The sequence below is a fragment of the Callithrix jacchus genome, chromosome 17 (assembly GCF_049354715.1).
Source record: "Callithrix jacchus isolate 240 chromosome 17, calJac240_pri, whole genome shotgun sequence".
Taxonomy (NCBI): Eukaryota; Metazoa; Chordata; class Mammalia; order Primates; family Cebidae; genus Callithrix; species Callithrix jacchus.
The window spans coordinates 74628116-74871908 of NC_133518.1; the positions used below are offsets into that span (position 1 = coordinate 74628116).

Genomic DNA, 243793 nt, shown 5'->3' on the forward strand with positions numbered 1-243793 from the left:
GCAAGCTCCACAGTCATTATGGAAAAGTGATGTGAAAATTCAGTCGTGCAGGGTTCACAATGGTATAAACACACCCAACTCAAAAGACCCGGAGACAGGAGCTTGTTTGTAGTGCAAACAATAATTTCATGAAAGAAAAACATCATCTATTCCATTGTTGACATACATTATTGATGTAGTTTTTTAACAATTTGCAATGTCATTTTGCTTTATGATTGATTATTGATTACAGGGATAAGAAATGTATACCTGTGTTGTTTGAAATATTTGAGTTTCATTGTATAAAATGATTTAATTTCTTCTAACTGGTCTTCTTATTTCTCAATCACTCACACTCTTTCTCTCACTCACACACACAGAGTTATTTGTTAAATGAATTAATAAGTGATATCAACACAGAGTTTGCTAGAATTTCCTTCCTCTAAAAAAGAGCCATATGTGACTCCGTATTAGTCGGGTTTTGGCTGAGATATTGCTGTGCCGTGTAACAAACAACCCCAATGTTTCAATGACTTAGAGTAACAATCATTTGTTTTTCTCACTCACGGGTCTGCAGGTCACTTAGGGCCATTCTGCATTAGTCTACAGGCCAGGTTGATGTCTGTTCCATGTGTATTTCATATGTGAGCCAGAGCTTCTCAGGACATGCAAATGGTGGAAGCGCAAGAGACCAAACTAAACAGCCAAACACATGTAAAGCCTCTGCTCATATCTCATTGGCCAAAGCCAGTCACATGACTAACATTAATGGTGTAGAGAAGCACATTCCCTCCCGTGGAGGTTGCCTGGAACGAGGGAAAAGTGGACAGGTAGAATGATGGGTAAATAATACATCTATTGTAGAGCCACATTTTAGAAACACTGCTTTCAAGGAAAGGAATCAATTACCTTCCCATTACTTTCTTTAAAAAATGTAGAACCTCCAATCCAAGTGGTAAATTAGGTCCATGTAATTCATTCTCTTCCCCCATCAAATCTCCATCAAAATAGCCAAATAAACTTCGGGGTAACAAATTATAAATCATAGGTTTCTTAACAGGAGGCCAGAGAAGGGCTTTAAGCCTAAAACTTAAAAAATGAAACAGGGGTTAAACTGATCAAGGGAGCCTAGAAGAAGTGCTGTCCTTTCCACCTTCTGCTGCATGGACTTCTAAGAAGGACTCAACTGGACATGAAGTGATGGGATCCCAGGAACCTGGCTTTCTCCTAAGCTTGGGACCAAGAAGCTAGAGATAGAGGTGGATGGTGCTTGCACTCAGTGGAGAACAATGCCTTGCAGGAGTGGCCAAGGTCCCATGGAATGGAACTGAAGGTGACCTCAGATCTCATTGGCAGTCACCCTGAATGCACTGAGCATGGAGATAGCCAGCCCTACGGTACATGGGGCCTGCTGGGAATGACTCCTGCCATGGGCCACTGGGCTGGGTGATGAGAAGACCTTGATCTTGGCAGCCTTGGGCTGCTGAAGTGGACATGGAAGGGAAAATGCCCAAAGGTGGCACTCCTGTGGTAAGATGCCTCCCTTCATGGAGAGGAAGCCCTCCACTGACCCTCACAGGACCTGCCTGTGTCCAGTGTTATGCAAATGAGACCAGTCTTGTCTATGAAGATAACAATAGGAATCATCGCAGGATGTGAGAAATGACTCCACAGTTTAAAAGCAGCAGCACAGCTGGGCATGGTGGCTCACTCCTGTAATTCCAACACTTTGAGAGGCTGAGGCAGGAGAATCATTTGAGCCCAGGAGTTTGAGATCAGCCTGGGCAGCATGGTGTAATCCCATCTCTACAAAAAATACAAAACTTAGCCGGGCATGATGGTGCATCGCGTAGTCCCAGCTACTGGGAAGGCCAAGGGGGGAGGATTGATTGAGCCCAGGAGGTCAGGGCGGCAGTGAGCAGTAATTGTGCCACTGCACTCCACCCTGTGTGACAAAGTGAGAGCCTGCTTTAAAAAAAGAAAAAGAAAAAGAAGCCCATACTAACTAAACTGTTGCAATTCTGGCACATGGATTCACAGGTTAATAAAACAGAATATGGTCTAGATATAGATTTAAAGCATAAGAAAATGTAGTGTGTAATAAATGAGGTATTCTTGAAAGTTAAAAAAAAATGAGTAGATCAATAAGAAGAACTGTGTCAGGACAAGTGGTTAGCACCTGGAGAAGAAAAATAGAGCTGGCTTCCCTATTTAACTCCTTGCACCAAAAAAAAATCCTGGATGGATGAAATATTAACTATTTAAATATTTAATAAGTGTATACACAGGAGAGCGTTTTAATATTTAATCTTGGTGTGGGGAAGGCCGCTATAAACAATATACCAACATCAGAACCCAAAACAGAAGGCCAGGGAGTGAAACCATCAGAAGATCATGTTTTCTTAAAGGAAAGCTTACCAGAGGTGTGCTCCAGAGTAATGGACAGAGAGCAGGGAAGTGTCACTTAGGGATGGCACTAGACACTCCAACCATTTCCTACTCACCCGAGACCCTCCTCTTCTTTGAAATCTACCCACACTCACTCTCCTTTAAAAAGGCCAGCCCATGTACCATGTGACCTGTCGCCACTAGCTGACACAGCTGATTGGACTAGAGGTGGACACCTAACCTAGGCTGAGCCAATCAGTTTCTTCCCCAGGAATTTGGATAAGGAACCCTGAGGGACTGGGCCAGTTAGCTCTGAGGAGACAAGCTGTCAGGTGATGGAGACTCAGGGGCCAAAGTGGGCTCCATGACACCCATGAACGTGAGGGAGCAAGACCCAGGAAGCTGGTGTGAAGCACACTGGAGTGCAGCAGAGAAAAGAGAACACCCTGTCCAAGGCCTTGCTGAGAGCCCACTGAACCTCAGCGGGACAGCGAGGCTGGAGAAGCTATGCAAGTCACCTTCTTATTCTCGTGAAGATCTTTTCCTGGAGATTCCCCCCACGACCTTTGAATAAGCCCTCTTTCCACCTGAGTTGCTTGGGCTGTGTATCTTCCTGGAACTCTCTGATTCCTGATGAAGATGCGGCTCGGAAGGCATGGATCCATTGTCAGGAACAGTGCCATAAACAGGAAGGAACAAAGCAGAGGTAAGGGGAACCCGTCTGGCGGGGACCAGACCCAGCTGCTGCCTCTGTTCTGTTTGAGAGGGATGTGAGCCAGCCCTGAAAGCACAGCCTGGGGAAACAGAACCAGGGAAAACAGCAGTCAGTAACTCAGAGCTCCTGGAAGGGAAGACAGCTGTGTCGGGAAGCCTGGTAATAGAAAAAACCCTCAGAAGCAGCAAATGTGGGACAAAATGTCCCATGGTGCTTCTGTTTATTTTCAAGGGAGTAGACAAAGCGGAGAAAACAGAGCGTTGTTCAGCCCTTCAACGATTTTTATGCGGGCTGAACGAGTCAAGCCAGGCAGCTTGAAAGCAGCTGCCTCGCAGGTACAAAGACCCAGAATCCTCTGATCCCAAGAGGGAGAGCAGCTCCACTGACTTTTCACAACCTTATATTGTTTCTCTGATTTTGATTTCTTCCCCCCTGAGGGGAAGTTTGAAGAAAGAAGCACAATAAAAGGAATCACCCTCACGTTTGAAGCCTCTGCTCTCCCTCCTTAATGATAGCGCTGAGCTGGAGCCACCGGGCAGAAGTTGGGCCTTTTGTAAAAATAGAATCAGACTTCACTGATCTCAATTTGGGGAATGGAGGCTCTTCTTTAAAAACTGTTTTGGGTTTTGTTTCTTAACGAGTCCAAAAGTACAGATCAGCCTAGGGCCACAGCCAGAAAGTAAGGAGTTGAGCCTCAAAGAAATGAGGAAAAATGAAACTAAGAGACATCCAGCAGGTCATGGGCCACTATCATTTCTGTTGTAACTTTTCTAGTAGTGAGACTGTGTCCGTTGGCTATGTCTCTGCAGCCATGAATCTGAGCTGAAAAGCAGCTTTAATTCCTGCTGATGATTGAGGAGGATGACGGAGCAAGTGTCTTCCTTTTTACATATCTATCTGAGATATCAACCGCAGCCTCATCCTCTCCCTGGTATTAGAAGCATAGGTGGAAGAGTATTATGTATATACTCTTGACTAATAAAGCCCATCCTTCCAATCCTACGTGTGGCTAAATGATGTCCATAGATAGTAATTATGTGGTTTGTCCTCCTTGAATTTCCCCTCTCTTTCTTTCAATTCAAGCTGGTTCTTAGGGTACACAGCAAGAGAGAAAGGGGATTTGCATTGCTATAAAGGTATATGTGACACTGGATAATTTACAAAGAAAAGAGGTTTATTTTGACTCACAGTTCTGCAGGCTGTACAGAAAGTGTAGTGCAGGCATCTGCTTCTGGTGAGGCCTTGGGAAGATTACAATAATGACAGAAGGCAAGAGGAACCAGCATGATGAGAGAGCAAGCAAGAAAGAGTAGAAAGAAACAAAAGAAACAAGAGAGGGAGGCAGTGGATACTTTTTGGCAATCAGATCTTATGTGAACTCATTACCAAGTGGAGAACACCAAGCCATTCATGAGGGTGGGATGAGAAGTGATCCACCCCATTACCCAACACCTCCCATCAGGCCCCACCACCAACACTGGTAATCACGTTTCAACATGAGATTTGGAGGGTACAGACATCCAAACTATATCAAGAAGTAAGCCATGGGATCTACCATGTTGATTCCCAAAATCCACAACCGGAATTAGGATGAGGTGAGTGAGGCACTATCCTCAGTTGCACATTTTTTTTTTCAGACTGGGTCAGGCTCTGTTGCCCAGGCTGGAGTACAGTGGCACGATCTTGTCTCACTGCAACCTCTGTCTCCCAGGCTCAAGCCATCCTCCTACCACAGCCTCTCGAGTAGCTGGGACTACAGGCACATGCCACCATGCCTGGCTAAAAAAAAATAAAAATAATAATAATTTTTTTTTTAAGAGATGAGGTTTCACTATGTTCCCCAGGCTGGTCCCAAACTCCTGAGCTCAAGCAGTCCTCCTGCCTTGGCTTCCCAAAGTGCTAGGATTGCAGATGTGAGCCATTGCACCCAGCCTCCTCAGTTGCAAAATTTAAGGAGTTACCAAAAGACTCAGTAATCAAGATAAACAATATTTTTATGCAATAGTTTAGAAAAGCAAAATAAATACCAAAAGAAATTTATTATTTTTGAGGCATACCCTTAAATGTAGTGGGTGAGAAGGATTCCCTGATTCACCTCACCCTGATCCTAGCCCTGCCCAGAGTAGATTTGGAGGTCTGCAGAGGATGCAGGAAGAGAGAAAGGAGTTTACAGAGAGAAAAGAAGGAAGAAAAGGTTCCCCCCCAAGCCATACAAAGGAATCCTCCCTAGCTCAAGGAAATTGAGAAAAAATATTCTATAGGCTCTGGGGCCCCAGGGATCCAAGTGGTGATACAGCAAGGGGTCAGGACCCCAAGAAGAAATCATCAGTGTGGCCATGGAAAGAGGACCAAGGACAGTTGTACAAAGTATTCTTCAGCCCTTGAGTGACAAGGAACAACTGGGCAGGTGAGTCAGTAGTAACCCCACGGGAACTAACGACTAAAGGATACACCCCATGACTTAGCACTTCACAAGATGCAGGGACTGCAGTCCAATGTGAAGTGACAGCTAAGATCACCGCCTGCCGGCCATCAGGGTGGCGGCACACAGTGAAAACGTAATTAGACTTACGGAAAATAAAATTAGGCAATGATTGTTACATACCTGTGCTTTCAGACAAATATTAACACCTGCTATATCCAGATAGGGAAACCAAGGTCAGTGGGTTAATTAAGCAGCTTGAATTAAGACTGGATGAATCCATATTTGCTGGAAAAACGTATCAATTTAAACATGTCAATTTAAAACGACATCCGAGGTTTAGGAAGAATTCCTATTAAAATCATACTTTCTGTTTCCAGAGTTACCTCCGTGCTGCTCCCGCATAAATCTCTCACTGTCTAATGCCTGGGAGGCTTTGGTGATGACTGACAGGAAATGAGAGCAATCTGAGAGCCATCTGTCTTCCCCCAACCTCACCTCCCACCAAAGTTCTTTTGGGAAGTTGGAGCTGAGAATGTATACAGCATGCTTCTCTCTGTCACATCGGGAGACAGCCCGAGATCTCTCAAGTGAAATTTACTTTCAGATCATGATGAAGGTATTGGCTTTCTGTTGACATAAATTACACAGGTACCACAATAGAAGACACATCATCTTCTCTGTGCTGAATGGCTTCTATAATAGCAGATGGATTTCTCAATGTAATTTTTCTTAAGGTCAAATTTTCCTCCCTGAGTACATTCAGAGATATGAAACTTGTCAGAACAAATCTAGATATATCTTTATGTTCCTTTATTATTTGATTCCAAGATTCTCTCAGGAAGATAAACAAGGAAAAAAACAATATACCATTAACAACAAAATAAATATCTGATGCTGCTCTGTACAGTACCTGTGTAAAACAGAAAGAAGACAACCCAAGGGAAAGAGAAATTTCCTCTATTTATCTCAACTACCATTGCTTTCTGGAAAACAACTGCAGGTTTTTCACGGCAATCTATTTCCAGATCCTAGGATGCCGTCCCTGTAAGATACACCCTAGGTTTTATAAGTTCTTTCAAGGGGAAAAGGAAACAATATCAAGCATTCATCAACTGTAAAATGCACTCCAGTTGAAGAAATTCTAAACGTGAAAAAATATCCGTTCAGTGAATGAAAAACAACAGTGGAGCTTCTGTCTCATAGAAACTCAGCCATTCGTGCCTGCCATAGAGGAAAGATCCTGGGAATTTTACGCTGGAACTGAAGGCAGAATGCTAAAACTTGGAATCAAGATGCAGGAAAGGGGAGAGATGAGTTTTCCGGGTTTCCTAGGCACGTGGCATGGAGGGAAGATCCATGGTCTTTGATCATTATGAGTTCAGATCTCAGCTCTGCCATTTGTGACCTGCGTGGCTTGGAACCTCAGTTGCCTCACTGATACATTGCTTCATGCATACAACAGATATATATTGTGAGCCTACATTTTTCTTGGCATTGATAATAAAAAGGGAACAGGACAGAGAAGGTTCCTTCCTGTCCTCCTGAAGCTTACATTCTGAAAGAGGGGGTGGCAGGGAGCAAACAGATAGACAAAATAAATGAGGTTGTTTCAGAGGCTGGTGAGTGCACCAGAGGAGAGGACAAAGAGGGTGGGACAGCATCTGAGGGATGTTCTCGGGGGAGGCAGGATTTGCACTGAGACCTCAAAGACCTGGAGGAAAATCATTCTGGAGAAAGGAAATGATCAGTACAAAGGCCCCAAAAGGCGATGGCTGTGTTTGAGACAGAAGCAGAGCTAGCATCTGGAGAGGGTGGAAATGGAATCACTGAGGTAGGGAGAGCCAGGCCACTTCTCTTCTCTAGGCCATGGTGAGGAGGTGGCCTGCGTTCTAAACTGCAATGGGAAGCATCGTAAGCTGAGGACAGCATGATTAAATTTCTGTTTAAAATTCATTCTAATCATGGTCATTCATGCAAGAGATGCGGGCGTGGGATAATAATCCCTATACAATGAGGCTGAAGATTCACTGAGAAAATGTCAAGGACCTGCCATCTACTGGAAGCTTGCTTGGCTCGAAACAGGACAGAAGCAGCAGGCAGTTCACACACACACCCAACAGGAACGCTCAAAGAACAAAGGACAGGAGTTGGCAGACAGAATGCCAGCTTTCTTGCCCAGTGGTGGGATGGTTGAGGTATGTTCTACACAGCGCTCCCAGTGGACGTGAGCTCCAGTTACCCACCGAGGCCCCCCACATGGGAATGCACCCTTTCCCGGCTTTCCTGTCTTCCTGGACTCACTTCCCCATTCCTTCTCCACACTTCTTAGGTTTGCCTCCCAAATAAACTATCCACCTATGTCCCTTTCTCAGGGTCTGCTTGGGAGAACAAGGTGTCCTCAGATTTCTCCAGGTAGGCTCAGCTTCCTCCCACTCTGGCCAGCAGCATCCAGCACTGCCTGGGTGAGCTGCTCTCCACGCCTCAGCATAGTGATTGGGATGGACCCCAGTTACTCACATGCCAGTCTTGCTCACTGGAACTCTTCTAATCCCCCTTTTGAATAAAGAAAATCAGAATTATTTCTGCAAACCCTCTGAGTTTGCTGGTACCCTGGATTATATGGCTAAAAGCCATAAGCTTTGTCAAAGCCACCAGGGTGCGCTCACTCAGAGAGCCCTGGACCCAGAGCCAAACTCTGCCCCAGTTCTCTGGGATCAGCCTCAGACTGGGCAGCCAAGCATTAGGCAGATTCATTCCAGTCAAGAGGGGCTAGACAGTTCCCAAACTCAGTGGCCTCCTGCTCATTATCACCAGGTGTGAGAAAGTCACAGGCTGGTTTCCCCAGAAAGCAGACACTGAGAGAGATGCCTGTGTGCAGAAAGTTTACGGGGGACTGTCCTGTGTCAGCACCTGCTGGGCAAGAGGGTATGAATGATGAGGGACTGAGTAGAAGAAGGAGCTAATTGTGGTCTAGTTGAAGCAAAGGCCACATATGATCCCACATGGAGATACAGAGCGGCCCTATGGAGCTGTCCTAAGTTGAAGGAAGGGGTCTGGACATTTTTAACCCAGATCAACCAGTTATTGGATGTGAGCTTCCCCAGAGAAAGATATGACTGAGTGAGGAGACACAATTCAGCCCAGGGCAGGACCAACCGTGACTCCTGAGCCACCCCGACATCCACTCTCAACTCCCAACCAATCTATAGGTGGCTGAGTTGCATGCAATGTCCCAGGCTCCCCAGTACTGGCCACTGTTTTCAAAGACAGCATTTCAGGTCTCATGAAGTGGAAGGACTGGGGCTGGAGTTAAAGGCGCCTCTAGTAAAAGTACCTCTGTTGCAGAAGGGAGTCTTTTTAGTGTTGCTCATCCACAGGCATTTGGGATCTGGCCTTGCAGTACAGAGCAAAGGCTGGGAACCGAAGGGATGGCGCCACTATGCACTGCGGTGCATATCTGGCAGCTGGCATTTTTTGTAAACTAAGTGATGATTGGCAAGTCAGGCCATATCTCTGAGCCTCAGTCTCCCCATCTGTAAAGTAGGGCTGAGAATCATCCCCAGTGGTGGCTTTGCTCTGGGTGGAAATGAGATACACACTGGAATTCAAATATCATCATCTGAGTAATTAAAAAGCAAAACCATGTGATAAACCATGAGAGAAAAGAGGAAGCTTTCATCACACTTTATGGGAGGATAAATTAATTCAAAATCAAGTTGGCAGTAACTGATCAAGTTGGAGATTTTCTCTCTAAGAAAAGAAACGCTCATAAACATGCACAAGAGATGCATACCAGCTACTTAGGAGGCTGAGGCAGGAGAATTGCCGGAACCCAGGAGGCAGAGGCTGTGATGAGCCGAGATCTCACCATTGCACTCCAGCCTGGGTAACAAGAGCGAAACTCCGTCTCAAAAAAAAAAAGAGAGAGTAGTCAATAGAGTCAAATGATGCCAATTTGAGGACTGAAAATTATCTTTTGGACTCAGTGAAATGAAGGTTACTGGTGTCTTTATGAAAAGACGTACCAGCAGCAATGGAATCCAGCTTCCAGCTTCCGGCCCTTTCGCACTTTCAGAATGAGTCCCACCATGCTGCCGCCTCCCCTCAGGTGTCTGAGTCCCAGCTCCACAGGGACTGGGCAGCACCCTCCCCTCAGGGGTCCGAGTCCCAGCTCCACAGGGACTGGGCAGCACCCTCCCCTCAGGGGTCCGAGTCCCAGCTCCACAGGGACTGGGCAGCACCCTCCCCTCAGGGGTCCGAGTCCCAGCTCCACAGGGACTGGGCAGCACCCTCCCCTCAGGGGTCCGAGTCCCAGCTCCACAGGGACTGGGCAGCACCCTCCCCTCAGGGGTCCGAGTCCCAGCTCCACAGGGACTGGGCAGCACCCTCCCCTCAGGGGTCCGAGTCCCAGCTCCACAGGGACTGGGCAGCACCCTCTCCTCAGGGGTCCGAGTCCCAGCTCCACAGGGACTGGGCAGCACCCTCCCCTCAGGGGTCCGAGTCCCAGCTCCGTAAGGCCTGTCCTCCAAGCTTCTGAGGTTAAAGCACCAGCTGGTACTTCTTTGACATGGTTTCAAGTTTCTAGGGGGTGTCAAGGATTTGGTTTCCTGAGCAGCCAACTCTGAAATCCAGATTAGCATGCAAAAGCCTTATTAGGGAGTGGTCTCAGAATCATCACCCCTGGAAGGCAAAGGAAAGAAGCAGGATTGGGCAAGGGAGAAGCTGAGCTCTGATGCAGTCTCAACCACGAGTTCAGCCAACCCCCACGAGCAGGCCCACAGTTGGATGGCCCTTCAGTATTGTCCCTATTTGGGACAAAGAAGCTGAGCCTCCATACCCTACATGGACTAGTCATTTGATGTGGCTTGCTTCAGGAGGGAGCTGAAAGGTATCTCTTCCAGTGGAGGGTAATTTCTGCAGAGGGCTGAAAGCTGAGGACCATCATCCAGCAGCACACCAAACAGCTTATTCCCTTCAGTCTTGGAGGACCTGAGTGTCCACTACAGGGGATTTCTCCTTCAATTTTTTTTTTTTTTTTTTGAGATGATGAGATGGAGTCTCATCTCACTCTGTCTTCAGGATGGAGTGCAGTGGCACAATCTTGGCTAACTGCAATCTCTGCCTGCCAGGTTCAGGTGATTCTCCTGCCTCAGTCTCCTGAGTAGCTGAGATTACAGGTACGCACCACCATGATCAGCTAATTTTTTGTATTTTTGGTAGAGACAGGGTTTTGTGTGTTAGCCAGGATGGTCTCAATCTCCTGACCTTGTGATCTGCCCACCTCAGCCTCCCAAAGTGCTGGGATTACAGGTATGAGCCACCGCGCCTGGCCTCTCCTTCAATCTTTGAGGTTATAATAACCCCAACTCTTCCCTTGGTTCTCCACCTAAGAACGGGAGCCACTTCCTGCAGTTACTACCTCTAAATTATACCAGAGCCTCCTCTGTGCTTTTCCTATTTTCCAAAACCAGATTAGGCAATTCCTTATGCTGAGTTCTCTAGTACTGTTCCTGTTTTCCTAATTAAAACACCCCTCACCTAGATGGCTCCAAAACTGTTAGGGAAGGTAGAAGTGAGAAACCCACACTCTTGACTGGATTTTGTGGCCTACTGACCAGGTCAGGCATAATTAGGAAGGTCAATCTGGGAAGTATTAGAGTATGTTTTGCTGGCAGCTCACACAAACTCCCAGAGTCAGCTGCAAAGACCAATATTTCAGCACGGAAATCTGGAACGTGTCCTGGGTGTATGCCCTGCAGGTAGGAATATGCCTGAACTCTGAGCTCCTTCGGGCCCCAGTGTAATCCATTTACTGCATTTCTGACATATTAATGCACTCAATGGCTGCCTCGTGATCTGAAAACGTTAACACAGTCACAGCCTGAGTGCCTGACTTCACATAGAAATGACTCAGGCTCAGGGACAATCGGGCTGACAAGCAGTATTATGGTACTGCAGAGGCAAGAATGATTGGATGGTTTGCCTTTTCCTTTCCATGTCTCAGACTGCCCCAAATCTGATTTTGGTAAGACCGAAATGCTAGAGACCAAGATCAGAACATCCTAAATAAACAGGTCTTGTCAGTTAACCAAGGGTCCTCCACATCCATATGTAGTCATAGCAGCTTCAGGAGTTGTGTCTGAACGATACATAATTCATTCCCTGGCTCTCATCACCAGCATAAAGAAGTAATCAGAATGCAGGCCCACTTCCGTTATTCAGAGCACATTTTATTAATACAGAAAGACCACAATGCACCTGATTCATCTCACAGGGGGGGTTTAGACCTGGTAGGCACCACTCCTGTAGTACAGAAGAAACTTGGTTACAAAGAGGAAGCAAAACACGTCATTACCAAAAATCCTCACTAATGACAATGCTTACCCCCAAAAAATGTATTAAAGGCTTTAAATATACAAATCTAAAAATATGTTGTGACATTTAACATTGACTTAGTTTATTTTTTTAATATGCTTTAAAATATACTGAGTGTCTCTCCCTCTGATTTGCCAGTTATGTGAAGAAGCCTCTTTCATTGTTTTTCTCTCAGACTTCTATCTTTTCCTCTGTCCTTGAGCAGAACTGGGGGCTGAAAAGATTCCTAAGGCGGAGACTATGATACCTGCTCGGCAACCCTCTTGTGCTGGCTCCGGAAGTGGCCCTCGCTGCTGGGGGACACCTGCTTCTGTCGTTTCACTGTATTGGTCTTGCCAGCCGTTTCGATCCAGGGGTGCTGAAGAACCTGATGGGCGGTGTAGCGCTTTTTGGGGTCTACCACCAGCAGTCGGCTCACCAGATCTTTGGCAGCTGTCAGAGTGAGGGAGGGGAAAATGTGATGAATGCGGGCGGTAAGAACACAGACATGCACGTCAGCACCAAGGCTGGCTGAAAGGCTCCTTCAGATTCTAGAGCAGCGCAGTCCAGTAGAAGACGGGAACACTATCTGCACTATCCAGCTGCGGTGATTGAGCATTTGAAATCTGGCGTGTGAAACTGAGGAAGTGAATGTTTACATGATTAACTTTGAATTCATCTACACTTGCTTTTAAACACCCATGTGTGGCAGCGGGGAGGGAGCTACCGTGTTGGACAGAACAACTGAAGAGGATGTTCATTCATTTCTCTAGAATCCCGGGGCCAGGTCCCCTCTTAACATCCCTGGCACCAGAGCAAAGGAATGAATGGAGGCCACATGCTATATATCTACATACCCTAAGGTTCCAAGTCAAAACTAACACTTGCTAAATAAAATATGTTCAAACTTCCCAAGTCAATAAATATGCCTTTACATTGACAAAATGGAAAAATGTGCAAAGAAACCTAAAAAGTAAATAGTACAAATTCAAAATTGATTTCATTTTCTGCCCAAGACCATGACTGATTTTAGAGAAATGAGGTGACAGCTGGTGGGCCCAGCAGCAGACAGAGAGCAGAAGAGATTTCCCCTGGTTTGCTGGCTCTCCAAGCCTGGCTCATTGAACCTGCTCTTCCAATCATTCAAGAAACGTGTAAGAGGAAAACATCTACTTTTCTGTTGCTGTCCTTTGCCTTTATTGAAGCTGGCCTCTTACTCAAGAGCTGCTGCTCACCCACCAGTCACCCCTCCCCTACACAGATGTCCAGCTTCTCCTGAGCACAGAGGGCCCAGATTCCTCCTCCACCACCCAATTCCAGCTGGGAAAAGTCTGCCCACAAAGTACCCCAGCCCCATCACTGCCAGCATCACTCCTGCAAGGTCCTCAAATGAATGACCTAGAGGCTGGAAGGACAGATTTAATTTGAGAATCCTCAGACCCTTGTGTACAAGTGTGGACAACGAGACACCCCAGCCAGCATGTCCAAGCCCTCTCTACCCGCCCCAGACAGCCGCTCCTAGGCCACTCTACAGCATGGTGGGAAGAGGCTGGAAAGGGGCCTCACAAACCTTGGATGTGGGCTTGGGCCATCTGGACAGGGAACTCAGGGGTCCTAAGGAAGTGATCTAGAAGAGGAGACCTGGACTCTGAGGGCACATCCCCTAGCCCCCACTCTCCTCACTCTGTAGAGAAGGCTGTGACTAGAGCAGGGCCGAGGATAGGGTCACCCATGCCCAAATCTGACAGTGCTGCACAGAACTTTCCAAAATGCTTTTCAGTCCCTCATTTCCCAGTTGCCACTGCCTTGTCAGCTCAAGATCCTCATCTACTGTAATGAGCCTCCCTCTCCCTACCTTATTTAAAGGGGGAAAAATGAAGACTTTCCCTTCCCTCATCCTCCATTGCCAGTGAGGAAATAGAGGCTATGGATGGAGGCAGCCCCATAACTAAAATTAAACAGCATGTTTAAGGAAAATTGAAAAAAAATGTTATCACTCCTATTCTACTTATTTTTATTTTGAACCAGGGTCTCCGTCACCCAGGCTGAAGTGTGGTGGCATAATTATAGCTCACTACAGCCTCAAACTCCTGGACTTAAGTGATCTTCCTGATTCACCCTCCAGAGAAGCTGGGACCATGCCTGGCTAATTTGTTTTACTTTTTGTGATGGGTCCTCTACACATCTGACCTGAAAAACCCACCCCCTCCTCTCCTGTGTGAGGAAGCCCCAGATCTCACCATCAGAGATATTGTCCCAGTAAGGGGGCAGGAACTCAAAGTGGCCCAGCTGGATGATGTTAAAGAGCTCGTCCTGGTCCCTCTCCGGACTGCGGAACGGGGGAAAGCCACACAGCAGGATATAGAGGATCACGCCAGCAGCCCACATGTCCACCTCCAGTCCATAACCTGCGCAGGCAGAGGCAGAGACACAAGCAAACCTGAGACCAGGCAGGGTCAAAGCTGATGAACTAAATGACGGACTACTGTGGTTCTAAATAGACCTAAGTCACAGAGGATCCCAGCTCTCAGCAACCAAGAGCTACTTCCAAACACAACTCCCTGCTGCTAACGCCTGTGCATAAGGAGTCTACACCATCGTTACTCAAAGTGTGGTCCATGGGCCACTGCCACTTTGCAATCCCTTATTACTGGTCTGTAATGAAATGAGCACATGAATTCAAAGCAAGTGTTTGGAAACTCTTATAGCAATTTAACAAGACTGTGACATTCAGCTGCATGGTCGATGGGCACATCTCGTTGAACAGCCACACATATCGGTCCAGGCGTTGTCAAACACATGGTCAGTCACATGTGACATAAGATGTGTTCTAGTCACATGCAGCAGGACCATGAGCCCACGCTGTACTGGAAATGTTAAAACTTGGCCTTTCACCAGAGGAAGGTAGAGAAGCCCCAGTCTATGCTGGCAATCTCTGCCTCCTATATATCCATTGCCTTCTCTCTCGTTTAAAAATATCATTTACTGGCTTTTTAAATGATTATTAAAAGGCCGATGCTTGCTAGCTATATCCCCCACATGTGCACACACTGGTACAACACACACACACACACACACACACACACACACACACACAGAGACGTGTATATTTTTCTAAATAAAATTTTTATGTACTTTTCTAAATAAAATTAAGATCACATTGCACCTATACTCTATTTTATTTACTTAATGTTATATAATGGCATTTCCAACATAAGAATTTCCTATGAAAAATATAAAAAATATTTTTCACAAACATGATTTCTAATAACTATTAGTGTCCCCTTTACATAATAAATCCCTTTGTTGTAATTTAAGTTTTTTCTAATTTTCTTACAACAGTAAGGAACTGTCTGATAAGCATCATTAAACATTGGTGCACATCTCTAAATATATTTTTAAAATAACTTTTCAGAAATGAAATGGAAAAAGTTAATATACAGTAAAGGTTTTTGACACGTATTACACAATTGTCCTCCCAAAACTTATCACAGTAATATATACATTTTCAAACACTTTCTAACTTTTTACAATTAGAAAAAGAAAACACTTGACTGCTATAATTCAGAAGTTAGATATTCATGATTAAGCCCCAGAGTAAGTTTGTCAAAACACAAATCAGCAGGAAAAAATTAAGAGAATCAGTCACTAATGACCCCTTTTGGCCTCTCCTCAGTTCTCAGCCATCCCACTGTTGAGAGGGACTGATTTTGCTGGGCCTCATCAATCTCTAGAAATGTCCCTTGGCCTCTGTGACAATACACTTTCCAGATCCTGTCTGAGCTGCCCAGCCCTGTCTCTACTGACCCCTCCTTCCTTCTCTCATCCCTGAGCTCTTGGCCTCCTCAAGAATCTGTCCTTGGCTCTCACTGCTGGCATCACCAAGGAGCTCATTATCAACCAGCTCTGTGTTGAGGAGTCTCAAGGCCACATGCTCAGCTCACAGCTTCACCTCCTCGCCAAGTGGACAATTCCATTATCCATCCGGATATCTCTACAAAGTCAGAGTGTTCAAAACTAAACTCACCAATCCCCCATCCCCCATCCCCCATCCCACATCCCCCAAAAGAGCTATCCTTTCTGATACCCTGTTTTAGTTGGTGCTACCACCCATATGTGGTTTTCCCAAGAGTTCATGTTGCCTGTTTGTTTTCTTTACTTCTCTTATCCAGTTCATCGATGCCACACCAAGTCTAAACACCTCTACCCAGTCTTCTCATTTCTAGAGAATTTAAGCTCAACCTAACCAACTGATATAGTTTGTATATTTGTCCCCTCCAAATCTCACGTTGAAATGTGATTCCCAGTGTTGGAGGTGGGGCCTGGTGGGATGTAATTGGATGGTGGGGATGGATCCTTCATGAATGGTTTAGTACCATCTCCTTGGTGACAAGTGAGCTCTCACTCAGGTAGTTTGCTTAGGATCTGGTTGTTTAGAAATCTGGGACCTCCTCCTTCTCTCTCTCTTGCTCCCAGTCCCACCATGTAACATGCTGGTTACCTGTCGCCTTCCACCATGAGTGTAAGCTTCCTAAAGCCCTTACCAGAAGCAGAATAGATGGCTGGCACCATGCTTGTACAGCCTGAAGAACCCTGAGCCAATTAAACTTCTTTTCTTGATAAATTACCCAGCCTTCGTTATTTCTATGGCAACACAAAATCCTGACTAACACACCAACCAACTGTGTTTCTCCCTGGTCCATTGAGGCTAGTCTTCTCCATGTCTCCACCACCTGACCTCATGCATGTTGTGGTCATCTCCTCATCTTTTCTTTTCTTTCTTTTTTTTTTTTTTTTTTTGAGACAGTGTTTCGCTCTTGTTGCCCAGGCTGGAGTGCAATGGCATGATCTCATCTCACTGAAACCTCCACCTCCCAGGTTCAAGCAATTCTCCTGCCTCAGCCTCCCGAGTAGCTGGGATTACAGGCATACGTCACCATGCCCAGCTAATTTTTTTGTATTTTTAGTAGAGTGGGGGGTTCTCACCATGTTGGCCAGGCTGGTTTCAAACTCCTGACCTCAGGTAAGCCACCCGCCTCGGCCTCCCAAAGTTCTGGGATTACAGGTGTGAGCCACCGCACCCAGCCATCTCCTCATCTCAGTTGTCCTGATGCTTCTGCTACTGGAAAACTATCCATCCCTTCTCCCTGTCACCAAGCCTGCAATCTGACAAGAGTCTTCCCATATTACCTATGGTAAGTAAACGGATTTCTCCTCGAGTGCCATAGCAGTCAAATAGTCATTCATATATTTAGAGCCATATCATAACTACTATTTCCTTTTCAAATGTTTTAGAAAGTATGTTACTAAAACAGCTCATTGGATCCTTGCATAATATACAAGTGGGTAGTAAATGTTCACAGAGTTCATGGAGGCAAATGAGATCCCCTTTTCCTTTATATGCTACGTTGGTGAAGAAATTTTTTTTTTTTTTTTTTTTTTGAGACGGAGTTTCGCTCTTGTTACCCAGGCTGGAGTGCAATGGCGCGATCTCGGCTCACCGCAACCTCCGCCTCCTGGGTTCAGGCAATTCTCCTGCCTCAGCCTCCTGAGTAGCTGGGATTACAGGCACGCGCCACCATGCCCAGCTAATTTTTTGTATTTTTAGTAGAGACGGGGTTTCACCATGTTGACCAGGATGGTCTCGATCTCTCGACCTCGTGATCCACCCGCCTCGGCCTCCCAAAGTGCTGGGATTACAGGCTTGAGCCACCGCGCCCGGCCTGGTGAAGATATTTTTAAACCAAATACCATAAGGACTGCTTTAATTCTCTCCCATTAGAGATAGCCTCAGGTCAGTGGCCCTAACAGCCTGCTTGCTTGAGTTCCCCACCTGATTCTCCATCATCTTTCATCTCACTAAACATACTACACACACACACACACACACACACACACACACACACACACTCTGACCCGTTCACTGTAACAAGGGCATCCCTAATGAGGAGAAAGCTCTCATTCTTTGGTCAAGCCTACTTCAAATATTTTCATTAAGGTCCAAATCCAAGCCTAAGTGTCAATTCTCTGAAATTTATTCCATATTGAAAACTAGTAAATATTAGAAATGAAACAGTTGTTAGTAAAAAAGGTAGAGTCCCACAGATCGATGTGTAACACTTACCTTTCTCAGAAAGAATTTCAGGAGCTACGTAAGTCGGGGTCCCACACACAGTAAATATAGGTCTCACCACATGCTTTGCAAGTCCAAAATCAGCCAATTTCAAGGTAGTAGATTTGTCCTCATTTCGCTGAACCTGTAAGAAACCAAAATCCCCAAACCACCAAAACTGTGATTAGAACGAAGAAGGGATACTGATGAAACAACAGGTATGCATGGTCACGATAAGCACGTGATAAACCTATGTGAGCTTACGGCTTAACCCAACACCGACAAAGCTAACCTGACCTCAGTGACGAGCGCTCACATTCAACCAAAGAACCAGTGAGTCAGATTTACTCTGCCGTCCAATATGGTAGCACCATATTGTCACAGTGGCTACTTAAATTTATCAATTAAAATTAAATTAAAAATTTAGCTTCTCAGCTGCATTAGGCATATTTCAAGTGCTCAAAAGCCACCTGTGGCTTGTGGCTACTAAATTGGGAAACAGAGATAGACACACATCTATTGTCACAGAAAGGTCTATTAGAGTTAGAACAAGGATCAAGGATACTTTGAGCACAGACTAGCTTTCATGAGCATTGGAAAATGCTTTTGGGCAATGCAAAGGCTATGCAGAAGGGGAAAAAAGGAAAAAAACTGGGCAAGAAAATGAAAAAGTGTGGGGCAGGAGTGAGGGGGAGATGGGGATGGTTAATTGGTACAAAAAGAATACTTAGAAAAAATGAATAAAACCTATTATTTGACAATAAAACAGGGTGACCATAGTCAATGATAATTTAATTGTATATTTTAAAATAACTAAAAGAGTATAATTGGATTATTTGTATTAGGTTGGTGCAAAAGTAATCACACAAGGATAAATGCTTGAGGGATAGATACCCCATTCTCCATGATGTAATGATTATGCATTGCATGCCAGTATCAAAACATCTCAAGTATCCAAAAATGTATGCACCTAGTATGTACCCTGATATGGTTTGGCTATGTCCCGACCCAAATCTCATCTTCAGTTGTAACTCCCACAGTTTCCACATGTTGTGGGAGAATCCCAGTGAGAGGTAACTGATTCATGGGGCCAGGTCTTTCCCATGCTGTTCTCATGATAGTGAATAAGTCTCACAAGATCTCACAGTTTTAATAATGAAAGTTTGCCTACACAAGCTCTCTCTCTTTGTCTGCTGCCATCCATGTAAGATGTGACTTGCTCCGCCTTACCTTCCACCATGATTGTGGGAAGGCTTCCCCAGCCATGTGGAACCATAAGTCCCTTAGACCTCTCTTTCTTCCCAGTCTCAGGTATGTCTTTATCAGCAGCATGAAAACATACTGATACAGTAAATCGGTTCCAGTAGAGTGGGGTGTTGCTGAAAAGATACCCAAAAATGTGGAAGCAACTGTGGAACTGGCTAACAGGCAGAGAATGGAACAGTTTGGAGGGCTCAGAAGACAGAAAATGTGGGGAAATATGTAACTTCCTAGAGTCTTGCTGAATGGCTTTGCCCAAAATGCTGATAGCCATATGAGGTAGTTTCAGACAGAGATGAGGAATTTGTTGAGAAGTGATGCAAAGGTGGCTCTTGTTACATTTTAGCAAAGGGACAGGTGGCATTTTGCCCCTGCCCAAGAGATTTATGAAACTTTGAACTTGAGAGAGATGATTTAGAGTATCTAGCAGAAGAAATTTCTAAGCAGCAAGACATTCAAGAGGTGACTTAGGTGCTGTTAAATGCATTCAAGTTTTATAAGGGAAAACAGCATAAAATTTGGAAACTTTGCAGCCTGACAATGTGATAGAAAAGAAAATCCCATTTTCTGACACTAAATTAAAGCCACCTGCAGAAATTTGCATAAGTAATGAGGACCCAAATGTTAATCCCCAAGACAACGGGGAAAATGTCTCCAGGACATGCCAGAGGTCTTCATGGCAGCCCGTCCTATCACAGGCCCAGAGACCTACAAGGAAAAAGTGGTTTTGTGGGCTGGGCCCAGGATCCCCATGCTGTGTGCAGTCTAGGGACCCTGCATCCCAGGTGCCCTGCATCCCAGCCACTCCAGCAATGGCTGAAAGGGGCAAACATAAAGCTCAGGTTGTGACTTCAGAGGATGCAAGCCTTGGCAGCTTTCATGTGGTGTTGAGCCTGCCAATGCACAGAAGTAAAGAACTGGGGTTTGGGAACCTCCACCTAGATTTCAGAGGATGTATGGAAAAGCCTGGATGTCCAGGCAAAAGCTTGCTGTAAGGGTGGGGCTCTTATGCAGACCCTCTGCTAGGGCAGTGCAGAAGGGAAATGCGGGGTCAGATCCCCCACACAGAGTCCCTATCAGGGCACCACCTAGTGGAGCGTGAGAAGAAGGCCACTGTCCTTCAGACCCCGGAATGGTAGACCCACTGACAGCTTGCACCATGTGCCTGCAAAAGCCAGATTCTCAATGCCAGCCTGTGAAAGCAGCCAGGAGAGAGGCTGGACCCTTGCAAAACCACAGGAGCAGAGCTGCCCAAGACCATGGGAACCCACCTCTCACATCAGCGTGACCTGGATGTGAAACCTTGAGTCAAAGGAGATCATTTTGGAGCTTTAAGATTTCACTGCCCCACTGGACTGCAGACTTGCATGGGGCCTGTAGCCTCTTTTTTTGGCCAATTTCTTCCAGTTGAAATGGCTGTATTTACCCAATACCTGTACACTGATTGTATCTAGGAAGTAACTAACTTGCTTTTGATTCTACAGGCTCATAGGCAGAAGGGACTTTCCTCATCGTGAATGAGACTTTGTACTTCAGACTCTTAAGTTAATGCTGAAATGAGTTAAGACTTTGGGGGACTGTTGAGAAGGCATGATTGGCTTTGAAATGTGAGGACATGAGATTTGGGAGGGGCCGGGGCAGAATGATATAGTCTGGCTGTGTCCCCACCTAAATCTCTTCTTGAATTGTAACTCCCACGGTTCCTACATGTTGTGGAAGGAACCCAGCAGGAGGTAATTGAATCACGGGGACAGGTCTTTCCTGTGCTGTTCTTATGATAGTGAATCATTCTCACGAGATCTGATGGTTTTAAAAATGATAGTTTCCCTGCACAACCTCTCTCTTTTCCTGCTGCCATCCACCTAAGATGTGACTTGCTCCTCCTTGCCTTCCACCATGATTGTGGGAAGTCCTCCCCAGCCATGTGAAACTATAAGTCCATTAAACTTCTTTTTCTTCCCAGTCTCTGGTATGTCTTTATCAGAAGCATGATGATGGACTAATACATACCCATAAAAATTAAAAATTAAAAAAAAAAGAAGACCAATAAGTAGGGGAGAGATGTTAAATGCAGGCCCTCATTGGGAAGGGTGGGGGATTAAGAATCAAACAGGCCAGGAGTCTTTGAATAATTCCAACTCCAAGACCTGCAGCTGGATGGTCTTGGACAAATTACTGTATTCATCTGAGCCTCTGTTTTCTCATTTGTTTAAAAAAAGAATGGGGCTGGGGCAAATGCAGTGGCTCACACCTGTAATCCCAGCTCTTTGAGAGGCCAAGGTGGGAGGCTCTCTTGAGGCCAGGAGTTCAAGACCAGCCTGGGCAACAGGGAGAGACCCTGTCTCTACAAATAGTAAAAATATTAGCCAGGCATGGTAGTGCATGCCTGTGGTCCCAGCTATTTGGGAGGCTGAGGTAGAAGGATCACCTGAGCCTGGGAAGTCGAGGCTGCAGTGTGCCATGATTGCACCACTGCACTCCAACCGGAGCAAAAGCAAGAGCCTGTCTCAAAATAAAAGAGGGGAGAATGGGAGTGTCAGTTTCCAACAAATATGCTTACGTCAGGAGTTTTATTCGATGTGTGTAATCTGCCTAGCAAAGTATTAGCTCTAGAGCGACCAAAAGTCCCAGTTTGCAGCAGACTTCCACCAGGTTTTAGAAAAGGGTAGAATTGGTCAATTTTTAAAATAGAAAAAAAGGCACAGTCACCTTCACTCTGAATGAATACGAATCTCAAATGCTCCCTCCTTTTTCCTCCCTCAAAACGTATCCCACCTGAGTCTCATTCCTTCAAGCAAGCCCAGGTGGCTGGCTTTCTCATCTCTGGTAAGCCAATTCCTGAGTCTCATTCCTTCAAAGAAGCCCAGGTGACTTTGTCAAATTGTTATGTCCTGTCCTCCTTCCCCAACAAAAGATTTGATATAAGATTATGATTGTTGGAAAAAGTTGGATCTTAACATAAAAGCAACTAATCTCAAGAGGTAAGTGTGGCAAGTATTTAGGTCGCTATGCTAGAAAAAATAAAACTAAAGTTATGTGTTATATTTCACATGAAAAAAAAAAAACAAAAAAAAAATGAGGGCACAAACCCAGCATATCTTGCAGCAAGTAAAAGATATGTTGGTGCCCCCTGCCATGGAAGAAATTTTCCAGTTTGAGGGAAGGTTAAATAATCAGATGCAACTCAATATTCCAGCCTCCTTCCAAACTAGCCGGCACCCACACACGTAAGATCCAAGGGTAACTGCCCTGTTTCTCATGGTTGAAGCTGATTGCTCAGACCAAAGGGAAAGTAGGCAGTTAATTAGTCCACTGTGTGAAAACTTACTAGAATAAACCTGGGCAACCTTACCCAACCAAGAGACTCATTAGTGCCACCACAGCTGTAGGAGAAATCATCAACTTGTCTGCAGACACACACCCTCACATCTCTCCTGGAACTGGGACAAAGGCTCCCCATGCTCCTGCCAGTGCCTGGACAGGTGGGCAGTGGGGGAACCCTGCCTCTCCCTGGGACCCATCACAGCCATGGGCAACACCTAGGATGGCAGGGTGGAGCCGCCTTTCCCCTGTCTCTCCAGACCAGAATAAATTCTCCACACTAGCTCCGGTTTCTGCCAGTGAGCTTGCATCTCCACAAGCAGCAAGTGTCTTAATTACTGAGCTTGAGTCACCACCAGACAATCTAATCGATGTCTCCATAATTAACCTCACCAAATGGAAAATCATAAATTTAGAAGTAAAATGAAATTCCACTCGGTCTGCATATAGAAACTGACATAGCCCAAAAGGGAACAACAGGGTGATTACCAGAATAATTTAGGCTAGAAAATCTAGTTTAAAAGGGAAGGAACACAAAATAATGTGATACCTAGAATGACCAGATGGACCATATACATTAATCATATTCGCTGTGACTGCTGAAAAAATATGTCTCTCACAGATATTTATAAATTAGCAGCATTAAAAGCATTTGGCTGAACAGCCAGGTGCAGTGGCTCAAGTAATTCCAGTACTTTGGGAGGATTAGGCGGGTAGATCACTTGAGGTCAGGAGTTCGAGACCAGCCTGGCCAACATGGTGAAACCCCATCTCTACTAAAAATACAAAAAAAAAAAAAAAAAAAAAATTAGCTGGGCATAGTGGCAGGCACCTGTAATCCCAGATACTCGAGGCTGAGGCAAGAGAATCACTTGAATTCTGGAGATGGAGGTTGCAGTGAGCTGAGATGGAGCCACTGCACTCCAGCCTGATGACACAGTGAAGCTCCATCTTAAAAATAAATTAATTAAATAAAACATTTGGCTGACTTAGTACACCAAAGTAAAAAGTGTGTTCCTATTCAAAATAAGTGAAACGTTACCTTCCTCGTGGAAACCCCCAATTCCCAAACCTGGCTCCACTGAGCTTGTAACAGATTAAATGCTTTGGAAACTCATACTTTCTTTGAAAATTTATCACGTTAACTATCCAGATACTGAAGGATATATTTTCAAAATGCTAAATCTGCTTTTAGAGTCTTACACGGACCCACTGAGATACATTCCACCTCCTCTGGTTTCTTCATGGTCTAGCTTTTCTCAGTCTCAGGATCATCCTGAGAACCAACGACTACATAAGCAGAACTGGGGGCAGTTAAGATCACTGGTGCCATTTGTCCCTTCCAGAAAGTGGCCCCAGATGGGCTGATGTTTTCAATTCTTCCGCCTCCAGTTTCTGCTGTTAAGAGTTATTTACTATTCCCCAGTGTTGTCATTTATTACCCCTATCTAAGCAGCTTAATTACATTTAAGGTCACACACTCCCTGCAAGGGTTTTTGGCTCATTTTTGCAACAAGCACCTCACATATTTAGCTTCAGAATAGTTCCTGTGTTAAACCTTGAAATCAAATGAGTGATGTTATCCTGGAATAATTCTTCCTCCCAGAATCTGTAGGACTTCTGATACCATCAAACCCAAACCTCCACCCAAACAAAAAACGTGTCTCAAACATCCTCCCACCAGACTATCGTTCATGTCTGAATGAAATCTCAAAATGGAAAAGACTCCACAACTCTGTGCAGTCGTCCATCCCATTTATGGCAAGCTTAGCTTGTGAGGAGACTCACCCCTATGTTGATTCAGAATTCCTTTCCCACTCCCGCTTTCTAAATCTGCCTTCTCCAGTGATGCTGAATAAGAACACGTCCCTCCAAAGATGGGAAACAAGTACCATGATCCTCAGTTCACCTCTGGCTCCTCCAAGCTAGCACCTGTGATGATTAGTTTGAGATGCAAACTTGATGGGATTAAGGAACACCTAATATTGGTAAAGGATCGTGGCGGGTGGGGTCTGTTAGGTGTTTCCGGAGGAGATTGGCATGTGAATCCAGGTGGAACCAAGTGCAGAAGATCTGCCTCAATATGGATGAGCAGCATCCAGTCGGCTCCAGGCCTGGATAGAACAAAAGTAGGGGAAAGGCAATTGCTGTCTCCTCTCTCTCTCCCTCTCTGTCTCCCCTTTCCTCCTTGGATATCAGAACTGCAGGCTCTCCAGCCTTTGGACTCCAAGACGTATACCAGTAACCCCTGGGTTCTCTGGCTTTTGGACTTGGACTGGTATCCCAGGGTCTCCAGTTTGCAGACATCCAGTCATGGGACTTCTCAGTCTCCATAATCATGTGAGCCAAGTCCCCTAATAAATCCCCTTTCGTACATGTCTATAAACGTATATCCCATTGGTTCAGTCTCCCTAGAGAACTCTGGCTGATATGGCAACCGAGGATCCTCTGGTGAATCCTTACAGGACCTGGTCTCCTGGTTACCCTCCCTTCACTCGTCCCTATTCTGAGTGCAGCCCCTGGACCCTGGACCAGCACCCTCAGCACTACCTGTGAGCTTTTTAGAGCTCTCAGCTGCCCCAGATCCCCTGAACCAGAATCTACATTTCCTCATGACCTCAGAGAGGTCTGTGTGCACAGTAAAGTTCTGGATGGCCCCATGTCATCCACGCCTTTCTTGACCAAGAATGCCCAGCACCAAACGCCACACACCAGGTGTGATTTGATCAGAGCGGAGGACCTCAGGACTCGCAGCTGACCAGGCACTGGGTGGCCATCAAGGCAGCCGAAGACTCCATCAAATGACCCACTTCAACGTCCCTGCCTCAGAAAACCTTTCCGGGCTTTTGCAGAGCCCCCTGTGCACACATCTCACTTTGCCCTCACCCCACATCTCCCTGTATCTATTTTGCAGCCCAGTTAAACTCGCTGCTCTAGGCCATTTTCCTGCTCGGGCTCATTTTCAGTTGTTCTCTAACTGAAAGGGTGTAAGATTATTTTACATGGTACTGTAAGCACTGTCATCTGTCTGCACCTGTCACCCCCTTTTCCAGCCACACCGAAGTGTCATGCTTGAAATCCACATGATTAACATGTAAATGTTATTTACATATGCATTTAGATAACATCTCAAAGCTTCGAGAAGAATCTTGATTTCTCTGAACAATTAACTTTGCTCTCGCCTTCAATGGTACCTCGACTTAAATGTGATCTTGCAATTTTCATCTCTGGGCAGTAGATGGCAGCAGAGTACAGCCCAAACAACAAGTGACTCCCTTAAGCAGAATTAAGACATAGATAAAGCTTATTAAGAATTAAGACCTAGATAAAGCTTATTTATTGTCGCCACCTTCTTACTTGATCCTTCATAATTTCTCGTACTTTTTCCCTCCAAGGTCCATTTTCAACTGGCTGTGAAGAATGAAATGATCTTAGAAACCAACTCACATTAAAATGCCAATATCTAAAATCTGTTTATATTTCAACAGCAAAATATACCATAATCCAGGCTGGGTGCAGTGGCTCAGACCTGTAATCCCAGCACTTTGGAAGGCCAAGGCAGGTGGATCGCTTGAGTCCAGGAGTCTGAGAAGAGCCTGGGCAACATGGCGAAACCTCATCTCTACAAAAAATCAGCCAGGTGTGGTGGCTCACACCTGTGGTTCCAGCTACCTGGGAGGCTAAGGTGGGAGGAGTCTGGAAGGCAGAGGTTGCAGTGAGCAGAGATAACACCACTGTACTCCAGCCTGGGCGACAGAGTGAGACTGTCTCAAAATATATGTACAAATACCATAAATATACACACACACACTATAATACAAAAGTATGACTTTGTCCTCACACTGAGGACAAAGTCTTTTCTTGGACTTGTCACATGACATGCTCACAACATGCTTTTGGTGTCTGTTTACTGCATCCGCTTATCTCTACTTAATTAAAATCTCATATTCATTCAACAGATACTCACAGACCTACCATCTGCCAGGCAGTGTTCTCAATATTACGAATGAATTAGTGAATGAAACAGATAAAGTTCCTTTTCTTACAAAGCCTCCTTTATATTAATAAACAATATTCAGGAACGATCCAAGATGGCCGATCGCTAACATCCCAGGATTGCAGCTCTCAGGGAAGGCGCGGAGAACTAGAGGACGCCACACTTTCAGACAAAGTCTGGTCGCTCACGGAGCAGAAGAACCCCCAGTGGAGGAAACACAAGGGTGGCCAGCGCGACTCTCGTGGTCGGCGCAGCGGTTCCGCCGGCACCTCCGTGCAGCAGCACTCGGAGAAGAGTAAACAGGTTCAGAGGACCGGCCCGGGTCCCCAGCAGGACACCAGAGCCCGGCAAAGCGGCTGTGACGGCTCCTAGGTGCGGCAGCGCTCGGCGCAGAGTAAACGGGACCAGTTCCCCTTCTGACCGAGGTTTGGAGCCCCGGGAAGGCAGAGTCGCCTACTACAGACACAAGAAGGAAGCCAGACAGGAGAATCCTGGGCAGTTTTAACGCCGCTGCTCTGGCCCTGGGAACTAACAACCTGGACGTCCACTCAAGAGACCTAATCTGAAAGTTGGTAATTTCAAAGACGACAGGAGGATAAATTTACAATGACGGGAAGAAACCAGCGTAAAAAAGCTGAGAATACTCGAAGTCAGAATGCCTCTCTCTCTAAAGATGATCACAGTTCCACATCAACAATGGAACAAGGCTTGATGGAGAACGAGCGCATCCCAATGACAGAATCACTCTTCAAGGAATGGATAATAACAAACTTCGGTGAGTTAAAAGACCATGTTGTAGCCCAACGTAAAGAAACTAGGAACTTTGAAAAAAGGTTTGATGAACTCCTATTGAGAATAGACAACTTAGAGAGGAGTATGAGTGAATTAATGGAACTGAAGAATACAATACAGGAACTCCGAGAAGTATGCACAGGTTTAAACACTCGAATTGTACAAGCAGAAGAAGGGATATCAGAGGTCAAAGTCCAACTTAATGAAATAAAACGTGAAGAAAAGATTAGAGAAAAAAGGATAAAAAGGAATGAGCAAAGTCTCCAAGAAATGTGGGACTATGTGAAAAGACCAAATTTATGTTTGATAGGCGTACCTGAATGCCACAGAGAGAATGAATCCAAGCTGGAAAATACCCTTCAGGATATTATTCAGGAAAATTTTCCTAAACTAGCAAAGCAGGTCAGCATTCAACCCCAGGTAATACAGAGAACACCACAAAGATATTCCTCAAGAAGAGCAACCCCAAGGCACATAATCGTTAGATTCACCAGGGTTGAAACGAAAGAGAAAATACTAAGGGCAGCCAGAGAGAAAGGTCAGGTTACCCACAAAGGCAAGCCTATCAGACTTACAGCAGATCTCTCGGCAGAAACTCTACAAGCCAGAAGAGAGTGGGGGCCAATATTCAACATCCTCAAAGAACAGAACCTTCAGCCCAGAATTTCATATCCAGCCAAACTAAACTTCACAACTGAAGGAAAAATAAAATCTTTTATGAACAAGCAAGAACTCAGAGATTTTATTACCACCAGGCCTGCTTTACAAGAGCTTCTGAAAGAAGCATTACACACAGAAAGAAACAACCAGTATTAGCCTTTCTAAAAATACACCAAAAAGTAAAGAGCACCAACATAAAGAAGAATTTACACCAACGAATGGATAAAACAGCCAGTCAACATCAAATGGCAGTAACCCTAAATTTAAACTGACTAAATCCCCCAATCAAAAGACACAGCCAAAACCCAATGGCATGTTACATCCAGACCTGTTTCACATGCAAGGATACACAAAGACTCAAAACAAAGGGATGGAGAAAGATTTACCAACCAAATGGAGAGCAAAAATAAATAATAAATAAATAAAAAGCAGGAGTTGCAATTCTCGTATCGGATAAAATAGATTTTAAAGCAACAAAGATATAGTGGTAAAAGGATCAATGCAACAACAAGAGCTAACGATCCTAACACCCAGATACGAGACTTAGATTCAATGAGACAGAAAATTAATAAGGATATCAAGGGCTCGAACTCAGATCCAGAACAAGTAAACTTAATAAACATTTATAGAGCTCTCCACTTCAAATACACAAAATATACATTTTAGTCAATACCACACCACACCTACCCATAAGTTTAAATGAAACATTGATGGGCCATTATTAATACCCAATTGTTTTCAAAATAAAGCAATATTTCCATTTACTCTCCCTCTTTCTCTTCCTCTTTCTTCCTCTCCTTTACTTATTTTGTTTTTCTTTCTTTCTTTCTCTCAAAAAAAAAGAAATCAACTTGTAAACCTCTAGATCCAGGTCGGCAATGTCTCTCTCATTGCTTGATTCCCTTCCTTCCCTTCCCTCCCTCCCTCCCTCCCTGCTTCCTCCCTTCCTTCCTTCCTTCATCCCTTCCTTCCTCCCTACCGCCCTTCTTCTCTCCCTTCCTGCCTTCCTCCCTCCCCAAAATAATAATAATAATAATAATAAATAAAATAAACAATATTCAAATAAATATGTAATGTCAGGCACTGATAAGTGTTATGAAAAAATAAAAGTGGGATAAAGGCTGCGTTGTCTAGTACAGTATCCACTAAGTACACATGGCTATTGATTTTTACATGAAACTTAAAATTCAGTTCCTCAGACAGGAGGAACTGCCCATGTGGCTAGTGGCTACCCTATTGGTCTGGGCAGATACAGGATATCTCCACTATCACAGAAAATTCTTTATTATTATTATTATACTTTAAGTTCTGGGGTACATGTGCAGATCTTGCAAGATTGTTATATAGGTATACACATACCATGGTGGTTTGCTGCTTCCATCCCCCCGTCACCTACATTAGGTATTTCTCCCAATGTTATCCCTCCCCAGTCTCCCCACCCCACTATCCTTCCCCTAACCCCCTAAACCCCAACAGGCCCCAGGGTGTGATGCTCCCCTCCCTGTGTCCATGTGTTCTCACTGTTCAACACCCACCTATGAGTGAGAACATGCAGTGTTTGCTTCTCTGTTCTTGTGCCAGTTTGCTGAGAACGATGGTTTCCAGGTTCATCCACATCCCTGCAAAGGACATGAACTCATCCTTTTTATGGCTGCATAGTATTCCATGATGTATATGTGCCACATTTTCTTTATCCGGTCTATCACTGATGGGCATTCGGGTTGGTTCCAGGTCTTTGCTATTATAAGCAGTGCCGCAGTGAACATACATATCACAGAAAATTCTACTGGGCAATGCTGGCACAGACTTTGTTTTTGTTTTTTTTTTAATAGGGTGGTTAAGGAAGGACTCACTGAGGAAGTAACATCTGAAAGAAGGCAGGCATGAGCCATATTAAGATGTGAGGAGCAAGTTTTCAGGTAAAAGAAACAGCAGATGTGGAGGCCCGGGGCATGCATGGTTCGATGTAGCAAGCAGGGGCAGAAGCAGAGCCAGACAGGAGCGGAGTGACTGGAGAGGAGCTTTGAGAGGAAGACAGAGGCCACATGATATAAGACGTTCCAGGCCACAGAAATGACCTTGGCTTTTGTTCTGAATGTGAATGTGCAGGGAAGCTAGTGGCAGCTCTGAACATAGAAGTCACTGGGATGCACTGTCCTTTTAACCAGGTGTCTGGTCAGAGGTGGCCAGCCCAGCTGATGAAGGAATGGACTTTGGACTATAGGTGTTTTCCTGAAATTAATAGCCTCATATTTCACAGCACACTTTATCTCATCCAATCGGATGATCATCTCAAATTGTAGATGCTAGAAACTATTTCACCCCAACCCTGCTTCTCTCTCAGTTCCCCAAGCCAGAGACTGGCTCCATCATCACATAAAGATTCTGTCTTATCTCCCAAGTTTAAGAAAACACAACTCTCATTTTCTCTACATCCCTCTTCAGCTACTGTCCCATTTCTATGATCTCCTTCACATACACACACGCACACACACACACCACCCCCTTGAAAGAGGTGTCTATACACACTCTCTACAGTATTCCACCTTCTATTCCATCCTGAACTCAGTCAGACTCTCAGCCTCGTAACTGCAAAGAAACTACCCTTTTCCATTAGAAAAAGGGGCCACAACTGATCCAGCTCTAGGTCAGAAACATGTCACCCTTGAGTCCCCTCTTTCCTTATCCACCACATTCAATCCACTCACAACTTTTGTCTTTATCCTCAGGGTGACCACTTCTCCCCATCTCTACTGTAGTCCTCAAGACCAAGCCACCACCATCATGGGATCATGGCAGCGGACTCCTCATTCCTCTTCTCCCCCCCTCACATAACCCCTAACCCATGGGACTTCTGCAAGAGGATGAACCACAACCTGAGGGTGTCTGCTGCAGTTAGATAATTAGACCTTAGATCTCAGAAACCTGAAGAGCTTTACTGAGCTGTTTCCTCAGCTTAAGAGCAGTTTCAAAATGCCCTTGAAGAGTTTAAGAAACTTAATCTTAGATCCTCAAATGGCCCACAAGAATATACTCTTTTAGAGAAGTGGTAACACACATGAACGCAGGGGGTGAGAGGGTGAAAGGAAGGTACGGTCATATTCCTTTCCCAAATGACCTGACCTTCAGGCCTCCGTGATGAAATGAGGTCACAGTTTTAGAAGATATCCACCAAGTTGATAAATAGGAGCCACGCTTTAAAATTGTCTTTGTTGTGGATAACTTACTGCAGACAGTAATTCATTAGACACCTTCCTTTTAGGTGGATGTTTCAAAAGGAACTTAGAGAGGAAAGAAAACCTCGATCCTCAAGAGGCCCCAGTGTCTAGAATTTCGAAGACTGAGAAACTTCCTGTAACCTTTGCCTATGTGGCCAAACCCTGGACAATATGTAAGTTCACCGAGTGTACAGATAGAATTATTGTCCTGGAAATCGCTGAAATGGATACTGAGAGCCTTTCTTACTTGTAAACCTACAGTCATAACTGCAATGATTTCTGACAAGAATACACCCTGCCTGTAGTTCTCTACAGGAGTTCAATCTCTTACATAACAGCATTCTCTCTGACTTGATCAAAATTGGCCAATGACCTAAAGGCTTGTATCACTGCACTTTCTCTTTGGTAATTTCATGTTATTGCTGAAATTCACATTATTTTATTAAGTAGAGCTTAAGTATACTTCATAGCTGTTACCGATTTTTTAAATTAATATGATTGGGGTATAAATGCATCCACAAATACTTGGACTACTAATGAGAAGATATGAATACCTCTGTCTTGGAAGCTAAGGGAAAGGAGATTGAAATTGAAGCTGGGAGCACGGAATCGTGCTGATGGAGGAGAATTATGCATTGCAGAACCAGTGACTACCATAGCCATATGGTATGTGAGTCCTTCTTGTATATCAAGTAGAAAGGAAAAAGAACTTACAGAATTCAGACCAACAAAACGATTGAACAGGTTTACTGTAGAGAGAGAATGAGCAGGAAGTGCGGTGGGCTACTTTTTGTCCTTCTAGATTTTCCCTGCCACCCTTGGGGACACCAGTAACTGCCCTGCCTAGTCATATTTGCCAGTAAATATATAGACAAGCCTGTTCCCTCCTAGAACCAGGAGGAGGCCAGAAAGAGGGTACAACCTTTGTCCTTGACCAAGCTGAGACCTGTCCCCCCCACCATCCCCACCATCATCTCTCCTGGATTTCGGGGGGCCTCTGCTCCCAACACTCCAGAGTCATAGCAGCTAGGCTGGGGGCAGTAGGGGAATTGGAGACATGAGCACCCTACATGCCAGTGGAGGTGCAGCAGCCTCCCTACCCTGCTCATTCCTTTCCACTCTTTCCAGTGCAAGAATACATCCTTCTCTTTCCCATATTCTGGAAGAAATGTTCTCAAATGACCATGCTCAGTGCTCATGTCTGACACCTCCTCAGTCTCTTCCCCCACCCCACTCATCCAGCTTTCTTTGATGGATATAATCTCTCAGCCATCAGCTATAATAAATAACCTGGCATGTGCCCTTCCACCCTATATGAGCTGGTCTAACCATCATCATCACTCCTCCAGCTCCTGTTTACTTCCTTCCCCAGGGCCCAGCCAACACCACCCAGCATATTCCAACCCCTCCAAAAAGCACACACTGGCAGAAGAAGCAGTTAACACTGGTATTTCTGCAAGCTAGAAATTCTTATAATTAAAACTTCTTTTGCAAGATCTCAGGAGTCTAAATAACCCTAAGGGGAGAAGAGCACCATCATGTTATCGGGAAATGTGATCAACAGAAATAGATAAACTCAGTAACACAGGCCTAAAATTTTACTCCAGGGCCCAATTATCAGATACAAATATTTCTGTTGATTAAAATATGATAAGCTAACTATCTATATTCATTAGTAGCTTTTAGCACATACAGATAGTCTCTAAAAGCAGCAACACTTAAAATCAGCCGTGTGATCAAAAGTTAGCTCTGACATAATCACTTCCCAAAGCTTAGCAAAAACAGGTCTGAATAGACTCAGCGACCATCCATTAAAGGAAGAAACAATTAGTCTGACAATATAAAGCTCAACACTAGTGCAAAACCCTAAACTAAAGGCAACTGAAGAACACTAACTTATGGACAGGAGTCACCAATGTGATATTTATTAACATTCTAAATCTTAGAAGGCCAAACAGATTTGCAGTGTAATTACATCAACACCTTGCTAAAGCCAGGCAATGAGTCAACTCTCAAACCAGCATTATCTCTGTCTGAAAAACCAGAAAGCGCTGACATCAGACAGCATTTAGACTTCTGACATAACAATACGCTGAACTTTCCTCACCCAGAAAAAGGATAAACATGTTTTATAAATGTGACAGGCTGTCCATTGTGATAAATGCAAGCTGACAAATTATCCACAGGAGAACAAGCAGATTAACCTATTTCAAAAAAGACGGCTCAAATATGTAGCCTTCTACAGTTTCTGAAGAAGCCATACCACCACAAAAAAAAAGTTTTTATTTGAAAAATATATATATATGATCTTTCTTCAAAATCAGAAAAAAGAAAGGGTCTACATATCAATTGGGATCAATTCCAGTAAACAAAAACTCATGCATTTGACTGAAAAAATTACAGCCACTCTATAGTTTCGCCTTCTCTCTCTCTGTCACACACACACACACACACAATTCCATTGCCCCAGAGCACTAAACATATTAGCTTGTCCACATTAAACACATTCCTTGCTGTTTTCCTACTTTGCCTCAAACCATCCTCCATGCGACTGTAAACAGTGCTGACTTTCTCCATCTCAAAAATAGCTGGTAAATCCCTTCACACAAGTGAGAGCGTCTATTACCCAAGAGTTGGGCTGACTCAACCGACTGGTTCCAGGATCTTGTTAGGAAATGCAAACTAAGCTAATTGTCTCCAAAAGAAAATGATCTGATGCCACATAGCTGAGAACTTGTGTGACTGTTACAATGCTATAGTAGGCACATGTCTGAAATGTTCAGCTCATGGGACCTCCCCAGGCCTCTAAAGGGATGTCTCCTGCTTAGAAAATTCAGTGAAAGAAGCAGAGTTATTGAAGAACACGGTTCTGCTGCAATTCCAAAGTGTCCGTAATAAAGACTGTTCCATTCCCCATGGACGACATCCGGGCTCAGAACGAAAAGACAGGAACAATCAAAAAGCAAGTAATGAAAAGGACAAGGACATCCAGCTAATGCAAAAATGAAATTGTTCAAAGAGAGTTATTTGAGGGTAATTCAGACCACTTAGCCAACCGGTCAAATTGCTTCTGTAATTCTATGAAATAGGACAAAAACAAGGTTCCTCGAGTTAGTGGTCAAGGGAGACCTCATTACACCAGATAATTAGCTTGACTCACTCAGTGTTTCACCTGCTTGTGAGAGCAGTTTACAGACAGGTGAATGCACTGGGACAGTGTTTCCAAGCTGGGTCTACAGCCATGGAAAGAAAAGGAAAGGGCTAAATCCCTTCCCCCACCTTCCCAGCGCCCTGCAAAGTATGGCTCATCGAAATCACTGTGTCCGTTCACTATTGCTTTATCTGCAGCAACGTGACTAAATGCCTACTCACGTTATTCACCTTGATATCAGGGTTGTTTTTATTGTAATAATAGTGGTCGTTGCTGCCACCGATGGAGTTCTTGCTGCTTCCCAGGCAGCACGGTATGGCCTTCAGGCATTCATACAACCAATATGTAGTAAATGTGGACCACGTGGCAGACTGTTCCAGGTCTGGGAGTACAGTCTGAATGAAACAAAGTCGTGCTGTCATGGAACTTTCTTTCCAGTAAGAGGAGGAAGACAGAAAAGTAAATTTAGACTCTATCAAGTGGTAACTGGGCTATAAAGAAGAAAGTGGGTGAAGGTAGCAGAGGGTGGCGGTGCCAGAGACCTCCTGGCACACACTTGAGTCAAACACTCCAATAAGGGAGAACGCACACTGTTGAGATGGGAGACTCAAAGTCAGAGCGTGTCAAAGGACTCGTGATAACACGTGGGCTGTGAGAGATGACTTGGGGAAGCATTCAGTCATGAAAGCAGGATTTTGCTCTGGGCTGGATAGTGTCAGCACGTGGGGGTAACTCTATAATTGGATATCTTAATAATTCTCACGTGAAGGTAGGAAGGATGAAGCAACGCAGTCAGTCACTCACAGCAGCCACAAAGGGGATATGTGACCATATTTGCGGTTTGGACAATATTCTTATTTTTATCTGCATTTAGACATCAGTATAAAGGCGTTTTGCTTTTGTCTTGATCCATTATGGTCCCAGAGTGGCCTTATGTGAAGCCGTGACCTGTGAAAGTGTTTATGCTCCACAGGAGGATGACGTGGCTGAGATAAGAGTGTCAGGCCAGCTCCCAGCTGTCAGGGGCTGCTTTTCTTTTTCCCATGCTCAAACTGCACGCAACCTTCCAAAATAGTCACTATTACCATTCCTCTTTTACAAATGATGAAACTAAGGTCCAGCAAGATAAAGGACTTATCCTAGAGCAAGCGACTAAGAAAGCCGGGATTCAAACCCAGGTTATCTGACTCACGAGCCAGACTCACAGGCACTTCCTACACAGACCCCTGCAGTGCTGCACCTTCTGAGCTCCTGGGCAAAGTGTTATCTTCAAGAAGACCAAAGTGGCATCTCTACTTTGCTAAGGGTGGATGATGCACACAAAACCTCGAGGGGAAGCTGCCACCAGTAGACATTCCCAGTACTTACGTGCCCAAGAAATTAAGTCCACCTGGTCATCATCAAGACAAAAGTATTTTTCTCCCAGAGATGAGGATACATTATCCATTTTACTTAAATTGGAAGGTTTCTTTTTCCATAAGTTAGTCAAAACTAATTTATCTCAGCAACTTATGACCTATAAACATAGCTTTTAATACTGGAACAAGTATGTTATAATAACATAAAAGTAAAAAGTTCCAGTGTGTAAAGGTGACAGAATATAAAGCAATTAACATCCATTTTATCCCATATTCTAAAAACACCCTCTCCCATATCATCAGAAGTCGGGGCTTACCAAAAGGTTTTCCGGCTTGAGGTCCCGGTGGACGATGCTCTTGTCGTGCATGTGGACAAGGGCCTTGCATAAGTCCATGATCATGAGGGCAGCGTCGGGCTCCGGGAACTTCACACTTTCTATGATGGCGTCAAAAAGGTCTCCTCCCTGCACATACTCCAGGATCAGGTAGATTTCCGTGTCTGTTTCGTAGACTTCATGCAGCTTCACGATGTTGGGGTGAGAGAGGCTCTGGATGATCAAGATCTCGCTGTCCACCATGTCCTCCTTGCCCTTCAGTCTGGACTTGTCGATGATCTTCATCGCATAAGCCTGCCTGGTCTCGCGGTGCCTGCACTCCTTCACGACAGCAAAGTTCCCGTCCCCAATGACCCGGCCCGTCTCATAATGCTTCTCCACGTTGGCGGCAATGACGCCCACGGGCCGTGGCTTCCGACCGCTGGGCCGCTCTGGCTTGTTCTCTTCCGGCCTAGTCTTGGGCTCCTTTTCTAGCTTTGCAGGTTGGTCATCTCTGAGGGTCGTCTTTCTGCCTCCAGACACGCACGGCTTTTTCTCCTTCTCTGCCTCCTTCTCTTCTCCTCGGGTCCTGGGGAGCTTCTCAAAGCCTGCCGGGTGCTCTCTCAGGAGCCAGCCACCATGCTTGCTCCTGCTCATGAGCCTGGTGTCTTTCTTCACCTCCCTCAGCCCCTCTTCTGTGACAGGAGGAACTTCGGCAAGGTCCTTCTTGGCCTTAGCTGCTCCCTGAGCATGACTTTCTTGATCCTCTGGGCCTCTGTCCTCTTTCCTGTCTGTGCTTTTGCTGGGTCTCCTTGGCTCCTGAGTGGGATTCCTGGGGCTGCTCCTGTGGCTGTCACCCTTCCACCCTTCCTCCCCGCCTGCAGGATTTGCCTCGGGAGACCTCCTGCAGCTTCTGGTCCTCACCAGCTTCTCCATGTCATACACTGGGCCCTTCTCCATATCCAGCTCACTGGTCCCCAGAGAAAGCCTCTCCCTCTGCAGGCTCTGCTGGAGCTCCCTCTCTCTCTTACACTTCTCGCATCTGATAATTTCACCCGAGGTCTTCTCAATCTCCACCCCAAGGTGCTTGTCTCCCCTTGCGTGCTTCTCTTCTAGAGTGGCTTCCCTGGGCAGCTTGCTACCGGGTTCTGGCTCCCATTTACCCCTTCCCAACTTCTTCTGGGTCCTCGCCCTGTCATCTAGTGAGAGTTCCTCAGGGATCTTCCCCTGGTGCCTCATGGCTGCCTTGTATCCTGCAACCTCACTGCAGCTCTTGGGGGTCTCCATCTCCCCACAGCGGTGATCTCCTTTCAGAGCCTTGCTATACAGCCTGCTCCTCAGCCTTGGAGAAGGGGCGCGGCTGTGCTGGGCCAGTGTCAGGGCCCGGGCTTTGTTGGGGTACAGTTCTTCTACAGCCACCTGAATGCTCTTCAGTGTCAGTGGTTCTTTGCCCATTGCTATGAAAGCATCCCCATCCCTGAAGAAATCAGAGACGCTCCTGATTTCCCTGCCCTTGAGGTTGAATAGTTTTCTCACACGGTCATTCTTCCATCTGGGAGAACCCAGGGCTTCTGAGACGTCCGCTAAGAGCTGCTCGAACGTCTGCACCGACCGCCTGTTGAGGAGCAGGGTGATCTTTCGGGGGCGCTGCCCACCCAGCTTCACCACAGTCACGACCCTGGGCTTCAGCGGGCTGTTCTCAGGGTGTGCGGAATGAAGGCTGTTCCGAGGGCAGAACAAGGGCACGACAGGGCCACGCGACCCCAGGAACGGTTTCTCCAGATTCCCTCGGCCAGCAGGCAGCCAGGAGCCTTGCAGCTTCCGCTCTGTGATTCTCGAGCTTAAATATTTTAGAGAATGGTCACATAGGCCTTGCTGTCCTGTAACAGGAAAAGGACAAAAGGAAAAGTCAAGATGGGTTCAGAGAGCCCTCAGCCTTCACCAAAGCTTTACTAAAGATGACTGATTCTAGTATTACGCTTTATGACTGTGGTCTCTGAGACTCTCTTAGAAACAATGGAGCCTTTATGCTTAGTCTCCTCTACACCAGGAGTGCAGAACAGAGTCAGCATTGGGCCTGCAGTCATTCCTGTAGACCTCATAGGGGCCCCCAGGATGGGCCACACCTCGAGAGCTGATACAGTTTGGCTCTGTGTCCCCACCCAAATCTCATCTTGAATTGTACTCCCATAATCCCCACGTGTTGTGGGAGACAACTGAATCATGGGAGCGTTTCCCACATCCTGTTCTCGTGGTAGTGAATAAGTCTCACGAGATCTGACGGTTAGATCAGGGGGTTCTGCTTTTGCGTCCTCCTCATTATCTCTTTGCCTGCTGCCATCCGTGTTAGATGGGACTTGCCCTTCCCTGCCTTAAGCCATGATTGTGAGGCTTCCCCAGCCATGTGAAACTCTGAGTCCAAGTAAACCTTTTTTTGTAAATTGCCCAGTCTTGGGTATGCCTTTATCAGCAGTGTGAAAACAGACTAATAGAGGAATCCTCTCAAGGTGAGGCTGACTCTGTGAACACAACTCCAGCTACCCCAAAGCGAACTGACCTTCGAGGATCTACAACAGAAATGAAAAGGGCCAGGTTTGCTGCCCATGAAATGCCAACAAAAGGCAGCAACATTCCAGAACTTTGAAAACCCCAAATCTTACCCATCTCTTTGCCAAGAACAGTTTTTTCAGCTTGACCATGAACTCACTCAAGGTGGGGCAGTATGCAAAGAGGTTATGGTCACGGGGTATGAGACAGATCTGGATTTTAATCCTAGCGCGGCCACGGACTACGTGTGTGAACTTGGGCAAATTATTTGCACTTCATTTTTTTTCATGTAAAAAGTAAGAATGCTACACCTTCCTCTGAGGGTTTTTGTGAAGAATAAATGATCAAATTACAACTCATCTAACGGACTGCCTGACACATGGTAAAGACACGATAGTTGCTAGTTATTAACACCATCCTTATGATCTTAATATCCATTTTATATTATAAATTTCATTTTATTGGTAACATAATCTGTCAATAAGGTAGAAGTCTACTGTGCACAGCTTCACCTGGCATCACAAGAACTCATGGGCCAACATGATATGGTAAGTATTTCTTTATATATATATATTTGCACTTTAGGTTTTGGGGTACATGTGAAGAACATGCAAGATTGTTACATAGGTACATACATGGCAGTGTGGTTTGCTGCCTTCCTCCTCATCACCTATATCCGGCATTTCTCCCCATGTTATCCCTCCCCAACTCCCCACCCCCTGCTGTCCCTCCCCTAGTTCACCCCCGACAGACCCCAGTGTGTGATGCTCCCCTCCCTGTGTCCATGTGTTCTCATTGTTCAACACCTACCTATGAGTGAGAACATGCGGTGTTTGATTTTCTGTTCTTGATACGGTAGGTATTTCTTAAAGCTCTGACTGAGATTCACTCGCATTATAGTATAGAAAAATTGAAGGAGGCTTCAGTCTAGGTGTGGACACTCCCTTGTCCAGATGGTTTTCCCTCTTCTTATTAAAAAATATAAAGAAATCAAGGTTCAGAGCTTAAATAATGAGAACAAACATGAATAAAACAGGACTTCATATTTCCTGACTGACTATACCCAGCCAGAGTAAAGCGGCTGAGGCAAGAATGGTTTAATTTCCTCCATTTCTATCCAGGTCAGGAAGGGAAATTGGAAAAGAACAGAATGTGTAACTCAGTTAAACCACAAGGGCGGGATGACAATTATTCAAGTTACCCTACAAGACCCATAAGTCATATCCTGCATGGAAGAATCTGCTGTTTATGCTTCCTTTAAAAAGAAATTTAAAATGATCATTTATAAGTGTATTGGAATCAACTGTAGCAGAAACTCCAGTTGTGCCAGATGGGTATTTTGGCCCAGCGAATCTACACAGAATGTTTTCTGCTTTTTAATTATAAAGTACAATCTGTTCTGAGATGATTTCCATCTAGACACAGGTGTCAGATGAGATGACAAGGTAGTGGCTGATACTGATCTTCCCACACACCACAAATTTATGAGCTTAACAATCACATTTACAGTTAAACTATTTATGGACATCTGTCACCCCCTTTCTTCTCACAGTCTCTTTAATTACTCTGCCTCCATTTTTGCCTGAGATAGTTGATGTTGAGAGAAAGAAAAACAGCTACAGAAGGAATACAGTTTGTATTTCCTGCATTGGGGAACTGAGGAAGATTGTCAAGGAAGGTGACCGTCAAATGCATATGCACGAAAGGGCTGGCGTTCTTGTTGGTTTTTCTTATGTGCTCCACACACAGTAGGATCCTTGATATGTACTGTTGGACCAAGTAAATGAAGTCCTTATTATTTTCTCAGAAGCCTCAGTATAGGGACAGAGAACGTGATTTTAGCCTATACTCTGGACTCAGACTTTTCCAAGCAGATGTGGAAAAAGGATGGGGAGGCCCATGGAATCAACTGCTGGCTGTGGTCACAAGAGGGCAGACCTACCAGGAAAACCTACAGGCATAAAGAGGAAGAATGGAATCCAATGGAAGTACCAGGAGAATGAGCAACCAAGAGTGCTAGGAAGACAAGATTTAAGTTGGGCTTTCAACACCTGATGAGGTAGAGGCCACCCAGTACTGGGGCCAAGGAACCATGACATAGGGCAGGACCCATGGTCCACATGGCCACTGAGGTCAGCACAGATGAAGGAAAGACTCAGTGTAGAGAGGAAGACACTGGTAACATGGAGAAATGAATGGCCAGCCACTATATGACAGTGGCAAAGCAAGGGTGTATATTGTATCACCGGATGATAAAAGCCTCAGCTAAGGAAAGGTGTTATAGGAGGGAAGAAAAATAATAGCTCTGATGCAGACCTGGGGAGCCAAATTCTGAGCTCTACCTTTAAAATCTACAGTCCCTGGAAAGTAAGAATTACCCATTACAGGGAAGAAATAGAAGAGTGCTCCTCAGGGGAGAGCCGATAGGACAAAGGAACATTCAGTGAATACCTGAAGGGTGTTTGAACCTTTCACGTAGGAGGTTCAGGAGAGCCCCTGAACCCTCCTGAAAGGTCCAGGATGGGATATCAGGGAGGCACAAAGCAGTGCTCATGGAACAGGACTGACAGTAGTGGGCCTTACACATTGAGCAGTGACAGAGTGACAAAGAGGCCCAAACTACGATAGGACCAGGGGCCTCAAGGTCCCAAACACTGGAACTGTAGAGTCTGGGTGTGATAATGGATGACTTGGCACAGCGGTACCCAGAGCTGGGTAGAGAGAAGAGCAGATGTACTCTCTGGGATGTCTGTGCTCATCCAGTTTCAGCAGAAACTACCTCAAAGCTTTTCCTGATCTCTGGTGGTTAGGAGAACAATCTGGGAACACCCCATCCCTGAACCAAGGATGGGCTCCATAAGAGCAGCCTCCATCGCAGGACATGGTCAAAAAGGACGTAAAGACAGAATAGCTCTGCCTCCACCACACCAACATCAGGCATGTTCATTCCACTGCCCAGGCATTCACATGCTCATTCAAAAACTCCTTGGTCTGGAGCAAAAGTGAGAATTCAGTCTCCACCTCCTTAGCATAACTGGGACCTACTGAAATTGTACTTCTAGCTATGACTGCTTCAAGCTACTGGAAAGCATCAGGAATATGCAACCTTGGGGTGCACTGATTTTCATCCTTTCTTCACAAGACCTCTTTCCTCTTTTAAAATAGTCTAGAGCAAATTTTTCTTCTTTACAGGTAAGAGAATAAAATAAGAAGACTCTGAATGCCTGGTCCGTGGGCAGGGAGAGCACAGCATATCCTTTGGGCCTGGGGCTCAGTCTCCAGGAACATGGTCATGCTCCAGGACAACTGCACATAGAGTACTTTCAGGCTCCCACTAAGCACCACTGTTCAGAACCTTCCCCAATCAACCTAACTAGAAAGCCAGAGGCCTGCCCGAGTCTACTCAGTTCCAGCAACAACTTTACTTACAAAACCAATAAAATTGAACCATATGAAATTGCTGGTAGTTCTACCAATTTTCACCTATAAAAAACAAATTTCGGGCCAGGTGCAGTGGCTCACGCCTGTAATCCCAGCACTTTGGGAGGCCGAGGCGGGTGGATCACGAGGTCAAGAGATTGAGACCATCCTGGTCAACACGGTGAAACCCCGTCTCTACTAAAAATACAAAAAATTAGCTGGGCATGGTGGCGTGTGCCTGTAATCGCAGCTACTCAGGAGGCTGAGGTAGGAGAAATGCCTGAACCCAGGAGGCAGAGGTTGTGGTGAGCCGAGATCACACCATTGCACTCCAGCCTGGGTAACAAGAGCGAAACTCTGTCGCGGAAAAATAAAATTTTCATGTGGCTCTCCCTCATATAGGTTGAGCATCCCAAAGCCAAAAATACAAAATCTAAAATGCTCCAAAACCTGCAACCTTTTTGAGCACTCACATACCCACCAAAGGAAATGATCATTGGACTTCAGATTTTCAGATATGGGATGCTCACCTGGTAAGTATAATGCAAATATCCCCAAATCCAAAAAAAACTACTTGAAATTTTAAAAAAAATCCACTTTTTGTCCCAAGCATTTTGGATAAGAGAGACTCATTCAACCTGTATAATCTAGGATAATAATCCATATTCTATCACTATATCAACAGAAAATTGTCTATGAAGTCATAGACAGTAAAAATTAAACATGCTAATTCTATCTTCAGCCACCAAGTCAGCCACATCCCAGGAAGTGTGTTGCCACAGGGAAAATATGCTCTTACAAACACCTTATTTTCCGTGAACTTCCTGCAGCAACATAAATTGGCCTGGACTTGGCAAAACTGCTGCTTCTACTTCAATAAACCAAAATACAAATGTTTATAGGGTCTTTCCTCAATGCCAATCTAACCCCACATATACAGCAGAGCAAACACTGCTTTTGATAAGCCATCCATCTGCTCAATAACCTACAATAGCTCCTTATTAGCCTCCTTGAGGTCCGAACCCAAATTCCTCAGCTTGACACATAAGGCCTTTTGCAATCCCAACCCACTCCACCTCCACTCCCCAACCCATCCAGGCCTGGCCGTCTTGTAAAGCCTGAGACCCATCTCTACTCTCAAACCGTCTCTGTCCTCACAAGTTCGTAGTGATGGCTCCGTACCCTGAAGCCCTGCTCATTCGTTAAAGCAAAATTTAGCATGAATGCCTGAAACCAACACCCAGCACAAGAATCTGGAACATGTGGTTTTACCTGCTGTACACCTCAGCTAATTGTTACTTATCTTAGTGGGAATATAAATATTCTCCCTCTCAACTAAACTGTAAGCTCTCCAAAAGTAGACACCAGGGTTTATGCAAACCCCCCAACGCTGCCCCAATACAGAGAGCAAGCACTCAAGATTAAGGGAACAAATCCCCAACCCTAACATCAAACACAAATATCTAGCTTCAGTCTTCCAGCTCTCACTGCAAATAATTGAGAATCGCTCATTGCAGCACCAATAAACATCACACAAAAGAGCTCCTAAATACGTTAGATAAGTGAGGTGAAAAGAAAACATAATCACAAACATCCATCTACCACAGGGAATGTGACAAAGTAGCATTTCTGAAGAATTACTAATACAGGTAGGGGACAGCAGTACATTGCTTTCAGGTTGAGAAAGCTTCGTTTTAGTGCAAAGAACACTGACCAAGGGTCAGAGGACCTCTGCCAAGCTGTTACTAGCCATGTGACCATGGGAACGTTAATTAATCCCTATGAACCTCCGTTTCAACAGCTGCCAAATGGCATTAACGTCTAACTCCTCACTGAGGATGTTCCGCACATTGCTTTGCCTAGAGTGAGCACTCAACTTGTGCTTATTTTTCACCTGTTCACAAAGAAAGTAAGTCCTGTAACCTTGAGACTCCTCTAAGTGCATGTAGATCTCAAGGCCAAAGAGAATATGATGTTATATGTGACTCAGCAGGACGAATTTGTCATTCATATAATAATTTAAAAAAACAGTAGGCACAGGATAATAAAAGAAACACTCCAGCAAACCTAATCAAATGGGTCTGCTGCAGAGATCAACAGAATTTCTGCTCATCGATCCTAGGACGCTCCCACTCTGGGGTGAACCAATAAACTCAGTAACTGCGCCGCATGGCCTGATGCTATTGCCTCTAATAGGTTTGGTGCTCAGAAAGTGGGTCTCTTATCTGCTTCCAAAATTCAGATAAAGTAACATAATCTGATTCCATGATGATCAGCTCTCTACCTTATTATGCTGGAAAGGCTACTAAAGTGACTGATAACCCAATTTCCTGTCTAAGTATTTATTATTATTATAACTTTTCTCTGTTATATGATTAGCTGCTAATCAAGTTTAGCATCAAGAAAAAAATAAAAGAGATCTCTTTGATGTTGTCTTTTTAAATCACAATTAAAGAGATTTTACCTTTTCCAAGTCATTTTAAAATAATTCGTGTGTCTAATTAACACACAAAGAAAACCTATGTCTGTGATCAGTATTAACTTCAGAATTCTCACCTTGGCTCCTAAAAAGCGATAATAACACAAGAAAAAGAAATGGGAGAATAATCAAAATTGCTATAGGACCTAAGTACTCTTTCTATAAACATTTACAAATTATGTGTACTAAATGAAATGAATATTGGTGTTTTAAACCATCTGGTAGTAATCAACACAAAAAAAAAATGACTGAAAAAGAAAGGTCAATGCATCTAACAGCACATTATTAACCCCCTCTTCCTAGCAGAAAGTGTCCCTGAAAACACTTTCCTTTTATCAACTTTTTTATTTCTTTGTGGTTTCACCAGATCAATCACTTGTGGCCTCAGTCTGCAGTGCTGAGAGACTACTCATGTCTATTCTTCCATGGAAGATAGAGAAAGACTGGCTGAAATAATTTTACTTTTCACTGAGTAATCATTTGTCCTGGGCATTTTCCAGGGGCTGCCTGGGAACAAACTCATTTTGCTCATATGCAGAGATGAGGCAGGGGAAACGTTTGTGAACTTACATTTGATTATGCGAACACCCCAAGGAAGGTTTTGTAAATGAATAAAAAATTGGAATGAAGCCTCTCTCACTAAGCTTCAGAAATGCTACTGGTTTGTAGCTCAGAAGCCTGGCCAATGTCTATATCGATCGAAGCTGGAGAAATTAAGAGGGAGGTAGCAAAATGAAACTGCCATGCTGTTCATGGGCTGTCATCACTGATGACACTCCAATCTCTAATTAACGTCCTCACTACCTATCCTCTTTATCACCAATGTGACATTGACCGAGACATCAGAAACAGTAATTAGAGAGACTTTTTCTGCTCTTATCTCAGAAGTGCCCTGTGTCTAGGGTTGGCTTTTATCTGTTGACTTACCCATGCCAATTTCCCTAAGTGCCTCCCAGGTTACTGGCATAGAACCCTGTATGGTCTCTAAGAGATATTTGCCAGGCCTTGTTCTAAGCTACCTAACAGATGACTGATACTTTTTTGCTAAGCTACAGGCACCTTTAAAGATGGGATTGACTGCCCCATCTCATAACTTTGGAGTTATCATGAGTTTCCTGTACTGCATCAGTTGTTCACAAGAGTATTTTTAAGTGGGCATTCCTTTCCTCACTTTTAAAGCTTATCCCTGACCCCCTTGATAATCCTCATCCCACATCCCTCGGTTTTCCTACTCACTCTGGTCTAGTATATGCCACCCATCTCATCATTGTATCACAGTTCCCACTTCCCCGACTTGTGGCTTTATTATATCTGAAAAACCCTCATGCTTCATGCAAACCAAAAAGCATTTTCCTCTCTTTCCAGAGATCCCAGGACATTTGGGTTATACCCTACAGATACCCCATGACACCAAAGATGACTGACAGACAAGGTCTGACTTTTTCCCTGCTGTCACTGATATGTCTCCTTAGAGGATCCTGCTGAAGTGGTTAAACCGGAAGCTACCATTTCCAATTGATTATGTTCTACAGAGCAGGGCTTCTCAAATGTTCATATGCACACAAATCACTTGCAAATCTTGTTGAAGAGCAGGTCCTGATTCAGTTGGTCTAGGTGGGGCCTGGGAGTCTGTATTGCTAACCAGGTCCCAGGTGATGCTAATGCTGTTGGTCCCTGGACACATTTTGAGCACCAAAGATATACAGTGAAAATCCAGAGTATTCTTCTGGGAGTGCAAGTTGCCTATAAGTAGTTATTTTCATAAAGTTAATAATTAATTTGTGATATGTTATAAACACATGGCATTAGTGTAGTGAAATAAAAGTCCAGTCATGGTTCCCTCGACAAAAGGTTTTAAGTACAGCAAACAGAAGTGGCAAATGAAATGATCTAGAATTTGCCCACTGTTAAAGAGGGGAAAAACCTTTTTTCCTGTACCCTTTAGGTTAAATGATTGGCACTCTGCAAAATAAACTGACAAAAGACAGATTGACAGGTGAAAAATGTTTATTTCATATGCATATAAGGGCCTCACAGAAATGAAGTGGAAATCCTAAAAAGGTGGTCAGACTTAGAGACTTACTTATATACCATTTTAACAAAGAATGATAAACTTGTAGAGAAGTTTACAAAGAGTTTGAGCTTCTATGGGCAAAAAAGGGAAAAGGTTTGAGCTTCTATGGGTTAAAAAAAAAAGGGGGTATATGTATATATCGGAGAAACTAGTAGAATATAAAGATTATTTTAGTGACATTTGTTATGCATATTTCCCTCAGAGCCATCTCTGAGCTGATGTGAGTCTAGAGTCCTCTCTGGTGATTAACAGTTGTTCAGTCCCTCCTGTTACAAGAGAAGTGAGAGGAATAACTTCACAAAGGGAAATTTATGTCCTGCTTTTACGTAAATAGGGGGAGGATAGAGATCTTTTCTTGCATCTGCTCTTTCTCAAATACCGTCAGCTTAAAATAATTCTTGTGACAAAGTGTCATATTTGGGGGTAGCGTATTTTGATCCCCTTTACTACCCAAAGTGGACCAGTGGCATCAGTATCACCTGGGAGCATCTTAGAGATGCAGAACTTCAGAGCCCACCCCTAATTACAGAGACATTCTGCATTTTAACAAGACCCTCAGGTAGTGTTGTGATGCACATTTGCTTGAAATGCACTGCCATAGAATATCTCTTGATTTGCCAAAGTGGTTATTGAAACCAAACTATGCAGCCCTCAGTGAGGGTGAGGAGGTCATAACACCCTCAGACTTGTACGCAACTATTTCATTAGCCCTTACAGTATGGCAGCATAACCCAACTAAACCCAGACTAGGATCCAGGATCACATTCGGCCCAGCAGTGGGTTTATTTTTCCAGGATCTATTTATTTGTACAAGTTGCCAAATGGGCAGACAGGGGTGTGGGTGAATGGAGAAGGAAGTGTTTTGAGCACAGGCATTCACAGCCTCCAGGGAGGAGACAACAGGGCTGGGAGGCAATGAGAAAGAAGGGACAGCACGGCCTCTGCCCCTGTGCTCCCAATCCCAGAACAGCTGGTTTAAGTGTTGTTGGAACACAAGGTTGAGGGAGAATGTTGAAGGGGCTGTGTTTCAAAGCCTGTGTGAAGCTCTGGGATCCAGATAATAAGGCACAACAGAGTGAGAGGAGGACCAGCCACCTGCCTTCCCCAGCATAGGCCCCAGGACCCAGGGCAGCCTCAGCAGAGGAGGGTGATGAGGGGCCTTGGGGAGACAGCAACAGCAGGAGGGCCGCAGGGGCAGGGAGCAGGAGGGAGGAGGAACAGGAGCTACGGTGTACGTGAGCACAGGTAACATCCTGCCCTGGGCACTTGGAGAACATGGGCAGGGGCCTGACCAGGCACACCAGGCATTAATATTAACATGACCTCATTTGCTCCCAGGGCTGGTGAGGCCTTGGACCTGCCAACAACCACAACAATAACCTTTCCCTCTAACAATCTGACCACTTTTCCTCCAGGTGAACCCGCCTGCTTTCCAGTCATTTTGTCACATGCTGCCTTTGGGTTTTTCTTTTCTTCCATAAATCCTGAAGCAGGCTGGCTCTCTTCCCTTTTCCAACAGGATTCTCTTCACCTGCGGCTCTTTGTGCCAATGTATGGGGAGCCTCTCCAGATACCACCACCCTGTCCCCTGCGTTGTCCTTCTCTGAGACACCCGATGCTGGTTGGCTTTGACGGAACTCTCCCTGGGGACAGCTTCTCTTTCAGTCTCACCCCTGGGTTTAATGTTTCCTCCCAACTCTCCCAACTCACCCATGATCACATCCCTGGGGCTTCATCGCTCACTCAGTAAAATTCCAAGAGGGCACAGCTCCCAGGTCAGGCTGCTGTTTCCTATGGCCTGAATTTTTAATCTCAACTGTCTTTTGCAGTGAGGAGATTCACAGTAACCTTGACTGGGGCTGAGTTTTGCTTTTCTCGGCTATATTCAGGGCAGTGCTTCTGATGCGCTCATTTGGAAGGGGAGCCCTCAAGTACTGTGGGGCCGCTTTCCCTTCAGCTGACATGATGCTCACAAGACTGCATCATTTCCTTCCCTCCCTGGTTATCAAACCCTAGAGGCCCTCGCCGCCTCACTAGACTCCACTGATCTGTGTCATGTAACACTTTAAAACACGCTAGGCTAGACAGACTCTCACCACATCCCATTCCTACTGGTGAGGCTGTAGAAATCATTCTAAAAGCCCACTCCATCTCCTTTTTTCTAGAAATGAAGCACATCGATCTCATTTCTACATCCTCACACTTCTGCTTGAATGGCTCTTAGATGGATGTAAAGATACTTGGAATAGTTGAACCATCTGTCAGTGTCTGGATCTGAAGACTCTCACACCTCATTTATCAGATGAGGAGTCAGTCTAATAAATGAGATCTGAGGTGGAAACTTCCGTTATTCATCTGTGTACAGGAACGAGGAAGCAAACGGCCTGCAGATTCTTTAGAAAGTGGTTTTTAAACTGTTTTGACTTCTTGATAAGGCACATCCAACACATAATTAAATGGCAAACCAGTAAAATAATTTGAAGAGAAATGTTTTTTAAAATATATAGCCTTTGTACATATTCAGGAGAGATGATACATTTGGGAAACACTGGAGCTGTTTATGTAAAATAATAATAAGGGAATAGTATGAATAATTTTATGCCAGCAAAAGAGACAACTTAAATGAAATGGATGGATCCCATGAAAGGCACATTACCCAAAATTTTCAAGAAGAACTAAATTTCTTTTACTTCTTAATTTAATTATCTTAATGTTCAATTCTTCTTTATTTCATTTTATTTATATATTTTTTGAGACAGAGTCTTGGTCTGTCACTCTGGCTGGAGTGCAGTGGTGCGATCTCGGCTCACTGCAACCTCTGCTTCCCAGGTTCAAGCGATTCTCCTGCCTCAGCCTCCCGAGTAGCTAGGATTACAGTCATGTACCACCACGCCCAGTTAGTTTCTTGTATTTTTAGTGAAAATGGGGTTCTGCTACGTTGGCCAGGCTGGTCTCAAGTGATCCACCCTCCTGGACCTTCAAAAGTGCTAGGATTACAGGCGTGAGCCACCGTACCCAGCCTTCTTAATTTCTTTTTATTTCTCAAGAAGAAATAAACTAAGCTAAATAGCTCCACTGTGCTGTTTATTGGAGGTTTACATCCACCAGACCGAGGAATAACTTTCCATAAATAGTTAAGATATGGTCATTTACACAATTGACTAGACTTGCTGGTAAAAACTCTCACAAACTGCTTGTGTTGAAATACACATCTTTTGTAAACAAAAGTAGCACCACAGATCCAATCTAAAGAGGACATGTGTGTGGGATGCCAAAGCTGTGTAGGCGCAGAGTTTTGCATTTTAGAACTGAAAGGATAGTAGCCCAGTATCCCCAACTGAAAGACACAGTTGTAGACCAGGGACGGTAAGCAACTAGCCTGAGGCCACACAGCTAGTCAGTAAGAACTATAACAGACCTTCTGCAGACCTGGAGTGCTTCGGATCAATGGCATGAACAGATTTAGGGGTGTCATTTATAAGATGGAAGAATGCAAGGCTCATGAGGTCATCCAGAGAAAACAGAGCAGGACGCAGACACATCAACACCGAAGCAAAGCAGCCGCAGCTTAGCTCTGCCCTACTTGTTAAGCCAGCCAACATCCAATTGGGCAAAATAAAGTCACACAGTGTTCCTGCAGCTGGTAATAAACACGTGAGCCTTTCCCTGATATCCCTGTAGATGGGATGATCTAAAAAACAACTCCCCTAAGTGTATTAAGAGTCCAAACAAAGAAGAGTGATGTGGGGTAAAGCAGATTCAGGTGTAAACGTTTCTTCCTTTTGGGAATTCAGACCGGGTTTGGTTTTCCTCTAATTCAAAAGTAGAGAAGGCATGGTACCAATACCCTGGTGAAGTCAGGCATCCAATCAGACCCACAGAGCTTCAGCAGCGACCCTACGACGCATCTCTGCTGGTGGAGCACCCAGCAGTCCTCACTGCCGTGGGAGACTGCGTGACCATCACTAGCCTGTCCTCCCAGGATACCTGTCAAGACTGTAACAAGATGACAGGCATAAGGTTGCCTGCATGTGGTCAGCATTCAGATTAAACCAGATTGACAGTGGTGGCACCAAGGCAGAACTGCTTCTCTGCTGAGAAGCCAACCTCAGTGGGCAGAAACTGATACGGTTCCCTCTAACAGTCCAACTGCGGCATCTAAGCCTTTTGAAAGCATCAGACACAAATGTTTCAACACAGACTATTGCCTTCAGAGACTTTATAGGGATAAACCTTAGCAGCTTTTAGCTTCTGCAGGAGTTGTGTTTAAGCTTCTTTGGGATTTCTTGTGATGTTGTATCATGGTATTTGCCAAATATATATAATTTGTTGGGATGGAGTCTACTAAATAAATGGGCCTTGCATGGCAAGATTCTAAACACAGAGACTTCGTGCCACGTATGTGGTAGGCTGGCAATGAACAGGTGTTGCACAAAAGAACCCAATAAATCCACAGGAGTATTCAATGGAAACAGACTATTGGTTGAGTCTCCAGAATGTGCTGGCTGGTCATCCAAGCATGCACACAGGAGTTTTCATCTATTTCTACCCCCACATTTATCTAAAGCTACACAGCCATCAACATTCTATAGGACCAGCACACTGTCATGGATGCCACTGGTACCCACCCAGATTCCTTTACCTGGCAGCTGCCCCTCCCCAGCTCTTACATGTGTTGGCAGCCAAAGGCCCATCGCTACCCAAGTCTCCCAAGAGTTACTTCAGCTGACTGGAGCCGCTTTACCCCGAGCAGCCCATAATCAGTGACTGACAGACAGGAGTGTGGGGAGGGGTATAAAAGACTCAGCCTTTACCCCAGGGTGGGACAACTCCATGGTACAATGCATGTTCCAGAGCTCCCCATGGCTGGGGCCGAGATGTGCCTCCAGCTGAGACCACTGTCCCTGAATAATCACATGCACAAGAATTCACATCTCAGGTTCTGCTTCTAGGAAAACCAGACCCTCACCATTGTCCAAAATTATAAAAGGTCTTCATATTTTACAGTAAGAATGAGCACTGATGGTTTTGTGGCATTTTTAGAATTCATAAGTAGAAGACATCCCTTCTCTTCTGTTTCATTAAAAACAAAAGGCAAATAATTATCCAGAAGTACCTGAAGTGTCTTGAAACTATTTCTCTCATGAACATCCTTCCTGCTTTTGTTCAGGTCTGTGATGGATCTAATATCATTACTCCAAGAGACCCTCCCTGAGAGACCCTCAAATTGCTCCATCCACTCCCTCACCAACCTGGTTTCTTTCTGCATAGCACATATCACCATTGATATGACAATTTTCTTGATGCTTTGACCTGTTTCCCCAACTCTCTAGAGCTCTGCAGTGTTTAAGACCATACCCGCTAGACATATAGGGCTATTTTCCATTTAAATTTAAATTAATTTAAAGTACTGAGCCTACCACAGTGGCATATAGCAGATAACAAATATATGGGAGCCAATGAACAAGTAATTCATGGTAATCATCAGTGATGTCCCTGGCATCTAATTTTGTAACTTTTATACTAAAAACTGATATCGTCAAGGGTAGGAAAAGAAATGTAAGAACATTTAAGAAAAAATTCTTAAGAAGCTATGAAAGCATATGACTATTACTGGCTGAATTTTTAGCGGATGGTAGTTAATTGTAGGTTAAGAAAACACAATGCCAACCTCCAGATGGAGACAGCTCGCTAGCCAGAAACTGCTGAGAGTTTTTTGACAGTTATTCAAGGCAGCATAGAAAATATAAAACTTTCCTTTTTTTTTCCATCTGAGATGGGCAGATATTTAAAGCTCCACTCCCTCCTCCCAATAGAATAAAAATCCAACATGTATGTTCTTTCTTTGATTGTTAACACGCTCACTTAACACTGTCTAAAAGCCCACACATCGCATATGTGGCCAGGTGAACATGTTGGGAGCAAAATACAAAGATCCCATTCTGTCTCCTTACCTAGCCCTCTGCACCTCAACACTAACACCACTTTCCTTTCTAAGGAAACAGTTTAATAAAGACACTTTGTACTTTTTTTTTTCTTTTCTTTTGAGATGGAGTTTCACTCTTGTTACCCAGGCTGGAGTGCAATGGCGCTATCTCGGCTCACCGCAACCTCCACCTCCTGGGTTCAAGCAGTTCTCCTGCCTCAGTCTCCCGAGTAGCTGGGATTACAGGCACACGCCACCATGCCCAGCTAATTTTTGTATTTTCAGTAGAGACGGGGTTTCACCATGTTGACCAGGATGGTCTCGATCTCTTAACCTCGTGATCCACCTGCCTCGGCCTCCCAAAGTGCTGGGATTATAGGCATGAGCCACCGCGCCCGGCCCCTTACTTTGTACTTATAATGAAGAAAGCGCAAGGAGGGGAACACAAAGAGAACCGAGAAGCCTCTGCCGTCTTTGCCTTGTAATGCAGACAAAGCAAATGGAAAAAAGCAAGAGACTAACGAGCGTTCCTGAGAACATGGGAATTCCAGAGGTTTTTTAGTTGGTTCTCAGGTGCTTTATTTTTTTTCCTCTTTTTTTTTTTTTTCTGAGATAGAGTCTTGTTCTGTTGCCCAGACTGGAGTACGTGGTGCAATCGTGGCTCACTGCAGCTTCAAACTCCCAGGCTCAAGCAATTCTCCCACCTCTGCCTCCCAAGTAGCTGACACTACAGGCATGAGCCACCACATGCAGCTAATTTTGTTGTCATTGTTAAAGACATAGGGTCTCACTATGTTGCCCAGGCTGGTCTCAAACTCCTGGGCTCAAGTGATTCTCCCACCTCAGCCTCCCAAATTGCTGGGATTACAGGTGTGAGTCACGATGCCCAGCCTGTTCCCCACTTCTTCATATGAGTATGCATTGCTGTTTTTCATTCATGCTACAGAACATCTTTGAAAAATATAATCTTCAAAACGAGTAAGACATCTTCAGTTATGCAGTCTTTGTAGAAAATGGTCAATCCTCTGGATTCTAAGTTAATATTAATGGCATTAAAGAAAAAGCACTAAAAGTTTCTACTGGCCAATGCATAGCAAACTTTTATGCTAGTACTAGAGCTTCCTTATAATTCAGATGACTTGGAGGTCTACAACCATCAAAGGGGCATCAGTTGACTCCAAGAAAAAGGAACTTCAAACTAATGTACTTTCTTTCTGTTTCTCTTTTCTTTTTAAATTATTAAGTCCACTGATTTTGGTTTTCTTAACTTGAACACAAGGTAAGACCCAGTCAGTGATGTGGTGACCTTTTATTTTACATTAAAAGTCTGACCCGCCAGGTCTGTCCTCTGAAGAGGTGGCATCTTCTGACATCATCTTTTCTTATCCAGACCCAAAATGTAAACACATTATTACTGACAAGTGTCAATCATCTAGGAGAAGACTTTCCTTTGGTGCTAGTGGTGTCTAGGACCAGTCAGAGACACTTACAGGTAAGTTTCTTTTTTTGAGAGGGAGTCTCGCTCTATCGCCAGGCTGGAGTGCAGTGGCACGATCCTGGCTCACTGCAACTTCTGTCTTCCAGTTTCAAGCAATTCTCCTGCCTCACTCTCCCAAGTAGCTGGGACTACAGGCATGCACCACTACGCCCAGCTAAATTTTTGTAATTTTAGTAGAGACGGGGTTTCACCATGTTGGCCAGGATGGTCTCGACCTCTTGACCTCATGATCTGCCCTCTTCGGCCTCCCAGAGTGCTGGGATTACAGGCGTGAGCCACTGCGCCCAGCTGCAGGTAAGTTTTAAATGTGTGAGAGATTATGTCTCAAAGAGAAAACCCACAGTTAACCCAAGCTAGTTGTTTTCATGGCACCTGTAACTCTGCAGTTGCTCTGTGATGGTGAGAACCTGTGATTGCTATCATATACCGAACTCCTTCATTTATCTTTTCTCTCCATCCTTCCCTCTCTCCATGAACTTATTTCAATTCTAGGACATACCTATATGTTTATTCTGAGCCACCTGAAAAGGCAATTAGAGTACATGGATTCTCATGAAATAGTTTTTATATGTTTTTACTTCCACATATAATTAGAAAGTAGTCAGCTATAAGGCAAAAAAAAATCACTAATTATATATATTAACTATCTATGAATTTTCTATATGTGTAGTGAAGCTTATATGCACATACAGGCTTTTCACGTCGCTGTAATAAGTTAAAAAATATATGAAAATATTAATAACATTTACATGTCAACATATAGAAAATTGCTAGGAATAACTAACAAAAAAATGTGTATGAGCAACATAAGGAAAACTAAGAAATTGTGAGAGGAATTAAAAAACCACCTAAATGACTGCGCATTCCAGAATGTAAAAGCCTAATAAGAACATCAGGTCTTCCCATTTGTAATTTGTAGCTTTTGTGCAATTGAAGCACTAATGCAATTTTTGAGGGAGGACAGAAAGGAGATGAGTAATGAGCAATGAGTAATGAGCAATGAAGATAGTAAAATATATTACAGAGCTACAGTTACAATGTCTTGGCACTTGCACAAGAATTTAAGGAAAGAAAAAAACTATAGCCCCAAAATATATACTACTTTATATGAGAATTTAATGTATAATGAAAGGTGATTTTCATTATACATCAAATTCTCAAACTAGTGATTACAAACTAGCCAGGTAGGTATGAATGATTTTTATTCAATATTGGAACAACTGGTTAATAATTTGGAAATAAAATGAATTTAGATTCTTATTTCACAAATAATACCAAAATAACTTCCAGTTGAATTAAAAACCATAGAGAAACATAAATTTTACTTTAATATTAATCAAATTACTGAAGAGGAGGGGAGTTTGGAAATGAGAAGCAGTAAAGGAGGTCACGGGTAGCAGATCCCAAGAGTTCTTACGGACCAGTGCAGGATGGAGAAGCCGAGGATGGGTTGACATCAGTGATGGCACCCCAAAAAGACAGCATGTATCAGACAGATAGGTCCCCTAACTGATAAATATCCAAAATCTCCAGGGCTACCATAATAAACGTCTCTTGCTTGTATGAACCCCAGTACGGGCCTGGCATGAGAAGTGACACATGGCACTTCCACCTACAGCCCATTTGCCAGAGCTGGTCACATAACCCCAGTCACCACAAAAGAGTCTTGGGTTGGCCTCTCTCAAAAGCACAGCCTGGGGCAAGGATACGGGTTGATTTGGGAGGTGATCCCAGAAAGCACTAGAGGAGAGTGGAGAAGTGAGGTAGGACGGTGGCATGAAAGAGCAGATTACTGCTATGGCCAACCTGGGCTCAGTTCTGCTGGGAACCTCTGGGGAGAGTGGCTAGAACATGCCTCAGAATTATCCTACCAGAGTGGCAAGGAAACTGTGACAGTCACCCATCTATTCCCCTCCATTAGTGGTTGAGGACTGCTCCCAGGAAATTAAGTGCCCAGCACTTCTGGGACTGTGCACCAGATGGGGGCCAGCCATGCCCCTGCAACCAAAGAAAGCATCCAACAGTGTTGCAGTGGTGTGCACGGGAACCACCAGAACGGGAAAGATGTGTGCTCAGGGACCATGGACAGGGACTGACAGCGTCTGCCAAGGATGGGGAGCCGTGGATTACCTGGCAAGACCCATTGCCTCTGGCGCAGGAGAGGCCCAAGCTCCAGGGGACTTTGCTTGTAGCTCTGTGAAACCAAAACAACATCTGAACTAAAACGAATAACCAGCCTTGTCTAACCCATTCCTGGAAGAGATATTCCCAAAAAAATCATGGTTGTTACTGCTAGGAAATCTGGTCCTCCAACCAACCCCGAGACCCAGAGATACTTCCTGTAGGATGCCCTGGACTAGCCTGTGGTTATGGAAACTGCTGTTAGGGGAAATACCCTGCCAGTTTGAGGGAGTTCTGTGATGAAAAGACATGGTGCCATCCTGAAGTGGCATGTGGTGTCTGGGGGTGGCAGGAACCTTTATCACAAGTTCCAGACAGACTCAGAGGAGGGGAGGCTACACATCTCCCTGGGGGGCCTCGGAGGCTCTGCTATGAAAACAACACGTGAGACCAGGAGAGGGCAGAGGTTTCTCACGTGAGAACAGGAAAGTGAAAGCCACTCTGACAGCCTGTTCATGTTGCTTCTCCCCATCAGCTGGCGCATTGGGCTAATTATTTATGCAAAAAGCAAATACCAAGTTACATTTTAAGATATTTAATGCCAAAATTTTAATTAACACAAGATTTCACTCTAGAAACCACGGGGATTTATTCTCGGTTTGTGAAACTTTTTTCTATCTGTGTGGCTTTGTGTTCTCTGCCCTGAACTTCCCCGAAGTGCAGAGTTTCCATTTTACTTCTTATGTAATTATCTAGAGATCACTTAACCTCTACTCATTCCTCAGAGAATTTTCAGTATCTCTGTCTAAAAACACCAAGTGGAAAGTTGATTGTGCTCTTAAAATAAAAACTGAAGGCAGAAAACTAACCTCACATTATATGGTATGACAGCTTCTAGCTCAGAACCAACCATCATTTTCTTAACTTTTTTAACCTCCTTTGAACATACAGAAAACAAAAAAGTGTGTGCTTAATCAGGCAATTTTGCCACCATCTGCTCCAATAGGACAGAAGCAGCAGGCACAACAGAAAGGCTAATAAAGCCATTCAAATCATCTTAATGAGCACTAATTAATGTCCTATAGGAGAAAAATAGACACTGCAAGACGAAGCAGTTTCTCAGAAACTGGTTCAGGAAAAGTCACATCAGTGAGAGAAGATGGGATGGTGAATATGGCAGAACACAGTTCTGGTCTTGAGCTCTCCTGTTCTTCCCATGGATACCTGACACCTGTGGTCCTCATCCTGGTCAGTGGCACCATCAATCACCCTCGACCTCCAAGGCCAAGAGTCATCCCTGACTCCTCTTCCCTTCCATTCCCTCCCAGTCAACCTCCAAGTCCTGTAGGTTCCAGCTCCTATGTGTCTCTCAAATCCATGCTTCCTCCCTCCTATTCCCTTAACTACATCTGACCACCTGCCCTCATCATATCTTAGCTCAGCTACCTGCAAGCCACCCCAGATTCTGTTGTCTCAGCCTTCCCCTCTCCCCTCCACCACCCCACACACCCTGGGCAAAGTGATGTCTCTAAACCATAAAGCTGGTCATCTATTTCCCCTTCATTAAACACTCCAGTAGTTTTCCACCTATTTCTCAAATTTCGGGAGATCCTCAAACCTATTTTAGGAGGGTCCACAAGTTCTCAAAATTGTGTTTTGTTTAAATTTCTGTTTTCATTTTCATATTCATCTTTTTTTTAAGTATCAATAGAAACATATTTTGCATCATCTGAATGGCCATGTTACGAAGAAGTGCTGCCACACAATTTTGCCATATATCTTCTCGCATTTATACTGTAGTAGGTGCTATGGTCTGAACATCCCCGAAAATTCATGTCCCCACTGGGGTGATATTGAAGGGTGGGGGCCTTTGGGAAGTGATTGAGTCATGAGGGCTCTGCCTCCTAGAATGGATGAGTGCCTGACAAAAGGGCTTAGAACTAGCTTAGGCCCTTTGTTGGCTCCTGTTCCTTCCACTGTGTGAAGACACAAGGTCCATCCCCTTTGGAGTGTGTAGCAACAGGCAGAGAACGAGCCTTCACCACACATCAAACTTGCAGGTGCCTTAATCATGGCCTGCCAGCTGCCAGAACTGTTAGAAATAAATCTCTGTTCTTTACAGATTACCCAGGCTCAGGTATTTTTTTACGGCAGCACAGACTGAGACAGTTGGTATCAAGAAATATTATTTTGATTATGACAGGCTAATGAGAAAATAACAAGTCAGACTTAGCATATAGAGAGGAAACTGATGAGACAAATGGAGCCATCATACAACTTGTAGCGTGGCACACCGCATGCCAAACTCATAAGAACCTGAACAACGGCTGATATAACCAGAAATGGGGATTTCATTTTAGCAAAAATAAACTTCATCCAAAACATTAAATTCATGAAGTTAATCCAAATGTATTTGACTTGTAACTGTGTTGATATTTTATTTATACATTTGTTTTGGTTACGTGGTTGTATGATAGCTCTAAGTATAAAGAGTTTAGACCCATTTAAAACTACTACATATCTGAACTGCACTATAATAAAAATAATGTAAGCAACACTAGGAATCTACAAGAATTTTTTTTTATTTAAAGGAATTCCCATACTACTCTTATTTATTTGAGAAACTGTGGCCTCAGAATAAGGCTTAAGCTTCATAACAAGACATACGTGGGAGAGCTGATGTTCTCTGACCTTTTCTTCCATCCCAGCCCCCATCCCCTATTTCCCAGCCCCCTCACAATTAGTTCTGACCAATGGGCTGTGGACAAAAGCAACATTGCACTCATTCCAGAAGAGCCAGAGACTCTCTCACGCTATCTCTTCCTGCACTGGTGACTCCAATGGCCACATTTTCCAGATGGCAAGGCTGAAAGCTGGGAGAAGCTCTGTCAACTTGGCTATCAGTTGACTGTGAGGGACACACATTGTGTGTGAGAAGTAACCTTTGTTGGGTTAAACTACCGAAATGATGAAGTTGATTTGTAACTGCAGCAAACCTTAGTAAACCCTCCTGACTAATACAGCTTTACGAACTGAGCTCTGCCTCTTGACCAGGTCCTCCCCATCACACTCCATGCTCCAAACAACTCTTAGTTCAATAAACAAACACACCAAGCTGTTTCATCATGGCACCCTACTTCTGCAAATCCTGTTCCTCAGTCTTAGAATGAGACTCTTCTGCCCTCCTCCAATCCCAGACACAGTGATTCATCCATCAAAACCCAGTCCAGATATAATGACCACCAGGAAGTGTTCCTCCCTTTTTTAACTCTCTTACCTCCCTCTCTCTCACCCTTAAGGCCACAGAGTGCTCATCTCACCATGTCATACTCGTACATTGCTATGTCTCACCCCTCCTCACCCACTCCCCCCATCACACTGTGGCAGGGGCAGTGATGGGCCAATGGCTTATTCATCTCTACATCCTCAGGCAGTATTTGACCATTTGGCCAGGAAGAGCTTCCTCCAGGAGGCTGGTCCAAGGTCATTTGAAGGAAGCTGGGTTCGATCCATCATCTACCCATTAGGAGCATCCTACTCAACAGCAGCAATTCCTAACTGTCTCTGCCCCAGCTCCAGGCCAGACCTGCCTAGGAGGCCTGAACCCTCCCCATCATCTCTCCAAACAGAGCGCTCCTCAGCTCCCACAAAGGACTCAGACTTTACCCAAGAGGGAGTAGCCTAGGGCCTGACACTCAAAATGTGGTCCCTAAACAAACAACATCTACAAGAACTTAGGAGCTAGAGAGAAAAGCAGAATCTTAGGCCCCACCCCAGACCTCCTGAATCAGAATCTACATTTTAATAAGATCCCCAGAAGATTCATGTGTCCAGTAATATTTGAAAAGTACTGACACAAGGCAGCCAAACAGAATCCATTCAGCTTCAAAGGTAACTTTAAATATCTTCCATTCGTAATAATACCTGGTAAGTGCTTTACATCACTAAATCCTCAGAGCAATTTGTATATGCTCATTTTACCAATAAGGAAACTGAGGCTCAGAGTAAGTGGGTGTCTCACTCAGGATCACATAGGTTTGAAAGGTCAGAGCCCAAATGTGAAGGCAGTTCTGATGGACTCACCCCCATAACCACACACAACATGACACCCTGCCCTTTGCAAAGTTCTGGGTCAGCATTTAGCCTTCAAAACCAGCCCAAGCAGCTCTGGAGACTTCCCTGTCCCTTCACGCAGCCACTGATCTGGTGCTTATCTCTGTTCTACTGCTTGCTACCCAGATCATGATGCCTCTACATATACCACTGTCCCCAAGAGATTGCCAGTTGTCTCTGGATAAAGATTTTATGGGCTTCCTCTATAATCATTGGATGAGTCCATGAAAATATTTTCCCTTTGATCATCAAAAAGCACTCTGAGGTCGGCTGGACGATTGTTGTTAAATGAATGGCAAAGATACTGAGGTTCCTAGTGAAGTTCAGTGACTTGCCCCAGGTCACCAGGCGGCTTTGGAACTCTGAGGATGGAGCAAAACTCCCCGCCCCAACTCCCAGTACAGATGTCTTCTTCCCACTCTTTCACTTTCCCTAGATTTCCCTCTTCTGACCTACATTACCAAGCAGTTAACAAAAACATTCTTTTCAAAGAACTCCCCCACATATGCATCTTCAAAAGGGGCTCTGCTCTACCAGCCGATGGGCAAAATTTAGACATTATCAAGAAGCCACCAAAGGAAAACGTGAGGAAACTCAGGATGCCAGATCAGATACAATGAGGCTCCTGGATCCAAGGAAAGGAAAACCTCTTCAAGCAAAAGCCTCCAACTAAAGCAGCCCATCCAAGCCCCTACCCAGTAACCCCACCGTCAAGACAAGACCCCTCTGAGAGCTCCTGGAGGCTGGTGGAGACCTACCCACCCTTCCTGACCAGGCACCACCACCCTCCTGCAGGCTGCAGGACTGAGATTCCACCAGCCAAAGCAGCCCTTTTCCTCCCCTTTATTGGCTTTAGAAAGAAACTAAGACATTTCACCAGCTTGTCCAAAGAAAACCAAAACATCTGCCTGAAATACTCAAATATTTAGGAAATTTCCATAAAACTAGGAGAAAAAAAGGGGGGAAATCCTTTGAGGGATTTTTTTCTTGGGAAAAAAAGAGAAGCCAAGAAACGAGATCCTGGGACAACTAAGCAACTCTGTTGTTTGCTTTTCTGAGCACCATGCCACCACGATTGCTAGTACTGTGTGCCCTGCCAAAGAGGCACTGATCAGGGGGCCAGTGGGTACTGAACACCTGCCTGCCAATCCTGTGCCTGGGCATGGGGATGCATCTGTCCAGAAGAGAACATCTTTTGTGAATTCATACCAAGGCACCCTACAGGTTAGCATGGGCTACCTATTACTGATGTTAGTCATATTTACGGTGAGAAGGGTCCATGTCTTTGCCTGGATTCCTTAGAATCATATCCTGAGATAAGAATTCCTATGAAAGTGTATTAGGAGGTATTCCTAGGAAAAAATGGTGGGGAGGTGAAGAAGTAAAACAAGAGTAGCCAGCCAAGCAAGGGAAACAAGCCAAGCAAAGACCCATAGATGTCAACTTGACACCACTCCACACTGGATCTCTGGAAACGAAGGATGTCATGCTTCAGAGTGTCCCAATCAAGGGCAAAGGAGCTGGACTATTTATACTCCAGTACCCTTCAGTCATTGAATAGGGGCTGCCCCAGGGGAGATGTAAATTCCCAGGCACTCACTGTTCTGGGTCCCTACAAACATAGGCTCTGCAGCCCAAGGATCGTCCTCCAACAAAGAGACGGAGGGACTGACAACTGGGAGTGAAGGCGCCCAGCGTACCAATGTGCACCAAGATGGCAAACCTGGCCATAGAAGAACAGGACTCAAAATGATTTCAAACCTAAATGAAATGAGTTGCAGAGCATTTTTCAGAAATCATTTTCTGCCCCGCTTTGTTCTTTCTTCAGTGAGGCAATCCAAATGTTAAATTGAAATGCTTTTCTAAAGCTGGGCTGTGAGGCAAACCCAATACTCTTTTCTTTTTTTTAATTCCTGAGGGTCTTGCTTCTTGCTACTTTGTCCTAAGAATAAGCACAATGCTTGCCTATTGCTCAAGATGCCTCACTCATTGAGATCATTAGCTCAACGTCAGCCCAACGGATCTCCCCTGTAAGCAGTAACACAGCTCCTAATACAATCACCCAAGTGCAGGGCCACCTAATTAATGCCAAGAGGCTTTATGACAGCCAATGGTGAAGGTGGGACCCCGCTTTAATTTGACAGCTGTCATCTTGGACAATACATCAAGGAAAGGAAATGGAATCAACAAGGAGGAGGTGAGGTGACAGAATGACTAGCTGTCAGGAGCAAATAGCAACCGAGTTCCCTCCACAACTTCTCACACACTTCCCCCCTCCCAGCAGGCAGATACTCTGAAAAGGTGTCCCCAGACGCCTCTGCCCAGCACTGGCACAGCCTTCTCCCTTCCTCACCACACCTCGCCCCCAGAGCCAGACATGGAAAGGAGTGAAATGTGGTCCTATATTTGAAATTAATTGAAAGGATATTTCACGAGCTCAGGTCTTTTTTTTTTTTTTTTTTCAATTTATTCCCAAATGCTCTGCCTGTATCCTTTTTCCTAATCATCTTTGGTTTTTCTGTGTTTCTTCAGTTCTAAGGAGAGTTTCTTGTCATTTAGATGGGTCAGAGACCTCTAGAAACCTGGGTTCCAGCTCCAGCCTGGCCACTATGGAACCATGTGACCCTGGGCAAGGCACGAGCTCTGTGGGCCTCAGTTTTCTCATCTGAGAAATGGGGATAATTCCATTCTTTACAGATTTGTGGAGAGGATGAAAGAAGGTTAACTCTAGGGAAAGCGCTTGTCATGTTGAGCTGCTCAAGCTCCCTCCCTGCGCCTTCGCTCTTCTGCAGCCTCTCGGCACCTGCACCTTGAAAGATGTCCAGCGCGTTTCCCAGGAAGGGCCCCCCTGCTGGCCAGGGAAATAAAATCAGCTCCGGACCGCGCTATTCCCCCCCGCCCCCCCAGCAAGCGAGTTTCAGGTGGTGTACACCGGCGCGCACGCACGTGTACACACACACACACACACACACACACACACACACACACCGTCCTTCGTACACCCCCGCGGGGTCTGGCACGGCTGCTCCCTCCCGCACGGAGCTGGGTCCGGAGTTCGGACGAACGAGCCCTCCCACCCCCGCCAAGGTGGCGCCCAGAACGGGTCGGCGCTGGGGTGCTCGGTACTCACCTGGGGCAGGCCGCGCCGGGCAGGCTGGGGCTGGCCGGGCCGGAGGCGGCGGAGGGTTCGGGGCTGGAGTGGCGGCGGGCATGGCGGGCGGCGGGCTCCGGGCGAGCCTGGAGCAGAGGTGACAGCGCTGGGACGCGGCTCGACGGCCGAGCAGGCGCGGGAAGGCGGGGCGCGACGAGCAGCCTCGAGCCCGCGCCGACTCTCCCTCTTCTCTCCCTCCCGCCGCCCGCCCGCCAGCCCCGCGCCGCGCAGCGCCCGGCGACAGCCACCAGGAACGTCTCCGGGGGCGCGGGGCTTAGCAACCGCGCACCAGCCGCCGCCCTCTCTGCGCCGGCCCCGGCGTGCGCGCAGCTCCTGGCCCTGGAGGCCGGGCGGGGCCGGGCTTTGAACTTGCTCCCACAACCCCCGCTTCCCCAGTGAGCGCCCAAAGGCGGCCCCCGGGACCCCTCAGCGGTCCCGCCCCTCCCGGCCCGCGCAGTTCCGCCGTGGAACGTGGCCGCGCCGGGTTTTGAACGTGCGTTGTCTGTGAGTAGAGGGGGCAACCCAAAGGCGACCCCAGGACCGCCACCACCCTCGTGCTTCCCTGCAGTGCAGGGGCCAGACGTTCCGCACCCCTCCCTTCCTCCTGTCCCATTCTCGCTACTGGCACACACGGACTCTAGGTCCCAGTCAGCCCTACTCTAACGCACTCGTTGCCCCCCAGGTTCGGGGACCTGCTTACACTCTTGTCCACACCCACGGCTGCAAAACGTTCCTCCAGCCTAGTGGCTTCCTGGTGCCGTCTGAAGGCAGCTCTGTGGCCCCTCGCGTTGTATCTCTTCCCAGCACCACACAGCTGTTCCTCAGATTTGCGGGTCCCTCAGGTCTGCAGTGCGGGGTCTGGGGACCCATATTCCGGGCACTGGCTCCCGGAACTCTCCGGTGAGAGAGAATGAATTCCCTGCATCAGCCACACTCTCCTCTCCACGGGGCCGTGGGCGTGATTAGAGTGGTCTGGCTTTTGCGTTTATCAACCGAGTCACAAAGTGGTCTTGTCTGCTGTTGGGTCTGATTTGCTGTTCTGTGAAACTGTTTATGCTCCACAGAACGCCAAGGCCGCGCCGACAGAACCAGGCCGGCTCCCAGACGGCAGGGGCTGCCTTTCCCTTTATCACACATAACAAGGAGCCTGGAAGAAGCCTGCTCCGCGTGTGTTCAGCTGCTCAGGGACGACGTTAGGACTCAGTCTCCTTCCAGGATTCCACATGGCCACCTGCAACATCCCGCCTTTTCTCCTCCGACGTGTTGTCTCAAGGTTCCAAAATGGCTGCAGCCGCCCCATGATGCTGCTGTGAGAAAAATAACTGATTCTAGCTGGCTTGTCGGCCAGCTACCCTGAAGTCATCATTAAGGGCCATTTTCGGTAACAAAATTCACCAACGGTGAGCACAAAAAATGTGAGCACAAAAAACGTGAACACAAAAAAATGCCCTGGCTTCAAGTCACTCACCTTCTAGTAGAAGAGACAGATAGTAAAATCAACAAGTATGGTGATAAATAGTGTGAAGATAAATGAACCAGGGAAAAGGGAATGTGTTTATGTAAGTTGAGTGGTCGGGAAAGGTAACATTTGGGTAAAACCCGAAGGAAGAGCCTACTGGAAATCTCTCTTGCAGTCAAGTGTCCTTGAAATACTTAGATACTTTCTTTTTAAAAGCACGTAGGCCGGGCGCGGTGGCTCAAGCCTGTAATCCCAGCACTTTGGGAGGCCGAGGCGGGTGGATCACGAGGTCAAGAGATCGAGACCATCCTGGTCAACATGGTGAAACCCCGTCTCTACCAAAAATACAAAAAATTAGCTGGGCATGGTGGCGCGTGCCTGTAATTCCAGCTACTCGGGAGGCTGAGGCAGGAGAATTGCCTGAACCCAGGAGGCGGAGGTTGCGGTGAGCCGAGATCGCGCCATTGCACTCCAGCCTGGGTAACAAGAGCGAAACTCCGTCTCAAAAAAAAAAAAAAAAAGCACGTAGTTTTTTACAGCCACTCTTCCTGGCCCTATCGCCTATATTTTGGGAAAAAATGAAAGTTAGACAAACTGAGTTTTAGTGAAAGGTTTAGGTTTTGTAAAGGAGAAATCAGATGACTTGTGTTTTCTTCCTTGCAAAGCAGCAGTCTTGCAGTGTTTAATTACTGGCTGGATTGTCATGATTTAAATATTAACTAGTTATACACACACCAAGCAATCACAACGAGCACCTAAAGTTATCAGATTACTTCACAAGAGTGAGGGATACCCATAATGCATCTTGTTGAACACTAGCAAATCAATTGCCAGTTGCCTACTCAACACCAATTTTCTTTTCTGATTGGGTATTTTTTAAAAATTTCTTTAGCTGAGCATACTGCAACCTGCAATTTGAAAAAATACATTTTCCAGACTCCCCTGAAGCAAGGAACGGCCATTTGAAAAGTTTCTGGCCAATGAAATGTAATTGCAAGTGTTGTACTGGACTTTCAGTAGATGCCTTAAAGATGCTGATGTGAGGTGGCTGACAGATGCACTCCTTTGTCCCTTTTCCTTGGTCCTGGGATCCCGATAGAATGATAATGATGTGGTAGGTGAGATTACTAATTTCAATTATTCACTCCCTTCTTCGGTTGAATTAGACAACCCACAACCCACCCTTTATGCCGCTTGGAGTGTGTTTCCCTACACCTTGATTTTAGGCTAGGTCGTCTTTTTTTTTTTTTTTTTTTTTTTTTGAGACATGGTTCCATCTTGTTGCCCAGGCTGGAGTGCAATGGCACCATCTTGGCTCACTGCAACCTCCACCTTCCAGGTTCAAGTGATTCTCGCACCTCAGCCTTCTGAGTAGCTGGGGCTACAGGCGCCTGCCACCAAGCCCACTAATTGGCCATCCTTCTCACTTTGGCCAATGGGTTGTTACTGAACATGATGTGAAGAGAGGGTTGGAAAGTGCTCCCACGTTTTGGTTTGCCCAGGTGTGCTTCTGCCAGTAGCCTAGATAGCTAGCTTCGGGTCCAAGATAAATGTGGAGAAATATGATGCAGACCTAAACTTCAACTGGTAGCTAAGTTCAGCCAACCAGCAGCCTGAAGCAGACCTGTAGGAATGAGACCAAAAAATGCCCATTGTTGTAAGCTACTGGGTCTTTGGCTGGTTCCTTACTCAGGATTATTGCAGCAAACATTAGCTAACATGATGGTTGATGAGACTGGAGGCCCAGCAGCCTACTTAGGTCATGTGGGGACCTTAAAAGTGGAAGCCAAACCCTAAGGATCACAGAGCAGAAACAGAGTAAGCCACGCCACAGTCCCTTGACACCATGAAGCTACCACACCACCCCAAAGTATTACATTTGCACTTCCTTTTTAAGAGAGAATAAACCCCTGAATGTTTAAGCTGCCACAGCAGGAGTCATCCCTTGTTATTATCTGTCAAAGGATGATTTGTATCAATTCACTCAAAAAAGAAAACACTTTTTTTCATATTAAGAAAACATTGAACACACACAGTATCAATCATTTAAATGTAAAATAGAAGACAGAAAAGGATCACCATGCTTACAGTAAGTCACTTAACTAGGAACTCATTTAGCATAGCTAAAGAGAATGGAACAATAGCCATTGTGGTCTAGCCCAGGTGTCAGGGCTATTTTGGTTGCAGGTGAGCAAAATTCACTTAAGCAGCTCTTTTTTTTTTTTTTTTGAGACGAGTATCCCTCCGTCACCCAGGCTGGAGTGCTGTAGCGTAATCTCGGCTCACTGCAACCTCCACCTTCCAGGTTCAAGCTAGTCTCCTGCCTCAGCCTCCCGAGTAGCTGAGATTACAGGTGCCCTCCACCATGCCCTGCTAATATTTGTATTTTTAGTGGAGACAGGGTTTTACTATGTTGGCCAGGCTGATCTCGAGCTCGTGATCCGCCCATGTCAGCCTCCCAAAGTGCTGGCATTGCAGGTGTGAGCCACCGCGCCAGGACAAGCAGCTCATCTTAAGTGGCAGGGAGCACAGGGCATTTTAAGGATATCTGAAGAAATTACAAACACATCCAAGAGCTGATTGATAACCACCTCAGGACCTTACTCTCAAATGTCCCCACAATAGCTGTTTCAGAAACCAGTTTCTCCAAGGAGAGAATATAGTTGGCCTGGCCTATTTATTCTAACCAGGACACTTAAACCATTGGCCAGCACTGGACTGGCCGCTTTGGGAGGGGTGTTCATCGCTGGCCCAAACAGTGGGAAAGAAGACAGAGGAAGAAGCATTGAATGACAGTCATTCTGAAGCTCTTCATGTGACATTTTAAACCAGGAGGGGAAGTTACATATGGCAGGCAAATTGACTGGCATATCCAGGACACCTGGTAAGTTTTGTTGAGGAAAGAAAGAAAACATTTCCAGGAATTCAAGCCTGAGTAGTACACCACTGTGTTTGTAGGAATGGCTTGGAGGAGAGAGCTAGACAAGAGGGATGATGGAGACTCTAAGAAAAATTTCCCTACCCCATGATCAGCCAGGATGACTCTAGACTGAGATCTCAAAAAGAGAGAAAAATTCCAAATTTTCTATAGATTGATATTCTAACAAATTTGCAATATTTTTCTTCAGTCTTGTCGTCATGTTGATAGAACATTTGTATGTGCCTCTGCACCCCAGGATGTCACCATCTCTTTCCTTCCCTCCCCAGGTGAACTTCTTGAGAGATTACTTTATATTCCCCATCTATACTCCCCCACCTCTGGTAAGCCCCTCAGACCAGCGACAATGTGACTGATTTCCCTGTCTCTCCGCATTGCTGCTTTAACTGCATTGCTAGAGGCCGCTCATCTGCCAAACTCAGTAAACACAATTCAGTCTTATTTTATTTCATCTCACTGCAGCTGTGACCAGTCCTGAAACTCTCTCCTATCCTGGCCTTTATGGCAACAGTCACTTTTGATTCTACCCCTTTCTCTTTCTCAAGGCAAACATTTTTCCTGCTTTGTGGGTCTTCCTTCCTTCAGTCCTTAAATGTTATCTCTCAGCTTTATTCTTTACTTTGCTAGACACAACCTGGGTGATCTTATCTAATCCCTCAGTTGTAAATTCTGAGGGATCATTACCTCATCTCTCCCAAATCCAATTCAGTTGCCTACTAGAAAATTCCTCATAGATATCTCATAGGTACCCCTTACAACACAGCCAAAATAAAACTCCTTCCCCTCATATCTGTCCCTCCTACAGGATTCTCAGTCTTAAATAACTTAGTTTTCCAAGTCACAAATCCAGGAATTACTGTCAACCCCATATTCAGTCACCAAATCCTCTGTTCTCTCCTCTTCCTTCCTACCTTCCCCCATTGCCTTATTGAAACTCCCATTGCATCCCATCTAGACCACCCCAAGCACCTCCTCCCTTACATTGCTGCATCCTTTCCATCCTTCTTTCCAGATTATCAGCCCTACTAGAGTCAAGGAAATCTTTCTCCATACTGATCTATATAATTATATAATTTCCCTGTTTAACAACCCTCCAGAGGTTCTGTCTCCTGAGAATTAAAAGCCAGACCCCCTAGTATGATCTTCAAGGCTTTTCAACCTTGAGTCCTATCCTCCACTCAATCTTCATCTCCCGCCATTTTCCCACAGATACTCTGGGCTCCAGCTAGTACAAATTCCTTACTTTATCTTGGCCACTATCTCTTTCCATACTCTGCTTCATGCTCTGCCACTGTGCAGCCCTCACTCAAGCAACACCTCCTCTCAATAAGTAAACTGCTAAGCCATGATGTTCACCATTAACTATTCTATTCTCCCTGCCCCACCACTACCACCAGCAGAAGCATGGGAAAATAGGGTGGGCCAGTGTGCTTAAAATGTCTACATCATGGCCAATCTGATCTCTCCCCAGTGCTGGCAACCGACCCAGACAGTGGTACATTCACTGCAGCCAGTGATTCTTACCCACCTTGAAGTCAGCCAAAATGCCTCAGTCAGGTTTGGCAGACTCATCATGTTTGACCTGAGTTTACTCTAGTGAAAGGTTTCAAGAGGAAGAAGTCAAATCTCCTACCTGAGATAAAATGTGGGCTTTCCTGTGGATATTACTGATGCATGAAATCTCTCTTCTCACTTTTTTCAGATAACTGTGTGTCAGGCTGTGTGTAGACATGGTTTATGGAATATATCTAAAAATGTTCCACTTTTCCTGGATGCAAGCTCCTGCTTTTAAACAAATCAGTTCATCTCCAGTGTCTGGTAAAGTTGCCATCTGGACCCTCCTGATGCCCACAGATATGGCACTCAGTGCTGTAAAGGCAGGAGGCAGAGCACTGTCCCTGTGTTATAGCAATAAAAACAAAATCCTCTGCAAAACTACTGCAGTTTTCAAATGCAGAATAGTTATTAGAGGAAAGCCTGAAACATTCTCAAGTCCTTCGGTACAGTAATAGATTCAGGGCAAGATTTCAAGTATCATAGGATGCTATAACACTTTAAAAACTGAATAAGCATTTCTCAAAACACTGCCTGTACTTATACATACCAGTTAGAAAACTGAACTGGACTTAAGAGTGAAAAAGCTAGACCATAGTATAACAATATGTGTGATCTCTGTTGAATTACCAAACCTGCCCTCAAAAAAAAAAAAAAGTAGAGGGCCAGGTATGGTGGCTGACACCTGAAATCCTAGTGCTTTGAGAGGCCAGGGCAGGAGGATCACTTGAGAAGTTTGAGAAACAGTGAGCTGTGATCTCACCTGGGCAACAGAGGCTGACTCTGAAACAAAACAAAAAGCAAAGATGAGATAGTAAGTAAACAGTAAGAATAAGGCACATGTGCGCACCAAGTTAGAGTCATGTATCCGCACATGCTCATTTTCAAATCGTGTACATACGGTGCATGCCTGTGTATGGGACACACTGAAACTGAATGTGCTAGGAAGAAATGTTTATCTTATGGGCTCAAATTCTCTTATAATAAATTTATCCATGATTCAGTTGGCCTTGGACAATGTCTTCCTGTTCATCTTAATGTCAAAGGATAGGAAGTCGCCTCAGATATGGGTGGTGTTCCCACCAACAGAGAGAAAGTGGACAGAGCTTTCCTGGTTCTTGCATTTAGCTTAAGGACTTGCTGCTCTAGGGCAGCGGTCTGCAAACTATATGACCCTTGCAGCCAAATCTGGCCCAGTGACAATTCTAAGAAAGAGTTTTATTGGAATACAGTGCTCCTTCATTACTGAAATGCCCATGTGCCTTCTACCACACCTTGCTGCCTGATTGTTACTTATTTATTCATCAAATAAATAATTACCGACGTCTCCAGGAGCATCTTCCAGGTGCTATGCCAGGCACCAAGGACACAAAGATCATTAAAAATAATGAAGAGTGACTGATGCCAAGAGAAGATCTTTTTTTTTTTTAAAGTCAGGGTCTCACTCTGTCACACAGGCTGACAGCTCACTGCAACCTCGACCTCCTGGGCTTAAGCAATCCTTCAACTTCAGCCTCCCAAGCAGCTGGGAGTACAGGTGCACACCACCACACGTGGCTAATTTTTGTATTTTTTGTAGATATGGGGCTTCATCATGCTGCCCAGGCTAGTCTTGAAATTCCTGGGCTCAAGCAATCTGCCTGCCTTGGCCTCCCAAAGTGCTGGGATTATAGGCATGAGCCACCATGCCCAGCCAGATATTTTTTTCTTTTTTTGAGGCAGAGTCTCGCTTTGTTGCCCAGGCTGGAGTGCATCGGTACAATCTCCGCTCACTACAACATTTGCCTCCTGGGTTCAAGCGATTCTCCTGCTTCAGCCTCCCTGGTAGATGGGACTACAGACATGCACCACCACACCCAGCTAATTTTTGTATTTTTAGTAGAGACAGGGTTTCACCATGTTGGCCAGGCTGGTCTCGAACTCCTGACCCCAGGTGATCCGCCTGCCTCAGCCTCCCAAAGGCCCAGCCAGATAAGTTTTAAACAAGATTGATGTGGCCCCCACCCAGGAACCCTTAATCCGCAATCTCATTTAAAAATTAAGAATAATCGTATCTTTATGAAAGATTTTCCCATGATTTTATTTTTCTAAAAGATAAAGATTAATTAGACTATAACCTTAAAGTAGATGCATGATATATAGAAGGTTGATATGATATCGGAGAAGTTACCTGGCTCGTAAAATTTAGGGCAATTTATCAAGCCCATTTAGTTTTTATTTTATCTTTATTATATTTTTAAATTCTGTTAGCCACCATGCCAGACCTAATTCTGGTGTCATACTGGCACTGAACCCACAGATTGCTATTAATCACACTCAGTCACTATGCTGTAGTCTCCAATTTGGATGTAATCAATTTTTAATATAATCTTAGGTCATTTTTTTTGTCTAAGTAGTTGGAAGTTTACCATCTTGACAGAGCATCTTAAATTTCCAACAGAACTCTGCTTATTTAAGGGATGATTATATTATTATTTCTGCTACATTTTCACAGTCATGTGATATATTTTCTAGAAACCTAAAAGCACTAAGGAAAATAGTATCATAAACATTGCAACTCTAAATAATGTTTGAAATGTACATAGTGAAGAGGACTCCAGTAGAAGTAACAAATATTAATCTGTCTGTGTCAGGACAAGTGAATAATGCTAGATCTAATGTGTGATTTCATAGTCAGAAATATTTTGGTTTTTTTTTTAAAGCCAACTCGAAGTTCAACAAATAAGATGTAGTTATCTTGAAACCGTGTCAAAAACTGGCAGGAAATCACCTATATTTTTTTGTCATTTTTCAAACTAAGCACATTAACAGAGCCATAGTTATAGACAATCCAGTGATCTCTCCAACCCCAGAATAAATCACATTTCAGCATGAAACTGATTAATTAATAATTAATGGCAAAAAAAAAAGCACCTAAAGCAATGGGTGCATCACTCCAAGTTACACTCCTCACAGCAAAACAGAAGAAGTTCTCCCGTAAAACCAGTCACAACTGTCATGAAAGAATCATGCCTGGAGAGAAAGCAGAAAAGGCTATCGGCAAAAGTCCCCTATCCAATGACAGTCACATAAAAATCAGTGGAATGCAATGGGAAACAGCAATCTATATTATGAGTGTGTGTGATAGAAATGACTTCAGCTTAGATTTGAACAAAGCACTGCAAAACATAATCCTACATTGGACACGTGTGCCACATGTGTACGGGAGAAGTGCTGAATGACTTTCGTGCTCCACAGGAAAAGATTGGGGAGTGATAACTGAAAAACAAGAGTTAAGGTCAGCGCTGATGAAACATCAGCCACACAAAAATACAAAAAAGAATATCCCTGTACAGTTAGGAGTCTGCTCCTGCAGGCCAACTTACACACAGCTCTGGTGACAGAGGACACTCAGTGGTCAACAGCATGCCCTCTTGGCCACAGTATGATATCAAAGAAGCCAGTGAAAATCCTGGGTGTGATCAAATCACAGCAAGTGTCTTCTGCCTTCTCAGTCGCTGCAAGAAGAACTGGGCAACAAGAACAGCTCTGGTTTCCCACACTCAAGTCCGATTACAGTCAGAAGTGTGTTTACATAAACTATGGAGACAAAGATGAGCTTATAAAGATGGTGTTTCCATGCCATAATAAAAGACTTCATTTATGATTCCAAGTGGCAAGTGTCAGTGATACATTCAGTATCTTAGAGAGGCTAAGCTTTTAACTTCAGGGCTAAAATATCACAGTTGTAAATATCAAAGATAAGTTACCAGAATTTCATAAGAAGGTTGAGCTGTGGTACAAATGAATCTATCACTGAGTGGAATATTTTTTCTTACACTTTATTTGCTCCATTCATCACTGAAAGAAGTCAATATCATATTAGTAGACACGTTTAAAAGCCACATTCAAACACTGTACCAGACCACGAAGAAATTCTTTCCCAGGCCAAATTAATCAAGTACAGAATAAGGGAAGTGAGTGGTATTCTCGTCCAAACTCTAACATCCACCCTTCTGAACTCTGAGTGCAATGTAACTGTCGACCTAACAAACTGTGAGTCAGTGTGGTCTTCAGGAAGAAATTGCTCCATAACTTCTATGTGATAGTCCTATTCCTATATCCAAACCAACTAGCAGAGCTATGAAACACCTGCTGTGTCCTGAGTGCCTGAAAACTGTAGGAAGAAAATATGTAGTCAGCCTGATCTGTGCTCGAGTTGACAGATATAGATGGCTTAGAAAACAAAAAGCAAAAAGATATATATTCTTTTCCCTCTTGGTACTGACCTATTTTATTATCAGCCTTGATTTTAATATCATGCTTTGTAATATTTTTAAATTGTGGGGTTTTTTAACCTAAAGTTGGTAGGTTGCTTGGTCCAAATCCCCATGAGTGGTCTAAATTGAAAAACAGAATAAATTCCTGAATAAGCATATTAAAAAGAAAAACAACCGAAAGCACAGCTCTTTTTGCAATCTGAGAGCAAGGCAGTCGTGGCTCCGTCTTGATATCCATTGTCTTTTGTATGAGTCCTTGTCTTTGTCTTTTACACTTGCATAGAATCTTCCTAGTTTGAAATTTCAAGAATTCTGCAAGTGTTGCATGAATCTTTAGACCATCCCACTTACACTGAGAGTGGGTGGAGAACATGAGACCCAGCGAAATGAAACAGCCTCTTCTGTGTCAGAGAAGAGAACAAGGATGAAAAAAAATGTCCTAACTTTTTTCTGGTTCACTTTTACTAATGTCATTTTTTACAGTATTTTAGCAATAACAAAATGTGGACAAAACCCCCTTGAATTATACTTAAGTCGGAGAAGGTGGCAAATGTAGATCTTAAAGGGCTATTTTCAGGAAAGCATTTAAAAAGCACGATTATCTAACAAGCAAAACTGATAATTATGTAATTCCATAGCATTTGGCAGGATGATAACTTTTGTTTTAAAGAATGGGTGGGATTTATTTTATGCCTTTGTATGTACAGAACTTTGTGCCTCAGATCTCTAAAGATCTCTAGTGTAAAACAACAAGGTTATCATCAATCAAATGTCTTGCAGAGATGGACTCTATTTATCTTAGTCTTTAGGAAAACAAAAGTTGAAGAGTGCAAGGGAAATCACTGGTAATGAAAATAGTCAGGATATCGTTTAAAGAACATTTTCTCTGACAAAAGAAAGCAAATGACATACAATCAGTGACAGAAGACTTGGTTCCCAGAAGGGTGATACCTCCTACACCTTGAATTTTAAGAAGGTATCACCTTGGTTCTTAGACAGAACCTCAATTATACAGCATCTATTATGGGCTAAGCTCTGTGTTGCTAGCTTTATTCTAATTATCTTAGTTACTCTGATGTTTGTGTGGAAATTATTCTGCCCGTTGCAAAAATTAATCAGATGAACTGAGACCCCCAAAGCACACACCTAATAACAAAGGTAGGTCTGTTTGAAAGCAAAGTCTATGTTCATTTTCTATTCCACGCTGTTGCAGGCTGGAACACAAGTGTATTAGTTTTTGCTGTGTAATAACCCCAGAACTTAGTGACTTAAAATCAAAACCACTTACTTAGGTAATGAGTTGGTGTTAATTATTTAGGCAGGGCTCAGATGGGCAGTTCTTGACTGCTCACTCGTGTACCTGCAGTCAGCTGATAGGTTGGCTGGGGGCTGTCTGGTCTAGGATAGCCGTGGCTGGCAGACTTGTCTCTGCTCCATGCAGTCTCTAGTCATTTGACACATGAGCCCAGGCCTGTACACAGAGTAGCTGGGCACTAGCCCTAGAGAACCAGCAGCAGTGTGTAAGACCTTTTGAGATCTATCTAGGCTCTGAATTCACCCCGCATCCTTTCCATCACATTCTCCTGTCCACAGCAACTCTCAGTTCTAGCTCAGATTCAAGGTGGAAGATACACACTTCACTTCTTGAAGAGACATTGCAGTCACCTCTGATTTTCTTCCTGAAACCCATGGTCTCTCTTTAATCTTGAGAAAGCACCAGAGAAACCCAATTTGAGAGAGCTTCTACAAGGTACCTGCCTCGTAGAAAAGTGTAAAGGTCATGAAAGACAAAGAAAACCTGAGGAACTGTTACAGATTGAAGGAGAAAACCAAGCAGACATGACAACGAATGCAGCTTAAGATTATTAATTGAATCCTGAAACAGAAGGACATTGGTAGAAACACTGGCTAAATCTAAACCAAGTCTATAGTTTTATTAAAAAATAAAGTGTCCTGGTTTGGAGAAGTTATGTTACTTTACTCATATCTAACCTGAAGGGATGCTTTCCACATTACATTTTTAAGCATGATGTTTGCTATAGTTTTAATTGATGACATTTATTGAGGTTAAATAAATCCCTATCTATTCTTAGTTTGCTAAGAGCTTTGCATAATAAATGTATGTTGACTTTTAGTACATTTTTCTCTGTATCTGTTGGAATAATCATATGGTTTTCATCTCTTGATATGGTAATAATTAACCATATGTCAATTTATGTAATTGGTTTTCTGCAATTAAAACAATCTTATATTCTTAGAGTAATCGAGCTGGATTATACTGTATTGTGGTTTTCATACACTGGTGAATTTCTTTTTTGATAATATTTTCTTTAGGATGTTTGAATTTCTATTTATGAGTAAGAGTGGTCTATAATTTACCTTACTAATCCTCTCCTTTTACATTGTTTTTAATATGTCAACATTTTTGTATCAAATTTATGATAGCCTGCCTCTTAAAATAAAATTATTACATTTTCTTATGTTGTTTAGAACAGTAAATTTAAGATTAAAATTAATTGTTCTTTCTATGTTTTATAAAACTTACCTGTAAAGGCATCTGGGCCTAGTATTTTCTTGGTGGGAAGATTTCAAACACGTGATTCAATTTATTATGTCACTATAAGACTATTCAGTCCCAGCACTTTGGGAGGCTGAGGCAGGCCGATCACTTGCAGTCAGGAGTTCGAAACCAGCCTGACCAACATGGCAAAACCCCATCTCTACTAAAAACACAAAAATTAGCTGGGTGTGGTGGTGCACGGCTATAATCCCAGCTACTCAGGAGGCTGAGGCAGGAGAATCACTTGAACCCTGGAGGCAGAGGTTGCAGATCAGTGCAAGATCATGCCATTGCACTCCAGCCTGGGCAACAGAGGGAGATTCCATCTAAAAAAGCAAAAAAAAACTTATTCAGATTATCTGGTTCTTCTAGAGTTGGTTTTCGTAAGTTATGTGTCTCCAAGAATTCTACTACTCATATAAATTTTAAATTTTAAATGTTATTGACCTAAAGTAATTCATAATGTCCTTTTAGTTTCTGTTTAACTTCTGCAGCACGATAACCTATTGATTACTGAGAGTTACATTTTTAATGTCTCACCAAAATAGATGTCCCTATTTCTCCTTATTGATCTGTCCATTTTTGCCTTATATATTCTGACATCATGTTATTAGCTGCATACAAGTTTAAAATGATTGTTCTCCTAGTGAATTATACATGTTGCCATTATATAGTGGCTCCTTTCATCTGTAACAGTGCTTTTAATTTAAAGTGTACTTTTGCCTGATAGTAACACAACTATTGCAGCTTTCTTTTGGTCAATATTTGCTTTTTACTATCTTTGACTTTAAATTTCTCTATGTTCCTATGTTTTAAAGTTTACTATATCAGACAGCCAGGATTTAAGATTTTTTTTTTATTTTTTTCAACTTTTTTTATTGCATTTTAGGTTTTGGGGTATATGTGAAGAACATCCAAGATTGTTGCATAAGTACACACGTGGCAGTGTGATTTGCTGCCTTCCTCCCCATCACCTATATCTTAAGATTTTTATTTGATCTGAAAATCTTTTAAACTATAAAATATACTGTGTTTCCTCTTATATTTAAATCTATTCCCACTTTCTCATTATGTGTTTCCTACTTGTCCAATTTTAAGTTTATTTTTCCCTCCCTTCTTGGCCTCTTTAGATTGATGTCTTCTTTTTTCTTTTTCTTATTCCATTTTCTCTGTACTTGTTTGTGGGTTACGTGCTCTATGCTTACACTTAAAGTTTATACTTTAGTATTTTCAAGTTATCCTTATAACTTAAATATGCATTCATTTTTAACAGCCTAAACTTATCAATACTTTACCTTTCTCTTGATTAATACAAAGAATTTAGATTGCTTTAACTCTGATCACCCCCTTTTGGCTTACATTGTGTTCCAGTATTTTAGTTACAGCCAATGGTCCCCATGATTTAGTCAACATTATTGTTTTACACTGTCACATTTAGATAGACAGACAGATAGATAGATAGATAGATAGATAGATAGATAGATAGATAGATAGACAGACAGACAGACAGACAGACAGACAGACAGACAGATAGATAGACAGACAGATTAGTATCTTTGTTTACCTTTGTTAGGGTTACAGACCTTCTTTCTTTTGTTTTTTTTTTTTCAACCCTCTTTCTGAAGTACATCCTTTAGGATTTCCTTTAGCAAATATCTTTTAGTAACAAAGTCATCTACTTTTGTTTTTCAAAAGTCTCATATTTTTTCCTCATCCTTGAGTAATAGTTTCACTGGGTAAAATTTTAGGTTTTCTCACTCAGTATATTGAATACAAAGATACTCGTATGTCTCGCTGGTGTCTTCTGGCTTCATTGTTGCTACTGAAAAGTCAGCAGTCATACTAATTCTTTCTCTGACTATAAGACCTATTTTTGTTCAATGTCCAGTAGTTTCGCTACGATGGGTCTAGGTATGAATTTCTTTTTAATTGTCTTGCTTGAGATCCATTGGTCTTCCTAGAGAAGTAAAAGGAAGCTGATATCCAGCCAACATACCCCTTGCCAAACCAAGAGCTCTGAGTCAGAGCCATCTCCAAACAAAGAAAATTATTATTTCCCACACATAAATGTTTAATTAGCTGACCCAATTATAAGCTCTTGGGCTACATCTTCTCAGTGTCTTCCTCTAATTCACCTTCTTAGAAGGAGGATCTTTTTGTAAACACACTAAGACATCGTATGTTCCACACTGCTAGAGGTGAGCTAGCAGGATTCATCAATATGTACAGGGCACACAGCAGTGGTTTAGTGGTTTAGATGTCACTTTACCATTTCTCTTTGCCACAAGGAATTTGTATGCAAAACTGGGTCTCTTTAGAAAGAAATAAATATGTATTTTTGACTTTCAGTTAAATTTGGCAAAATTAAGCTTTCCTATCCCACTCTCTCTTCTGAAGCCCCAAAAAAAAAAAACATAGTAAGTAAAATAACTCTGCCTTTGGTAAAACTAGGAAACAATAAATATCCAAATCCTCAATCTAAAAAGATCAGCTGCGAAGTGCAATGAAATCTGAACCAAATAAAGGGGAGATACTGGAAAATCACTTGTGTCATTGCAGGCTCATAGCAGAAAATGGGGGAATGGTCTGAAAAACTAAACCATTATGCCCTTGCCCAGCGCAGAGGGGGCCGGGAACATCCCTGAGCTCTACTCTCCATGAAGCAGTTGGGGAGGAAGGGAGCTGACAAGAAGGGTCACAGACCATTATCTTCATAGACTCTTCGGGGGTCAATGTGACATGGTAAGAATTAGCTCTGCAAGTGCTTATATTCACAGCTAAAATTGAAGGCAAGTGCTAAATCTCTATACATGAGTTTCTAAATGAGCCAAGCAGGCCCGATGCTCAGCCCTGGTGGAAGTATTTCCTTAGGGCATTGTGGGGGAAAGTTCTAAGGCAATATCTTGAATCTAAGGTGCATGCAGTTTTAGTTCACTTCTCCAGTCTCTTAGCCTTGCTCTCCTTTAAGAGGTAGAAACCAGAAAAGAACACTCTGCATTCATAGATAAGAAATAATGAGAAACAAACCACTTTGGGACCCAGCCTAGGTAATATAAGAGAAAAAGAAGATGCAACAGATAAAGAATACACATCGGAAGCTCACCGTGAATTACAGGGAAATTTTCAACAAATTATTGTCCATCATACCAACCAAACTGAAGAATCTATGGGTTTTCTAAAGCAAATGCTCAGGGAAGACATGATGATATAATAGAAAGAAGTAAAAGAGAAGCTGACAGAACTCAGGAGATACGTCCAAGTGGAAACTAAATGTTTATAAAAATAAATACCATATTAGAAGGAGCAAAACCAGAAACAGACATTAATGGAAACATAGTTAAGCATGTAGAATTCTTTTTTTTTCAGGTTTATACATTGTATAAATTTGTATTTTATTATTATTTTTAATTGTACTATAGGTTCTGGGGTATGTGTGCAGATCTTGCAGGATTGTTCCATAGGTACATACATGGCATGGCAAGGTGGTTTGCTGCCTCCATCCCCCTCATCACCTGTATCTGGCATTTTTCCCCATGTTATCCCTCCCCAACCTCCTCATCCCCAGCTGTCCCTCCCTTAGCCTCCCCCCTCCCCACCCGGCAGCAGACCCCAGAGTGTGATGGTTCCCTCCGTGTACTCATGTGTTCTCATTGTTCAACACCCGCCTGTGAGCGAGAACATGTGGTATTTGGTTTTCTGTTCGTGTGTCAATTAAGCATGTAGAATTCTGACAGAATTGAGAAAGAAAGTTGAACCAAAAAATGTTAAAGGGTACAAGATAAACTATAAATAATAAAAGCCATGCATAGGAAATCCATCATGAAAATTATTTACATCTCTGAAGCTAATAAAGCAACAAGATAATATCCAGAGATACAATAGAAGAAAATGTTCCTATTTTTAAAAAACCTTTACTCTTTAGATTGAAAAACTTCAGAAAGTCTAACACTGAGCCACATCTTGGTAAAGTCACTAGACCTGAAAGGTAAAGAAGGAATGGACATACGAAAGAATATTAAATGACTCATAATAAAGGGAAACAAATCGAATGGGCCTAATGCTTTCCCACCGCAACATTCAAAGCTGGAGAAAGTGGAACAAAACTTCCAAAGTCTTCAGAGAAAGAAGACATGACCACTTGGCAATGTTCAGTTCAAATGACATTTAAGGATATAGGCAATGACATTTTTAAACATGCAAGATCTCAAGAAATATATTAATAGTATCTGTGAGCCCTTCTTGGTGAAGCTACATGGTAAGAAATCCAACAATAGGAGATGAATGAAAAACTTGTGATAAAAAGACTGATGGGAAACATGTAAACCACTTCAATACAAAGCCAAGGCTAGATAACCATCCAAAATGCAGACTCTATAGAATAATTTCCAAAGAGAATGTAAACATTATAAACCATGCACATACGTAATCTGTCTCAGTAACTGATTTCCATAGACATGGAAATAACACATCTTTGAATCTCACTGTTTAAATGTTTTTTGCTTTGAATATGTAAGTATGTAATGTTTTTTAATATAATGTAATGTAATGTTTTTTTAATCAAAGTATATATCCTTTTGTTGTTGTTGTTGTATATGAAAATACTACTTACTTGGTTCCTTCTTATTTTATTGTGAGCCTAGACTTAAGGAAACTGTTCACAAGAAACTAGAGATCTTATTTGTGAGTCTACTCTTTACCTAGCAGCAGTAGAATTTCCAACCTAAATGCAGAGAAAAATAAGTGAACCAGGTTAAAGTTCATACCTAGGTTACTGACTTAAAGGCTACAGATAAATTTCTAAATGTGATGCCTGGAACCTAAAACAATGGCACTAGAATGCAAAGCATGGGAGCAAGAAATTTCATTTAAGGCTAAAGAGTTTTCACATAATTTACCAAATTTCATAGTCTGGTTCATTATGATCTGAAGGTAAAGCCAGCCTCGGTCATGATTCTCATTCAAGGAGTCCTTCACAGAGCAAGTTCTCAGATCTTAGCTCATTTCATCCTCAAAACAAGCGTGTAAGGCAGGGATGTTGTTATCACCATTTTACATGTTTTTAAAAAATCAGACACTCCAAGTGGTTAAGCCACTTACCCAAGATTATTCAGCTAAATCAGTCATAATGGTTATGAGAAGTTGAGTGGGAATTTGAGGCTTCAAAAGACACATCTTCAGCCCTCAGCTGAACAATACTGGTTAAATTCCAAGCAAATGTCATCGGATGAAATTTGGTTATCTTTACATCTGGGAAATTGTTAGAGGAAAACATCTGGATCAGACAGGAAATTCCAAGAAAAACCCAAGAGTGTAAGTGTGGGAGTTCATTGTAAACCACCCAATTCTCAATGAAAATTTTCTTCTTTAAGAGTGTTAGAAATAGAGGTCAGTGCATCATGGGAATTGCCCACAGGAAATCAGCTCAATGGAAAAAAATGTGTTCCAGAGACATAAAATCGATGCTGCTCTGTTAATAGACGCCAATGACTCTTTTGAGACCTAAATCATGGAACATTCAACACGACTCAGGGACATTCTGGGGAACAACTAATGAGACTCCCAAGATACCTGCTTTCTGGTCAGCCTACACGACCCAGAGGAACCTGGCTTATGTGAGTGAGAGGTGCTGAGGTGCTCTGGGTAGTTAGGCCAGGGTAACAAGGAGCTCCCTTAAAAAAAAAAAAAAAAAAAGAACTCAAAAAAAATTCATAGATGGGGCTGCTGTGCCACAGTCTCCATTCCAATATGGGCTCTGTGGACAGGAGCACCATGAATGATGGTTGATGCCTGCCATGCTGATCTAGAGATAAAGCCCCAAGATCGCTTAGATTCCTACTTCCCTTGTTGAAACCCAGAGACAGGGCTTTGTGCCCTGGTTAAGAACTTGCTTTATGCCATGGAAAGAAACAGTACTTTTTTGGCTTATTTAAAAGAATAAAAAATACTAAAGAAAGTGATGGCCATTCATGGCCATAGCCGCCTTGAGCATTGTCTGGGAATCAAGCTGCAGCTCTCCTCTCCCTGGTTGCTCCTCAGGCTTCAAGAGATCTTTCAAAGGAATCCATCTTAGACCCTGCCAGCTTTGGGGAGGGCTTTCTGAGCATGGGTCTAGTTAAGATCCTGGGTGACTCTTTTGATTTCCACAAGATTTGCATCCTTCCCAGAAGCTGCATGGAAATAAGCCACAGAAAGAGCAGGTCATGAAAAATATCCAAAACTCTACGTCACCAGCCAGACCAGCAGTCTCTAAAGGGCCCTGTGCTTCTGAGAATTCTCTCACCATCAATATAATATTTAGCTAGGTCCTTGTGATTATTTCACTTCTGAGTCATCTGAAACAAGAATTCAGAAATCTGAGAGAACAAAAAAGAAATGTCAAATAAAAAATGAATAATAAAAAGGTCATTTTTCAATTACCATATTAGATGTGTTTCTTTTTTCCATTTAAATTTTCTTCTCCAGTCTTTTGAAAGTAACCAAAAAATCCTAAAGAAAATATATGCAATGATCTCAAACCTAAAACTCAGAAAGAAATGGTGCGTTAACCAGAAGTCTTACAGCCACAATGTGTATACCTTCCTGTCTCTCAGTTCCTGCATCTAATCCACCACCAGATCCTTTCAATTTTACCTCCAAAATGGCCTTCAAATTCATCCACATCTTTCCAACTCAACTACCATTGCCCTAGTCCAAGCTATTATCACATTCGGCCTCAATACTGCCGTGATCTCCTAACTCAAAAAAATCCCTGTTTGGATTCCTGCTGTACCCACTGATAGATATTCCACACCAAAAGCCAGAGAGGATTACTTAGAATGCAAATATGATCATTTCATCCTCTTGGAAAAGTCTACAATGGCTTTTTGAAAATATTACAAAGTTTTGAAAATATGCGTCCCTGTTCACTCATTAGGAAAATGTAAATTAAAACCACAGTGATATATCTCTACAAAACAACCAGAATAGCTAAAAAATGTTCAGTGCAAAACATCAAGTGGAGGTGAGTATGAGAAGAGATTGGAACTCTCATACCTTGTTTGTGAGAATGTAAAATGGGATCATCATTTGGGAAAAGTATTCTATAATATATGCTAAAGCTGTACATATAACCATCCTGTGACCCTGCAATTAAACCATTAAGCATATTCATCCAACAGAAATGCATATTTATCAAGACATGTTCATAAATATTCAGAGCAGCACAATTCATAACAGCCCACAACTGAAAACATCCCAAATGCCCATCCACAACCCAACTGTGTATTCATACGGTGAGAATGGACGATCTACAACTACTATAGACAAATTTCACAGACATTACTTTGAGTGAAAGAAGCCAGATAACAGATGATTCCATATGCATAAAATAGAAACCCAGGCAAACAAATACATGTGGAAAGTCAAAATGCTGCTTACTGGAGGGGTGTGGACTGGCTGGGGGTGCAAGGTGAATACTTCTTGGCTTCTGATAATGCTCTGATTCTTGGTCTGCATGCTGTTGATGTGGATATTCAGCAAACTATGCACTTATAATATGTGCATTTTCTGTATATGTTTATAGCTAAATTAAAAGTGTTTAAATTACTCAGTGACTTCCCACTAAGGTAAAATACAAAACCCTTAACAAACCTGTAAGTCATCTATCGCCTGCACTCAACTCCATACTTCTTCTGAGCTGCTCACCCCTTTGGTTCATAACTCCAGCCACACTGGCCATGAATCAGTTCCCTAAATATACCTCATTCCTTCCCATCTCAGGGCCTTTGTACCTCCTGCCCCCCTGGCCTAAAATAGCAGCTGGCAAACTATGGCCCACAGGACAATTCCGCCAATCCTGCCTGCCATTTGTTTCTGTAAGTAAAGTTTTACTGGAATCCAGCCATGCCCATTCACTTCTATATTATCTATAGTTGCTTGGTACTGTAAGTCACAGAGATCACAGGTCTACAGATTGAAAAGATTTGCTATCTGGCCCATTATAGAAAAATTTTCCCAACCCCTGGCCTACAACATTCTCATATGCCTACTCTACCCCCATCTGTCTAACTCGTACTCACCTTTCAGAATCGAGGAAAACAAACATATCCTTTGTTGAAAGAAGCCTAAGTCCATATTGCTTCAGGGAATGGAACCAACGTCAACTCAATTGCCTAAATCAAAAATCTGGGAGTCAATTTTGACCCCTCCCTCTTCCTTAGCTTCCAAAGCCTATCAATTGCTCACTAGTGGGCCTTTGTTTATATGGTCCTCAATAAGGAATGCTCTTCCCCTTCACCTGAGACTTCTCACAAGTCATTCTGGCTCATTATTTTAAGAGACAGGCTGGGCCGGGCGCGGTGGCTCAAGCCTGTAATCCCAGCACTTTGGGAGGCCGAGGCGGGAGGATCACAAGGTCAACAGATCGAGACCATCTTGGTCAACATGGTGAAACCCCGTCTCTACTAAAATTACAAAAAATTAGCTGGGCACGGTGGTGCGTGCCTATAATCCCAGCTGCTCGGGAGGCTGAGGAAGGAGAATTGCCTGAACCCAGGAGGTGGAGATTGCGGTGAGCCGAGATCGCGTCATTGCACTCCAGCCTGGGTAACAAGAGCGAAACTCCGTCTCAAAAAAAAAAAAAAAAAAAAAAAAAAAAGAGACAGGCTGTTACCATGTTGCCAAGGCTGGATTCAAACTCCTGGGCTCGAGTTATCCTCCCATCCCCGCCTCTCAGGCAAGTACCTGGGACTGCACATGCATGGCACTGTGCCCAGCTCCACTGCAACTCATTCGTTAAGATTCAACCTAATCATCTCCTCCTCGTGAAGCCCTTTCTAACAAGCGCCTACTAGGCAGCCAGAATTCCATCATCCCCAATCCTTACATCTGTGTATTTGCCACAGTGCGGCAGTTAGTGTGGAGTCCTAATTAGGAAAAAGTCCTAATTAGGAAAAGAACTATGGGATACAGATATACAAACAGCTCACTGTCTCAAGCACGACAACTATCTGGGCTGGTGGCGTGGGGGTAAAAAAATGTACCAAGACAGTTGTAGATAAAGAAAGGCAGATTTACTAGAGAAAGTAGGAAAAGACTTCCTTGTGATGAGGCAATGGGCAGAATCGGCAGAAGAGGAGTGGACTGCCAGCAAACAAAGGCTTTTCCTGAGGTCAGGCTGGTGGGAGCAGGAGAAAGCAGGAAAGGGAAAGCAGATAAGCTGCCAGTCTGCCTTTCTTCCTGGTCCAGGACATGCAGCCCTCCTGTACCCAACTTGCCACCAGAGACCTGCGAGTTCTCCTGCTGCAGCCTCAGCCTCCTCAGTGCTGCACAAAGCCCTCTTCAGCATACGGCGTAAACACTCTTCTGCAGAATCCCCAGCACGCCCTTGTTTGCTGGTCACTCCTCTTCTGCTGAGTCTGCCCATTGCCTCATCGCTACAGAGCATGTTCCTGCTTTGCCTAAGTCTGACTTTCTTCATCTACAACTATCTGGCTAAATTGTGTTACCCCCATGCCACCAGCCCAGATACTTGTGGCTCCCTCCCGATGTTAAGCTGTTTGTATATCTGTGTCCCATAGTTCTTTTCTGTCTTTTCATTTAACAAATACTTATAGATCACTTCCTATATAGCTGGCACTGATCTAGGCCCTTAGGAGTCATCAGGGAACAAAACAGATGAGTATCTCTGCTGTGTGGGCTGCAGAGCAGGCTCACGATGCGCAGGTTACTTTAGCCCACTGCACCCTGGGCTGCAATTTCTACTACTTGCTTGAGTCCAGTGAGATGGAACACTCACTGCAAGTTAAGTGAAGCAACGTTTTTACTCACAGACAGCAAGAGTGAAAGCCTAGAATTCATAGCAAGTCAGTTTCCAAAGCTTAGAAAAGGTGCCCTGACTGGATGGAACCTTGTCTTCATGTGCCTCACTTGCCACACAGCTGAAGGGCCAGGAAAGCAGTGAACCTGGGTTTTATACCCTGGGGACAACATGATACGCTGGGCTAAAGTACTGAAGGACATCTTGTTCTAGGAGGGACAAGATTGGAGCCCAGGATATTCTGGCCAGTTTCTCCTTATCTCAGGATGTTATATTTCCAGCACGTGCCAGTTATTCTTGAGAACTACAAGTGAGAAAGGAGGAAGAACTAGGTCAGTCCAAGGAGAACTGTACTGCATGGTTCTTACATTCTAGAGCATCTGTGTCCCCGGGATTTAGCCAGGGTGTGGAAGACAAGTTCAGTAAACACTCCTTGAACGAATATATTTACACTGCAGTGTGGATGAGACAAGCATAGCATTTTTCCAGAGCACACGTTAAAAAATGAGAAGAGCAAAAATGGAGGGAGGCAGAAGAGGGGGATCCAGGACATTGCCAGAGGAGGGAAGGAGGTGGCTCCCACCTGGATCCAGACAATAGTTTCCAAACTAAAACCTGGGAAGCTTAGGAAAGCACTCATCTGCCGGCTTTGTTCCCTGTACCATCTGCATTGATTTGCAGAGGGGCCCTTCTCGATCAGCCTGGGAATCTGCTTCTCCCACAGGGGAAGCTCAAGACCTGCTACCCAAGAGGCATCTCCCCAGGCTATGGATGCCTTGATATCCACAGGGTTATCCATAGCTTAAGGGAGGGGGAGTGATAGGCAGACCCTGAGCACCACCGCCCACCCCGCCACCCAAGCAACAGGGCAGGTGTCAGTCTCCAGAAAGCAAGAGTCCATAATGGCCCTAGGGAGTCTAGGGGATGAGGATAATGGGGATGCAGTTCTATTATTAAACAACAAACTACTACATTGATCAGGAGACTTCAATCTGAAAAGATGGCTCCTAGAAGGGGAAGATATTGAGGCAAAGGAAGCAGCAGGGTCCTTTTTTTTTTTTTTTTTCTTTTTTTTTTTTGAGACAGAGTCTTGTTCTGTTGCCAGGCTGGAGTGCTGTGGTGCAATCTCAACTCACTGCAGCCTCTGCCTCCCAGTTAAACCTATCCCCCTGCCCTAGGCTCGTGACACCACACCCGACTAATTTTTTGTATTTTAGTACAGACAGGGTTTCACCATGTTGGCCAGGATGGTCCCCATCTCCTGACTTCATGATCCACCCGCCTCGGCCTCCCAAAGTGCTGGGATTACCGGTGTGAGCCACTGTGCCCGGCCCATATGTCTTCTTCATTCTGAATCTAGGCAAAACAGGCAGCCCCTCTCTGAGACGAACATCAATCTCATAGCAGAGGGGAAAGAGCAAGGGTGGACCTTCCAATGCACTTAGAGCTTATATTTACATATAGTAAATAGAACAGAGTATTGACCAAAGCAAGTCAAAATGGCCAACCCTGATGTCCTTGGCAGAAATGTAATTCACCCACAGAGAGGGGCACCTGCGAGGGACACTGTGGCCATAAACCCAGTGGAGAGCAGCAGCCAACAACTGGGAGTGATCATCTGATCTACCACAATGGATGTCAAGTTCTGGCTCAGCTGTTTCTTCTCTGGCCTCAGTTTCTCAGCTGTAAAGTGTGTGTGTGTGTGTGTGTGTGTGTGTGTGTGTGTGTGTGTGTGTGTGTCAGGGTCCAGGGCTGAGAGGAGTGAACCTCTAAGGCTCTTTCCAATTTTAATGCTTAATTTTACAGTCCCACCCCAATACCTGAATTCCCCTCTTGCCTGTCCAGCTGGGTTTTAGAACCATAGATTTCAATTCCTCTCCTCACACTCATTGGAATTGTTAGCATATAACAACTATCTAGATAGGCCATTGGTTCTACATGTGACTCGAAATAGCAGAGTGTCCCCTATTCATCTCCCCGACTCTTACTGACTCAAAAGAAGTCCTGCTGACCTAAGGAGGCAACTAGGAAACTCAGGCTTACAGCCCCCCACACATCAGCATCTGCCCTGCTGACACAACCAGCTCCTGGTTCCACCCACCGTTGCTGATAATTACTGGTGACTCCCCTTGAGATCCTCACAGCCATGAGGACTAGGGCAGATTCTATCCATCCTTCCTGAAGCCATCGGCCTTGCTAACCCCCGCCTAGAACAAACCACAGCATCACAACACACAGGTAAGTTTCTGTACCAAATGCTCTGAACAACCTCGGAGTAGTAGAAACTCAAGGGAGAAACAGAGGAGGAGCTCCATTTAAAAGGGTTTGGGGCCTTGTCAAGAGGATAGCCACTGTGGATGTGCCTCCCTCCCTTCCTCTCTCAATCTCTTTTCCTAATGGATCCTCATTTTCCACACTCATTCACTTCAATGTCTTTCCATTTGGTTCACCCAACTGCTGCCTTATTCAAGTAACCCCACTTTTCCACAGGAGGCAGTTCCCAATCTTTCAAAGGTCTACTGTGCTTTAAGGGGATGACCATTGCCACAGTTTGTGAGCAAGGCTCCAGTGCCATGAGGGAGGCTGAATGCGGGAGCTCCTCACCTGGGAATGCCGCTCTCTTTGCTACCCAGCAAGAATGGCCGCAGCTCCAAAAGAGCCTTTTGAATTCATTCTTCCCTGAAAGAAGGACGGTAGTGTTAGCAGTTCCTCCCTCACCTGCACGATTCCTCCACTTCCCTGTCTTTCATAGTGATCCTAAAACCCCCATATTTTGTGATTGAGACTGAGATGCCCTGCCCAGAAGCCCCTCCAGGGAAATGACTTGTTTGCCCAACTGCTGGGAGGACTGTCAGTGGACAGTCCTGAGCCCTCAGCCCCTTCAGATACTGCTTCAGCTTCAGAGTCCCCTCACCCAAGGTCACACTCTTCCTGGGACAGCCGACATTAAATGACTAATTCAAGGTAGGGTATAACGGTCTAGCCTCTTTTTTATTTTTTTATTTTTTTTTTTTTAACGGTCTAGCCTCTTGACCCAGCTTTGGACAACTTTGAAGCACCATTCTAGTTCCAGAGCCATGGCTGTCATTGGCCTCCCTTTGGCTCACTTCTGCTTTCTGCCTCTGCCTTTCATAAGTATTGATCCCCCCAGGGCTCTACTTAGCAACGTCTTGCAAGCTAAACTCTGTCTCAGAGTCAGTTTCCCATGGAACCCAACCTGCAACCGAAATTACCTCGGAAAACCACAGATACATGTATATAAAACAATTAATACATGAGTCCTCTTGATCTTACTGTCACTCAAAATCAAGACTATCAGAAGATTCACATTTAGAGCAGGGATTCTCAACGTAAACACTATCTACAGTTTGAGCTGGACAATTCTTTGCTGTGCAGGCTGTCCTGTGCATTGTAGGATGTTTAACAGCATTGCTGGGCTCCACCCACAAGATGCCGGTAACGCCTTCCCAGTTATGACAACCAAAAATGTCCCCGGACATAGCCAAATGTCCTCCATGGCGCAAAATCAGCCCTCAGTGAAAACTACTGATTTATAAGAAGCATCCCAGCAGGCAGATTCAGTAAGCATGTTAAAGCATTTGGACTCTGAACATAAATATTTTTTACTTAAAATGTAATGCCTCTTCCGAGGCACTTGCCAGAAAACTCCATCTCCAATTGCCTTCTCAGATTTGCTTGTCAAAAGCACAGTTGAGACAACAGATGTTTGAGAAAACTGGCCCAAGGAACTTCTTAGCTCTCCATTTCTCTAAATATTTCTCATCTCTTTCTCTGCAATTATTTAGATCCAAGAAAACAGCATGCTTGGACTACATTCCTTTAGTTAAAAATGGTATAATAATTTTTTTTAAACCCTCCCTGGAATAAGTTAGTGAATTTACCATGGGTAAATACAAAATGTCCACGAACATGCCTGCATGTTTTATGACTGATGAAGGCACAATCCATACATTCAGCATAAACCACAGATTTTCAGAGCCATAGTCTTTTTTTCCTTCTCTGTTTTCTTTTGTGGGTCAAAATGTCTCTATTAAATATCCTCATTCCCTTTTACCATAGCGATGGGAAAGATATACATTATGGCCATTAAGATAAAAATACTCAAGTCAGCCGGGCGCGGTGGCTCAAGCCTGTAATCCCAGCACTTTGGGAGGCCGAGGCGGTGGATCACAAGGTCAAGAGATCGAGACCATCCTGGTCAACATGGTGAAACCCCGTCTCTACTAAAAATACAAAAATTAGCTGGGCATGGTGGCGCGTGCCTATAATCCCAGCTACTCAGGAGGCTGAGGCAGGAGAATTGCCTGAACCCAGGAGGCGGAGGTTGCGGTGAGTCGAGATCGCGCCATTGCACTCCAGCCTGGGTAACAAGAGCGAAACTCCATCTCAAAAAAAAAATAATAACTCAAGTCATGTAATTGCTCCTGGGAATTGGAGAGAGAAAAGGGAAAAGGTGAATCTTTTTAGAAATCTAATACAGTATCGATATATGGTTTTAGTCCACCAACATCACTTCCTTTGGGGACACCCACTTTTCTCCACTCTAGTTGAGTCTCATGAATTGCCAATCATGGACCTTGCCTTCATGACCACAGAGCAGAGCAAATGGCTCATGCTTGGACAACCAGATTCTCTCTCCCGGGTATTTGACTCTTGACTGGAAAAGCACAATGCCTGAGGCTTGTTGAAGCCAACTCATCTGATATTAATACTTCAAATAGTCCATGAAGTACCAGTCTCTGTCTTTCCTTTAAACTTTTCTGCATATATACCTCTAAGAGAATTTTGAAAAATTATATACATCATTATATATGACATTTTCAATGTCATCTAAAATTTTTCAACATGAGTCTGTTTTCTTGTAAGGAATGCCATTTTTAGGGCATTGTTGATACTATACTGACTTTTAAAATAAAATAAAACTATTATATTGGTCTTTTAAATATCCAAAAGAGTATAAGTACCAAAACAATCTGAGACCCATCATTGGCTTTTAAAAACATATATATGAACAAATGTCTTGTTAACAATTGGAAATTGTATCTTCTTTTTTCTCCTTCAACTTATAGTTCCATTGCATATTCCCGCAGAATTCCATTCTATCTTTACACTAGAAAACCTTTAGCTGATCATTCCATCCTAGTTTTCTGCCACAAAAATATATATAATATGAAATCAGTCTTTTACATTTAATTGTGTTAATGATTCATTTAATATATAACTACTAATATAATATGTAATGTAATTGTTAATATATTATTTTGTAATTTTATTATATTAGATGGTTATATTATATGGACACAGTTGTTTAAAACTGCATAGATGATCCTATTAGTTTTGACAAGCAATTATTAAACTAAAAAATTAAACTTTTAATGAGACTGCATCTCGTAGTGAGATTCAAGAGAAAATGGTGAATTAACCTTTTGTTTGATGCCCTAAATATTTTTATACATTAGGGCAATGCAGCAGAACAAGACACAGGATGACTGAGACGTAAGCTTCGTTGAAGTGGGAGAAGGGCGTGTTTTGATTATACCTGGGGTTTAATTTATAAAAGTGACCGAGTGATAACCTGGAGGAGTCAATGCCATTGAAAGAAGTTAAATGGTTCCTACGAGGTCACACCATGCTATGCAGGCCCACATAGGGAAACATCAGGATCAGTCAGGAAACAGAGAAAGAGGGAAAGTGTGACCCAGAGCCTTTACTGTAATACCTGCCTGAAGGAATGGGAGTGGCTAGGGCAGGCAAACTTGAGGGAGTTTAGGATTAGATAGTATGAGTACTTTCGGGATTCTGGGCTGTAGGGGTAGTCTCTAGTTATCTGGTACCTGCCCCGGAGGTGATTTAGGATGGGAGAAATAATGGCTTGGTGTGTGAGAATTAGATAAATGAGGTGCGGAGGATGTGGGCCTTGGACTGCTTGATTTTCATAGGAAAGGAGAGCTCACAGACAAGTTTCTGCCATCTCTAGGAATTAGCTAGTCTTGGGAGGAGCAGTCTCTCTCCATCCAGCAAGGCCCTCAAGATGTCAAAGCATCATAAAATACAGGGACAAAAATGAAATATGATCAATAAGGGCAATTATGAAAGAAGCAGTGCCAGAGCAGTATTCCGAATTTTTATTATGTGCATATATTACTTTTTCAAAAATTAAAAATTGTCTTAAAGTCAAATGAGGATTTCTTTCCTTTTCCTCTTTCATTTCTCTTCCCATCACTATCTTCCCTCTCTGAATAATTACAAACAAAAAGCATTAGATGGAGCCATGCAAGATGGGAGTTTGCATGTGTGTGTCAGGATTAGGGGAAATGCATGTTGGCCCAAAAAGAAACCATGGAGCCCTAGCAAAGTCAGGAGGAAGTTGGGGGACAGGAGCTGTCATGGAGCTCAAGTAGAGTGAAGAAAGGTGTCTGTGTAAGGGATTAGGGAGGGGGTGCAGGAAGGGGGAACTCGTGCCAGGGGTCAACTGCGAGTAGGGTCTCTCTACATTGGGAATAGTTCATTACAGGATTTCAGAGCTCAAACCGGGCAAGGAGAGTATCTGAACAGGTTGGTGGCAGCAACATTTCGTGGTCTGAATGAGACGTGAGGATTAGATGGTAGTAATATAACAATTAAATTTTCTGATTTTGATGGCTGTATTGAGGTCATGCAGGAAAACGTTCTCTTTGTGGCAGATACACACTAAAATTTTTGGGAAATGATGGGCACTAGTCAGCAACTTAAATGGTTCAGGAAAATAATTCTTCACACGGTTGTTACAACTCTTTAGTGAATTTGAGTTTGTTCAAAATAAAAATATTAAAAATAAAACCAGAGTGAGGGAAGCTGGGAAAAAAAGTCTCAGCATGCTGATTTACAAAGGGGGTAAAAGAGGACACAATCTGCTTTCAGAGGGCATCTCTGTGTTCAATGGTTTGGCTAAAATAGATGTCTGAATGGATGACATCGATTAATTCCTACAACAAGCATTCATCACGACCAAGTATATTCTGTGTCAAGGCTGCGCCCTGGGGACACAAGAGTGAGCAAAATAGGTATGATCCCCAATCTACAGAAACCAGTGAGCTGGCTAAGGCTACAGACAAGTAAAAGGCAGTGACAGCATGTCTTATGGGCACAGATACATGTTCCAACCCAGACTTGAGCATGGAGTAGTCTTCTCAGAGGACATAATATCCAGAGACTGAGCAAAATGCCAGAAAGTAGGGTGGTTTAAAGTGTTGATAACTATAGATTATGTTTTATGTGCTGTCTGACTCAGGGACAGTTAATATTAAAATCCAAGCCCCTTCTGGAGTCATCAATCTGATTTGGCAAGTATCTGACCAGAGCAACAGCGTGTCCTTTAGAGATGTCTCTCCAGGGGCTATAGATCAAATGTGTCCTCCACACATGCATATGTGAAAAACCAGTTCCCACGTGGGGCCTTTGGGATTACTGCCCTTAGAAAAGAGGCCCCAGAGAGCTCCCTTGCCCCTTCTGCCATATGAGGACGCAGTGAAACGACAGCAGCCTATGAACCAGAAAGCAGGCCTTCACCAGACAATAAATCTGCTAGCACCTTTATCTTGGACTTCTGAGGCTCCAGGACTGTAAGAAATACATTTCTGTTGTTTATCAGCCACCCAGTCTATAGTATTTTTGTCATAACAGCCCAGACTAAGACACCAGGTAATGCTGGGTTTTGGGGGGTTTGTTGTTGTTGCTGTTTTTGAGACACAGTTGCCCTCCATCGCCCAGGAGTGCAGTGGTGTGATCTCGGCTCACTGCAATCTCCACCTCCCAGGTTCAAGCAGTCCTCCTGCCTCAGCCTCTTGAGTAGCTGAGACTACAGGTGCCCGCCACCACACCTGGCTAATTTTTATATTTTTAGTAGAGACAGAGTTTCACCATGTTGGCCAGGCTGGTCTCAAACTCCTGACCTCAGGTAATCCACGCACCTTGGTCTCCCAAAGTGCTGGGATTACAGGCATGAGCCACCACCCCCAGCTGACACCAGGTATTGTTTAATTCTCTTTAAAGCAGACTCATTCTTCTTTACCCATCGTATGGAGTGGGCACAGATGTTAGGCTAAAAGCCATCTTCTAAAAGTGGCAAAGTAATACTGTGGGGAACTATCTATGCTGTCTTACAGTTGCTAGGACACCACCACAAGGCATTTACCTACCGCGTGCATCTCAGCAGACGTTTCCAGAGCCACTTGCTATGTACCCATTGCTGCCCAGAATGTTGCCCCCATGGAGGCTATGCTGGGACAGGACACTTGCAGGGGTCTGTGCTGAGACTTGATACGTGGCGTGTGAGAGAAGAAAAAGAGGAAGAGCCAGAGAATTTGGGAAAGAAACTCATAATCTAAAGGCATAAGCTTTTGTCTTAAAGTAACAAGTTAAAGCTTAATGAGTCTGAAGAGTAATTGTGCATGAATCAGCATGAAGCCAAGACTTTGAGGCTTCCTGCATGTGAAATTGCTGCAGTTTGCGCTTGGCGCACACCCAGTGCAGTCCTGCAGCCCAGGTTACATGGCTTCATTCCGCAAGAAGACCACAGTCAGCAGTTCTAACAGTTGGTCCATGTAAGAAAAAAACAAAAACATTCTTTCCACAGCAACTATGTCTTCTCAGCTTTCTTCATAGGAACAGCAGGCCAGTCATGGGGCACTAAATTCTCCATGGGACCTTGTTCAGAAAACAATGTAGACCTGTGTGTATAATCATGGGGACTGTGCCCAGTCTATAAGGTGACTAGGAAGGGCACGAGGAGACCAGATAGAACTGGGAATGTTAGAAAAGGAAGCTATGCGAGCAGCCAACACCAAGCTATTCGCTGAGACTGTCAACTGCCATCGTTGTGGCAACTGACAGACCCTGGCCAATCCAGACCCCTCTACCTGACCCAGTGTCCTCTCCCCAGCCTCTGCCTCCTCCTCTTCTTTGATATGGCCTCATTCTTAAACCTTGACAACCCAGTCTCTCTCCACACTTGGGAAAGGAGGAAAGGAGGAAGGATCATCTAGCCAAGCTCCAGGTGCTGAGGATGGGGAGGTAAATAAAGTAGACAAACTCTAATACCCATTCCATTCCAGTGGAAGAATACAGACAAGAAAGAAAAAAACAAATAAATAATATCCGATTGTAGTAAATGCCATAAGGTTTGATAAAGCAGATTCTGTGACAGAGTGACTGAGGGACTGGGAAGGGGAACCCCTCGACTGCCCCTGGCCCAGGGGCTGAGGATGGTAGTCCTCATCCTCCAAGGGAGGAAAAGCACCTTGAGGAAGTGGGGGTGGAGTGGGGGTGGATCTCTGTCATTTCAGCAGATTGTTGTCACCTGAGCCCTGTTGCCAGGCAACCCAGCCATGCCGCAGGCAAACATCCTGCAGAACTTAGAGCCCAGGTGAGCAAAGCCAATTTCTGCAGAGCAGGAAAGCGCTCGCGCAGAGCATCTTGGTGCCTAGTTCGTCTTGACTAGTAGGTCCTTGAAGGAGAAACAGGAGGAAAAGCACTTGTGAGGGGGCAGTGTCAGCAGTTCTAAGTCTTGGTACCTGGAAGAAGACAAGACTAAAAGCACCAGTGTCAACAGCAGCTATGCCTAGCACTAGACTAAGCAAATCTTAGCCAGAAAAGTCACTGGATGGCTCTTATTCATATCCTGTCCTTCAACTGATTGGCCATTGTGTCTTCACTGACCTCCCTGGCCCCACACCCTGCCTGGCAAACTGACAGGCTGTCATAGCAGCAGCCAGCAGCAGCCAGCAGCAGGGACTCTCACTGGATGGCTCTATTTATTGGCCTGAGACATGGAGACCTGTTGTGAGCAAGGGAGAATGCCTCTCCTGCCCCCTTTTTAATTCTGACACACCCTCAACCACCAGCATCTTAGGTAGCTCCTTCAGCTTCAGTAAAGGAACACGTGAGAGGTGCTACTCAAAGAATCTCTTGCAAGTGATGATCAATCAACATCCTAGACAGCCTGAGGGTGTGTCTGCCAAGTGCCTGGGCCTTCTCAGAGATCAAGGGGCAACATTCTTTCTTTTCTTATCAAGAGTTTTAGTTCTGATGTCATATGGCCAACCATTGGCCTTAGATCTTTGTGTAGAAAAAAGATCTCAGGCTATCTAACCCTCCTGATTGCCCAGAACTGTTAAAGTATGAAGGCAGAAGAGAGCTAAGAAGTTAGTGGAGAAGACTGGGCAAGAGGCTAGAAAAGAGAGGAGGGCCCAGAATCTGGGGCTGCTCTTCTTCTGGTAGCACATGCCAGTACCAAAAGAGCCTGTTAGCAGGATAAGCTGTATTTTGGCCGGGTTTAAAGCCCACCAAGGGTGAGGTCACTGATAAACTCCCATACTGTAAGTTGTGGTCCCAGAAGGTTAGATCCCAGGATTGAGAGTGAATCAGAATTAAAACATTCAGTGTGCAGAAGTCATCTGAGTGATCCAGAAAAATTTAATCCCTGACTGCAGATGAAGGTGATCTTGGATTTTTAGTGCCCTGAGCCAAAACAAATTAAATCCACACTGGAGGAAAATTCCATTATTCTAGGCTTCAACTATTTCTACAAACAATTTTTCAAATGTGTTTTCTGGTATACATTCAAAAATAATCAGTCAAAAGAGAAGATAAGGAAGCAAGGATGAGAACTCGCAGAAAGAAGAAATAATACAAATAGATCCACAGGAGTTCCAGATTCTGGAATATCAGACGCAGACTTTAGAATAACTTTGCTTACTATGTTTACATTAAAAACAAGACTAAAATTCTGGGTGCTGTAAGAAGCACCTGAGAACTTTTTCCCTGCAGGAAGCTGGGGCAATCAGAGGGCTCACCTCCTCGGTTTTGCATCTCCCAAGGATCACTCTTGATGTTTAGTATGGTATACCATTGTATCTTCTACTTTGTTCATATTTTTTGGTTAAAGTAGGAAGGTAAATTCAGTTCCTCTTACTCCATCCTGACCAGAAGCAGAAATCGTACCCTAAATATGCTTCTTACTCCATCTTGTTCATTTCTTCACAAACCACACCATACTCAAACTATTTTGCTCATTGTCTCTCTGCTTAGCTCTTACTTATTTTATTCATCAAACAAAAGTTGTACAGAGTACAAACTTTTTCTCCTATATCAACTGGATGCACATTTATTATCTGGCATATGTCTGGCACATAGAGAATTATTAATAAATATGTGTTGACTAAATAAATAAATGAGCTCATAGCACCCATTCTCTACCTTCCAACTAAGCCAATAGAAGTCCAGACACCTTCTATATATGGCTATTTGGGAAGGGAATACATCCCCTCACTAAAAGAGCCCCTCATCATCCCTCCCAACTTAAGCCAGCAAGCCTCCCCTCTGCCTTCTTTCTGTCCCTCTCTTTCTCCCATAGGACAAAAGGGCCAGATTCATCCCTCTGACACCTTTTTTTTGGACTGTACAATGAATTTTTTTTCAATTGGTGCCAAGATTTTATAATTGGGAGATTTTACTACAAATATGAATTTCTGGCTTCTTGATCAACCAAAGCTGGCAACACTGGTTACTACTTGGAAACAGATTACCAGACTGCGACCATGGTTACTCTTCTTAGGAGGGTCACGTGTCCTCTTTACCACAATCTCCACTCAACCAGCCTCACTGACCCTACCTATACAGCTGGAATAGGCATTTGAACCTAGGACCTGGTTTGGTATTTGAAAATAAAACCTTTTCCAGTTCAAAGGAAACCCTCAATTTCCAAGAGAACAAGATCTTCGTGGTAAGCCTCAAAGAAATAAAGATATTTAATTTTCCCATTAGCTTCCCTGGAACATAATAACTGTGCCTTCACAGAGGGACCTAGGAAGAAGACTGATAACGGCTAAAACTTTGACTCCAGTATACGAATTAAGAGTGAGTTCAGCTGTGAGTGACACATCACTCAAGCGCACGTTTAAATTAACTAGACAGAAGTTTCTTTCTCTCTTTCCTGAAAGTTCAGAAGCAGGCAATCCAGAGCTGGTATGACACTCTCCACTTTCCTTGTATCTAGAAGTCTGTCATACCACTTTATGATCCAAGGTGTCCCCCATCTCTGCAATCTTATCCACATAAGAAGGAGGAAAAGAAGAACATTATACTTTTATTTTCTTAAACAACTTCTAGGAGTTAAACAAACACACTAGTCCTGTTTAGATCCAGTTCTGATCAGAACTGAACCACTTGGCTGCCGTTAGATAAAAGGAAGGCATAAATATGCGCTGTAACAGCGACGTTGACCAGGTTACTACTACTGGGAAATGGGCCACCAGAACATGGCCACGGCTATCCTTCCTAGAAGAGTCACATGCTACCGTGTTTATCACGCTTCCCACCAACCGGCCTCACTGACATTACCTACGTAGCTAGAATAGGCATTTGAACTTAGGACACCAGAATGTTAAACACCAGGGATTCTATTTCTATAAAAGAAGAGGAAAATGAATACTGAGGAATCACTTGTAGTCTTGGATGCTCCGGTATATAAAAGCATGGAAGAAGAAGACCTCAGAAGAATAAAGCTTACTTCATGGATGATTTTCACTTGGTCTAAAGTTTCTTCTTGCCACTCCACTCCTAGGACTCTTTCTAATGAGCATCGGGACTCCGTAAGTGTTGCTGGAGGATGTAACATCAACATAACTCCAAATGTTGACATAATCTTAGGAAAATGTGGAGAAACATGGAAAAAGAACTGAATTTGAATTTTCCTACTAACTGATTAGATAGGGGATTGTACCGGCCATTAAATTACAATACAGAAAGTAAATGAAGTCTTATTTTTCCTACACCAGGAAGACACTGAGCAGAAACACCTGCTACTGCTTTCCCAGACAAATCCTGTAAAACAGAGCTGCGGTGTTGGTGGCAGACTCTGTCCCTGGGACAGTGGAGTCAGCTTACAGGCTGGCTACAGGAGATTCCCTGGATTCTGCTTGGCATGGGAAATAGGCTGAAGACAAAGACAGAAATAAAGAGACATATTATTTTGCAGGAAGACTTCTGTGGTTGAAGGTGGATACACGAAAGACTGAATAATGAGTATCGCTATAGCTGCCAGTCTCTATTAGCTTAACAAATTACACACACTCATACACGCACACTCACACATGCACACACATGCACACACTCTCATACACACACGCATACATGCACATTCACACATGCACACAGACACACTCACATGCACACTCACACATGCACACACACTCATACATGCACACACATGCACATGCACACACATGCACACACTCTCATACACACACGCATACACGCACATTCACACATGCACACAGACACACTCATACATGCACACTCACACATGCACACACACTCATACACACACTCATACACGCACACTCACACATGCACACACTCTCATACACACACGCATACACGCACATTCACACATGCACACAGACACACTCATACACGCACACTCACACATGCACACACATGCACACACTCTCATACACACACGCATACATGCGCATTCACACATGCACACAGACACACTCATACATGCACACTCACACATGCACACACACTCATACATGCACACACATGCACACGCACACACACACACTGCTGTATAAGTGAGTTCACTATGAACCCATCAGCTGAGACCTGCCATTTGATTCTCCTGACAACATCTGCAAAGAAGAGCAAGAAATATGAGGAAAAAAACAGGGCAGAAAACAACTTACATCAGAACTTACATCAGAAACATATCACCATGGGACAAACGAAAATCATGACCAAACATTTGACCATGACCTAAGAAATTATCAAATAATCATTCCTTTAAAACAAGAGCTCAAAGCCACATAAAATATTCAAGGAAGAAACAACATTGGAACATGTTTCAACATAATATGAAAAAACATGAAAACTCAGGAAAGAGGAAAATAAAGCAAATGCAGAAATATAAGCCAATTTGGAAGGAGCAAAAGAGACATAGAAGACTAAACAAAGAAGGGAGAAAAAAACTAAAGAAAATTCTACAAGGCAAAAACGAAAACTAAACAGAGTTGAACTGCAAACTCTAAAGAAATATTTGCAAGACATAATGAGTAAGGAGCTAATTTTCCATCACATAAAGAATGCTGGCTGGGTGCGGTGGTTCACGCCTGTAATTCCAGCACTTTGAGAGGCTGAAGCAGACAGATCACCTCAGTTCAGGAGTCCTAAGGTCAGAAGTCCAAAACCAGCCTGGCCAACATGGTGAAACCCTGTCTCTACTAAAAATACAAACAAAAAAAAAACCTAGGCATGGTGGCGAGCACCTGTAATCCCAGCTACTTGGGAGGCTGAGGCAGAATTGCTTGAACCCAGGAGGCGGAGGTTACAGTGAGGTGAGATCACCCCACTACACTCCAGCCTTGAAGACAAGAGTGAGAGTTAGTCTCAAATAAAAAAAATTTTTTCAAAAAGAATGCTATCTTAGTACTTTCAAGCTGTTATAAAAAATGCCACAGACGGTGCATAAACAACAGAAATTTCTTTCTCATAGTTTGGTAGCCTGGAAGTCCAAGTTCAGGTGGTCAGCCTCTGACAAGGCCCTTCTTCCAGGCTGCTCACACATAGAGGAAAGAGGATGAGAGAGCCCTGGGGTAACTTTTATAAGACCACTAATTCCATTCATGAGGGCTCCACCCTCGTGAGCTTATCACCTCCCAAAGACCTCATTTTCTGATACCATTACACTGGGGGTTATGAATTTGAAGGAACACAAATTCAGTCCGTGGCAAATATACACAGTAAATAAGACAAAAACAGAAACTCGAAAGAAAAACCATCAAAGAGCATGAATAGACAGCTCACTGAACAAAAACACAAATGGATTTTAAATGTCTGCAAAAGTTTTAAACAAACCAATAGAATAAAAAGTGAATATTAAAACTCAGATTGCTAGATGTAACTACTCCATTGGCAAAGGTCAAAAAGCAAAATAACACAATGGTAAGGAAATAGGAAAATATGTTTCTCATACATTGTAAAAGGAAACATAAATTAACCATCGGTGGATGGCAATTTGGCAAAACCTATCAAAATCTATTTGTAAGAAGGTATCCTATAGATTTGCTCTTATATATATGCAGAGACCAGTGCACAAGGTTATAACTACATCAGTTTGTGATAGGAATTGGAAATGTAAATATCTATCAACATAAGATTTGTTACATATGTTGTAAATGTAGAAAAAAATCAGATAGATCATTATATACTCATACATATAAATATGTTATTCAGTGAAAAAGTCAAAGGTAATAGTGTTGAAAGGAAAATTAGGAAGTCAGCAGCAGAGGAGGAAAGAGGACTTAATATGCATAGTATACTCTCTGGTGTTATTTTAATATTTTAACTTATGTGCATAATTGATGTGCCTATAAATAAAAACCCAGCAAAAAATAATTAATTTTAAAATATATTATCCAAAGCATCCATTTTAATAATAAGAGGTGGTTATCTGAGAACCAATCAAAACCAAGACCAGAGCAAACTCTCCAAGGGCAGCGGCCGTTGGGAAATGTTGTATATTTGCAGTAATGACTCCAGTTCTTCAGTCCTCCTTGTATCCATGCCTTTTGTCATTGTCAGGTAACTTTCAGTGGTTTCTCACTGTAGGTGGGACATAATTCCACCCCTGACATCCATGTGACTTGCTTTGGCTAATACAATAAAATGGAAGTGATGAGACGTCAGTGGTAAGATTAGGCTTTCAGAGACTGTTTCAGCTTGTTCCTTGTTCTTCTGCTATCTCCATGAGAAGGACTTGCCTCGGTAGCCCACTTGTCCCAGGAGAAGAATAAAAGTCACGAATCGGATTGATTGCAGCTACGATTGTATATCCAACCTCAACCTGAGCTAACCCCAACCTTGAGCAGAACCTGTAGGGGACTTACAGATGCATGAGCCCAGTTAAGATCAGCCAAGCCCAACCTCATAACCTGTGAGCTTTAATAATGAATTGTTGTTTTAAATAACTGTTAATCCAGAAATCTCACCACTGGGTATCTACCCAAAGGAAAAGAAGTCATTATATGAAAGACACTTGCATACATGTTTATAACACAATTGCAAAGATGTGGAACCAACCTAAGTGTCCATCAACTAATGAGTGGATCAAGAAAATCTGGTTTATATACACCATGAAATACTAGTCAGCCATTAAAAGGAATGATATCATATCTTTCGCAGCAAACTGGATGGTGCTGGAGGCCATTATTCTAAGTGTAACACAGGCGCAGAAAACCAAAAACCGTATGTTCTCATTTATAAGTGGGAGCTAGGCTCTGAGTACACAAAGGCGGACTGAGTGGTATAACAGACTTTAGAGACTCAAAAAGCTGAGGGTGGGAGGGGCTAGAGATTTTAAAAGGCTACACATTAGGTACAATGTACACTACAGGAGTGATGGGTGCACTGAAATCTCAGAATTTATCACTATATAATTCATCCATGTAACAAAAAAACACTGATACCCCCAAAGCTATTGAAATGAAATTTTTTTGAAAAGGAAGAGAGGAGAGGAATTGCCCTTCGAACCACAACCCACAGTGTCAATCACAGACTCCCGATATGTTCCAGGTACACTCTGTATCTCAACCCTTTGTATTCCTACAGCCTAATGAAGCACACAGATTTTCAATAAAATGAAAATAATATTAGAATAATTGGATGATTTAGAAAGTTTAGGACTACCTGGGGGATTTTGGAAAAGTGACTATAGATACACAGATGAAATTATAGATCATCTAGTGGTCTTTTCCCGGACACCTTCGCTCTTGCCTGTCAATCATTTTGACTCTGGCCAGGAAGTTATGCAGTAAGAAAATGCAAATGGGCAGAGAAGCAAAGGAGCCTCCGTTTCCTTCTTTGTGAAACAAGTAAGAATCAAATAAAGCTTGTCTGTTATTAAAAAATAAATAAATAATTAAGGTGGTTTGTTCCTTGACAACTGCCAACCATCGGGGATGGTGTCAAGATGTTTTAACTATATTACCTTGAATGTAGTGTGTTAAGGCCAGAAGCAGATTACTAGAGAAATGGGAAATAATTCTACAGTTATTTTACTCACAGGTCCCTGGGAGAACACAGCATACCATGCAGGGAAGCTCAGGCGAAGCTCCAGGCTGATCGTGAGGCAGAGGGAGAAAAGGCACATGTGGGCAGGTGTCTTTATTGTGGTTTCTGGGGGAAGGAATACATGAGGCAGGATAAGCAAGCTAGTTTGCCTAGTTTGAGTCATTCCAAAATTAGCTAGTTGTAATAATTTCTGGGGCATGGGGGTTGTCACTAGTCACCTGATACCTGGCCCTGGTGTTATTAGGTCAGGGGTAGAGCAGTCCAGGTGTATGGTGGTCCTGAGTGTCACAGTATAGAAGAGGAGATGGCTGGGGATGTGGGTTTAATTGGATGCTCAAGACAGAGAATTGACCAGCCTCTAGCCAGGGCCTCAACTCCGGATCAAGACAGCATTTTTAGAAAACCAGAACACTCAAGGTCCTAGTTTCTGTGGCCTTATGGATTTTTTTTTCTCACAGAATATGTACTAAGGAGCAGCTAGAGGCAGGCATCCTGGAGAAAAAAATCAGAAAAGGGGTATATCAATTATTAATTATTTGGATTAAAAGTCCATTGAGGGTATTCCAGTTGCTATGGCTGCATAACAAACTACCCCAAAACACAGTGGCTTATTTTGCTTACAGATCTGCCATTCAGGTAGGGCTCAGTGAGAACACCTTGTCTTGATTCCTTTTTACATCATGAGGGACAGCCCAAGGGCCAGGGGCTAGAGCCATCGAAAGTCCTGATCACTTGTGTGTCTAATGGTCGATGCTGGCTGACGCCTTAGCTGGAGTTGTTGGCTAAAACATCTACTTGTGGACTCTCCATATGGCTACTTGGGCTCCCTTTTAATATGGTGGCTGGGTTCTCCAAGAACCTTGTGATAAGAAATATCGTAAATAATCTAAATATCTATCAACATGAGATATGTTACATATATGGTTGAAAGCTATATCACTTTTTGTGACCTACCCTTGGAAATAATGCAGTTTTCCTTCTGCTGTATTCTATTCCTTAGGTTAGTAACAAAGCCCCACTCAGGTTCAAGGGGAGGGGAAATAGACTCCATCGTTTTTTTTTTAAGACGGGGTTTCACCATGTTGGTCAGGCTGGTCTTGAACTCCCGACCTCAGGTGATCCACCCACCTTGGCCTCCAAAGTGCCTGGATTACAGGCGTGAGCCATCACGTCCGGCCTAGACTCCATCTCTTGATGAGGAGTGTAAAAGTGCTGGGACAGCATGTGGACTAGAAATATTGCCGTGTCTGTTTTTGGAAAATACAGTCTGCCTCAGGGGATGGGGAGCAAAGGAAAAATGAGGTGGGCGGTGTCTCTGAGGTGAGAGAAGAGAGTAGGGGCGTGACTAAGCTTGGCTGCAAAGAGCCTGGGAGAGGAAGCAGGCAAGCGATGCCTGCCTGTGGTGGAGAGCAAGCCGGAGACGCTGGCGAGCAGCAAGGCGCTGTCACGGCCTGCTTGGCAGTTGTCACCTTTCTTTAGCGGCATCTGTGCTGGGTGCTGCTTAGGACTGATGATGCCAGGGTGTGGTGGGGCAGGTAAAAAATGTGCCTGAAGTTGCAGGAGTCAGTGGCACCGGATGCAGCATCAGATCCCAGACAGAGTGTCCTGGGCTCAGTCTTGGCTGGCAGGAGGGGCAAATCTGGGAGCTATCATGGGCACGGTGGGGCAGCAAATAAAATCCCTGTTATTGGTACAGGGCTAGGGAGGTGTGGAGCAGTGCACTAGAAGCTGGTGAGGAAAGGGCACGTTGCTTAATGTCTCTGACCTCAGTTTCCACATCTGAAAAGTGGATATTGCCTACTTTTCAGGGTTACCAGGGAGATGAAGTACAAGGATATCTGAGACATTTGGTTACAAATGCCAGTTAGCGGAGACTCCACACAGAGGCCATGATCGCTATGCTTGGATTCTCACGAGCCTTCTCAAAGGTAAAGGAACTAAGTGCCAAGTTTTTGGCCAGAAATAGACTTATTCCCAGGTGTTAACATCATCTTGCCATATTAATTCCTGGGAGCATTTACAGGGAAGGCAACAGAGTCTGAGAGGGGAGATGATCCACTTCTTGATTTGAGCCTGACAGAGCTCAGAGCCTCCCACTCACAGCAGAGGACCTGCAGAATGGGTTTCCCAGAGAAACCAGTTCTCTCTTGCTGCAAGGGAGATGCCTCTATTTGGAGCTAAGACTGACACACAGCCCCAGATTCAGGCTGGGAAACGGCCAGGAGCCTTGTTCTTTCCTCCTCCCCATTGGCCTCCCCCTGTTCTCTTTGATCACCCCAGGTCCCTTCTCAGAGCTCAGCTCAGGTGGCCTGGCCCCTCACCCATCTTCCCCAGGGCAGAGGACTTGCTGAGACAGGGAACAAAGGAGGCCGCCCTCAAACGCTGACAGTCTCAGATGCACCCACTCGAGTGCACACTCCTGGCCCTGATTCTGTGTTAAGCTGTGAGCCAAAAATACGTCTCATCTAGACGGGAAAATGTGTCTAGAATAGCAATGTCTGCACCCACACACACACACACACACACACACCCCACCAGCCCCACCAAACTTTGGACTGTACACTAGGCCTGACAAGCAGCAGGTGCTCCACTCCCAGCCTTGCCCTCTTTTTTCTCCTGCCTTCTGCCCCTCAGGGCCAGCTGTAAGTTCACTTTGGAAGTCTGCAGAGCTGGTTCAAGGACTCCAAAGAATTCTTTTTGAGGATCCTCTGGTTCTCTTACTCCCTCAGAAACAGAGGTCCAATTCAATTCAACAAACATTGAAAACAATTTAATAAACATTGGAGAAAAAAATGAGCACCTACTGCGCAGACCAGGCCTCTGCTTAATACCAGGACAGGCCACTAGGGCTTTCGCTAGAGGAGCACAGCCCCACAGAGCTTTCTGGGCAACGAGGATGTTCTAAACCTGGGCCATCCAACACAGTAACTGCTAGCCACACATTGCTACACTGCACTTAAAACGTGGCTAGTGCCACTGAGGAGCCAAACTGTCCGTTTAATTTTATTTTTAATTGTCACAGGTGTCCAGTTACTGCTACGTTGGAGAATGCAGGCTAGATGGAGGCAGGTGAGTGCACAAGAGCTCTCTTCACCTTCCACTCCAAAGTCCTGCAACAGAGGCCTCAAGACCACATGCTGGGGGGCAGGAGAGTGGGGGTTAGGGAAGGCTTCTTGGAGGTGGTGTTCTGGCCAAAAGGGATTAAGGGAGGGAGAGGACTTCCGCAGGGGAGTCTAGGTGGGAAAGAGACTTCCAGGCAGACAGTAGTACTATCTCCAGGGAGCTGTTAGGAAAGGGGGAGGCTGGTACATCAGTTCCTTAGGGGTAAAGGGGGTGAAGTGGGACATGAGGCTGGACTGGCAGGTTGAGGAAAGCATTGACTCTCAGGCCACCCCTGCGGGCACTCTGCTGCCTTTGAGCAATGAAACGACGCAGTTGAGCTGAGCTTTAGAAGCAGGCAGTTATGTCTAAGACAAATAAGGGGGAAAGCTGGGCAGCCCTGGGAGGTAGGCGCCATGACCCAAGCAACAGGGAATGAAGACCTGAGTCGGGATAGAGGTAAGGATTTGGGAAGGGCAGTGTGAGTGTGCCCTTGAGGCCACTCCTAGCACCTTCCTCTCTGTCTTGCATCCCAAGCACCCAGGTAAGTTTCAGACAATAAAGGGAAGTCAAAGCACACAGTGTCTGATAAATGTTTACTGGGAGGACAGATGAAATGGAGCAATCTCTTAGGTATGATGATTGGTTAGACTTAGCCACAGGGATGAAACAGGGATAGAGATTCATTCCCTTGAACTCTAGAGAGCTCTTGAGTGCTTACTAAGGGCTGCACCTATAGGTGTGGGGGATGTGGCAGAAAACAGCCCAAGCCCTATCCTGGGTGAGATCACAGCCTCGCTGAGGGAGGCAATCAGCTTCTGAGGCTCCTGATTGAATCGAGGATAACCCCTAATGAAATCTGAGAAGTCAGGAAGAAAAGCTGCAGGTGGGGCAGAGGATTATTTAAGGCATGCCAAGTTCAGTATGCCAGTGAGACATCAGGGTGGAGAGGCCCAGCTGGTCCTCAGAATAGGTGCTGGGGCAACAATATTTGCTTGTGATGTCCTGAGCACAGTGCAGAAACTGAGGGAGCAGAAGAGGTAGAGATGTCCAGGGAGTAGAACCAGAAATGGAGGCAGAGGGCAGTGCCCACACACAGCCTTCAGGCTCCCCGTCACATCACGGGCTCTGGTCTCTGTGATTGCCTCGTGGGGCTAATGGACTCAACCAAACCCATTCTCCTTTAAGTGTTGCTCAAAAACGCCATCTTTTCCCATGATATGAGCTAAGCTGTGTTCCCCAAAATTCATATGCGAAGTCCTAACCCCCAGTACCTCAGAATGTGACTCTACTTGGAAAGAGTCTCTAAAGAGGTCATTAAGTTAAATGAAGTCATTAGGGATGGGCCTAATCCAATATGGCTGGTGTCCTTACAAAAGGAAATTAGGACACAGACAGGTTGAAGGAGACCATGAGAAAACACAGGGAGGAGACAGGCACCTCCCGGCAGAGGAGAAGGCCTCACAAGAAATTAAACCTGCCGCTGCCCTGATCGTGGGCGTCCAGCCTCACCACCATAAGAAAATCACTTTCTGCTGTTTGAGCCACCCAGTCTGCTCAGTGCATTGTGTGGAAGCCCTAGCAAACTAACACACCTGGCCACTGCTCGGTGGGTGCCTTAGGCAAGGAAGCCTCTAATCCTCTTCTCCTTCTGCCAAACAGACAGCCCCCTCCCCACGGAGCAGAACTTCTCCCCCTTCCCCACCGGACCCCACTCCCACTCACCTACTCTCATCCTGACAGGGGCAATAGAAGGATTTTTAGAGCCCTTCAGGTTTCAGTCTCCCACTTTACTTTTTAAAATATCTCCTATGATCTGGGTAGACAAAACAGTGTGTGTCCCTTGGCAAAACTCCTTCTTAAATGTATTTCCAGATTGTAGTTCGCGTGTACTACACTGCAGGGGCTTTGACTCCACCTGAACGCCCCCAGGGAGCCTGTGCATTACTTTTTTGCCTTTTAATTAAATGCAAAGAAGAAACAGAAGGATAAGAAATTCAGCCCAGGGGTTGGGGAAGGATAACATGGGGAGAAATGCCAGATATAGTATGCACCTAAAGTTAAATAAATAAATTTTTTAAAAAATATTTGCAAACGATGTATCTAACACACACACACAAAAAAAAGAAATTCAGCCGCATGCATCCTCTTCCTCTGTACTCCAGCCCCCAAAACACACACACACACACACACACACACACACCGACAGTGCATGTGTCCCCTTTCCCTGGCAAGTGTCTTCTCATTCAAAAGCTGTGCCCTTGGGACCCAGGCCACCTTCTACCTCCTCCAGCACACACAGCCTGACGGTCCAGCATCTCTCAGTCCCAAGCCCACGTCTCCCTGACCTGACCTGGGGTCCTAAGAGCTGAGTTCCGACGAACCAGGAGAGTTGGTGATCAAGGGCATCAGTCCTGCAGCTGGCTCCGAGGACTCTGGACTCCTGTTTGGCATCAGGCGCACCAAGTCCCAGGATGGCAGGCTGCATCTTCTGCCTTTCGTCCCGCTGTTCTGACATCCCGACACCCCAGCCAGAGGGGATCCCTGTTTTCCCCCTGGCCCTGACTGATGGAATGTGTTCTCTCTCCCGGGTCCATGACGGGGCGTAGTTTTTAGAGCAAGAATTTCCCCGGCGCCACGCCCCCTCCCATCTCTCTCCATCCGGGAGATTCAACGGTTTATGTTTGAATTTCGCAGGCGCGGGAAGAAACTAAAAGTCAATCACTCCAGCGGAAGTTCTAAGGAACCCCTTTCATTGGCCCAGGGTCTTAGAGAAGGTGGGAGTTCCTCCGAGGATAAATGTTCGTGCCCACACACCTGGCTGGATTTCCCCTCTGGAATCCCCTTCCACACCCTTCGTGGAAGCCTTCCTCCTCTTCTCCTTTCCTTCTCTTTTCTCTACCTAAATAAAATCACCTTTCTGCAACACTTTTTCGGTCCGATATTCACTTTGTGAGCACACGGTGCCACTGAAGAGACCCCACCACGTATTCTTTAAGAGGTTGGAGGCCAAGAACCCACAACGATCACCGGCGTCCAAGAAAAAACCCGGTTACATGACCAAGCTCTGAGTGAAGTTGAAAAAGTCACCAACTTGATCGGTAGTTCTGCAAACCCCCCTCCCCTGTGAACTTAGGAATATCCATGCAAGGGACTCTTTCTCTTCCTTGGATCCGACTAAGCCCTGTGTTGTCCCAGGGGTCCCTCTCTAAGGCCGACAGGACGGGACAGTGGGAAAGAATCCCTGACAGTGGGTTCACTATCATGCCTCTCACCGAGGAAAATGGACTTTGGGGGCAGCTCAGCCTGCAGCTGACAGGTAACAGCTGTGCGGCAGCCCCACCTCCCTCCCACTGGCAAATTAGCACCTGCCAGGCCTGAGGTCAAGTAGCCAAAGGACTCTGGATCATTGGAAGCAAGTTGACATCTGCTTGAAGGAAAACTGAAAGAAGAAAAGTGATAGAAGAAAGGTATTCTTATCCTCAAGAAAACGTCTGTCCTCTCTATTTCTGAACAGTTCAAGCAAACTTACCAATGACCTGCCTGGGCTACCACTGGAGTGGAGGTCCCAGGGGACAGAGCTAGACAGAGCTCTCAGGGCCTCAGTTTCCATCTGCCTAGTGAATGTACTAAGGACATCTCTCTCTTGGGGTTGTTGTGAGTATTCATGCAGGGCCAGTCCCTGTCTGCACCAGTACCCAAGGACTCATCCCAGTATGACAGCTGTTACACCTGGAAGAAGTCAGGGAAGGAAGCAGGGGGATGCCATTAGTTCCAAGACTCAAGGGCCAGGATGCTCTCATGGAGTGAAATGGGAAGTGTAAAGCCAACATTACCAAGAGCAAGACACATTACTGGTATGGGGAAAATGAGGGAGGCCCTGTCTCCTTCAGTTCATCATAGCTGCTACTAACCCGCTCCTGTCCCAGCTGATAGGGTATCTGAGAAGATGGGTGATTCTTTTCCTTCTAAGCCATTACATTATAGTGTGTGGGGGCCTTTCTTGTCCATCTTTTCTCCATCATGATTTGGTAATAGCGAAAAGGAGAGAAAGTGGGCAGAAACTGATACACTTTACTTGAAGTATAACAAAAGAATGTTTGCTCAGCTCTGTCCTGACCCTCAGGAGTGGTCACAAAGCTAACTGGATTCAGCTTTCTGCAAGGTAGGTGCAGCTCTCCCGATGCCTCCAGAAACTCAGGAGTTATTCTGGTTCTCTTCCCCCTTCCCACTCCCTAACCTTAAAATGATGACTCCAAAAATCACAGACTGGCCTACATTTTCCCTGAAACAGCTGTCCTACAGAATCACTAAAACTTGAGTTAAAAATAGTTTCAGTCTCTAAAAGAAGGCTGGGTCCCTGGAACAAAGCCCTCTTAGAAAAGCTCCCACCTCCACAGAGGGCACGCAAAGCTGCTACGCGTGGCCCAGGCCTCCTCGTCGATCCTGACTCTCTCTGCCACCGTGGAAACAGAACCTGCCTGAAATCTTTTCACATTCTTGGTCCATCTATGAAACAGAAGTAAGACGGAGGGAGAACAATGCAATTACAACCAAGCTACAGTGTGTGCCATTATTTCCATTTTATAAACTCCCAAAGGAGCTCAGAGAATTTAAGTAAGGTGTCTGAATTCACAGTATGAGAAGCCAAATTTTAATCTTAGATCTTACTCCAAAAATACTGTGATGACAGTACCCTATTCCCCATTGCAGCCCATCCCCCCAAAATGTCCTATCAGATATTCAGGTCACATCATCCATGAGAAGAGTTAAGATGCCTGAGCCTTAAACAGAGGACATAAAGTTCTTAACAGGGCTAGAATTCTGCAGCATCAGGCTTCTAAACAGCAACCCACCTCAAGAACGCCTGGTACCTTGCTGATGGCTTCTCCCTCCTCCTTACTGAGTAGAGAAATGTATTTTCCTGGGTGGTGGGTGGGAGTAAGGTTCAGCTGTCTGTTGTTGGCAGGCCTGATTTCTCTGCTACCAAAAGGAATTAGAATCTATCAGGTTAAACGCATTTTCCAGTGAACTCTTCTCAAGCTTTGCACTATTATGATGGTTGTTGGGGGAAGGGGGGAGATGGCGCCTCATGTGCCCACCTGGGCTTTTGTTCTACAGTCGAAATCTCTGACGCAGATTTAGAGTGACAAGATCAGGGGAAGTCAGTCTTCACTGTCTTAAAAGAGATATTTGTGGCAGACAGGAGAACAATTTCCCACTGAATTGATTTACCCCATCCTCTGAATCATGAACTTACAGATGACCTGGGACACAGGTTTCTGGCAGCTACATGGTATTGATCCAGGAACATGTTTAAGGCATCCCAGATGCCAGATTAGGCTACTGGAGAAGGCCAGGGAGAATTTATTATTGTATTTATTTTATTGTATGTGTGTGTGAGAGAGGGAGGGAGCATGGGAGAGAAATGTCGGGCGTTGAGCAGATGATGATGGTTGTGGGTACAGAATCTATGAAATGCCTTCTTGTCCTGCAAGGACCCTGAAGGAGTTAAATGCACAAGGAGAGTAGCACTATGCTGTGTCATTTGCTACATATTGTGTCCCAGACTTGCAATAAAAGTACATATCCAAGGCCCCCACCAATCACATTTCGGCACCCAGGAGCCCTGTGTCCAAAGAGCCCTGAGCCACTGATGTACTGGGCCCAAGCGGAGGCCAAGCATGGCTGGTTAGGGAAGAGGGGGTGCAGACATGAAATGAGTTTGGATATATGGCTGAGATGTTCCCACACATGCCAGAGAGGCCGTGCATGCTGTAGGACAAAGCAAAGGATGGGAAGAGGAGGAGCAGGGGAGAAGACACTGCATTCTTACCCCAGACCTCACAAACGTTAGGGGTGGGCCTGCTATGTGTGACAGCCAGAAGTGTTGGCTGCGAGTGGCCCAGGGGAACCACAACCCAGGAGACGAGTGGGAAAAACCATGTAACAGCGATAAGAGGGACCCACCCCTCCAGCAGCTTGTTCAGCAACTAAGTCTCAGCGCTGGTGAAGGCCTGCACTACCAGGTAGTTGCCAAAGTGCACATGGGAGGTAAATGACAAGCCTGGCTTAGAAGGAAAAGAATCACCCATGTTCTCAGATACCCTATCAGCTGGGACAGGAGCGGGTTCGTAGCAGCCATGATGAACTGAAGGAGACAGGGCCTCCCTCATTTTCCCCATACCACATTAGCCTCCTAAAATACTTCAGAGATCCCAAAGAACCAGAGGGTCCTTCAATAATGACTTAGGCCACATTTCCCACCAAAGTAGGAACAGGGCCCAGAGCAGGACTTGAATTAATTTAAATAAAATGTGACATTTCTTGCACAACTGAGATTCGCATGTATTACACGACCGTTAGACCCCAACATTATCAAGCCATACTGAAATCAGAAGGAAACAGGAAGCTCATATCCAATCCCATTAACATTTACAATAAAATGGAATGCCTCACATGTATATAAGGTAACACCTGGAAGTTGCTTTGTTGAGATTCAAGATTGGATATTTATAGCCCTGGTCATTTTCTTTGGCCACAGGAGTCATCCTCCTGTCCGGCCTGGAGGGCCCTTTCTGAGAGCTCTGAAGTGAGAAGTACAAGCCCCGTCCATCTGCCAGCCTCATCCTTCTCACATCCCCACAAACTGTGAGCTATCTGGCAGCACTGAACTCAGCCCCTTGGGAGGAGCCCAGAAGAGTCTCTTCGACAGCACTGCAGAGATTAACAGCTGATGCACTCTGGCCGCCAGTGGGAGACCTTGGAGACAGCCCGAACCAATGAACACTAGCGTTTCCTCTTTCCACACTATCTGAGAGCAGGTGTAACATAAGCTGTAAATCACCCAGAGCTCATGCTGGTTGGTGCTGGCCAGGGTGTTCAGCAAACCTGGGGCTCATTTTGGACTACAAGTAACCACTCCAGGGAAACACAGGCAGGCTGCCCAGGAAAAGGTGAATTACAGTATCTTTAGCCCTTGGCTTGGGAGAAGTGGTGCAGGGGATGGGATTCCTGCATGTAAACCACAATACTCAGGGTAGTGAAGGCTGAGGGTGCTAGAGAGTAAAGCTGGCAATGGTGGGAGCAGTGCAGCCTGTGCTGTACCATCCACTGGGAATGACTCTGGACAGAAAACGGCACAGTAGGCCTAACTGCTGCCCTTTGAAAGGTCTGCTTATTGAGTCCGGAAACTTGGATTTCAACACGGCTCCCATCACCCCCAGAACTGACTAATTGGCTCACAGTGCCTAAGGGGCTTGCATAAACAATGTGGTGTACGCTGAACACTGCTTTTTTTCCTGTGACTCTGGAACTTTGGTATGTGCTAGGCAGAAGATACCCATGACCAGCCCCTAGTAGAAACTCTGAGCTCTGAGTCTCTGATGTGCTCCCCTGGTTGGCATATTTCACACAGCAAGTTGTCACAACTCATTGCTAGGAAATGAAGCCTACTGTGTGTGACTCTGGAAGGAGCCCTGGAAGCTTACACCTGGTGTCCCCTACACTTGGCACCATGGGCCTTTCCCTTTGCTGATTGTGCTGGGTATGACTTTGCTATAATAATCAGAGCCAGGACTCCAGCTTCATGCTGAGTCCTGTGAGCCCTCTTAATGAATGACCAAACCTGACAGTGGTGGTTTTGGGGGACCTCAGATATACATCCTCCATCCTGGACTTCCAGGCAAGTCCAGGACACCAAAGCCACTGCTACTGAACTGGGCCCAGGATTCGGGTCATGAAGGGAAGTTACTGACCCTTCTGCTGAATTCCATTCTTCTCTCGCAACGTCCACAGCCTCACTCTAAGGGGCCTTACGAGCTGAGGAGTCAGCCTCCTGGGGGTGGCTCTCTCAGGTAGTTCTGCGGGACAGTGCTGACAAAGACGGCAGCAGGATCACGCGTCGCATTTCTGAGCCTCCTGAATTTCGAAGGGTAAGATCAGATGCTTTGCTTGCTAAGACTCAGCTGTCCTGCTCAGCTGACACGAGAAACACAGGCATCATGGCCCCAAGACTAAAGGGTACTCAAAACCACACAGCAGCTTACAGAACCACGCTGCGACAGGCAGAAAGCGACCATACACCACTTTCCCAAAAGGGGAAACTGAGGCCCGGCTGGGTTATGTAAATGCGTTCACCACCCACGCAATACACACGTCTATCACCACTCTTTTCTCACATTTCCATCTCTGTCCTACAGCAGATCATGAGGCTCCTACGTAGTGTGGCATGAAGGTGCTCAGGGTTGAATAGACCTGACTCACCTGGCATTCCACAGCTCGTTAGGAACAGGAGACGGATTTGATTCCAGACCTCCTGCCTTCCAGGGCAACATTCCTTGTTGGGAAAGTCCCAGTACATGGTACAGACAAAACTCCTTACTGTCCAAACCACGCATGCTTGGGAGCACCCAGATTGGAAAGAATGTGCATGAAATGGGACCTCGAGAACAGCAACCAGCTGGGAGTCCTGGACTAGGCTTTTTTTCTCTGTCCCTTGATTTTTTTTTTTTTTTTTTTTGAGATGGAGTTTCGCTGTTGTTACCCAGACTGGAGTTCAATGGCACGAGCTCGGCTCACTGCAACCTCCGCCTTCTTGGTTCAAGCAATTCTCCTGCCTCAGCCTCCCGAGTAGCTGGGACTACAGGCACATGCCACCATGCCCAGCTAATTTTTGTATTTTTAGTAGAGACGGGGTTTCACCTTGTCGACCAGGAGGGTCTCAATCTCTTGACCTCATGATCCACCCACCTCGGCCTCCCAAAGTGCTGGATTATAGGCGTGAGCCACCGTGCCCAGCTGTCCCTTGATTTCTGAATCTCTGAAGGCACAGAAAGCTTCGTCCTGGCCAATATCAATCGGCTGACCAGAGGCACCAGCTCCCAGATTTACCCCTTACTCTCCGAGTAGAGACTGGAAATAAACAACGAAACACCAGCAGGTAAGAGAAATGCTTTAACTTTATAAAAAATGTGATTATACAGCAAGATATTATTAAGGTTTTCTTTTTTTTTTCTGTCAAGTAAAAAAAAATACACCTGGAATTTAAAAAATTAGAAACATAATTTAAGAAAATTTAGAAACAAGCATTTCAAGGAAACAATTTGGAAAGACAAGAAGAGAAAGAAAACAATGAGCAGCATGAGCAGCAAAAGCAGCAGCAACGGGGGTGGGGTGGGGGGCGGGGCTGGTTCTGCTGTCAATCAAAGACCAGTGTGCACCTGGTCTTTCACACCAGGCTGAGCTGAGGGCTGGGGTAAGGATGGGCAGTAACACTCAGAGAGGCATGAAGGCTTCCCAGGTGGGACCACGCTGATGGCTGCTGACTCAGCGTGGGGAGAGGGTAAGCAACGACCTCCTACAAACAGGCCCAGACTCACCCTCTTATAGGGCCTGCCAGCCACGTGGCAGTGACAGAGTTGGCTCGGCTGGCTGTCTCCTCTGTCCACTTGCTCTAACCTGCAGCTCTGCAGGTCACTGTCCTACAGTGATTAATTCAGCAAGCAGAAAGTCATCAGAATGTTAACCTAAGCTAGGATGGCAAACTCACCAGCGTGAACCAACAAAACTAGACTAGGCTGTATACAGAACACTTTTTGGAAGGTCTGGACCATAGCCAAGGCAGAATTAGGACCACTTTGGAGAGGCAGCTGGGACTGCTCCCAGCATTCCCCAGCCTTTCCCTCTAGGGAAGGGACATGCAAAGAACACTGGGTGAATTCTTGACTACATTCTGAGGTAGTCTAACTGTGACTTGCACAGGTAGCTAAGAATGAGTCACAAAAAACAGAGGGAGGTGAGGCAGAAAAGTTGCCACAGAAAGAAAAGGCTAACGTCTCTAACAGAAAAAACTACACTACAAATGGGCCCAGAGATGACTAGCATGTGGCCTGGTGGCCAGTGGTAGGCCCACCCCTGGGCACACACGGCTCTCACAGCACACTTGATGCTGTAGCAGTGTAGCCGGGGATGAGGGAATCCATAAAAGAGATTTCCTGGCCCAGAGCAGCAGCGACTCTGAGGTGAGGAATGTCTGTCTTAACACCTAGTCCTCTGCTACTGACTCAGGTCGTGATGGGGATAGCCAGACGGCCCAAGGACCATGGAATGAGGAGTCCCAAACATTCCCCTCAAATACAACTCCTCTACCTGAACTTGTTTGTGGGGAGAACCAGTACTGCTACAATCTACTTGGCAACACTTTAGAGGTCCTTGCAGGTGAGGGAGCAATCAGACCCTAAGCCACTGAAAGAGAATAATGAGAACAAAAAGCAATGGTGTTGTCAGACTCCCCTACTTTTTAAAATGCTAATTCACATTCTTTTTGTCTTCTGCCCCAGCACTCAGGATTCTAAGTCAGAATGGAATGTTCCGAAGGATGAGGAGGCAGCAGCAGTGTGGACATTAGTACTTTTTCAGCTTTCCACATTTCCGAGAACGCCTTCTAGGACGAAGCTCACCAAAGTCTTCAACCTCATTTTCATAATCATCTTCCTGAACGATTCCTGTTTAAAAGAAGAAAAAAAAGAACAAAGAAAGTCCAGAATGGTGATTTTTTTACCCACTCCACTATGAAATACAGCATCCGAGTAAAACCTAGTGTCTCTGTAACCACTGGTTTAAATTAATGAAATCAAGCTTCCTGCCAGGGTGCCAGAGAAAGAGAGATTTCCTTAGAATACTGATGTTGCTTCCCAAGAAGAATCAAAGTAAACACCCCTCTCCAGAATTAAGTTCTTTTACTGGCTGCTCCTCTGGCCCTATTATAGAGGCCTTTTAAATAACAAAGAAATCAAGCAAAACATAAACTCAACCATACACTTGAATCGGTATACCAATTACCTTCCTTTTGAAATAATCACAAAATCCTGGACCCCAGAAGGGACTCAATGCTAAAGATCTTTTATCGCCCAGATATTTGTGCCAAGTCCCTTCAAGTTTTCCCCACCTCTGGGGTCTGGATTTTCCAGGGGCATCTGGGATTGATGAAATACTCAGAGCAAAAGGGAATATGGTCCGGTGGCTGGAATGCGCAAAAGGAAAGACACATATAACTTGGCACATATAACTTGGCAAGATCATTCTGACTGCCAGGAGAGAAAGCCATTCATTCTACACAAGCTTTTAACCCTCTATAGGAAGCAGCATGCAAGTTTCCCCAGTGACTGACCGTTTTGTTCAGAATTACATCCCCAGGCTCAGAACAGCACTAATATATATTAGAAACTCCATAACTGTCCATCGGCTTAAATGACTGATTGACACAGGAAAACACTTCTCAAGGAATAGCTTCCCAAAGCTTCACCCATCCTCGGAAGTCACTGTATTGAGTATGTGCAGTGACTGAGCGTCAGTAATAGCTCATGAGCAGCAAGAGGTTTACGGCAACTAACCCGTGCCCAGAATAATGGCCCTCATAGTCAGATAGGATAACTCCAATATTAGGTTGCTAGTAATTTGAGTCACTGGAAGTGATGCTACTAGACAGTCAGAGTCCACTACTGACATCACCGCACTGCTCCACTTCAGATTCCCCCTGGGAGCCAGCGGTAATAAGAACCACAGGACCCAAAGTGTTACCTGTCCCCAGAATCCAAGACTCCTTACCTTCCTCCTTTAAGCGGACCTCCGTTTTCATCAACCAGTCTCGTGCAGCCCTGACTGACAGGATCAGAATGTTGGCCAGCTGAGTCATCGCCTCCTCCGCTACAGAAACCAAAGAACGGGGCTCTGAGTAAAGATGCCATTGAAAGGTCTAGAATGCCGATTACTAGAGCTAAAGCCCACACATCCCAAGAGCTGGTCTCTGTGCTTTCCCTGAAAAGAGCCCTCTTTACGGGGTAAGGGACCTTCCAGAGCTGCCTTCTGCTGCCACAAGTATAAACTACAGGCTAGCCTGACGCCATTACTGTATGTCTATACAGACTGCCACACAACTGCAAACCTTTCTAAGACACTTGTGACCAAAATGTCATTAAACCCTAGACGGGAAAGAGTATCTGAAATATGGAATGTTTTTAAATACGCAATTTCACTAAGTTTATACATAGCTTCCACTTATTGTTGCTAAGAAGTAGCTAGTAAGAAAGCCAGGGAACTGTAATCCCAGTACCTTGGGAGGCCGAGGTGGGAAGATGACCTGAGGTCAGGAGTTCGAGACCAGCCTGGCCAAGATGGTAAAACCCCATCTCTACTAAAAATACAAAAATTAGCCATGTATGGTGGTGGGCACCTGCAATCCCAGCTACTCGAGAGGCTGAGGCAGGAGAATTGCTTGAACCCAGGAAGTGGAGTTTGCAGTGAGCCATGATCACACGACCACACATCAGCCTGGGCGATAGAGTGAGACTCTGTCTTGCAAAAAAAAAAGCCAGGGAAAATGTGATTCTAGAATAACATAAGAATTCTATTAAAGACTCACACTAGGTATAACTTAAGGACCCTCCTAAAAGAAAGAAAACAGTTACACACTTCCAGGTCTTACTCAGGGGATGCATGGGTCAGGAGAACCTTAATGAGTCTTCTCAACACTCCAAACATTCTCTCTATATGTTCTCCACAGAATTAGCAAACTGTTTTCTAATCTGGAGTACCTGGGGTGACTATCCCAAGTCAAGGATAATCACAAACTTTTAACTGGGGGAGGGGTTATCCAAACAATGAGGTTTGCTATAACCTTAGAACATACATTTCTCATTTTTATTTCTTCTAAGGCCAAGATTCCACCACCCCCAGGTCCAAAGCCACTACAAGGGACTTAACCCTGAGAAATGTCCTCAGAGCCCAGGTCTAACCCCACCTGGTCCCCATCTCTGCATGCCCTTACCGCCAGTCCAGGCCTTCCGCCTGTAGAGGTCCTCCACCATATCCGAAACCCTCTTGATGTGCTCCTGGACCTTCCTCTGCAGCATGTGGCTGTGCTCCTTGGAGCCCACGTGACTGTGGATCCATACGCTTTGCTCGATGTCCTGCACCACCAGCTTGCCTTCATCGATGGCGGGGTCCACCTTCTCATGGAAAAATTCTGAGTATTTCTGGTAGGCCACTTGCTGCCTCTGGTGGTGTTCTAGATGGATGTGCTGCTCGTACGACTCGCTGTTCCTCTCCTGACACTCCTTCCCTTCCAGCTCAGCCCCAGAAAGGACAGCCACCTCTGAAGCTGCCCCCTCAAATGCTTTGCTGGAGCTGAAGTAGTTCTCTGGGCCACGGGTAAACTTCACTCCACACAGGTCACACTGGGTCCTATCCACATCCGCCTTTTTGAAGTTCCCAGCCCCGGGCTCCCTGGCCTCCTCCCTGACACGCTCCATCTGGGTCCCCACTCTTCTCCTCCAACTGATACACAGAGATACCACCAGGCATGCCCTCCTCAACTTCCGTTGGATGGAGGCCTTACGTTGCTTTTGGGAAAGGATGGTGGCCAAGACATGGTCTCGGTCTTCTAATGCCAGTTCATCCATCTCATCCTGGCCAAAATCACACTCAGGTTCAGCAAAGTAGTCCACGGGTTCCAAACAGAGCAGGCGGTTGAGTCTGACCTCTTCATAATAGAGGCCACGGACCATGGACCCTTTGGTGTGCATGGGGTCCCACCGCCAATCACAGTCCATCAGGTACTCTTCATCCCGCTCAAAGAGCAGGTCCTGCAGCGCCTCAGCCACAGACTTCACATTGACTGCCACCAACACCCGCCTCACCACCTTCAGAAGCCTCTCAGGAACCTGGCCAGGGCAGGCCCTGCTCATGAGCTGCAGCCTTGACTCGATCTCCTGGAAGTGGCCGTACAGGAGAGGCTTGCAATACGGCTGCAGGACCTCCTCAGCGTTCACTAGCATCACCAAGCACAGCACCAGCGTCCGCTCAGCCTCACCCGAGACCACATAGTCTATTTCACTGAAGGCATCAAGCAGGACATTGAAGTTCACATTCTCACAGCCACACAGCACCTTGGCAAGGTAGGAGAGGTGGAACCGGAAATCCTGAATGGCTCTTGTCACGTCCTTCGGTTTGTAGTCCTGAATGATGGAGAACACATCCCCAAGCTCCTTATCCTTCTTGCTAAACAGGAACTCCCAGTAGTGTAAGAGGGCAATGTAGCTCTTGGGGAGGCACAGAATGACATTCTTCCGGAGGCGGGCCAGCACCACCCCACAGTGGATGAACTGGAACTCCAGGAGGGCCACTGTGTTTCCAATGCTGGGGATGAGCGGTTCTTTGCACCTCTTGATGAGGACATTCATGAAACGGAAAAAGAGCCACTTGTAGTCTTCTGGGTTCCTGTGCACGTAGAATTGATCAATGCTATTCTCCAGCAGCCGGATGAAGCACAGGTGGGTCTTGTCCATATTTCCATCATCCTTGTTGGGTGCCAGCATGCCAGATTTCCCTTCTACTCCTTTTATCCGGCTGCCTCTCCCCCGGCCCCTTTCGTCTTTTTCGGACTGTAGAGCTTTGAGTTCCCTGTTGTAGCTGTCCTCCTCCTGGTGGAGCAGTTTTTCAAACTCCTCCGGGTAGCTGGAAGAGAGAAGGAAAGCTTGCATGGCACTCAGCCACAGGTCTGTGGATTCCCGGCGGCTGCGCGCGCTTTCGTTTTCAAACAGAAAGTGGATGTACTCTTTCAAAGCTAATCTGTAGGACCGAAAGGATTTGTAATTTGGTTGGAGGATTTCTTTGCATGCCATGGGGTTTTCTGACAACACTCTCTGATGGAAATGTTTAGGGAAAAGGACATCCAGAATGGATCTGCAATACGTATCTGTAGACAAAATATAATCAATTTCTTTAAGTTCTTCTGCTAAGATTTTAGGGAATACTTTTTTGGCTTCCAAAAGCAACCCATTGATTGCCACCAAGTTCATTTTCGACTGAACTAAACACTTGGCTTCACAACGCCGCACAGGCCTGTGAAAATGTTCACAGTTTTCATCTTCACATTTTAAGCCTACAATAAACCTCATGCAGACTCCTCGGTAGGTCTTCCCAAGTAGGCTCTGTGTGATCTGACAAAGCCTGCCCAAAAGGTGTTTGTTTAGGGCTAATTTCACTTGGTCAGTCATTATCAAAAAATGATCTTTTGTTTTCTTCTCTCTCAAGTTCAAATCCAGGTCAAAAATGATTCTTAATATGGGCCCCGGGTCGTTCTGGGCTATCTGGCAATACTTGGCATCCACCTGGGAAATCCCAAAAAACTCAAAGCAAGATTTGACCATTTCCTTCTCAGCATTGTTGGTCACTCTTTTGAGGGCCCTGACCAGATTGAGAAGGATTTCCAAGCCCCCTGGAGCCAGGGCCAGAACCTTCTCAGACTCGGCCTCACAGTGGCTGGCTGCTTCGTAGAGTGCTTCCACCACTCCAGCCGAGTGGTTGAGTGTGTCAAACTTGAAGAAGGCGTCTCTGAGCTTCTGAAAGTCTCTCAGAATTACCCCTTGCAGGAAGTGGGCCTCAGCAATGCCAGACAACTGGCCGGTTTGATAGCAGAGATCAAGTGCTTCTCTCAGAATGTCCTTGGTGTGCTCTATGTCGGAATCCCTGGCCACATTGAGGCGGGCAGCCCCCAGCAGACATGAGGCCTGGAAGTCCTTGTCGGCAGTGAGCCTGGCAGCCTCCAGGAGGCAGCCATGTTGCTTCATGAGCAGGGCGGCCTCTTCTCTCCTCCCTTCCCTGTTCAGCAGGTCTGCAGCTTCTGCTAAGCGTTTCCGAGACTTCAGGAACACCAGCTGGTCTTCCGTGTCCAGCTTCGAGAGGACAGCCATCATTTCCTTCATCTTATTTGCACTCAGATACTTTGCTGCAGCCTCCAAGTAAAACTGACTGGCAGAATAGGAGAGCTTGGAGATGGGAAGGGTCTTGGTCTTCAGCATTTCTTCATACCTGCAAAGACAAAGGACGCAAATGTCAAGTTGGCATCACCCAATCAATAGAAAATTTCCTCCAAAACACCGCACAGAGCAACTTAAATAAAACTCCCGTATGCAGATATTACAAAATAAAACCTACACTTGTCAAGCATTCAAGTATTTTTAGAAAGGCCTTATTTTATATTATTATCAGTATGATAATAGTAAATAAACTATGCTTCAATCAGGAACCAATGTGCTTAATTAATGAAATATAGTGAGGATGTAATTCGTACAAGTAGGAGTGAAATCTGAGAATCAATCTATAGAGCAAATGTTATATATAGTCAAAATTATCCTTGAAAGACATCTCTTCAGTTCTCATAAAAGCATCATAATCATTTGGGTCTACAACTCTGTTCAGTTTGATATGTGATGAATGAAAAAGGATGAAACGAGGGCTGCACACACGCCAACACTACCCTACATCAGTCTTCCCCTTATTACCACTTGTGATTCTGCTCTTTTAGTAGGTGTGCATTAGTTGGGTTCCTATGAGATTAATGAAGCTCTGAAGGACTCCCCTTTATTCTGCTAATGGAAGTCAGAATATGTCGTTACATACACACTCATAACATACCCCCATCCTCCTCAGCCCCTTCTCCTTGTGACACTGCGTCAAAGTTTATAAAGACTGGAAAACACAAAATCCTGCTCTGAAGGAGCTGCTGACCCAGCACTGAGGCCACCGCTTAAGTGGAAGGAGAGCAACGCGGTCAAGCCATATCAGAAGCAGCAGGATAGCACCACCCAGAGCAGGCTGCCCCCAGAGAAAAGTGGGAGGGAGGAAGGGAGAAAGGGAGAGAATAAAACCACCTACTTTTCCACTGCAATAGCAGCTTCTTCAAAAAGCTCCTCTTGGCAGTACATTTTGAGTGCTAGATCAAATTCCTGAATCTGCTCAAAGCATCTGAAAGCATCTTTGTAGCACTGGCATCGCTTATAGAAATAGGCAGCATCCCTTATCTAGGATGGAGTAAAATTTTACTTTTATTTAGCGTATTCACAATTAACTTTCTAATCTTAAAGCAACACCATGAATAATAAAAAGGATAGTCACATGTCTGCTTTTGTTAGAATCCAGTTAAAAGCCCTATAACATAGATAATATTAGGAAAACCAATTATTTAAAGGGAGAAAAATAAAGTTAAATCCCAACCTCACGCTATACACTAAGGTAAGCCCCAGGTAGATCAAAGATCTAAGTGAGAAAATTATTGTGTGAAAACGTGTGAGAATCTCTGTGACCTTGAGGTCACACTCAAGTGGAAGGAGTCTTCACATGACTTCCAAAAATAAAGTAATCAATAAAATCCAAAACACAAATTTCAGGAGAAAAACTGATGGATTTAACCACATCAAAACTGTTCAACAAAAGACACAGGAAATAAACTAAATAAAAAATAACAGTAACATCTAGATCAGTACTGTCCAATAGAAGTTTCTGTGAAGATGAAACTGTATTGTTTCTGTGCTATCCAATCTAGTCATTAGTCACATCTGAATACTGAGCCTTTAAAATGTGGGCAACCCAACCAACGAACTAAACTTTTAATGTAATTTAACTTTAATTATTTTAAAGTTAAAGTGTTGCACCTGGCTAATAGCTACTGTACTAGACTGGGCCTGTCTAGACAAAAAGAATTTTTGCAACCACAAGAAAAAGACTTTCCTAGAGACAGAACAGAAAGCTTGGCAAAGGATATAAACTGGCAGCTTACTGTTGGGTAAACTTGACTGACTAACAGATAAATAAAAGTTCTCAACTTTACTGACAATCAGAAGAATACAAGTTAAAGCCACCTTGAAATACAGGGCTGGGCGCGGTGGCTCACACCTGTAATCCCAGCACTTTGGGAAGCCAAGGCAGGTGGATCACGAGGTCAACAGATCAAGACCATCCTGGTCAACATGGTGAAACCCCGTCTCTACTAAAAATACAAAAAATTAGCTGGGCATGGTGGCGCGTGCCTGTAATCCCAGCTACTCAGGAGGCTGAGGCAGGAGAATTGCCTGAACCCAGGAGGTGGAGGTTGCAGTGAGCCGAGATCACGCCATTGCACTCCAGCCTGGGTAACAAGAGAAAAACTCCGTCTCAAAAAAAAAAAAAAGAAAAAGAAATACATCCACCAGGTTTGAAAAATTAGAAAATCAGAACCTGCTGACTGTGGTCAAGAATGTGGGGTATGCAGAACTCTCGTGCACAAAGTGTAATGGCCATTCTGGAAAGCAAAGGGGCCGTACTTAGTGAAGTACGTGAAGCATGTGCATACCCTAGGTCAGCAAGCCTCCTTCTGGAAATACATCTCAAGAAAGTATCTCACAGAACTGTAAGAAGACATGCTGTGCCAAGATGCTGTGTGTGGAAGCAAAGCCAGGGGGCAGTGGCAACCTGGATGTGCATCACTAGGGAAATGAATTTGTCAATGCAGTGGTGCCCACTCTGGAACACACAGCTGCCAGAAGCATGGCCAGAACTAATACTACATAGCAGAGGATGAAAAAGGTAAAACACAGAGCAAGAGGTCTTCTAGATAAGTCTAAAGTACGTATGTATAGAAGATATCAGTATTCATTCTTCAATAATGCATGCATTTGAGCATCTATATATACACATATATATTATATACATATATATACCCATATATACATGTACATATATATACATGTATACACACACACACATATATATATAGCCAATGAGAAAAGAATGAGAATAGAGACTAGCTATGAAGAAGAGGATGGATGAAATAAAATGCAATGAGTGGGTCCCATACGCACCAATGGTGGGCTTGCCACGAACAGAAGAGTTTACTAGACTCTTCTTCCTATCACAGTTCCCATCCAGTTTATTAGCTAATCCCATCTGCTCAGTTTCCTTAACATTTCCCAGATCATTGCCCCCATCCCACCACCTGCACCACCACCATGGTAGTCCAGGCCCTATGATCTCAGCCTAAGCTGATGCTAGACTCTAACTGGCCTTTCTGCTTCAGCTCTTGCTGCCTTATAGACGTCTTCACAGAGCATCCAGATAATTAGCTTCACGTCACTCTTCCCATCAAAGCCTTCCACCGGCTCCCCATCATGCTTGAACAAAGCCCAGTCCTTGCCACAGTCACCAAGGCCCTACCGATCTGACCCTGCCACTTTCTCTTATCATTTACCATTTCCTGTGGTCATCTCACCCAAATTGACTGGCAAGACTCAAATCAAGCAACTTGGCAGCAGCCTTCCTCTGGATCCTCAGGCCACATCACCTCCCTTTTCCCAGTCCCCAGATGCATTCTACCCACGGGAAGAAATGTTTATGCAGGTGCCACAAGAGTGAAAGCCTTCCATTCAGGGATTCCTATGCCTTGCCTGCTTCTTGCCCCCAGAGGGCAGCGCTGTGTCCCTGTTCCAGTCCCATCTTCCATATCCTAAGAAGTCACATCCCATAATAAACATGGAACAGGATAGGCATCGTCAGGGCACCTGGACTTGGGGCCACACTTCCAATGTCCCAGGAGGTCCCACTCCTACCCCTTGCAATGCCCAGGGTGCTCTTAGGATCCCAGGAGTCACCATATTTCACATACAGACAAGGAAACCCCCTTTCCTACTGAAGGGCAGTAACAACCGATAGGGGGAAATGAAATGGCCCACAGCTCCTTAAGCACAGTTTCTCCCACTACCTGTGGTAAGGGACCAAATTATTTTAAATTTCCAATCCATCACAGTCGATATGTTGATGAGAAAATTATCACCACTTGGATGTCAAAGCAATGCCGAAACATTTCTAACTGCGTCCTTTCATCTTCCGTGTTAACCCTGCTACAGACAAGTAATAGTGTGTGGCCTGCTGCCCGCTCTGTGAGTAGCTGTGTTCCAGACCAGCAGCTCGGTCCAACAGAGCTCTCTGCAATGATGGAAACGTTCTGTAACAACAGCACTTGTGATGTGGCTATGAACACTGAGGATGTGAATTTTTAATATGATTACATTTTAAATAATTTAAATTGTAAATTACATAACCGCATGTGCCTGCTGAACTGGACAGTTGAGACCTAGTGTGATTACTAGGCTTACAGGAAAAACTTCCATGTAAACGCCAGGCCACTCAGCCAAGCTGACTGAAGACTAGGAACACAGAAAGAAAGGGGCATTCTAAAAGCCTTCTGTCCCTTTGGCTTGAGCATCTGGCTTCCCAGTGCTTAATATTAGCACCTTGAATATTAACAGGGACATGAACACATAAACACACGCACGTGCAAGCACACAGTCTTCAGAGCCTCCTAAAAGTTTGCACAAGTAGGGAAAGTAGGGTTCCCGAAGAGTCGCAGGGCCAGCGTCTACCTCCTTAGAAGACTGCAGCCTCTTCCTGCTATGAGTAGAGGTTGAGGGGCCCACCCCTCAATCTGCTCAAGTGAAGCCCAGTTTTCCCCAGAGCAGCCACGGACTAGAAGCCATACCTTTCCCAGCCTCTCGCACAGCTGGGCGGACAGCTGGAACTCCTTGGCGTAGCTCAGACACTTAAGGGACAGCGTTGGCTCATTGCATTCCAAATAGGTTTTAGCCAATTCCAAATATCCCAACTGCTTTTCCCTAGGGGAAGGAAATAATAATAATATTTCCACAGAATGTTGACCCAACGCCGATATTTAAACTGCTGCTCTCATCGGAGCAGACCAGAAATGAACCCATGACTCTTACTTGGGGCTGACTTTCTTGGATTTCATGCTCAGGGCAGTGTCATGGGCCAGAGCCAACTTCTCCTTCTCAAATGCACCTCCTTTCTGGTAACACTTGGCTGCAACCTGGAACAGGCAAAACGTTTTATTCCCAGCAAGGTAATGGAGGTAACAGACATAACAGGAGTTAAATCATGCGTTATAAGTTTGTACTGACAAAACATGAAGTCCTGCTCCAGCCCAATCTGAGAGGGAAATGCGGGTATTCTAAAGAAAGCAGCCTTGGCGGATAAAACCCAGCACTATATCTTTTAGAAGTACCCATCGAAAAGGTACAGAATACGTATTTTTACAAGCTACCATAGTAACACCCTTATTTAATCTTCTAACAGCCACAGCAAGAAGTCTCATCCTTCTCACTGTATACAGTTGCCACTTGAGCCACAGAGCAACTGGCCCAAAGTTACCCAGTGGCTCTTCTGGGCTCTGACCCAGTTGGTGAGTACAACAGCTACTCTGCAGTGTTGGCAGAACAGCTGGAGTACACATACTAGAGGCAGAAATGGGGACAGAGATGGTATCACAACACATCCAGATCCCTGGGGCATACGGACCTGTGTTATCAAATCTAATCCTCTGACTGTAAGATAGGCAAACAAATGTCACAGAAGAGTCAGGCTGCACCCTGATCGTTGCAAGCAGAAAACTGCTTTTCTAAAACAGGGGTACTGATGCTATGTCTCAAAGCACAGGATACATAGGCAGGAAGTTCACATTCTGCCCAGCATGTAGACATTAGGTCTCAGTGTGGGCAAGGAAGGCAAAAGTGGCACTTGCTGATAAAGTGGGCAGGATGACCATTCTCTCCTTCATGCTCTTCGTGTGGGCCTCCTTTCGTTCCCACGACCTGTGCCATCCCCCTTCCCATTGCAGGGCCTTTGCACACACTGTTCCTTCTCACTTAAGTGCTCATCTGTCCTTTCCCTGTCTTGTTAACTTCATTCATTCTACAGGTTTCGGTTCAAGTCTCTGTTCCTCAAAGAAGGCTTCCCAAATCTGTTTCCAGGAGAGTTGGTTCTGGGGACAACTGGTCTCTCATCTGTGACACCTGCAGCAGCTGGAGTTGTGCACTGATCCCTGTGCCTGTCTTGCTCACCATCAGGTTCCTGGGATCTCAACACAACGTTCAGCCCATAACTCAACAGGTATTTGTTGAATGAATGAATCTTCTGTGGTGGTTCTGAAACATTCATTGACATGCAGCCAAAAACTCAATAAACCAAAAAACTCAATAAACTGTATTGAGTCCTGAGGTCCTTTAGCAGGGTCAAAACAAAGGCAGGTGAGGAGAAGGCTTTTAATAACATTCTCATCTATGCCGGCTGCCCTAAAAAGATTTTAGATTCAAATATTCAAAAGGTATTTTTAAAGGGATAAAAAGCTTTATCCCTTTAAAAATACCTTTTGAATATTTGAACTGCTTTAAAACATCCATGGGCAACGTCCATGGGCAACACCAACAGCGTTTTGCAGGGAATAAAGGGTAAGATTTTATATCGATTTCCAATTTCCCACCCATACCTGTTGCCCATATTATCCCTCACTTCCCTCCCTTCCACTGACCCACCAAAAAAGAAAAATTTCTTGGTTTCATAACGACAGCCAAATGTGCAGTATTTCTTTCCAATTCTAACACGACGGGCAAGGAATAAAATTGTGGGGATCAGTCAACTTCTACAGCTAAACAGCACATACTTGTGAAAATACTTTCCAGACAGAACCACAGCTGTAAGAGTGTAAGTTCTGTTTCTTTCACTCCATGTAATACATTGCCAGGGTGGCCACAGTCCTTCACTCTTCCCTGTATCTGTCCACACCCCCTTACAAGTGCCACTCCCACCAAGAGTACTGCCTATTTGCCCTCCCGTCCGGTCTCGGCTGAGACTTGCTTTGGCAACAGAATTCAGCAGAAGTGGTACAGGGCCAGTTCCAAGGCCAGGCCTCGGGGGCTTTGTGTGCTTCTGTTCACTTTCTTTTAACCCTGCTCAGGCATCATGTGAACAAACCCAGACTAGCCTGCTAGGGAAGAAAATGTGATTCAAGAACCCCCATGACCCCTATCCCCCAAGCCAAGAGCCAGCCAACCCCCAGAGGCAGACCTGCCCAGCTGACTGCAGACACGTGAGGGGCTCAGCTGAGACCAGAAGCACTCAGCTGAACTCAACACTGCTAATCCATAGAACCGTGAGCCACATAAATGACGTGTGTTAAGCTACTATGTCTCAGGATCGTTGTGCAGCAAGAAGTATCTGACAAACCCCAGATTAAGTTACATGCTACAGACTTAAAGCAACTTCCCTGGCACAACAGACAAACCACTCTTCGAAGAACTGGAGCTGAGAAAACACTGGGAGCCGGGTACAATGGTTCACGCCTGTCGTCCCAACACTTTGGGAGGTCAAAGCAGGCGGATCATGAGGTCAGGAGTTCAAGACCAGCCTGGCCAAGATGGTGAAACCCCGTCTCTAGTAAAAATACAAAAATTAGCTGGGTGTGGCGATGGGCACCTATAATCTCAGCCACTCAGGAGGCTGAGACAGAATTGCTTGAACCCAAGAGGCAGAGGCTGCAGTGAGCTGAGACTGCGCCACCGCACTCCAGCCTGGGCAACAGAGCAAGACTCCATCTGAGGCGGGGTGGGGGAGTGAACATTACGAATTCCTTCTCCAGTCATGCCAGATCACAGATACCTCACACTGTGGCTTCCATTAAGTCCTGAACTTGTGATTTCATTGTCCTCATCACTTTCCAGTACCTTTACTCAGGCCCAACTTCATGAAATTCCAATGAGAAGAAGGATCATTAAGGCAGCAGGACAAGCCCTCCGTAGAAAACATTGCTTTAAAACATTTGTTCCAAAGTGGCAAGAGAAACTGCAGATACTTTTCCTCTAACATTCAAGGAGCTGGAGCCTCCTAACATGAACACCAAGGTGTAGAAAGAAAGAAAGTGATCTTTCTTACAAAACCCAGCTCCAGTTGTTCTTTCAGAAAACATCAGCAGCAGCTGCATGCATGGGGCACTCCACGTGTCTGGGGTAGAGAAATCTTAAGGAAATGTGCATCTTGTATGGTCAGGCCTGTGGTGTCAAACATTCTTGGTTAGTTACCCACAGCAGTTCCTCCTCTCTTTCTTGCGTTTTGGCAGAACTTGCCTTCCATAAAAGGTTACAACTGCCGGATGGGATTGCTCTCCCAGACTCCGTTGCAGCTAGGAAGGCATATGTGACCTAGTGCTGACCAATGAGATATAGGAGGAAGTCCACTGAGGACTTCATGACGAGAGAGAAAGAGAGAGAGAGAGAGATCAATGAGAATAAAGTGCCTGCACTTCATTCCTGCTTGGAATGCTGCTGAGGGAATGGAGTCCTTGGAGCTGCTGCTGCAGCCATTAGACAGCCAATGAAGGGGAACATCTCAGACAAGCTGCAGATGACACAGGGAAGAGATGGAATGAGACTGGCCCATGCTGACTTTGCTGAACTGCAGAACCAACCCTAAGATCTGATTTCTTGTTATTAGATTAAAACAAAACAAAACACTCCTTTAGTAAGGTGCTTAAAACTTGCAGGTGAAATGGTCACCACCATTTCAAGAGAGACACACATCCCAGCCATGGTGCTTCACCTGAGACCCTGTGATGTGCAGGAATGCTGACTCTGGGAAAAGCAATGCGGCTCTTTAATCTGGTTTCAGAGTTTCAAGAATTCTACTGCAGAGAAAACACTTCCTGGAAGAAGACTGCTCAGGACCAGTAATACGGCTTGTATCTGGAAACTGGTCAGTGCGCTCTAATAATAAAGCTTAACCTATATTCACCAGACTCAGATTGGCAATGAAATCTGCTTGATCAATTTGAAAAAAATGAATGACAGATCAATCTGTTACTGCTTTAAAATGCAGTATGATGATAGCAAAGCTTTTAGTTTATAGAGGACAGGAGGGAAAGGAAATACATCGAAGGGGCCAGGCCCAGTGGCTCACACCTGGAATCCCAGCACTTTGGGAGGCCGAGGAGGGCGGATCACCTGAGGTCGAGAGTTTGAGACCAGCCTGACCAACATGGAGAAACCTCGTCTTTACTAAAAATACAAAATTAGCTGGGCATGGTGGCACATGCCTGTAATCCCAGCTACTTGGGAGGCCGAGGCAGGAGAATCACTTAAACCCAGAAGGGGGAGGTTGCCGTGAGCCAAGATAGTGCCATTGCACTCCAGCCTGGGCAACAAGAGCAAAACTCCATTTCAAAAAAAAAAAAAAGAAAAGAAAATATATAGAAGGATTCCTGGGTGGGGCAAAGGCCACAGCCCTCCATGGATCTATCAGCACATCCTGGCACTTGGCCAAAATGAAGAGTTGTCATCCCTGTGCTGGCCAGGGAAGGAGCAGGATAGGAAGCTCTCCTTATCTTGAGGTGAACTGATGTTTCAGAGCACGGGGCATGAGCACTGTCACCCTCATCCCGTCCTGGTGACAGACACCACAATGGGAAATCTGCCTGTGAGGTCTGACGAGGGCACCGGTGACAAGGACCCCCCCATCCCCTGGCTCCTAGTCCAGCCCCTTACCTTCCAGCACTGGTGCTTGGCGTAGTAATCTCCCTGGGCAATCCACTCCACAGGAGTTGAGGTCTTAACGAACATGCTATCATCAAAGTCTAAATGAAAAAGAAAAGTGTGGTTGCTTCTCTGGGCTTTCATGCACTTAAAACTGTTGTTATGGGCTGAATTGTGCCCCCCCTGCCCAACCAACCAAGTTCTCTTGTTAAAGTCCTACCTCCCAATACCTCAGAATGTGACTGCATTTGGGGAGAGCCAGGGCCTTTAACGAGGTGACTAGGTTAAAATGAGGCTGTTAGGGTGGGCCCTCATCCAATCGGACTGGTGTCCTCAGAGGAAACTGGAACACAGGGAGACCCAAGGGGCAAGACCATGCGAGCACATAGAGAGGCTGTCTGCAAGCCAAGGACAGAGGCCTCAGAAGAAAGCAACCCTGCCTACACTTTGATCTTGGGCTTCTAGCCTTGGAGAACTGTGAGAAAACGCATCTCTGTTGTTTAGGCCATCTAGTCGACAGTATTCTACTACGGCAGCCAGAGCAGACTAAAACCTGTGCTGCCCTTCTAGTATTCATTAAGATAAATTTTAACTTACCAAACCACATCTGTGAGGGCACTGAAAGGAGGAGGGAGAGGGGAGAAAGGATGTGGTTTGATTTTTAAGTTTTGGTTGACTTTCCTTTTCTGTGGGTACCAATCAGAAGGCAGATAGAAATTAAAAATTCCTCCTTGGAAACCCAAAGTCAAGTAGCTCTTAGCAAGCTCCCAGGCCAGGGCTTTAGCAAGAAAAAAGGTGGCAAAATTTTATTTCTAAATGTGCAAACTTTGCCCTCATCACATTCCTGTTGGTGGACAGAGACCATTGCATGCCCTGCTGTCCATCCCGTTATCCTCACTAGCCTGCAGGTGACCATTTCAGCACACCACCCCCGCCGCCTGCCTCCCCCAGAGCATCACCGACAATGGGTGACAATCCCTGCAGGTTCCGAGCCACAGCTTCATGAAGCACACAAAATACAGTGAACACCAGGGCAACACCGGCAGCCAAATCAGAGCTGAAGGAATCAGAGACACCTTGGCCAATGGATATTAAGTGAGCGAGTGAGGCAGACAGGCCAGATTCGTTTACAAGGTGCAAAAACACATGTTAAGCATCACAGCTTGATCCCTCCGTGCTCTCCCTCTGCTGGTGCTGTGTAGCACTGCAGTGATGACTTCTCAGCATCTTGTTCTGACTCCATATGTGCTGTTATGAGTGCCCCAGTGACATTTAATTCCCACAGCAAAAAACCCATCCCACATTATCTCGGAACAGGGCCAGTGAACTCTGCAGATGCCATGTAAAAGAAACACAATTGCGTAGTCACTATACTTAATCCAAGCACAATGGAACAGATGCTCTGAGAGACTTGACTATGTACAGTGTAAAATGTGTTGTTAAGACTGACCTTTTTCTTGCATTCTTGATGCTACAAAAACATAAAATCAGTTGTAATCCATTTTCATTTTGAATTTTCAAATTTAAAAAAAATCACCTATCTTATATGATCTCTCTTTATTTTTTTGAGATGGGTCTAGCTCTGTCACCCAGGCTGGAGTGCAGTAGCGTGATCTTGGCTCACTGCAACCTTCACCTTTCATGTTCAAGCGATTCTCCTGCCTCAGCCTCCCAAGTAGCTGGGACTACAGGTGCACACCACCACACCTAGCTAATTTTTGTTATTTTTAGTAGAGATGGGGTTTCACCAGGTTGGTCAGGCTGGTCTCAAACTCCTCACGTCAGGTGATCCACCCCCCTTGGCCTCCCAAAGTGCTGGGATTACAAGCATGAGCCACCACATCTGGCCATATGATATCTTACAGTGGGTCCCAGAACATACCTGGGGAATTCAGGGGAATGAGCTGCAGGAAGATTGAGAAGGCCTATTACTAGGCCAATCCACTCACTTTCCTTTGGGAGAGAAAGTGGGACCTGAACACGGTCATGTCATTACACAGGTGGAGAATTTTTATGCGAACCTATGTTTTTTGTTTTTGTTTATTTTTTTGAGACGGAGTTTCACTCTTTTTACTCAGGCTGGAGTGCAATGGCGCGATCTTGGCTCACCGCAACCTCCGCCTCCTGGGTTCAGGCAATGCTCCTGCCTCAGCCTCCTGAGTAGCTGGGATTCAGGCACACGCCACCGTGCCCAGCTAATTTTTTATATTTTTAGTAGAGACGGGGTTTCACCATGTTGACCAGGATGGTCTCGATCTCTTGACCTTGTGATCCACCCGCCTCGGCCTCCCACAGTGCTGGGATTGCAGGCTTGAGCCCCCACACCCAGCCTGTTTTGTTTTTTAACTCCTAGCCTTTGACTTTTCCCGTCACAACAGTCAAGTCTTAGGATAAGAAATCTAATCCTAGTCCCCAGCCGAGCCATCAGTAATAACCAGAAATAGCCTCCAAACTGGCTGAGGAATGCCCAGGAGAAACCTCTCTCCAGCAGCCAAACTCTGCTCCTTGCCCTATACTTACAGAAATTAACAATGGCCTTGAGGAGACAACTTGACAACTAACCCTCAAGAAAGGCAACAATTTGCTCCTTCATGAAGGGCTGATTATGTCTCTTCTGTTATCCTATCAGGAGAACTTCACTTTGTTAGGTAGTCTTTGCAAATTAATGAAAAAAAGATACAAAAATTAAAAAAAATGCAAATAGCACAGAGATACAAAGGTAAAAAATAAAAGGTGTCCATACCTACTCAATAGCCCCATGCCCACCAGTGTCAGCACCAGAGGTCATCACTATACACAGTTGTGCATCAGAAATAATAGGTGTATACATGACTTTATATGCATGCTACCTCTCCAAACTCCTGCTATTTAAACCCTTGTTACCCACAATCAGGAACCGAATACAGGGAAGTTTTCTGATTAATTCCTTACTGTCGCCGCTCTTGGTTCTTACTATCTGAACTGAGAGTTCTTACTGCCTGAACTCTTAGTTTCCTTGTTCTGTGAAACGCAGAAACCACACAGATTCAGACAACCTGTTACCACAGTAGCTGGACTCTCACAAGCCCAGTTATTGATAAACAAACTCAGGAACTGAATTGGGTTTGACAGTTAAAGACACTTCAATAGGTGTTTGTATATTATCTAAGTACACATGCATAAACATTCTATTCTGATATATACTGATGTACATAAATGGTTTTTATATTTGCATAATAATATAAGGTTACTTATAAATTATATCATTCTACCCAGGCTGTTTTAAACTTCTCTTTCACATAATACATCTTGAACGTCTTTCCACATCAGGAAATGACAATCTACCACCTTGTTCTTTTTCATGGATGCATAGGAGTCCCCTGAAAGAAATGCATTTAACCTTTCCCTCATTGGTGGACACTTAGATTGCTTTTCGTTTCTTATGATCACAGACAGGGCTGTGATGAGGATACTTACGCAGGTAGTTTTGAGATTTTCAACACAAATATCTCAGATGTATTTCTAGAAGTGAAACTGTTGGGTTAAAGGTATGTACAATCTTTATTTTTATAGATATTGTTAATCAACTGTACAAATACTCATAGTACTTTGTATTCTCCCAAAAGGGCCTATTTCCTCTAGCCCTGTCCATAATCCCCACTTTTAAAGGACAAATAAAAGATCTTCCCTGAAGGCATTAACCTTCCCAATCCCACTACAGCCACACTTTCCCACACAACTTGGCAAATGAATAACAACTTTCATTTCTCAGAATATTGTGGAAAACAAATAAAGCACTTTCAAAAAGCTACACCTTTTATTCCTGACCATAAGAACGGCTGAGAGAAACATGATTCCTCCAATACTGAGAGTATTTTAACAGGATCTTACCTTTATTTTCATCTGTCTTTACAACTTGGACAAAATCTCTCCTAATGAAATATTTGAACGCGGGAGCCCGTTTCTCTCGGTTTTCATCAAAGATCCAGAGGTTGACCCGAGCCCGCGTGATAGCGGTGTACAGCTGCTTCAGCTCCCCGTTGAGGAGCTAAAGATAACATTGAGGACAAAGATGAGGAGCCATTTGTCATTAGCTACAATGTGACACACTCCAATGGGCTTACTCTATCTAATTTTGGAAAAATACAAAAACTAAATTGTATAGAAGGATAGCACAGCTGAGAGCAAGATGCCAGGAGCTCACTATGGCCACAGCACAGGTAAGCAACGCTCCAGTGAGGCCAAGAGAAACTCCCCCCTTTCCCAGCTAAGCAGGACGTGAGCATGCCATCTGCATGGGACGACCTTTGAATCGGCCATAAGTTGTTTTTTTTTTTCTCTTTTTGCTCTAATTATTTTGTGTTAATTCTGAAATAATTACAGATTCACTGGAAGTTACAAAGAGTACAGACAGATCCCATGTACTCAGTTTACCCCAATGGTTACCTCTTACACAATTGCTGTGACTTATTTTTAAAAAATTAAACCAGTCATACACTTCTATTATAACTATCACTAGCACTGAATTACTCCAAACCCACCCTACGATGGCATCAAAATTTCTGATAGAACAAAGCTGAGTTCAGAGGTGAACTAGAAAGTACAACCCTCCTCCTTCTGCTTCAGACAGTGCCCACCCATCAAGCCCAGCTCTCTACTGAGAAAAAGGGAATTTGCCAGAACTGAGATTCCTGTTCCTTCCTTGCCCAGCCTCCATTCCCTGTTGCTGAGGAAAACCAGCCAAGTGCAAGTTCCATTTTCCTCTCATCTTCTCTCCCAGGCCTTGTTTACTGGTTCCATGTCAAATATGTGTGTTGACAGATGGCAGAAATTCACCTTGTACATTTCTGGATTCACCATGAGAGATCGCCCCTGAGCAGAGCTTGGTTGGTCCAGGGGTACTTCAACCAACGGCCGGTTTTCCTCTCTGAAGTCAGTTGATGTAGGTGTGAATGAGGAAATGATCTTCCATTCCTTATAAGCCTGAACAACAACAAAAAATTGAAGACTAACAAAATATGCTTTTGAACTATACACATAGCCTCCCTGAGCTTCATGGAAAATTAAGCCTCATCAGGGTACCAGGCCTTCAACCTCAGCTTTGAGGAAGAGTCCATCCTGTGATCTTAGAATGGATAGGAGGGAGAGACTAGCTTGCACAGGCAGAAACCAGGGAAGTTGTGAAAATTCCCCACACGTTAGACCAAAATAGCTAAGAAGCCAGGCACACATGACCACTTCCAGGGAAGAATGCTAAGAGCTCAGGGAGTTGTTCTCATTGAAAGAATTTGTACAATCAGCATGGACGGGGGAATCCTCACCCCTTCTCACAACACGGTTAAGAGATGTCACTTAGGGTCAGCAGTTAAGACACATATGGCAGAATGTTTAATTGAGGAGGAAGAAAATCCAGGGCTATGGTGTGCGAGGTAGACTCTCAGATCGGACAGAACGAATTTGTATCTCAGTTCTTCCATTTATTAACTTTGCAACCTTGGACACATTGTTTATTCTCCTGCTCTACAAAATGAGGATACTACTACCCAACTTTGTTGGGAAAATAAAAACAGATCATGAGTGTCAAACGTCTAGCACAGAGTTTAATAGTTGATATTTTACCCATTTTTTTTCCTTTACCAAAACCCCAAAACCAAAGTGACTACGAGACCAGGGGCTCGTAAGTTTTTTCTTGAAAGTGTCAGATCGTAAATAATTTTCTCATTGCAGGGCACGTGATCTCTCTCGCAACTGCTCAACACCGCCGTTTTGGTGCTAGAACAGCGGTCAACAAGTAAACAAATGAGTGTGTCATGTTCCAACGGAACTTTCTTTGTGAATCGAATTTCATATCAGTTTTACATGCCATAAAATATCATTCTCCTTTGGGTTTTTTTCTGATCATTTAAAAATGTAAAAACCATTCTTGCCCACAGGCCATCAAAAACCACCAGTAGGCTGGATTTGGCCAGCAGGCTGTCATCTGCAGATACCGCTAAAACTCAAGTGCCCAGATTACATGCAGCATTCAGAATTCAAAATTCTTAAGAAACTTCGTATTTCATACTTTCCCATGTCTTGTGAGAGTAGCTAGTTAACTCTCCTAGCCTTTACTTTCCTCTTTATAAAACTTGCCATCTATGCAACTTTTAAAGCATGCTGAAAACGTTAAGTGGATAGTTTATTACCTGCCTTAAGTTACTCCATCATCTCAACTATGTAAACAAGGTTAAATGCCTTAAACGCTGTCTATTAAATAGGAATGGCTATGCTACTCATCGATTATGGTACCAATCACCATGTTCTGAAACATAAAATCATTTAAGTCGTTGGAAGGTTTAAAATAGTCTTCAGGACATATTTGTGACCGCCCTCTTTGTGAAGCTATGTAGACAAGGAAATTGTCTGCCAAGGAAAAGTAGGCAGAAGACACGAGTGCTTGACATTTGAGAGGATCCTCCTGGCAGGCAGCACGAGGTACAGACTGGCTAACCTTGAAAGGGCTAGGGAAGCACAGTGTGTTTTAAAACTGCTGGAAGAGAAGCAATAGCTGCTCAGATGGCACATGACTGACCTGTTTTATGAATCAAACATATTGTATTTCCAAGGTGGGGCCTTTTAGGAGTACGCTCATATACTTGTAGCAAGGATACAGGCCTACAGCATTTGCAGGAATAAAAGCAGCAAAATTGAAAAGTCCTCCAGTTTCTTCTCTTGGGACCATCAATCGTGAAGGAAAAGGCTTAGATTTTACTAGCAAGCCTACCTTTAGGGGTCTATTCTCTAGGTCAGTTAGACAATCCATAAAGGTTGTGGTTTTCAAAGTCCCTCCTGTACCACTGACATGAGTCTGAAAGAAAGGAGGTCCCACTGGGGAAAGGTATGAATGGCAGTCACCCTTCTAAGTGCCCACAGAAGGACAGTTTGAGGGTGACTTGACTGGAAGAATGACTTCCTCTCCCCCAAAAAGAAGGCAACGTCCTACAAAACGCTTTGGGGTAACAGTTCCATGGCCCCTTCCACATCTCAGGGGATGGCTCTGGTGACCATGTGTTTCAACAGGTAACAATAAACCCTCTAGAGAGAAGAATCACAAACCAGGCCAAAAAGCAGCACACCCCTCAACCCACTCACACGTATAAGCCCAGATAACAGCTGCTTCAAAGAGGGTGCTTGCCAGAAACATAAATGAGACGGAAGAAGGGGTCAAGGAGAGACAGGAGCTCTCCACAGTCCCCCAGGTTCAAATAGCAATCACTGTTCAGCAGCCTTCAGTTACCTCGAAATAAACCCCTTGTAAGCAGCCAGACCACAGGAGACTGTGGAGATGTGTGACCTGCCTTTCATATCCTTTTATGAAAGCATTTCCTCTCATCTGCTGACTGACTGCCTTTGACCTGGAGGCTGTAAATGATAAACTCAGAGTGTGCTTTGGGCCACGGAATTAACAGTCGCATTAACACTGGAAGGAACCCCAGCAGAAGTAGTTTCCAAGGTCTTACTGTTTACACACGATGAAGTGGATGTGAACAAAAGATTCCGTGGGGGATTGTTTCCATTTCAGGCAACTCCCTGAGCCACTGGTGGGAGCACGGGGTCAAGATACCCAAAGCCTTCACCATTTTCAGGTTCAAGATAAGACACACAACTGGATTTTTCTTTCACAAATAGAGCCAACCCCTAGTCACAGATCCTGAAGTCCAGAGCTTCTTGAGCTTCTTACTGGCACAAGCATAGAACTGGTACTTATCAAAGGACAGAAACAACAAAGTCTTACCCTTCCTCTTTTAGGAGAGCCTCAGTCCAACCATGACCGATGGATGTATTGTTAGAAAAAAAAGTTAGTCCTCAAAGGTAAAAATGGTTCCAGGGTTAATGAGTGTGCATCTGATTTTATTAGCAAAATTTAATAGAAAAGGAACGTACGTAAGGAATCGCAATGATATACTAATTGTGGAAGGTTCTGGAATTCAATTCACATGCGAGGCTTATAAAGAAGGAAAATGAAAGAGATTTAGAACTCAAAGCATCTGAGTTCGTCTCTGGGCTCTGCCATCTACGTTATGACTATGAGAAATTTACTTAATCTCAGTGACTTTCTGCTTTCTCTACAGATAAAGGTGGCTCATGCTTGTAATCTCACAACTTTAGGAGGCCGAGGTGGGTGGATCACGAGGTCAAGAGATCGAGACCATCCTGGTCAACATGGTGAAACCCCGTCTCTATTAAAAATACAAAAAAATTAGCTGGGCACGGTGGCGCGTATCTGTAATCCCAGCTACTCGGGAGGCTGAGGCAGGAGAATTGCCTGAACCCAGGAGGCGGAGGTTGCGGTGAGCCGAGATCGCGCCATTGCACTCCAGCCTGGGTAACAAGAGCGAAACTCCGTCTCAAAAAAAAAAAAAAGAATGAGCATAATAAAAATACCTGTAACTTCAGAGGGTTGGTTGAGTGAGACAATGAATTCCAAAAGTACCCTGTAAACAGCAAAGCACCCAGAGCAATATTATAATAGTTGTGCTGTTCAGGCAAAATAACATTTAAAAAATGGTATGAAAAAAAGGAAGGACTGTATCCAAAGGGTCAGTGCTAAAGCCAACAGTGCTCTTGACTTGGGTGTTCACAGCCCCTTCAAGCATGCATCATGTGCAATGGAAGTCTGCAACAAGGACTGGGAAACAAGCCAGCCAAGTCCCCAAAGAAGACCCCACAGTATAGTCAGCAGCCAGTCTAAGTCTGCACCAAAAGACGGTGGAAAAGAGAAAACAGTGGCTAGAAAACCCAGGACAATGGCCATGAGTTGGTGGCTCTACCCATCATGAACAAAGCTTGGGGAGAAAAACCCACGAGGACTCAGGAGCCAAGTGAAAGCAGTGGACCAATACAGAGGTCACTGGGGGTCAATCTGGGGATGCTTTGGCTGCCATCATCTGCATGGGCTGCAAGCAGTGGTAGTGAAGCCATGCTAGAGGGGTCTCCCATGCAAGGAAGCTGTTCTTATCCCCCACATTACCTGATCCAGAGGGCAGGAACCAAGCCTCATTTGTCTTCCTGGAACTGTCTCTATCTATGAACTGACCTTACCCAGTTCTGTCATCACAGGGTGGACAATGCTAACCTTGGCTTCATCTGTAAGGCTCTCCTTAGAGCTTGCTCCAACTTGGGCATCCCTGGGAGCTAAGGATAACAGTGGCTAATGAGAACTGGACACTGGCACTTGGGTACTAGACAGCCAAAGAAGGGCAGAACATGGGGGAACCAGCCCATGACACACTGTGAAACAACCCACAGCTAATGCCAAAACCCACATCTAAACACACAAAACCTCACAATGAATGAATGATGCTCCAAAATACAAACAGGGGCCTGTTATAAACTCTCTTGCCCTCAGCTCCAAATTCTCTTCCCCAGAGTGAAGGTCAGCTCATACAAATACATTCATTGTGTGAAAAGAATTCAGTGTGACGTACCTCAGAATCAGTAAAAAAGTTGTAAAGGAGGACATCATCAAATTCTAAGCCTTTTGCTTCATAAATTGTTAGCACAAGTGCTAAACCCAGCTCTTCTGGAATTTTCTCCTTTGCCGTTTCATTGGCCACAAGGATGACCTGCAGGAAAACAAAAGAACATCAAGGTCTACAGGGAAAAACCTGGTAAGGCTCAGTCTATTTATCTGGGAGGTAGGTACTGTCTTTAAAGAGAAATGGCCAGCATAAACGTGGTTGGGCAGGCCAGGGGGAAGATGAAACACTTGGCCACTCAGCCATCTCTGGAACTCACCCATTGTGGGACAGGGACTATTTTGAATTCTACCTTGTGGAATAATTTAGCCTCTCAAAGCTTTCTTCAATTGCAAACTGCCTTTTATTTCAAAACATAAGAAGCCAAGCAGCTCACCTGGTGGGCTCCAAATTCAATGGGCTGAGTTTTCCTTTTATTCCCTCGCAGCAAAATTGCCAAGTCGCTTACACTACAAGACTCCAGAACAGTTGGCTTCGGACCGTCAAAGAGGCCAGTATCCCTTGGAAGGCGATCAAAAGACTCTGGGAAATAGAACTGAAGTAAATCTACCACTCCAGAGGCCAGATTGAGGATTCCTGGAATACAACAGAAAACACAAGCTGGATAATGAACAACATGACTGAGTGTTTTGGTTATTTGGGGTGGGGCACGTGCTTTTCTTGAGAAGCAGATTTGGCCCCTATAGTGTGTATAATTGCAAGCCTGTGTCCAGTTCCCATTCGATCACCACTGCAGCCCTGAGCTCTCTGGATACGGTGGATAAAGGCAGAGACATGTTGCTGTGCTCAGAGAATTTTGTGGGCTCTCATTCCCAGCCTATATTCATATTAGAGAAAATTACCTCACGAAGAGTCCAGGCAAAAATGTAATATAAACAATGAGAGCTGTTACAATGCTCACATAAGGGGCTGGTATGGACTTTGGTAAGAAAACCAGAATTACCTTGTCCTCTCCCATTGGTGCTTACAGAGCTGGCAGCACCATTACCATGGTAACAAGGGTGCTGCATGTTAGCTAAGGACAGCAGCCAAGGCCTCCCGCACGCTTTTCCACTAGGTTTATACCCCCAGTCGAGAGAGGATTACACTAAGAAGAAATGTCGGAGGAGGGGAGAGGATTTTCCAAAGAGCTTTATTCCTGGGTCCCATTTCTCTTCTAATATCTGAAGTGACATTGAGAGTGACACTGACTGAATGCCTATCACATAGCAGGCACCTTTATAAAAGTCATCCCATTTAATCCTCACCACAATGCAGTGAAACAGATGAGACAATTGCACTTTTACAAATAGGAACTCTGAGTTCTGAGCAGCTAATAAATACCTCCAAGTGATAGGATTTGAATATAGATCTTCCTGGGTCTCTCCATTATTTTTAGAGGCCACATGCCCTTTACAAACGCCAGATAGATGTAATGATCTAGGTAGAACATCATGAAATGGGCATATGTATCTCCATTGCTATTACCAGATAATGAAAGGAAAAACTGGCTATCCAATACTACTGTCATTAAAAGTATACAATATAAAGGAATAAACCTAAGTGGAAACTGCTCAATCTAAGCAATAAGCTTTCACTGTGGTTTCCTTCCCATTAGGAGTTAGTAGGGGCCAAAGATCTATCTTCATTAACAAGAGAATCAGAAAAGGGCAAAAAAATTGCTGTAGAATCCACTTAAATGGCCTTCTAGGGAACTAGACAAGTAATCTTTGATATAACCATTAATCATACTCAAAGAATAAAAGATGCCTCAAGCAAAGAGAGGAATCAAGTGCTGATCCATACTATACATGGATAAACCTTGGAGGCATGAAGCTGAGTGAAAGAAAGCAGACACAGAAGGCCACATACTGTATGATTCCGCCGATACGAAATGTCCACAACAGGCAAATCCATAGAAATAGAAAGATGAGTTGTCACCGTGCAGTGGGAGGAGAAGACACAATGAGTGGTAACTACTATGGTTACGGGTTTTGGGGGAGGGTTAATTTCTGAAAATGTTCTGGAACTGGATGATGGTGAGAGCTGCACAATCTTGTGAATACATTAAATTGCACATTTCCAATGGGTGCCTTTTACGCTACATGAACCTCAGTGAATGCACTGGACTGCACATTACAAACATTCAGAATCTCACCAACAGGCCGGGTATGGTAGCTCATGCCTGTAATCCCAGCATGTTGGAAGGCTGAGGTGGGCGGATCACCTGAGATCAGGAGTATTCAAGACTAGCCTGACCTACATGGTGAAACACTGTCTCTACGAAAAACACAAAATTAGCTGGGCGTGGTGGCAGGCGCCTGTAAATCCCAGCTACTCGGGAGGCTGAGGCAGGAGAATCACTTAAGCCCAGGAGGTGGAGGTTGCAGTGAGCCAAGGTTGCAACACTGCACTCAAGCCTGGGCGACAGAGAGAAACTCCATCTCAAAAAAAAAGAAATCTTGACAACATAACATTAGATAAAAATACTCAGTTGTAGAAAGATATGTCCAGCATTATCCCATTGAAGTATTTAAACAAGTAAAATAATACTCCATATCATCCACTGACATTTGTAGGCCAAAGGAGGTAAATTTGTTAGTATCTAGAAACCATAAAGGAAATATCCTGACGTTGGTATCCTGTTATTTAAACTTGTGTGCCTCAGTTTCTCCTTTGTAAAATGGGACTGATGCTTCCCTGCAGTGGTGTTATGAAGGCTAAGCATGCATACCAAATGTAAACTGCTTAGCATTGTGCCTGGCACAGAGAAGGTGCAAAACTGAGACACAAATTAAAAACACCTGAGTGCGGCTGGGCGCGGTGGTTCACGCCTGCAATCCCAGCACTTTGGGAGGCTGAGCCAGGTGGATCACCTGAGGTCAGGAGTTTTGAGACCAGCCTGGCCAAGATGGTGAAACCCCCATCTCTAATAACATAATACAAAAAAGAACCTTAGTCTGGTGTGGTGGTGGGTGCCTGTAATCCCAGCTACTCGGGAGGCTGAGGCAGGAGAATTGCTTCAACCTGGGAGGCGGAGGTTGCCGTGAGCCGAAATCACACCACTGCACTCCAGCCTGGGCAACAGAGCAAGACTCCATCTTAAAAAAAAAAAAAAACCGAGTGTGTGTCAATGTCTACTGCCTACCACCCTCCCTTTTTTTTTTTTTAGCTTCTCTTTGGGAGAAAACCAGCTTCAAGAATTAATGACTTATAACTGGTATATTACTTTATATAAAATGAGCAGGTACTTCCAAAGTGCTTTAACAAAAGTTCTCAAACAGTTTAAATGTTCCCTCTGAAATGTATTCATATTATGGCAAACTTCTTGAGATATAATTACTGAAAAGTCAGTTGCCACCCAACCACAGCTTAGATTATCAACTTTAGAAGGAGCAGTGGCCAAAATCATACCATCTCTTGTCCGTGAGCATATTTACTAACAAATTCCAAAATATTCCCCTTCCTTCAGCTATAAAAACCCAGCAGGAGCTAGTCTGCAGCTTCAAAGGCAGCCCGAAGTCTGTGCCCGAGCACCCCCAGTTGGCAAGCCCAAGGCCTAGACTCACCTGAGTGGGACCTGTAATTCTGGTACAGCTGGTGGATCTTCTTGGGCTTCCGGACAACACACTGCTTGTCGGCGGTGCTTTTGCTGGCATAGTGGAACAGAGAACGCAGATCGCTGAAGCGGAAGGCCACACCCTTCATGATGCTCTGCGCCGTGTCCCCCGTGAGGAACATAGCGTTGGGGTCGTTGATGCATTTCATCAGCAGTGCCAGCTCAGCTTGGGTAAAGTCTTGAATCTCATCACCATAAAGCTCGTGGATGGACCATGGAAGCACCCTCAGCTTCGACAGCCTCCGGGATATGTTGTACAGAACATCCTCTTCATCGAAATAACCTTTCTGGGACCTGATTTGCTGATACAGACAGAAGAGGCTATAGATCTCACTCCGATCTTCCTTGAAATTGGGGGACCGCTTCCTCCCTAATTTCTTATATGCTTCTTCAGTGAGTCTCCCATAGGGACAGCTGAGGGCCTCAAAAGAGCCCTTTAGAAAAGATTTTATTTCTTTCCAAATCAGTGCGGGGTTGTAGGTGGTCTTCCCTTTGGTCATCTTGGGCCATATTTCATTTTTGAACACTTCAAACGTCACATACACCCGGGGGTCACTGTCACCTGTACGCATTTCCACAGCTCTATCCTCCTCACTGTAGTCCCCATCCACCTCAGCCTCCTCCTCATCCTCTTGCCAGTTGGGGATGGTCGACTCTTCCTGTGTGGACCAGCCTATGATGGTTCTTTTCAAGCTTCCATCTTCGTTTCTCAGAAAAAATGGTTTGGGCAGAGACGCATCAAGCAGGAGAAGCAGCTGCTTGGAAGTGACAAAGAGAGGAAAGTTCTCGTCCTTCAGGTCCTGCAGTTTGTGAATGTTGGGGTCCAGTGGTTTGTAATGACTGGTGGCCTTGGTGGACTTGGAAAGCTCAATGAAATTCCTTTGTACCTCCTGGCACAGGACGTGGTTCTTGGTCACAAAGATCTGATGCAGATGCTCCAGCTGGTGGGGATCTTCTGGTGCACACGCTTCTGCGGTTTGGCCGCCCCCGGCTGGCTCCACACAGGCTCCCCCTGTGCAGTCTTCGTACTCCTGCTCATCTATGCTGTCAACTGTTTCCACTTCGATAGAACCTTCCTCTTCCTCGTCCTCTTCCTCCTCCTCTTCCTCCCCACCCGGACCCTCTTTTCCCAGTTCCACTTCCAACCTTCTCTTCAGCCAGATCTGTTTGGCCAGCAACGGGCTCCCTGCCTGCTCAGCTTTTTCCCAGTAAACGTGGAATTTCTTCCACAATCTGTACAAGCAGCAGGTGGTCTTCCCCGTGCCACTTCGCCCAATAAGGATGACGGGCTCCAGTGGCCTGGGGTTGAGGTCGATCACCGCGTACTCAAGCTCACCCACCCGGAAGGGATACTCCACCGTGGCTGTCGTGTCATTCAGGATGTTAAAGGCCATGTTGGTGCTGAAGCTGTGGAACTTCATGATGTTATATTCTGTCTCCACTGCACTGGCCGGGGGAAAGTACTCAGGATTGGCATGCTCCTTGCCCTTCTCGGCCTCCGTGTCCTCCACATAGCAGCGAGGTATACGCTTCTGAATTTTCATGTTAGCTGACACTTGAGCTTTATTGATACCCTTCAGCTTCTTCCTCAGGACACAGGACAAGCCCCGGTTGTAGGCACTGCAGATGGCCTTGATGGAATCGGCCAGTTTACCGTGATCTAAGACAATGTCCCAAATCCGGATGATTTCTGTGTAGATCCGCCCTGATTTCTCCGTGGCACACGTGTTCTGCTCTACGGCAATGATCTTCTCAGGACTCTCACTGCATCGAGGGGAGAAGTCGATGGCAAGCTCCCACAGCATCCGGGCTCCTTTGTCCAGCTTGGCTTCGAAGAGCAGGATGCTTCCTTTCAGGTGCTTCAGTCGCTTCTGCAAGCCGTGGGTCCACTCGCCATTCCCCAGCTGCTGGATGGCAAGGATGACTTTCTTCTTGATGACTTTAGACATGACCTTACTAGACAGCTTCTTCAGGATTTCTGAAGTGCACTCGATCTCCCAGGTCATGTTATCAAAGTCCTGGAGGCAGGCCTCAATCTCCTGCGTGCTCCTGTCATCCTGATTGTCATTGCCCTCCTTCCCTCCGTTATCAGCGGGCACAAGCTGCAAGGCCTCCAGGCCCCCCTGAGCATGTCCTTCCCCTGCCACACTACAGTCAGGGGCCCCTGCACCCAGGGTCGGCTGGAGCTCATCTTTCTTTCCTTCCTTGCCAGCTACTGCCTCCAGAGGCTCAGAGCTCTGAGGACAGTCCTCTGAGAAAGATGGATCCACTTCAACCTGCTGAATCAAATCTGTGATGTCCTGCATAAGGCGGTCTCTCAGAGAGCGTGTCCTGAGAGCTCCAGGCTCTTCCCTGGTCACCTGGGTATCTGCGAGAGTCTCCCAGCTGTCAGGGACTGCACTTCCTTCAGACAGGGTTCTGGCAGTGGTACCACATGGCAGTGACTTGAAAGAACCCTGGGACTTGGGCTGGGACGTGTGACCAGGGGCGGTGGACCTGGAGGGCTTCCCCAAGTGGGCAGCAGAGTCCTGCCGGCTCCTCCGCCTGTTCTCCATGAGAGCTTTGTTCCAGGCCAGGAGCAGAGAGTCATTCTTCTTGATCCGGTGCCGTGCATCTTTGCCCTCTTTGTTCTTCAGGTTGAAGTTGATGTCAAACCTCACGAGCAGGTCCAACAGCTTCTTCACGCGCTTTAGCATGCCCTTCTGGAAGAGGATGTGCATCAGCGTGTTCCCGTTGCCGTCCTGGACGTTGGGGTTGAGGTAGCTGAATTCGGTGGGGTTGGACCAAAACAGATCCAACAGATGGTTGAGGAAGCTAAAACCAATGTCAGCTGAAAGACACAAGCGAAACCCTGTGAGCGCTAAGCCACTCTTCTCGTGGGACAGCAAACCCTGGGGTTTGAGAGTGATACCAGCCAGGGGCATCTCAGAACACTGAACTCCCCCAAATATCTGACATCCATTAAAGAACTCAGCGGTTCTCAACCAACGGTGATTTATTCCCGAAGGGACATTTGGTAACATCTAGAGACATTTTTTATTGTCACAACCAGGGCAGTGTCACTGGCAACTGATAAGTGGAGGTCAGGGATGATGCTAAATACCCTCCAACGCGTAGGACAGCGTCTTACAACAAAGAGTTATCCAGCCCAACATCACGGTTATCCCCAAATAACTGCATACGATTCTAGCAAGATCCTTCACATGAGGACCCTTGAGAATGATATAAATAAATGGAAAGTGCTTTTCAGCTACCAGCAGGCAACTCTGGAACTTAAGAATCCTCCATAGGGCCGGGCGCAGTGGCTCATGCCTGTAATCCCAGCACTTTGAGAGGCCGAGGCAGGTGGATCACAAGGTCAAGAGATCGAGACCATCCTGGTCAACATGGTGAAACCCCGTCTCTACTAAAAATACAAAAAATTAGCTGGGCATGGTGGCGCGTGCCTGTAATCCCAGCTACTCAGGAGGCTGAGGCAGGAGAATTGCCTGAACCCAGGAGGCGGAGGTTGCAGTGAGCCGAGATCGCGCCATTGCACTCCAGCCTGGGTAACAAGAGCGAAACTCCATCTCAAAAAAAAAAAAAAAATCCCCCATCAACCCACCCTGACTATTCACCATGACTGTCACTTCTTCCCATCGTGCTACAAGTGAGGGGCCAGGTGACTTGGACAGGCCTGGCCAAGAAAGGGGGCTTGTTTTTTAGCTCTCTAGTTTTCACAAAAGGAAAGACCAGAAAATAGAGCATCAGTTCTAATATCCAGCCGCTTCCTGCTCAAGGAAAAGGCTGCTTAAAAAACAAGGGCTTACCTTTGATCTCTAGAAAGATGTGGAGTGCTGCATGCAAAGGCGTATCACCTTCCATGAGAGAAATAGCACGGGGGTCTGCGCCCTTGGTCAAGAGAAGGAAAGCCAATTCGAAGTCCTCATGTTTCAGGCACATGACAAGTGGCTTCTCCTGGCTCTCCTGAAGACCATCAGGCAAGGCTGGGAGGGGGCAGAGGGAAGGGTAATGTGAGCAAGCACAGCCTGGCTCACCTGATGAGAGAGGAACCACTTCGGTTAGTTATTCAGTGGCAAGGGAGGAGCTAATGCTTACCTAACTTCCAAGATCCTCCTACCAGTACCCATTCTGCAAGGCAAAGGCCTCCCCCAGCAGCCTCGCCCGTGCCTCCTCTCCACCTCCCCACCACACGAGCATAGTTCCCACCATTCCCACTGTCCTGGCATGAGGACTGAAACCCAACACTTGGTTACTTCAGGTAACACCATACCTGAGACAGTCAGTGTGAGGACACTTTCTACATCTCTGGCTTTTTTTTTTTTAATTATAATTATACTTTAAGTTCTGGGGTACATGTGCAGAATGTGCAGATTTGTTACATAGGCATACATGTGCCATGGTGGTTTGCTGCACCCATCAACCTGTCACCTACATTAGGTATTTCTCCTAATGCTATCCCTCCCCTAGTCGCCCACCACCCAACAGGCCCCGGTGTGTGATGTTCCCCTCCTGTGTCCACGTGTTCTCACTGTTAAACTCCCACTTATGAGTGAGAATAGGCTACAGCACTTGCTTCTGGGCTCTTATTCTCCCAACTGCCATCTTCCCTGACATCTCTCCACTCCAAATCACCTTCTTTTGTAGCTCAGTCCACACAGCCTCTCTGCATGGAAGTTCCCCAACCTCCAGCTAAAGGCAGAGCCCCCACTGTGGATCTGCAGTTTCCTCACACGCTTCCAGCAGCTGCGCACTCACCTCTGCGGACTTGGTTCCTAGCACCTGATTCTGAGACGTGCTCTAAAAGTGCTTGCTCAATCAAGGAATAAAACAGGAATTCCATGCCAGCCGTGGTTTCCAGACAAAGAAAGTAACACTCCACGTAAGGAAGGAGTTTAAAGAAATAAATTGCAGACGAGACCCCATCTATCTCCTGAAAGCTGTGGATGGAGCCAACACCTAAAGGCCTTGCACAGTGTGTGGCACTTTGAGGGCTAAGGATCAACATGCTATTGATAACACATTACTGTTATATCTTACATATTATGTGTTATTGATAACATGTAATCTCTTTTCCCACGAAAGACATTGTCTCTTACAGCACAAAACAAGCAGAAAACTACATAGCCAAGGCACTTTTCTAAAAGCCTGCACACATTAATTCATTTTAGCAACGAGGAGATGAAGACATAAATAGCCTGCCCAAGGCCACACAGTTAGTAGTGGCATTACTGGGGTTGTGAGGGACAGGGGTGGGAGGATTTTGGTGTTTCTAAATCAGTTTGGAAATAAAACCGAATTCAGCAAGATGTGTCCACACTCCAGACACACACCCAGCCACGCGTGATAGTTCTGATTAAAGCAGCAGATGCTTCCACCCACAATCACTTGACCATTTCTTTAAAAACAAGCATCTCGAATTCCAATCAGTTGATCAGAAAAGAACGTCACAGAAGCAGACAAGGATCCACACAGCATATCCACTGCAAGTCAAAGTCTAGCCAGAGGCCAGGAGGAAATGACTGCTGTGGGCCAAACACAGCCAAGGACCCTCCACACACCTGACGTTTCTCATACAAGAGAAAGAAAGGTAGCAACTGGAATCCACAAAAGTGTAGAGTTCCTCAAGGGCAACTCACTCACAGGGCAGTAACCTCCATCACTGTTTGAAAACAAGAATACACAGGGGAGACAATGAGGGTGAACTTCATGGTGCCTCCAAAAGCAAGGGACAGGCAGGCAGTGGCCTGGACCCCATCATGTGGAGAATGTGCACAAGTCTCCAGTGCTCAGCATCCAGTCACTCTCACCTCCTCTGTCTATCAGGCAGCCCAGAAGCTGTGTCTTCCGCTGGTCCCAGGTGCTGAGGTGGGGGATGATGGTACAGATGTCGAGGTCTGAGAAGCTGCAGTCTTTGATGAAGCAGTCTCCAAGCGGTGGCTCTCCACTGACTTTGCGGGTCAGCAGCAGAAGCACCTCAGGCCATTTCTGTTTTTCCAATAAGAATCTGAAGAAGGTGCTGGCACAGTCTTGATTAATGTCACAGACCAGGTCAGGAGGAATTTCTTTCAAAAATAAGAAATTTTCAACGTTCCAAAAATGTTCATGATTCCTCTTCTTTCCCCAACCACAACCCAACATCCACATATAATTAACATGGATTACAGGTCAGTACTTTTAAGCACTGGGGATACCACAAACAAGTAATAAATTATTTGGGGCATGTTGCTTAACCACTCATGAATATCAGTGTAAGCAATGACCTTGAGACTTCATGGGAAGATTGGAAATACCCTCTGAAGAATATAGGGCCTGGACCAGGAGACAGAAGAATGATGACCGTGTCTTAAAGCAGAATACCTGAATTCCGAGTATTCTAATGAGATCAAAACGGCAAAAGCCTGACTTGAATTCTGCGTGATATTGAGAGTGTCCTCTCCTAATTACCACTGAAATACAGAGATCCTATAGAACAATTAAAAAGTCAAGAGCTGTAAGGTAACCATGAAAGGATGGATTATCCCTCAGTTCTCAATTTTTTATCATGATAAATAAATGTTTCCATCTGATCTTTAGATGTCTAAGACAGGATAAGGGTTATCCCTCTTCATGCTGCTGATGAATCTTCAGAGTGGAAAACATTTTAAACAGATCATCAGCAAGCAGACGGCCAGATTTAGCAAATAAAAACATAAGATGCCAATTAAAGTTGAATTTTAGATGAACAACAAATAAATTTTTGTGTAAGTATACACATGCAATATTTGGGGATATATTTATACTAAAAAATTATTCGTTGCCGATCTGAAATTTAAATTCAACAGGGCATTCTGTATTTTGTCTGGCAGCCCTACCAGTAAGAAGGCAGGGAGGAAGAGCAGAAGGGGAAAAAAACAAGGATTACCTAAATAAGAGCAACCTGATTTGCATTTGCTAGTTCTTGCTTCTCATCTTTCTCCAAGTTTTCTAAAATGAATGTTCATTTTAATATTTAAAATGTTCATTTTAAAATAAGAAGAAATTAAATATAGGCTAGTCTATCATCTTATTTTAACAGGAATCAGAATAAAAGTGTAAAAGGCAAACTACTTAAATAGGCATTTGCAATTTTTGTCCCCCAGAATCTATTTGCTCACCTTCTGGAACAGCCCTCTCCCACCTTCCGGCACTCTCCGTTGACGTAGGGATGGGAGAGAGTAGCATGTGATTTAGGCCTAAGCCAGTCAAGCATCTCCATTCTTCTGATCACAGTTAGGAACAGAGGTACACAATGTGATCAAAAGTGAGGCCCAGGACATTTGTTCAAACCACTGGGAGAGAAACAGATGGGTCCACAAGTCCAGAAACGCAGGACAAGTCAGAGATTAGAGACCCCAGTCTCATCTCCACAGAGTCTGAGCTGGCAGCCAACTGGCGGACAGCTGAGTTGAAAGGCAGGAGACAATGGGTCCTAGTGACTTTGGTGAGCTCCCTGAAGCCAGCCTGGCATTTTTATTATGAGAGCCAAAAAGTCACTTTTTTGCCAATTTTTAGCCCATTTGAGTCTGTCGTTTTCAATAGGAAGATCTATAAATATCCTACCCTATGGCCAGTTATAAATACAAAGAGGAGGAAAAAAGGAAAAGTGAAGACAGAAAAAAGTCAAAAAGGTTGGGTGGATTAGAGACCCACTCAACTCTGGAAGACAGCTGAGGGAGGGCCTTCAAGAAAGGTGCAGAGAGTAAGGAGTTAAGAGGAAAAGGGAAAGTAACCAGGCCGAAGCGAGAGAAAGAGAAATCCACACCCACACACACAACACCCTCCCGGGAAACAAAGGAGGCACAGGAACACAGGCCACAAGACACAAAGGACGTTGGAGAAGCATCCCCATTGCATGTGCTCTTATGAGATTTTTACCAAATCCAATTAAATAAGATGTTATTTCCACAACCCTAAGTATAAATGAGGACAGTCTTTAGGGATCATAGAGCAAATGGCGTTAAGTCCAAAAACCAAAGGCTCCCTAGATGTGGTTTGTACAGAATGTCTACATCTAACAGAAAGCGGCCCCATCCTAGAGTGTGTGTAACAGGTATGCTGGTTATCTTTGACTCACTGATACCTAAGGAAGAAAGGATGACAACCTAGCCTCATCCCAGCGCATCCCAACAGCTAACAAGTACTAGCGTTTTATGTGCAGGACATTAGAATAAGTGTCCTATATCCATTATCTCATGAGGTTATTTCCCTAGCCAAGGCAAGAGATGAAGAAACCGAAGCTTAAAGAGGTTAAGTAATTGGCCTAAGGACACAAATCTGGTACTGGAATGCTAAACTCCAAGGCTTAAATATAATCATCTGCTGCATACCCTGAGTTTTTTCGTCTCTGGCCATGCCTTCCTGCACTCTTCATAAAATTTGTAAAATTGAGACAACTCAGTCTTATGAATTGTCAGTTTTAAAAATACTAAATTTTATCTACTTAGAATTTCTAGAATCTTCCCAAATTATTTAAGTTTTTGTTATCTAAAGTTCTTTTCAGGAAGTTTCCTGATTTCCCCATGATGAAAAGAAGATTCAATTCCACAATAACTTTACATACTGCAACATTAGCCAGTATCTACAGAAGACAGAAACAGCTGTAGTACTTTTTAAATGGCTGTATATGCAAAGAGAAATTCTAGAAGGACACATAAAAAGCTAGTAACAGGTTGCTCCTGGGGATGGGATTTAGGGATTAAGTTCAGGGATACGTAATAAATTTTACAACAAAGAATGCTCTTTGCTATCTGAATGTTTTACCTGTAGATACATTACCTTTATTTTTTAAAATTAATTTTTGAAAAGATATTAGAAAAGAATTTTAATGAACATAAATCATCTTTAACATAATTGAACACTTTGGAAAAAATTACCTTGCAGAGTAGAAAGGAGGCGCAAGAACCTCTGAACTACTTCCTGCTTCAGAAAGTTTTTCTGCAATAACCGGTTTCCGGAGTTCACATAGTTCACCAGCTGCTCCAAGACCTTCCTGAAAATGTCGTTTTCACTAGTGGGTCCATCACCATTGCTGAATCCTACAAAACAGCACTAGGTGATGCTTCTGAACAGAAATTGCAGCTGTTACAGATTGCAAAACTAACCACAACCTCCAGCCCTCCACATATTCACATGCCGTGCAATGTGACTTTGCTGTTCCTCCCATCAAGAAGTAGAACCCCTTTCCCCTCCACCCTCCCCTGATCCTGGCCTGGCTTCAGGATTTGCTATGATCAACAGAATGCAGTAGATGTGATTTTTATTCTTTTTTTGAGACAGGGTCTCACTCCGTCACCAGACAGCAGGCTGGCATGCAGTGGCACGACATTGGCTCACTGCAACTTCCGCCTCCCGGGTTCAAGCAATTCTCCTGACTCAGCCTCCCAAGTAGCTGGGACTACAGGTGCACACCACTACGCCCAGCTAGTGTTTTTGTATTTTTAGCAGAGACAGGGTTTCACCATGTTGGCCAGGATGGTCTCAATCTCTTGACCTCATGACCCACCCGCCTTGGCCTCCCAAAATGCTGGGATTACAGGCGTGAGCCACGGCGCCCGGCCCAGTAGATGTGATTTTTGTGCCAGTTCTGAGTCTGAGCCTCAAGAAACCTTGTATACTTCTGCTGACTCTCTTGAGGCTCTGGCCTCCATCATGTAAACAAGTCAGGCTAGCCTGCTGAGAGATAAGAGACAACACAGAGCAGGGAGGATCAGCCTAGTCGTCCAAACTGAGGCCCTGCAGATGTGAAAGAACCCGGCCAACATCTCCAAAGACTGCAGACATTTGAAGAAGTTCAAGTAAGGCCGTAGGAACAGACCAGACTATAGTGTCGACCCACAGAATCAGGAGCTAAACAAACGCTTGCTGTTTTAAGCCACTAAATTTGGAGTCTTTTGTTACGCAGCAACAGATAACTGATACAACAATTCAGGGAGTGACAGGAGAATAGGGCCTAGCACAACGGCAACATCCAACTACATGTCAGCCACCCAACTTTTATGTCTTATTTGCAAATATAAAAGGCCAAGTAAGAAGCCATCTCTCTGGCCAAGAAAGGAAAAACCATCTCTTTTTCACTCAACTTATTTGATAAAGTAGTCATGATGAGAAAACACCTACTGGCTGGGAGCAGTGACTCATACCTGTAATCTCAGCACTTTGGGAGGCTGAAACTGGCGGACTGCTTAAACTCAGGAGTTCAAGACCAGCTTGAGCAACATGGCAAAACCCCATCTCTACAAAACGTGCGTGTGTTGTGTGTGTGTGTTTATATATATACACATATACATATATATACACACATATACATGTATTTTAAAAATACAAAAATTAGCCAGGTGTAATGGCACATGCCTTTGGTCCCAGCTACTTAGGAGGCTGAAGCAGAAGGATCACCTGAGCCCAGAAGGTTGAGACTGCTATGAACAATGATTACACCATTGCGCTCCAGCCTGGGCAACAGAGCAAGACCCTGTGTCAAAAAAAAAAGAGACAGAGAAAGGGAGAGAGAGGAAGAAAGAAAATAGTCACTGATGAAATATTGGGAAAAAGGACGAACTTTTTTATTAGGTATCAAAAACTATTTTTAATTAAAATGGAATCTTACTGAACAGATAAGGGAGCAGAACTGGACATTTATTTTCACATTAAATGAAAAGAGCCTGGCCCAGAGTAACACTAGCATGGTTGTGAAGAGATGAATGAATGGCCAACATCGTGTTCTACCAGAGTGGGAATACTTTGCAAGAGACAGACTACCTGAAAATGGGAAAAAAGTTGAAAGCATCCTTCAGTCAGTTCCCCGGCAGCAGACACTAGATTTGCATGCAAGTAGGAGGAAGACCAGTAGGGGAGTAGGAGAAGCAGAATAAGGGTGATAGAGGAAGCCATGCCCAGGTATGCACTCAGGCAAAGTCCCACAGAGGACGGCCTTGGCCTTATCCCACAGGAAGGTTCTGGAGCATGAGTCACACACACTTCAGAGTTGTCCCTATGCAAGGCAAAGGAAATGGGCTTTCATATTCTCGCATCTATCTATCAGTTACTAGCGACAGACTGCCTTGGGACAATAGAAATTCCCAGATATTTCTGGTTTAAAGGAGCATGAGCAGAACAGGCTCTGTAAGCCCAAAGACACTTCCCTGAAAACAAGCCTTGGGTGCTGGCTTTTCAAACTGCACACCCCAGTGTCGGGGGCCCTCAGAAACGGTAAAAGGGGTTCAAAGGGATCCAGGCAGAACTCCGACATCTGCTACACCTTCTGACACACGTCTGAATCACATTTCAGTAAATCAAGCCAGAACACCAGAAACATACATACATCCACTTCTGGGGCAAATGCTCATTGCCCTCTCTAATCAAGAGATGTTCAGGTACCAGGCAGAAGGAGGATCCACTACAGCATCATCCTCCAGAGAACAAAAATGATAATCATTCGGCAAACAAAGTCCACATCACCTTGGCTGGAAGCTCACTGAGATAGAAAACGTGTGTAGTAAAGCAGTATCTGGCTAGCATCCCTGGACTTTGCCCTGCCATCTTTAGCCTAAAATACCTATGAAGACACAAAAAAAATGATAAAAACTCACAGTACAGAAAAAAAAATCAGACCTTCGGTAAAAGAGAAACTTCCTTCACTATCAAGCTGATGGAAACTTGCTGCTTGTCTGCCTGATGAAAGCTTTGCAGCTACGTCATTCTTCCTCCAGGAAAATAAGTTCAGTGAAAAACTCTTATGAAAATGAACAGAAACATACTAAGCTCAACAAAAGAGACAATTAGATGCAGCTGCGTAATAAATACATGATTACATGGTTCAGACTTGTTAAGAAGGCAGTTATAGATGAGCAAAAGACTCAAACATCAGGAAAGGAATCAGAGGATGATACAGATGGAAACTTGCTAAATGCTGCCAACTGGTATCCTGGGTAGGAGGGCTGCGGGGGACTTGTTTACTTCACTGATCTTTTCTGATTTTGTTTCTAAATTTCCTATACGCTTAAAAAGAATCAAAGGAAACATCAGGAAACAAAGTTTCTTATGCATTATAATCAAGAGTTCTTAAAAAGATGACTATGTAAGTACTGAACAACAAAAGACTGAATAAGAATGTGCTAACATGCAATCACAGTGAATTTGTTTTTATATAAAACCGTACTTTTACAAATTTTCAACAATGATCACATTTAGCAAATACAGCAGGGCCTTCAATAACATTTCCTTCAACAGAGTGTCATTATAACATCGATGAGAAAATAAACTGAGTCCCCGCCAGGGCAAATGCGTGGAGCGGACACGTTCTTCCCATGTTTGCATGGATTTTCTCTATGTACTCTGGTTTCCTCCCACACCCCAAAGATGGGCACGGCAGGTGAACTGGCAGGTCTCAGTTGTCCCAGTCCGAGTGAGTGTGGATGTGTGAGTGAGCCCTGCAGCTGAATGGCATCCTGTCAAGGGCTGGCTTCCACCTGGCTCCCTGAGCTGCCAGAATAAACTGGCCACCAGCAACCCTGAACTGGAATAACTGGGTAAATACCTTACTCGTTTTTATTAACGTTTCGTTTTTTTTGAGACAGAGTTTCACTCTTGTTACCCAGGCTGGATTTGCAATGGCGTGATCTCGGCTCACCACAACCTCCGTCTCCTGGGTTCAGGCAATTCTCCTGCCTCAGCCTCCTGAGTAGCTGGGATTACAGGCACGCGCCACCATGCCCAGCTAATTTGTTGTATTTTTTAGTAGAGACGGGGTTTCACCATGTTGACCAGGACAGTCTCGATCTCTTGACCTCGCGATCCACCCACCTCTGCCTCCCAAAGTGCTGGGATTACAGGCATGAGCCACCACGCCCGGCCTTTATTAAATGCATGTATGGCTCATATTTATTTCCATGTTTAATATTAGAGGTGTTTTGATCTTTATTTAAAAGTTTGCTAATGCTTTTGTGACCAAAAATATGCCCCAGGAACTTAACTCTTGTTATCAATTAACCTAAGGTAAAACTGGTTTCGTTATACATTTTCGTTCTGTTTCCAAGAACCTGTTGATAACATTAAGAGAAGACTTACTGTGTATACATGAAGATTTGAAATTAAAAATTAAAATGCTCTTCTGAAGTTGCAACCATAGTCAGAAGTAATATAAAGTAAATTACTTTCAAAATAGATTTCATTTTGTTCCAAAATCTTTTTATAAGGTTTAAAAAGCAAAACTGTTAGGTTTTACTATACATATTTATGTTAAACTTACATTCTCATTGCATTTCTATTAAAGAGAATATAAATATATAACTAGAAATGCATGGAAGAAGACTAAATGACCACATCACAAATACAGTAATTTTTTCCTGGCAGGTACTATTATAGAGAATTAATAGTTTCTTTCCTATGTTTCATACATTTTCTAATTACTGATGAATTTTTAAAAACTGGTTTTGTAAAAAGGAAGAAATAGGACAGACATCCTTTAAGTCAATACCCCAAGCGTGCATTGACTGAAGAGGCACTGTCCTGGTGCTGAACCCGCCAGAAAGCAGCTGGCTCCCCACCTGAGGACCAGAGAGAGGCGGCTTTGGAGGCCTGATGTGAGGGACTCGAAAGGGCCAAGAACCAGTGAATCGGAGAGAAGATCACAAACAACAGTGAGGAAAGCAAAGCTTCCAATCTTGCAGCTCTTGGTCCTAAGGAAAAAACTGAGCAGCCATGGCAGCTAGAGAAAGTGGACATGCTGCCCTCTGGTGGTGGCTATGAAAACTGGCTAAAGGCAGTTCTCTAATCTCGACTATTTAGGACTAAAGTCTTGCTCCTCAAAGTGGTCCCTGGCATGCCCTGGCAGGGAGTGAGAGACACGGAATCTCAGGTCCTTCTCTGAACCTGCTGAATCAAGATTTGCATTTCAGCAGGCCCCCAAATGATTCATGTACATGTTCAGGTGGAGAAACACTGGTTTAGAGAACAGCAGAAATCTTTAGCGAGACCCTTTGTTTCTCTAAAAGCAGCCCCATCCTAAGAGATGAGCACTGCTATTATCAGCAAAATGGGGTACAGCAAACTTTAGGAAGAGTCATGGAAGAAAGGTCTCTTCATCACAGTCTGTAAACGGGAATGTTCATTCATGTAGATGTAAAACAACTCATATCCTAATGTTACTGTACTCAGGACCATAGATGTGAAAAACAGATGTCAGGCATAGGTGCATCTCCCTAGCAGCAGCTCTTCCTAGAGATAATAAATGCTTCCATCTGTCCCTTTAATGGATTAGGATGGGGGAGGACTAAGGTCCATAAAAACAGAGTAGATCCACCCTCATTCCCATGGACCTGGGCCTCCTCTTTTGATTCTCCCGCAGTCTCCTCAGCTACTGCTCTGGAGCTAAAGTCTAAAGCTACACTATCATGTACGTGGCCATTAACTTACATAAAATTATAGTTAATTAAATAAAATTAAATTTCTGGTTCTTCAGATACATGAGCCACACACATTTCAACTGCTCAACAGTCACATGTGACCAGTGGCTACCATATCAGACCAGAAGAGGTAGCTGAACATTTTCATCATCTCAGAAAAGTATATTTCACAGACCTGGTCTAGAAAGGTCCCACAGCCCCACATTAGGTTTTATTTGTGCCATCAGTAAAATCTTCGAAACAAATGTATGCATATAACTCCATACAACTCTGTGGATGTATAAAGGAATGGTGATATTCAGTACACAATTTCATTCAAAGATCTTCACTTACAGAGATCACATTTAGAGATTGGCTTCTCCAAGAGTTCTACTGCTGGGCCAGGCACGGTGGCTTGCGCCGGTAATCCAGCACTTTAGGAGGCTGAAGTGAGAGATCACCTGAGGTCAGGAGTTCAAGCCCAGCCTAACCAACACAGAGAAACCCCATCTCTAAAAAAATTCAAAATTAGCCAGGGGTGATGGTGCATGCCTGTAATCCCAGCTACTCAGGAGGCTGAGGCAGGAGAATCGCTTGAACCTGGGAGGCAAAGGTTGCAGTGAGCAGAGATCGTGCCATTGCACTCCAGCCTTGGCAAGAAGAGCAAAACTCCATCTCAAAAAAAAAAAACGTTCCACTGCCTAGAATACTTTGGGAAATATACAACTGCACCTTGCCAGCCCTTCCTGATTAACTTATCCTCTTTATAGATTTTTTTTCACTAGTTCCTTTCACTCATGTTTCTCAATAATCTTTCAATATTCTTCTAGCATGGCATGAAAATCTGTGTGACCAATGGTCTGGAAAACTTTACAGCTTTTTAACATCCAACAAGTTTACCATTGAGTACGGAGGGCTTTCGGCTTGACTGCATCCACTAGCATCACAGGCCACCTGGTGAACCAAATGGCAAGCCTGGAGTGATGCACAGTCCTCTCTGCGTGCTTTTCTGCCAAGCAAGTACAGGTGAGTTCTAATGAGTGAAAAGGGGACACACTACGATTCTACTGAGTCTCTCGATTCCAAACCCAGGTCACAGATTTAACTGGTGAAGAAGATAGAGGAGAAGCAAGAGCAAGAACCTTGTCTCAGAAGATGAGGTATTTTTAGGATTAACAGATATTCAAAGATTCTATTATACAAGGAAACTAAAAAAAAATAAAACTAAAACCTTAAAAACTAAACCAACATCAATGACTTATGCTAAAGACTTTAACACTAAATGAACATACACAATATTCTAAGAACTAAGATTAAAATAACAAAAGATAAAATTTGCAGGCTGGGCACAGTGGCTCACGCCTGTAATCCCAGCACTTCGGGAGGCCGAGGCAAGCGGATCACAAGGTCAGGAGATCAAGATCATCCTGGCTAATATGGTGAAACCTACTAAAAATACAATAAACTAGCCGGGTATGGTAGCACACCTGTAGTCCCAAGCTGCTCCGGAGGCTGAGGCAGGAGAGTCACTTGAACCTGAAAGGAGGAGGTTGCAGTGAGCCGAGATCGCATCACTGCACTCCAGAGCGAGACTCCATCTCCAAAACAAAAAAAAACACCAGCAGCTTCAATCTCCCTCACATAAAGCTTTTCTCACTTTGGTTGGCAACTGCAATACTCCACAGCCTAGCAGACTATCTCCCGTCCCAACACACGCCCTCTATAGGTTGCCTGCAACTTGCTGCCCACTTGCACATTCAAGGGAAGGAGTGTTTCTAGAAAAGCACATTTAAATAACTGCAGGAAATGCATGCTAACCACCTATTAAGTATTAATCAATCTAGTCCATCAATCATAAACCATCCAAAGAGCAGAAGATAATTACGGGAAAAGAACAGCACAAAAGAGAAGCAAGAAAATGAGTCGGGCCAGGAGAGGTGGCTCACTGCTGCAGCCCCAAAACTTTGGGAGGCCGAGGCAGGTGGATCACTTGAGGTCAGGAGTTTGAGACCAGCCTGGCCAACATGGCAAAATCCAATCTCTACTAAAACTACGAAAATTATCCAGGCATGGTGGTACATGCCTGTATTCCCAGTGACTTGGGAGGCTGAGGCAGGAGAATCGCTTGAACCTGGGAGGTGGAGGATGCAGTGAGCTGAGATCGCACCACTGCACTCCAGTCTGCGTGACAGAGCCAGATTCTGTCTCAAAAAAAAAAAAAAAAATTATGAGTCAACTCACCCCAAAAGTAACATAAATAATTCAGATAATTCAGGGAAGAAATAAGAAAGTTTTTTTTAATTATTTGCTTTTTCAAATGCAATTCAAGATGTGGCAAATAAAAAGCATGCATAGCTGCTACAGATAAGAGACAATCAGAACAGAGTTCTTAGAAATTAAAACCGTGATCTTCCAAATTTAAAAATGCAGCAATGGACAAGCTGAATTATAAAAGCAGAAGTTTTAGACCAATTTAAAGATTTGGGAATCAAAAAGGAGTAGAAGGGAAAGGTACAGAGACATAGATTATAAATTCAAGAAGCTCATGCATTTAATAGTAGTGGCAAAGAGGAAAGAGACTTGGAGGGGAACAAAATAATAGAAGATGATTTCCCTCAGCTAAGAAAACAGACAGCAAGAGGCCACAGGTACCAAGCCAGAAGAATGAGGGAGGACCCATGTCTAGCTACCTACTAGGGAAATTTCAGAACTCCAAGGACAGAAAATTCTAGAGGGGGAAAAAATGAGACTGACATCAGACTTCTATCAGCAGCAATGGGGGCTAGAGATAATGAAATAATTTATACAAGTTGTGAGGAACAAGGTATTACAGTGTATTTCATAAACCTAAGATACCATAGAAACTGATGGAACATACCAGAAAAGGCTGCCATTAAACGATGACACATCACTGTTCCCATCTCAAAGATGTTAAAATCAGGGAGGGGAGTGTAACTTACCCTTAATGAAATACAATGCCTATATTCAGACAAATTATCCATCAATATGAGAATAAAAGAAAGACATTTTCGAAAATTCTGTAGTCTACTATCTATCCCTCCTCCATGAAAAACTGACTTGACCAGGTACTCCAACATATCAAGAAGGAAATCTATGTGGAAAACATTAGCCATAGGAGTCACGTATGAGTGCAAGAACTACAAGAAGTATAAAAACATGCACACGTTTCATAAAACTGAGATGCTTAAAGAGTATCACATTTAAAGAGCAAAGTTTTGAGGACATTTGGTGATTCTTTTCTTTCTTTTTTTTGTTTTTGAGACAGAGTTTCACTCATTACCCAGGCTGGAGTGCAATGGCGCGATCTCGGCTCACCGCAACCTCCGCCTCCTGGGTTCAGGCAATTCTCCTGCCTCAGCCTCCTGAGTAGCTGGGATTACAGGCGCACACCACCGTGCCCAGCTAATTTTTTGTATTTTTAGTAGAGACGGGGTTTCACCATGTTGACCAGGATGGTCTCGATATCTTGATCTCGTGATCCACCCGCCTCGGCCTCCCAAAGTGCTGGGATTACAGGCGTGAGCCACCGTGCCCGGCCTTGGTGATTCTTTTCTATGGGTCTGGCCATGTTACTAGTTGTAGAAAGAGTAACATTTACATAATCACACTACCATGCAAATGTCATTTGCTGATTTTCAATTTTTAGAATCAATCTGTAAATGAAGCATGAAAAACTTAAGAAACAGAATATAAATGATACAAATAGCATTACTAGACAAAATCCAGCAAATAGGACTGACATCGCCTAGGACTTCAACTTTTCCACATCTTGTCAGCAGATGCTGTCCCAAATTGATAAATCAAGATATAGATATATATAAAGTTTAAATTGTTGGCTATAATTTTTTCTAAAGAATAGACTTGATTTTTGTTATCTCGTATTCTTTTTTTTTTATTGCATTTTAGATTTGGGGGTACATGTGAAGAACATGCAAGATAGTCATATAGGTACACACGTGGCAGTGTGATTTGCTGCCTTCCTCCCCTTCACCGATATCTGGCATTTCTCCCCATGCTATCTTGTTATCTCATATTCTAATTTTTTTTTCTATGTGTGTGCGTGCATAGAAAAGAAAATCACCCATACTGTCCAAAGGTGGACTTGGAAAAGTTCCCAGAATGACGTAGCATCTCTCTAAATAAGAGGTGTCTCATTCTATCTTTAAAAAAAAAAAGTTTTTGAAAGATTGGTAGGTCTCATTTTCATATATATATATATTTCCAAATATATATATATATTTACCGAGAAGAGATAAACTGATTTGTATCAATATCACAAAACCAGTTTTATCCCCCAAAAAGTTAATTCACTGAAAGCTCTACCTGCTAGGTCCTTAGAACACGCAGCCAGCTTTTCCAAGTGACTGTTGATTTTCTCGATGGCTTTGAAGTTCTTATTCCTCTTCAGGACATCCACGGCAGACCGAGACTGTCGATCCAGCAAAGTGGGGTCTGCTCCAAAGCGCAGGAGCATCTGCACATCCTCCGTTTGTCCTAGGGAAGGCCAAAATGAGAAAGGGGGTTGGTCATGGTTCCTTCCATAAGGAGATGTCCCCATGAGTGCTCTTCTTCTCAGTCTTCTCCCAAGCAGCCCAGGGCAAGAGGACCAGGGTCCTCTGTTTGCGGAGCCTGAACTGCTAGCCTCAGGTGGTCCGCCCAACTCCCTATAGCAGGGAGTCCTGTGTGGAGTGGGAAGGACGATAGCTTTCAAGAGGTTCCGAAGTGCGCTCCTCTCTACCTTTCTCCCCTCTCCTTGGTAACAAGCAGGGAGAGGGGGAATCTGGTTACTAGGCAACAGTTACAGCTGTAAGGGTAACATCAAGCTGTGACTTCAGATTTCTTTATTTCTTTGAGAGGAAACAAAATACTCTTCCGGAAGAAAAGTCTGCCTGGAGACAGGACATGAAAGCAGTGATTGCTTTGGCATCAGGGGCTGTTTTTGTCACTGTTACCACCCTCCTAGCCCGAACTCCCTGGCTGCCAACTCCATTTGCTGCTCTGATTTATCTGTTTGACGAGTATCAAGATATCTCTGGTCACAGATGCGACTTTTTACAGAATGAAACAGGTATGTCCCTGGGGGTACAGGAAGACTTAAGTGGGCACAGAGAGTTCAATGAATCAGTACCTAATCTCACTTCCACATGTAAGCTTTCCCAAAAGTCACCTCCTGAAAAGGCAACTGCCCTTCTCCCACTTTACAAAAAATGTTTTAAGTCTTATTTCCTACCCATGGAGACTCTCACTTTGGTAAGCAGAATTCAAAGCCCCTAAGATTCTTGACCTGCTGTGCATCCACACCTTTTCCCAGTTATTCAATCAAATACCAGTCTAGGTGCTGCTGTGATGAAACTTTGCAAATGAAACAAAGGTCCCAAATCAGTTTACCTTAATATAGGGAGATCATCCAGGGAGGCCTGATCTAATCACCTGAGTCCTAAAGGTCAAAGTTCTACAGATCAGGCATTAGAGTATGAGAGGGGTTTCATGCACAAGAAATTCTCCTCTGCTGGTTGTGAAGATACAGGAGACAGAAAAAGGAATGTGTGCGGCCTGCAGAAGCTGAGAGCAGCCTCAGGCTAATAATCAGAGCGGCCTCAGGCTAATAACCAGCAGAGAATCTGGGACCTCAATCCAACAATGGCAAAGAACTGGATTCTGCCACAACCATGTGAGCTTAAAAGAGGGCCCAGAACTCCAGATGAGAACACAGCCAAAACCAACACCATGATTTCAGCATTACAAGACACTGAGCAGAAAACTCAGTCCCATCATGTCACTCTACTGACCTAGAGAACTAATAAATGGATGTTGTTTGAAGTCACCAAGTATATGGTGACACAGCGTAACTACAGCATACTGCCCCAAAGGAGGTAGAAACTCCTGATCTCCAGGTTATCAACCCAAAGGACAATTAACATTGACACCTGCAAAACCTCCCTTAAAAGGCACCACATAATCCACCCCCTACCTACTTCTCCCCAGAATTCTATTTTTATGTTTAACAATTATAGAAATTTTACTATGTTTATGTTGTTTTGATAAGCTCCATATTGATAATTAATAATAATTCAATCCAGAAAAAACAGTAATGCTTAGAGCCTTACAGTCACAGAAATGTTGGAGGGCATCATTTCCATTCTATTAAATACAAGTAAAGACATGAAATAACAGTTTTCTTTTTAAATATCAATGTAAAAATTATACAAAATTCCAGATGTCAACTTAAACACATGCAGAGAGGTACACAGGTTTTCAAAATTCTTTGAAAGCATAAGGAAGCAAACTGAAAACCACCAACAAATCAGAATTACTTTTTTGCCGGCCAGTATCCATTCTTCCTTTTTCTGAGAATCACTCAGTCTTCCTTTGAGAAGGCACCTCCTCTCCCTCAGTCTACCTGATTTGATGATGTGAACACCAGATGGACAGACACACACCCCTGTAACAAACACATTCTCTATCGCTTCACCAACCCCCAGGTCCAGGAGCTAACACTTCCCCAGGTTCTGGCCACTCAGATAATTCTATTCTTCTGACTCTGTCCCATACCCTCTTCCAGGGGCTAAATCCTAGCCAGGGTCTTGCCGATCAGATCATTCCATTCTTCTGGCTCTAGTGATTAACTGGTTCATAAAGGACATGTGACCCAAGTCAGTCGCTAAGACACACTAGGAGGACTTGTACTGAACTATTGGGAGGAGGTTTCCTCTTTGGCTGAGACTGACAAATGAGCAGAAAGCAAGCCTGAAGGTTCTGGTGGCCTTAATTGAAAGGCAGCCTGTCTAAAAATGAACCTGATAGAAAGAAGAAATAACTACAAACAGCTATTGATGAAAACAAACAAACCAACCCAGCGACTCTCCCAACAGCACTTTCAAAATGAACATATCAAACTTGACTTTCATTAGAATGTAGTTATTTCCTCACACAAAGGACTAAGAGGCAAGAGAGATTCTTGAAGACAGCTTTGGAGCAACAACCTGAACCAAACTTTGGAGTCTTCAGTCACATGAGACAATAAATTCTCTTTCTTGCCTAAACCAGTTTGAGTGTAGCTTGTAACCAAGACAGATGCCATGATCCAACCTCACTTCAATTCTAGGAGCTAGCCATATATCTAGGCTTGGGTTCTGCTGCTGCCCAGCTCTGGGGAGTTCCTGAGTCTCTGTCATCCTGGGCCTCTCAAATCACTAAGGACCAGAGCCAATGAGACCACTGTAACAACAAGCACCCACCTCTCAAATCACTAAGCACCAGAGCCGATGAGACCACTGTAACAACAAGCACCCACCTCTCAAATCACTAAGCACCAGAGCCGATGAGCCCACTGTAATGACAAGCACCCACCTCTCAAATCACTAAGCACCAGGGCCAATGAGACCACTGCAACAACAAGCACCCACCTCTCAAATCACTAAGCACCAGGGCCAATGAGACCACTGTAACAACAAGCACCCACCTCTCAAATCACTAAGCACCAGAGCCAATGAGACCACTGTAACAACAAGCACCCACCTCTCAAATCACTAAGCAGCAGGGTCGATGAGACCACTGTAATGACAAGCACCCACCTCTCAAATCACTAAGCAGCAGGGTCGATGAGACCACTGTAATGACAAGCACCCACCTCTCAAATCACTAAGCACCAGGGTCGATGAGACCACTGTAATGACAAGCACCCACCTCTCAAATCACTAAGCACCAGGGTCGATGAGACCACTGTAACAACAAGCACCCACCTCTCAAATCACTAAGCAGCAGGGTCGATGAGACCACTGTAATGACAAGCACCCACCTCTCAAATCACTAAGCACCAGAGCCAATGAGACCACTGTAACAGCAGGCACCCACCTCTCAAATCACTAAGCACCAGAGCCGATCAGAGCACTGTAACAACAAGCACCCACCTCTCAAATCACTAAGCACCAGGGTCGATGAGACCACTGTAACAACAGGTACCCACCTGTCAAATCACTAAACACCAGAGCCGATGAGACCACTGTAACAACAAGCACCCACCTCTCAAATCACTAAGCACCAGAGCCGATGAGACCACTGTAACAACAAGCACCCACCTCTCAAATCACTAAGCACCAGAGCCGATGAGACCACTGTAACAACAAGCACCCACCTCTCAAATCACTAAGCACCAGGGCCGATGAGACCACTGTAACAACAGGTACCCACCTCTCAAATCACTAAGCACCAGAGCCAATGAGACCACTGTAACAACAAGCACCCACCTCTCAAATCACTAAGCACCAGGGCCGATGAGACCACTGTAATGACAAGCACCCACCTCTCAAATCACTAAGCACCAGGGCCAATGAGACCACTGTAACAACAAGCACCCACCTCTCAAATCACTAAGCAGCAGGGTCGATGAGACCACTGTAACAACAAGCACCCACCTCTCAAATCACTAAGCACCAGAGCCAATGAGACCACTGTAACAACAAGCACCCACCTCTCAAATCACTAAGCACCAGAGCCAATGAGACCACTGTAACAACAAGCACCCACCTCTCAAATCACTAAGCACCAGAGCCGATGTGACCACTGTAATGACAAGCACCCACCTCTCAAATCACTAAGCACCAGGGCCAATGAGACCACTGTAACAACAAGCACCCACCTCTCAAATCACTAAGCACCAGAGCCGATGAGACCACTGTAATGACAAGCACCCACCTCTCAAATCACTAAGCACCAGGGCCAATGAGACCACTGCAACAACAAGCACCAACCTCTCAAATCACTAAGCACCAGAGCCGATGAGACCACTGAAACAACAAGCACCCACCTCTCAAATCACTAAGCACCAGAGCCAATGAGACCACTGTAACAACAAGCACCCACCTCTCAAATCACTAAGCACCAGGGCCGATGAGACCACTGTAATGACAAGCACCCACCTCTCAAATCACTAAGCACCAGGGCCAATGAGACCACTGTAACAACAAGCACCCACCTCTCAAATCACTAAGCACCAGGGTCGATGAGACCACTGTAATGACAAGCACCCACCTCTCAAATCACTAAGCACCAGAGCCAATGAGACCACTGTAACAGCAGGTACCCCACCTCTCAAATCACTAAGCACCAGGGCCAATGAGACCACTGTAACAACAAGCACCCACCAATGTATAAACGAAGCTGAAGATTTCTAAGGCCCTACTGAGAGTGCAATTTTTTCAAATGGGTTTAAAATTTAGACCAAGTTAAATCATCTGGAGAGTTCTTGATTCTCTATGTACCAAAAAATACTTAAGAAGGAGATAATAAAGTCACAGTGTTCAGGCAACATTTCTGGGGTTTAAGTCAGCAATAGCTTTCAAAATCCAAATGCATACCAATATGCTAACACATCTTAATATACATGCTTTTACCTGTGCATCACAAAATATCTGCAGAAAAAAAATACAACATATTAGTAACATTCATTCCTTGGTGCCTAATAGACAGAGGTAGAATAGAGACCCTCGACGTATTCATTTTGTACCTTTTGATTTTTGAATATATTTTAAATTTCAATAAAATTAAAATATATCCAAATAAACAAAATGTACAATTCCTTCAAACAAGCCATTTCTCAACTAGGAAATCATCCTATAGATACAGTCCCACTGATTCACAAGTATGAACATAGAAGAATGGTCTCCAAGCATTGTTTTCAATGGCAAAATGAACTGAAATACATTTAACCATCTATCAGTAGCATATGGTCACAATAGAGTATTCTATGAGCTGTTAAAAAATGAAACTGCCGGCGGCAAATCACTGCCACGTGTGCACCTATGCAACAATCTTGCATGTTCTTCTCATGTACCCCAAAACCTAAAATGCAATAAAAAAAGAAACTGCCATGCAGATGCTATTAGGGAATGATGACTAAGGTACATCGTTCAGTGAAGAAAGCAATTTGCTGAACAGAATGTAGAGTATAGCTACATTTATATTTAAAAGGGAAAAATCTGGCATTATTAATATACATTACTGAAAAGACTCACAAAAAACATTTTAGTAGTTGATTTTCTAGAAAGAGATTTACTTTTCATCACATTCTTTGGAAGTGTCTGAATTTTTTAAAGGAATATAAAACTATTTATTGACTATCATTCACCAGTATTTTTTAATACATCAGGAGAGAGCGCGAACGCAGTCCCCCGCTACCACAAATTATGCAGTCGAGTTTCCCACATTTGGGGAAATCGCAGGGGTTAGCACATCCAGAGGGCAATGGATAAGCCTCGCCCTGGGAAAACCACCTTCGTGATCATGGTATCTCCCCTGCCAGGTCAGTATTCATTCACCAGTATTTTAAATAATAAATGACATACAGTTGAATAACATTCTGATTAATGCAAAGTTGTTTTTCCTGGCTTCTGCTGAACTAGTAAAGCAAACACTGAAAAGACTGAGCTACATACAAGGAATGAGTTGAGGTAAAGAAAAAACATGGGAGTCAATCACTTAGATCTGGGGTCCCCAGCCCCTCAGCTGTGGGCAGGTGCTGGTCTACGGCCTGTTAGGAACTGGGCCGCACAGTAGGAAGTGTGCAGAGGACAGCAGCATCACCGCCTCAGCTCCACCTCCTGTCAGGTCAGCAGCAGCATCAGATTCTCACAGGAGTGCAAACCCTACTGTGAATCGTGCATCATCACAGGAGTGCAAACCCTACTGTGAACTGTGCATCATCACAGGAGTGCAAACCCTACTGTGAATCGTGCATCATCACAGGAGTGCAAACCCTACTGTGAACTGTGCATTAAGTGGTATCTAGGATCTATATTGACACTCTTGAGAATCTAATTAATGCCTGGTAATCTCAGGTGGAACAGTTTCATCCCAAAACCATCCTCCTCTGCCACCCCTCCACCACACCCCACCATCTGTGGAAAAATTGTCCTGCACAAAACCGGGCCCTGGTACCAAAAAGGTTGGGGATCACTGGTTTAGATTATCAGAGTTTGTTCACTCATTTATAGCAGTAGTTCCTAACCTGCCAACATCTCTAACCATCTGATTAGTTTCCATGAGCAACGTCTTAAATATTCCATGAATCATGATCATTTAGTCAATGTAACAACAGGGATTTCAACTTACATGTTCTTACCTATGAGTGAGAGCTACACAACTAGAATACATGGATACCGGGAGAGAAAATGACATCAGGGCCTGCTTGAGGGCAGCAGGTGTAAAAAGAGAGAGAATCAGGAAAAAAAAAAAAAAAAAAAAGCACTTATCAGGTACTAATCTTATTACCCAGGTGATGAAATAATCTTTATACAAAACCCCATGACACCCAGTTTACCTATATAATAAACCTGCACGTGTACTCCCACCAACCTAAAATAAAACTTAAAAAAAAAGAAAAGAAAAGAAATGGCTCACTCAAAGAACCTTTTTAAATGCCTGTTTAACTGTCTTATTTATTTAAAACATACTAGGATTAGTTTAGTTTCCTCATCTGGATGGGGAGGTTGTTGGGTTGTTGGCAGTAATAAAATGTTTCTTTAAGGAACTTTGCAAATAAACTATTGCATTTGTAGATATGAATGCTTTTAAATTATCAATTTAAGGCCAGGTGTGGTGGTTCACACCTGTAATCCCAGCACTTTGGGAGGCTGAGACGGGCAGATCACCTGAGATTGAGAGTTCAAGACCAGCCTGACCAACACGGAGAAACCTCATCTATACTAAAAATACAAAATTGGGTGTGATGGTGCATGCCTGTAATCCCAGCTACTAGGGAGGCTGAGGCAGAAGATTTGTTTTAACCCGGGAGGTGGAGGTTGCAGTGAGCCAAGATCACACCATTGCACTCCAGCCTGGGCAACAAGAGTAAAACTCCGTCTCAAAAAAAAAAAAGTAATTTGTCTGATTAATTAGAATCATTTATTTCACTTGATATGCATGGCTTCAGGAAAATTTCCAATTTACCTAGAAGTGATTTATCTCTTAGGGTGCTCAGAATGATGGCATATTAGAAACATGGGCATACCTGGGACTTCTGTTTTGGCAATTGTTTAAAAAAAAAGGAAAACTATTACATGTGCATTTTATATATACATACACAAAAACAAAACCACCAGAATGATTCTTAGGCTTATGAAAACCCAAGTTATGATTGAGTAATGACTATGAAAATTTCCCCCAACATTTAGAAAATCTGTTCTCTACTGCAGAGGAAGCAATACCGTTTCAAGGTGAGCATATCAAACTTGACTTTCATTAGAATGTAGTTATTTCTTCACACTAGTAAATGAAAAACCAAGACCCAGATTTTATATATCTCTATCGATAGATAGATAGATAGATAGATAGATAGATAGATAGACAGACAGATAGACAGATAGAGATATGTATTTTAATAAGTATATATATATATATAAATGTTAACAATTACTAGCATCACCTTCTGGGCAAGAATGCCGAGTTAGTCTTTCTTCATAAGAGGCAATTACAATTTGCGGACATTTCATCCTTGTCTCTTTTGCCAGCATGAATTTGGTCTCATCTGAATCTCGTGAGAAGTATCGATTCTCCACTGCTGTCTGTGGCACCAATTATTCCTTCAGGATTAAGACCGCTAACAAGCTCTCTTGGTTTCTCAGTAGCATCTCTTTCCTTCTTTGATTTACTGTCATCAGATTCACTGTCAGATAAGGTATTTTGTGCCATCCTTTTCTTACTTAATTTGAGAATTATAAATGCTTCAATTCACTCTGGAGAATCTAAATTTTCTTCAGGTTCCCAAGCATTGTCAGCATCTGTAAATGCCCTCTGGTGAGGAAGTAAGGAAATACTCCACTTTCCCATTGTCTACACTGCAATCTACTACTTGCACTTTGGGAGGCCGAGGCAGGCGGATCTCCTGAGGTCAGCAGTTTGAGACCAACCTGGCCAACATGATGAAAACCTGTCTCTACTAAAAATACAAAAATTAGCCAGGCATGGTGGCGCACACCTGTAATCTCAGCTACTTGGGAGGCTGAGGCAGGAGAATTGCTTGAACCCGGGAGGCAGAGGATGCAAAGAGCCAAGATCACACCACTGCACTCCAGCATGGGTGACAGAAAGAGACTCTGTGTCAAAAATAGGTACATATAAAGTGTATAATTTAATCAGTTTTAGTATATTCATGAAGTTGTACAACCATCACTACTAACCAATTCCAGAACATTTTCATCACCCCCAGGATGAATCTCATACACATTAAGTCATTCTCTACTCCCCTTCCCAACCCCTGGAAACCAGTAATCTACTTCCTTTCTGTCTCTAAGGATTTCCTTATTCTGCAATTTCATATAAACGGAATCACACGACATGTGGCCTTTTTTTCTTTTCTCGAGACGGAGTCTTGCTCTGTCGCCCAGGCTGGAGTGCAATGGCACGGTAAGCCCAGCTACTCGGGAGGCCTGTCTCAGCCTCCCGAGTAGCTGGGATTACAGGCATCTGCCACCATCCCAGCTAATTTTTGTACTTTTAGTACTGACAGCGTCTCATCATGTTGGCTAGGCTGGTCTTGAACTCCTGACCTCGTGATCCACCCACCTTGGCCTCCCAAAGTGCTGGGATTACAGGTGAGCCACAGCACCAGGCCAAACACGTGGCCTTTGGTGCCTGCTTCTTTCACCTAGCACAACATTTGCAAGGTTCGTCCATGTTGTAGCATGTCTCAGTACTTCCTTTTTATGGCTGAATAATATTCCATTGTAAGGATATGGCATATTATGTTTATCCATTCCTCGGTTGATGGAGATTTGGGGTGTTTCTACTTTTCTGGCTGTTATGAATAATGCTGGTAAGAACAATCATGTAGAAGTTCTTATTTGGGCGTGTCTATATTTCTCTTAGGTATATTCCTGTGAGCAGCACATCTGGTCTTATGGTAACTGTTTAACTTTCTGAGCAACTGTCAGACTGTTTTCCAAAGCAGATGCACTGTTTTTCTTACCCACTAGAAACATGTGAAGTATCAAAGTCTTCCACTTCCTTGTCAACATTTGTTATCTTTTTTTATTTTAGTCACCCTGGTGGGTATAAAGTGTACTGAAAATTTTTAACCTGGTTTTCAGAAAGTTGATTCAAAGAAGCCTACAACACATGAATAGGCAAAGAGATAAACAGAATAGAACAACAGTGGAATAGTGGAATCTCAAATTACTGAGGTTAAGACAGACTTTGAAATAAACAGTGCAGAGACAAATAGGTAACCATTTGGAAAAAAGAAAGCTAGATTCTTACATTAAACTACAATGGACCAAGAACCTAAATGTAAAAAAATGAAACACTACAGTCATCTGAATAAAATACAGGTGAGCTCCTCTTTAACTTTGGTGTAAGGATCCAGATCTGGGGGCAATAAGCAATAGATTGATAAATTTGAATACATAAAAACAAATTGCATGACAAAAAACAGCAGAGTCAGAAGACAACTGACAAATTTGGAGAAAATAATTGCTATATACAACACAGACAAGAGCTAATGAACAAAAAAATTCTTAAAAATTGAGGACAAAGGACCAAAATCCATATAGAAAAATGGGAAAGAAACAGGAACATATAATTCATGGTAAAAGATATAAAAATGATTATTAAATACATTCTTAAAAGTTCAAACTCACACTTAATTAGAGAAATGCCAATTGAACCTAGACTGGAAAAAAAATTCTCACCTATTGTACCAGATAACTTTTTAAAATCAGGAAACAAATTCTACTGGTGAGACTGTTGGGAGAGAGGCACCCTCATATATTGTTGGTGGCAATGCAAATTGGCACAGCCCTCTCCTAGATGAAACGTTGAGAATATCTAACAAAACTACATATGCATGTGTACGTATGAATTGATATGGAGTGATTTCCAGCACACACTCTCAATGAAAAACTCAGGCCAGGTACAGTGGCCCAATGCCTGTCATCTCCGCATTTTGTGAGACCAAGGCGGGCAGATTGCTTGAGCCCAGGAGTTTGAGACCGACCTAGGAGACATGGCAAAACTTAGTCTCTATAAAAAAAAAAAAAACTTAGTCAGGCATGGTGGCATATGTCTGTAGTCTCAGCTACTCAGGAGGCTGAGGTGGGAGGATCACTTGAGCCTGAGTGGGTGAGGCTGCAGTAAGCCAAGACTGCACCACTGCATTCCAGCCTGGGTGACAGAGTAAGATCCTGTCTCAAAGAAAAAAAATAGAGAGAGAGAAAAAAGAAAAGAGAAGAAAAAAGAAAAAGTAACATGCCAAAGAGTATCAAGAAAATGTAACTCTTCGTGCAAAAAAAAAAAAAAAACAGGTATAAGAAAATAGCATGTGTGTGCTAATTGCTGCAAAATAAATCCAGAAAGAATGGTCCAGAAATTAAAGAAACTGATCATAGGGCTGGATGGGCAGGGGGCAGAAAGGAGGAAGAAATGAAAATGGTGGGGGTGCAAGGATAAGAAGGAAGTGACATTTCTCTAAGCCTATCTTTTATAAAGTTCTGACTCCTAGAACCATGGTAGCATTTTACATGCCCTTCATATAATCAAAATATAAACAAAACCAATCACAGGGTGGGGCAAAGCCTAAAACGGATACACACACTAAAACTAATGAGCCTGAGTGCTCTACAAATCACTACCATAACCACAGTATAAGGAGTGGGAAAGAAAAGAACCTTCAGTATCTTAGCTGGAGGCTCTAAGGCTGAACACAAAAAACACTGCAAATAAACGAACATAAAATGAATAAAAATCTAGTCGGTAAATGTGTTTCTCACAGAGGTATTACGGGTTACCCAGTCTGAGACTCATAGAACTGATTAAGTAAATATATTGTAGACGAATTATGTTACAAATAAATAAAAAAGGCTAAACGATCATGGCATCTGGACTAGAATCAGAGATATCAGTATGAACTCATGGTTTTTCACACAGATGCAGACAGACACGATAATAACAACTGTAGTATCATCAGTTAGTGCACATTCACGTGTGTCCTAGCTCTGTCTGCCGAGAAGTCCTAGAAACAATGACCTTCCACTTAGCAATGGCGTATCTAGTACCAGATCTCGTTTCCTCTAACATTCTCCAATAGGAACCAGGGATCCTTAGAGAAGTGATTGATTCCAGCGCTAGAATAGGGATACACAATGTGAGCCTGGAACATCTTGTGGTGTCTGAAAGTAAGGAAGCGCTCAAATAAAGATGGGGGCTTTTCTGAAGGAACCCAGTCTAAAGGAGCGCCTTACGGCTAAAGCTGGAGCAACTTTAGCAACAAAATAATCACAGTACTGGATTTTATCCCATAGGATAAAATAAATATCCAAGTCCATAATGAAATCATGTTATATACACGCTAACTTTATGAGGAAGCTGTGTGAGGGGAGTATAGAAAACCTCTGATTTTTGCAACTTTTCTGTAAGTCTAAAATTAGTTCAAAATAAAACATTTTTTAAGGGACTAGATTTTCCCTGATAAAAAAGAGGAAGATGAAGAGGGTACGAAAGAGAGCAGGAGGAGAAGGCGCCTGTGAGAGTTGAGAAGTCTCATTCATTGGAAGTCATAGTGGCAATCAACACTGACATCTCTATGAAGGAAGAAACGGCCCTCCTTTTTTTTTTCTTTTTAGAGACAAGGTTGCCCCAGCTGGAGTGCAGTGGCTCAATCTTAGCTTGCTGCAACCTCCGCCTCCCAAGTTCAAGCGATTCTCCTGCCACAGTCTCCCGAGTAGCTGGGACTACAGATGCCCACCACCACTCCCAGCTAATTTTGCCATGTTGCCCAGGCTGGTCTCAAACTCCTGGGCTCAAATGATCCACCCCCCTAGCCTCCCAAAGTGCTAGGATTATAGGTGTGAGCAACCACACCCAGCCAGCCCTCTCTTTACTTCATATTTTATCCTCCCAACTCTCAGAAAGCTGGAAGGGTTTCTGTGTTTATAAGAAATAGTATCAAGTTGTTATTCTAAGCCACACATGGGTTAGAGTCTAAGCCACATGTCTATAGAGCACTTGAAATGTGAGTACTGCATGATGAGATGTCGTGACGAGACTGAAATGCGTGCTGGATTTCAAAGATAGCACAAAACAAAAATAAAGAGAAAAATACCTCATAATGTGTACTTTAATAACACAGACAATATTTTAGATACATGGGTTAAATAAAATACATCATTAAAATAAATATCACCCTTTTTTTTTTACATGACTCATGTAAAAAAAATGTTAAATTGTATATGTGGGACGGACGCAGTGGCTCACGCCTATAATCCCAGCACTTTGGGAGGCTGAGGTGGGTGGATCACAAGGTCAAGAGATCGAGACCATCCTGGTCAACGAGGTGAAACCCCGTCTCTACTAAAAATACAAAAATTAGCTGGGCATGGTGGCGCATGCCTGTAATCCAGCTACTTGGGAGGGTGAGGCAGGAGAATTGCTTGAACCCAGAAGGCGGAGGTTGCAGTGAGCCGAGATCGTGCCATTGCACTCCGGTCTGGGTAACAACAGCGAAACTCCATCTCAAAAAAAAAAAAAAATTGTATATGTGACTCTCATTATACTTGCATTGGACAGTGCTGGCTGAAATCTGAATGGAACCCATACCAAGTTAGCACCCAGGGCATAGCACGTATATAAAATACCCAAATACTTCTCAAGCCACATGGATGTCAGCAGACCTGGAGATGTGTTTTTTGCAAATCAAAGAGGCAGGCAGGAAGTATTTTTTTCTTGAAGATTTGCAGAATAGGACGTACATAAAGAGAGTACAATGATTGGTAGCACATTGTTTAACCATAAATTCTAGGCTAATGTTACCTTTAGCACAGTGGTATGCTGAGACCCAGTTCATATCAGTTCACAAGAGTCAACTGTTTAATGTCCAGAAATGTTGCAAGCTGGTTGGTACCAATTATAATAAATTGTATGAAAAACAAAACCCATTACTCTTTAGTACGTTTTGCTCTTATCTATGATGAGGTTTTGTTACATCTGTCTTAATATGTATCTGCATACTAAAGACCAAATACAATGTCATCCTGCCACAGATCTCTTCCCTGCTCTTGCATGACCTCACATTGGTGCCATGAACTGAGCCCCCATGGGAGTATTTTCAAGCTTGTCCAACCCATGGCCCACACAAATTCGCAAATTTTCTTAAAACATTGAGATCTGTGCACAGACCTTTTTTTTTAAGCTTATCAGCCATTGTTAGTTACAGTATTTTATGTGTGGCCCAAGACAATTCTTATTCCAGTGTGGCCCAGGGAAGCCAAAAGATCGGACACCCCTGATTACACCACGGAAACCAAGAAATGCTACAATTCAGGGCTTCTCTCTTGAAGAGCCAGTTTCTTTGCCGGAATAGCACTGCGTTTAAGGAGGGACTAAAGGGCAGAAAACATCAGAAGAGCAGATAATAGCAAGGGTTAGGATGTGAAGGAGCTGGAATCTTCATACACTGCTGGTGAGACTGTAAAATGGTACAGCCACTTTGGGGAACAGTCCAGCAGTTCCTCAAAAGGTTAAATACAGTGTCACCATGTGATCCAGCAATTCTGCTCCTGGGTATCTAGTGAGAAAAACGAAAACAAATGCCCTGTACCCAAATGTTTACAGCCGTATTATTCATAACAGCCAGAAAGTGGAAACAACCCAAACACCCATCAACTGAAGAATGAATAAACAAAATGTGGTATATTTCTACAACAGAACATTACTTGGCAATAAAAAGGAGTTAAGTACTGATTCATTCTACAACACGGATAAGCCTTGAAAATACGAAGCCAGTCACGAAAGGCCTCATTTTCTATGATTCTGCTGATATGAAATATCCAAAATAGGCAAATCTATACAGACAAAAAGTGGTGGTGTTTAGGGCTTGGGGTGGGGGAAATGGAATGACCGCTAATGGATGTGGAGTTTCTTTTTAGGATGATAAAAACGTTCTAAGATTTATTGTGATGATACTCGCAGAACTCTGAATAAATCGAAAAGCATTTAACTGTACACCTTTAAACAGGTAAATTATATAGTATATGAATGATAGTTCAATAAAGCTCAAAAATCCATAGACCCTTTCCCCTATTTCCCTAGACACAGGTTCCTGCGTCCCAGTTCGGCTGGAATGACATCAGAGAAACAAACCTCCCTGGCTCCTCCTGAGAGATGCTGACGAGAGAAAAGTGTGGTTTCCCAGGTATAACCAGCAGCCCAGAGGTCCCCAAAAGGAGGCCTTCAGGCTGGGGCTAGTTTACAGGTGTGTTTAAATCTGAACAGACAGCTGAAAAATCACACGATTTCATAGTTTTAAAAAATCTAGATTTTGTTGGGCCGGGCGCGGTGGTTCACGCCTGTAATTCCAGCACTTTGGGAGGCTGAGGCAGGAGAATCACTAGAGGTCAGGAGTTCAAGACCAGCCTGGCCAACATGGTGAAACCCATCTCTACTAAAAATACAAAAAATTAGCCAGGCATGGTGGTGTGCACCTGTAGTCCCAGCTACTCAGGAGGCTGAGGCAGGACAATGGCTTGAACCCAGGAGGCGGAGGTTGCAGTGAGCCAAGACGGCACCACTGCACTCCAGCCTGGGTGACAGAGCAAGACTCCATCTCGAAAAAAATCCAGATGTCCAACATCTCTTGCCATCAAAAGATGACAGCCCAGCCTGGTTCCTATGATGAACTCCAGGCTGCAGCAGCACCAGGCACAAGCTCCCCACCACTCCTGTTACCTCCCTTCCACACAGGCTGAGTCGGTCATCATTAAGTGAAAAAATATGTTTCTCTCCATCCCAAACAGAAAGCAAAAACTGAGGGGGGTCTGAGAGTTTCAAGAAAAATGAGTGACATCAGAGAGCTCTGTGAGAGTGAACACAGCCTTCCTGCTTCCCAGGCTGACACGGTGCCCGCTGTCAGGAGAACCAGCTTTTCCTCACGTGCCAGCGTCACTCCCTCATGTGCCCCATCTGGTCCCAGCACGTTTGGGAAGATGCAGTCCCTGTGTTAGATTCTAAGTGCCATGAAGGCAGAACCATGTGCGGTTTGACTCACCATTTCTCTCTGGCAGCTAACACTGACTTGGCAGAACATAAAATGCGTAACCATGTGACCAGGGAGAGAACAGAGGCAGTCAGAAGCCCATGTTCTTGAACCATTCAACCCCACAGAAGCCATTTCAAGTCGAAAGAGCACTTGAAGCCCAGCAATTCTTCCTTCTCTTGCCCCACCTTCTTTCTGCCTACAGTTTACCCACCAAAATCATATTTAGTTCAAGGGGAAGTTTAGCCCTCTGAGCCAGCTAGGGATAGAATGGGTAAAACAAGGTATCGGTGTTGTGGGTCCTCACATGCCTGGCACCATCCAGTCACAGCCCAGCCTCTGGGTGTGAGCGCTACTCACGCTTGATGAGGTATCCTGGGGAGTGGGCAGCGACGATGTGGAGGACAGTACAGCCATCCCCATCCTTCTGGTTGATGCGGCCTTTCCACTCGGGTTTGTGATCCATTAACCACCGGAAAAGATGGTTTTCCCCTGAAGGGAATTAAAATGACTTACTAATGTTTTCCACATACAGAAAGTCAGCAAAGTTAATTTGGGCAGCAGCAATAGATTAAAAAGAAAGAAAGAAAATCAGCAAAGCAAGTCAATGTGGACCACACTAAGGTAATCAAATGAGGAATCCAACACACGTTTCCACTCACCACAAACAGGTGTGGGGAGACAGGTGTTTGTCAAGTGAGAGGATGAGTTATAGAAAGTTACCCATAATCATCGTGGGTCAGGTTCCCTAGAAGCCTGAGATGGGGATTCTTATACATGCAACTGAGCTAGAGACAGCATAAGAAAGAGTGAGGGAGGCAGGACAGGTAGGGGAAGCAGCTAAGCAAGGACATTATCTTAGTGGGGTCTCTCCAGCCTGACCTCAAGAGCAGCTCTGCAGCAGGAATGCACCACACTCTGGACCACCTTGAGGCACTGGGGGTGGCCTTTTGAATCACCATGTCAGTCAATCAAGAGCTACAGAATGCACTCAGGGAGAGAGCCAAGGTCCGGAAGGAACCTCCCTGGGAAGTGGTTTCTGTCACCAAGGAGCAAGTCTCTAGCCAAGGGGCCAGCTATGAGTTGTTAGCAGCCACCATTGACAGCAGGTGGGGGTGAGGGGTTGGTGGTAAAGAGGATCTGGGTGAGGCCCGACAGCCTCCACTTTAATAATCAAGTCTCTCTAGTCTCCACCAGTCTCTCTAGGGAGATTACCCTACTACATTATCATCAATAGGACATATACTGAATTCTATTCCCAGACTCCATCCTTAGAGCTCCTGAGATCTCAGAAAGTCACACACTTCTGTCAAATCTTTGGACACCCAATTGTCACCATGTCAGAGCTCTCCTCTGAGACACAAATCAAGGTTTAAAACGTGTCAACTTGAAGGCCTGATCTTACTGATACCACCTATAATCACAGGAACTAACGTAAAAAGTAGACACAACGGGGAACCATGACATTCCTAACCAGAGCCACACTTCTCTGCCCTCCAGTTTCCAAATCTGAAACTGGGAGGATGAGATTAAGCAGCTTTCAATCAGGCTTTACTTTTAAATATTGATCCACCAATCTCTGTGTAAGAATAAAATCTCTTGGGCAGGCATGGTGGGGCTCACGCCTGTAATCCCAGCCCTTTGGGAGGCCAAGTCAGGCAGATCAAAAGGTCAGTAGTTCGAGACCAGCCTGACCAACATGGTGAAACCCCATCTCTGCTAAAAATACAAAAAAAAAATTAGCCAGGCGTGGTGGCAGGCGCCTATAACCCCAGCTGAACAGGAGAATCACTTGAACCTGGGAGACAAAGGTTGCAGTGAGCTGAGATTGAGCCTGTAATCAGGAAGCTGAGGCAGGAGAATCGCTTGAACCTGGGAGGCAAATGTTGCAATGAGCTGAGATCGTGCCACTGCACTCCAGTCTGTGCAATAGAGTGAGACTATGTTGCAAAAAAAAAAAAATTAGCCAAGTGTGGTGGCTGGCACCTGTAATCCCAGACACTTGGGAGGCTTAGGCAGGGGAATCACCTGAACCCAGGAGGCAAAGGTTGCAATGAGCCAAGATCACATCACTGCACTCCAGCCTGGGTGATAGAATGAGACTCACTCTCTTTTTCTTTTTCTTTTTTTAATGTGACTAGAGACTCACTCTCAAAAAAAAAAAAATCTCTTATAAATTTCCCACTATGTAAAACAAATAACAGCAGGATAAATCTAGCTAATGCAAAGACAGGGGTCCCAGGCCTCAAGCCCCATGGCCACCTCCTGCTCCCCTGTTCCGGGGAAATGATACAGCCTATAAGAGGTAGACTAGACAAGTTCTCTCAGCCCCTTCTGGCACTAAAATGCTATGGGCGAATGTCCCACAGTGATGCCACGTGTGCTTGGAAAGAAAAACAAACTTCTAGCTAAAGTGTGAGTGTGTGTGTATGTGTGTGTTAATGATAAAATAAAAATATTTTTAAAGTTACACCCTATAACCAGATGGTGAAGCTTAAAAAAGAATTTCATGAAAATAGCAGTCCTTTAAAAGAAGCACAACCAAACTGTATGAGCAAGAGCTCACGTCTCCCTTGGGGTGGGGGTCCCCCCAGCCAAGAGACTGTGTCGTGTGTCCCACAACACAGCAGTCAGCCCTCTGGGCTAAAGTGAAAATGAACCTAGAGAAAAAGACCAAAGCTGCCTCTGCCGGCAGGAGACTCGGCAGGTCTCCTGGGAGCGTTGCCCAGCAACCACTTCCCAGAGAGGTTCCTTCCGGACCTTGGCTCTCTCCCTGAGTGCACTCTGTAGCTCTCGACTGACTGACATAGGGATTCCAAAGGCCAGCCCCAGTGCCTCAAGATGGTCCAGAGTGTGGTGCATTCCTGCTGCAGAGCTGCTCTTGAGGTCAGGGCGGAGTGACCCCACTAGGATCACGTCCTCGCTTAGCTGCTTCCCCTGTCTATCCTAAGTCCCTTCCTTGGGTCCCAGGACTCCACCCTGCTGCCAGGATCTCTCTAGAAACACAGAATCCTTTCCATTTGGGCCTTCTGCAGCTACTAGGTGCCAGGAAAGATAAAAATGATGCTATTTCCCTGATGCTTCATTCATTTGAATAATCAGATCATTTGAATATTTAAAGGGTCTGCATTCAAGTGGCTTAATTCTAGTTTCACTTGAGCTCAGCAGAGTCCCAGAATGGCTGGAAGGACACCTCAGAGGCTGTAAAATTGGGAGAAGACTCACTGGCTTGGATACAGAGTCGCATGAGGGCATGAAGGGGATATGGTCCTATAGTCTCAACACTTGCACCAATGGAGATGAGCCACTGGACTAACTTGGGCACCTGTTCCATCTTCTCATACAGTCCAATGAAAACGTATTTCTGGAAAAAAACACACACACACATACAGGACAAATTATGGAAGTCACCAGTCAAGATGAAGCTTCAAACTCCTTTACCCATAAAGTGTGGAATCAGTATAACTTGGATTAGCTGTGGTCCAGGCCTAGCATTATTAGAAATAACAAATTTCTGGTAAGGCAGCTGAAGGAAAATGTCCCAGACACAAGGAAGCATGTATTTCAAGAAATTACCTTACGAGGCCAGGCATGGGGGCTCCTCTTGTAATCCTAACACTTTGGGAGGACAAGGCAGGTGGATCACCTGAGGTCAGGAGTTCAAGACCAGCCTGGCCAACATGGTGAAACCCTGCCTCTACTAAAAAAATACAAAAATTAGCCAGGCATTGTGGCAGGCGCCTGTAATCCCAGCTACTCAGGAAGCTGAGGCAGAGAGAACTGTCTGAACTCAGGAGGCAGAGGTTGCAGTGAGCCAAGACTGTGCCGTTGCACTCCAGCCTGGGCAAAAGAGCAAGACTTCATCTCAAAAAAAAAAAAAAAAAATCACCTTACCTCAAAGAGACTTTTCAGTGATAACTCTGGGACGTGAATATTCCTTGGCAGCCGGTCTTTTTTTGCTGACAGAAGTAGAAAAGGCTGGTGGAAGGAGAAAAAAGAAAAGGCTGGAATAATATTGTTCTCCACATAGGTTATTAGAGCACAAACCTTCTATCAAGCTTTAAAACAAGCAAATAAAAAACACTCTCTAGCTTCGTCTTTTTTTAAAGCACTTGCCAAGATTTTCAGCTATTTGCTGTGATAATCAAAGCCTCTGTCTAGTCAACTTCCTGTTGAGGACTACAGCCCGTCCACACTTCCTCAAAGCCTGCTGAGGACAGGAACAGCTGATGTCAGGCAGCATGTCACAGTAGAGTTGCAATGGGATTAAAAAAAAAAAAAAAAGTAATTCCCTGCCAAATTCTTAAGGCTTAGCAACTGGAAGACTCAAATCCTTTGGAAATATCCCATTCCAATCAATGATTCCGCACATCAGTGTTTTAAAAGCCCGAGTACGTGGAGCCCACTAGACCCTGTCAAGCGGTATGCTGGAGCCAGCTCCCGTCAGCTACTGAGTAGACTGCACACCTCTTCCTAACTCCAGGTCTTGTATGTCATCTTAGCAGCTGGAAACTGGCCATGGCGAGAGTATTTATATTACCAAAACTAGCAAATGCTACAAATTCTGGACCCTTTTTTTTTCAGAGACCCAGTTGTTAAAACACTGACTCTAGCTAAGTTGCTGAGGAGAATAAATCCCAGAGAAGTTGAGCAGTTTTCCTAGGTCACACAGCACATCCCGAGAAGCCCCTACTGAGATCAATCAGGTATGCTACCAGGTGTAAGAATTCCTAGCTCTGTGATGACCATGACTGGAGAACTAGTCTCGGCTCCAGCCTCTCTCATGTATGGCTCTTGCCAGTGGACTTCGGACGACAGGAACTGAGCCCATGGCCACATCTTGCTTCTAGTTTCCTTCAGATTGATACCCATTCTTTATGGAATCTCACTATGTTGCCCAGGACTGGGGTGCAGTGGCATAATCTTGGCTCACTGCAACCTCCACCTCCCAGATTCCAACAATTCTCCTGCCTCAGCCTCCTGAGTAGCTGGGACTACAGGCACATGCCGTCATGCCTAGCTACTTATTTTGTATTTTAGTAGAGACGGGGTTTCATTGTATTGCCGAGGCTGGTCTCAAACTCCTGAGCTCAGGCAATCCGCCCACCTTGCCCTCCCAAAGTGCTAGGATTACAGGCATGGCCACCGTGCCCAGCCAACCCATTCTTTTTTTTTTTTCCCCCCCTTTTTGAGACACAGTCTCACTCTTGTTGCCCAGGCTGGAGTAGAATGGTGTGATCTCAGCTCACTGCAACTTCCGTGACACCCATTCTTAACTTTTTACCCTAAACAGGCCTCACTGCCCACACTCAACTCCACATAATATGTTCAGGATTTTAGCAGTCCAGATTGCTGGCCTTTTAAAAGATGCCTCTGTCTACAGTATTTGGGAATTACCAGAGCCACATTGCAGGCAGGATATTGGACCTGCCACTTGGGCTGGATTCCTGGGCCCTCCTGTGACTGGCTGGAACAATCATCTATTAGGAGTTGCCTGTCTCCCATTCTCTCATTCTCTACGGAGGCCATGGAGCTCTATTCATGTCCATCCCACATTGGGAAGAGAGGACAAGGTTCTTTTTCTGAGTGCAGTAAATTAAACTATATTCCTGCTAATGAGGCCTAAGTCCTCCTACTCATAGATCTAACCTAGAATTTGGAATTACAGAATTTCAAAACTTCTGTAAAAATAATGCTGAGAGGATCATTATGGGTCTCTTGGTCCAGCTGCCTTATCCACAGAGAAAAGATCCCAAATGTCTTTTAACAGGACCCTGGATTTCTGACTACTGGCTCCCCAAGAGTTCAATCTGTTTTCCTCATCCCTGCTGCCTGCCCTCCTAAGATTTTTTAATATGGGGGTAAGCTTCAGGGAGCCCATGGCTAGACTCTAGGGGCTTCCTATGAGCCCCCTGAAACTATATACGTAATTGTCAATGCATGACAAGAGAGCCCCATACATTTCATTAGATTTCCAACAGAATCCATTATCTTGCCCAAAATTTAAGAATTCTCTATTCTAAAGTCACCCAACCTGCTTGGATCAGGAGTCTTTAATAGGTTGGTTGCCCTTACTTTTGGTGACTTTTCTGACTGCCCAGCTTTAGCGAGCCCAGCTTTCCCTGTTTCCCTGTTCTAAGCAAACTCCTAGCTTTGGCTAGCACATTCCCATGAGCACTTACGGCCTATCACCAATGACAACTACTACTCACCAGGCACTTAGAATATGCCCGGTATTATAAAACTCCTCAGCTCAGCGCCTGGCACTGTAAGCCTTCAACAAACATTACCTGATAGTTGCTCTTGTCCATTATTTCTAATTCCCACCAAAACTCTGAAGGAATAAGTTTATGTAACACAACTTACAAATGAGGAAACGAAACTCAGAGGGGAAGTAATTAGCCGAAAATAGTAGGTGGAGGATCCTGATTCAAGGACACATCTGTGTGAAACTGAAGCCCAGGTCTCCGCAGTCCACCCACTCCTCCATTCCGTGGATTCCTGGCCCTGGGTTCTGGTCATACAACCTCACTTAGCTACTATCCAAATGTTAGCAGTCCCTCAAAACCACATCGGAACCCTTGGGAGCAGCCCAGATAGGTCATCCGGGAACACACTAGCTAATCAGTATAAAAAAGAATTGTGAAAATGAACAGGCAACCTTGTTTTTCTCATTCCACGCTACCCTTAGCATCTGTCCTTTACATTTCTTTGATGACAGTGGAGACACAGGAGTGACGCTGCCACAATCCAAGTGTTTTCCTCCATTCTTTAAAAATAAACGGAAACTGGCTAATTATCTATCTCAAAGACTTTCCATCTTGAATGATGTCCCAGTTAAAAACTCATCTTGGCTTCAAGATAAACAAATAATAAATTGCAATCCCTCGGTGTCAATGAAAAGAAATCATTTAATCAAGAATGTACTCTCCCCACGAGAGAGCCGTCATCTTTTACTTACATGCCACAATCCTTTCTTTGCCAACTTTTCTATTACAGATTGCCACACTTCGGTTGGGAATCCAGTTGTGAAAATATGATCAAAGCAAGGCAAGAAACTTTGCAAAACAATGGAGTCATCTGAAAGAAAGGTTCACAGTTTAGAGATTTTAAAGTGGGGAAAGTCGACAGCATTTGAGAAAAGGTCCTCCGATTAAGATCCCACAAAGACAAATGGTAAATTAGAGATACCCAAAAGAAAGGCATTTTCAAAGTAATATGAAGTCCTTTATAACTGATTAAAGTGGCAATTATTTTCAGTTCATCATAAAATCAATTCCCCAAGAGTTAGGCAGCATAATTAACGTTCACTTTGCCTTTCTAGTTGCCAAGACCCATGATCTGTGCTCATATTTAATCCCTCAAACAAACCACTGAGAAAGTACCTATTATCTCCACTTACAGAGGAGGAAATGGAAGCTTAAGTCACAAAACTCACTTCCTTTAAAAAAAATGAGACAAACATTGTTACCTACAAGATTAGAAACTATGACAAATGAAGATAGGTTTCACGGCATATCATGCAGCTAGTTCATGACAAGAAACAAGACTGGAACCCAGATCTCCCAACTCTTGTCATCAGTATACATTCTTCTGGCCTGGTAACCCATCAACCTATTACACCTTATGATCCTCCAATCATGTTTCTCAAATTCACAGATGAGACTGTCCAAAGGGACGGGTCAAGAGTCAGAATAACTTGTCACCTCTTCCAAGGTTATTAATTTCAAAAAACAAGTAAATATCAAAACCAACGTATACTCTATGAAAGGATATAAAGTTTCCCACAAATATATTTTTCAAAATTTAGAAACTAGGTCACGTCAATTTCTTTACCTTCCAAAAAGGAGTACTTTGGTAAAGTACTGGATGCACTGCCCTAAGAAGTCCTGTTAACTGCCCCCTTTCAGGGTGGGGCAGAATGCAAACCACCCAGGTTACCAAGGGGCAGTCATCAGGAAGCAGTGTTTTGGAATTCCCATAACCCTGGCCTAGCTTCTGACAGAATAGTGACATTTAAAAGATGCAGAGGATGGGTGCAGTGGCTCATGCCTGTAATCCCAGCACTTTGGGAGGTGGAGGCGAGGGGATCACCTGAGGTCAGGAGGTGGACACCAGGCTTGCCAACATGGTGAAACCTGGTCTGTACTGAAAATACAAAAATTAGCTGGATGTGGTGGCAGCGCCTGTAATCCCAGCTACTCAGGAGGCTGAGGCGGGAGAATCGCTTGAACCAAGGAGGCGGAGGTTGCAGTGGGCCTAGGTCTGCCACTGCACTCCAGCCTGGTCAACAGAGCGAGTCTCCATCTCAAAAAAATATACATATGCAGAGAAGGCAATGAGGAAGTACAGGGGAAAACAACCAAGACACCAGGTTAGGAATAAAGTGAAGCTAGCGCTGGCCACTGTTGACAAAAGACTGAGTGGAGGGCTGTGACCCATCATCACCTATCCGGAGACCCCCTACTTCCTTGTCTAGGGGACATGGCTGCAGCTGCCTCTCTCTCCCACTGCCTGCTACTGCTCTAACCCCCTCTCTGTACCAAACTTGTCAAAATCTGTGGGATTCTACCCACAGATCACACACAGAAGTTGGTTTCCCACAACTTCAATGGGAACAGTCTATCAATTGCCAGCTGTGGTTTCCCCACATTTAAAAGCCAAAGATCATTTTTCAGAAATTCCAACATGTGCCATTTTTTATATTCTAACATCTCTGAAATCAGGATGTGTCTTACAATCAGTGTGGTCTCTCACTAGCAATGCATAAATTAACAGCACTCTTAGTGCAACTTAAATTTGATCAAACACCGTGTTTAAAAACAATAGCCTAGCTATTGGCAGGACTTTAGACTGCACCATCACTGGCAAGGAGTGAGTTTATTCACTGTGCATTACGAGTTTCTGGTTTTGCCTGATCTAGGCCACTGACAAAGCTATGTCTTAGGCCAGGTCATCAGAGTAGTAACTTAATGCAGTAACACAAAAGGTTCCCCTCCCTACTAGGCTGAGCACGTAGGTCCTCTGCTGATTCTACAACACCAGACAGTGAGCTGCACAGCCCTGACACAGAGCACCCATTATCAGCTTTCACAGGACCCTCCCTCAGCCCTTCCAGGTTATTTTCATAGCAAATAAATATTTTCTTAATAGACTAGAAACATACATGTGAAAAATCACAGGAAAGGCTGGGTGCGATGGCTCACACCTGTAATCCCAGCACTATGGGAGGCTGAGGCAGTGGATCACCTGAGGTCAGGAGTTTGAGACTAGCCTGGCCAACATGGTGAAACCCTGTCTCTACTAAAGTACAAAAAATTAGCCGTTGGTGGTAGACATCCATAATTCCAGCTACTCAGGAGGCTGAGGCAGAATTCCTTGAACCTGGGAGGCAGAGGTTGCAGTGAGCCAGGATCACACTATTGCACTCCAGCCTGGGCAAACGAGAGTAAAACTCCATCTCAAAAAAAAAAAAAAAAAGAAAAACCACAGGAAAGAGCAAAACATCAGGCGAGTAGTATAAATATGGAAATCTCTATGTATAGCAACATTAAACACTTAATAAGTCTGAAATCGGCCGGGCGTGGTGGCTCACGCCTGTAATCCCAGTACTTTGGGAGGCCATGGCGGCCTAATCACGAGGTCAAGAGATCAAGACCATCCTGGCCAATATAGTGAAACCCTGTCTCTACTAAAAATACAAAAAATTAGCTGGGCATGGTGACACGTGCCTATAGTCCCTGCTATTTGGGAAGGTGAGGCAGGAGGATCACTTGAGCCCGGGAGGCAGAAGTTGCAGTGAGCCAAGATCACACCACTGCACTCCAGGCTGGTGACAGAGCGAGACTTCACCTCAAAAAAAAAAAGTCCAAAACCAAACTCACAAAGCTTTAAGTCATTTGTGCAAAAAGAACTTCATTGTTTTCACAAAGGCAGAAGCCACTGAAGCTTCCAAAATGCTTTCTAATGTGTGAACTAGTTTCATTAAACTACATAAATCAGCCACAAAGAAACACTCAGAAATTATCTCCCCATGAGCCTGAGTCCCCAGGAGCTATTAGAATAAAATAACAAGGACTTTACAAAAAGTTTCCCCAGCTCCAACTTACTGCTTATAGTGGTGAAGACCCCAACAAGGAAATCAGCCACCGGTGCCTGGTCTTGGCTTCTCTGCACAAGTCGCAGACCCTCAAAAAACATGCGGGCGGCTTCATAAGGCTGGAGCAACCTCAGCAAGGAATAACCAGCTCGGTAGTAACCCTGGAACAGGAAAAAAGCAAAGCTGTCATGTACCACAACTCCTTTAACCTGCTGGTGAAAGGAAAAGCAAGATTGGCAACACGGGAAATCCAACTCTGAAAGTCTCACTTCTGGCTGGTGCAGCGGCGCTTGCCTGTAATCCCAACACTTCGAGAGACCAAGGCAGGAGGATCACTTGAGCTCAGTAGTTGGAGACCAGCCTGGCCAACATAGTGAGACTTTGTCTCTACTAAAAAGAGAAGAAAAATTAGCTGGGCATAGTGTCACATGCCTTGTAGTCCCAGCTACTCAGGAAGCCGAGGTGAGAGGACTGCCTGAGCCCAGGAGATGGACACTGCAGTGAGCGACAGTCATGCTACTGCACTCCAACCTGGGAAACAGACTCAGACCCTGTCTTGCTTCTAGGTAAACAGGGATTTCTAACCAGCACTAGGTACAGGGTTTCCACATTATATTCTGTGCCACGTTGCTCCTGCCATTTAACTGTCAAGAAAACAATCACTTTCAAATCCATGACTTAAATAGCATCTAACATATGACACAGAGAGAAGGAAGAAGGTCTGTTTCCAGTTACATCTGTGGTTGGTTTGTTTTTTTATTGATTAATTGACCGATTGAGAAAGAATCTTGCCCTATCACCTAAGCTGGAGTACAGTGGCATGATCCTGGCTCACTGCCACCCTCTAACTCCTGGGCTAAAACTAGCTGGGACTACAAGTGTGCACCACCATGCCAAGATAATTTTTCTATTTTTTGTAGAGACGAAGTCTTGCTATATTGCCCAAACTGGTCTTGAACTCCTGCCCTCAGGCAATCTTCCTGCCTCAGCCTCCCAAAATGCTGAGATGACGAGGCCAGGGTGCAGCTCAAGTGAGCCACTGCACCTGGCCTTATTTATTTATTCATACTTGAAGTCACAGCTTGGGCCAGAACAGAAGAATGAAAATAATCCTTTGACTAGTGTTCAGGAAAAGAATGAGATTGACATGAAAACAAAGGTGTTTTTCCTGCCCCTTTCAAAGTAAACACAATTTCCACTGAGTATGTAAGAAAAAAACTGTAATGACAAACATTGAGATTTACTGAGTTCTACATTATAAGCAATATTCACGAGAGGTCAAAGAAATATTTGATTTCTATAGAAAGAAGAAAATTACAATGATCAATAGAAGAAAATGGTCACATTTTGCCCATATACAAATAATATGACTCTTCGAATAAGAATAAAATTATATTGGCTTCACCACTTTGATCATCCGAATCAACCTCAGGTATCTACGGAAACAATTTTCTGTCTAAGATAACGGGAGGCTGGGTGTGGTGACTCAAGCCTGTAATTCCAGCACTTTGGGAGGCCAAGGCAGGAGGATTGCTTGAGCCTAGGAGTTTCAGACCAGCCTGGGCAACATAGTGAGACCCTGTCTCTACAAAAATAAAAATAAAAATAAATTTTCATTAGCTGGGCATGGTGGTGCAAGCCTGTAGTCCCAGGTATTCCAGAGGCTGAGGGAGGAGGATCACTTGAGCCCATGAGCTTCAGCCTGGGTGACAAAGCCAGATCTTTTCTCAAAAAAAAAAAAAAAATGGTAACAGGTGTTCACCAACTGGGTTCATAAAATAGGAAGTACTTTAAAATTCCATATAATACCAAATTTCTGACTATTTATTGATGTGTTTTAACCTTCATTTGAAAGTTTGAAGACCTCAGATAACAAAGGAAGGAGGAGAAAAGGTAAAAAGTTGTGTTTTATTTTTTCTAACCAGGCAACCTAGTAGAGAATCTCCCATTTCTTTGCCTTCCTCAGATTTAAGAGTTTGGTTTTTTGTTTTTTTGTTTGTTTGTTTATTTGTCTGTTTATTTTGAGGAAGATGAAGGGGATAGAATATGCCATTTTGGCATAAGGATTATTTTGAGCTGAAGGCTCAAACTGACTAAAAAGCAGAAACTCTGAAGAAATGAGGACTGCCATAAATCTCCTCTCCCAGGGAAGTTTTATGGCCATGAAGAAGAGAGAAATTCAGCACCAAGACTGGCCTGAACAAACCTTGCTAGGATAGCCCTTATCTTCCCACATACGTACACCTTCCCACAGTGTGCAGCCCCTACAGACCTAAAACTCTTTTCCTTTGTCTTGTCACATCTCTACAATTTATTACTTTTTATTAAAAATATCATAGATGATCTCAGACCTGTCTACGTTTTTGGAGCTTTACTTCTTTTCTAGGAAGATTCCTTTGGCACATAAAAGTCAACATCAAATGAAATCTGTATACTTGTCTCTTACTAATCTGTTTCTTGTCAATCTAATTTGCTGTGCTGTCAGGGGCTGCTGCAGGTTTGGCCACTCAAAGGAGGGGCCCCTTGATGTAAAAGCATCAAGTACCTTGGGTCACAGTCACAGCCTCCACTTCAGAGATGTGGGCAAAACCCAAATATTAACACCGTCCCAGCTAGAGAATTGGGAATATCCTAAAATACCTTTGGGAAGAAATTTCCCACGAATGCACTCCCATTTTCGAAACCGGTCAATAACTTTTAAAGCAATGGCGTCCAATCTTTTGGCTTGCCTGGGCCACACTGGAAGAACTGTCTTGGGCTACACATAAAATTCACTAATACTAATGATAGCTGGTGAGCGTTAAAAAAAAACCACCACAAATGCCAAATGTGGGTGAAGGGGAGAAGAAAAGCAAAGCACACTGCCATGTGTGTACCTACGCAACTGTCTCGCATGCTCTGCTCATGTACCCCAAAACCTATAATCAAATAAAAAATTTAAAAAAAAAAAAAAAAAACCACCACAGGCTGGGTATGGTGGCTCACACCTGTAATCCCAGCACTTTGGGAGGTGGGCAGATCACGAGGTCAGGAAATCGAGACCAGCCTGGCCAACATGGTAAAACTCCATCTCCACTGAAAATACAAAAATTAGCTGGGCATGGTGGTACGTGCCTGTAAACCCAGCTACTTAGAGGCTGAGGCAGGAGAATCGCTTGAACCAGGGAGTCAGGGGTTGGAGTGAGCTGGGAATCACGCCACTGTACTCCAGCCTGGGCAACAAGAGCAAAACTTGTCTCAAAAAAAAAAAACTCAATGTTTTAAGAAAGTTTATGAATTTGTGTCGGACCACATTCAAAGCTGTCCTGGACCCCAGGTTGGACAAGGTTTTTTCTAACGTATTCATCTTCCAATCAAATACGTTTAAGAGTCAGGGTCCACTTATTATGTAAAATATCCAAATCCGTCTCTCAAAGTTGAAGTACTCCACGGGTCAAACCTCCACTACTCCCTTCCCATCGCATTCTGCTCCTAGCAGTCACACACTGCATGCTGCTTCAGATGCTCCAGAGTTGCTATTGAATTTAAGGTCTCTGATTTTAATGCTCTGCTTCTCCCCAGATTGAATGCAAACTACTCTAGAGCTACTCTAAGTCTTCCCCTCCTTTTGTCTGCCTTGAGGCACCAAGAGCGGTAAAGGTGCCATGAAGAGTGGCACTCAGAGCATTTTTGAGGAAAAAACAATCAAATAATGTCTCTTGACCTTTGTTAACAATCTTAAAGGGTCTTAGTGGCCTCCAAACTTCCATGATCCCTCCAAAAAGCTGGCTTCTACTGTTATCAATGCCTTCTGAAGAATCGGTCTTGTGTCATTCACCCAGCTTGCGTCTGAAGTAAGGCTTTGCTCAAATGAAACTTGCAAACAGCAAAGAGCATGAACAGATATGAGTTTGGGTGTAACCACCTCAGAACAAAACCAGCTCCTCTGAAATCTGCACTGTGCTTCATCCACTAGGAGGCCAAGCTCTGCGGTCCCTACACAGTGTGTTTCAACACTCGGCAACCCTTGTTTTCACTCTTCTCCAGATAAAGATCACATGCCCTATGGGCAGCTGTCTGAAGATGCAAAGAGAGCTGAACTAGAAGCATTCCTAGCATTTCCACTTGTAAAAGGAACGGAAAGAGGCAGGCTAAGAGGAGGGGGCGGCAGCTGCCACCCCCAGAGGCCACTGCCCCACTACTTCACTCATCCTCTCACACTTTCATCCAGTGCCCAATACTGCAACTCCCCTCCCACCCCACACCTTCACCCTGCCACCCCACACCTTCACCCTCCCACCCCACACCTTCACCCTGCCACCCCACACCTTCACCCTCCCACCCCACACCTTCACCCTGCCACCCCACACCTTCCCCTCCTGCCCCACACCTTCACCCTGCCGCCCCACACCTTCACCCTCCCGCCCCACACCTTCCCCTCCCGCCCCACACCGTCACCCTCCCGCCCCACACCTTCCCCTCCCGCCCCACACCTTCCCCTCCCGCCCCACACCTTCCCCTCCCGCCCCACACCATCCCCTCCCGCCCCACACCTTCCCCTCCCACCCCACACCTTCCCCTCCCACCCCACACCTTCCCCTCCCACCCCGTACCTTCACGTAGGTTGGATCCCATTGGAGGCATTCCTTGGCAGCAACAAATGCCTCATTCCACTTCCCGAGGCTGTAAAATGCATTTGATTTGTTGCACAGCAGCACAGCCAAGTCCCTCGGGGGAACCCTGTAAGAACAAATCCGTGCTCTGTCATGGTTCTGCAAATACAGGAAACATTCCTTGAAGTCCCTCATTCTGGCGCTGGCTGCTGCCTTCAGGAAAGGGGTTTCAGTAGGAAATGACTCATTTATGCTTATCAGATCAGTCTCCCAAGCCCCCAGAAAGCCTGGAACATTTGCAAATTATAAATCTGTCCTTCCTCACTCCCGAAAACTCTGCTCCCATCTTTTAAAGACAAATGTTCTCAACACATCGGTTCCATCTCTCACTGATCTCCACATGGAATCACACCATCTTCACTGCCAGCCCTCAGAAGAATGGGCTGCAGGTAAGAGGCCTGTGCAGGCCCTGGGAGGAGCAGGGCGTATGGGCAGAGAGTTCCATAGTCCTGGTACCCACAGTGTAGACCAAAGTGGAGGCAAGAAATCTACTTTGGGTGATTTCTCTCGGGTGAGTATGGCCCTTGCCCCAGACTCTTGCCTGCGAGGAGGGGCGCAGCTGGAAGATGGCCAAAGGGGGCCTTTTAAAGCGTGGCAGGGCAGGGATGGCTCTTGCCTGGGTTTAGAGGTAACACAGCTGCAAGTTACTGCTGAAACCAGGCCAGAAGAAGAAGGAAAATTCAAAGCAAACCACAATGTGTCAAGAGAAGCCCAGCTACCAATTGAATGTAAGATACAAAGAAAAAAAAAAAAAAAAACAAGCCTTATGACTTATTTATTTAATATCTCTCTTTTTTCTTTTTGAGATGGAATCTCGATCTGTTGACCATGCTTAAGTGCAATGGTGTGATCTTGGCTCAGTGCTACCTCCACCTCCCGGGTTCAAGCGATTCTCCTGCCTCAGCCTCCCAAGTAGCTGGGACTGCACGCACGCACCACCATGCCTGGCTAATTTTTGTATTTTTAGTAGAGACAGAGTTTCACCATTTGGTCAGGCTGGTGTCGAACTCCTGACCACATGATCCTATGTGGCCAGGTGCGGTGGCTCACGCCTGTAATCCCAGAACTTTGGGAGGCCGAGGCGGGTGGATCACGAGCTCACGAGTTCAAGACCAGCCTGGCCAACATGTTGAAACCCTGTCTCTACTAAAAATACAAAATTAGCTGTGTGTGGTGGTGCACCCCTGTAGTCCCAGGTACTTGGGAAGCTGAGGCAGGAGAATCACTTGAACCCAGGAGGTGGAGTTTGCAGTGAGCTGAGATCACACCACCGCACTCAAGCTTGGGCGACATAGTGAGACGCCGTCTCAAAAAAAAAAAAAAAATCTTAATTGTAAAAATAACACAAACCACTGTAGAAGAATACAGAAATCACTGTAGATGATACAGATAAGCACAAAAATATTAATAAAGGAAAAATCACCTCCATTACTGTCCCCACCCTCAGTGTTTTGTGCCTGGCTTCTTTCATGGCCTATCATAACCTCTAGATGAAAGAATGAGGCCCCAGAAACACACAGGAGGCAGTGGGTCAGTATCGGGAGATCAGCTAGGGAGCTGTGACCACAGGTGGAAGAGATGCCATGGGTCTGTCCCAGACACCCTGGCTAGTGTAGTCTTTCCCAGCTGCAATGTCTGTTGGCTGTAGCTAGAGGTTCTCAGCACCCTGTTCTCCAGAGAGTTATCCTCAGCCTAATGAGAGCTGCCCTCTCCCCAGGAGTCACACCCACACTATGGACTGAACTTCCCCCGCCCCCAATAGCCAAAAAAACACCCTATGTTGGCTGGGCGAGGTGGCTCACACATGTAATCCCAGCACTTTGGGAGGTGGAGGCAGGCAGATCACCTGAGGTCAGGAGTTTGAGACCAGCCTGACTAACCTGACTAACCCTGTCTCTACTAAAAATACAAAAATTAGCGGTCATAGTGGTGAAGGGGGTGCCTATAATCCCAGCTACTGAGGAGGCTGAGGCAGGAAAATCACTTGAACCCGGGAGGCAGAGGTTGCAGTGAGCCGAGATCACGCCATTACACTCCAGCCTGGACAACAGAGTAAGACTCCGTCTCAAAAAAAAAAATCCCTATGTTGAAGCCTTAACGCTCAATGTGGCAGTATTTGAACACGAAGCTGTTGGGAGGTAGTTATGTTTAGATGAGGTCATGAAGGTAAGGCCCTCAGAAGGAATAAGAAGAGACACTAGAGAGCTTGCTCTCTCCCTCTTTGCATGCAACAACCATCAGGCCAGGAAGACATCCCTCACAGGGGGCAACTTGATCTTGGACTTCCCAGCCTGTAGAACTTTGAGAAATAAATTTCTGTTGTTTAGGCCAGCCAGTCTGTGCTATTATGTTATGGCAGCCCACGCAGAGTAATATAGCCCCACTGCCTAGAATGACTGCTCGGGGCCAGACAGCCTAAAGCCAGTGGCTGACTGACATGAGAATCAAATAGTCAACCCCCTTGCCTCAAAGTGGAACCAGCTCTGCAGCACATTCATGCTCCAGAGCTGCCCATGTGATCAGGCGAAATCTCGCTTGGTTTAGACACCATCCATGCTTAGAGCCTTCCATTGGGCAATCCTGCCCCCCTCAGTCCCCTTCTCCTGCAGGTACGCTGTAAATCACACGCACCTGAGTCTCAGTGTTAGCTGGCTGCGGCAGGAAGGCCAGCAGCAGGTGATGGGCAAGGGAAACAGTGTCAGGAATGGCCCGTAAAAGGCAGTATGAATGTACAGGCATAAGTCCCATTAGGGGTCACAAAGTAAGTGGCAGAGCTGAGCGCTGAACACACATAGTATGGGGTCACACTACAACCAGAACCACTATACAATACGACCTCTAAGAAAGCTGAATGTTTGCCCTGATGGAGGATCTCTAGGCCTGGCTCTGACACGATTCTGACCTGTACCAAGACAAGGCAGAACTGCAGAAATTACAGGCACAAGCCACTTAGACTCTACTCAAGCTCAACTAGAGTGCAGACATCAAGGAGATGGGAGTGGGAGGTGGGCGCTGTGTTTCAGTCATTTAATTTGGTGCCATTTCCTAGCACAAGCTTAGGCTGTGTGCACCCCACAGAGGCCAACCTCTGCTCGCTCTACTGCAGCTGTTCCAAAAGATGATCTGGAAACTTCTGAGGACCCTCAAGACCACTGCAGATGACCCCCAAGGTGTACTTTCACAACTGTGGTAAGCTGAATAATGGCCCCCAAATACTGTTCTATGTGCAGAAAAACTAACTTCTGTGATTAACAAGAGATGTAGTAGGTGTGATCAGTCTAAGGCTTTTAGGAATAGGAGATCATCCTGAATTACAAAAAAAATCACGAGGATCGCTATGAGAGAGAGAGACAGAGGGAGACAGGAGCACAGCTGAGAAGAGGGGGAAGTGATAACAGAAGTGAGATTGGAATGATAAGCTTTGAAGATAAAGGAAGGGCCCACAAGCCAACGAATATAGGCTGCCACTCAAAGCTGAGAACGGCAAGGACGTGGAATCTCCCCTCAGAGTCTCCGCAAAGAACCAGCCCTGCTAATACCTTGATTTTAGCCCCATTAGACTCGTTTAGAACGTCTGACCTTCAGAACTGCAAGACAGTAAATCTGTATTGCTTTAAGCCCTAAATTGGTGGTGATTCGTTAGAGCAGCAACCGGAAACGAATACAGTAAGACATCAATGAGCCTTTTTCATACTCACTCCCTCACACTCACACAGGGAGTTTTCCAGAAACTGTATGAGACGTGATACTGCAACAGACTGAATGCTGATGTTAGAAGCCAGTTGTCTTCTACAGAGCCAAGGCATTAAGGAGATATGCAAAAATGTGCAAGTTTTTGTTTTGGAAAATATAGTTTAAAAATACACCACGTAGGCCGGGCGTGGTGGCTCTCACCTGTAATCCCATCACATTAGGAGGCCAAAGCGGGCAGATCATGAGATCAAGAGATCAAGACCATCCTGGCCAACATGGTGAAACTCCATCTCTACTAAAAATACAAAAATTAGCTGAGCCTGGTGGTGCATGTCTGTAATCCCAGCTACTCGGGAGGCTGAGGCAGGAGAATCACTTGAACCCCAGAGGCAGAGGTTGCAGTAGGCCAAGATCGCACCACTGCACTCCAGCCTGGAGACAGAGAGAGACTATGTCTCAAAAAATAAAAATACATGTAATAAATTTATTGATAATTTATTTATTTATTTTTGAGACAGAGCTTCACTCTTGTCGCCTGGGCTGGACTGCAATGACACGATCTCAGCTCACTGTAATTGGTTCAAGTGATTCTCTGCCTCAGCCTCCCAAGTAGCTGGGATTTTAAGGCTGTGCCACTCCACCCAGCTAATTTTGTATTTTTAGTAGAGACGGGGGTTTTACCATGTTGGCCAAGCTGGTCTTGCACTCCTGAAGTCAGGTGATCTGCCCGCTTCAGCCTCCCAAGCTGCTGGGATTACAGGTGTGAGCCACTGCACCCGGCAAATTTGTTGATATTTTTAAATAAATGCATATTTTAACTTTTTTCTGTTTTAAGTTCTAGTATACTGTATTGACAGCTACAGACTACATAAACAAAAGAAGCTCTTTGGGGGTCCTCAGAAATGTTTAAGCACGTTGTGATACTACAATGTTTGAGAACAGGTCTACGAGAAGCTGAAGGGGCAGGGAAAGAGAAGGCGAACCTTAGTGCGGGGGGGCGGGGGGCAAGGGCAGGTGGGGGGGGCAGGGAAAGAGAAGGTGAACCTTAGTGCGGGGGGGCGGGGGGCAAGGGCAGGTGGGGGGGCAGGGAAAGAGAAGGTGAACCTTAGTGCGGGGGGGCGGGGGGCAAGGGCAGGTGGGGGGGGCAGGGAAAGAGAAGGTGAACCTTAGTGCGGGGGGGCGGGGGGCAAGGGCAGGTGGGGGGGCAGGGAAAGAGAAGGCGAACCTTAGTGCGTGGGGGCGGGGGGCAAGGGCAGGTGGGGGGGGCAGGGAAAGAGAAGGCGAACCTTAGTGCGGGGGGGCGGGGGGCAAGGGCAGGTGGGGGGGGCAGGGAAAGAGAAGGTGAACCTTAGTGCGGGGGGGCGGGGGGCAAGGGCAGGTGGGGGGGGCAGGGAAAGAGAAGGCGAACCTTAGTGCGGGGGGGCGGGGGGCAAGGGCAGGTGGGGGGGGCAGGGAAAGAGAAGGTGAACCTTAGTGCAGGGGGGGCGGGGGGCAAGGGCAGGTGGGGGGGGCAGGGTGCACTGGGGCCAGAGAGTAAATGGCATAGATAATCAAGAAGATGAAATGAATGACAACCAGGAGGTTCATTCAGGGACTTCAACCATCCCAAGAAATCCAACCCCAGCCAGCCAGAAGCAGAAGTTTTGTTTCGTTTATCAACAGCCCTCTGTTTCACTTTCTATTTCCCTTCTTAAACAAACAATCTCCCTACAGTTTCTAAGCTGACAGTGCAGAGAAGATAAATAGGAAGTGAGGGAGAAAGAAAACAGAAACTTCGGGGAACAATAAGAACTGAAAAGAAAACATAAGGAACAGAGTCCCCTGTACTGAGAAAGAAAAAGTGGGGTGAAATGCGAACACTTACCCCCATTGGTATAACTGCAGGAGAATCTGGATGGCTTCATCGTACTTTCGGATGGCCAAAGAGAAGTTTCCGTTCTTAAGAACCTGGTTGCCAGATTCTTTCAACAGCTCAGCATACACTGTGGGGTCCATCCTGTGAGGAGACGGGGTAGAGGCTTACTGCCAGGCCCATGCAGGGCTGTTTACCTTCCCATCTGCACTGCTGAAATCTGGAGAAGGACTTTTGTTCACTCTGGCCCCACCCACCTTCAAAGTGCACATCTTGGCAACACCTCCCACCACCAGGAAACCAGGCAGTGTGTCTGACAAGATCATTTTGTTCTCAGTTATTCTCTGTCCTCAGGGGTGGCCAGACCAAGTCCATGTATTCAACATCAACAATCTGGAGGAGGCTACTTCCATGCGTGAGACAACACAAACCTGGTAGGTAGTGAGCGGTATCTCTGTAACTGGCATTACTATTAATCTCATTTACCCATCACCACAGCCCACAGGAAGGCACTGGCCCCACTGTTCAGATAAGAAAACTGAGGCTCAGAGGTTCAAGTCACTCTTGACCACTGTACCACATTACCTATTGATAAAAACAAAACTGAGTTGATAGTCCTTCCACTCTCTCTCCATTTTTTGTTGTTGTTGTTGTTTTTTTTTTTTGAGACAGAGTTTCGCTCTTGTTACCCAGGCTGGAGTGCAATGGCGCGAACTCGGCTCACCGCACCCTCCACCTCCTGGGTTCAGGCAATTCTCCTGCCTCAGCCTCCTGAGTAGCTGGGATTACAGGCACGTGCCACCATGCCCAGCTAATGTTTTGTATTTTTAGTAGAGATGGGGTTTCACCATGTTGACCAGGATGGTCTCGATCTCTTGACCTCGTGATCCACCCACCTCAGCCTCCCAAAGTGCTGAGATTACAGGTTCTTCTACTCTCTTAAAAGATGAGACAGGGAGGGGAGGCGAAGGCCTCAATATGCAAGTGGTTAGGACAGACAGCCACAACCACTGTCTCTCCTGCCCCCTCCTTTCTTAAAACACTATAAAATAGGCCAGGCACGGTGGCTCACATCTGTAATCCCAACACTTCGGGAAGCCAAGGTGGGCAGATTACAAGGTCAGGAGTGAGAGACCAGCCTGAGCAACATGGGGAAATCCCGTCTCTACTAAAAATACAAAAATTAGCCAGGCACGAGGGTGGGCAGCTGTAATCCCAGCTACTCTGGAGGCTGAGGCAGAAGAATTGCTTAAACCCAGGAGGCAAGAGGCTGCAATGAGCTGAGGTGCCACTGCACTCTAGCCTGGGCAACAGAGTGAGACTCCATCTCAAAAAAAAAAAAAAAGAGAGAGACAAAGAAAAAAAAACTATAAAATAAGCCTTGAAATATTTGTCCCTGAGACAGCCGTTGCCTGCCTACTTATCTGTGTCCCCAGGGGTATTTGGCCGCTTTCAGGTCATACCCTTATTTTGTTCATTTTTGCAGCCCTACAGCCTCGAACATAAGGGGTATTTAACCCTACGGCCTCGAACATAAGGGGTATTTAAATATCTGTGGTGTAACAATTTACATGCCAGACCCAGAGAAGACACATATCACTTGTTCCCGTGAGGCCTGTGTGGTTGGAGAAAACTGCCTGGGGGGCCTTAGTAAGTGTGCTAAGAGGAGAGCACCCAGGAAGCCCTTAAGAACAGCTGCCGAGGAGACAGGGAAAAGGCAGGGGTCAGACGACAGGTCCTTTAGGATTGCTGCCCCTCAGGACGGCGGAGGGAAAGGCAAATCGGTCAGGTAGGGTAGGGAGGGCAGGCCTTAAATATGTGGACAGTTTCAGGTGTTCACAGATGACATGGACCTATGGGGTCATAAAATGTATTAGGTGTCTTGATGACCAACACAATTCTTGGATAGATAGTAATTATTAATTTTATCATTTCAAATCCCGGCGGGGGGCTGAAGGGGGAAACAGACTCAAGCATACATAAGTGGTGATTTATTCTAAACACATTTGACTTCTTGGGAATGGGGTTTTTGGACTGTACTGCATTTCTTAGGCAGAGCTTTAAAAGAATGAGACACGTGACTCTTAAGTCAGAATACAAAACTCTACCTATGCTTTTCATTTAGTAATCTCTAAATTACATGACTACTATTTACACAGCGATGACTAAGAACATGAAAAAAAATTAAAGAACTGATGTAAAAGATATGCTTTTCTGGCCGGGCGCGGTGGCTCACGCCTGTCATCCCAGCACTTTGGGAGGCCGAGGCGGGTGGATCACGAGGTCAAGAGATTGAGACCATCCTGGTCAACATGGTGAAACCCCATCTCTACTAAAAATACAAAAATTAGCCAGGCGTGGTGGCGCGTGCCTGTAATCCCAGCTACTTGGGAGGCTGAGGTGGAAGAATCCAGGCGGAGGTTGTATGTAGTGAGCCGAGATTGCACCTCTGCACTACAGCCTGGCAACAGAGTAAGACTCCGTCTAAAAAAAAAAGAAGATATGCTTTCTTTCAAATATTGTTGTCCGTTTGTCCAATAAATATTGTTTAAGCTGGCCATGATCAGGCAACTAAAACAAGCTAATTATTGTAATAACTGACAAAACAGTTCATATCCCTCCTTTATAAATAGCTTTCCACCGCAAGAAAAGACTAACATTCCGACCAAAATGTATAAGGGTCCTAAAGAAACAACTCACAAACAAACACCAAGTAATTGCTACTAAATATATGAAAAGTAGGTAAACAGGATCACCCTCACTAGTGCATAAGTAAATCAAAAATTGAACAACAAAATACCATTGGAAAATAAAATAATGACACTAAATGTTGGGGATACTGCTTACAGGGGAAATAGAATTCATCATGAATGGGTTTAGCTTCATGAATGTTCACCACAGTGAAAAACTGGAAATAACTCTAAATGTTCCATAATATATAATGGGTTTAAATCAGTAATAGAAGATTCATATGGTGGAACAGCACACAGTTGTTTTTAAAATCATGTTGTGTCTGAGCATGATGGCTCACAGCCGTAATCCCAGAACTTTGGGAGGCCAAGGCAGGCAGATCACTTGAGGGTCAGGAGTTCGAGTCCAGCCTGGCCAACATGGTGAAACCCCATGTCTACTAAAAATACAAAAATCAGCCAGGCGTGGTGGCGCATGCCTATAATTCCAGCTACTCGGGAGGCTATGGTAGGAGAATCACGTGAATCCAGGAGGCAGAGGTTGCAGTGAGCCAAGATCATATCACTACACTCCATCCTAAGTGACAGAGTGAGACTCTGTCTCCAAAAAATAAAATAAAATCATGTTGCAAAAGACCAGTCGTGGTGGCTCACGACTGTAATCCCAGCACTTCAGGAGGCCAATCACCTGAGGTCAGGAGTTCAAGACCAGCCTGGCCAACATGGTGAAACCCCATCTGTACTAAAAATGCAAAAATTAGCTGGGTATGGTGGTGAGCACCTGTAATCTCAGCATCTCAGGAGACTGAGGCAGGAGAATCACTTGAACCCAGGAGGCAGAAGTTGCCATGAGCCAAGATCACACCACTGCACTCCAGCTTAGGTGACAAGAACAAAACTTTGTCTGAAAAAAAATAAAATCATTTTGTAAAAGAACGTTTAATTGTAGAACAAGTTAGTAAATGAAAAATACAAGCCTATAGGGTTGAAAAGGCATATAATCCCAAATTGTTTTAAATACATAAAAGGTAGTGAAAATAGGCCAAAATGTGAAATGCCACTGGTATTTTAGCAGGATTTTCATTTTCCTCATTTTCCTGAATTTCCAGCTACTGTACAATGTACCCCCTTACTAATCAGACCACAAATGTTATCAAAGGGACTCTTTAAGGGTTTAACTGAAGAATTCAAACACAAAGCGTTTCCACAGTATTTACAAACACAAAAAAACTCTTCATTTCAAGATTATTTTTCATACTCCTTTAGAAACCAACAGTCAGCTGTTAATGTTATGTGGGCAAACAACAAATGTATTCACCCACCTATGTTTCTGCTTTTTCGTGGTACAATCACATCAAAGGTGAAAGGAAGAATGCCAACCATACAGAAGGGCTTTTTCTTCCTAACAGGATTCATTGAGAGTTACATTCTCATTACACAGAAGAATGTTTTATACCTCCACTACATAATACAGATGGCTCCGTTGTTGGGTCTTTAGAAAAAAAAAGAAAAAGAAAAAAAAACTGGCCAATTGGTGGTCTGTTTATAAAATGAAATTACTAAATATAAGTGGTGATAATTTACCATAATGACAATACCCTTCATAGCTAATATCTGCTAAGTGCCTATTATGTGCTTTGTATCAGTACGTCTTTTCATTCTTCTAAGAAGGCCCAGCCACGTGCAGTGGCTCACACCTGTAATCCCAACACTTTGGGAGGCCGAGGAGGGTCCATCACCTGAGGTCAGGAGTTTGAGACCAACCTGGCCAAAATGATGAAACCCCCATCTCTACTAAAAATACAAAAATTAGCCAGGCATGGTAGTGCATGCCTGTAGTCCCAGCTATTCAGGTTGAGGTACGAGAATCGCTTAAGCCCAGGAGATGGAGGTTGTAGTGAGCTGAGATTGCAACACTGCATTCCAGCTTAGGCAACAGAGTGAGACTCTGTCTCAAAAAAAAAAAAAAGGAAGAAGCAGCAGCCACCCCATGAGGTCAGCGTGACTGTGTCTCTATTTTGCACATAGGTTAAGCTACTTGCCACAGTCACAAAGAAACTGGTGATGCATGAATTCCAAGCTAGGTGACCTCACTTTAAGAGCTAAACTACACTCTCAAGAGCCAAGACAGAAGCTAAAAGATCAGCACCCAGTAAAATCCCTAGAGCGTGTGCTATTTTGGCTGGCACTGAGCACTTTGCCCTGCACTCTCAGTTTTCTTAATGGTGCAAAAGCTGTAAGATACATAAAGACAGTTGCACAGCTGCCTGGCTGGCTTTCAAACTTTCACTATGTCCCTATTAAGAATTCAAACTCCAGTTGTTGGAATGTGTCAGAGGCCACTAAGCTACACATGAAAAAGGAAGAAGATGCAAGAAAAATGCAAATACACTGAGAAGATTTTGAAACAAGGAAGTCTGAAACAGAGCAGATCCAGGTGGTTGTGGTTTTTATGACTCATTGTGTATACATATACACATGAAATTCTGTAACTGACTTACAGGATTAGAGCAAAGTGCAGAGATTGGCAACAGGGATAGCCTATGGGGGAGCTGCTACTGAAATGGACAGAGAAGAAGGCTTTCCCTTCATACGTTATCTGGATACTACTTGAATTCTTGAAAACAAATTGGTTTACTTTTTTATTTTTTAGGGGTTTTTTTGTTTGCTTGCTTGCTTGCTTTTTTCGTTTAGGGTTGCCAAAAGAGCCCAAAAGCAGTCAGTGATCCAAGATAAACTCTGAAATCCTGGCAGTAGCGATAGATCAAAGTTGAGGCTAGAAAGAATAACTTTTTTTTTTTTTTTTTTTAGTGAGATGAAGTCAAGCTGGAGTGCAGTGATGCGATCTCAGCTCACTGCAACCTCTGCCTCCTGGGTTCAAGCCATTCTCCTGCCTCAGCTTCCCGAGTAGCTGGGATTACAGGCATGCACCACCATGCCCAGCTAACTTTGTATTTTTAGTAAAGACAGGGTTTCCTCATGTTGGCCAGGCCGGTCTCAAACTCCTAGCATCCACCTGTCTCGGTCTCCCAAAGTGCTGGGATTGGGATTACAGGTGTGAGCCACCATGCCCGTTCCCTCCCTCCCTCCCTTTCTTCTTCCCTCTCCCCTCCTTCCTTCCTTTTCCCTCCCTCCCCTTTCTTCCTGCCTTCCCTCCCTCCTTCCTTCCTCTCTTTCTTTCTCTCTTAAAAGTGACTCTTTCCTCTTCCCCACAGGGCAGGTGCCACAGTCAGGGATAAAAATCCAAAGTCAGAATACATCCTAGGGACTCCAATGTGTTTTGTCTTTTCTTTTTTTCTTGGAGAAACAGGTACAAATGTGGGAAAAGAAGAACCGGATTTTCTTAAGAAACTCATTCAAAATCTATCAGAAGTCCCCTAGCAAATTATAACGTGCTGCACCCAAGTCTTCCCTACCCAGCACATTTAAATAAAACAGGACCTGATCACTTTACCACCAGCCCGCTCAGCTGTCTCACCATCCTGCCCGAACTGACCAAAGCCCAGTAAAGCGGCCTGCACTAAACCTGGGGCATTATCAGTGCAACTTACCCCCTTTGCCCATCAACTTTAACTCATTCCTCCTTTATTTCTGCCTCAATTACACCCAACTTACATGCACATCAAAGATGTTTCTACAACCAGTTTGACCAGTCCAGCTCCAAACTGTTTTTGTAAAATTTATGTTCTGAAAGTCATTCTCACAGCAAAAAGTCAACACCATAAATAATTATCTCCCTCCCTAATACGTGGGTATGCAGTCTCTTGACTGCATTTGGGTGGGGTTCTTTTTTTTGAAATGGAGTCTCACTCTGTCACCCAGGCTGGAGTGCAGCGGCATGATCTCGGCTCACTGCAAACTCCCCCTTCCCAGGTTCAAGTGATTCTCCTGCCTCAGCCTCCCAACTAGCTGGGATTACAGGCATGCACCACCATGCCAGGCTAATTTTTAGTAGAGATGGGGTTTCACTGTATTGGCCAGGCTGGTCTCGAACTCCTGAGCTCAGGTGATCGCTCAGGTGATCCTTTTCAGGTCTCCCAAAGTGCTGGGATTACAGGCGTGAGCACTGCACCCAGCCCGTTTCTTTTTTGTTGTTGTTAAATTTTATTGAGGTACAATTTACAAATGATGAAATGCACCCATATTCAGTGTTTAATTCATTTAACAAATTTACAGTCATGTAACCACAACCACAGTCATGATATAGAACACCCCACTCCCTCACCCGCAGCTCCTGGCAACGTTTTTCTAGAACTTTTTACTTTTTAAATTGACATATTAATAATGTGCATATTAACAGTGATGCTTCAATACCTATAATGTATAGTGTGACCAGATGAGGGTGTGTAGCACATGCATCGTCTCCAACATTTATTATTTCTTTACGTTGGGAATGTTCAATATCCTCCTTCTAGCTATTTGAACTATATGTTAGTGTTAACTACAGTCATCCTACAATGATAAAGAACTGCTTTTAATTTTCACACATCCAACACATACGTGCCTTCCCACTGGATCTGGATGTTCAGCATACCTCAGTCCTATTGTTCGTACAGCATCTACCCTATGCTGGGCATCAGGAGTCTGATGGTGAAAGGGTGGCCATTATCCTCACCTTCCAGAAGTTCACTGTCTGTTAGGGAGATGAATATTTTTTTTTTTTTTTTGAGACGGAGTTTCGCTCTTGTTACCCAGGCTGGAGTGCAATGGCGCGATCTCGGCTCACTGCAAACTCCGCCTCCTGGGTTCAGGCAATTCTCCTGCCTCAGCCTCCTGAGTAGCTGGGATTACAGGCACGCGCCACCATGCCCAGCTAATTTTTTGTATTTTTAGTAGAGACGGGGTTTCACCATGTTGACCAGGATGGTCTTGATCTCTTGACCTCGCCATCCACCCGCCTCGGCCTCCCAAAGTGCTGGGATTACAGGCATGAGCCACCACGCCCGGCCCAGGGAGATGAATATTAAGTAAATCAATAATCACACAAACATTACAGTTAAAAGATTTTTCTTCTTACAAAGAAAAAGTAGAGGGTATAAGAAAGCATGTAACAGGAGAACACTGCTTAGATTGTAGAGGTCAAGGTGAGTCTTTGTTGGAATTGACATTTAAGACAAGATCTAAATAGCGAGCACTCAGCCCAGTGAAGAGGAGGGCAGGTGTCCAGGCCATGAAACAGCACGTGCAAAAGCTCTGAGCTGTACTGTTCCAGAACTGCCAGTGCCTACAAAGCTGGAAGAGTAAGTAACCGCTGCAGTAAGTAGATGATGGATCTTGGAGGCCATCGGAGGCTCTTGGAATTCATCTAAATGCAAATGGGAAAGCAGCACTGTCCATTACAACTTTGTGACGATGCAAATGTTCAGTTTTAAACTATATAATACAGCAGCTACTAGCCACACATGGCTATTGTACATTTGTACTAGCCATATTTCAAATGTACTTCTTTCTTTCTTTTTGTATGTTTATTTGTTTGTTTAAGGGAGGGCAGGAGATGTTGGGAGTTTGGTGGGAGCAGAGAAGGGAGAGGTGAGTTTAAGATTTTCTCCAATTTTCTGCCACTTCTTCCATTACCATGTATTTAGTAAACTTGGGGCTACCCCTATATGTATTAATCAGGAATTGGTTTTCTCTATAGCATACATTCTCAGTGGGGCAATATTGCCCCCAAAGGAAAGAAAGTGGTTTTGGGGGGAGTAAAAATGTTTATTATTTTCATATACAAAGCAAGCTCTACATACAATACAAAAAAGGATATACAGTACTATCTGTGGTATTTAAACTTCATGGATACTGGGGAAGCTAGATTAGCTACAAGTCTGAAAATGTTGGAAAGAGCTATAATGAAAAAATGCTTGAATAACACTGCCCTAGCGGAAATTGAGGGATGGAGGAAAAGGTGTTAAAAGTAAACAAAAGATCTACCGATGAATGCATCGACAAAACGTGGCATATGCATACGACAGAATACTATTTAATCTCAGAAAGGAAGGAGATCTTGACACAAGCTGCAACCTGTAGAGGGCATTATGCTAAGTGAAATAAGCCAGCCACCAAAAAAAAAAAAAAAAAAAGTATTTTATGATTCTACTTACATGAGGTACTTAAAATAGTTTCATAGAAACAGAAAGTAGAGCTATGGGTACCAGGGACTGGAAGGAAGGAGAAACGGGAAGTTGTTGTCGTCTAATGAATATGGAGTTTCAGTTTTGCAAATGAAAAAGTTCCAGAAATTGTTTACAACATATTAATGCGCTTAACACTACTGAACTGTACACTTAAAAAGTGTTAAGATGGCAAATTATGTTTTGCGTTTTTTTATCACAGTTAAATTTGTTTTTAAATAAAAAGAAAACAAAACAAAAACCCAGAAAGGAAAGGAAAGGGAAAGGAGAGGAGAAAGACAGACCAATGTAAATGAGTATGTTCTGGACTTGTATTTGACTCCGAGCTGGACAGAAACATTACCGATTTTCCTTACACACACCGTGCTACACCAGGAAACCCAAAAGACAGCAGGATATCAAAGTCTCCCTGTTCAGAGTAGGACTGATTTACATGCCCACCCAGGAAAGTAAACGCATCCAAGACACTAGCTACTTACATAGCCCCACTGACAAGATGGCAGTTAAAATATCCCCCAGCAGGCATCACAGGCAGGTGGGTTTGCAGTATTCAAAATGTAATTTCTGTGACCATAAAAAAACTGTATTATGCAGTAAGTGTATTTGGGATTACAGTCAAATGGTCAAACAACATACAGCAACAATTACTGTGCAATATTAACAAAAAGACATAGAGGTCTGTCACACCCCATCAGCTTGATGGGCCCAATTTTTCTTTAACATTTTTATTGAGGTGACATATAGTATAATGTGTGTAAGTAACATGCACTACTCTTCAGTGTTCAACTCTGATTTTCATACCCATATAACTCCCACCTAGATGCATATTTAAAACATCTCCTGGTCTCCAGAAGGTTCCCTCTTGTCCATTCCTAGTCCAAACCCATCTTCACCACTATTCTGACCTGTACACCACAGATGAGTTTCACCTGTTCTTGAACCCCATAATAACACAGTAAGTTCCCTCTTTTCTTAAAGATTATGCCTGTGAGACAACTCTATTGTTGTATATATCAGTAACTCCTTTCTCTTACTGCTGTGTAGTGTTTGATTGCATGACTATGCCTCAATTTATTTATCCATTCTGTTGATGGGCATTTGAATTGTTTCCAACTTGAGACAACTGTGAATAAAGTTGTTTTGAATGATCCTGTACATGTCTTTCAGTGAGTATTTGTCTGCCTTTCTTCCCAGGAGTGGACCTGCCGGGTCACAGGGGAGTTGTGCTATTTACTTTTAGTGGAGACTGCCGGTTTTCGAAGTGGTTGAACCAATTTATACTCACAAAAGCAGAGTTTTCAGTATATAAACTGCCAACATTTCTGAATTCTGGGCACTATCAGTCTTTTTAATTCTAGCCACTGTGGTATCTCATTGTGGTTTTAATTAGCATTTTCCTGATGACTAATAATGTTGTGTGTCTTTTACTGGTCATATGACTGTTCTCTTTTATGAAGCTCCAAACAGACCCAATCCTAAAAGAGTTGTTTTGTTTTTAATAATTAACCACTAGATGACAATATGCCAGGCCCATTTTAGCTCCCGTTCTTGCAATATTGCTAATAGACAGCAGGAGAAAGAATGGACTCTGCCCTGGACACTTGACAGCCATTGTTCAGCTATACAGTACACAAACTAGAATGAGCTCAGGAGAATAAATTCTCTTAAAATGCTTTACCAACAAATAGCTAAGGAGATTTCATTATATTATAGTGACAGAATGGTGCCTGAAAATACTCTCGTAGAAAACTAAAAACAGGTTAAACTTTTACAGCAGATACTTGAAAGTTGATCCTTAGTAACAATTAATGATATTCACGATTTAGGAAGCTCTGACACTCTACCCATTTGGCTACAACCAACCTTTCTTGACACCTTTAAAGTGGCCACTCCTTCCTGAGTCCCAGCTTCCTTTCTGTTAACTGCCTCTTTCCTCAAGCTCCTCAGACTTAGGGGAAGCTGACCCCGCCCTTACTTCCAAAGGGTCTGATGAGCAAATTGATCTCCCTGGCAGAAACTGGTTCAGTATTGAGTAGGGTGCAAAATTCTGGCCCCTGAAATGTACAAAGATGTTTACTAGAGGATTCTGAGAAAGTGTTTTATCATTAAAACACTTATCATGGGGCACTGTCCATTGTGGAAGTGAAGCTGTGAATCCTGACCCTGAGATGTGTAAATGTGTGGTGCTACATTTCAGCTGCATTTTGCTTCTGGTTTAAGGATGAACCCAACACTCACAGAAGAGGACAGGGCCCAAAGAAATAAAGGAAACGTGGGGTTGGGGTAGCCATTGATTGGGAGAATCCTGAGTCCTGCCCTATCTCTGGACTTCTTCTTACATGAGTGCATCAGTTAGGATGCCTTTGGCCACAAATGAGGAGTGGGGGGGTATGTAATTTTCTCACATAATCAGAAGTAGGGGAGTAAGAGTCCAGCTCTTCATCTCTCTGTAACGCCATCTTAAGCACACTGGGTTTGTACCCTCATGCTTGTCCCCTCAAGGTTGAAGGTTGCTGTAACTCCAGGCATCACTTTAAAGACAGGAAGAAGGGGTCCCTGCAACCACTGGCTCCCTGGCACCACATATTTCTTTTCTAAAAGAGGAAAACTTTCCCAAAGCCTCCAAGTGGACTTCTCTGCGTCTCACTAGTCAGAAGTAGGAACCTGTGAAAACAAGTATGTGGTTCTATAATGGTAGGTGGCCAGGGAAGAGAACGCTGGTAGGAGCTGCTGGATTTGCCAAACAACAGGGTGAGCCAGTGCATATCCTTGTTGTTTAAGTCAGGCTTTCTGTTACTTATAACTAAAAGCACAGCAGGCCAGGGACTGTGGCTCACGCCTGTAATCCCAAAACTTTAGAAGGCCTGGGTGGGAGGATCACTTGAGCTGAGGAGTTCCATACCAACCTAGGCAACACAGTGAGACCCCATCTCTACCAAATTAAAATTAAAATTAAAAAATTAGCCAAGTATGGTGGCATGCACCTGTAGTTCCAGCTCTTTAGGAGGCTGAGGCTGAAGATCACTTGACCCTGGAGGTCAAGGCTGTGGTGACCATGACTGTGCCACTGCACTCCAGCCTGAGTGACAGAGTGAGACCCCATCTCAATAATAATAATAATAAATCAAAGCACAACAGTTTAGCTCTGTGACAGTTACTATTCTATCTGGCTACTATTACTATTCTACCTGGAACATTTTGTCTGATATGGTAACTCCAAGGTTCTCTCAACAGACTGCACCATGCACTAAGGCAAGGTAACCCCTGTGACTCACACATACACCTCCAGATGGGCTCCGGAGCCAGAAAGTCTGAGTCAACCTTGTGACATTGGACCCTGTGACCTGATTAACCAACCTTGCAATATTCTGCTGTTGTTCCTGCCTCAGCCCTTCCTGCCTCAACAGATAAGTCCACTGTGACACTGGACCTTGGAGTTTGTTACCCCTCTGCCACAACACCCTTGACCCCAGATGCAAAAACCACCCTGAACTGTTAACTTCCGTAATTTTCCACTGCCTACCCCAAACCTATAAAACCAACTCCTATCCCACCATCCTCCACTGACTCTCTTTTCTGACTTAGCCTGCCTGCACCTGGGTGAATAAACAGCCATGTTACTCACACAAAGTCTGTTTTGGGGGTTCTGTTCATTCAAAGCGTGCTCAACATTTGGTGTCAAAACCCATGCAGGGGTACTCCTTTGGGAGACCGACCCCCCCGTCCCTGCCCTCCCTCTGTGAAGAGAACCACCTGTACCTCAGCACATCAGAGCAGCCCAGCAACCCTCTCGTCACATTCAGATTGGGTAAACAGTCTCTCCCTCTTTCTCTCACTTTTCCTTTTGAGAAAAGGAGACAAGTCTCTCCCTCTTTCTCTCTTTTCCTTTAGAGACAAAGGAGACACTCTTTATCCGTGTAGAGACAAAGAAGACAAGTCTCTCTCTCTCTTGCTCAAAAACTCCAATGTTTGTCACAGACTCGGGAAGACAGTCTTCCCTCAGTGTCTGGTAAATCATGGGGACACCTGCCTGATCACTCACCCACGTTACAGCCCAGGATTCAGTCAGGGATGCCTACTGAAAACCCCATAGCTGCTCACTCCTCCTCCTCTCTACAGGACTTCTCTCCTTAAAACTTACCTTCTTCACCAGGGGCAATATTCTGCCCTCTATTCTTCTGTCTTCTCCTCTAGCCTGCATCCTAAAAAACCTAAAACCTCTTCAACTGTCCCCCGATCTGAAACCTAAGTGTCTCACTTTTTTCTGTAACACAGCCTGGCCTCTAGACAAATTAGATGATCGTTCCAAATGGCCAGAAAATGGCACTTTCGATTTTTCTATTCCATGAGACCTATTTTTTTCAACAAGTGGGCAAATGGTCTAAGGTGTCCGATGTCCAGGCATCTTTTAATACTCCAATCCCTCCCTAATCTCTACTCTCAATGCAACCTGTCCCAAATTTTCCTTCTCTCCCTTCTGCCCACCCCTTCTGCCTCCAACAGTAACTCAGAATCCTCCTTGTCCATTGACCCTTCCGACCTCTCTCCTCCCCGCCTGTCCAAACCAGACCCTAATCCAAGCCCTAAACCCCCCACACAAAGCCTCCTTCCTCCTCCTCTGCCCACAACCCACCTCCTTATGCCCCTCCTGTCACCTCCCACCTCACACCAGGTCCGGCTTACAGTTCAGTTCCGTGGTTACCTCCTCCACCCTGCCCAGCAATTCCCCCTTCGAGAGGTGGCTGGAGCCGAAGGCACAGTTAGGATGCCCATTCCTTTCTCTTTATCCAACCTTTCCCAAATCAGCCAACTGTTAGGCTCCTTTTCATCAGATTCTACCAAATATATATGAGAGTTCCAATGCTTAACCCGGTCCTATAACCTCACCCGGAGTGACTTAAATGTCATCCTTACTTCCACTCTCACCCCTGAAGAATGCTTCATACGCATTTTATCACCCAATCAGCCCCTGACATTAAAAAAGCTACAGAATGAGAATCTGGCCCTCAAACCCCACAACAAGAACAAATCAACCTCTCCTTGAAGGTGTTTAATAACTGGGAAAAAGCTGCCCGGTGGCAGCGCATCTCAGAACTACAGATGCTGGGCTCTGCTGTGAGACAAACCCCAGCCACACCACCAGCTCACAAAGACTTCCAACCCCCAGACTGCGGCGTCCAGCCGCCTTTCCCGGACCTGGCTTCAAGTGTCCGAAACCTGGCCACTGGGCCAAGGAATGCCCGCAGCCTGGGATTCCTCCTAAGCCCTGCCCCGTCTGTGCGGACCCCCACGGAAGGTCGGACTGTCTGACTCACATTGCTGCTCCCAGAGCTCCTGGACCGATTCCTGCCCAGATCTCCTCGGCTTGGTGGCTGAAAACGGATGCCGCCCAAACATCTTGGAAGCCCCCGGACCATCAGGGACACAGAGTTTGGGCAACTCTTACGTGGAGGGTAAGTCCACCCTCTTCTTAATCACCTCGGAGGCCACCCACTCCACGCTGCCTTCTTTCCAAGGAGCTGTCTCCTCTGTCCCCATAACTGTTGTGGGAATTGACGGCAAGGCCTCCACACCTCTCAAAACTCCCCACGTCTGGTGTCAATTAGACCAACACTCCCTTCCACATTATTTCCTAATCATCCCCACGTGTCCAGTTCCCCTGTTAGGCCTGGATATCCTAGTAAAATCGTCTGCCTCCTTAACTATTCCTGGGCTACGGCCACACCTCACTGCTGCCCTCTTCCCGGAACCTGCACCTCCCTCAATAGCTCCCCTTATGTCCCCCACCCTAACCCTAGGGTGCGGGACACCACCTCCCCATCCCTTGCTCACTCACCCCTCTTCATCCCCTCAAAACTAACCACCCTTATCCTGCCCAGCACCAGGACCCCACCCCAGCACAAGCCTTCAGAGGCCTACAGCCTGTTATCGCTCGTTACTACAACACGGCCTCAGTTCCCACCAACTCTCCCTACAATAACCCCATTACCTGTCCAAAAACCGGACAAGACTTACAGGTCAGTCCAAAACGCTTGCCTTATTAATCAGCTAATGCTCCCCATCCCTCCTGTAGTGCCAAACCCCTGTACTTCCTCCAACTTCTCTAAAAGTCACCCGAATTCCTGAGAAAACCTAAATGCCCTGCTCCCGTCTGTCTTGCTGCTTCACCTTCTTCCTCCATTCCGCATGCCAAGACATTTTCTGGTGCCACCCCCCGCTGCCACCCTTAACACTCTTCTAAAATGAATAAATACCCTTCTTTCCCAAGGTACCCCATGTAACTTTTTCCCCAATAAAGCACAGCTGTTTACTTTCCTCCCCGTTCTTTGCCTGTTCCTCCTGCTTCCTTGGCTCTCCCACATAATTGCACCTATTATTTCCAACCACCTCAACAAAACCCTTTTAACCCATTCTTTGCTAAACCAGCCCACCCCAACCCTAACAAAGGGTTGCTGGCTTTGCCTCTCTCTATCAGCTACAACTTATATTGCCACTCCCATCCCTGCAAAAACCTGGGTTCTTAACTCGCCTCACTTACCACCCTCGCTAAAAATCTCCTTTCAACTCTTAACTATGCAGACATCCATAGTTAACTATCACTAACATGCTCAAACATACCCTACAAGGACTCGTAGTACAGCTTCTGTGCTCCCACATTTCCAACCGCACTCCATATACAGGTAGTAACAAACCCATACACGGTTCTGTAACCACAAATACTGTTTTAACTTTTCAGGCCCCTTCCTGCTTCCAACACAACCTATCCTCCGGCCTACCTCTTGGCCACCTCCTACTCCATCAGTGCAACTTTACCTTAAAACTCCAAGCCCCAACCAACTATCAAAATTTTCTAGTCACCCAAACTGCTTTATTCAGCCAACCTGTCCGCTTCACAGGACCCCCAAAAAGTCAACACCACTTCTTTAACAAATAATCAGGGTTTTATAATGCTTTCTCATACACCTTGAAAACAAGACCTCTCCTTCCACACAATCACCCTATCAAACCCCACTACAACCTTTCACAGCCACGGCCCTTGCTGGTTCTCTTGGTATCTGGGTACAAAACCCTAGCTCCTTCGGAACATTTTCTCACCTTTTCAGTCTACGCTTCCAGTTCTGCCTAAGCCAAGGGCTTTTCTTCCTTTGTGGCTCTTCCACCTACCTCTGCCTTTCTACCAACTAGACAGGCACCTGTACCTTAATTTTCCTTACTCCCAAAATCCTGTTTGCCAATGGAAATAAACACCTCCCCGTCCCCGTTGTAACTCCTTCACGCATTCCGTTAATCCCCTGGCTTGTGGGATTAGGAGTCTCCACTGCTGCAATCGGGACAGGTAGAGCAGGCCTCACTACCTCCATCACTACATCCCACAGTCTCCCTAATGACTCTTCCGCCAGCATTTCAGACAGTACTCAAACACTCTCTGTTCTCCAACCCCAAGTTAATTCCCGAGTGACACTTGTCCTCCAAAATCACCAAGGCCTCGATCAATAGACTGCTAAGAAAGGAAGAATCTGCCTATTCCTAAATGAAGGATGCTGCTTTTTATCTAAACCTTGTCTATAACGCCATCAAAGACTTTAAAGACAGGGCCCAAAAGCTCATTAATCAGGCAAATAATTATTCTGGACCTAGCTAGCCACTCTCTAACTGGGTATCATGGCTCCTTCCATGAGCAGGCCCCTTATACCCATTTTTCTCCTCTTATTTGGACCCTGCCTTTTCTGACTAATCTCTCAATCCCTACAAAATTGTATCCAAGCTATAACCAATCAGTCAATATGTCAAATGCTCCTTTTAACAACCCCACAATGTCAACCTTTGCCCCAAAATCTCTCGGTAGTCTAAATTCTTTCCCATTTTTAGGTTTCCCCGCTGCCCCCAATCCTGCTCAATGAAGCCCTGAGAAATGTCACCCACCACCCCTGTGTACATCCCCCAAATTTCACTGCCCCCCACTTTTTTTAGTTTTTAGTTTTTCCTTTATATTATTAATATAAAAAAAGGCAGAAATGCAAGGTTCTTTGAATTGACTGCATCATGGACCCCTGTGACACACACACACCTCCAGATGGGCTCCGGAGCCAGAAAGTCTGAGTCAACCTTGTGACACTGGACCCTACAACCTTATTAACTGACTTGCAAACATTCTGCCATTGTTCCTGCCTCAATCATCCTGCCTCAACTGATAAGCCAACATTATGACACTGGACCTTGGAGCTTGTGACAACCCCTCCCCCCCACAACAACCCTGCCCCCGGCTTACAAAAACCACCCTGAACTGTAACTTCTGTAACTTTCCACTGCCTACCCCAAATCTATAAAACCAACTCCTATCTCACCGCCCTCCATTGACTCTTTTCAGACTCAGACTCAGCCCACCCACACCTGGGTGAATAAACAGTGATGTTTGCTCACACAAAGCCTGTTTGTGGGGGAGGGGGGGTCTCTTCATTCAAAGCACACTTAACAGTAACCACACATACCTATTTACATTATTTTTACTTTTATTATTGTTATTTTTTTTAATAGAGACGAGGTTTCACCATGTTGGTCACGCTGGTCTCAAACACCTGACCTTGTGATCCCCCTACCTCAGCCTCCCAAAGTGCTGGGATTACAGGCGTGAGCCATCGCCCTGGCACTGTTTACATTTTAATTTAACTAAAATTAAATACAATTAAAGGTTTAATTCTTCAGTCACTCCAGCCACATTTCAAGTACTCCATAGTCACACGTGGCTAGTGGCTATCATATCTGTGGAGTCCGATTTAGGAACAGAAAGTCAGGCTGGTGGGACCCAGGGAAAGCAAAAACAGAAATCAGATACGCTAGAAGTCTGCCTTTCTTCATGGTCCAGGACACACAGCCCTCCTGCACAAATAACTTACAATCTTTCTTCGCCAACTATCACCAGACTCCTGCAAGTTAGCTCACTGCAACGTCGGTGTTTTATCGGTACCGCACGTGGCATTCTGCAGCCTGAGAACCATCCTATAAAACCCCCAGGAGCACTTTGTTTCCTGGCAGGCGGCTCCTCTTCTGCTGATTCTGACCGTTGCACTCTTGCAACATATTTTCCTAGTGTCTCTACTAAATCCACCCTTCTTCACCTACAACTGTCTTGGTAAATTCTTTTTTTTTTTCTTTGAGATGGAGTCCACGTCCCAGGTTCAAGCGAGTCTCCTTCCTCAGCCTCCTAAGTCACTGGGATTACAGGCGTGCGCCACAACACCGGGCTATTTTTTGTATGTTTGGTAGAGATGGGGTTTCACCATGTTGGCCAGGCTGGTGTCGAACTCCTGACCTCAGATGATCCACCCATCTTGGCCTCCTAAAGTGCTAGGATTACAGGTGTGAGCCACTGCACCCAGCTTTGGTAAATTCTTTTACCCCCATGCTACCGGACTAGATCGTCACTGCTCACCCACAACATTTTGGTGGCGTGTAGGGGGATCTCTCTCGGGATGGGAACTCTCGAAACTCTCTCCCTTCTCTCTTTCCCTTTCTCAAGTTGGCACCCTCAGAGCATGGAGGCAACTGCAGGTCTCTGGCAGGGGCTACACTCCGGAGGGACTGAGGAGTCTGCCTGGAAGTGTCTGACTGCCACTGCCCGGTTAGGGTGAGGGGCCTGGGTTCACTTTCTCTTTTCAGTCTTTCAGCAGCTGGCTTCGATGGTAACCATCTGGCTGCTCTCCAGTGCTGCCTAAAGGCCAAAGGGTGAAGAGGGCTGGCTGCCTTGCCTGAAGAGAAGAAGACTCAACTATCTTTTCTGGTCAAAAGTCCCTGATCCCTACAAGTGCATGACTGGCAGCAGAAGCTCATTCAGAGCGAATTCACACATTTTGGGTAACTCAGGCACTCTCTTTCTCACTCTACATTCTCCTGTGGGGTCAGCCAGCCATCCTGTCTTGGACATTGCTAAATCAGGTGACCTCGGACAGCCTCAAAATGGTGAAGCTTCCCTTACCCATCCCCTCTCCTGGACGGGCACCAGGTGAGATCTTCCTTTACCCTTTTTCTCCTCGGACCTGGGCTGATCACCTAGCGTGAGTACCTGGACTGGCCGTCCGCGTTAAAACCTATGACCAGCCAAGTGCTCTTTTCTAATCTGTGGAACGCCCCTTCAGAAAGTACACCCAAGTCCGCAGATGCAAGCGGAATCCTCTTTTCATCTCAGCAGGACGTCCCAAGAAAAGTGTAGTCAGTGCCCTCACGTGGCATGGCCCCCAAGCAGCATGTTTTCCAGTCCCACCATGGGACAGTTCCCCCATCTATCCCTCAAACTCACCCCTGGGCTACACTCTAAAGCCTTAAAATGAATTTAACTCTCAGACTCTCAAAAAAGAGAAATGTCTAATCTTCTTGTGTAACACAGCATAACCTTTATACAAAAAAAAAAATCATCAAATCAGTTTCCTCAGTCTTTTATAACCAAAGCAGAATAAGAATGAGGCTAAAAAGACAGATGCAGAGACAAAAAGCAGGCTCAACGGCTGGCTGCTTCACAAGACCCCAGCCCCTTCCCATTGCCCTAAGGACACTCCTCCAGATAACTGCCATCGAGCAAAAGGCCAGGCCACTAAAAGGGAAAGCACCTCAGTTGCATAAATGAACAAAAGCCCCACATGCTTGCCCCCCTCTGCCACAAGCTCGGCCACTGGCAACAGGACTGCCCTGAGAGCCAAAGGGGCCTCCGGGACAGAATCCCAAACCCCAATGGCCTTACGCTAAAGAAACTCCTTAACAGCTCACCTTAACCAGTGATTTGCAGAGGTGAGGAAGAATTCATCTCACCCATAAAGGTCTGGGCTGTGGGCTCTCCCTGATGGGAGATAAACAAGGGTGTTAGGGGTGAAGGCCCCACACTGTGCAGTGGCTGAAAGGCTCACAACCCCTCCTATAAAACTTAACCTTTTCCTCTCCATTCCTTTTTTCTTTTTCTGTTCAATCTAGGGGTCCAGATTGAAAAGACAGTTTCTAACATCCTAACCCCTGATTTCATTGTTCTCTTTAAAGCTCTAGCTGGTTACATATTATGGCCTGTTTTTGTGCACATTTTAAACTAATGGGCAAACTGCACGAAAAATTTGGAGCTCAAATGGTTAACCTGCACGATAGGGTTAAGTAGAATCTTCTAAAGTTCTCTATCTTCCTCGCTTTTTTCCTGTCTGCTTTAAATCTACTGTTACTAAGTCACTGGTGCTGAGATAAGACTCGTTATTTATGGTCTAACTAGAATGTAAACATTGGAAACTCATTTAAAGTTAAAGGAAAAAAAAGGTAAAAGAAGCTCTGTTAAACAAATAACCTAGAATTTTTTAACCTTCCTTAAAAGTTAATAGAAATAGTCCAGCACAGTGACTCATCCCAGCACTTCGGGAGGCCGAGGCAGGCAGATCATAAGGTCAGGAGTTTGAGACCAGCCTGACCAACATGGTGAAACTCCCCCATCTCTACTAAAAATACAAAAACTAGCCCAGCGTGGTGGCAGGCGCCTGTAATCCCAGCTACTAAACTCAGGAGGCTGAGACAGGAGAATCACTTGAACCCAGGAGGCAGAGGTTGCAGTGAGCTTAGATTGTGTCACTGTACTCCAGCCTGGATGACAAGAGCAAGACTCTGCATCAAAAAAAAAAAATTAATAAAAATAAATCCTACACCTCTTTTGGATCTTATTCTTTGGTTTTTGTTTGGTTTGGTTTGGTTTGGTTTTTTTGAGACAGAGTCTCACTCTGTCGCCCAGGCTGGAGTGCAGTGGTGCGATCTCGGCTCACTGCACCCCCTGCCTGCCAGGTTCAAGCAATTCTCCTGCCTCAGCCTCCTGAGTACCTGGGACTACAGACGTGCACCGCCACACCCAGCTAATTTTTGTATTTTTAGTAGAGACAGAGTTTCACCACGTTGGCCAGGCTGGTCTTGATCTCCTGACCTCATGATCCACCCACCTCAGCCTCCCAAACTGCTGGGATTACAGGCGTGAGCCACCACGTCCAGCCATTGAATCTTATTCTTAGGGCTACCTTTTTATTCAGTTCTACTGCAGGCTCTCGGTAATTATCCAACTGCCTCTCTTATGCAGCTTCCCCCTCTTCATATTGAAGTTTTTACAAGGGAGGTAGTATACAATCGCTATTTGCAAGGAAACTTCCAAGATCACCCACCAGTCAGAATTTCTTTATATTTTCCCGGTAATGACATATCCCCACCACACCACAACAATGTGCTGAGGTACTTGGTGTTAACCTGTTTTGCTTATACTCGTTACGGCCCTTCTTTCCTGTCTCCCTGCGTTTCCCGTATATTGTGATTCTCCTTAAACACGGCTCTGTTTCTATTGGTCTGTCATGGCTATTGTCTCAGTGGTTATACCCAGACATCTGCTCTACTCAGCAACATCACAGGTTGCTAACGTAACACTCAGCACTGACTGCTGGATGTGCCCTGGCAAACAAGCACTTGAGGACAACATCACACTCTTAGCCGTCCCATGATCTACATAGAAGAAATCGTTTAGCCCAGTTCTCTGGATTAGACTATACTGTGTACACGCACACCAAAAACATAGGTCTAGGAGAGGGACCTGGGCCAATCAGTCCCTCATGGCGATCATCCACCATGACAAAGCAAATAGAGAAGGCACCAGAAATGGCCTGTAAGGCTCGCCTCTGCATCAGAAACTCCAAGGGGTCTGGCCCTTTGCTAGGGACTTTAACACAAGCCTGTCAGGCCTCCAAGTCCAAGCCTGGCCATTATAGCCTTGGTGACCCACACATACACCTCTGGATGGTCCCCAGGAGCCAGAAAGTCTGAAACCAGGTGGCCACAGAAAGAAGCGAAACAACTTGTTTCTGCCTCAACTAATTGCTCTCCCCTTGCAACCTGCAACCATTGTTCCTGTTTAGCCTTGTGAAAATTTCCCCCCGAAACTGGATTTGTCAAAACCCCTCCCCTGTAACTGTGTAGTTTACCGTACCCTCCCCTCTGATTGCGACCAATACACCCCCACTCTTATGATCACGCCTGTTTGTAATAATGACCCCTACCCTGGTGATCATGCATCCCCTCTCTTATGATCACGCCTGTTTGTAATAATGACCCCTACCCTGGTGATCATGCATCTGTGATGTCTTTCCTCTCCCCAAGATAGATAACCACCGTTAGCTGACCATTTGCCCCAACCTACATAACCAATCCCCTTGTCTACCCCCTTTGCCTAACTCGTTTCTCAGACTTGGCCCACTTGCACCCAAGTGTAAAATAAACAGCCTTGTTGCCCACACGAAGCCCGCCTGGTGGTCTCTTTAGGTCGCCTGCCAAAGCCCATTATAATTACATCCTTAAGTATAATCAAACATGCCAGGAATGGTAGCCGAACAACATAGCTAACAAGTTCACTATGTACCTCTGCAGGTTTTCTCTGTGGTTGGGAAACAACAAAGCTAATGCCAGCAAAATTTAGAGTGATTTCTTTATGCCTATAAATAGTTCAGGAAATGGGATGGAATATAGAGGAATAAGGGTTGAAACTGAACAACTTCTTAACCTCACTAATGTCTCCATCTTTTCTCAATTTTCCCTCATCCCATTAATATTTATCTGTCAGGACAGGCCCAACTTCTCCTGCCTATAATGTTTATATTAGTTTATTTGCACCCTGTATTGTTAATGAAATATCTTTTTAGCCAGGCACGGTGGCTCACACCTATAATCCCAGCACTTTGGGAGGCTAAGGTGGGTGGATCACGAGGTCAGGAGTTCGAGACCAGCCTGGCCAATATGGTGAAACCCCGTCTCTACTAATAATAGGAAAAAAACTCAGCTGGGCATGATGGCACATGCCTGTAGTCCCAGTTACTCGAGAGGCTGAGACAGAAGAATCACTTGAACCCGGAAGTACAGGTTGCAATAAGCCGAGATGGCACCACTGCACTCCAGCCTGAGTGACAGAGCAAGACAGTCTCAGAAGAAAAAAAGAGAAATATCTTGTTTTGTATCTTCTAGAATACAACAACTTCAAATCAAAATGTTACTGCAGTAAGGGTATCAGCTACTAAAAGAACTAAGGAATCCCCTTTGGAGCCAGCAGAACAAAATTTTAGGCTGCAAATGCTGTACCCCTGTGATCCCACAGCAACTCTGCCCAATTTATCTCCCAACCAGGGATTTAGGCCCATGTAACCTCCTGACCGACTATCAATCCTAGGTGGGGCCAATGCTACATCCCTGGTCAGCAAGAAGGTGAAGGTGAGACCTTCTCACATGCCAAAGATTTGTCATCCCTCCTCTGTCAGGGGAGGAATGTGGAGTCCTAACTACAGAAGTCAGGCTGGTAGGACCCAGGGAAAGCAAAAACAGAAATCAGATAAGCTAGAAGTCTGCCTTTCTTCATGGTCCAGGACACACAGCCCTCCTGCACAAATAACTTACAATCTTCCTTCGCCAACTATCACCAGACTCCTGCAAGTTAGCTCACTGCAACGTCGGTGTTTTATCGGTACCGCACGTAGCATTCTGCAGCCTAAAAGCCATCCTATAAAACCCCCAGGAGCACGTTGTTTCCTGGCAGGCGGCTCCTCTTCTGCTGACTCTTAACTGTTGCCCTCTTGCAACATATTTTTCTACTTTCTCTAATAAAACTGCCCTTTGTCACCTACAACTGTCTCGGTAAATTATGTCCCCCGACACCACCAGCCCAGTCGCTGCTCGCCCCCAACAGTATCTGACAGTGCAGATCTAGAATATCTCATTCACTGCAGAAAGTTTTGGAGAGTGCAGTTCCAGACAGAATAGTAAGCCAGGTGCCCCATCTGAAATATTACTTTTCTACTCAGTGGAAATTTAGCCTTCAATCCCTTGTGTGTGAGAGTATGAGGGCTGTTTCCCAAATTTTGGAGTGCGCCAGGAGTTGGGTATACCCATGCTCCATCCCACTTCCACCTCTTAGAATCATGCTGTCTTCCTAGCCTGCACAAATCTAAGATGTGAAGATGAATATCTGCAGTCAGGAGCTAAATTATCATGGAATTACTTCTGTGCCACATTTTTATATAGAATGTGGGGTCACGGCTGGGCGCGGTGGCTCACGCCTATAATCCCAGCACTTTGGGAGGCCGAGGCGGGTGGATCACGAGGTCAAGAGATCGAGACCATCCTGGTCAACATGGTGAAACCCCGTCTCTACTAAAAATACAAAACTTAGCTGGGCGTGGTGGTGCGTGCCTGTAATCCCAGCTACTCAGGAGGCTGAGGCAGGAGAATTGCCTGAACCCAGGAGGCAGAGGTTGCGGTGAGCCGAGATCGCGCCATTGCACTCAAGCCTGGGTAACAAGCGAAACTCCGTCTCAAAAAAAAAAAAAAAAAAAAAAAAAAAGAATGTGGGGTCACAGGTTGTGGTGAGCAAACCCAGCCCATATCTCTCCAAGCATTCCCTGATGAGTGCCCACAGTATTACAACTGGAAATGGTCTCCTGCCCCATAGCTTCCCATACATATATAATTTTACATTTCTATCTTCTTGTTCCCTTGAAAACTAGAGCAAAGACCTGCAAAACCAAGGGACACCCGATAAACTGCCATCGACCTTGCAAAGCAAGAATAAAGAAAAACTTCTGACATGATTTCATGAAGCAACGTGTTTTTTTGTTTGAGAAGGGGATGGGGGGAAAAGGCTTGTTTTCTACTGATTTGATCCCAACTTGACTAGCCGTTGAGAATTTTCGATACGGCCAACTTTAAAGTCCTGTTTCCCTTGACATTCATATTAGGACTTCATTCACCACACACTGACTCACTCTTGTCCCTTCGCTAAGCAGAACTTCACAAGGTGTTTTTCATTAAATTCTTCATTACACACAGAACATTTCACTATGGAGAAAAGCAGAAGCAGGACTCCTGGGGGGTCTAATTATATTAATACTGCTTTATGATTCAATGTTTCCAGGATTAAATTAATACAGGACTAAAATAACTTGTACCTGTGTGCCCTGAGGAAAGAGACACAGATTTTCAAAGAAAACCCAAAGTAATAAGAAAATGTTAATTTAAAAAATTATATATATAATTCTCACAGGAGCATTTTTTAAAAGCTCCTTAGAAAACATGAACTAATGTCCTTAAATTTTCAAGACTTACATGAAAAAAACAAAACCTTACTAAAAAAAAGTATTTTAAAAATACTAACATGTTTCTGTTTGGACAAATTCACTATTATAAAATGTCAAGTCCTCTCATGTTAATGAATTAATATATATTTTCAGCAAAATTTCAATTTGTAAAAAATAAAATCCTTAAAGAACTTAATGAAGCAGCTCTCAAGACTATCTAAAAGAATAAACAAGCCAGAGAATTGCAAAGATGTTTTTAATAAAAAGAGAAGTATCAAGAGGGAATCTTCTTCCAGGTGAAGCTTACAGGATAATAGTAAATCAAATAAAACAAAATGAAATAAAAAATTTAAAAGTAGAAGAGGGAATCTTCTCTAACATTTTAAAATATAAATTTGTAAAACATTAAAAAAAAATTTTTTTTTGAGACAGAGTCTTGCTCTGTTGCCCAGGCTGGAGTAAAGTGGTGCAACCTTGGCTCACTGCAACCTCCACCTCCTGGGTTCACGTGATTCTCCTGCCTCAGCCTCCTGAGTATCTGGGATTATAGATGTACACCACCATGCCTGGCTGATTTTTGTATTTTTGGTAAAGATGGGATTTCGACATGTTGGCCAGGCTGGTTTCAAACTCCTGACCTCAAGCGATCCATCCACCTCAGCCTCCAAAAGTGCTGGGATTACAGGCATGAGCCACCGTGCCTGGCCTATAAAACATTAAATTGTTAAAGTTGGGTACTGACATGAAAGTAAGCCCATCAATGGAACAAAATAGAATATCCAGCAATAAATATATATAGTACAAAAAGCGTTGACACATTCCATGTGTGATAAAGGTGGCTTTTAAAGTAAATCAAAAAAGAATGAATCATTTGGTACAACTGGCTAACCGTCTGGAAAATAAGTTAAATTCCTACTTGACTCCATGTAGTAGGCCAAGTAACAGAGTCCCCCAAAGACAGCCAGATCCTCATCCCCAGAAACTATGAATATATTACATTACACAGTAAAAAGAACTTTTCCAATGTAATTATGATTACAGACCGTAAGCTGGGGATATTATCCTGGATTATCATGGTGAATCCAATGTAACGACAGGAACTCTTTGGCTGTCGCTCATGGCTGGAGTCAGAGAAGCTCGTGAAAAGAGGGACTCAAAGAAGCTCATGGAAAGAGAGATGCAGCAGCAGATTTTTTTTTTTTTTTTTTTTTTTTTTTTTTTGAGATGGAGTTTTGCTCTTGTTACCCAGGCTGGAGTGCAGGGGCACAATCTCAGCTCACTACAACCTCTGCCTTCCCAGGTTCAAGCAATTCTGCCTCAGCCTCCCAAGTAGCTGGGATTACAGGCATGTGCCACCACCTCCAACTAATTTTTTTTTTTTTAGTAGAGACGGGGTTTTGACATGTTAGACTGGTCTTGAACTCCTGACCTCAGGTGACCCACCCGCCTTGGCCTCCCAAAGTGCTAGGATTACAGGCGTGAGCCACTGCACCCAGCTGAGATGCATGAAAGATCTGAAGCATGAAAAGGAGTGGGTCCATCACTGCAGGCCTTGACGGCGGAGTGGGGAAGAGTGATGAGGAATGTGGGTCACCTTAAGGAACAGAGGCTCCCAGCTGACACAGTAAGCAAATGAGGACCTCAGTCTTACGGCTACCAGGAACTGGACCCTGTCAACAACATGAGTGAGTTTTGAAGCAGAGGTCTTTGCAGACTTTCCCAGTAGGATCCCAGCCAGCCAACACCTTGGTTTTGGCAGTGTGAAACCAGCCAAGTTTTCTAACCCACACTTCTAACCTACAGAATGTGAGAGGATAAATTCATGTTGTTTTAAGCCACTAAGTTTGTGGTCATTTATTATGGCAGCAGTAGGAAACTAATACACATCATATACCACGTACACCAACGTTAGTTCCAAATGAATAAAAAAAGTCAGTGTGAAAATGATACCACAGCAACAAGCTCACACCTGTAATCCTGGCACTTTGGGAGGCTGAGGCAGGTAGATCATGAGGTCAGGAGATCAAGACCATCCTGGTCAACATGGTAAAACCCTGTCTCTACTAAAAATAAAAAAATGATCTGGCCATGGTGGTGTGCGCCAGTAATCCCAGCTGCTCCGGAGGCTGAGGCAGGAGAATCACTTGAACCCGGGAGGCAGAGATTGCAGTGAGCCGAGATGGCACCACTACACTCCAGCCTGGACACAGAACAAGTCTCCGTCTCAAAAAAAAAAAACAGTAATATGAAGAATCTCAAAAGTTTACGTTGAGCAAAAGAAGCCAGACAATAAAACATAATTCTAGAACAGGCAAATCTCTAAGAAATCAGAACAGTAGTTGCCGAAAAAGAGAGGGGCGCAGACTGGAAAGGGGTTATCAGTGAAATTTCTGAGATAATGGAAATGTGTATTTTGACTGTGATGGTGGCCACACGGGCGTATATGTTTGTTAAAACTCATTGAACAGTAACTTAAAACCTTTGCCTTTTATTACCTGCAAATATCTCATTTTTTAAAAAGCACTGAGATCCAGGCGATGAGCACAGGTGGGAAGGGTTAGGTGCCCAGCCACTCAGTCCCACACCTGCATCTATCATCATGTAAACGCGTCTGCTGTGCTGGCTGGCAGGCCCTGTGGCGGCTGGCTGAGGGTTCTGCTGTCCTTGCCACACCATTAAAGTGCAGCTTCCTCCGGCCAAAAAAAAAAAAAAGCACTGAGAAAAAGAACAGCACTAAGAGAAAATCTAGGTACAATCTTTAGATAATCAACCAATCTAGGAAGAAATTTGCCAATACCTAACGAAGTGGCACATGCAGATGCCTTTGATCTAGCAACTGACTCTACTTCTGGGAATGGATCTTACAGACTGACTGCATACGTGGGAAATGGCAACTGTATAAAATTATTCACTGTCATGTTGCTTGTAACAATAAAAGACTGGGACCAATCTTAACACCTATCGACAGGGGATTGGTTCAATATATTAAAGAGCAGCTCCCACCAAAAACAAAGTATTAATCAAGTATTTAAAAAAAAAACAGTGAAGATGGCTCTGTATACCGACCTACGATAACCTCCAAAATATATTTGAAAAAGCAAATGCAGAACAGTGTGTATATTATGTTCCCTTTTGTGCAGAAAGAAAGAGAAGGGCTGAATAACAATATATGTTGATGTGTCTCATAAAGTGCAGTGGCTCATGCCTATAATCCCAGCACTTCGGGGGACCAAGGTGGGTGGATTGAGCCCAGAAGTTCCAGACCAGCCTTGGCAACATAGCGAGACCGCATCTCTACAAAAAAATGCAAAAATTAGCCAGGCATAGTGGCATATACCCACAGTCCCAATTACTCAAAAGGCTGGAAGCAAAAGGATCTCTTGAGCCCTGATCAAGGCTGCAGTGAGCCATAATCACACCACTGAACTACAGCCTGGACAACACAGCAAGACCCTGTCACAAAAAAGAAAGAAGGAATATATATTTGCATTTGCTTGTATGTGCATAAAGAAATTCTGGGCCAGATGTGGTGGCTCACACTTGTAATCCCAGCACTCTGGGAGGCCAAGGTGTTAGGATCACTTATGGAGGATCAGTGAGCTATGATCACACCACTGCCCTTCAGCCAGGGGAACAGAGCAGGAGAATCTGTCTCTTTAAAAAAAAAATCTGGAAGGATCCACTAGAAGTAAAATTATTTATCCTTATTGGGAGGCTAGGGCAGAGAACACAGAAGACTTTTCTTCACAACCTTTTCAATGCTGTTAGACTCTTGAATTACATAAATTCAAAAGAGCTTTACTGCAGTTTTATGCAATCGTCACATTTGAGGCCATTTTAACGATACCAAAAGAAGAAATCATAAAGAAAGTAACAAACATGAATCCATGAAAATTACAAACTCCTGTATGTCAAAAGGCATTGAAAATACTTTAAATCAACATGGCTACGGGTAGACATTCACTCACATACTGCCATGGCAGGATAAAGCCGTACAGCATCTGTCTATAGAAATGTTCAATGCTTATCATCTTAAGGAGATTTAAGATGATAACAGACAAACAGAGCCAAATCATGAGCAAACTCCCATTCACAATTGCTACAAAGAAAAATAAAATATCTAGGAATACAACTAAAAAAGGATACGAAGGACCTCTTCAAGGAGAACTACAAACCACTGCTCAACGAAATAAGAGAAGACACAAGCAGATGGAAAAATATTCCATGTTCATGGTTAGGAAGAATCAATATCGTGAAAATGGCCATACTGCCCAAAGTAATTTATAAACTCAATGCTATCCCCATCAAGCTACCATTGACCTTCTTCACAGAACTAGAAAAAAACCACCGTAAACTGCATATGAAACCAAAAAAGAGCCCACATAGCCAAGACAATCCTAAGCAAAAAGAACAAAGCTGGAGGCATCAGGCTACCTGACTTCGAACTATATTACAAGGCTACAGAAATCAAAACAGCATGGTACTGGTACCAAAATAGAGATACGGACCAATGGAACAGAACAGAGGCCTTGGAAGTAACACCATACACGTACAACCATCTGATCTTTAACAAACAAGACAAAATCAAGCAATGAGGAAAGGATTCCCTGTCTAATAAATGGTGTTGGGGAAACTGGCTAGCCATGTGCAGAAAGCAGAAACTAAACCCCTTCCTTACACCTTACACAAAAATTAACTCCAGATGGATTAAAGATTTAAACATAAGACCTAACACTATAAAAGCCCTAGAAGAAAACCTAGGCAATATCATTCAGCACATAGGCGTAGGCAAGGACTTCCTGACTAAAACACAAAAAACAATGGCAACAAAAGCCAAAATAGACAAATGGGATCTAATTAAACTTAAGAGCTTCTTCACAGCAAAAGAAACAATCATTAGAGTGAATCAGCAACCAACAGAATAGGAAAAAATTTTTGCAAGCTACCCATCTGACAAAGGGCTAATATTCAGAATTTACAAAGAACTAAAACAAATTCACAAGAAAAAAAAAAACAACTCCATCAAAAAGTGGGCAAAGGATATGAACAGACACTTTTCAAAAGAAAACATATATGATGCCAACAAACATGAAAAAATTGCTCATCATCACTGGTCATTAGAGAAATGCAAATCAAAACCACAATGAGATACCATCTCACACCAGTTAGAATGGCAATCATTAAAAAATCTGGAGGCAACAGATGCTGGAGAGGATGTGGAGAAATAGGAACACTTTTACACTGTTAGTAGGCGTGTAAATTAGTTCAACCATTGTGGAAGACAGTGTGGTGGTTCCTCAAGGATCTAGAAATAGAAATACCATTTGACCCAGCAATCCCATTATTGGGTGTATACCCAAAGGATTATAAATCATTCTATTATAAAGACTCACACACACATATGTTCATTGTAGCACTGTTTACTATAGCAAAGACTTGGAACCAACCCAAATACCCATCAATGATAGACTGGATAAAGAAAATGTGGCACATATACACCACGGAATACTATGCAGGCCTAAAAAAAAGGATGAGTTCATGTTCTTTGCAGGAACGTGGATGAATTTGGAAACTATCATTCTCAGCAAATTGACACAAGAACAGAAAACCAAACACCACATGTTCTCATTTACAAGTGGGTGTTGAACAATGAGAATACATGGACACAGGGAAGGGAACATCACACACTGGGGTCTGTTGGGGGATGGGGAGCTAGGGGAGGGATAGCAGGGAGTGGGAAGATTGGGGAGGGATAACATTAGGAGAAACACCTAATGTAGGTGACGGGGGGATGGAGGCAGCAAACCACCATGGCACGTGTATACCTATGTAACAATCCTGCAAGATCTGCACATGTACCCCAGAACTTAAAGTAAAATTTTAAAAATTTAAAAAAGCAAAAAGAAATGTTAAATGCACAGCTGAGTGCAGTGGCTCACGCCTGTAATCCCGGCACTTTGGGAGGCCAAGGTGGATGGACTTGAGGCCAGGAGTTTGAGACCAGCCTGGCCAACGTGGTGAAACACCCCTCTAATAAAAATGCAAAAACTAGCCATGTGAGTCCCAGCTACTTGGGAGGCCGAGGCAGGAGAATCATTTGAACCCAGGAGGTGGAGGTTGCAGTGTACCAAGATGGCGCCACTGCACTCCAGCCTGGGCAACAGAGTGAAACTCCATCTAAACAAACAAACAAACAAACACCTATGAGTTAGAGTTATCAGAGTGTCAAAATATTCCGTTAAAGTGAATAAAGCAGACTGGAGAGCAATGCAGAAAACTAGTCGAAGAGCTTAAGGATACATGCGTGCATGTACACTTGCTCTATGGAGAGATTTCTGACTTAACAAACTAATAAGAGCAGTGATCTTTGGGGAGCAGATCGGGGAACAGGGAGAATGCTAATGAACAATGAGAGAGTACATTTTTCTGTTGTTTTAGGTCTTCTAATTTGTGGTAATTTGTTATTGCAACCCTAAGAAACTAATCCACCATTCTGAATATATTCACAGAATCATATAAATAGAAAAAAATTAATGAAGTGAGATGGTTAGACAACAATTTCGAGAGCAAAGAAGTCAAAAGCTCAGAGATTAAGGGGCCTGGGAGCAGGCCACACAATCATGAGCACCAGAAGTGAAATTCAGGCTTATCTCCTGGCATCCACCCCAGCACCCTGGTCCACACCACCTGTCACCTGCCATTTCTGGGTAGGCAGGAAAGACAGGCTGAGATCCCAGGGTTTGCCCCTGGTTCATGACAGTTCAGATTAATGGCACATGGGCCATGGTGATCTGCCACGTCCTTTTCCGAACATATTGCTTGACAGAGTCCGAATATGGGGAGACGAGCTTCAAGGAAGACTCTTTCCTGGAAAAGGACGAGGCACGGGGATATAATTTCTTGGGTGGATCAGTGGGTTCTTGGGAATCGTCTGCTTAATCATTTTTCTTGCTAATCAAAATATTGCGTACTCAGCTGATGTCACTTTAGAGTCCCAATTTTCCACCAACACTCCTAGCACCTCAGAAATTCCCATTACTACTAAGGACCCCAGATGTATAGTTAACAGTATACTTTGTCAATGTTTGTTGTTATTGTCTCCAGGGACTATCCACTCATCACTGAAGATAGAACGGACAATATCTGTCACTTGGTCAATATTTAGCTCTCAACCTGTTTTATAATTTCTTTAACATTTAGTTATGAAAGCATAATGTCTAACATAAGTTAATCATAAATTAATAACCTTTAAGAAAAAAGGAAAGTTAATTAACAACAGTAGAATGTAGACATCTAACATTTCATTGGAATCATCTTTGAAACAAACTCCTCTGATTATTCTGGTGAATCATAGTACAATGTAATTTTTTGAAGCACAGAACTGTAACTACAAAGCCCTGTTGATGTTTAAATTTCCTGTTTTGTCTGTTCACCTGCCAAAATTAAAAGTATAAAAACCATGAATTGCCTGTAATAAACACACACATCTTTTGGTTGACACAACCTGCAAGTCGTGCTGTCTCCTTCTTCCGCCGACACCTGGCTCACCTTCGGGATTCCCCTGGACCCTGCCTGGCTGGACCACGGCAGTGATCCCTGCATGTTATCTGAATGTAATCCCTGCAACATTTACAGAACCTTTGCTTTGTTTACCCAGTAAGGAGAAAGTATTTGGTAAAAACAGAGCCTTAGTATTTGCCTCTTTCTCAAAGGAGTTTCCTGAAATTACTAATCAATTAAGCAGCTACAACTGAGAAAGTAGGTGGAACTCAAGACCTTGCCCTACTGCCCAGTCTAAGAGAGGCTATGAGGATGAAAGGGGAGAGGGCGGCACTGTGATATCTGGAAATGGCCCCAGGTCTTTCTACCGTGATTGTTCCTTTAGGAAACAGGGCACTTGCTCAGGGTCCCTAAGAAACTCTCTGCAGCAGGAGGGCAGTGTCACCATGGTCAGCATGCTCTAGATGGCTGCTCAGCTCACTGCAAAGGCCTTCCAGGGGACAGTCAAGGAACACAGAGGCAGGCCAGGGCCTTGAGTGTGCTCCCTGGGTCTGACCTGCCAGGACAAGGCCCTTTCCTGGGAATTTCTGAACTAGAACTTTGGGAAGAGTCCCCTTGTTTTAGAAGATGAAACGGGAGGCTCCAGAAGGTTGCAGCCTTATTTCCTACCCCAAAAAGAAGCCAACTTCAGGCCGGGCGCGGTGGCTCACGCCTGTAATTCCAGCACTTTGGGAGGCCGAGGCGGGTGGATCACTAGGTCAAGAGATCAAGACCATCCTGGTCAACAAGGTGAAACCCCGTCTCTACTAAAAATACAAAAATTAGCTGGGCATGGTGGTGCGCACCTGTAGTCCCAGCTATTCAGGAGGCTGAGGCAGGAGAATTGCCTGAACCCAGGAGGCGGAGGTCGTGGTGAGCAGAGATCGCGCCACTGCACTCCAGCCTGGGTTACAAGAGCGAAACTCCGTCTCAAAAAAAAAAGCAAATGGGATAGGCGTGGTAACTCATGCCTGTAATCCCAGCAGGGAGGCTAAGGTGGGAGGATGGCTTGAGGCCAGGAGTTCAATACCAGCCTGGGCAACATAGCGAGATGACATCTCTACAAAAAAAATTAAAAATTAGCCAGGCATAGTGATGCATGTCTGGGTCCTAGCTATTCAGAAGACTGAGGTGAGACAATCATTTCAAACAGAAGAGGTCAAGGCTGCAGTGAGCTGTGACCACACCACGGCATTCCAGCTTAGGTGACAGAGTGAGACCCTGTCTCAAAAAATTAAAAAAAAGAAATTGAAGAGAATCTAAGATAGGGTTGCAAACACTTCATTTTGACAAAATAGAACTTTTTTTAAAAGTACCATCTAATGTCCCAATAATTTCACAAAAGGAGAAATGTTTTAACTCCAAAAAAAAAGAATGAAGAGGAAGGATGAGCTGAAAGCCTCACCCTACATTCGAGTAATGGACAGTGTGCAGATGAGATGGGCCTTGAAAGACAGATGATGGTTGCAACTCTCTAAAACCAAGCTGGAAAATGCTCAAGAAATACTGCTAAAGGGCAGACAGGCCAGGCGTGGTGGCTCACACCTATAATCCCAGCACTTTGGGAGTCTAAGGTCAGAAGTTCGAGATCAGCCGGGCCAACATGACAAAATCCTGTCTCCACTAAATAAAAAAAATTACCCAGGCATGGTGGCACACCCCTGTAATCCCAGCTGCTCTGGAGGCTGAGGCAGGAGAATGGCTTGAGCCTGGGAGGCGGAGGTGGCTGTGAGCCGAGACTGTGCCACTGCAGTCCAGCCTGGATGACAGAGCTAGATTCTGTCTCAAAAAAATATAAATAAATAAATAAATAGCAAAGACAGATCAGTTTCAACTCCTGGGTCTGAAATGGCATCTCAGTCATTCAACCTCCCAAGAGGAGACCCGAAGGCATCCCTCCCTTTGTGCAGCTAGTGGTAGATACAACTTCTCCTGAGTGTGCCAAATGGTTCAAGGCAGCCGCGTGATAACGAATAAAATGTATTCAGCACTTACTATGTGCCCAGCCCTGTCCTAAACCCAACCCAAGCATCTTCTCACTGAATGTCCCTAAGAATGCCAGGAGGTACAAATATCCCAATTTTACAGGTCAGGAAATAGATTTACACAAAATGAAGGGACTTCTCCAAGCAAGAAACAAATGTAAGTCTGATAAAAAATCTGTGTTAACAACACATATGAGAGAAGAGGTGCACAAAGAGTGAAGGTTATTGGGAAAATCAGAAAAGCGGCCTTTAACATTAAAATCAAATTCCCGCAAAAGCCAGCCCAAAGAATCTCCAAGAAGTCAGCATTCCACACTGTCTCAAGACAAATGATTTAGTGAAGCATCAGCCAGCCACAGGTTACTCATAAATCTTGATTCACATATCTGTGCTAGGCCCAGGCTGCCCAGTAACTGCCACATTTCCTTCATTTGGGCACCTGTTGATTATGCCCAGTGCCCCAGGACCTATGAAGCTGGGAGTAGCCCCAAAAAGGGAGTGCGCCAGGCACTGCAGCGACAGCCCTTAAACAAAGATGCTTTCTATTCAAAGGAGAACTTAGGCTTTGCTGGCAGCAGCCCAGGTATCTCCCCACCCAGAACCTTCTCCAAGCCTCTCTAAGGCATTTTATTTAATTTTTTTTAATTTTTATTTTTTGAGACAGAGTCTCTCGCTCTGTCACCAAGCTAGAGTGCAGTGGCGCAATCTCCGCTCACTGCAACCTCTGACTCCCTGGTTCAAGCGATTCTCCTGCCTCAGCCTCCCTGGAGTAGCTGGGATTACAGGCACGAGCGACCATGCCCAGCTAATTTTTGTATTTTTAGTAGAGACAGGGTTTCACCATGTTGGCCAAGATGGTCTCCATCTTCTGACCTTGTGATCCACCCGCCTCAGCCTCCCTAAGTGCTGGGATTACAGGCGTGAGCCACCGCTCTGGCTCTGCAGCATTTTAAATGCAAATTGCCATCATTCCACCTCCCAACCCCAAGACCATAGCAATTTACTCCCTCCTCAATCCAAGGGGCAAGTCAAACCCAACAGAGAGACTAAAACATTCACTACTGCATGGGGAGGGTCTGGAGGTGCCCAAGAGCTCCCCACAAGCAAAACAATCTCCCATGGACAAGGACATCTGAAGGGTGGTCCCTTAGCAGCACTGGGAGGATCGGAGTTCTAGACTCTGTTCTAACGCTAGTTGATAGTTTCCTGATACACAAACTGGGACTTGAACTTGACCTTGAAAAAACTGTGGACTTTGGCCAGATTGGAAGATGTATTTATCCATACTCCCAGCCTCTAGTCAAAACTTCTAAATAAAACACAGAGCTGGCCGGGTGCAATGGCTCACACCTGTAATCCCAGGACGCTGGGAGGCCCAGGCAGGCTGATCAGCTGAGGTCAGGAGTTCAAGACCAGGCTGGCCAACATGGTGAAAGCCCCATCTCTACTCAAAATACAAAAATTAGCCAGGCGCTTATGCCTGTAATCCCAGCACTTTGGAAGGCAGAGGTGGGCGGACTGCCTGAGCTCAGGGAGACCAGCCTGGGCAACAAGGTAAAACCTGATCTCTACCAAAATACAGAAAAATTAGCTGAGCGTGGTGGCACATGCCTATAGCCCCAGCTAGTCAGGAGTCTGAGGCAGGAGAATCACTTGAGTCCGAGAGGCGGAGGTTGGAGTGAGCCAAAATGGCAGCACTGCACTCCAGCCGGGGAAACAGAGTGAAACTCCGTCTCAAAAAAAGAAAATATAGGGCCGGGCGCGGTGGCTCACGCCTGTAATCCCTGCACTTTGGGAGGCCAAGGTGGGTGGATCACGAGGTCAAGAGATGGAGACCATCCTGGTCAACATAGTGAAACCCCGTCTCTACTAAAAAAAAAAAAAAAAAATACAAAAAATTAGCTGGGCGTGGTGGCACGTGCCTGTAATCCCAGCTACTCAGGAGGCTGAGGCAGGAGAATTGCCTGAACCCAGGAGGCGGAGGTTGTGGTGAGCCAAGATCGCGCCATTGCACTCCAGCCTGGGTAAAAAGAGAGAAACTCCGTCTCAAAAAAAAAGAAAATACAAAAATTAGTTGGGCATGGTGGTGCATGCCAATAATTACAGCTACTTGGGAGTCTGAGGCAGGAGAATCTCTGGAACCCGGGAGGTAGAGGCTGCAGTGAGCTGAGATCGTGCCACTGCACTCCAGCCTGGGTGACAGAGCGAGACCTTATCTCAAAAATAATTAAATAAATAAAAATAAATGACATAACACAGACCTATGTGTATACACAGACACACCAACACATTTTCCATGGCCTCTAACCTCATCTAGAATAAAGCCCAAATAGTTTAGATTCCCATTTAACACACACACACACACACACACACACACACACACACGCCTCTACTTACCTTCCTAATACCCTTTTTTTTTTTTTTTTTTTGAGACGGCATCTCACACTGTTGCCTAGTCTAGAGTACAGTGGCCTAATCTCGGCTCACTGCAACTCCGCCTCCCGGGTTCAAGAGATTCTCCTGCTTTGGCCTCCTGAGTAGCTGGGATTACAGGTGCCCACCAGCATGCCAGGCTAATTTTTGCATTTTTAGTAGCGACAGGGTTTCACCATGTTGGTCAGGCTGGTCTTGAACTCTTGACCTCGTGATCCACCCGCCTGGGCCTCCCAAAGTGCTGGGATTACAAGCATGAGCCACCGCGCCTGGCCATTCTTCTAGTATTCTCTAACGCTGTCTGCCGTGTTGTAGCCACATGACCCCAAATTCATGAGGCCCCCTCCATTCACATGACTTTGCACAGCAGTGTAACAGGGTTGGGACTAGCCCCAGAAGGAAGATGTAAGGATATGAGTGCTTTCCTCATAGAAGACAAAGTCCAGAAATCTGGGATCAAGTCCCACTTTTCTTTCTTCCAGGCCTGGTGTCAGGTGGTAAATTCACTTAATTTCTAGGCTCTCAGTTTCCTTACTGGAAAACAGGGACAATGTCACATACATGACTGGCCTTCTTGTTTCCTCAGACAGTCCACAAATACTGATTGGTGCCTACTGTGTACCAGGTACTCTGCTAGACGCTTGGGACATGTGAAAGAGCAACACTAACAAAAAAACACTACTCCCCTTTCACGAAGCTCACATTCTGGTGCAGGTACATCTATAAAATGAGAATTGTTCAAAATGTTTATGTGAGAATTAAATACGATAATATATGAAACACATTCAACGTAGAGCCTGGCATAGGGTTAAACTATTATCATTACCATTATCATTATGGTGATGTTTAGGGGTTTTTTTGAGATGGAGTCTCGCTCTGTAGCCCAGGCTGGAGTGCAGTAGTGTGATCTTGGCCTACTGTAACCTCTACCTCCCAGGTTCAAGCAATTTTCCTTCCTCCGCCTCCTGAGTAGCTGGTACTACAGATGTGCACCAGCATGCCTGGCTAATTTTTGTATTTTTTAGTGGAGAAGAGGTTTCACCATGTTGGCCAGGCTGGTCTCGAACTACAGACCTCAGATGACCCACCGGCCTCAGCCTCCCAAAGTGCTGGGGTTACAAGCATGAGCCACTGTGCCTAACCCATCATTATTCTTTTTTTTTTTTTTTCAAGACGGAGTTTCGCTCTTGTTACCCAGGCTGGAGTGCAATGGCACGATCTCGGCTCACCGCAACCTCTGCCTCCCGAGTTCAAGCAATTCTCCTGCTCAGCCTCCCGAGTAGCTGGGATTACAGGCGTGCACCACCATGCCCAGCTAATTTTTGTATTTTTAGTAGAGACGGGGTTTCACCATGTTGACCAGAATGGTCTTGATCTCTTGACCTCGTGATCCACCCCCCTCAGCCTCCCAAAGTGCTGGGATTATAGGCATGAGCCACTGCGCCCGGCCTCCCCATCATTATTCTTAATAAGAAGCTGCTCCTTTTACCTGAATGTCCCTCTCTCCCTCCTGGCAACCCTTATCTGCCTGTTAGAAGTGCTCTTCACCTGTTTAGGTACAGCTCAAAACTGACCTTCCATACTTCTTCCTGGGAAGGATTCAGGAGCTGGGAAGTCTCTTAGAGTGCTTGCCTGCACCTCCACTAATCCTTTCCCACAGGTCTACGTGACATCAACTCTGTTCTATCATCATTGGCAGAGCCTATGTCTTACATATATACATCCTCCATAACCCAATGCAGACCCTCGTATATATCTGAGGAGCAGAATTGACTTGAAAATCGAAAAGTAAAAAGATGTGAGAAGTGGGGCCGGGCGTGGTGGCTCAAGCCTGTAATCCCAGCACTTTGGGAGGCCGAGGCGGGTGGATCATGAGGTCAAAAGATCGAGACCATTCTGGTCAACATGGTGAAACCCCGTCTCTACTAAAAACACAAAAAATTAGCTGGGCATGGTGGCGCGTGCCTGTAATCCCAGCTACTCAGGAGGCTGAGGCAGGAGAATTGCCTGAACCCAGGAGGCGGAGGTTGCAGTGAGCCGAGATCGCGCCATTGCACTCCAGCCTGGGTAACAAGAGCGAAACTCTGTCTCCAAAAAAAAAAAAAAAGAGGTGAGAAGTGATAAGAAGAAAGCATGTTAGAGAAACAGTCTGGGGGCCAGATTATCGATGGCCTTAATACCTGGCCAATGAGTACCTAGAAGTTATCAACGATTGAGCCTCCAGGTAGAGTGGACCTTCTTGGGCAGAGGATAAACTAGTCTAAGGGTAAGCAAAAAAAGGTTGCCCTGGTGGCCACAGCTGAACATGAAGGATGAGCCATCCCAGGTCAAGGCTGCTGTCTGAGCATCTTGTCCCAGTGAGTCAAGGTCACCAAATATAGTGCTACAATTCTCGGTATTTTCTGAGTTGTCCACTACTGGCCTGATTTCCTCCAAAATACCATCACTGATTTTTAGGACTGGGAATACTGCCCTCTTTCCAAGTGCTACGAGGACCCAGTGCTTCAAAAATAAAAAACATCCCAATCTAAACGTTGCCGGAACTTCAAAGGCAGAGATAACTCAACCCAGAGTTGGCCTGGCTCCAAAAGACACGCAAGGGATCCCACCAGCCCAGCGGGCTCATGGGAGCTCAGGTAAGCATGCCACGGTGAGCGCAGGGCGGACACTGACACTGAGGTTCATCACCTAAGCAAAAGATGGAATTGATTCCTGTAAACCGAGGCCAGGGTATCTTAGGCAACGGTCATTCACACTTTCAGATTTTCAACAAAAACAAACAAGGCAATACTTCTGCAATTTTAGACCAAGAAAAATGTCTGCTCAGGCAGAATGAACCTCGCTAACCAAAGGAGTGACCACAGAAGTAACCACTCCTGGCTGGGCACCGTGGCATTTTTCTGTTCCAAAGTTGCCTGTTTATCTGGTTCAATACTTTCTTTTTTAAAGTTTAAACTTAACCATTCTCCCCATCACTGTAATGGGCCCCACTATCAATCTTTGCTGTAACTGTTACAGTGTCATCTTCGCTGCCCTAAATCTTTCTTTCTTGTAAAGATTTCTCACCAGGGTGCTTTTGGCCTTGGGAACCTGAGGCTGCACTCCAAGGAAATTTGTTTCAAAAGCAATGAGCCTGCAGTCACTCTGAGGGCAAGGCACTGATGCGTCAGCTCCACCTCCCCATCTGGAAAGGCAGAGGAGGGTTCATTCCTCAAGGTCAAGAAACCAACACCACACACTTGATAATGGCCAGAGAGGCCCACACCCAACCTCCACTTCAGTTCTTAAAACCCTCCTCTTCAGATCACTTTACCGCCCCCAAACAGGGGGGCTACAGGCTCTACTATGGCTGCTAAAATAATCTTCATCCCCAAAAGCAAAGATAAAATAATGAGGCATATGCCATAGAAATGGGTCTTTGGTAGTAACTCCAGGAAAACAGAACCAACCGGCAAAGGTCAGTTTAATGATTCTGCAAGGGCCGTCTCTATTTGGTTCCTGAGAGCCATGGGCTGGGAAGTCAAGGATAAGGTGTCTAATCCCAGATCTAACACTAACTTCTTGGTAATGACTAACAAGCAATGGCCGCTCTGGGCCTCGATTTCTTCATCTATAAAATGATCATAGTCCAGCTGTGGACTGCAGCTGTAAAGTTCTGAGGCAAGACCCAAAGAATCGTTTTAGAAAACTATGAATCCATGTTTTCGGTAGTGTGGCAGCATCTTCCTTCCTTCTTCCTCCAAAAAAACACACAAATGAAAACAAAGAACGGAGCCATTACGCCCCTGCCTCCCCAGCAAGGTCCGATGAGATCTATGCAGAAGCCAGCTCTGTGGACGCGGAGCCAGAAACAAAGTAACCAGAAGCATGTCTTTGTAGATAGATGCCACTGGCCTGAACCACATGGCCATGTCCTACAATATTCTAATTACTCAAGTATGGATTTCAGTCTCCTTCATCTCTCCTACACCAAGTCCTCACTTCCAAAGTTAATTCCCCAGTGAAATACTGACAGTCTCCTCATTCTCTTTGAGAGTAGCCCAAACAGAACCTGCGGTTGCCCGGTAAAGCTGGTCAGTCGGTCATAAAGTGAGGTTAACAATTTACGACCTGCTTTAAAAAAAAAAAAAAAAAACAGAATGGGCCAGTCCCCCTGGCTCCCCGTCTTTAATCCCAGCACTCTGGGAGGCCAAGGCAGGTAGGTCAGGACTTTGAGACCAGCCTGGCCAACATGGCAAAATCACGTCTCCACTAAAGATACAAAAATTAGCCGGGTGGTGGCGCCCCCTTGTAATCCCAGCTACTCAGGAGGTTGCTGCAGGAGAATCTCTTGAACCCGGGAGGGGGAGGCTGCAGTGGCGCTCCAGCGTGAATGACAGAGCGAGAATCCCTGGGGGGAGGGAGAAAGAATGAAAAATATCGTGCCTCACCCTGTAGAAAGAATAACTATACCATGAAGCTCTTGCCACAATTTTACACTTGTGTCTCTGTGTGTATGTGTGTGTGTATATAAAATGTTACACACATATGCATATATACGTTATATACACATAGGTGGGTGTGGGTCTTGGTCGATAAAAGACAGAAATCCATACATAGGCCAGTGGCAATGGGACTCTGGGATGCCACACACACCTACCCAACCTCCGCCCCCACTCCCCGCAGAGGATGCAAAAGCCAACAAAGAGCACAGGAACTCAATCACCCATCCTGCAATTCTACAAAACAGACCTGCCGGGAAAACAGCTGAAACAAACTCCTGACCACCGCCCCCGCCCCCAACACATAGAAGGTAGTACTTTTTTTTTTTTTTTTTCTATAAAGGACCAAACCGGATGCCATCCGGGTAACAGCCTTGTATCAAAAAGGATCCTGGCACCCAAAACGCTCAGCACGAGGGAGCATGAGAGCAGACCTATGCTGGGGACACAAGGCCTTTGCTCCCAGCTCTTCCTTCCTGCATAAGGACTAACTGAGCCAGCAGCAACTGGGCTGGAGCAGGTCGGGGGACTAGAGACCTCCGAGTCCCATTCTCCTTCTGCTTCTTAATTTTTTTTTCTTTTATTTTCCAAATAGCACACTTCCATAAAAATTTCCCCGGGAAGCACCAAAGCTTTCAACCGCCCAGAAACACCCCCATCAGGGAGAAAAGGTGGCCCGCGCTGCACGACGAGCATGGGCTCTATCTCAGCCGGGCTGCAAGTGCACAGGGCTCCCGGCAGGACCGACACAGGGAGCTGGGGGGAAGCGCAGCGCGCCTCCCAGGCAACAGACTCCGAGCACCAGTTCGGAAACGGCCCGAGGCAGAAACAAGGGCTTCTAAATACTCGGCCTCCCAGCCTCGGGTCCCTGTTACCACCTTGCCCCTAGACTCGGTGAGCTGAGGCTGGTGGACCGTGCAGCCCAATTTGAGCCCGTCCGGCAGCCCACAATCCGGCAGGCAGGGAAGAAAGCCTCCTACCGCCGGGAAGAGGCCAGCGCGCTCCAAATTCGCCGCAAATTCCGCCCTTCCCGCCTGGCATCGTTCCTGGGCACCGCTGTGCTCCGCTCCTGGGCGCCCGCCCAACCCAAGTGCGTGCCCCGGGGGCGCGTTCGCTGGTCAGGAACGTGCCGGCAGCCTCCGGAACCCCCGAGGACGTGGCGCTGGGCCCGCGAGCGGCGGGTTCGATGCCGGGGTGGGAAGTAGGCAGGCCGCGCGCCGCCGCAGTCCGGTCACAGCGCGTGCCCTGGTTCCTCCTGATCGGAAAAGCCGGAACCGTCCCCCGCGCCCGACCCCGCGCGACCGGCTCGGCTCTGCACCGAGATGGATGTGGGCCCCACGGGGATGGCCCGGCGGGCCCGTGCGGCCGCTACCTGAGGGTCGCCAGTCCCTGCGCGCGGCCGCCCCCCACCCCGCCGGGCCCGGAAGGCCGGAGGTGCCTCCGCGCTTCCCGCCCCGCTACGCACCTAGCTGCGCGCGGGTCCCACATGGCTGCGGCCGGGGGGTCCGCAACCAGACCGCCGCCGCCGCCGCGGGAAGCGCTTCCCTGTAGGCAGGGCGCGGCGGGCAATGCGGAAGCCCGAAAGCTCCCGGAGCTCGGGGCAGGGCGGCGGCGCTCGGGGGCCCCCGGCTCCCTGCGGCTCGGCTACCCCGCGGCGACCAAAGCGGTGGGGGGGACCCCGGCGCCCGGGCGCGGTGCAACCGCAGACGTATTCCAAGTTTCCACGTAGTTGCGAGAGCCCAAAACTGTCACGTGTACGTCGCTGCTGAGTGGGAGGGGGTGTTTGTCATAGCGCTCAGAAGGGGGCGTTTCGGTGTCTCCCATTTTGCAAGCGAGGACTCCAATGGTGTGGCTCTCGGCCGCCTTTGAAAAACGAGTACTTCGAGCCCTTCACCATCAGGGGCTGCGCACACACCCACCTCCCACAGTCCTCGGGCAACCGAGAATCGGGCCTTCCTCGGGGGGCCACGGCTGGGCAGGGAAGTAAAGAAAGTAATCGGCCAGCGGCCTCGGCGAGCCTTTCTCCTTCCGTCGTTCCTCCCTCCAACAAAGGAATTACGGAGAGCCAGCCCCCTAGCTCCCACGAAGGAGGGGTTCAAGAGTCGGGCGAATACCGAGTACTCACTGTGCGCTCGCCCCTCCACTCTCGGGGGGCTGGGCGTCCGGGACTGCAGGGGGCAGCGAGGCCGCGGGCTGCTCGACGCTCACCGTCGTGTCGGTGGCGATTAAGCGCGCGCAGGCCTGGACGGGCAGGCAACCAAATGAGGGTCTTGCCTCGTCCTTCCACCTCCTGGAAGGGCAGAGATGATTGGCAGAGTTGGGGGTCGGAGAGGACCACTCAGGCTGCCACCTCCCCCGCGGTTCTTGGCCCAGGGAGCTGCACGTCCATCGACTCTGGCTTCTCTGGGGCTGGGAGTACTTTCCTACACTCCAGAGAATCCACCCAATCAGAGAGCCAAGCCTGCCGCCCTCCCCCCGGCGCAAGGCTTCGGCCTACACTGCATCCGGGTGTCACGACAGTTTTTTCTGGGGGGCCACCGCACCAGGCTGCCTGGTGGCGGGAAGGAGGTTTTGCGAGGGGAACCACACATTTGAGTGAAGCAGAGAGGCTTTGGTGACACGTGGACACACCTAAGGCACAGTGCACAGGTCTCTGCACTGGTCATTCTGAGTCGTGAACTAGTCTCAGTCTAGCTAGTGGTCTCCTTGCTTCTAGAATCGCAGAGATTTCTTCTGTGCTTTGATCTTCCCCAAACATCACAATAAATCACGTGCAGCTCAAAAGCCACCAGTGGCACTCCATTGTCTCCCAGAGATCAGGTTAAGTAGCTGGGCATTTGAGATTCTTCTTCACAATGTTACCCTACATTTCCAATCTTAGCTTCCTCATGCAAACTCTGTACTGAAGTGTTTCCCAACCTTAGTTACATATGCTTAGAGGCAGACAGGGCCATACAACAACAACACACACACACACACACACACCCGAAAGCAGAGGTTGTTTTCCATTTCAATATCAGTAGACTGATTCTTACCCTGTATAACTTTCCCAGAATGCCAATGAGGTATGTCATTTATGACACTAATCTATTCTGATAACACAGGAGGGGCAGCATGGACTGTTCAACCTTAAGATATACACATATATATATGCCTTCAACCCAGATATCTTCACCCACACCGAGAATTGCACATTCTCAAAAATGTATACATACACAAAGAGTAAACCAATGAACACGCTCACTCAA

At 44.8% G+C, this 243793-nt stretch overlaps 2 protein-coding genes and 1 non-coding gene across 10 annotated transcripts; all 3 read right to left on the reverse strand.

Annotated features, from left to right (window-relative positions):
- Nucleotides 1-11684: 11684 nt before the first annotated feature.
- Nucleotides 11685-108843, reverse strand: DCLK3 (doublecortin like kinase 3). 4 transcript variants are annotated; one of them, XM_078354577.1, is made up of 7 exons: nucleotides 108522-108843; nucleotides 103087-103174; nucleotides 36048-37924; nucleotides 17986-18118; nucleotides 14102-14269; nucleotides 12130-12314; nucleotides 11685-11810 (listed from the first exon to the last, which is right to left on the reverse strand). In XM_078354577.1, the coding sequence occupies exons 3-7, from the start codon at nucleotides 37497-37499 to the stop codon at nucleotides 11700-11702; spliced, it is 2049 nt and encodes a 682-aa protein (XP_078210703.1). In that variant the 5' UTR covers nucleotides 37500-37924; nucleotides 103087-103174; nucleotides 108522-108843; the 3' UTR covers nucleotides 11685-11699. The 4 variants fall into 4 exon arrangements, with proteins under 4 accessions (XP_078210703.1, XP_078210702.1, XP_035133757.3 ...); XM_078354576.1 differs by having other exon boundaries at nucleotides 103062-103174; XM_035277866.3 differs by lacking the exons at nucleotides 103087-103174; nucleotides 108522-108843 and adding an exon at nucleotides 63353-63681.
- Nucleotides 108844-115110: 6267 nt separating this feature from the next.
- On the reverse strand, nucleotides 115111-242972 carry TRANK1 (tetratricopeptide repeat and ankyrin repeat containing 1). Of its 5 annotated transcripts, none has more exons than XM_035278568.3 (24): nucleotides 242671-242972; nucleotides 199196-199327; nucleotides 193579-193705; nucleotides 188997-189147; nucleotides 185849-185967; nucleotides 182782-182865; nucleotides 182113-182251; nucleotides 179248-179379; nucleotides 163191-163361; nucleotides 153342-153503; nucleotides 150258-150512; nucleotides 148257-148433; nucleotides 144398-147277; nucleotides 141226-141425; nucleotides 140799-140936; nucleotides 136168-136314; nucleotides 135223-135379; nucleotides 131365-131453; nucleotides 126760-126863; nucleotides 126519-126651; nucleotides 122885-123030; nucleotides 118995-122038; nucleotides 117776-117874; nucleotides 115111-116673 (listed from the first exon to the last, which is right to left on the reverse strand). In XM_035278568.3, the coding sequence occupies exons 2-24, from the start codon at nucleotides 199324-199326 to the stop codon at nucleotides 116573-116575; spliced, it is 8886 nt and encodes a 2961-aa protein (XP_035134459.2). In that variant the 5' UTR covers nucleotide 199327; nucleotides 242671-242972; the 3' UTR covers nucleotides 115111-116572. The 5 variants fall into 5 exon arrangements, with proteins under 5 accessions (XP_035134459.2, XP_035134460.2, XP_035134456.2 ...); XM_035278569.3 differs by lacking the exon at nucleotides 242671-242972 and adding an exon at nucleotides 242465-242593; XM_035278565.3 differs by lacking the exon at nucleotides 242671-242972 and adding an exon at nucleotides 242011-242303.
- On the reverse strand, nucleotides 169012-169175 carry LOC118149036 (U1 spliceosomal RNA). Its single transcript, XR_004736205.1, has one exon. It is a non-coding gene; the product is annotated as a U1 spliceosomal RNA (small nuclear RNA).
- Nucleotides 242973-243793: the final 821 nt, after the last annotated feature.

Coding starts and splice junctions, on each gene's coding strand:
- TRANK1 (XM_035278565.3), bottom strand. CDS start 242,033: ATGTGGGACCCGCGCGCAGCTAG. Junction 141,426..144,397: donor GAATTACAGGTCCCACTCAG/GTGAGTCTAGGC, acceptor GTTGTATTCCAG/GAATCCTCAATCTGGCCTCT. Junction 126,864..131,364: donor CCAAGCACCAGTGCTGGAAG/GTAAGGGGCTGG, acceptor TGCCTGTTCCAG/GTTGCAGCCAAGTGTTACCA.
- DCLK3 (XM_035277866.3), bottom strand. CDS start 63,434: ATGCCCGCCGCCACTCCAGCCCCGAACCCTCCGCCGCCTCCGGCCCGG. Junction 14,270..17,985: donor TGAAATTCTTTCTGAGAAAG/GTAAGTGTTACA, acceptor CTGCCTGCGCAG/GTTATGGACTGGAGGTGGAC. Junction 12,315..14,101: donor CTGGGACAATATCTCTGATG/GTGAGATCTGGG, acceptor TCACTCTGACAG/CTGCCAAAGATCTGGTGAGC.